This window comes from Homo sapiens, chromosome X (assembly GCF_000001405.40).
Source record: "Homo sapiens chromosome X, GRCh38.p14 Primary Assembly".
Lineage (NCBI taxonomy): Eukaryota > Metazoa > Chordata > Mammalia > Primates > Hominidae > Homo > Homo sapiens.
Window position 1 is genome coordinate 38,548,545 of NC_000023.11, and position 288,358 is coordinate 38,836,902.

Consider the following 288,358-nt stretch of genomic DNA (forward strand, 5'->3'; position numbering starts at 1 on the left):
ACAAAAGGAAGTTTAGGGCCAGGGTTATGTACATCAACATTGACTGAATTCAGCAGTTCAACGCATTGATAATAAGTTCAATGTTCTGCTCCGCTTCAGCCACACTGACCCAGTCTTCACTTTAAATGCAGCCACTCATGCATTTCAATAAGAAGGGGCCCTGGCCTAGGTTACATAACGTCTGCATGCTTTAACAGCTAAAGTACACTTCACTGTAACCAAATAGGATAGAAGGAATTTCAACATATTCATTTTTATGTATTGGGTTCATTAAAGTGCACTCAAAGATAATTCTCTAACAAACAAACCTAACTAAAAATACACTAGTCACCATCATGTAGAAAGTATTCCTACTAAATTCAGTGAACATTAATTAACCTTTGGATTTCAAAAATGGGATCAATAAACACGGTACAATTGACTAAAAGGGGTAAAAATTATTTGCAGAACCTGGACACCTGGAACTATCATCTTTTTGGTTAAATTCCTCTGAGCCAAGTCTCTATCAATTATATCTTTCCTTTCACAGGAATAAAGTATTTATCACAGGTATTAGAGTCAGTGTAAAAGCACAACATCCTTTTAATAAAACATTCTCAGTAATCAAAAATTCATATACCTCCAGAATGAATTATTTAGAGCTGGACACATATAGGGGAAATGTGTCAGGAGGATATTTCAGCAGCTGCTGTGTTGTAAGGTGACATGGAAGCTTTAGAAAGAGGGCAGAAAGAAAAAAAGGTTTAAGTCCTACTTTAGATGCTATTGGATGATTATGGATTATAAGGAACAAGACTGGTTGCAACCTTGCTTAGAATACCGCTAGCAGGGGTAAGACAGTTTTCTCACGTTACCTATTTTTTGGAAAAAAAAATCATTTCTAATATGTTGCTAAAAAGGGATTTACAGAGGATGTCATATTTCTCAAACCAAATATCAATCTCGATGACCTAAAAATTAACAATTCAAAATAAAACTTTTTCTAATTATAAAAGAAGTCACGCTTTTACAGAACATTTAATAAATGTAGAAAATGTAAAGAAAAAACACAAAGTGATGAGATATTGGCTCACGAAGTAATAATTATTTATATGTATGTATAGATACACATCTCCAAATTGTGTGTGTGTGTGTGTGTGTGTGTGTGTGTGTGTGTGTATCTCCAACTTGGCATCACACTGTAAGTTCATTTTGCAATTTTACTTTTTACTTTTTAAATTTTTATTGACCATCCCCACTCCCTCCTCCCAACTACCTTTCCCAGCTTCTGGTAACCATCATTCTACTCTCTATCTCTGTGAGTTCAATTGTTTTAACTTTTAGCTCCCACAAATAAACGCAAAGTTTTTCTTTTTGTGTCTGGCTTATTTCACTTAACATAATGACCTCCAGTTCCATCCATGTTGTGGCAAATGACAGTATCTCATTCTTTTTTATGGCTGAATAGTACTCCATTGTGTATATGTGCCACATTTTCTTCATTCATTCGTCTGTTGATGGACACTTAGGTTGTTTCCAAATCTTGGCTATTGTGAATAGTGCTGCAACAAACATGGGAGTGCAGATATCTCCTTAGTATACTGATTTCCTTTCTTTTGGGTATATACCCAGCAGTGCAATTGCTGGATCATATAGTAGCTCTATTTTTAGTTTCTTAAGGAACCTCCAAACTGTTCTCCACAGTGGCTGTATTAATTTACATTCCCACCAGTAGTGTACAAGGGTTCCCTTTCCTCCATATTCTTGCCAGCATTTGTTATTGCCTTCTTTTGGATAAAAGCCATTTAAACTTGGGTGAAATGATACCTCATTGTAGTTTTGATTTGCATTTCTCTGATGATCAATGATGTTGACTACTTTTTCATATACCTGTTTGCCATTTGGGTATCTTCTTTTGAGAAATATCTATTCAGGTCTTTCACCCATTTTTGATCAGATCATTATATTTTTTTCCTATAGTTGTTAGAGCTCCTTATATATTCTGGCTATTAATTCCTTGGCAGATGAGTAGTTTAGAAATATTTTCTCTCATTCTGTGCGATGTCTCTTCACTTTGTTGATTGTATCCTTTGTTGTGCAGAAACTTTTAAACTCGATGTGATCCCATTTGTCCATTTTTGCTTTGGTGGCCTGTGCTTGTGAGGTATTATTCAAGAAATCTTTGCCCAATCCAGTGTCTTAGAGAGTTTCCCCAATGTCTTCTTTTAGTAGTTTCACAGTTCGAGGTCTTAGATGTGACTCTTTAATCCATTTTGATTTGATTTTTTTATATGGTATGAGAGAGGGGTCTAGTTTCATTCTTCTGCATAGGGATATCCAGTTTTCCCAGCACCAATTATTGAAGAGACTGTCCTTTCCCCAGTGTATGTTCTTGGGAACTTTGTTGAAAATTAGTTCACTGTAGATGTATGGATTTGCCTCTGGGTTCTCTATTTGGTTGCATTGGTCTATGTGTCTGTTTTTATGCCAGTACCATGCTGTTTTGTTTACTATAGTTCTATAGAATGATTTGAAGTCAGGTAATGTGATTCCTCCAGTTTTATTCTTTTTGCTCAAGATAGCTTTGGCTATTCTAAGTCTTTTGTGATTCCATATAAATTTTAGGATTGTTTTTCTATCTCTGTGAAGAATGTCATTGGTGCTTTCATTGTAATTTTATTTTTTTTTTACTTTAAAAATATTGTGGGAATTTCCTTGTGTCAAATTATTCTGCTTCAATATTAATTTCATAGCTGTATAGAATTCCATTCTATGAACATAGTACTTGTAATTCAGTTATCTAGTCAGGCAAGCAGAAACTACTCTGTATATCTAATGCAGAAAAGGACTCAATGTCTTCCGTTTAGTTTCTCAATTCATACAAAACCACATCCAGGCCATCACCAATCATTCTATATGACAAATGCTCTTTTTAACAACCCCACAATATCGCCCCTTACCACAAAATCTTCCTTCAGCTTAACCTTTCCCACTCTAGGTTCCCACACCACCCCTAATCCCGCTTGAAGCAGCCCTGAGAAACATTGCCCATTATCTCTCCATACCACCCCACCAAAATTTTCACTGCCCGAACACTTCAACACTATTTTATGTTTTCTTATTAATGTAAGAAGACAGGAATGTCAGGCATCTGAGCCCAAGGTAAGCGATCATATCCCCTGTGGCCTGCACGTATACATCCAGATGGCCTGAAGTAACTGAAGAATCACAAAAGAAGTGAAAATGGCCTGCTCCTGCCTTAACTGATGACATTACCTTGTGAAATTCCTTCTCCTGGCTCAGAAGCTCCCCCACTGAGCACCTTGTGACCCCTGCCCCTGCCTGCAAGAGAAAAACCCCCTTTGACTGTAATTTTCCACTACCCACCCAAATCCTATAAAATGGCCCCACCCCTATCTCCTTTTGCTGACTCTTTTCGGACTCAGCCCACCTGCACCCAGGTGAAATAAACAGCCTTGTTGCTCACAAAAAAAAAAAAGTAATTTGCTATAAGGTACAAAAAGTACTGAAAAAACACAAAGGACAAAGGTGTGTATCAGTTAGCTATTGCTGTGTGACAAACCACCTTAAACTTACTGGTTTTATTTTAAAAACAATTCTGTGGTCAGCAATTTAGGCTGGGCTCATCTGGGTAGTTCTCTGGTCTCAGCTGAACTCCTTCCTGCTGGTTTTGGGTTGACTTTGCAGATTGTGGCTGGGCTCCCTTACATATTTGAGTTATCAGTGGAGACAAGAGGGCTGGCTAGACTCTGATGCACATGGTTTCTCATTCTCTAGCAGGTTAATCTGGGATTATTCCCATGGCAATCATAGGGTTCCAAAAGAGTGAGGAGAAGATGGTGAGTCCCCTTGAGGCCTAAGCTTAGCACTATCACAACGTCATTTTCACTGTTTTCTATTGTTCAAAGTAAGGAATAAAGCCAGCCTAGATTCGGAGAGAGAAGAAATAAATTTTACTTTTTATGGGAAGAGCTGCAAAGTCACATTGAAAAAGGTCATGGAAAGGGAGAGAAAGAATTTTGGCTAGTTTTACAATTCATTACAGTATGTTTTACCTAGAGACCAGAAAGCTCTACTACTCCTGAGCTGGGACCCACAACCCATCACTTAATGCTGATCTGTGAGTGATGCTAACACTGCTGCTTTTGGGGGTGCTGCTCCCACTGAGTAGGAATACAGGATGCCATAGCTTTACTAATGCTGTTAAAACTGCCACAGATGTTTTGGAAAGAAATGGCTGCTATAGTCACTGTTGCTGCTGCTATTACTGCTGGAGGGATTTCCAGAGACAGAAAAAAGAAGCTTATTTTTCTCCTCACCTCATAGTCTCTCCACCAGTGCTTCCCAATAGCAAACCTAACAGGAGGCTAATTAGGAAAGGAATCTGAAAAATGTAGTTTGTGGGTTTCTAGCTCCCTGTGATACAGAGAGAACATTGAAAGTATAACTGGGAGCCAAGTGAAAAATTGCTGCACAACAATATAATGTTTTAAACTGATCTCCTGTGTGGAGACACAACATAAGCGTGGAAAGCAAAGCCATCAGTGGGACAGTTTCTGAATCCAGTGGACAATGATATTTAATTTCTAGGAGAGGTATTTAAGAAGGGATATGTTCTCCTTCAGCTCAGTGAGAAAAAGGTAATACATAAAACAGAGCACCTCTAAGTAACTTTGTTCTAGACATCCAAGAGCAGATTTGTGTTCATTATAAAGGGAAGAACACTGGAGTTCTGTGCATGAGGAGCAACAATTATATAGTTGACCTCAAAAATTGTTTTCTTCACATTATATTCCCATTTGGTTGAGATCTGCAGATTATTCTTAAGTTATAATTTTTGTACCTTGAAATACACAAAAATTTTACTTGCATTGCTCTATATAACAGTAGTCACAGAATAACTATAAGGTCCTGAAAATACTTTTTCAAAATGTGTTTTTAGGGTGTAGCCTCTATACACAACATTTTAGAAATGTTTTAATTTTTATTATAAAAATAATTCTTGTATAAAATCAAGTGAGCGCCTGCAGAGGTAGAATTTCTTCTTAATACCATACAGAGATGGTCATGTATGTTTATCCTGATTTTTTCCCATAAACACTCTAATGTATTTTGTGATTATAATCACTGAAGTAGGATATTATAATTCTCTTCTCTAACTTAGAAGTTAAAAATTATGTATAATGTGTTTTGCCTTGTAGATCTTGAGTTTTAATACAGTTAAATGTATCTACTATTTTAAAATTGCGTCATTGAATTCTATAGCATGGATATACTGAAATTTATTTTATCGTTTGTCTTCCCATGTAGAGTACAAACTCCCTTAGGACAAGGGCCTTGTTTTTTTGGCTCACAGCTATATCCCCAGTGCTAAGAAAAGTGTCTGGCAAATAGTAGGTACTTAAAAAATTTGTAGAATGAACGAATATATGGCAAAACATTATTGATGAATATTTAGATATTTTCCATTTTCACTATTCCAATAATGAATTTTGCAATTAGTATTCTTGCAGATATATTTTATACATGTATTTATCTTTCTAGGGCAATTCATAGAGAAGGAATTACTGGGTCAAGGAACAAAACCAAATTAAAGAACTCTAACCCCTCTCAAATTCGTCCCATGTTCAGGAAGTACCCAATGTGAAGGGAGGTGGCACTTATATTTACAAACCCAGTCTCCCTAGCTATCACTTGAGTGCTACCACTGAAAATCTCACGAATGTAGTCCTGTTACTAAGTGGCATTGGCTTTTTAATTTGTTCTGTTTTGGGGAAGTTGTCTGAGTCTCTTATGTTTCTACCTCATGTTCTGATCCATTCAACTGTCATTCTGTTGAAATGAGAACAGTACCTTTTGTCCCTGCTATTTTTTGTTAAGCAAGCTATATTGGCTACAAAACTTTGTGCTCCCAATATCTTTATGAACTTTTTTTCTAATCTGGCTTTGTTAAAATCATCCCATTAACCCCCAAGGCTCAGGGTAAATCCCTATGGAGGAAAGGTAAGGGCTCACATCATTCATTTTATGCCAATATTGGGCTATCCTCAGAACAGTTCTAATCCTCTGACGCTAACCAAGGCTCCTTGAACCAAGTTTTCAAAGCTCAGTTCTTTCCCATCTTCAGTCGAGTGACTTGCAAACATACCCTTGACAGGTCTAGTCTCAGTCCTGTAGATGTTTCTGAATCCCAGGGTAAAATGTCATTTGGGCTGCTCAGGTAGGGATCCTAGAAATACTCAGATATATTCATAAATATAGAAACAGATGAACAGGGGTATGTTCAAATTTCATATCAGCAAGTTTTCAAGATAGTTCAGGGTTCCCCCCCTTAAATCCTAAAACTTTAATATTTTAATCTTTGGGGTAGAAGGCTTCCTTTATAGAATATTCTTTTCTGATTACAAATGTAATATATGATCATTTAGAAATGTTCAGAAATAGAGGAAATATAAAATAGAGAAAATAAAATCACCTATAACCTCCTTCCCAGAGGCACCACTGTGAAAATTTTATACACATTTTCATCCAAACTCTTTTCTATATGTTTTTACATAGTTAAAGTCATATTGCATATACTTTTTTGTTGTTGTTTGCCCTTTTCTTCATAACAAAACTTTTCCTTTTTGACTACAAATGCTCTTCATATACATACTTTCTAATAATTGTATATTAGTCCACTGTTTGGATATACCACATATTATCAGGGTTGTGTGTTTTAAAAGCTGTCTTGCAAGTTTACTCAGAATAAAAAGTCAGTCATATTTTCTTTCCTCACCCAGATCCACTCAGTCCTGAGTGCTGTCTATTCTATTTCCAAACAGTTTATCTGTCCCAGAGGTTTTAATCCAAGCTGGAACATCTGGGAAGCTTTTAAAAAATACTGATTGTTGGGGTCCTGCCACAGACTGATTCAGTCAGAATCCCTGAGGGATAGACCTCAGGTATTCACATACCTAAAATCTCCCCAGTGGATTTTCATATAGCCAGAGTTGAGATGAAGTGGTCAGGCCAGCCCCTTCTCTCCAGCCCCACTGCCACATCCCTAGGTGGAGCCCTCCCTCAACTCCCAATTAGGCAAGTGCAATTACCTCCTAACTCTTTTCCTGTTTCTCGTCTCTTTCTCTGGCAACGTCTCATCCTTCATACTCCTTCCCAAGTTACTTTCCTAAAACACAGGTCAGATCACATAGCTCCCCTATTGAGAGACCTTCCACTGCTCCCTACTGCCTACACTGGTGAGTCTAATTTGGCCTGAGCAAGGCCTTCTACCACCACAGCCCAACCTATATTTCCATATTTTTTCCTCCTCTAGGTCCTTGTATTAGTTTGTTTTATTTTGCTGATAATAGAATACCTGACACTGAGTAATTTATAAAGAAAAGGAATTTATTTCTTACAGTTATGGAGGCCGAGAAGTCCAAGGTTGCAGAGCTGTATCTAATAAGGGCCTTCTTGCTGATGGGGACTCTGCAGAGTCCTGAGGCAGTGCAGGACATCACATGGGGAGGGGGCTGAGCATGCTAATGTGCTAGCTTAGGTCTCTCTTCCTCTTCTTATAAAGCCACCAGCTCCCCTCTCATTATAACTCATTAATCCATTAACCCATTAATTCATTAATCTATAAATGGATTAATCCCTTCATGACTGCAGAGCCCTCATGACCCAATCACTTCTTAGAGGCCACATTTCTCAATACTGCTACATTGGGGAATACGTTTCAGCATGATTTTGATGGGGGCATTGAAACCATAGCAGTGTTCTAGTGTGCCTTGCCACTTTTCTTAGCGAGCTTTCTGCTTTTGTTCAAACTGCCTTTTTTCACACTGTTCCTAACCTGTAATGATCTCCTTCTCCAATCCTCAAAGAACACCATCATAGTATTCATACTTCAAGGCCCATTTCTAATATCATATCCCTATTCAACTAGTCAACAATCATCTATTGAGGGACTACTGTGCACCATTCATTAGTTCAACAAGTTTTTGAGTTCTACTGTATCTAGGTGCTAAGGAGATAAGAGTGAACAAAACAGACAGAAATACCTTTCCCCGTAGAACTTACATTTTAGTAGGAGACACAGGAAAGAAAAAAACACCTAAGCACATTTTCATAAATAAGAAAATGTTAGATAAGTGCTATGCAGAGAATTAGAACGTATAGTGACTGGGTGGCTATTTTGGTTTGAAATAGCCTCTCTGAGGAGGTGACATTTATACCGAGATCTGAATGACAGGAAGGAAGGGACCAATCATTCAAAGTTTAGGGGGCAAAGCATTCCAAAGAGAGGATCAGCCAATGTGAAGGCTCTGAGGTGGAATGAAGCCTACTTGTTTGAAGAACAGAAAGAAGGCCAGAGCAGCTGAAGCACAGATCCAAAGGGGGAGTAGTGGCAGAGAGAGTCAGAGCCAGCTTATATACGCTTTTGTGGTTGTTGTTGTTTTGTTTGTTTTGAGACAGAGTCTCACTCTGTCGCCCAAGCTGGAGTGCAATGGTGTGATCTTGGCTCACTGCAACCTCTGCCTCCTGGGTTCAAGCAATTCTCCTGCCTCAGCCTCCTGAGTAGCTAGGATTATAGGCACATGCCCCCACACCCAGCTAATTTTTGTATTTTTAGTAGAGACAGGGTTTTGCCATGTCGGCCAGGCTCATCTCGAACTCCTGAGCTCAAGAAATCCACCCGCCTCAGCCTCCCAAAATGCTGGGATTACAGGCGTGAGCCACCACGCCTGGCCTCATATATGCTTTCTAAGTCAGGGCAAAGAGTTAAAATTTGATTCCAAGTGCAACGATGAGAAGCCACTAGATAATTTTAAGCCATAGAGTGATATGAAATGGTTTGTGTTTGAACAAGATCACTCTGGTTGTTGTGTGAACAAGAGATAGAGGGGGTAACAGTAGGAGGAGGGACCAGGTAGATGCTTTGGTAGCAGTCCAGTTTTCCTTGAACTACTTGCTGAATTTGAAGCAAATAAAAAGCAAACACTTCTCTTACTCTTAGGCAAAAGATTAAAATTCTTAATGTCACCTAAAAAGACCTGGATGGGCTGGCCTCTCTCCAGCCTTCTCTATACCTTCATTGCCTCCTGCTATTGAGCCTTGCTGACCTTCCTTCAGCTCCGCAACCTACATCATTCCTTCAGGCCACAGGACACTTGGACTTGCTGTGGTTACATATTATTTCTGTGTGTTATAAAATACACATAACATGCAATTTACCACTTTACCTATTTTAAGGTGTACAATTCAACATTAAGTACATTCCCACTGTTGCACAACCATCACCACTATCTAGCTCCAGGACTTATTCGTCACCACAAGAATAAACCCCATATCCATTAAACGGTGACTCTCCATTAGGGTTAGCCCTTGGCAACCACTAATCTGCCTATGGATTTGACTATTACGGACAGTTCATATAAATAGAATTATACATATGCATCCTTCTGCATCTGGCTTTCGCTCAGCATAATGTTTTCAAGGTTCATCCAAGTTGTATCATGCATCAGTACTTCATCTCTTTTTATGGCTGAATAATATTCCCTAGTGTAGATATGCCACAAAATAGATTTCATTAATCTACTTGTCACTGGACATTTATTTAGGTTGTTTTCATATTTTGGCTATTGTAAATGGTGCTACTGTGAGTTGCTTGGTGATATGGCAGCTGTGATTATATATTGATGCATTATAGATCAGTGAATCTTAGACACGTGATAGTTTCCTACAGCTGCTGTAACAAAGTACCACAAGCTGGGTGGCTTTAAAAAAAACAGAAATGTATTATCTCACAGTTCTAGAGGCTAGGAGTCTGACATCAAAGTGTCAGCAGGGCCATCCTCTCTCTGAGACTCTGGGTAGAATCCTTCCTTGCCTCCTCCTAGCTTCTGGAGGTGACCATCAATCCTTGGCAGTCTTTGGCTTGTAGCTGCATCACTCTGATCTCTACTTCTGTTGTCACAATGGCCTTCTCCCTGTGTGTCTTTGTGTTTTCCTATGGCCCTCTCCCTGTGTCTCTTCTTTTAAGGATATGAGCCCTTAAAAGTGCTTGGATTATGGGCCCCCACTACTCCAGTATGACCTTGTCTTAATTATATTTGCAACAACCCTATTTCCAAATAAGATCACATTCTGAGGTACTGGGGTTAGGACTTCAGCCGCACCTAGCCTGGACTTCAATATATCTTTTGGGAGGACACAATTCAATCCATAATACATGACAGACATTACTGTGCATCTGACTCCCCTGGAGATCTTGTTAACATGGGCTTGGAGTGGGGCTTGAGGTTCTGCATGTTCAAACAGCTCTTCCAGTGGATGTCAATGCTGCCAGCTCAGGGTTAGTGTGACTAATATGTTCTGGTTTGCGCAAGGCCTTCCTGGTTTTAGCAATGAAAATCCTGAATGCAGGGAAACCCCTCAGTCCTGGGCAAACTGGGATGGCTTGTCACCCTATATATATGTCATGGGCCACAATTGGAGAGCAAGGATCTAGCTACAAGCTATGTTAATTTATCTACTAATTACATTACTGAATATTCATATTTATCTTTATATTTAAATGGTTTATTTTTGCTAGAACAGTCCAAGTTTTCAAGAATCTGGACCTAAGAGATATTCCAAAAATGCTCCAAACTGTGAGACGGTGAGTTAGCTTAAACTGATGGGTGTCTTCTGTGAATGTCATATATTAACTCACCAAATTATCTATGATGCTTAGCAGTGTCACTGTTGGGCTGAACATTGAGATTTCTGACCTCTTTACAAAATAATTATACATGGCCAAGATCTTTTGATGCTAAGGATACCCACTGGGCTTGAAGTCTTCAGTATCCTTTCCCTGCTGCTGCAGCAGTTGGAATCAGCCTGGAGTCTGTAAGAATGAAAGAGAAAGCTCCTCTCTGAAGTTGGGTTTAAGTTCATTGCAGTATGGGGCAATGCCCCTCAACTCTTGCTTAATATTCAGACCACCTGAAGAGCTTCTAAAACGCGGAGCTTTCACCCCACACCAAATGACTCCAAATAGCTGGGATTGGGCACAGGCATTCATAATTGTTTTAAAACACCAGGTGATGCAAATGAGCACCCAGCATCGAGAATCAGTGTGCCAAGACCCCTTTATAACAGACACCTTGCTCAACCTGTCCCTTCTTTCACCTGCACCTATATTCCACCCTTGTATGCCCACATACCTTTTTGTTATAGTTGACAATTTCCTTAAACAGGTTCTCCTCTTCCTCATATTTTTGTCCTGTTCATACAGTTACCTTATTGACCTGAGACCACATATAACTGGATAGAGGTAATAATTACTCCTGTAACAACTGACCTTAGCAGGCTTTTCCCAAGCCTTATTGACTCTGTTTTTCACTCTTTCACAAATATGTATCCTTAACATCATCATCCACGATTGAGTTAACCTGTGATAGTGTTGCTGTTTTTGACTAGTCTCTTAGCAATCAAGCTAAATCTCCCACTGAATCTGTGTGTTCCTCTACAAACCATATCTGGGTGGAATGTACGTTTTTATTGTGATATAATTAATATATCATAAAAGTCATCCTCTTAAAGTATACAACTCAGTGGTTTTTAGTAATTCACAGTATTGTGCAACCATCATCACTATGTAATTCTAGAACATTCTCATTACTCTAAAAAGAAGCCGCTTACCCATTAAAAGTCACCTCATTCCTGCCTCCCACTCGCTGCAACCACTAATCTCTTTTGTCTCTATGGATTTGTCTATTTTGGATATTTCCTATACATGAATCATTCAATATGTGGTCTTTTGTGTCTGGCGTCTTTCGCTTAGCATATTTTCAAGGTTCATCCACGTTGCAGCATTTACCAGTAGTACTTCATTCTTTTTTGTGGCCGAATAATTTTCCGTTGTATGGAGGCACCGAATTTTGGTCATCCACTCATCAGCTGACGGATATTTGAGTTGTTTCCAATTTTTGGCTATTGTGAATAATGCCGCTATAAACATTCATGTATATGGTTTTGTGTGGGCATATATTTTCATTTCTCTTGGGTAAATACCCAGGAATGGAGTTGCTAGATCATATGCAAACTCTGTTCAACTTTTTGAGGAACTCCAAATTGGTTGTGAACATTATTTTTTGACCTCAATGCAGCTTTCCTTTACAGGAGGGAGGTGGACTGTACTTGTTAGCGCGCTGCAAATGATTCTCAGGCATATTAAACATTTTTCTGTATTCTGTTAAACATTGTATGCGCAGCAAGAATGACGCCTCATACAGACCTTTCTTGTCATTTCGTTTTATTATTTCAAAATGTAAGACAAATCTGAAAAATGGAGGAGCCTGCAGATACCTGTGGTGGCGAGGATTTGGGGTCTGTCTGAGCTCCGGCGTTCCTGCCCATCCCTCCAGCTGTATCTCTGGCCACCTGTCTGTTCCTGGCACAAACAAGGCCTGCTGGTTGCCAAGGACATGACTACGGGGCCATTTCCATGTGAGAAGGCCCTGGGGGGTGTCAAAATGCAGAAACGTGACTGATGGGCAGCGGGGCACCCATAAACTTCCCATAGCCAGGTGCAGGCATACCTGCAAATGTAACGCCCAACTGTGTACAAAGCAGAAATCTAAATGCCAGGGCGGACTGGGAGAGGTTCCCGTGACCTCTGACCCGGCCTCTAAATTCTCCCATTCCCTCCCCACTGTCCTGCCGCGCCCCGTGTCGCCTCGCCTGGCCTCGCCTGGCCTCGCCTCCCTCCTCCGCTGGGGGTCTAAGCCTGCGCAGTATTGCGAACGCGGGCGGCGTTTCCCGCATGCGCAGTCACTGCCCGGCCCGGCTTTTTCAGTAGGAGCCCCGCGCGGTGCGCGCTCACGCACGCGCACGGCCTCGCCTGCGCGCTCACGAGGCCTCTCGCGGCACGCGCCCCCGCCCCGCGCCGCCCCGCCCCGCCCCGCCTCTTCCCCCTCCCGCGCGCCCGCCCGCCGCCTGCCGCCGCCGCCGCCGCCGCCGGAGCTCTGTAGTATGGCATCGAGGAGAATGGAGACCAAACCTGTGATAACCTGTCTCAAAACCCTCCTCATCATCTACTCCTTCGTCTTCTGGGTAAGTGCCCACGCCGGGCCGGTGGCCGAGTCGCTGTCCATCGGTCCGTATGATGATGCTCTGAGAAAAGAAGTGGGGAGGAAAACCCAAACCAAAAATCAAATCTGGGACCCCTCTTTAAGGAGACAGGCGCGGGGTGCTGGGTCGGGGCTGCAGGATGGCAGGGTGCGGGTCGGGGCTGCTGGAACCCTAGACCTCGCTCCGCGCAGGCTGCAAGGGGCTGCGGAGTGTCGGTGACTGCAGGTTGTCGACCTTCCAAAAAAAAAATGTTAATGCATTAGTTTCTTTTATAATCTCCCGGGATAGGGTCAGCTCCTGGGGAAAGTTGCGGGTTTATTCGTCTGTTTTCCTCGCTGTACACCTTTCTCTCCCTTCCCCTACCAGCCGGTTCGCGGCGCCTCTTGGAGCTAACCTGTGGCGGGCTAGGAGAGGACACGGGAGCGTGGGGTTTAATCTCAGATTCCCAGTTATTCCTGACCCCACGGGGCTGCGGGAGGGAGGCACCAGAAGCACCGTGCCTGCCTGGCTGGGCAAGGGCGACCGAAGTCTCCCAAGCGCACGATGGGGAGCAGGCGTTGTCACCGCGTGGAGGCGCACGAAAGGGAGAGGGTCTTACATAAGCCGGGGGCATCTTTGAGGTTTCTTGGTGACCCAAGAGATGAGTCTTTGGATTCCTTTCCCACCTCCCTGCATCCTTACACTCCCTATCTGGTGGTTCTGTCACTGCATGAGCACAATCCGCAGCGCCCTGGCAGAGGGTCCCCTCCACTTGGTGATAGAGATAGCGCCCCAACTCTACTCCCCATCTATCCAGTGCTGCCGCCGGTCCTTGAAGCTCAATGCAGAAGGGTGACGTCACCCCTCAGCCAGGGCCGCGGGGGGCTGCGTGGTGCACCTCGCGGAGGGATGCGCCTTTCTGCGCGGGGGAGGGGGGAGGAGGAGGAGGGGGAGGAGGAGGAGGAGGAGGGGGCTCCAGGCTTGTGCCTTACCTCATCCTGTTTGGCAAATCATGGAATCAGTGCAGGGCTGACACTGCAGTGATTCACTGAGAGAGGTGCGTGGTACTTAAAGACCATTCCCTGTTATTTCTCTTTTCATGTCGGTGACCCCGTCTTCCCTAGTTCCTTACGCCCATAATCAAGCTACAGCTACCCCGCAGGGGAATGAATATCGACCCTCTTCCCCCCTTGTCCCCCAAATCTGGGTCATTTTAGCTTCTACGGCAGTCATTTTGAAATCTGAGGCTCTGTAGGAAAAGCCAGTTCAACCTTTGCTTGTTTTCTTCTTGCACCCCTCACCCCCGCCCCTCACCCACCACCATATATTAGCCCTATTTTTGCTTTGAAACTGGAGCACAGTGCTGTATGAGGTACCGAGAATCAGCTAGATGGCAAACCGGACTGTTTGCAATGGTCAAGGAAGAAGCAGAGATTTATTGAGGATCAAAAATATTCCTAATGCACCCGGACATTTCCTTATCGCTGGCGTTGGTGGTTCTTCAAGTCAGGGAAGGTATGGACTCCCCAGACCACACATACCAGGAGCTCTGCAATGAGCTAGGATAGATTAACTGGCATATTGCACAAGGCAAACACAGAAACGGACTTTATTTGGACTGACAACGACACAGGTTGAAATGTCTCAGTAGTGGAATTGTGAGCTATGCACAGATCATATCATCTTATGCTCTGCCTGTAAAAAGCAGTAACACATGCTGATTGCTGAAACTTCCCAGTAGCCATTCCTGGGAACTGGTTTAGCTTTTTATGTGTTTCCTTAAATCTCTTTTTGTTTGGCCCTTTATCATTTACTTGACTTCCTATTTGTTACTGGAGTGAATCATATTGGGAGGGGGGAGGTATTTTTATCTTCCTTAAAAATAAGGTTAACAGTGCACATGAAGAAATATTGTTCTTTCAGAATCACTGCAAGCTGGTAAAGAAGGGGGTCTTCCAGGCTGAGGCTTTTCATATGAGCACTTTAACTCTCCTTGCTTACATTCCACCCCTATGAATCTAATTACTTAATGCCCCCAATACATCTTAAACAATCACTGCATTTTATGTCCTCCGGAAGTTCCTTGATGCCTTCATTTTAATTTTTTCTACTTTCAAGATTTTCATAGTCTTAAATGTTAACCTGGAACATTTTCAATAGTTTAAATACCAAAGCCAGTTCTGGCTTTGGTTGTTGTAATCATTTCATACTTACAACCAAAAGAATAAGATCTCTTCGGATGTGTGAGGATATTTTAAACAAGACGTTATTTTTAAGTAGCCTTATTGAGGCATGATTCATATGCCATAAAAGCCACCTATTTAAAGTATACGATTCAGTGAGTTTTAGTATAAGTAGCACATATTTTAGTATATAAGTGGTATATATTTCTGTATATTTAGTATATTCATAGATATGTGCAACCATCACCCCAGTCAATTTTAGAACATTGCATCATTTCACAAGAAACCTGTTTCTTTAGCTGTTATCCCGTTTACCCCCCAATTTCAACTTCCCACCCTCATGCCCACCCCCTGCCAGCCCTAAGCAACCACTACTTTCTGTCTCTAGAGATTTCCATATTGCAGGCATTTCATATAAATGTAATCATACAATAGTTGCCCTTTTGTGACTGTTTTTTTCACTCAGCATAATTACTTCAAGGTTCATCCATGTTGTAGTGTATATCAGTACTTCATTCCTTTTTATGGTTGAATAATATTCCATTGAATGATTATAGCACATTTTGTTTATCCATTTGTCTGTTGGGGGACATTTGAGTTGATTGGGTCATTTAGCTATCATGGATAATGGTGCTATAAACATTCATGTACAGATTTTTGTGTGAACATGTCTTCATTTCTATTGGGTATGTACCTGGGAGTTGAATTGCTAGGTCACATGGTAATTCTAAGTTTAATTGTTTGAAGAACTGCCAGCCTGTTTCACAAAGCAAAGCACTCCTTCCCTTTGACCATGAGGATTCCAATTTCTCCACATCCTTGCCAACATTTGTTATTGCCTGACTTTTTTATTATAGCCTTAGTAGGTGTGAAGGTGGTATCTCACTGTGGTTCTGGTATGAATTTCCCTGATGTGTAATGATGCTGAGTGTCTTTTTTATGTGCTTGTTGGTCATTTGTGTATCTTTCTTGAAGAAATATTTATTCATATCTTTTGACCATCTTAAGATGTGGGGTTTTTTTATATTAAGTAGTAAGAGCCCTTTATATATTCTGAGTACAAGTCCCTCATCAGATACATGATTTACAAGTGTTTTCTCCTATTTTGTGGGTTATCTTTAGATGGTGTCCTTTGAAGTACAAAAGTTTATTTTTATGAAGTCCAGCTTACCTATTTTTTCTTTTTTTTTGTTTATGCTTTTGGTGTCATATTTGAGAATCCTTTGCCAAAACCAAGGTCACAAATATTTACCTGTTAAATGTTTATAAGAATTATCTCTCAGTTCAGTAAATGCAGTTGGTAAATCTTTCTTCAGCACTTAGAACTATGTCTGGCACATAGTAGGTACTCAAATATTTGTCAAAACTTCTGGGATTATGCTAGGTAGTTTACAAAAAGATGACCTTACTGGTCTTGTTTGTTTGTTTGTTTGTTTGTTCGAGGCAGAGTCTCGCTGTGTTGCCCAGGCTGGAGTGCAGTGGTGTGACCTCAGCTCACTGCAACCTCCGCCTCCTGGATTCAAGTGATTCTCCTGCCTCAGCCTGCCGAGTAGCTGGGACTACAGGTGTGTGCCACCACGCCCGGCTAATTTTTGTATTTTTAGTAGAGACGGGGTTTCACCATGTGGGCCAGGATGGTCTCGATCCCTTGACCTCGTGATCTGCCCGCCTCAGCCTCCCAAAGTGCTGGGATTACAGGCGTGAGCCACCACACCCAGCCGACCTTGGTGTTCTTTAAAGTGGAAGGTGGAGGAAAGATTAGACAGAATTATTTCCTTTGTGTTCGTGAGTTGTTTTAATAGGAATTTTTCCCTTTCATTACCTTAATTTAGATTTAGAACTAGAAGGCATTTGAACTTAAAATGGTGGTAGAGCAGTAGCATCATAAAGGTTGACATACTTGAGCATATGTTAAACCAGAAGTCTACACTTTTGAAAGAGAGATTATTGTTTTATCTGGCTTTCTCTCCTGTCTATAATCACACTCTCTCTCTGAGGTGTTTCTCTAAAGTGGTGGTTCTCAAAAGGGGGCAGTTTTGCCCCCCTCCCATATTTGGCAATGTCTGGAGACATTTTTGGCCATAGCTGGAGGGGAGGATGATACTGGCCTTTCGTGGGTAGAGGCCACAGATGCTGCTAAACATCCTACAGTACATGAGACAACCCCTCACAACAAAGAATTGCCTTGCTCAAAATGTCAACAGTGTAACCAACCTCTGCACTACTGGACTTACATAGCAGTAAGTCCTGTGAAGAAAAAATGGAGCGTTATGCAAAACTGTATATTTATTGGTGTTTGGAACCACCGTAGCAGAGCATGCGCAACACAATCACGTGAGAAGAAAAACATTCTCTATTGTGTACTATATAATTATTTGAAGACAAAAGGTAGGTACCTCTTTATATAATTGTGTTTGAATGGATGGGATGATTTGTCTTTTGGTTAAATAATATCACCTGAATGCTGTGTAAACTGATCCTTCATTTCTCCTGATTTGTATGTTTTATTTTCAGGTCTATAGAAGAGGAGGGAAAAACACACCTAGGAGTAAGTTATCCTGTGCTTTAAAGACTAGCAAACAATGTCAGGCTTATAGTAGGTTTACTCACTAAATACTTATTTCCTTAATGAATGAATGAATTAATGAATAAATGAAATTTTATTGACTACTCTTGGGCTCAGTTATTTATTTCAACTCACCTCAATGGGAAAGTTTTTTTAAAACAATGTTATTTCTAGTCTACCTGTAGTGATTTAAATGTGCTCCTCCAATAAATATGTGAAAAGATGGAATAGCAGATTTCACAAGGACTTGCTTATCCTAATGATAGTTCAATCATTATATTTTTGTGATCAGTTAGTTTGTCAGACATTTTGGTTATTTAAATTTTTAATTAGAATTTTTTAAGCATGAATAAAAAAGATCTTGCCCTATATATATATAACAAAATATCCTTTCTTCACAACCAATGTAACTGTTTCAAGATCAAGCAAAGAAATGTAATAAATATTTTGCTTACCAGGTGAATTTTTGTTTTATTTATACATTTTTAATGTATTTTAAATACTCATCTGAGTTCTAAGCTAAGATTTAAATCCACCATGTGTGAAGAGAAGTTCCCCTTGCTTAATTCAAGTGTATATTGGGCCTGATTTCTTGATTATCTAAGGAGGTAATTAGCTTATCAATAGTGCTATCAAATTCTTCTATGATAAAATATCAGCGATTTGTTTTTCATTTGAGAAACATCACTAATCTTTTCTGGAAAAATAATTTAAAACAATTTTTTTTTTTGTCCAGAAAGTTTAGGTACTTGGGATATAAATAGAGGGAAAAGTCTTAAAGAGCAACTCCTAACATTTTAAAGAGTGTTTGAATTTGGGCACTGTATTAGTCTGTTCTTAAGCTGCTAATAAAGACATACATGAGACTGTAATTTATAAAGGAAAGGGGTTTAATTGACTCACAGTTCCACATGGCTGGGGAGGCCCCAAAATCATGGCTGAAGGCGAATGAGCAGCAAAGTTACATCTTACATGGTGGTAGGCAGGAAAGCTTGTGCAGAGGAACTCCCATTTATAAAACCATCAGATCTTGTGAGACTTATTCACTATCAGGAGAACAGCATGGGAAAAACCTACCTTCATGATTCAATTATCTCCCACTGGGTCCCTCCCACAACAAGTGGGAATTATGGGAGCTACAATTCAAAATGAGATTTGAGTGGGGACACAGCCAAACCATATCAGGCACATACTTTAGTTTATAGTTATTCTTTTGCACATCAATACAATTCAGTCATTCACTGAATGTCTATTACATGTCAGGTATTGAGTAGTCAATAGAATGTGTACCAACGTTTACTAGCTGCTGCTTTTGGCATTTTACCTGCATTTTAAAATAACACATGTATTCTATTTCTCAACTTTTCAGTTTTAGATGTTATGTACTGTCTTCCCACTATGGAAGATGAAGATTTAGCTCTCTTGCCCTTTTCTCCCATACTTGTATCTTCCCTATATTGTAGTAGACCCTAATATATCATTTTATCATTGTCATATTTTGGTTAGAGTGGTCGTCAGTGATTTCATTATGTTAATGACTAGGTAAACCTAGTCACAGCTGAGCCATGTAGTGTGTATATTATGATTACTTGCATAGCTTTTTGTTTTCTCTACAGTTAAGAATTGCCTTGTTTGGTCCTTTGCTTTTTAGTTGCGTGCTCACTCCTAATTTATCCCTGTACTTTCCCCAAGATCTGTTTCTTCACTCAGTCTGTTCAAACACTTCATGTGTCATATCAGATTCTTGTTCTCAGAGGCATTTCTCCCAAAGCTTTCTGATCTTCAATCTGGACTAGTATTTTCTGGGCCTTTGAAACAGTGGACATCAATATAGTCTCCCTTCACCATCATCCTGGTGAATCCTGTCTCCTTTTACGTTGGATCCTCGGTTTTTGAGATGTCATGTCTTTCTCTTCCTTGGTGTTTTTTTTTTTTTCATTTTGGTAGAGCAAGTTTAATAATTTTCTGGAAAAAATGATGTATTGGGGGTTAATTTTTTGAGCTCTTACAGGTATGAAAATCTTATTTTTCTCTTGCACTTAATTTGATCATTTGGCTTAGTGTAGAATTGTAGTTTGGAAATCATTTATCCTCAGAATTTTTCTGTTTCTCCCTATTCCAAGTCTTGTTCTTGTTGTTGGTGTTGAGAAATCAGATGTTATTCTGATTCTTCTTGAATCCTGCTTTTCTTCTCTGAAAGTTCTTATGATCTCTTGCTTGCTCTGAAATTTCACAACAATATGCTCTGGTATATGTCTATTTTAAACTATTTCCTGGGTACCCTTTCAATCTGGAAATTTTCTGTATACCTTTCAATCTGGTCCTTGAGTTTGGGGAAATTTTCTTTTGTTTTTTGTTTTCTTTACCTTCATTTTTTTCTGTCCTATTTGGATGTTGGACCTCCTAGACTAATCCTCTAATTTTCTCCCCTTCTATTTTCTACCTCTTTTTCTTCTTGTTCTATTTCTGGGAGATCACTTCCACTTTATCTTGCTGCTATTGCATTTTTCATTTGTTTCATATGTTAATTTCTAGAAGCTTCTTTTTGAGGTCTGAATGTTCTTTTTTTCTAGCATCCTGTTTTTGTTTCATGAGTGTAATATAGTTTTAATATCTCTCTGAAAATATTAGTAATTTTTTTGAGTTTGCTTCTTCCTGCATAGTTTCCTTCAGACTGTTCTGTTTTCTGGCATATTACAGGCTTACCTCAAATTTCTGGTCATGTTTTGCTCTTTTTTCTGTACGTGTTTAAGAGGGGGCACTACGAAGCTGATTGGAAGCTCTTAGCCTGAAGTACGTGTTTATCAATTGTAATTTGGGTGATTTGGCTGGGCAGTTGAGTTTTAGGACCAAGGTCAATATCTTTAGGTCTCTTCTTTTGGTCTCATCAGATATCCTACAGAAGAATCTTCTAATTGCTCTCTGAGTAAAGAAGGTGAGAATATAGAAGTCTCTATATACAGTATATAAACCTTTGCTTAAGCTCCTGTTTCCAGTGTAGAATCCATGTCCACTGTGCTTATATTCCCCAGTTCAGGGACCATCTCTTTCACCCTCCAAAGAATAAATATCTGAACCTATAGTAGAATGAGTAGAGGCCAGAGACAGGAAGTTGGTGGCGGGGGTGGGGGTGGGGAATCTAATTGTTTTTCGAAAAACTCTTACTGGAACCTACTTATTTTAGCTCCCCTTTCCTCCCTACTTCCAGGTGTGCATGGAGCTGCTAACCCCTGAGTCTTTTGGGGATGTTTGGGTGCAAATATTTTATTTTGTGCTTCTCTCACAGCTGCCATAAGATTTTGCTTTTTCTCAGCTTTGAAGAGATCATTGTGGTTGTCTCCTCTCTTTGTTATTGTAGGTTAAAAACATTCTTTTAGTGTCATTTCAGTGGAGTTTTGGGAGATAGCCAGGGTAAATGGATGTGTTCAATCCGTCATCTTTAACTGGAAGTCCTTTATATCTTTATCTCTACATCAGATGGTACTAATTAAATACCCAGTTGATTGTGAGTGATTGAATAGAGCATCTAAAACAGCAATAGTCGGGCTATTCTAATAAATATTGGTACCCAGTTTTCAATTTTTAAAAAGCTTTTGGATTTCAAGGGAAGTGTTCTAAGTTGGAACAGACTTACTAAGACACATCCTCTGTAAGGTCGTCTGGTCATCAGCGACTGGACAAATGGAAATGAAGCTCTGAAGGTTGCTGCTGCTTTTTCTGCCCCTCTTATTTCTTCCCACCAGATGAAGTCCCATGTGTCTTCTGACCTAATTCGGACCTTGCTGGATTAATTTAGTGTTTATAGTGTGGTGTGTGTGTTGGGGAGAGGACCTTGATGTTAAACTGATTATTGCTTGGCTGTTTTTCTTTTACTACAGTGATAACCCTTCATGGTTATTATGGGACTTGTACATTATAATCTGGAGTTTTTTCTTATTTTATCAACTTAATTTACTATACGCAATATACAGTTAGGATGTGTGAACTACCTTTTATAACATTTGGGGAACATTAAGTCTTTTTCACTTAGTCGTTGCTTAGAAATTAGCTGAATTTTGGTCTAAATAGAATGAAATACTCTTCTCCATTCTAATCACAACTAGAGTTCTTGATTTGACCTTATTGTGAGTTGCATTACTTATTCAGTGATTGTTCTTTATATACTGCTTTAAGTAAGTACCTCAGAAGGTGCTGAAAATTGAAAGTCATTGTGACTGTGTTTCTTTGTTTAAACATGTTAAACTCTTGACATAGATGACTAATGCACTGCTAAACCCATTTGAAACACACTTTAAAAATATATTCTTATGTATTTTTCTCCTTTAGTTCCATTACAGCAGCTTCCAATCTGAGTTACCTCCTCATTGCAAGCAGATTTTTGGAATGCTGCTCTTAAATTTCTTATTTTGGCTGTTATTCCCCTTGCCATGACAGAATGATTTTCATTCTTGGCTGAACATTTTTTTCATCTTACTGCAGAACCCCACTATTCATCAAGAAAAGGATGTAGAGGAAAAAGGAGAGGGTTTTCTTTGTTTTGTTTTTCCTTTTGGTTATTTGATCAGTTAAACAGGTAAGCATTTTATTTATTTGTTTATTGCCTTTTGAAACATTTATTATTTTATAGATTTAGGGAATACAAGTGCAGTTTTGTTACATATATATATTGCATAGTGGTGAAGTCTGGGCTTTTAGTGTAAAGCATTTAAAATAGTTTAAACATCACATTTTGACTCTGGAAGATTTTCTTTGGTGCTTTCTGCAAGATATAGTGGGATTTTCCCATCATCATCTGTTTCTAGGAGAAATTCCAGGTGCCTTATACTAGAGGATGATGAGATGAGTCAGACACAGGTACTGGTGAACAGACATAGGTACTAGATCAGTGATTCTCACCCTGTTTGCCCATAGAATTGCCTAAGGGGCCCTAAAGAAGATACTTAGACCCCATCCTAAGAGATTCTGATTCAACTGGTCTGGACAGAGTGCCAGAATTGATATGCTAAAATATGCTCCCAGGTGATTCAGCTGTGCAATTAGGATTGAGAAACATTGATCCAGGGAGAACTCAGTAGATAATAGTAGGCTTGGTTCACTTGAGCCTCCTGGATCTGCAGGTAGCTACGGAGTATCTAACCTAGTACTGGCAATATTAATTTGGTCTTCGTTGCCTGAGAGTCTGGAACCAGGCCTGCAGTGTCTTTCAGTAAACCAAAATGGCCTTGCACTCTTAGGAGACCATGCTAATCATTCCTGACTAAAGCAATGTGTATCAGAATCACCAAGGACATTTAAAAACACAGATTCTCAGCCCTATCTCATAGAGTTTAAGTTTTAATTGATATGAAGAGAAACCTGGGTGTGTGAGTTAAAAAAAAAAAATCCCAAGGTGATTCTGATTCCTGGGATGTAGCTCTATGGGGCTGTGATGCCATTTGATATAAATGAGTTCTTACCTCATGAATGCTTTCCTATGATATGATCTGTGGTACCATAAAGCTGAATTGAGGAGAGTATTCCAGAAAACAAGATGTAGTCAATGTAGCATTTTTCTTACCCACTTAATTGGTCTTTGGCAAGGGTCTTCAAGTGAACTCTTGGAGTTTGGAGTAGTTTCCATTCCTTAGGGGGAATCTATTTTTTTTCACAGTTATTCTGAGAAGTTAGGGAAAAGTCTTGGTTTGTCAAAGACAAACCTCTGTCAAAGAGAGACCATAATCCAACATGTAAAACAAAACCCAGAATTCATTACTTACCAAAGTAAGAGACAGCTGTGTTAAGCATAGTCTGTGAGTGAAGCAGATTACTGATCTTTTTGGGAAACATAGTGGTGTTTTGGTTACAGAGGCATGAGTGGTTGAACTTGACCTTAGAAGCATGGCTATTTGAGTGAGACTGTTGTTGATTGAGAAGCATGTTCACTGCAGTGTGTCTGCTGCTGATTTGCTGACCTTGAATCGTGTGAAGCTCATTGTAATTGGCTTCCAGAAGTGTGTTCCTGAAGCAAGTTGAGTTGTCATTGATGATTAGTCTGAGGTGAATTGCCCTCAATCAAACAGGTTTAAAAGTTGGTGCTGGTGGTTACTAGTTACCATGGCTATTGAATAATCAATCTTTTTCTCACCAGTAATACAGAGACTTTTATTCTTACCTCAGACTGCTATTCTTCTTAGTGAAATGAAGTTGCTTCTGCACCTCAATTCCCATTCATTCTTCAAACATCATCATGATGATGTGTAGAACTCCTGGATCAGTTCATTGTTCTAATCACTCCATAAATACTTGATTGTTTATGATTTCCAGGGATTAGACTAGGACTTCCCAAAGGTAGACCCCTTTGGGGTTGAAAAGGAACCCAAAGCTTGATAAGACTGTGGAAAATGTTGCTAAACATCCCTTCTACATCCCCATCTCTATTTGAGTTAAAGTTCTGTTTCTGGTGAAGCTTTTGCGGACTTCTAGCTCCTCCAGATTTCTGTTTCATATTTTGAACTGTATCACTCACTTGATATTCTTTTAACCATTGCATTCTATTGCAGAGGATTTAAAATTAGACTTAATGTGAAGTCTCGGCTAGTACCTTTGCTGTGTGACCTTAGGCAAATCACTTATTCTCTCTGAGCCCCAGTTTCCTCTTTAGAATTGAGGATATCTATGATTACCCACCTCAGTCAAGTGTTGAGGGTCAAATAACATTCAAGTGCATTATAAACTAAAGTGTGATACATATATATTTTGGAAACATTATTCCTTAGGGTGTAAAGTGTTTCTTTCCTAGTTTCTTGTACATGGGAGGTACTGTATCAATACTTGTTAAATGAATAAATTGGTCAGAATATGCCCTATCCTGGAAATTAAGAATGATTCACTTTCAGGGTTTTATAGTTTGCTACCAAAGAGAGCTGAGTTAACAGAGTGGTTTGAACAGGAACCAAAAATAGGACTCACTGAGTTTGGTCCTGTCATTGGGATAAAGGTATTCCTATTTAGGATGAATAAATATAAGTCTGACACTTACAGTCAAATGAGGAATTGGTGACTTCCATTATTCTTTTTAAAATAAGCTTTTCTTTTTGGAACAGCTTTAAGTTTACAGAAAAATTATAGAGATAGTGCATAGAGTTCCCATATATCATACCACCATTTTTCCCTATTACTAACAGCTTACATTAATATGATACATTTGTTATAGTTAATCAGTATTGATAAATTTTTATTATCAGAAGTCCATACTTCATTCCTATTTCATTAGTTTTTACCTAATATCCTTTTTCTATTACAGGCTACCCCATATTACATTTAGTAGTCATGTCTCCTTAGGCTCCCCTTGGCTGTGACAATTTCTCAGACTTTTCTTGTTTTTGACTGTTAATAGTTTTGAGGACTACTGCTGATGCATTTTGTAGAATGTCCCTCAATTTGGATTTGCCTGATGTTTTTTTCATGATTACAATGTAGTTATGTGCTCTGGGGAAGAAGACCACAGAGGTAAAGTGCTATTTCAATCATATCATATTAAGGATACATACCACCAACATTATTTATCACTGTTGATATTGACTTTGATCACCGGGGTGAGATAATTTGTCAGGTTTCTCCACCGTAAAGTTGCTCTTTCCTCGCTTCTCATACGGTACTCTTTCAAAGAAAATCACAATGCACAGTTCACACTTATGTGAAGAGTTATGTTCTACCTCCTTAAGGGTGGAGTATCTACCGTTATCTTTATTAACAAAGATGATTTTCATTCAACAAATGTTAAAACCAACAGTAAGTATTTGTTTAAACAAGTAGTAAAATACTAAAATTATTTGAGCCGATCAGAAACTGGACAGAGATTCTTGTTTACCATTATTATTTATGACTTGGTTTATCTAGCAAATGCAGTAAGAAAAAATTAACATTGGAGAAAGAGATAAAATTATCTTTTTACAGATGTAGTTGTTGTAAACTAAATAACCCAAGAGATGTTAGGAAAAAACTACTAAGAGAATTTGATAAGATGGATGGATGTAAGAGAAATATACAATAATTAATTTCTTTTTATTATTTTAGCATAAGCCTTAGGAAAGAGAGGAAGGCATTTCATTCACAGCAGCAACAGAAATCATAATTACTTCAGAATAAAGTTAATAAGAAAGGCAAGGCTCTTATATGAAGAACAATAAAATCCTATCTTGGGTCATAAAATGAGATCTGAACAGATTAAATGATACCAGATGTTCTTGGGTGGGGAGATTTAGTATCATAAAAATATCAGTTTTCTAAAAATGTTTTTAATGTATTTCCCAATAGAATACTGACAGGATTTGGGGGAGGGGGAGGAGATGGTACTTGATAAAACTGTATTGTTTACGTAGAAGAAAAAATACCTGAGAAATCAAGAGATATTTTCGGGAGGGAAAGGAAGTATATGCCTTATTATCAGAATATACTATTGTGGCAGGTAGACTATAAGATGTCCCCCATAATCTCACCTCCTGATATTCATGCCCTTGTTTAATCCCCTCTGCTTGGGTGTGGGTGAGACCTGAGACTGTCGTCTAATTAATAGAATATAATGAAGTGATCACATGCATATGACTATGTGTGCATGATTTTATTACATAAGATTGTAAAGTCTATCTTGCTGAAAGACTCTGTTCCTTTCTGGCTTTGAAGAATCAAACTTTTATGTTATGAACTGCCCTGTAGAGAGGGCCACATGACAAGGAACTCAGGGCAATCTCTGGCTGACAGCTACCAAGAAACTAAGGCCCTCAGTAACCAGCAAGCAACTGAATGCTGCCAATAGTCAAATGATCTGGGAGGCAGATTCTTCCCCATTTGTACCTCAGATGAGACTACAGCCCTGTCTGATGCTTTGATCGAAGCTTTGCAAGGCCCTGAAACAGAAGACTCAGCTAAGCTGTGCCCAGATTTTTGACCCACAGAAACTATGAGATAATAAATGTGTTTTGTTTTGAGCTTCTACATTTGTGGTAATATTGTTATGGAGCAATACAAAATTAATACAACTCTAAAATCAATTCAATATGATGTTTGCTTAGAAATACATAGGTCGGTGGAACAATAAAGAATCCAGAAATAAATTCTAGTGAATATGATTTAATAAATGAAAAGGAGCATTCATTTCAGTGAGAGAAACTAGATTTAAACGATCCTGATACTACGGGATATCTATATGTGAGAAAATAAAATTGGAGCCCTCACTTAGATGATATGAAAACTTCCAATTAGTTTAAATGCTCAAATATAAAAATAAAATCCTATGAGAAAATGTACATACCATATGTACAAATTAGGAGAGAGACTGCCTTATGTAAGCTGGAAATTTGGAAGCAATTAAATAAAAAATAAATGTGGTTATAAAATTTTTAAAAATTATGTGACAAAAGGTACAATAAAGTCAAACAGTTGTAGTGGGATAAAAAGCTTGTCAGACTATTAATTAATATACTGCTTCCTTCATTCAGAAAGCTTTGTTTAAAAAAAAGTCTGTTTACTTTCTGGTACAAACTTCTTCTCAATGTGGACTGACAACAGTTTGCTGACCAGACACTGGTTTGTCCACTAACCACACTTTGGGAATTATTGCTCTAGAGAAGTGGTAGGCAAACGTTTTCTGTAAAGGGCCAGATAGCAAATATTTTATTTTATTTATATTGTGGGCCATATAGTCTCTGTTGCAACTAGTCACCTTTGCCATTGTAGTGTGAAAGCAGCATAGACAATATGTAAATGAATGAGTAAGGCTATAGTCCAATAAAACTTTATTTGCAGCCAGATTTGACCCATGGGCTACAATTTGCTGATTCCTGTTCTAGGGGATACAACTAGAAGGAAAGTCCGATCCTTACCCTCAAGAATTAAAATCTAAAGTTTAATATGGGCCTATTGGAGTGGGAATGAAGAAAGGCTCATGATTTTTATCTTGAAAGAGCTGGTAACGCACTGTCTAATAAATTAACCGCCTGAGCACTTCAAATGTGGATAGTCCAAACTTGGGATGTCTCTATGTGTAAATACCAGACTTTAAAGAGTTAGTATGAACACTGTAAAATATCTCATTTTTTACATTAATTGCATGTTGAAATGGTAATATTTTGGATATAGTGGTTTAAATATACTAGTAAGATTAATTTCACCAGTTTCTTTTTACTTTGAATGTGATTTTTGATTGAAGCTTTGTAATATGCTAATTTAAAGTTAGATATGTGCCTCTTGGACAGCAATGAACTGTAAGAGAGAGAGCTTGTGGGGCTGGGGAATTTGGAAAGGTCACGTGGACAGAGTTCACTTGGAGAATGACAGGATTTTGACAAGTGGTTCTTGGAGAGGATAATGAAGGCTATCAGCAGAATGGTTTCTGTGTTTAGGACAGGAATAAGTTTAGCTGTAATAAAAAGTGAGGCATGCAGCAAGTCTAGGTAAGTAGACATAAGCCTTATTGTGGGTTGATTGCATGAGTTAGGGTTTTGGGCCTGCTTTGGCCAGTAGGTGAAGACTAGTCCATACTTTTGAGCAGGGAGCAGTAACTTTGGGAGCTACACTTTGCAGGCCTTATCTGGAAGTAGTAAGTTGGTTGGGTTGAAATAGGAAAAGCAAGAAGTGGTGAAACCAGGTTAACTAGGTAAGAATGAAGGTCTAATATAGGGTGACAATGGGAATGAAGAATGGAGGACAGGGGACAGCTACTTCATGATGTGGCAAGAATATTTGTGAGAGAGAACCCCAGTATTCTGTGCTTAAAGAGCATGGATGATGGTGATACTCTCATGAAAATGCAGACCTTAGAAAAAGCGGGTTTGAGACTAATATGATGTGTTCCATTTTGCATGTGTTTAGTTTGAGACAAAGGTAGATTTAAAAGATAGGCTGGTTCTCAGAAGCTTGTTTGCCTATATTTTTCATTGATAGAGGTGGCCCTAGGAAATTATTTATTTTTGACCATCTCTATACTTCCTCACCCTCCCCACCATCTGCCATGGTCACAGTTGATTGACCTGGAGAGCAGATCTGACCTTTAAATATTTGTTTGTTGGGTGTTCAGTGGAACTTGAGATAATCAGCCTTGTAAGATGTGAATGGAGAAGTTCTTTTTTAGGCATTCAAACTCAAGATATTCATGTCCTTTGTAGGGACATGGATGAAGCTGGAAACCATCATTCTCAGCAAACTATCGCAAGGACAAAAAACCAAACACCGCATGCTCTCACTCATAGGTGGGAATTGAACAATGAGAACAATGGACATAGGAAGGGGAACATCACACACCGGGGCCTGTTGTGGGGTGGGGGGAGGGGGGAGGGATAGCATTAGGAGATATACCTAATGCTAAATGATGAGTTAATGGGTGCAGCACACTAACATGGCACATGTATACATATGTAACAAACCTGCACGTTGTGCACATGTACCCTAAAACTTAAAGTATAAAAAAAAAAAAGAGACGTGGTTGGTGTAGGGGCAGAAGGAGAAAGTGACCCAGAGAAGTAGCAGAGACATGTGAGCGGTGAACAGCTGGAGTTGGACCAGTGAACTCCTGGTCACTAGACTGTGTAGGCCCCTGGACAGCTCTACTGTAGCCCATGCTTTTCCCTTCTGGCCTGAAGAGTGGCTTTTCATAGTTGGGATGAGGCCTGGCTGAGTGGGTATGATTCCTAGCCACCTCATTTCCTCCTCTCTTAAACCCCCTTGGCTAACCAAAATGGGTGATCAGGTAGATGTTTGAAGTGGCTAGAAAGGCAGGATTGGAATTAAAGGAGGGGGTTGGGGTGGAGATACAAAGTTGTGAAAGGCCATATGTTCATTTAAGAGGCATAAGATAGTAAATGGTATTCTTTTCAACTGCACAGTAAGCCCAGAGTTCTAAATGCAGTTAATGCTGAGTTGCTTGCTGATAATAGGTGTAATAGGTACAGCAAAGCATTTGGCCGGCAGCATTAATGGATGCCTACGATTCCAGTAGAGACTTGTCTAAGGGATAAAGGTTCTCCTACAGGGTAAGAGCAAGTTACTTATTAATCTCCTTAACAGCTGCTGCTGTATTTGGGAAGGGAGGCTGCAGGTTGTTTTAGTTTATATCCTTCAGAGATGTTTTGAGGACAAACAAGTAACTGCTTGGTATGTTGTGTTTTTCAAAAGATAGCCCTGGTATACAGAGGTGGTAGCTAGCCTGAGGGTTATGTAAATGACTTAGAACAGGCCGCTCTTTGAGTGGTGCCTCAATGAGCACTTTGGGGGGCTTTTTTCTCATCTAGATGACAAATGGAGGAAAGGTACACTTCTCCACATCACTGGAAATTCAGTCTTTTAAACTAAGATGTTAGAAGTGAACTCTGAGATATAGCATGCTAATAATTTTGAGAGAAAAAAATACAGGAAAAGAAAGGTACATAAGTGAATATTGTACTAAAAACGCTGTTCAAATGAGCTATCTACAAATTACATATATAAGCATATGTGTACATGTATACATATACACATATGTATGGGTGTACATATGTGTATATGTATTATGTACATATATGTATACATATGTGGGTGTATATGTACACACATATACATAAATATATGGCAAGCCATTTTTGTAAAGAAAACAATGCATGTAACAAATCCTGAGGGGGATCCACATCAAATGTTAACAGCTGTGGTTGGGTGATAAGACAATTAATATACTACTTCTTTCTGTGTGCTTTTCTTTTCCAAGGTGTTTTCCTTCTTTTATATATAACATGAACTACTTTCATAATGAAGAGAACCGTTAATTCTTTTTTAAAAAATCAGAATTACTCTGGACATTTTCTAGTATATAATTTTATGTCTCAAAGGTAGAGTGCCTTTATTTTTTACCACATCATCTCATTTGTAATGTAGTTCATTAACCCAGTGCATTTTATGGATTTGATTAAATTAATGCAAGGCCGGGCATGGTGGCTCACACCTGTAATCCCAGCACTTTGGGAGGCTGAGGCGGGCAGATCACATGAGGTCAGGAGTTTGAGACCAGCCTGGCCAACATGGTAAAACCCCGTCTCTACTAAAAAAAAAAATACAAATATTAGCCAGGTGTGGTAGCATGCGCCTATAATCCCAGCTACTCAGGAGGCTGAGGCAGGAGAATCACTTGAACCTTGGAGGCAGAGGTTGCAGTGAGCCAAGATTGTGCCAGCCTGGGTGACAGAGCGAGACTGTGTCTCAAAAAATAATAATAATAATAATGCAAAGCAAAAATGCATTAACTTGATTTTTAAGCCTTGTCTCTTCAAAATAAAGAATTTTATTTTGTTCCTATTAGGCATTTAAATTTTTTGGTGATGTATTTCAAATGTAATCCTAAAACAGAGAACGATATGATAATTTTCTGTGTATCTACTAACTAAATTGTGTATCTACTACTACACCTACTAGATAGTAGATTTTGGCATTATGCCTTATTTGCCTCAGGTATTCAGTTTTTAAAGAAATATGAAAAATTTACAGTTGATGCCCCTACATCTCCTCCTCTCTGTCATAAATTCAGAGTTTATCAGTTGGGCTTATTTTTATACACATATTAACATTTACATATCTATAATGATTATACAGTATTTTCATATTTTAAAACTATAAATGAATCATGCCATGCATATTGTTTTGAAACTTACATTTTTGCTCAACATTGTTTAATATGTTTCCATGTCGACAGACCTGGCTTTAGTTTAGAGGCTGGCAAACTTTGGCCTGTGAGCTAAATCTAGCCAGCCACCTCTTTTTGTAAATAAACTTTATGTATTGTCTATGGCTGCTTTCACACCAAAACAGCAGAGTTGAATAGCTACAACAGAGACTGTATGACCCAGAAAGCCTAAAATATTTACTATCTGGCCCTTTGCAGAAGAAGTTTGCCAACCCCTAGTCTAGTTCATTCTTTGTGAGAGGGTCTCCAGTGTAGCCTATTGAACATTAAACAATTTGGCTTTTATATATTTTGTCCCCGTTTTCCATACTTAGCAAAAAAATAAATAAACTTAAGGCAGCTATGGGCTCTGTTCCTAGATGTTTTATTTAGTGGTTTTGGAGAGAGAAGATACTTTTATTCTTGATTTAGTTTTTCTCAAAGTGGATTATTATTGCTTGAAGAGAGAAAAGGGCTGTGTGGTCCATGTGGAGCAAAATGAGAGTTATGAATTTTTCTGTCAGCAACAAAGGAGTAACCACTGCATGCAGTTAACTGTCTTAGGTTATTGTGATGTTGTTACTACAATTAATAGCTACTACTATGATCACTGAGCATTTAGTAAAGGTCAAGGATAGTACTAAGCACTCCACATGCATTATCTTGTTTATTCCTTGTAACAGTCTATTGAGGAAGTAATTACTCCTCATTTTGAGAGGAGGCAGCTGAGGTCCAGAGTGTGCCCCAAGGTCGTGTTTAAAGTGAGGTTTCAACTTGGACCTCTCCAGCCCCACTGAGCCCAGTGCACGATTCCAGGAGTACAGTTCTCTGGGGTAAACCTTTGAAGAGATGGGTTAGAGGGTACTCTGAGAATCCCTGCTGCCCCAAGGGATAAATTCTCACTGACTCCAGCCTTGGCTTCTAAAATCTGGCCAAGGCTTGATGCACAAGGGAGAAGCCTCTGTTTTCCGCAAAGGTCAAAGTTTACAACTGTAGTGGGGATAGTTATTCCACATGGCTCCTTTGTAGAAAACTTAGGCCAGGTCCATCTTGTCACATTTTTTGCTATCGTCCCAGCTCAAAACTTTAGTTTCTCAAGGTTTACATATAGTGGATGCTGGAGATGGTCCAAGGGACCTTAATGTCAGGCCCAGTGCTCTTGCGAGCAACTTAGCAACTGCTCATTCACTTTCAAAGGTTTGACTCTTGTGTTAGTCGGTTCTCACACTGCTAATAAAGACATACCCGAGACTGGGTAATTTATGAAGAAAAAGATGTTTAATGGACTCACGGTTCCACATGGCTGGGGAAGCCTCACAATCATGGCGGAAGGCAAAAGAGGAGAAAGACACATCTTACATGCGGCAGGCAAGAGAGAGAGCATGTGTAGGAGAACTCCCTTTATAAAACCATCAGATCTTGTGAGACTTATTCACTATCACAAGAACAGCACGGGAAAGACCCCCCCCTCATGATTCAATTACCTCCCACTGGGTCCCTCCCACGACAAGTGGGAATTATAGGAGCTACAATTCAAGATTTGGGTGGGGACATGGCCAAACCATATCAAATCTATAAATATTTCTTCTCCCCTTTAGTTTATGGCTGCTGTGGGTAAGACATAAGAAATCTTGAAGACTTTCATGGGGATAGATAGTCTTTTCACTCTGTCATTTAAAACAAAATTACCTTGTGCCTAAAACTCTCCAAATTGCTGGCTCAGACACCTGGGTATTATTTCTCCTGCTGCTGTGAAATATAGTAAGAATGTGAACTTGCCTCCTATGGCTATAAGCCCCCAACCACTTTGAACAAGACAGAAGCCAAGGCATTAAAAGCTGCTGGAGATGCAGGGTTTACTTTTGCTTTGCTTTAAAGAAACAAAGCTGAAAGCAATGGGAATCTTCAGGCATTTTCCCATGAGCTGACACTAGCTAGACACAGTAATCTGCACACGGACACACAGGTAAGGCTCATTGGCACATGGCCAAGTAAAAGTTTGTCAGCTGGGATGATCTTGCCTCCTCTACCTGAACCTGCTTTCAGAAAATAATTTGACCAGTCACGTATACTGCCTATGAATGGTAACAGGAATTCCTGCCTGTATCAGGATAATTAGCTATATTACCTCTGGTGAGAATTTAAGGTATTAGCATTGGAGAAAGTCTCGTTTTAAAAAAGAAATTCCTCCCAGGCTGTTAAAATTACATCCTATAGATGGACCTCTTTTTCTGCTTGTAAGACCAGCTACACGCCAACATCAATGACAATAATTTATCATATGTTACAAATACAAAGCTCAACACAAAATGTTTCTTAAGTTATATTAGTTAATGCACATGTATTCTACTTCTATTACTACCATCACACCAAACTGAGATACCATTCTCCTGTCCCAGATCTATCAAGTGGCAGAAGGAAGTGTTATAGACCCTGGGGTCTAACTTTAACAGACCTGGCTTAAATCGAGTGTTCATTTGTAACCATGTCAATATTTTTCCAACCCTGCTTTGGGGCCTCTGACCTCCCTTTGCACGAGGTCTCTATGATTGTAAAGGTTTGACTAATAAGGATTTTGGAGGATTTGTATTTTAAAAACAATCTATTTGTAAGATGGGGCATTGATCAGATAGACTGAGAAAGCTGCATTCAGATTAAGTCTAAATTTAGCAGAATGTGTAAAGTTGTGTTACCTTTTGTGTGAAAAGTAACCCCCTACACCTGCTCCAGCAATTAAAGAATGGAGTTTGTCTTTCTTCTCTCACTCCTGCCTCTCACAAATCTTTTCTTGTGTCTATTGTATCCAGTTGCCTCAACTATAAATCCTAGGTTTTTTCTTTCAGCCTCATTGACATCCCATGAATCACCAAGCCGTGGTGAATTTCATTCTTAGATTAAATTAGTAGCTCTTGCATCCCTTTCCTTCTTTTCATCTCACCACTGTTTTTTCATTCACTTGGACCTTTACAGCAGTTTCCTGGTTTTCCTACCTCTAGCCTCATTTTATCCCATCCATTCTGTTGAAATAGTTATTTTAAAACAATCTCATAAAGCCAGTGTGATAAAATTGGTAGTTTCATGTTATCTACAAGACTAAGTTCAAAATTCCATGCATGTGCTGATAAAAGACCCATTATGGTCCTCACTGTACTTCCTCCCCATTTTTTAGCTTTCATTCTGGTCACCAGCTCTAGTTCCTCTGCTTAGCGAATCTCGCTTGTCTTCAAGATTTCATTCAAATGTCACATTTTGTGGGAAGCCTTGCCTTTTTTGACACGCTCTCCCTGCCACTCTAGAGTCATTTTCTTTCCTTTATACCTTCTTTGAACTTTGCCCATCCATCATAGTACTCATGTTGTATCGTAATCATTTGCTTACCTGTCAGCCTTCCTCAATTACTCATCGCATTTATTCAAGAAATATGCTAGAAATATTGAGTGCCTGTTCAAATCCAGATGCTGAGATTTAATTGTGAATAAAATGAACAAGATGATCTGTCAGGAAGGGAGGAAAATAGACAATAAACAAGAAAATAAATATGTTAACTTCAAGCATTGATAAGTGTTCCAAAGGAAAGAGTTCACGAGGTGCTGGTGTGGGAGCCTACTTGATAGAGTCATCACAGAAGGCCTCTCTGAGGAGTTGACATTTGAGCTGAGTACTGAAGGATAAGAAGGTCCATAATCTACAATTCAGATGATGCAGAATTCAGTGTTTTTTGCTATTTGCTGACCATTGTTAACCTGATCGTTCTAGTTATTGATATCTGCTGAAGCACGTAACTTAGAAGTCAGTTTATGGTTTTGGTTTGCTGTCACTCTCCCTGCGTTGACAGCATCGCCAGATTTACCTTTCTAATCAATTATTTTAGCATGAAGAAACATAAACCTGATTTTTTTTTCTTTTTTTTCTTTTCTTTTTTTTTTTTTTTTTTTTTTGAGATAGAGTCTTGCTCTGTCGCCCAGGCTGGAGTGCAGTGGCACAATCTCATCTCACTGCAAGCTCCACCTCCCGGATTCATGCCATTCTCCTGCCTCAGCCTTCTGAGTAGCTGGGACTACAGGCGCCCACCCCCATGCCCAGCTAATTTTTTGTATTTTTAGTAGAGACGGGGTTTCACCGTGTTAGCCAGGATGGTCTCGATTTCCTGACCTCATGATCCACTCGCCTCGGCCTCCCAAAGTGCTAGGATTATGGGCATGAGCCACAGCGCCTGGCAAACCTGATTTTTTTTAAGGGAGATATATAAATAATGTAGTAGAAATGGAAAAGGACTGTTTTAGATAACGTCCACATGGGCATTATTAAAAGATGGCCATGATTTAAAGCACTTCATTGTTGATGCAATTGTGATTGGGATGAACTAATGAAATTAGGGTGGGCCATTCTGCCATTTCCTGAAACTCACATGATCCTTTATTTCTCTCTTCTTTTTCCTTATATCTAAACTTGAAAATTTCTCCACTCATTTCTCTTATCCAAATTGATCTCTCAAATCATCTCAAACGTGTGGAGTTCTGCTTTTCCTAGTTAATGTTATTCAGGTGTGGACTTGCATATGTATAAATGGTTGTGTGTCTTTTTTGTGTTTGAAAGACTCTTTATGTTGTGAGAGATGTGTAAAAGGCTGCAAAAATATTTATGTACAGTTTAGAGAATAATTTAATTAAAAATCACATACTCACACAGTTAATCTCCCAGGTTAAGAAAGAGAACATTGTCAGTACTCCCAGAAGCCACTTCAGTTCCCCTCTCCCTCTCTATCATGTTCTCCTCATTCCCCTCTTCCCTTTCCTGAGAAACTCCATACAAACTTATTTACCATCTCCTTGATTTTCTTTATAGTTGTACCACCTATGAATGAACTCTTAAGTGGCCAAATTCTTTTCTCTTTTTTGGTGTATTTTTGAACATTATATAAATTGAATAATACTCTTTGTATTTTGTAACTTCTTTCACTTAACGTTGTTTGAGATCCATCCATGTTGCTGCTTGGAGGTATATTTATTCTTTTTCATTGCTGTAGAGTATTTAGTTATATGACTATACCATAAATTATCTGTTCCATTATCGGACATTTGGGTGGTCCTCAATTTGCTTTTATGAATAATGCTGCTACGAGCACTCTTTTCTTTCCTGTTGAACGTGTGTGAAGATATAGATGCATCTTTAACTTAATATGTAACTGTTAAACTGGTTTTTTAAATGGTTGTATATTGGTGATAATTCTAGTTGTCTGCATCTTCTTCAGCACTTCCTCTTATTAAACTTCTCAATATTTTTCCAATCTGGTAGATGTGCTTTCAATTTGCATTCTCTGGGTAATAATGAGGAAGTACATATTTTTGTTTGTTGCCCATTCTTATATCAGTTTCTGGGCCATATTTCATTTTCCCATAAGAGGCATCTTATTTTTCCCCTAACTTCTATAAGTTGAAAGATTTTTGATTAATAAATTACATTTTTAAGAAAATTTTTTATTTCTATAATTCTTGGAATTTTTATATAATATGTATAAAATATTTGTATACAGATAATAATTTTAATACAATACAAAATATGTAATTATTCAATGGATGTGATATAGTTTGGAGATTTTTCCCCTCCAAGCTTCATGTTGAATATGATTCCTCATGTTGGAGGTGGGATGTAGTGGGAGGTGTTTCGATCACGGAGGCAGATCCCTCATTAATGGCTTGGTGCCATCCTGGTAATGAGTAAGTTCTTGCTCTGTTAGGTTCCTGAGAGTTCCTGCAAGAACTGGTGAAAAAAGCGTGGAACCTTTCTCCCCTCTCTGTTGCTCCCTCTTCTTGCTATGTGACATGGGGGCTCCCCACTGCCTTCCACCATGTGTGGAAGTAGCCTGAGTCCCTCACCAGAAGCAGATGCTGGTACCATGTGGTACCATGTACAGCCTGCAGAACCGTGAGCCAAATAAACCTCTTTATAAATCACAGAGTCTTAGGTATTCCTTTATAGCAATGCAATGCAAATGAATGAATACAGGATCACTCATAGTGTTCTGACTGATCTTGTTTCTTTGCTTCTCTGAATCTTGCAGCTTATCACCACCAACTGGAATCTTGGCCTAGGCATTTTCTTTTAAGTCCTAAAAATGCCCAGTGAGCCTTCTTTACTACCTTCAAGTCCCCTCAGTGGCTCAGAGACCTGGCATTGGACTAGATGGATTACTCAGATTTCTTTCAACCATCATTTATGTGTCTGATAAAGTATTGTGTCTTTTGCTTCACCTCAGTTTGCAGAATTGGGAGTTTTTCAATATTTGATATCAGGAAGGCTTTGAATATTTTTCATCTAATTTCTTTTGGGGGTTATTTCCTTGGAATATATTCCCAAATGTGGAATTATAAAACAATGTATTTCTTTTAACCTGGTATGTCATATGTTAGGAGATGAAAAGATTAAATGACCTATTTGCCCAGAGTCTGTCCCACACAGGGGCTTATTTAAACTGCATTTTGTTAGTTTAATGAGTAGTATAGATTTTTCTTTTAATTTGACTAAATGTTGAACTCAGGGACTTGAATTTTTAAAAAGCCGATTTCTTGAAAAATCATTTATTGAAAGTCTAATGCATATTTTCATTATGTCCTCAGAGTATATGATCAATTCTTTAATTCTTCTGTGTTCTACTGGAACAAATGACCAATTTATGAAGTTGTTGAGAGACTTGGTCAATGGCAATGATTTATGGCTACAAAACTTGAGACATGAGTATAATGATGACTCCTGGAAAAATGTACTTGAGATGTTTCCAGATTAGCATGTGCTCTTTAGCTATGGAGGAAGGCATTGATCATATTGATTACCTATATTTGAAAGTGTCCTAAATAACCCCTCAGCCATGAATATTCTTCATTTTTTCCCTCTCTGCCAGTTTGTTACCTTTCACCACCAGCCTTAGCTGACTTTACATAATAGGTTTTGTAATAAGTGTCTAATGCAAAAGTTTTCAACTGGGGGTGGTTTTCCCTTCCCCACAGGGGATATTTGACAATGTCTGGAAAGATCTTTGGATGTCACAACTGAAGAGGAAAGGTGCAACTGGCATCTAGTGGGTAAAAGCCAGGGATGTTGGTTAAGTATCCTACAATGCTCAGGATGGCCCTGCACGACAAAGAATTATGTGGCCCAAAATGTCAGTAGGGCTGAGACTGAGAAACCCTGTTTTAGTGGAAATAAGTTTTTATCTTTCCTTACATTTTCTCCCCATTCACTGTTATTTTCATGTTTTGTCAGTGAATTATCAGTTCACATTTATGATCTGTGGAGCTCTAATATGATTGTTTAATCTGCTTTGTTGTGGAGAGTCTATATATGTACACATATACACAATAAAATTTGCCAATTTTAAGTGTATAATTTGATGAGTGTTGACAAATGCATACAGTTGTGTGACCACCATCATAACAGTGTTTGATATGTTTAAATTTCATGTAGTTTCCAATATGCATTCATTAAATAATATTATATTCTAGGACAGAAGGAAACCTGAAGTAATTCAGGTACTGACAGGTAGCTTGTGACTGATAGGTAGAATATACATGGTAATTAATGAAGGATAACACCCTTGAACTGACTTCTGAATTTTACCATATTTTAATATTAATCTAAAGATTCTTAATTTTACTTGGACATGATTTGACCCCTGGATGATTGGCTGAGAGGAGTTTCTATATTGTGAAACAGGAAATCTATATTAACATCTCTCATAAAATACTGAGTTTTATGTCCACAAATTCCTAGATTCTCTTTGCATCTTCTAGGTCTTTTTTATTCCTGCAGGTATAAAACAAGACTGAGTGTTTGAAGGGAAAAACAGAATATATACTTCTTTCCTAAAGGATAATTTCCAGAATGTTGGTTGCTTTGGTAGTTGAATTTAACCTTGGTAAGTAGTAGCAGTTGTCTGCAGTAAAGTGGATGGAAACCCTTGATTCCATTGCTGAACCACCTTCTTAGAGTGAGAGGTTTGTCTTGACCACTAATTGCTATAATTGGAGCTTGAGAGATGGTTTGAGATGAGTCTTGAAATGATAAGTGTGTCTATCTGCTTGGCAGGTGTTTTCTCTTTCCTTTTAATTCCCTTTCCAAATCAAGGTGGTATTTGTAGTCAAGGTTTCATAGGGAGTTTGCTAATGCGTCTCTAGGAGAAACATAGAAAAGCTAGATAGAAGGGTGGTCTAACTTGATTTGTGTCCTCATCATTGTGGTGTAATGAGAATATACCAATTTTTGCATGATGGCAAAAAATGAGGTAAGCACTGGAGCACTGAAACATTTAGAGGTATTTAACTACATCTTAATACTATAGGCTATGGCTCAGAATAACCATAGGAATCTTGCTGTTTTTATTTGTGGGTTTATTTTAGGCAAACTATCAACAGTGCTGAAATGATACTCTGTGAAAAGGAAGAAAGAATGTACCCACAAATTTAAAATGCTGTGCTTGCTGGTTTTCTTCTCTTAGCCTTATCCATCAATCAAGAATTGTTGGAGAAAAGTCACGTTGAATAATTCTGCCAGTTCCACTATGTAATCTTGGGATGAATTGTGTCGCTCTGCATGGTAACCTCAGTATTTCATAACTGAGGATGAAAATGGTTTTTCAACTTGAGAAAAATCAGGACTCTTTTGGAACAATATTTCAAATTCCAATAAAAGACTATTTTTTGTTTGGATGTTCATCCTCTGTCCCTTCTTCCTTAGCCTCTTAGCCCAAGGTGCTATTTTTATGTACTGGCAGTCGAGTTCCAGAAGTGAGTGTCTTATCCTGAAGTGCTATTTTGAAATGGCCTTATTCTATTTTTTGAAAGAAATGACTAATAAAATGATCCCAGTTTATCATTGTAATGGACTAGAATATGAACAAAAACCTCAGGCATTTAAATTCCCATTTGTCTCTACTCTTCTTCACTGCGTACTCTTCTACTGTTTACTTTCAGCATGCTTCTTGACATGGAAGCCATTTTGCTAATGGATCTGTGGCTATTTCACCCCAGGTCGCAGCCAGGTTAGCATTAGAAGGATGGATTGGATTTTCTGAGTTCAGAATTTCTATTTGGTATTGCTCAAGCCTTTAGTTGCTTAGCCACTTCAGGCCACAATTTGGTGAAAGAGCTTAAAGAGCAGTGCAAAACTTTCAAAACCTGGGGTGTGAGACAGATTTGGAATCTTGCTGTACCAGATTTGTGTCCTGATATTTATTCGATCAGAATTTTCTCGTGTCTTTAAAAATCCTTTAACAATACCATTAAATGGCCATGTATTTTTTCATCCTGAGGTTCATTTATTTAGCAATTTCCCTACTGTTGCATATGTAGGTGTTTCCACTTTTTTACTAATATAAGATTATGATTAGTAGCACTTAAATCTTTGTCTTCGCATTTCATTATGTGTTTAAACTAATTTCCTTGTGGTAGAATTAAGCATGAATATTTTTAAATATTGAAAATTTTTGCTAGAAGAGCTTTCTCAAAGGATGCTTACCAATATGCCCATTAATTGTATAAGAAAATGTGAATCACAACACACTCTTGCCATTGACAAAGATTTTTAAAAATTTGGAATGTATAGATTTAAAGATGGTAAATGATATATACCTTTTATATTATAAGGTGAAACTTAAATATTTGTATTTTATGAATTTTCTGTTCTTTTGCTCTTTTTCTACCTTCTGTTAGTGGTATTTGATTGTTTCATTAGAATGTTTATACATTAAAGCTACCAATCCATTGTTTTTGTTGCAGAAAACCAGATTTATCATTCCCCCCTTAATTTATGAGGTAGACGCTAAATACATTATGCGTTTGATAAAACATAAATTCATATATAGCTATGATGCTATAGAGTAGGTTGACGTTAATTTCCATTTACTTCTCTATAAAGACCTAACTGGTGATAATTCTAAGGTATTGTGACTACAAATTTCTGGTCTGATCTGGATTCTACTTTTCTCCAACATTCTTATGACATAACCCCTTGCATTTCTGCAAAATAATATTTGGTCATAATGTATTATCCTTTTTATGTTGTTGGATTCGATTTGCTAAAAATTTTTTTTGTGACTTTTTTTTGTGACATTCTGTTGCCCAGGCTGGAGTACAGTGGCATGATCATGGCTTACTGCAGCCCTGACCTCCTAGGCTCAGGCAGTCCTTCCACCTCAGCCTCCTGACTAGCTGGGAGTACAGGTGTGCACTACTATGCCTGGCTAATTTTTTATTTTTTGTAGAGATGGAGTCTCATTGTGTTGCCCAAACTGGTAATTTTGCTAAAATTTTAATTAGAATTTATGCATCAATTTTCATGGGGGTTGTTGGTGCATAGTTTTCTTATAATGTTGTTGCTTTTTGTAATAACAGAATGCTGGCCTCATAAACTGAATTGGTAAGTGTTCCTTTTTATTCTGTTTTCTGGAAGTGATTACATAGAATTGGTACTGGTCTTCCTTAAATGTTTCAGAGATTTCACCAGTGAAGCCATCTGGGCCTGGAGTTTTCTTTGTGGGAAAGTTTTTATCTATGATTTCAACTTCTTTAGTAGATATAGATCAATTCAGGTTGTCTGGGGTTTTTTGAGGGAGCTGTGGTAGTTTGTGTCTTTCAAGGAATCAGTCCATTTCATCTAGGTTATTAAATTTTTTCAGCTTTTGTATATCTGAAAAAATTTTTACCTTTGTTTTTGAAAGCTATCTTTTGCTAGTATAGATTCTAGGTTGATAGTTGTTTTCATTTTTGTATTTTGTATTAAATGTATTGGCATAACATTTTTAATAATATTCTTTGATTATGCTTACAGTATCTGTAGAAGCTGTAGTGTTGTTACCTTTCTCAGTACTTACATTGGTAATTCATGTCTTCCCTCTGCTTTTTCAAATCAGTCCAACTAGAGATTTATCAAGTTTGATTTTCTCAATAAGCAAGTTTTTTATTTCATTAATTTTTCTTTCTTGTTCTTTCATTGTCTTATTGTATTGATTTTAGCTCTGATCTCATTTTGTTCCTTCTACTTGCTTTGGAATCAGTTTTCTCTTTTTTTTCTGATTTCTGAAGGTAGAAGCTGAAGTCATTGATTGGAGACCTTTCTTCTTTTCCCATATAGCCATTCAATGCTATAAATTTTTCCCTAAGTACTGTTTTAGCTGCATCCCAAAATTTTTGATATGTTGTCTTTTCATTTTCCTTCAGTTCAAAATTATTTTTAATTTCTCTTTTGATTTTTTTCTTTAATCCGTGGATGACTTGGAAGTGTATTATTTCATTTTCAAATGGAGATTTTTCCAGAGATCTTTCTTTTATTAATTTCTAAATTAATTTATTTGTGGGAAGAACATACTTTGTATGACTTGAATCCTTTACAGATTTATTGGGTTTTGTTTAATAGCCAAGAATGTAGCCTATCTTGGCAGATATTCCATTTGTGCTAGAAAAGATTGTGTATTCTACTGTTGTTGGGTGGAATGTCATGTCAACATTGATAATGTTTAAACCTTTCATATCCTTAACTAATTTTCTCAATACTTGTTCTATCAATAAAGAGAGTCTTTTTGAAATCTCCAGTTATAATTGCGGATATGTCTGTTTCTCCTGACAGTTCTGTAAGTTTTGCTTTATGTGTTTTGAAGCTGTTCTGAAGCATAATGTTTAAATGTTTAGGATTGTTATGTCCTTGTGATAAATGGAGCCCTTTATCATTATGAAATAAGCTTCTTTATCCATGTTAATATTCTTTCCTCTGAAATGTATTTTGTCTGATATTAACATAACAACATAACCACTCCAGTTCTTTTTTGAATAGTGTTAGTATGTGTATTAATCTGTTATCGCACTGCTATAAAGAACTACCTGAGACTGAGTAATTGATAAAGAAAAGAGGTTTAATTAGCTCATGTTTCCACAGGCTGCATAGGAAGCATGGCTGGCGGAGGCCTCAGGAAACTTACAAGCATGGTGGAAGGCAAAGGGGAAGCCAGCATGTTCTACATGGCTGGAGCAGGAGGAAGAGAGTGAAGGGGGAAGTGCTACACACTTTTAAACAACCAGATCTCATGAGAACTCACTCGCTATCATGAGAACAGCAAGGGGGAAATCCGCCTTATGATCCAGTCACCCCCTGTCAGGCCCCTCCCACAACACTGGAGATTACAATTCAACATGAGATTTGGGTGGGGACACAGAGCCAAACCATATCTCTTCCCACTCCAAATTTAAACCTATTTGTACCTTTATATGTAAAGTGTCTTTCTTGTAGCCAGCATGTAGTTGACCCTTGCTTTTTAATTTAATCTGACAATCTCTGCCTTTTAATTGGGATGTTTAGTCTACTTACACTTAATATAATTGTTTATATTTTTAGGTTCAGATCTATTATCTTGCCATGTTTTCTATTTGTCCCATCACTTCTTTATTTCCTTTATCTCCTTTATTTTTTATTTTTATGATTCTATTTTATCTTACCTGTTAGCTTATTAGCTATAATTCTTTATTTTGTGCTTTTATTTGTTGCTTTATGGTTCATAGTATACATATTTAACTTATCAAAGTCTACCTTCAAGTGATAGTATACCACCTTGCTTATAGTCTATGAACCCTGTGATAGTATAAAATACAGCCATTTCTCCATTCCTAGCCTTTTTTTCTATTGTTTAATACATTTTATTTTTATTTCTTTTTAATTTTTGTGGGTACATTGTAGGTGTATGTACTTATGGGGTACCACCACACTCCATTGTTATTTTTGTGTAGTCAGTTATATTTTAGATATTTAAATAAGAAAAAATAATTTTATATTTTCCCAAGCAGTTATTTCAGTGCCCTTCATTCCTTTACATAGACCCATATTTATATCTAATATCATTTTCTTTCTTCTTGAACAACTTATTTTAACATATTTTATGATTCACTGATAATTTTTTCAGCTTTTATATATCTGAAAAAATCTTTACCTTTGTTTTTGAAAGATATTTTTGCTAGTATAGATTCTAGGTTGATAGTTGTTTTTATTTTTGTATTTTAAAGATGTTTCTCCTAGATTTTTTTGCTTATATTGTTTCTAATGAGAAGTATGTCATCCTTATCTTTGTTCTTCCATATGTAACTTTTTTTCCCCTCTGGTGGTTTTTAATTTTTTTTCTTAATGATTTTTAGCAATTTTTTAATAATATATCTTGGTATAGTTCATGTTTTGCTTGGGGTTTGTTGAGCTTCTTGAATATGTGGGCTTATTGTTTGCATAAAATTTAGAAAATTCTGACCATTAATTCTATAAATATTTTTTCTATCCCACCCTTTTGTGGTTCCTTTTATGGAAGGATGGTATTTAGAAACTAGGGGCTGGGTGCTAGGTATGTTTGTTGCCACTGGAGTGTCATTGCTTCTTGGCCCTAGCAACAGCTAGGAAATATACTTGAGTGTAATAACTGTGCAAACACACGTCTATATTTATCTGCTATGTTTTAAAAGTTTGTCCCCTCCGAAACTCATGTTGAAATTTAATTGTCATTCAGTATTAAGAAGTGGGACCCTTAAGAGGTGATTAGGCTATGAGAGCTCTGCCCCCATAAATGGATTAATGCTGTTATTGCAAGAATGGGTTTGTTATTTCAAAAGTGGGTTTCTTACAAGAGGATGGGTGTTGCTTCCTTTTGGCTCTCTCTTGCCTTCTCTTTGCCCTTTGCCATGGGATGACACAGCAAGAAGGCCCTTGCCAGATTCCAGCACCTTAATCTTGGATTTCCCAGCCTCCAGAAATGTGAGAAAATAAGTTTATGTTTTTTATAAATTATACAGTCTCAGGTTTTCTGCTATAGCAGCACAAAATGAACTAAAACATTTTCTGAGTTTCTCTTTTTCTATCCATCTATTTATCTGTCCATCTATTCATTCATCTATAAAAACTATGAGTTCATACTGAAACCTCTGATTCTAATCTAATACCACATGGTTCATTATAGCCTTCTTTCTCTGATAGTGAGAAACCTGGTTTTCATTATCTACAATATATGTAAACATGTGTCTGTATTTCTTTAATCCTTGTAGACATGGAGTATTTTCAGAACTGCTAACCTGTACCCTTGTAAGAAACACATTTACTAACTAGAGTAGTTCTGGGTACTGTTTTTTTGTTTGTTTGTTTTTTGTTTTTTTGTTTTTGTTTTTGTCTTAAAATGCAGTAGCCAGTAGCCAGTCATGATGCTGTTTTATACAGTTAATAAGGTTAGTTCTTTTCTTCCCCACTCTCTTCATTATGGTTACATTATTCACTTGTGATATAATTAGGTTCTTTGTTAGTGTTTATATTCCATTTTGTCCCCTTCCCCCAAACACACTGGGTGATTTTATTACTGACTTATATTTTCAGTACATTAAACATGACAATGCTTCTCAGAGTCAGGGCTATACAAAACAGTATACACAGAAGTGACATTTCCTTTTTGTTCTTAGCACCCCTTCCCATCCCCTTGCTTTTTCATCCCTTTCTCTATTGCCTTAGATACCAATATCTTTAGTTTCTGGTTTATTCTTAATGTATTTATTTTGCACAAATGAGAAGATACATGAATGTTTTCATTCTTAAATGAAGGGTAGCATACTACAGATACTTTTTTGCACTTTGCTTTTTAAAAATGTTTACACATTTATAGAAATACAATAAAATTTGTTTTTATGCAAGTAAAAATTGTCTATATTCGAAGCAAACAATGTGATGATTTCATATCTGTGTCATTGTATAATGATTGCCATGGTCAAATTAATTAACATATCCATTATCGCTCAGAGTTACCATTTTGTGCATGCATGGAGTGGGTGGCGGTGAGGACACTTAAAGTCTGTATTTTGCCTTTTTTACTTCTAACAGTTTATCCTACAAATCATTTCATATCAGTTTATAGAGATCTTCCTCTTCCTTTTTTTTATAGCAGCTTGGTACTCCATCATGTAACTGTATCATAGTTAACCATTCTCCTATTTATGGACATTTAGGTTGCTTCCAATATTTTGTAATTGCAAACTATTTTTAACGAATAATCTTGTACATATGTATTTTTTTATTGGGGGTGCTTTCTTAGTGCAGATTCCTAAAAGTGGGATTCCTGGGACAAATAGTTCTTTTTGTCCCTCCATTTGCTTGAAGAATTTCTGATGTGTATCAGAAAATAACAACTTTTCTTTGCATTTCTTTTCTCCTATGGTTTTGAGCAAAGCAAAAACAAATTTGTACAGGAATATAGATGAGGACATTTTCCAATGTGTCTATTGTTTCAAGTACACTCCTCCTAATATCTAACTTTTATCCCTTGAGCATTACATTTTTACTATCATCTCTGCTCTTTCTTTAATCATTTCTTTTCATATAACTCATTACATATGTTCTGAAATGTTCTCAATTCATAGCTTGAGCTAAGATGTGATGTCCTCATTTGAAGTATAATTATCTGCATTTTGCCTTTTTGTTGTCAGATTTAAAAATACAACAAAAACAAGGTTACATTAGTGAGAAGAAGTCAAATGAAGACAGTTATTTTTTCTCCTTAATTGCAACTGGTACCATGTGTACTGAAATAAAATTGGTATAAGGAAAATAAAACAGCTATGAACAGTCCTCAAGTAGCATGGAAAATCAGACTTGCTCAAGTGGTGAAGAACCCTATGTTTGGTTTCAAATGGAACTTTGAATTGTTAAATTTAAATTATTAAACACAAACTATCAAGTTGGAATCAGTGGCCTGAAAGAATCAGTCTTGAGTGTCCCAGAGGCCTTTCTTACTTTCTGCCTTCTACAATTGTCTGCCCCTCTGCAGTAGTAGTGAACACAGTCTTCTTTTTATCTGGTTTGTGGTTATTTTTGTAGCTCTACAAATCTTTGTGGGAGACTAACGTTCCTCTGAATTATATCTTAAAAATCAAATTTCCACTGGGGCATTTGCATCAAACTGCTCTTCTTGCTGGCTCTTTAGTGCCAGATTTCCTTCCAAAATGACAGGTTGTGTGATCTGTGCTTCTACTGCCCTTTATTTCACAAAGTAGTCTTTGATGTATTCTGTGTATCTGGGGGTAAGAGCATAGAGGCAATGAGAAGCAAATGCCTTTATCTGCAGATAACAGCTTCCCTTATCTGCATGTTAAAATGGACAAGTGGTACTTTGCCCACTTGTGTGTCAGTTGCCTGCAAGTGAAGCATTCTGTATCTTTCAGATGACTGTTTCTTTACTTCCTTAATGCTGCTAATGGTCAGTTGAGAGAAGAGAAAAATACTCCCAAACCTGAGATTCTATTTGGAAAGCAGTATTGAGATCCTAATTACTTTGTTTTATTTTCCATACAACACTAATAGACTTAGGCAGTAAAATCAATGGCATTGTCACTTCTAGACTGCTTTATATGTGGAACTGTTGATATTCTGAAAGTTTACTTACTTTTTAGTATCTAATATATAACCTTAAACTGAAGTGCTTTTTAAAATCTAAGTAATTATCATCTATTGGACGTAGGTCTATATTGAGGCTGATAAATTTCTTGGGGGAGCTTGTGATCTACACCCTTGCTACCCGAAGTCTGTGCAACATCAGCATCATCTGGGTGCTAGTTAGAAATGCAGAATCCTCAGGTCTCACCTCAGACCTTCTGAACCAGAAGTTACATTATTCACAAGTTCCCAGGGGATTCACGGGCACACTAAAGTTTGAGAAGCACTACCACAGAAGATGGGACATTTGTTTAGGTGTTTAGGAATCAGGCCATCTAGAATTCATTCCTGGTCCTTTTCATTCTTTTTTTCTGAAATAAGAACTTGCTGCTCAATTTTTCAAAGCTTTGGTCTTCTTATATTTAAAACCTGATTTAAAACTGAGCTTTTTCCAGGCTCATGGAAGATGAGCAAAGGGGTCATCTTGATATGAAGTCTGAGAGACACTTTTGAACTCATTCTGGAAAAGAACATAACTAAAAGTTTGGCATTGTTACTGACTTTCTCTGTCCACCTACGAAAGTGCTTTTTGAGGCCTCAAGGTAGGACATGATCTCTTGGAAATATAGTCAATTCTCATAATTTGTGGATTCTATATTTGCAAATTTGCTGACTTGCTAGAATCTATTACTATTTGTAACCCCCAAATCGGTACTTCTGGTGCTTTTGCTGTCACTCACAGACATGCACAGAGAAGTGAAAAAATTTGAGTCACCTGACATGCACATTCCCTGTTAAAGTCAAACAAGGCAATGCTCTACTTTCTTATTTCAGCTCTCATACTATAAACAAGTATTTTTTTTTGTAATCTATTTAGTGCTGTGTTTTTCCTGATTTTTGTGCTTTATGTTGTTGATTTTGGTGTTTAAGGTGGTCTTTAACTATAGTGCTGAAGGGCTGTTCAGTGTTCCTAAGCACAAGAAGCCTGCGATGTGCCTTACAGAGAAAATTTGTGTATTAGATGAGCTTCCTTTGGGTATGAGTTAGAGCAGTGTTGGCTGCGAGTTAATGATAATGAACCAAAAATATATGTTAAGTACAGTGTCTTTAAACAAACACATATAAAACAAGGTTATGTATTGATTAGGTAACAAAAATGTTGTGACCAGAGGCTTGTAGGAACTTACTCCTGTATTTCCCCTAGGAGCAATGGTTCAGTATTTGTTAATTCAGTCTTTGTGGTGACTTCATAAAACATAAGTGCTGTGAATATTGAGAATGAACTATATGTTTAAAACACAATTAGACTAAGATTTCAACTGGGTGTCACATTTTCTCTTCTGTGGGTGATAACAAGATTAGCTTGTTATAAGAAATTTTGGGGTTGTATTCTGTGAGTATAATTTCAAATAATAATAACTGGTAATTTATGAAAACATACTTCAGTATTTGGAAGGTTTCTTGGGATGGAAGCGATATTCCAGAGAGGCTTTTCTCTTCCTATGGGCAACTTTTTATTCTTTTAGGCATGGCACTTGAAACAATTGTACTGCAGTTACTTTTAGACCACCAATGTGTATGTTAAGCTCATTTTTTGTTGAGTCTGTGTCTTCTTTTTGGTCAACTTTGCTGCATAAATATCACAGAAATCTGTGTCCTCCTCTCCTGTATCCATGATCCATGCAGCTGCTTCAGTCCAGGTCCACATCACGTATTGCTTGGATCATAGACTAGTATTCTAACTGTTCTTACCCATAGCCCACTCTCTAGTGCCACCCATTTTGTAGTATAGTAAATCTGATCCTATCCCTCCTCTCTGTGAAATCTCTATGTGGCTCCCTGGGATAAAGTTGCTTTGGGACAAAGTTCAAGATGCTCTAAGTTTTAACTCTTGATTTTCTTACCACCGTGCTTGGAGACCTCTGATCACTTGATAACTCTCCCACCTCTGTGCCTTTGCATAATGTCCCTCTGTTTAGTATACCCTTTTTTTCTTCTTCTTCTACCAGGAAGTTGATTCCTGGGCTAAGACTCTGCAATTACCTCTTGTATTATTGTAGATTTTTAAAATTATTATTTCCCCCCTCCATTAGGCAGTGAGAACTTTGAGGAAAAGGAATGGTTTTGTTCAGCTTGGTGTCACTAATGCCTTATATCTTTTATAGGAGTTTCTGGCCATGAGATCACTGGAAATGTTGAATAAATTAGAATTTGGGGGTGAGTCTAATTTGACTACTGTTATAACAAACTGACTTTGGATTGGCAGCCCTAATCTGCACCAGTTCTAATATCACTAATCTTTAAGAAAACCCAGTATAGAACCCATAATGAGCATTCAATTTTGGAAAATATGAAAAAAGGAAAGTGAAGAAATTAGTTATAAAGTACAATAAACACAGTAGCAACTTGTTATATATGGTCAATTGTTTTAAAACAAGTGATGCTTCATATAACATTTGTCTGCTTAAGAAGTAACAAAGGTAAAATAAATTAATGCAATGAAGTATTCATACTCTAAATTTTACTTTCTGCTTTCCCTGATTCATACAATGAGTAGTATACAGCAGTAGAAATGAATGAATTATTGCAATACACAACACTGCGGATGAATCTTATTAAGTTAAAGTAAGTCACCCAGGATTGCATGACAGGAATATATCAAAGATCAACACAACACATGGTTCTTAATAGTGGCTATCCTGGGATGAGGGAGGCAGGGGAAGGAAATGGAGATCACTACATAGGGAGATGTAAGTTATTATCCATGTTCTAGTCTCTTTTGGGTAGTGGGTTCATGTGTGTATGTGCATATTAATATAATAAACACAAGAATGCCATGATGAGTCCTCATGAATCAAGGATTTTGATTAATAGGATTTATCTAATTCTCTTCACCCAAGTTCCACACTTATTTAAAAAAAAATCTTATTTGGAAATTTTAGGGGAGCCTCCACCCCTTTATCCTCTCTTGAATGTGAATTAAGCACATATGTAAGAATTGTACATATTTTGTATGGGAAAGAAGGGGAACAAAATGACCAAATATAAAATGTAATATTAATGGTGAATTCAAAGACAATAGGCATTATGAAAATGAGAAAATAATGGGAAAATCACACAAATAGCCAGCCTTTTTTGAGTCAATCAAGTACTGGGGATGTGGAGATGAATTGCAATCAGGTTTAATGGAGTCCCCCATTTTGCAGTGCTTGTATTAGCTTGCCCTACATTTTCTTGGCAGCAGGAAGCAAGCAAAGGGCATTATTCAAAGAAAAGCAACTGTGCGAGACTTGTGAGAAAAATATGCATCCTGTTTCTTCCATGTTGCATATCATAGAAAGAAAGCTTTGCCTTCCAATTTTGTGAGAAATACCCTTCATTTGAAAATGATTTTGTTTTACATTTCTCCCAATAGCACTCCCATGCTCAATTTCTTGTCAATCCTCTCTTTTCTGCTAGAATCCTTGAAATCTCTTTCTAGTAGCAGTTGGTGCAAGACAATGTGCATTTATTTTGGTGGCAGCATTTTCTAGTTTTCCTGCCAGAATGTCTGCCTTCACAATGAACTAGTTTTAAGGCACTTTAGATTTCAGCTGATTCCCAGTATCAGATGTGAACAGACAAAATTCTATCTGAGAAGAAAATCTCTTTTTAGGCAGAAACTTTAGTTACCCTCTTGGCAGAGTCCAGAGAGAGGAATCAAGGGTTGCTTGGATTCTCAAGTCATTTTAAAAACCATATCATGAGTATCTTCCTGTCTCCTTGGTGATATGTGACCGTTTTCCTCCTGGAAGAGCTGTTCCATATATTTTTAGTAACAGCAGGAGAGGATAGATATTTGGGTGAGCTGTGTACCCAGCTGGAAAGCCTAAACATACAAAGGGTCTTAAGTTTCCCTTGATCTTGTTTTTCTCCCCAACCCCCTACATTCTTTTTTTGTAAAGCACAGAAATGGAAGGCCCACTTGTGAAAAGCATCTCACTTCGGGCTTACTGACTGCCATTCACTTCTTTGGCCCTTTGTTCTGTTTCTTCTATCAGCAAGGGAAGCACGTAAGCTCTGCCAGCTGTTTGTCACTTCCAGAGATATGCTGTTTCTGTCTCATCTGTCCAGCCCAGCTAAGAGTGGAATCTTACAATTTGACAACCTATAAATAGGAGGGATGAGAGGGTATAATTTAGCAATGTTTTTTGTTTTCCAAGCCTCATTTCTCTTGCCTACATAGCTAGCAAGTGTCATAGACTTATTGCTTGATTGAATTTGGGCAGTTTCTAACAAAAAGTGATGTTCTTTTCTTCCAATAAGCAGGAAGGCTGCTTTATATTCTTTCTAATAGCAATGGGCATTACATTAGCACCTCTCTTTCAAAATCACATACCCAGGGCTTTGAATGAACTGTGGCTTTAGAACAAGATTTTTTGAGAAGGTGGGAGTGGTGTTTTCATGAAATAGGCTAATTTGTCTGTTTAAGCCAAACTGTGACCTCATGAACACCATCATCCAAGGAATCAGCCAGCATTATGTACACATTAGATTGAATTCTATAAATTTCCCTTCATATAGGGAAGTCCCTTGAGTAGACGTTGGTCTGCCCTTCCCAAGTCTCTTTTGCAGAAGGTATCCCTTCATGAATACCTCAGCACAGGGATCAATACTACAAGGTAGAGTATAGAAGACCATGATATTCTGAAACAGGCGTGGAAACTGGATGTGAAAATATGCAGTTGTTAATTAGTAAGCAGGGATACTTCGCTTTCTGGAAGTACATATCATGTAGGGTATATCATACAGATAGGATGATATTATTTTGAGACTTAGATAATCACATAAAACTGCTCAAACAAGAGTCAAGGGAGTAATTTCTAAGAACACAATGGTAGAGACTGTGGTCCCTGCCATGGGGTAAGTATAGTTGTGGGAGAAGACCCAGAATAGATACTCTACAGATGGATCTTAAAGGCTGTTTTACTAAAAGAATTTCCATTTAAAACCTTGTAAAATTTACATGAAATAAATATAAATGCAATCAGTAATTATGGAAATTGGCATAAACCATCTACCATTTAATTTATCCCCATTGACACAAATATTTATCCTCCATGTTTTTCCTCTAACCCAGCATAAAAATGTTTTATGTTTTTGTGTGTGTTTTGAAAGATATACTGGCCACATAGCACTTCATTGAACTGAATTATAAGATACATCTACTGGTAAGGGAATGATTAGCTATTGTTGTATAAAAATCCATCCCCAAACTTCGCAGCTGAAGACAATAATTTATTTGTTCACAATTAGGCAAGTTGGTAGTATGGGCTTGACTCAGCTGGGATGGCCCATCTCTGTTCCACATGGTGTCATCTAGCCCTCCTCATGCATTTGGACCTTAGCTGGGGTGGCACACTACATTCTCTCCCATCTTCCAGGAGGCCAGCCTAAGCTTTTCACATCATAGCAGATGAGTTCTCAGGAATAATGAACAAGCAGTCTTGATGCTTCTGTCTACATAACATTGGCCCATGTCTCACTGACCAAAGCAAGTCACATCACCAAGCCCAGTGTCATTGTGGGAGGGAAGACTACACAAGGGCTTAGATATGGGGAAGTGTGACTTACTGGGGTTGTTAATGTAGTCATCTCCCACAGTGGACCTTTTAGTTGCTAAATGCTTTTAATATAATGAAAGCAACTCTACTAGTTGCTGTGATGAGGTATGAGAGCTGAGCATGAAGGAAAACCAAGTTTCTGCAGTAGTATGATGTATGTGCTTTCTGAATGAGAAATCATAGGGCAGTATGACAAAGGGATTGTTATGATAAGTGTTTTAAGTATAATACCTAATCACTTTTTTTATTCCTGGAAAAAGAATGCATCAAAGGCAATGAATAAATATAAATAGACTAGTCTCCATAAAAATGAACTCTCATATGGCAAACAGCATGAATAAACAAGGAAAACACAAGCTGGGAAAATTATTGATAATAGACAAAGGCATAGTATTCCTAACAATTAACAAGAAAGACAAATATGCCAATAGAAAAATCAACAAAGGTCATGAATGGGATATTTACAAAGAAGAAATATAAATATGCACATGGCTGCCAATAAACATCCAAGAAAACATTCAATTTAACCAGTAGTCAAAGAAAGGCAAACAAAAGTTTCTGACAAATCTCAATTCTTGATATATTTTCTTTGCACTTACATAATATAAAAGCAGGGTAAGAGAATGGAGAGGTGGGCGGGAGGAGTTGCAATTTTAGAGAAAACGGGCAGGGAAGGTCTCTCAAAGGTGGTAACATTGAAGCAAGGCTTCAATGCAGTGAGAGCACAGGCCATGTGCTCCAGAAGTGTTCCAGGCTGAGGGAAGAGTAATGACAAGGTCCTTAGGTGGGACTAAGCAGTGAGAAAGCCAGCTAGTGTGTGACTGCAACCCCTTGAGCTGAGTATTCGGGAATAAGTGGATATTCTGTACTACCGAACTATTCAGACAGACACATTCTGTGTGATAAGCAAAAAAGTGGATGTTACAACCCACAAAATGGGAAAAACTTTTGCAAATCATATATCTGAAAAGGGGCTTGTATCAACAATATATGAAGAATTCTTACAAGTCAATATTTAAAAGGCAAATAATTAAAAAATGGGCAAAGAATCTAAATAGACATTTCTCTAAAGCAAGTATACAAAAGGTCAATAAACACATGAAAAACGCATGATATTAACCATTAGGAAAATGCAAATCAAAACTACAATGAAATACCACTTAATGCTCACTAGAATGTCTATAATAAAAAAGAAGTGTTGGCAAGGATGTAGAAAAGTTGGAACCCTAATACATCGCTGGTGGGAATGTAAAATGCTGCAGACACTTTGGGAAACAGTCTGACATTTCCTTAAGTGGTTAAACATAGAGTTACCATGTGATCCAGTAATTTCACTCCTAAGTATATACCCAATAGAGTTGAAAACATATTTCCTTACAAACACTTGTGTATAAATGGGCATTTAGGCACATTATTCATAATAGCTCAGAAGTGGAAACAACCCAAATGTCCATCAACTGATAAATGGATAAATAAAATGTGATATATCCATACAATGGAATATTATTTGGAAATTAAAAGGGATGAAGTACTGATTCATGCTATATCATGGATGAGCCAGTCACAAAAGATCACATATTATATGATTCCATTTGTATAAAATGATCCAGAATAAGCAAATCTGTAGAGCCAGAAAGTAAATTAGTATTTGCCTAGGACTGGAGGATATGGAGTGATTTGGGAGCAACAGTTAAGGTATGTAGGGTTTCTTTAATGTTACATAAAAATAGTGTCTTATGAATTTAATATTTTATTTATTTTTTTGTTGTTTTTCTTTTGTATTTTTATTTATTTATTTATTTATTTTTTATTTTATTATTATTATACTTTAAGTTTTAGGGTACATGTGCACAATTTGCGGGTTAGTTACATATGTATACCTGTGCCATGCTGGTGTGCTGCACCCATTAACTCGTCATTTAGCATTAGGTATATCTCCTAATGCTATCCCTCCCCCCTCCCCCCACCCCACAACAGTCCCCAGAGTGTGATGTTCCCCTTCCTGTGTCCATGTGTTCTCATTGTTCAATTCCCACCTATGAGTGAGAATATGCGGTGTTTGGTTTTTTGTTCTTGCGATAGTTTACTAAGAATGATGATTTCCAATTTCATCCATGTCCCTACAAAGGACATGAACTCATCATTTTTTATGGCTGCATAGTATTCCATGGTGTATATGTGCCACATTTTCTTAATCCAGTCTATCATTGTTGGACATTTGGGTTGGTTCCAAGTCTTTGCTATTGTGAATAGTGCTGCAATAAACATACGTGTGCATGTGTCTTTATAGCAGCATGATATATAGTCCTTTGGGTATATACCCAGTAATGGGATGGCTGGGTCAAATGGTATTTCTAGTTCTAGATCCCTGAGGAATCGCCACACTGACTTCCACAAGGGTTGAACTAGTTTACAGTCCCACCAACAGTGTAAAAGTGTTCCTATTTCTCCACATCCTCTCTAGCACCTGTTTCCTGACTTTTTAATGATTGCCATTCTAACTGGTGTGAGATGGTATCTCATTGTGGTTTTGATTTGCATTTCTCTGATGGCCAGTGATGGTGAGCATTTTTTCATGTGTTTTTTGGCTGCGTAAATGGATACTGGCAAACCGAATCCAGCAGCACATCAAAAAGCTTATCCACCATGATCAAGTGGGCTTCATCCCTGGGATGCAAGGCTGGTTCAATATACACAAATCAATAAATGTAATCCAGCATATAAACAGAACCAAAGACAAAAACCACATGATTATCTCAATAGATGCAGAAAAGGCCTTTGACAAAATTCAACAACCCTTCATGCTAAAAATTCTCAATAAATTAGGTATTGATGGGACGTATCTCAAAATAATAAGAGCTATCTATGACAAACCCGCAGCCAATATCATACTGAATGGGCAAAAACTGGATGCATTCCCTTTGAAAACTGGCACAAGACAAGGATGCCCTCTCTCACCACTCCTATTCAACATAGTGTTGGAAGTTCTGGCCGGGGCAATTAGGCAGGAGAAGGAAATAAAGGGTATTCAATTAGGAAAAGAGGAAGTCAAATTGTCCCTGTTTGCAGACGACATGATTGTATATCTAGAAAACCCCATTGTCTCAGCCCAAAATCTCCTTAAGCTGATAAGCAACTTCAGCAAAGTCTCAGGATACAAAATCAATGTGCAAAAATCACAAGCATTCTTATACACCGATAACAGACAAACAGAGAGCCAAATCATGAGTGAACTCCCATTCACAATTGCTTCAAAGAGAATAAAATACCTAGGAATCCAACTTACAAGGGATGTGAAGGACCTCTTCAAGGAGAACTACAAACCACTGCTCAAGGAAGTAAAAGAGGATACAAACAAATGGAAGAACATTATATGCTCATGTGTAGGAAGAATCAATATCGTGAAAATGGCCATACTGCCCAAGGTAATTTATAGATTCAATGCCATCCCCATCAAGCTACCAATGACTTTCTTCACAGAATTGGAAAAAACTACTTTAAAGTTCATATGGAACCAAAAAAGAGCCCGCATCGCCAAGTCAATCCTAAGCCAAAAGAACAAAGCTGGAGGCATCACACTACCTGACTTCAAACTATACTACAAGGCTACAGTAACCAAAACAGCATGGTACTAGTACCAAAACAGAGATATAGATCAATGGAACAGAACAGAGCCCTCAGAAATAACGCCGCATATCTACAACTATCTGATCTTTGACAAACCTGACAAAAACAAGCAATGTGGAAAGGATTCCCTATTTAATAAATGGTGCTGGGAAAACTGGCTAGCCATATGTAGAAAGCTGAAACTGGATCCCTTCCTTACACCTTATACAAAAATTAATTCAAGATGGATTAAAGACTTAAACGTTAGACCTAAAACCATAAAAACCCTAGAAGAAAACCTAGGCATTACCATTCAGGACATAGGCATGGGCAAGGACTTCATGTCTAAAACACCAAAAGCAATGGCAACAAAAGCCAAAATTGACAAAAGGGATCTAATTAAACTAAAGAGCTTCTGCACAGCAAAAGAAACTACCATCAGAGTGAACAGGCAACCTACAAAATGGGAGAAAATTTTCACAACCTACTCATCTGACAAAGGGCTAATATCCAGAATCTACAATGAACTCCAACAAATTTACAAGAAAAAAACAAACAACCCCATCAAAAAGTGGGCAAAGGACATGAACAGACACTTCTTAAATGAATTTAATATTTTAAAAGGGAGTAGAAATTAGACTAATTCCTTTGAAAAATATTAAATTCTTAAGACATTAATATATTTTATGTAACATTAAGTGGAGACTAGAGTTACAAAGAGGCAGGACCTAGCCCAACTTGGGGGGTGAAAGAGTTGGAAAATGTAAAAGATAATAAAAACAAGACATCAGTTGACTTTGGTCTTGGTGCCCAGACGAGCCAGAGCTACAGCCTTCTTTAAGGTATTAGGTCAGAGTTTTCTAGGATAGTAGCTGATGTAGTAAGTGTGATCTTTTTGTCTTGGGATCCTGAATCTTAAGTCCATAATATTGGTGATTTACAACCTGGAAGTGATGAATGCAACACCAGACACCCACCCCCAACATTTCTGCATCACCAGAAGCTACTGCTGTGATCCCCATGCCTAATGGGGCCCCCTTTGTGAAGTTACACCTAAATTGGAGCTTGAACTTTTTTCCAGAGGAAGTATTTTTAAATGATTAGATTTTTTATAATGCCAATTTCATTGTAAATCTATTTTGATTGGACATTTAAGACCACTTATAACATTGTTTAATGAGGAAATGTGTCCAGCTTTCAAACAAAGGATTTAGAAATGATCTTTTGGAAATGTAAATTATTTTGTGAGCTAGAACTCCCTACATTTCAGAGCTCCTCTCTGAGTCTTGGTGTGGATGTGGAGAAGGACAGCCTGAGAAAATAAGATAAGGGACTCTAGTTCTTCTTTTACATTAATATATAGTCAAGTTCCTATTCTGGCATTTGCTGCTCTGATTTTCTGGGAACTACTTTAGAAGTCTGCGCTTAGCTTGTTAGATATGATTTGCATGCAGTCGACACCCCAGAACTCGCATGTATGATGAATTTCATTAATCTAGTGATTTGTAAAAAGAGTTTGAATTAAATGCTCCTTCATGCTCCAGAGACTGCACTGGGCTGCTCTGTAATGGTTGCCACAGTTTCTCCAAGGGTAGTGATGTAAAAACGAAAAGACAACTAGAAATGAAAGATAATCCAGAGACCTGCAGGTACAGCATTGCAGATCTTGAAACAGAAAAATAGTGTAGCTTTATTTAGATGTCTCACTGCTTTTTTTTCCTCTCTCTCGTTTTGTGAAGATAAATGATACTCTCACTGTGCTTCAGCTTCTTACTCTATAATAGTAGTTTTCACTTAGGTGAGCCTCAAGCACCTGGAGAGCTAGTAAACATGCAGGTACCCGGACCCCACACGCAGAGCTGCTGATTGAGTGGACTTGTGGTGGGACTGGAGAATCTGCAATTCTAACAAGCACCCAAGCAGTACTGCTGCTGGTAGACCAGTGAGCACACTTTTCGTAGCATTCATCTATAATATTTAGAAAGCCACTTTCAACTCTAATTTTCTATAATTCTGTGATTTCATATTCTGACATCTGAGGCATCTGTGTGAGACCAAAGGTGAGCACTGACGATTGAACTTGCCCAACCATTTTTAGGACTCACCTTCTTCCTGATTCTGCAGAAACCAAAACATGGCTATGTTTAGTGTCTGCAGAAAGACTGGTCTCGGGTCTAGTTTTAGCCTTGAGGAAAAAAAAAAAAAAAAGGTGGGAAAGAGAAGAAACAATTCTGAGTTAGAATTAAGATTACCAAATGAGTATTGAATGGCTTCAAAGCTGTTTCCCGGGCACCCCCAAACCCTAGATTCCCTTGAATCTTTCCTGATTCAGCCTGGTCCCTGGTAGGGAAGGACCCCAGCCTTTAGGAAATATGGGAGAACTGGAGAAATAAAGCAAAGGGGAGGGCGGTGGCAGTGTGGTAAGAAATAAGTCGAAGTAAATTGGGGACACTTAAGCTTTCAGTTCCTTTAAACATCTGTTTCCTTTGGGCAATTCACACTTCCAGAAGAGTTCTTGAGATGCCGTTTAAAGATAAAAAAAAGTAATGTTACAGCTCTTTTAGAATTTGTCTAGCAGGCTTTCCGGTTTTTACCAGAAAGCCCCCCCACCAAAAAATATATATATATATTTTTAAAGAAAAATGGTGAGGTAACTGAACTGTTAGCATGTGCCAAAGTTAGGGTCTTGAGAACCTAAAGTTTTAAAACACTTGACTGCTGACTCCAATCCAATATGGGTAGCCCTCACTTCAGAAGACAGTATTTGGTTTTAAAATGTTCAGTTCCACTGCCTTTGTTTTCTGGCCATTTCTTAGTGGATAAGAACTATGTGGTAACTTGGTGCCATTACTGAACTTATTTTAGACAACTCTTGAGAAATATGGGAAAGTTGAAAAGTGGTCTGTTCCCCTTCTTTATTTTATATACATAGTATTATTTAATATATCTTTATTACATTTTATTTTTAAAATTGTAGCTATTTTATTCATTTTATTGTGCCAGCCATACATAATTGAATAATTAAAAATTACTGCCTGAAAGAAAATGTCCCACAATCCCATTAATCAAAGATAACTTCCTTTAACATTTTGCTGTGCATCATTCCATACATTTTTTCAGTGATTAATATCCTTATTTCCCACAAAAATGGAGTCCTGCTATCCAAATAACTTAACCACCTTTTCCTGATAACATTATCGCAGATATTTTCCCATTTCACTCAATATTTTGCTATGCTACAGGACCCCATTGTATGAATATACCACCCTCTAGGTAATCAGTGCTCTTTTTTGCTATTAAGCAATGTTATGATGACCTTTCTTGCACGTGCATTTTTCACATGAGTGTCCATTACTTCCTAAGGATAAATCCGTGTTAGAGGATAAACACTGTAAATGCTTTTAATATGCAGTACCAAATTGCCCTGTAGAAATGAGCCTGTTTACACACTCTCTCAGCAGTGTCTGATGAGTAATCTGCATGTTTCAAAATGAGCTTTCATTATTTTTAAGAAGCGATTTTGTGGCATTAGAGAATTTAAGTGTTGGTTTTTGAATGAAAGCATTGGCAAGCTGAATGAATTTGAAGTGGTGTTGGGCAATATTATTTGGAGCTGTCTCTCTTCACACAACCTTTCTGCAGCATTTTTGCACTGCCTTGATAATAAATCAGTTCTATTATTAGTGGAAGACAGAGAGACTCTGAAATGTTTACCATCAGCCTTCCTCTGTGTTTAGGAGCTACGTGTATGAAACTATTTTTCCTCAAATACTATTTTATATTTATCTGTGTAGTTGAAAAGCTTGTGCAGCCAAGTGTCTGTTCTCACATTTTAGGACTGCATTCAGTTTTGATCTCCTGTTTTAAATATTTTTTGAATCAATAAATTTCTGTGCATGGTGCTTGGCATGCAGCATATATACATATACATATGTATATGTGTATATACATGTGTGTGTGTATATATATACATATATATATGTATATAATTAAAGTAAGAAAAATCCAAGGACCTCTATCTCCTACAAGGCTACAGAGAACTCTTTGAAAAAATACTCCTTTATCTTCTAGGTGAGACAGTTACATACTCATTTGAAAATAAAAAACTTGGAATTCTAAAGCCGTTCTTGCCAATTCCTGCAAATATAGTGCTCAGATTTCACACCAGGTTATTAACAATGACATGGATGTCTGAAATGCTGGAGAGAGGGTTGGACCCAGCAATAAAGAAATGTCGCTAGGTTATGTTAAATTTTCCTCTTGGACCTCAAAAAATGCCCCTTTGGCCAGAGCTGGATAAAGTTCCATTATAAAAATAAGAGGTAGTACAAAAAATCTGAGAGATTTTTGTACTAAAAATGTACGATTGGCATTCCAAAGAAAGTCGTATCTGATTCTGTATTATTTGGGGTTCTTGACAGAAACTGGCTTGACAGTTTATCCAGCAAACATTACTAAGACATGTTCTGTGTCATATCCATTGTTTTAAGCATTCTATAAATATCAACTAATTAAATACCATTTTGTGATCTATGGGTATTCATATTAACCCATTTCACAGATAAGGAAACTGAGGCACAGAGCAGTTATATAAGTTGTCCAAGATCACTCAGCCAGTGAGTGGCAAAGCCAGCAGTCAAACCCAGGTAGCCTAACTCAAGATTCTGTGCTCTTAATTACTTAGCTATGCTGCATGGCATATGTAAACATACACACTGTTAAAGCAGTGATGGTTTTTAGGAAATGTTAGCTTATATTTTCGACAGGAGGAAACTGGTCACTATTATTCTCTAATAGACCATATTTCTTACCTTTGACTGCGCATTAGAATCACCTGGGGAGCTTTCCAAACTCAACCCAGACCACATCCCTGACCTAGTAGCTCATTCTTGGAAGGTGAGACCCAAGCACCAGTAGTTTTTAAAGCTCCCCAGGTGATTCCAGTGTGCAGCCATGGTTGAGAAGCTCTAATCTGGGAGAAGAGTCATTATTGATGGCCAATATTTTATCAGAAACATCTGATGAAAAAGAGTACTGTGGCCATGTCTTGATACACTTCACTGAGTTTTCTCAGAGGTGAGCCTATTCACAATGGAGCAATCTTCTTCAAGTGGAGGCAGTTTAAGTCTGAGAAAAATTATTCTTTCTGAAGATGCTGTTTCCAGTGATATTTTAGAAAAGTCAAGGTATAAATCCATTGGTGTTAATGTAACGTAGCCAGCTGTTTCACTTTATTAGTCAGGTGAGTGGAATATAATGCTCTTACTCAAATCAGTGCCCAGTTGCTTTCGATTGTCTGCCTCTGAATTTTGAGTTGAATTCCAAAAGAGGTAAGAGAAAATCGGTGGGTAGGGAAGGCAGGCCGCATCTCAGCCAGATGGCTAAACAGCATGAGACTTGGGCTGCATCTTCAGTCCTCTGTGAATGCTGTAGAATGACTTCTTTCTTTCTTTGACTACACACGTAAGGAAAATATTCAGCACATGAGAATTTGGAAAGAGTTTTTCTGTTGGAGCAGCTTAGTGAAATCGAATAGCAAGATGCCTTTCAAGAAAAGTGACTTTTAGTCATGGTGGTATGCGCATAGCATACATAGTGTTTAAGGAAATTGACCAAACATGGGTCAGTAGTTAACAATAAACATTTCTGCTGCTTCATCTGAATCATGCTGGGAAAGTGAACCTGTTGTCTGGGGTATTTATTTTGGAATTGCCAGTTTGTTCAAACAAGACTAAGTCACGTTGGGGAAATGGTGAGAACAATCTCTTTTGGCTAGACACTTCGGTTTCAGAAGCCTGTCAGCTTGCAGGAATCCCCACTAGTTGAGGTGCATTAGGGCATTTCTCATGGCTGTATATGAAAGCTAATTACAGAGGGTCTTGTTTCTGTTTGTTCCTGCCATAAAGTGTCTTCTAGAATTGCTGTTCTGTGACTGCTGTCTTGGGCCATATTAAAGGATCGTGATGGTGGGAACAGACTGTCCACTGCTGTTATGGGGAACAACAGAGACAAATGGTATAGATTCTTGTACTCTTTGTAACATAATCTGTGACCCAAATCATCTTATAAATTGCAAAATGTATTGTAAATACAAAAGAATGTTTAGTAGATATAGGTACAATATAAAGAATAATTTTAAAATTCTAACGGGCCCACACCCCCAGTTTAAGAAATGGGAAAATAGCAGCTCCTTAAAGACCTTTCCTCTGTTCCCTTTCCCAGTTGCATAACCTCCAGAGATAACCACTACCCTGACTTGTCACTCATTTTCTTCCTTATCTTTTTAGCATCCAGAGTTATGTATGTATCCCTAAACAATATATTGTATGGTTTTGAAAACCAAGCAGCAAGCACAAACCTAGCTGTGCAAGGAAAGAGAGACATTGGTTTTGTTTGATGAAAGCCCACCAAGTCTCTGGGAGAAATCTGGCTTCTGCTTTCAGAGCTTATTGTGGGGAAGTTGGTGGGTAAAGCCTTGAGTGAATCTGAGGAAAAATGGGTCTCCTGATAGGCAGGACATTTGACAACACTTAGTGTGGAACTGGTACTGAGCGCCCAGCAGGAATGTGGTGGGGGCACAGGCTGCTCTGCGTTTCCTACTCTTCAGCTCTTTGATGCCTGCCTCCAGTTCTCAGAAGCCTGCCTTGGAGTGAAATGAGAGTCCTTTGCTGGTTCAGGCAGTGGAGAAGAACAGGAATCTCCTCAGCCCACGCCAGGAAAAGCAAAACAGAAGAAGCCTCATCCAGCTCACCCCATCATTGTTTTCAGGTTTAACGGCAGCAGGCATCTTGTGATGAAAGTTCTCAGTGTGCCCCTCTCTTGAGTCACATTGCACCAATCTGGACTGGTTGTCTTCTTTTAGTACACAGCTGTCATCCGGAGCTTCCCTTGGCCTCTCTCCTGAGTCAGAGCTTCTTTTCTTTTTATATCTTCTGTTTTGCTTGCTGGTTTTAGTGGAGCACTTCCAGTAACTTTGTGAGAAAGGGTACAAGGGAGGTAAGTTTTTCGAGGCCTTGCATACCTGAAAATGTCTATTCTACTATCATACGTGGTGGGAGTTTGGGAGTAGAATTCAAAGCTCTAAAGGAAAATTAATACGTTGATCTGTTGTCTTCTGTTTCTACTATTGCTGTAGAGAAGTATGAAGCCATTCTGATTCCTGACAGGATACTTAGGACCTGATTTCTTTTTCTCTCTGCAAGTTTATAAAGTCTTTTTGTCCCCAAGGATCTGAAATGTCACACTAATGGGCCATGACATGGGTTTGTTTTCATCCACTATGCTGGGCATTCTATGACATACTATGTGCCATTTCATTCTGACACCTCAATTCTTCAGTTTTGGGAAATTATTTTTGAAACATTTATTCTCCATTTTTCTTTTCATTCTGCAACTAACACTCAGGAGCTGGAATCTCCATAACAGTTATCTGATTTTCTGTTTTCTCCTATTTTTCGTCTCTTCGTATTTGCTCTAATTTTGGAGTAATATCTTCTAACACTTCTCTTATTTTTGATTTCTCATAATAATTTTCAATTCCAAAAGTGTTTGTTTCGGTTCTTTAGTTTCCTGGGTTAAAAAAATCATTTTCTTATTTTATGGATGTAGTATCTTATGTCTCCAAGGATATCATTGGTATATATTTGCTTAATTTTTCTCCTAGGTGTATAGTTTCTGTTCCCAGTGCTCTTTTGTTTGCTTATTTTGATCTGTCTTCCTTGGTAGAGGCTTTTCTCAGATGTCTGGTAATCCTTGGTTTCTTGGGAACTAGAAAGCTGCTCTGAAGCTAAGCAGGTTGGTGGAGCTTGTTGAATTTTTTTTCACTATAGAGTGATCTGGGTTGGGCATTTGTTGGGAAATACCTATGACAATATATCTTTAGATCTTTCACCTTGGGTTATTAGATGCCCTAGAGAAGCCTTCAAGTCTCCTGCAGGAAGGGTAGGTCTAGTGCTTAGTCTGGGAGCTTCTTGGGGAAAGAGGACTTGAGGGCAGTCTCTCTGCATTCAGGCTTCAGTGTGTATTTGGTCACTTAATGACCCTATTTTCATTAGAATACTCATGACCTGACTATGCCTCCCAGGATAGGTACCCTATGTTTTACCCTCTTTAGGAAATAATCCTTTGGATATTTTCCTGGCTGGGGAAAGTGCAGTCCCTCTGTGGAATGGAAAGGGGAGCTAGACATAACAGCTTCTCAGATGCCTTCCTTTCCAGCCTCTGCACGTTTGAGACCCCCTTATCCCCCAGTTTCAGAGGAGCCCTGTGCCCATTTTCAGCTTTGGTCACTGCTGGTTTGAGGTTTTTTTTTTTTCTTTTTTTTTTTCATCTTTTTCCCTTGCCTGCTGAGTTGGTTACCACTCATCTGTCTGCTTTGGAGCTTCCAAAATGTTGTTCCTATTGTCCCATCTCCTGTTCTCCTGAGTTTGTCTTTTAAAAAACAATTCCTTTACGTGTTTTTTATGGGGTTTCAAGAGAGTGAAATTAGATGCATGTATTTCCACCGACTTAACCTGAAGGGTAGAACTGTTGTTTCTTTTTTACATTATTGAATCCAGTACATTTTTGACTATCCAAAGCCCAAGGCTTCTGACCATTTATGGAACACCTTTGTGCCAGGTACTGTTGTTGAGTTCTTTTCATGTGTAGAGATGCAAGTAAGAATGGATATTATCCTTAGTTTACAAAAGACAAATTGAAACTCAGATTAAGCAGTGCATCCAAGGTCACTGCTAAAAAGTGGCAGTACTGGGATCTGAATGCAGTCCAAGATTTGTGTTTTGAAACCCTGTGAAGGTTTTTACCAAGTCCAGTTCTTCCCATACACCAGGGGCCGAGTTGAAATAATGCTTGTGAATCCTATTAAGATCTCTATGAGTTAACTGGACTTTGAAGGAGAAAACTATTCTGACATGTTTTGAGTTGTGTAACCTTGATTTACAAAGTGAATGGGGCACCCACAAAGTGTGAGAAGCACCTGCTTTCCCCAGCTGCAGGGACTCTTGCCTCCCTGCTAGCTTGATGTGTGGCTGAAGGTCATTCATGGGCACTGTTGTGCCGTCTATCTGGAGAACAAAGCATGCATGGTTTTCTGGCCCACCCAGTAGAATGTGTGTCTTATGGGTGATATTGTGCAGTAATGAAGGACTTATTTTCTATATGGCCACAAGGCTAGGTAACTCATTACCCATTCAGTGTCATGAGCACCAGCATCACATTTCCCTATTGAGAGTTTTGCTTTTTTTGCAACTGTATGGAGTCACTGATTTGCAAAATGAATACAGCCATAAATGGGAGCTGTAGAGTCTTTACAGATTTATTCTTTTTTTTTTTGTAAACCTTTGTCAAACCAAATTGTTCAGACCAAATTATGTATCAAAAACTGTTTGTTTTCAGCACTAAAGAGCTGCCTATAGCCTTAAGTATGGACTGGGTGGATTTGAATATTAGAGTATTAGAAATATTGCTAAACAATGAAATCTTTTTTCCCCTCGAGTGTTGAGGGGTGTTATCATTCTTGTAACAGGTTTCAGCTTCAGTGAGCTTTCTAAGCATGGCTGCTTAGTTAAGTACAAGATTCTGTTTATATTCTTTTTCATAACTATAGCTAGCCCTTTTCCTATAAGAATGTAATATAAAATACTGACACATAGCTGAAAATAAGCTTTTTTTTCCCCCAATGCAAAGTAATATCAACCTGCCTCTGCCTATGAAACCTTGAAATGAGCTGGGGTTCCATTTTCATACAGTGTGTCAAGCCAAATTATTTTTAGTTTATTTAGAGAGAACCCTTTTCATTTAAAGGGATTGAAAGAGCACTGGACCAATTTCAGCTGCTTTAAAATGTGCATTCGGGGTCTTTTAATGTCCTCTCCAGTTTTTTGTTTTTTGTTTTTAAAAGAACATTACAAGGACACTCTATAAACTGCATTACTGTATTGGTTTTCAAATTTAACTAGACCTTTTACCTAGAGAAGAAAATGATGGGTAACATATCCCATGAGTATTTTATTTGAGAGGAATAAAATGCTTAAAGTATTAAAATATTTTATTTTTAACACTTTTTCATCATGGGGATATCATCTCTTCCATTCTTGCCTAAAGAGAAATATTTAGGTGTCTCATTGTAGAAAAATCTGCTATTCCAAAGCCAGATTTCAAATCCCGTGAGAAATGTAGAAGACCTTGTGAAGGCAGACTTGTGATTTTGGGGTCACCATCACTCTAGACAACCTCGCACAAGGGAGAATGACTGGAAAGAAAACTGGACTTCAGAGTCAGATCTAGGTTTCAATCCTGTCTCTACCTTGCATTCTTGGAAAAGTCATTTGACCTCTCTGGGCCTGTTTCTGCATCATTAAATGGGGATAATTTGCAGCTTGAGTAGCTATTGTAAGGTTTAGAGAGAATGTACATCAGAGGCCTACTGTGGCAACTGGTGTGTAATTGTGGGTTCTGATCATAGTCATAGCCCTAATTGACAGCGTTTAGTACTTGTTAGCTTCTGTTCTAAGAGTTTTATGTGTATTAACTCACCAAAGCCTCACAACAACTCTGTAAGGTAGGTACTATATTAATATCTCCACTTTACAGATGAGAAAACTGAGGCACAGAGAGTCTTCCCAGGGTTATACAGCTAGTAAGTGGTGGAGCTGGGCTTTAAACCCACAAAGACTGGCTCCAGAGCCTCTCTCTCAACGGCTATACCTTAACCACTATACAGGGATGGCTGATAATGATGTTCTGAATCGTGGTCATCTGCAGGGCAGAGTTCCTGCCTCATTCATCTATGGCAGGGGTGTCCAAGGGCAAGAATACAGTCATGGATTCTTAGTTTCTGTTTTGGTTGGCCAGCAAAGCCCCTTCCTCATCCCTCTTTTCCGCTTATTACTAAAGACAGAAACTTAAAAACCATGGCTTCAGGCTGCTAAAAGCCTAAAAACAAAACAGAACAACAACAAAATAAGGTGGGTTGGACAAGCTTGATCTATGGAGTACCCGTTGCCTGCTATAGGTGGTGGTAGATTCTCCATAAGTGCTTGCTGAATGGATGTATGAAGCACTTTCCATAGCTTACTGAGGTGGGCTACTCTTGCTACACAAAGTGTATTTTTCCTCAGAGCCACTCTATGCAATTTCCTTGAGCCCCTATGAACCTCCTCTCACCTTTGAGTGCTGGTACCATACTCAGTGTCAGTATTTTCACTGAGCTTTCCATGGCATGGCCAGCCTGTCCACAATCACCTTCCAGTGACTCTAAAAGATTTCCTTGATAAATATCGACTTTGAAAGCTATTCCACTAAAGCAGGGGTTGGCAGAATTTTTCTTTAAAGGACCAGATAGTATTTTAGGTTTTGCAGGGCACAGGGTCTCTGTCACAACTACTCCACTGCGGCTCAAAAGCAGCCACAGTGTCCGTGGCTGTGTTCCAAGAAAACTTTATCTACAAAGAGCCTGGCTGGTTGCATTCGGCCCGAGAGTGCTGGTTTTCCCACTTTCTCGTGCTGAAGAATCATCTTTTTCAAGTAGAGATTCCTGGGCCTACCTCTGTTAAAAGATAATATTCAGAAAAGGCAAAATCATTACTTTCATACAGATAAGGATGAACATGTTTTAAAGATTTCATTTTACCCACATGAGGGAGCCTGGCAGAAGTTATAAGCAGTTCAAAGGGAAAAAGTCAAAAAGCACAAATTTATATTGAGTAAAGGAATAGAATTGCAAATGGAAGCAAAACTGATTTTTTCCCCTAAAGGGGGAGGGAAGTCAGGCAAAACCAGACAACGACAGAGTTTTTAATATTTTCCAGTTGCCTGCAACTTATGAAGTTGCAAAATAGCTCAAACTCAGTGAGAGCTTAGAACCTGATAACCTAGAGGGATGTGCTCTATAGACAATACAGAGTTTTGCATTTTATGCACCCTGGAGAGACTGGTTCGGTAGGTCTCATGTTGTACTTAGAAATCTGCATTTTGAACAGACTCCCAAAGCATTGGTCAGGCAGGAAGACTTCATGCCACACTTTGAGCAACACTGGTTCATTATTTGTATGCTATTCTCTTTATTTAGAATACTCCTTCTGCTCTGTGAGCCTCTCTTCTGATTTAGGGAAATCAGCCCTCATCTTGTGAGGCTTACCCATCCATTTGATCAGATGGGTGATAGTTTTCTTTGTTGTGGGGATTGGAAGGGACAGGGAAAGATTGACTACTGGGAAAAACAGCCTCATCTTACATTTTTACTATTTGTTTGTTCACATCGGAGAGAAGGACAAAATGATGGAGACTTAAGCGATACGATGATTTAAAAATATTTTGGGTGGATTAAGGAAGGTGTTTGTAATGGAGGAAGAATGAACCTTGGAAGTCGTTGGTGCAGTGAACATCAGGAAGGTGGAGGAAGGAAGATGGAGAGAATCAGGCCATCACTGGGAAGGACCATAGGGTGGTACAGACTAGGAGAACAGGAAGCATGAATTCTAAATAATCAGGAGTACAGAGACTTCAATAAGCATGTTAGGGAAGTCAGAACTCGTTAAGTTCACAATCCATTGTACATTTACTTTCTTACTGATCTTTAACTGTCAGCCACTGTTCATCTCCATCAAATGCTGTTCCTCTCTGGATAGAACAGCAGACCTGGCTTGTGCATTTCCGGAGAATGGGGAAGTTCAGAAAGCCCCCAGACTGTCAGCCAGCTGACTTCCTTTTTACTGGGCTTTTTCTCTGTGCGAATAAGCAAAGGAATCACACACGGACAGATGGTTGGGTGGGTGTTCTTGATAGCGTGTATTTGGAAGTTACTGTCAAGTCAGGGTGCATGAGGCATAATTCCCCCTCTGATTTGCTTTCCAGTGGGAACTTTTGTGTCTGAGAGAGAGTGGGAGAGTAAGGAGGGTTCATTTCCCCACAAATCTTTTACTCAAACTGTCTGGCTTCTCAGACTATACCTCTAGTCGCTGAGCTACCTTGAGAGTGGTACCATTTCATACTAGCTAGGAGAGTCTTCATGTTAATTCCTTTGCTCAGTGAGTTCAGCAGTTTACAGGGCAGACATTTTCCTTCATTTGATTCTCTGTGAGATGCTGTGTTAGGTCTAGGGGCTTCATTGGACAATGGGCACAAATCCTGGCTGTATGGGGTTGGGAGTTGGTGGTCTCTCTGCGGGTGGTGGTAGGTGGTAGGTGGGGAGGCATCTGGGTGGCACAGACTGTGGAACAAAGTAGTTGTGTTATAGTGGAAGCTGGGTGGCTTTTCTTCTTGGCGGTGAAACTGTGTCTTTGAAGACATTGCACTTTGGCACCTGTGCCTTGCTAAGGATTTCATCCCTATCTTGTCTTTGTCCTGAGATTATATCTCAGGACCTGCCAATTTTGCCAGAAATGTCAAGTTACCATGCACTGAAAAATCTCAGACAGCCAAGAAATGTACTATTTTTGCTAGCATCAAGAGCCTAAGTGATAAGAGTGTCCAGGTGGTGGCCACTGCTGCCCCTGGGATATCTCAGGCCTCCTGCTTGACTGGGAGGCAGCAGCCACGCCAGCTGTTTGGGCCCCACTCACACCAGGGCCCCCATTGCATTGGAGTCTGCCCTACTGTGGAATTTGGGATGCTGCCCTTGTTGCATTCGCTCTGCTTTGAGTACTTGGTGCTTCCTAAAAGAGCACAGCAAGTGTTCTTTGCAGGTGATATTGTTCATGCCCTCACCTTGTTTAGACTCTAAATGGTACCTGAAATGGCATAGGTTATCAGTGTTTATTAGCTAAGGCATGGCTCAGCCTTGAGTCCCTCTCAAGAGCTACAGGAAAGGCCTTTGCATTGTCTCTAAATGATCCTTTGCTGCTTATTTTAATCACAGAAGCCTTAAGGGGACTGATAGTTGTATGAAGGGTAGGAGCTTGTTTAGCAGGCAGGACATATTGTCATTTTAGATTCATAACCCTTCATTCCTAAATTAGATTGAAAATCTGAGCAGCTCTGTGACATCTACAGTATTGACATTCTCGGTTTTGTGTTCATGGGTTGCCAACACAGAGCATACTCCGACAAAACTGTAAAATTGTATATAACTTAAGAATGAATTTTTATGATTGGAGGCTCTCCTGTATTGTACAAGTCATCTTATTTTGGGGTTGCAGATAGTAATAAATACAGAAGTTTTATAAACTTACATTTGGAAATTAAATAAAGAAAAATCACTAAGGAAGTATATGCTTCAAACCAAAAATGAAGCTACTCAGATTTTCCTAATTTAAACATAATGTATTTTCCCATTCTTTTCCCTAAGACAATGGTATCTATCCCCTGTGCTAGAGAAAGTAGTGTGATGTGGTTATTGTTATTTAGACCCACTTGGAAGTTCCTGAGGGACATGGCGAGGGTGGATGGACTTGTCTGCCTGTGTAGCAGTGTGGAAGCCATGTTTTAGGAAAGAAGTGGTGGGACATGGAGAGAAAGCAGGTAAGAGAGTTGTGAATGGGGTAGGGTGACTTCTACAAGTACACAGTTCTGACGTTCTCCTTGCCTTTCAGTTGCAACTCTAACTCATCAGTGATGATAGGCCGTCAGGAAAATCCTCTTTGTGGATGTTATAAACCCTAAATACCACCCTGTAAAGAATTCGCCTCCTCATGGGAGCAGATGGGATGGCCATACCTAACACTTGTCTCTTATTGTTAAGCAAAGCCCCATCTTGGTCTTTAAATCATTTCCTGTGAGATAGGCTCTGAACATGTGGCTTTTGAAAATCCCTTTCTTAGGGCCCTTGGTTTAGAAATTGCTTGCCTTTTCTGTTTGAGATTGGGAGCCAGGTTTATCTTAATTCATTCTGTGTCACAAATGAGACAGAGGACTTGTTACTGCAGACCTACAATTTTTGTCTGGAGAAAAGGTATGAAAGGGATCAGAATCTCCCCTCCTCAACTCCAGCAGTGGCCTGATCTGGCCCCTAGAGACCTGACTACAAGGTGTGGACAGTTCCTCTGTTGTCTACTGTCCACCTTCAAGGGATCAAACCCAGTTCTGAAACCCACAACCTGTCAGAGCAGAGAAGAACCCACCATCAGGCAAAAGGACTAGACATAGGGCAGGTGGAATCTAAGAATATCTTGGCACTACATTGGGTGAGGAATATAGAATGTGGGGAGACTTCTGATTGGTCTCTGCCCCTTGGCACGCTGAAATTCCTGACTCATGAAGGGCAGGACATGTGTTTTTCCTCACTCTGTTCCCAACGTTTAGCACAATGCCTGGCACATAGCAGAAGCCCAGTAAATATGTACTTAAAGCCCGTTAGAATTAGTGGTGCTTTCCGTTCTGAATAGATTGGGACAGCCTATGGATCTTGAAAGGCATAAGCAACCAAGGGTGTTAGACTCTGTAGCTATTAATTACCAAACAAAATTATAGTCTTGTACTCTAAGAAGCAGCCATGTCTTGAGTGAGAAGGCTTAGGATATGAGGACTAGATATCAGCAAGGATACCATAGGTTTGGAAAGACATTTTAATTTACCCTTAGAATACACAACTTTACTGATTTTTAAGGATGATCAGCCCATCATATAGCACTTTATTTTTTCTTTTAAAGACAATCCTGTTTCATTTACCTTCACTTGACACAGGAGTTTGAGAAGTCCTGGGCAGGTATACCTGGTTATTTTGTCATTGGTAGTCTTTTTAACTTTTAGAAAATAATCCTAGTAAACTAAACCTGAGCCTCTGAATAAGATGTTGTCTGCCTTTGTAGCTATATGAGAAGAGTGGCAGACCACAGCTTTTGACGGGGATTTTTGAATAAAATAACTAAAACCAACAATACAGCAAAAGCTCATCTGGGAAAAGGACAAAGAGTAAACTAGTAAAATGTAAGGCTGTAAGGAAAGGGGTAGAAGATCAGAGGAATTCTCATCAAAATATTGCAAATTATCCCCTGAACACAAACTGGTAACGGTGGTTTGCTTAAGGGAAGGAAATTCGGAGATTAGGGATACTGGGTGAAAGGCAGATTCTTTTTTTTACCATATATTCCTTTGTATCTTTTAAATTTTGTATTACATTCGTGATCTTTCAGAAATAAATAAATAAAAATGCAGTAGCTTCCTGATCAGAAAGAGGGAATAATTGCTGTCACTTGCGTTTCAGAAACATAGCATCCAAACTGATGTGATTATGGTGACCTGTCCCACTTAGTTTTGCTGATGTACTATAATTACTTTCTCCAGTGAGGCTGACTTCAGAAACAGTTGCAGATGCAGAATTTTAATCCAGGGTATGCTGTATATAAGTAACTTTTGCATTTACAATCTACCATTTGGCGTTTTATGGCTAATAATCCACAAATATCTAAACTAATTTATAAAGGCAAAAACTACTGATTTAATGTAGTACTCTGCTTCTGTATCCCCGAGGTGAGTCAGAAAAATTTCAAGTTGCCACGCCTTGGCCAGACCCCACAGTATATTGGTTATTGGTCCTGAAGTTAGTTCTTTAAAATAACTTGAAATGTTTCATGCTTAGTTCTAGGATCTATACTTTCTTTGATTTGACTGGGACTGAAAGGCTCAGAATAACTGAATATCCTTGGCTCTAAATAAGAAGCTGTAACTTTGGGCCAGGTGCAGTGCCTCATGCCTTTGGGAGGCCAAGGCAGGAAGGTAGCTTGAAGTCAGGAATTTAAGACAGTCTGGGCAACATAGTGAGACCCCCATCTCTATAAATGCTTTTTAAAAGTAGCAGGGCATGGTGGCATGTGCCTGCAATCTCAGCTACTTGGATGGGTGAGTTGGGAGCGTCGCTTGAGCCCAGGAGTTCTGAGCTGCAGTGAGCTGTGGTTGCACTACTGAGCTGTGATTGCACTCAAGGCTGGGCCACAGGGTGAGACCCTGTATTTAAAGAAAAGAAAAAAGAAAAGAAAAGAAGCTGTAACTTTAGTTAGGATTCTGACTGGTATGTGATGTCTTGCATTAGATCAGAATTGGGTCCTACTTGGGAAGGTGGAGAGATTGAGTGCCATGTTGGCAGTTTACCTTCAGTAGAATGTAAAGTAAGCCCATGGTGAGGCAAAGAAAAGCAGTCCTAGTTCTCATGCCTGTCTTTAATCTTGGTTTCTATGACTTGTTTAGTCCAGACTTGGTTCTTTCCCCTCTTTTTCTGATGTTGATCACGCACTAGTGTGATCTGCAAAATGATATGCAAATATTAGTTGTGTGTATATTTCTGTTTGTTTGGGATAGCCTTGCCTACTGAAGAGAATAAGAAGCTGGGTTTCTCCTCATTTACATAACAAGTAATATGGTATGGAAGATGGAACCGAAGATTTGAGGTCAGAAGACCTAAGTTCTATGGCTTTTCTACAACCTAGATGGTAGGTCTTAAATCTTGGTTGATTTGTAGTTTGTTGTTTTATCTGTACAGTTGAAGCTAACCCTTCTCACCTCACAGGGAAGTTGTGGAGATCCAAGAGAGCCCATGTGAGGCAGCACTTTGTAAACCCTGAAGTGTGATCATTGTCAGATTTATTTACTCCTATTTGTAAGCATTACTAGCAGACCCTTCGGTTTCTGAGAAATTTGGCTTTCTTTTTGAATGATGAGGCAAGCACTGAAGTTAATGCCATGTGGTAAGATCAAAGACCTTCCTGGAACTCAGCTTCCATTCCTCCCAATAATCATGAAGAGGATTCAACTTCAATCACTGAGAAGTTGAAAGCTCACTGTGTTCTGGGAGTTTCTCTTCACCTGGCTTCCAAAGCACCACCTTCTCTTGGCTATCCTTCTATCTCACTGGTTGCTCTTTCTCAGCGTCCTTTACAAGTTCTTGTTCTCTCCCCATTCCCTTAATGCAGGGTGGGTTCCAGGTCTCAGTCTGTGGCTCTTTCCTCTATACTCATTTGGTGACCTCATGCCATCTCATGACTTTATACATTATTAGGTTGGTGCAAAAGTGAGTGAGGGTTTTTTTTGCCATTAAAGTAATGGCAAGAACTTCACTCACTTTTGCACCAACCTAATAGCTCAATCCTGAAAACTCGTAGACTTTCTCCTGAAATCTGGACTCATATTCCATAGCATCTCTATATTGATATCCCAAACTCAATGTGTCCCCAAACTGAACAGATTTTTCTTCCCTCAAAACAAAACGAAAACCAGTTCTGCCCACAGCTGTACCCTTCCTTAAACCCCCACTTCTTTATTTCCTAAATTATGCTCTAGATACTTCTCCATGGACCCCACCCCCCACCCCTCAGTGCCTTTGGTAGAGTCACAAGGAGGAGAAATAAGTGTATCTCAGTGTTAGAACTGAAACACAACCCACATTGTCATCCACTGTGCTTATTTTAAGGATGAGGAAACAGACCCAAGGTCACACTTGGGATGCATGGATTCTTATTCTCTTGGCAGACAACTCTGAGAGCTTTTGAGTGTTTTTTTGTTTTGTTTTCATTTGTTTCAGATCCATACAGTGTAGTCATTTATAAAGATGGATAGCCTAGGCTGGCTCCAGGCAAGAGGCACAACCAAATAATGTATGAGACATAATTTGCCTTTCAGCATTGCTGTTATATACCTAGTAAGCTATGGCCCCCCCACCAGCCATCAAAATGTTGTTATTTAAAGCTTCACATTGTAAAGCTGTATTATGCCTACCAGCTGGAGGAAATATTGCTGCCAGATTGGTTCTGACCACACACATCTCTTGAGACCCTGAAAACCAGGTTCATGATGAAAGGTACTATGCAAGGACAATTATTGTATTTATTTTTAGGTTGTTAAATTATTTATGTTAACAGTCGAGAGACTTCTCTGTTTTTTAACTAATGAATGTTGACTTCTCTAAGTAAGGTTAGTAGTGCTCAGTAACCTTACAGGTCACTGAAGAAATAGGTTTCAGTTATTAATGTTCTCTAAGCTAAGAAACATTGCCTAGAAATAGTAACTAGAGCCTAAAGATTTAAGTCAAGAAGAAACAAATAATCAAGGCAGAATTGTCTCGCCCAATTATAAGTAGTGTTTTTAATCTTTCTGTATCTTGCTCCCTTGAATTAGAAAGCAAAAAGACAATATTGAATATTCCTTCCTCTAAAGTGGTAGTTCTCAAACTTGGCTGTACGTTGGTATCACCTGGGTTTTAAGGAATATTCATGCCTGGGTTTCACCCCCAGATAATCTAATTTAGTTGGTTTGGGGTGTGTCCCAGGAATCAGGATTTTTTAAAGCTCCCCAGATGATTTTTAATATACAACTAAGGTTTGAGAGTTTCTACAATGAAGTCTTGAAAGCAGTTTGCAGAGGTCTGTCCTAATTTTTTGTTTTCTGGAAGAGACCAGACACCCTTGGAATTTTCCATATCTTTTACTCATTTATGGAAGATATAAAGATGAAAAATAGTTCCCCCTTGCCTGTAAACAGTATACTTTTCCAGACCCCTGAGAACTAGCAACATGTATCTAGCCAGTTACCAAGGCATGGAGCAGATACATTTCCCACCCTGTTGAGCTTAGGAGATTCTTATTATTGTCTCCCTTAATCTGTCTAAATCCTAAGATCAGCTCACCACCACCCACCGAGTAATTGCAGGCCTGAGATTTGAACCCTGGTCTTTCTGAATTTAAAACCCCTTTTCTTAACTACTGAGGCAAAGTCTAGTAGGATTCACCAAATCCCATTCCATCTTCTTCCTAGGCACACAGCTAGACTACCTTTCTCAGCCTCCCTCAGAGTTAGGTGTGGTCAGGTGGCTGGGTTCTAGTTGATAATGAAAGCAGAAGTAACGTATGCCACCTCCAAGCCTTGCCTCCCCAGGTGATCTTCCATTCTTTCCTCATCTGTCGGCTACAACTGAGGACCATCTTTGGATGGCTCCCTTCCAAATACTCACAGTGCAATTCTATGTGAACAAGAAAAATATGTTAAGGGAGAGACTTGAGGGTTTATCTGTTTGAGCAGCTAGTCCTACCTGAAGATAACTACTGTGTAGTAATGACCCAATGGAGAGGGGAAAATAATAGAGTAGAGATCCCAGGAGATGAGATCCAGAGCACAGGTGAAAGCATTAGTTTTGAACAGGACACATCTTTGATTTTGAGAATTGGGAAGGAGGATGAAGCAAGTGTGGATACATGAAAATTTTAGACGTATGAGGCAATTTTCTTTCTGATAGCTTCAATTTTCTTTGTGATGTATAAGATATAAGTCATCTGTGGGAACTTCGTGGGACCAAGTAGGTAGTCTGAGGAGATAGTGTTTTGGAAAACATTATCTTATGGAGAGTGGAAAAGAGATCCAAAGGAGAAAATTGCAGACAGTGTCAGGAATCTGTTGAGGATGGGAATCACGTGAATTTGTCACCGTAAAGACTGTTTCTTGTTCACTGCTATTTCTTCAGTGCTTGGCATTGTGCCTGGGACAGGGCAAGCTTTGAATAAATGATTGAAAAATAAATATAGTGGTACTAAAGAAGTGAGAGCTGGAAAAATGAGAGGGCTGTGGTCAGAGAGTGGGATTTTAAATGTACTATTCTGGAGGTACTTTCAGGTTCTGACAAATTTTATGTTTCTGGCTATGGGAGTAGGTGGCAGACATGGAATGAAGGTGAAGATCATTGCCATTGGGAATACTTCAGGACTGAGATGCTAAAGGCAAGAAGTCACCCTGGATGATAGGGCATGGAATAAAGTATAACCATCAACCAGCTGTTAATCTTTAAAAATATAAAAAGATTGGTACTTGACATTAATAGGAAGTGATAGAGTGTGGTATATGGTATAGCCAGATGGTCTGAGCATCAGGAGAGCAGGATGACTATTCGGGAGTGAAAGTGCAGTGATCCGGAAGTTGCACTGGGGCATGAGAAAGATGTTAACCGTGCCTCCTGGCAATGAGTGTGTTGGGTGTAGGAGAAAGGGCCACAAAAGATGCAGTACGCTCAGAGGAGATCTAGGTTCCAGAGAGGGCTGGGAAGTGAAAGGCACATTCAGAAGAGAGGAGTTTATTTCTCAACAAAATAACTGAGTAACAATGGGAAGACTTTGGGTAGGTGTGTAGGGGTGCTGCAGTGAGTACCAGTTATCCCTTGCCACATTAATGCTGCATAGCAACCATAAATCCTAGAGAGCATTCAATAATTACTTTATTTTGCATGTTTCTGGAGTCAGATTTGGTGGGGGGGTGCCTAGGTGGCTCTAATGGTCTTGGTTGAACTTACATGTCTGGGAGTTACCTAGCTGTCAGCTAATCTATACTGGCTTTGGCTGGGGTAATTTGGCTCTGCTTCGTGTGTATCTCATCTTTCTTCTGGGATCAATGGACTAGCCTGGGTATGGCCTTATCATAGTAAAGACAGAGACAAGAATGAAAGCAAGCAGAATTGCTTAAGTGCTCTTCAAGCTTCTGCTTGAGTCGCCTTTGCTAACATCTAATTAGTCCAAGAAAGTCACATAGCTAAGTTTCAAAGTCACAAAATTATGTAGCAAAGGGTAGGGATGTAAGAAGAGGTGCAGAATTGGGGCATTTTTTGCAATTTATCACACATTGGGAAAGTGGGTAAAGAGAGAAATTGAAGAGACTATGGCTGGAAGAATTTGCACTGAGGGATGAGCAAGGATGACTTGTAAGTTAAGCCAGTGTGATGGTTGGCTGGCAGAAGCATTAGGTTCCAGTAGGCATCTGATGGATTGGCAGTGGGCACTCCGAGCCTCCTCAGAGGAAACTGATCCACTTACCCTCTTGGCCTTAGTTTCTGCATATGTAAATGGAGATGCTAACACTTTTCAGATTGTTACGTCAGTGAGGTAATACTTTCTAAAGCATTTTGTAAACAACTTAAAATATGGGGGTAGGTGTGAATGTGTGTACTAGTCCAATACCCTTTTCCAGCATAGATAAACTGCCAGGTAGCTAGTCCCCAGGCATGTGAGTAAGCCCAGTCAAGATCATGAGAGCCACAGTGAGGAATGTTGGGGCCAGATTACCATGTAAAGTCTGTGTAGTTGTCTCAAACCCCTGCCAAAGCTAAAGTGACTCAAACCCTATGGTTTAAAAAAAAGTCTCTTAAAAATTATTTTATCTCTAGTATACTTTCAAACTGAGTGGTTTTTGCCCCTTGTGGGGGGATGGCACAGATATACATATGTATCTGGCATATGATGGCACAGAGTACAGACACTAAACTGGTAATAATGCATGCTTCCTCTAGAGGGCAGTGCCCTCCACCCAGCCCTTGCTAAGTCCTCTGGTGGCCACAGTAGGACTCTATAGCTCTTTCTTTCAGATCACCTGCTGAGAGCCCTCTGGACTTGAATATGGGAAGCAAGTCTGCCTAACTTCAAGTGGCTTGCACTGGGCTGTCTCTCTGAACTCCCTTGGATGAAGGTGAACTTCCCTACTGTCTAGAACAGGCTTTTCAGATGCAGAGTTCTAGATCCTATTGTTTTCTCCTGAGCAATGTCCAGAAATAGGGGTCCATTGGCATTAATGCCAAGTACTCTTTTTATACCCCCCTCCACAATGCCCGCTGTGGGGCATGGGAGCTGTGTTGGTAAGTGGACTCCCAGGAGCATCCTGTAAGTCCCAAGCAAGGTATGCAAATGACTCCGGGAGTGATCCTGGTCACATCTATGAATGAGGACCTATTTATGGATGTGGCTTTGGAAAGACTTTGGCAAATATGTTTTTTTTTGTTTTTGTTTTTGTTTTGTTTTTTGTCTTAGGAACACTTACGGTGGCAATTCTGTTAAAAATAAAAAGAGAAAAAAACAACTCCAGTCCTCTTTTACTGAGCAGGGAAAGAGTCCTTACCGGTGCATAGTGGGCAGAGTATAGTACCCCTCTGTGGAGGCTTTCAAATGAATGTCGTGCATTTTGACTTAAGTAGCACAATAAATATCTCTGCATGCAAGATTGTACTATCTGCCTTATTCTTCTGTTTCATCTCAGGTCAATATTGGAGTTGAATGTCAAAGCTCCTTATGTTATATTCAGCTGTCAACTAGGTATTCTGATGGTTTTTAACACCTCTGACCTCTTGACCATTCCTTGGTGGATTTGGAAAACTGAGTTATTTATCAATTTATTTACTTGATTCTCATTTCACATTTACCAGGTATTTGTTTTTGGGGGATTTGATGACATCATCATTAAAAGGAATGCCATTCACTGGAGTATATTAAGGTTTGTGCAATGCAGGTGGCTTTGCATTTTTATAGCTATTTTTAATGGCCAGTAAGTTTTAGGCCTTGGATGGTCTTTGGGCCTGTCCTAAGTAACACAGATATAATCAAGAACCATGTTGTGTATTTCAAATGTTTTTCTCCCTTGATATTTTTGTTTTCTTTTTAAAGAAAATCTATGGCAGTTTTGTTCAATAGAAACAATATGTGAGCCTTGTGAGTGATTTTAAATTATCTAGTACCCACATTAAAAAGTAAAAAGAAATAAGTAATATGCATGAAATGTTCTGTATTCTTTGTTTTTCATATTCTTTGCAATCTGGTGTGGATTTCACACTTAGAGCACATCTCAGTTTGCACTAGCCACGTTTCGAGTGCTCAGTAGCCACTGGCTAGTGCAATGAATCACACAGACCTGTAGCATTAAGACGGTGATGTGATACAATGTGGAGAATCTTCCACCACGGTTTGTGTACTTTGTTGTTGTTGTAAGCAGCAGCATCTTGATTAAATTTGGGACAATACACTTGAATTACTTAAATTGCATCCCTAATTATCACACGGTTCACTTGATTACCCTTTAGCACCTTGTTGCTTTTTGAGTAGCACTGGAAGAAAACGTGTTGAGAACCACTATACTGTTTCCGAAAAAGCTTTAGAATAGCAAAGCTAAGCAGAAATATTGAGCCTAGCTGCTCTGAGAGACAGTATTTATGTGGATGCATACACACGATAAAAGACTCACCACTTTAGAGCACTCCTCTTAGGAAAAAGGGACGGGAGGTGTGATGCTTAGGACCAAATATCTAAGAGCACTACAGCTTGTTCCACCTTAATGTTCCACTGACCTGAGGGCCTCCAGTGCTCCTTAAGTATGGCTAACATTGCATGTATATGTAGGACTTACAGGCATTTGGCCTTCTCCTGGGCTTTTTAGAAAAAAAGTCTGGGGAAACTCAGACTTGTATCAATTTAAGTCTCTGCTCAATTTAGTATTTCCTGTTCTACAATGATAGAGTGCCTTTAGAATCTTGTCTATAGACTCTGGAAACCAGTCCATTCTCATTTAAAAGGTATTGACTTTTATTTTTTTCCTTTGGGCTCTAAAATTGGCCTAATTGTATAGTTGCAGCCAGAATGAGTTTGGCTTCCAGTTTACAATCTTGTACTATGGAAGGTTTAGGATTCTTATGGTTATGCTTGAGAAGAATGAGATGTTTTCAAAATTTAGAATGTTGTTAAGGAGAAATGAACAAAAGGGGATAACTTAAATTTCCCCATTTTAATTTAGCTATTTTATGCCAAGTTTCAATCCAAAATGTCCAGATCAGTTTAGAAAATGATTGTGTCCTTCATGTAGTCTAAAAAGTGTTACCATGCCCTGTTAAGTTTATGATTTTGATTTATTGCCAAATGTGTAATTGTTTCTAGAAGAAAATATATAATGGATATATTGCTCTGTTCTGTAGCCATCTTTATATTCATGATTTTTAGAAATCAACAACCCACATGCTTAAAGGGTGGTAAATACACAGATATTTCCTAACAAATATTAATCTAAAAGGTTTTTTTTAGTTTGTTTCTACCTCTTATAGTAGGACTGAATTTACCTCCATCTAACCTCAAAGTTAGGCCTGATGGTGGGGACTATGTCACATTGGTAAGTCCAGGTAAAGACTGTTTATGAGTATAGCAGTATCCTCAGTATAATGTAATTTTAAATCCACACATACAAATGGGGACCAAATACGTGTAATATGGTAGTTATGTATACATCTCTACTATTCTGATGTAATGATTATGTCATGTTCACGGTATACCTTTAGGCCATTTGGGGAGCCAGCATGTCTTTTTAAATCCCTCTCATTTTTTCTTTTAACCTTTAGAACTCTCTTTTTAATGTGATCTGGGATAGATCCAGATGATCTCTTTGTACTCCCAAGTTGCCTTGAGAAGATCCCAGTGATCAGCACCACAATTGGTCAGAAATACCCCATCTGTGATGACAAGTGAACAGTGCTCATTTCTACCTCTGCGCTATGTGAGAACAGAAATACAGCACCAAGAACTAGATAAATCTTGAATACTAACCTTTTCATCTGTGCTGTCCATTTATACATTTCTTTGAGTCAAAGAGGGATGGATATATTTTTCCCCTTTAAATTGGATAGCAAATGATCAGTGGGCTAGAATTCTTCATTATTCATAGATGTAATAATTTAAAAAATACAAGTGGCTTATTTTCTTAATTTTTGAAAACTCCAAACATGAAAGTAAATATTTACCATCTGAGTCTTTAAACATTGTTTATAAATGTTTTAATTCTGGCATTTTTATAGTGGTGGTCTCGGTGCATTTTATGGCAGGAAGTTTGAGAAAAATGTAAAGAACTGGTGAGGATTGGGGTGGATGTGTTTTTGAATTGCCACAGTTCTTTTGAGAATTTCAGTGCCCCATCAATTTGCATAGACACCATTTGAATAAACATGGCCTCTGCCAACAAATACACTGAAAATAATTTTCTTTTTTAAAAAAAGGAAAGAGAAAATTCCAGTGAACAGTTTGCAAACTTGAGAAATGCAGCCTTCGGTATAAAACAAAGGTGTGCTCAGATAGAACAAAAAGAGGAGTTGTCTTTTATATAGAAAGTTCCCACTCTGATCCTCTTATGCAAATTAGGAATGCAAACTTGCTTACTTCTGATTGGTTGATGCAGGCCACAGACTATTGGTTAATTCAAACAATGTAAACAGAAACAGACAGCTATGGAAGTCCCAGAATTAAGTGAATTTAGGGGTTTTCTGGGAATGCACATGTATGATGTGCCTCTATTTTGGATTTAGGTCGTTAGCCACTCAGGATCCATCTTGAAGGATTGGCTCTTTCAGGATTCACATTTCATTCCTTGTTTTGATGTTTTTCCAGAATCCCAGGTTTAAATGGAGTAATTGCTACACTTTCAAGACATCTGTCTGTTGCTTTCCTAATGTGAGGGATGTGGATTAAAGAAACAGCAGTTGCTTCTTGCTATATGATCCATTGTACCTTATGCAAAGTTAAACATACCTAAACTCTTGGCTTTCATATTGTGACCATACCCCACTAGGACAATGCTTTCAATAGGTGTAAAACTTCCAAAGGCTTTTTCAGCTCTGGCACATCTTTGATATATCTTTTGCAATTTTTTTTTTAGGTCTGATGACTGTGTTAAACTATGGAGAAGACACATCATTTAGAGAACATTCTCTAGTGGATTGATTCTAAAATTAGACTTGTCTTAATTGGCGTAAACTCTCACCTTCTAATTATGCTAATGCCATTAAGATTTCAACAGCACAGCATCCTGAAGTTGCTGCAGACAATTGATCTGTGTTTTCTACCAGTAGCAATGATGACGCTAATTGGTAAAATTCTCCTGGACAATATTATAGGATTCTGAACTAGTATATTATTCATTTAGTTTGCATAAAACTCTCCTTCTACACTCAAATGCTCCAAAATCAGTGGCTTTTTACCCTTTATACAAAATTTTATTTCTAAGCAACACTGTTATAAGATATTCTAAAAAATTGAATCACTAAAATGCTAAGTTTGAGCTGGGGGCATAGAGAATCGTGTTAACAAGAACCACCAGAGTTAATTTCAGCTACTAATTCTGTTGAGCTACTTTCACTTTACAAGTTCACTTCTGTTTGCCTGCCGGCAGCCAGAAAGGAAGATTTGAAATGGTTGTCCTTATGACATCGAATTAATCTTGGAAAAAGTTGAAATCTGGTTCAATTTCATAATTTAATGTTTTAACATTCATTGACTTTCATTTGCCACCATTATACTGTCAGGAAGATGTCTCTACCAAGTGTTACACATGTGTATATCTACAAAATGGCTGTTACCAGGAGGGAACACTATAAGGCTTCAGTATTACTTGTTGTCATCACTATTAGTGAGATTTTTTTGCTTCAGTACTCAAGAATACAAACCAGATCATTAACTGATAGAGAGGAAGAAAGATAATCTGTAGGAGGATAAATTGGAGGAGGATATTTAACCATACAATGATAGAAGACCAGAGGTTATCTGGTCCAGTTCATGAACTACAGAAGTCTCTTCTGCCATTTCCTGGATCAAGGAGCATCCAAGCTCCAGAGATGGGGAGCATACGACCTCACCCAGTAGTCTGAGGCAGTGTGTGCCATAGGTTTACTTACTGGGAATTTTTCTTAAGTATGTCTTGTTGAAACTTCTTTTTGGTCTTGGTTTTGTTTTAGGTAACAAAGCAGAATAAATCTATTTGTACTTGCATGTGATAGATTTTTAGGATATTTAAAGATATCCATAATACTTTTGTGATGCTGAAGCCAACTCAATTTAAACTATTTCTCAGAGAGAAGATTTATTTTAGTTTTTCTATTAAGGAGCTGATTCTCCTAATTGATTTAGCCGTCAAGTAGTTGTTGAGCACATACTTTGATTAAGGCCTTACAAAGTTAAGTAATGCCTAAATTTGGCCTTAAGGGAGCTTGTCCAATAATAGAAGCTATATACACAAATGAAGGTTACAAACTGGGCCAATACTCTTATATACATGATGATATAAAGACATCCTTAATTGATTATTTTAGCAAAATAAATGTTAGGTTTAAAAATTTTATGTTAACTATTTAGTGTATTTATAACACTGAGTGTGATAGTAATATAGCTACTTCTCCAAGTAAATCTAACTAGTTAACTTAACTATGAGCATTTTCTTCAACATACACATGACAAAGCAAGCACTTATTTTGACCTTCCATCTTTTTTTGTAGAATTTGAAATTTTGATACTTTATTCATGTCAACATGGACTTCTTATCGGGTTTCACAGCTAACTGAGCATTTCTTATTTATAGATTAGTGTCATTTGGTTTCTTAAATTTTTTTCTGTTTACATTTGCAAGTCCTTTGTCAATTTGAATAAAGTAGACCATAAAAGGAATAATATTTTAATACCTATAGATTATATTGCTGCTTGTCTAAGAAAATGCTTAAGCGACCTCTTATACTGTGTTCTTAGATGATATTCACTAACTTGTTTATTCTTGCTAAAATTTTCTTTAAGATTTTGTTAAGTACAGCCTTCAAATTTATACATGAGATGATTGCTAGATGCCTGTCAGAACTATTTCATTCATATTAGTAAAAGATTGATGTAAGATAGCACTGTTATTCTAGTTCATGGTGGCTGGTGCTTGAAAGGATGTAAATAAAAATTTTTAGGACCAGTCATTGTCACTTTTAATTCGAATCGGAATAATTAAATTGGAATTAATTTAAATATGTATACAGATGGTCTTAGTGCAAAGAAATAACTGACAAGAAAGTCCTTGAAGTTGGGTGCCTGATAGGAGAGACTACTGAGGTATTCGAAGATTTGGGGGAGAGGAAAAGTCAAATTGGAACACATCCTTAAGAATCTAAAATCTCCAGTAGACCTGCATAAGGCTTTAAAAGGTAAACACCATCAAGTACTTATTCCTGTATCATTCCACAACTCATGCATATATGTGAAGAATTGCAGAATTTTGTAAAACGTTTGTCCATATCCTGTTAGAGATCTGTCCTGCAGCTAATTTAAAACTGAACCATGTTCCTCGTTTCTGGGACTTGGCACTTGACTCATTCTCCTGTTAGGACTGTGACCTTGCTGGTCTGTGTTTCACCCCACAGATCTACATCCAGTTGTTTTGGCTAGGCCCCTGATTCTACCTCATCTGTCTCTGAGATGGGCTGAGTTTTATAAGTGGGCTGGAGAAAACCACCATGGTAGCAGCAGACCAATTTCTCCATCTACTTAGGGACTTTATTCCCAGCATCCAGATTTTCTTTTCCTTCTTGCTCCTTTTCCTTCATGAGGGACCTCACATTTATTGATACAACTCTCTGCAGCCTCCAGGGGTCCTCATAAAACTTCTTTCCAGCCTCTCAGGGGTATGAGAAAATTGAGACTCAAGAGGTGCAAGGATGAGCACTTGAACCTCAGCCAGATGGTATTTCTGAACTACTGCCGCTCATGTGCATAACCTGATAAGAAGCCATGGTCAGGAGGGATCCAGGAAGTGAGCCCCTCCCCCAAGCACAAGCATGAAGACATTTATCTAGGGCAAAGGCCACAAGGGGAGAAGGATGTGGCCCCTGGGTCGGGGTGGGAGAACAAGCATAGCCCTGGTTCTGACTCCATGGTGATCTTCCAGGCAGTGAACTTGAATACCTGCTGCCTGGACTCTTGCTGTCTCTTCAGATTATCCTTCCTCTCTCTCTCTCTCTTTAATCTGCCTTATATAGATGTGTACTTGGGAATACTTCTATGACATAACTTCCTTCCATGAAAATAAATTATACCTTTACTTGGAACCCTGAAGTTTGGAAGAGAAAGGAGCTAATTAGTCCAGTCAATTAAGTCAATTTTAAGTTAATTTTAAATGAAACACACCCCTAGATCTAGTTTGAATTTTTTACCTTGGGTGCAAGGATTTTCTAGTTGAGGCCAAGATGCCCTCAAAGGTAGAAAAATACTATGAAATACCTCTTCTGTTAGGCTTTGGCAAGACTTTTGGGGGCAGAGGTGGTGTCATAAAGGGATCTTCTATACTATTTCCATTTCCTGAGGAAGATGATGTAGGTCTCTGGTTACATTTCTTAAGAAATTCACACCATTTCCCATCTCAGTTGATGAAAATTAATGCTCTTTTGTTCTTAGAAACATCCTTGCCGGAAAGAGAGGAAAAGTAAATTCTGGAATAATCTAAAATGATGATGATGATACTTAATGTCTATTGAACACTTACTATATGCCCCATGCTATGTGTTAACCTCATTCAGTCCTTAGTATAACCTTGTGAAAAAAGTATGAATATTATCTTCATTTGTAGATGAGGAAATTGAAGCAGAAATAACTTGTCCCAAGTTCTACAGCAATAAATTGCAGAGTAGGACTCAAACGCAACTCTGTCTCACCCCAAAGCCCATTTTCTAAAACACTGTTACCACTAGCTATGTGGGCCCTTCCAGTTGAGGTAGGCCATGGTTCTGAGTGGCCCTGTGCTGTGCAGGCCTTTATGAGTAGTACCCCATGAAGTTCATCACAAACTTCCCATTTCTGGCAAAGGATTCTATTATTCATTTTCAGGTGAAACTTTTAAAAGTCCTTCTTTGTAGCCCCATTAATTTTATGCATTTGCTAATTAGGGTTTTTTTTCATTTTGTTATTTATTTATTTATTTATTTATTTATTTATTTTGCAAAACATAAGGGGGCTATACCCCAGAATCAGGCCACATTTGAGTGCAATAAACCTCTCACTGTTGATCAGAACAGCTAAGTATACCTGCCCTGTCCACTGTTTAATAAGTCAACCTACTTAACAGCAGGACAGAAGCCATTTTCTTTTATTGTTTTCTTTTCCCTTGCTCATACAAAATTCTTTCATAACTATCACCCTGACTTTGAGTGAATAACCGTTACTCATTCTCTTCTCGTAGAGAAACATTTAAAATTGCAAGTTACTTTCTGTTCAAACAGTTGTCCCTGTTCAAAATCAAATTTCTTGCACTTAGGATCAGTGAGACTGCTAAGCAAATCCCCAAGATAAGTTTTGGATGAGAATGAACTCAAAGATCAGAGCATCATGGAAAATGGTGGAACTCCAGCCCCAAGGCTATCATATTGAGCAGAAGTGAAAGACAACACCAGCAGTAGAGGACAGTGCTGAGTCACCTGGTGGGAGGCAGGCCCACAGAGGCCAAGACTGTATACCCTGTGACAGAATCAGCATGAGGGGTAGGGCAGGGATTTCTTTCTTTCTTTTTTCTTTTTTTTTTAGTCAGACAGAGTCTCACTCTGTCACCCAGGCTGGAGTGCAATCGCGCGATCTTGGCTCACTGCAACCTCCGCCTCCCGGGTTCAAGCAATTCTCCTGCCTCAGCCTCCGGAGTAGCTGGGATTACAGGCATCTGCCACCACTCCCAGCTGATTTTTGTATTTTTAGTACAAAAAGGAGGTCTCGAACTCCTGACCTCAGGTGATCCGCCAGCCGTGGGCTCCCAAAGTGCTGGGATTATAGGCGTGAGCCACCACGCCTGGCCGGATTTCTTTTTGTCCATAATTTCTCTAATAAAACTACAGTCCTGTTGAAGAAACATCACGGGACAAATAGCCAAGATGTTACAAAGCACACGACTATGTAAGAAATAACCCCTTCATAATTGAGGCTCATTGTTACATCCTGACTTTCTGGGAGGTGTTTCCTTAGCTAGCAACCCTGGAAGTTCCTGTGTCCTGGTTAGGATTTCAGCTTACTGCTGCTGTTGGTGTCTTGCAAATTGGCCTTTGGGTATTCTAGTGGGCAGATTTCCTTCCTGTAAAATTCCAAAAATACTGTTTTTAATTCATATGACCTGTATGTTCCCATGAATACAGTTATTCTGATGTTGCTTTAACCTTGTGCACCATGGCAAATATTTGCTTCCTCTAAAACTCCCTCCCCAGTTTGCTTCCGTTTTACACGCTCAAGGCCAGTCTATTCTAAAAGAGATATATAATCTTGTGTCCTTGCTCCTAGACTTAGAAATGTCATGGCTATCATTGCTTCAGTTCAACCCCAGATCCCTTGGGTGGCCCAGCTCAGCAGAGCTTGTTTTCCTTCATGTGCTGCTTAGTTATTGTTGAGGCTGCTGAACTCACTTTTTCCTTCCCAGTGCCTCTTGAAACCCAGCCATCTTTCCCCACAGGAGAGTAAGCCCCTGCTGATAGGAATCTTCCCATGTGCCACATGCACACAGCAGTTTGCCAACGTGGATGGCTGCCAATGGTTTTCTCCTAGTTGCAAGTTTATTTTCCCTGGATGGCAGTGCTGTGCCACACGGGTGGTCCGTGACACACTAGGCTTCCCATTGATAGAAGCTTCTTTGTGGAGAAGTGCCTCTGGTGTACTTGGGGTTCCCACAGACATATGTGACAGTTGAATAAGTGAAAAAATATTTTCATATTTTAGTGATTTTTAGCTTATTTTGCAGCAGAAGGATGTGTCAATATTAGTGTACGCTATAGGCCCCTCAAGAGGTAACAGATTGCTCCAGCCCCGGGGGACTTCACTGACTGTTACATCAGACCTGGAGCCACCAGAGAGCACCCTATAGGCAGCCACCCATGATTGGCCTATTAATGAAAGTGTTAAGGATTCCACACTATGTACCCCTACTTTGTAGGGCATGGCATGGGTCCCTGGCTAACTCTGCAAAGCAGGGAGAATGAGCACCTTCCTACAACTGCACGTTAGGGAGCTATACCTCTCTCCCCGCTAACTTCCCACTTCTGGTAAAATGCTACAGTCTTTAATCTTCTGCCCATTTTTAAAAAATTGAAATTGTATTGACTTACCTCCTTCACCCTATGTGACTTTCTCTCTCCAAAATCACAGGGCAGGCCCCCTATGGTACAATCTGAGTGCTACCTATAAAAAGGTTTTTCACACTGTGGGTTACAAAGATCATCTTAGTGAGTCATGATCAACATTTTAAAATATTGAATACAATGGAGTAGAAAATAGAATACATGCTCATAGTGAGGGTAAGTATTGTTTTGAGAAAGCCATGTTTAAGCTGTATATGTGTACGTATATGGATATTCAGCATAAATCTGATTTTTTATGTAGATCGTGGTCAAGTCTGGAAGCCCCTGATTGTAGAGCCCTATCTTCTACCTTAGTCTCAAAGTACCTACCATTCCCATCAGCTTGCCTTTAAAGTTGGGCCAGCTCCTGCTCTGCAAAGCCTCAATTGTGTGGAACCTTCCTTAATTATATGGGCCTTGGGCACTCCAGGTCTTAAATCATTAAAGACAGATTAAATTATGGCCACACTGCATGTTCTAAGGCAAGGGGTGTACTCATGGGCTTCAGATTTTTTTGAATTAAGACAAATTGGTCTTCTATTAATTCTTGGTTAATAAGAAAATTCAATTTAGCCCAGTATGATGCTCTGTAAGCATTTTGGATATTCAAGGCTTTTCTCTGGAATGCAGGGGTTTAAGACATACAGCAAGCAGGGACTTTGCTGGGGAAAGACGAAGTGTCTTTTCTTTTCATGCTTTAATAGGTAGAAAGAAGCCTCCTAGTGTACATGGAGAAATATATTTAGCTATCTTTACGACACCCTTTGCCTCTGACTGATTATATGGATAAGGAATTGTTTTAGCAAGCTCTCCCCAGCCACATCTAGAAAGTCTCCTCAAAGGCATGTTTATTTAGTCTTTAGAAGGGACTTCTCGTGTGATAATGAGATAAGAATAGCAGCAACTCTGGGTTATTGGGCATTTAGTGTTAGTCACAGACCTAAGTGATTTACTTTACATTATTTCATCTGATCCTTGTAACAGCCCCCCTGAGGTGTCTGTTGTCATCCCCCTTTTACAGAGAAAAAAAATAAACTGGGTACTAAGGAAGTTATGTAACTTGTCCAAGGTCACATACCTGTGAGTGGTGGAGAGGGGATTCCACTGAGCGTAGCACACAAGTCCAGCATTCATATGCCATGTGAGATGGCCACTTTACATCGTCTGATTTGGTTCTTATATTTTCCCTTCTGCCTGGAATATTCTCTCTTGTTCATCCCCAGCCATCAGAATCCATTCTATCTCGTAGGCCCTAGTTTGAATCCCACCTTTTGTGAAATCTTTTTTTGCTTTTCCTGGTGAGAAGTGATTTCCTGCTCTCTGTACTCTTGTGGCACATGGTTGTCTCTCTCTTGGCACATCACATTCTGCCACATACTGGGTTACTGTTAGATGTAAATATGACCCGTTCTTGGGTTGCGGTTCTTATGGGATGGTTCTATTGCTTCTTCTTTGGTTTGGGTGAGAATGTATGCACTGTCTTCATCAGTGGGGTCTGCTTTGGCAACTTCAAGTTCAGGCTTAGTCTTTCCCTCATCTCTGAGCAATGATTCATGTCCTAAAGGGATGAGAGTATTTTTTTTCTCACTTTCATTGTAATTGCCACATTTCATATGAGGACCACTTATTTTCTAATTGTGATTCTATTTACCAGAATTCTTCTAGATTTTTCTAGATTCTTCTTTCTGGATTCTTCTAGAAAACTCAGCCATGAATGAGATAGGATTTTAAAAAATATATACCCAAGTAAAAATGGACAGTTTTGTACTACAATGGATCTGTCCCATATTTTACTGTCATGTGCCTTCATGGGTTTTGAAATGGAGCAAGGAGGATGCCAGGAGAAGGAGAAGTAGGTTTAAAACATGATGGTGTGAAAACTGAATTTTCATTGCATTTTAGAAGCCTGAAGGTAATTGAAATTTAGTTTTTCAGGATTGAATGTTTAGGGTGCCTTTCTTTTAGGGGAAGGGAAACTACCATTTCTTTAGCCCCTTCTCTGTGCTGGACTCCACATTTAACATGTTTCTGCTTCTCCTGGCTTCTTCCTCACCCGCTTTCAAAACTCATAAATAGCATAATAGCGAAATATGAGAACAAAAGGGCAACTCCCAAGATTGCATCTTATTGTGTTTACAGATATGGAAACTGAGGCTCAGTGAGATTGTACTCAAATCAGCTAGGTACTTATTACCTATCTGATAAAGCCTGAAATGGAACCCAGGCCAACTTTACCCCAAAGCTCTTTGTCCACAGCATTTACTGTTCAAGGAGAAGCCTGGAAATTTTCTGTTTGTGATGAGAGAGAGACTTTCAGTGGACATCTCCTCAACAAGCAAGCCCTTCCTTCCCTTGCCAAAGCTGACTTGATTAAATCACATATTCTTTAAGAAGAGTCACTATTTTATTGCCTTTTAAAGGTATTTTCTCTCTTAAAATGCTAACATTTAACTACAGAATATGCATTTAAAATTAAATTATAAGAAGTCTGGCATTTACTGTGTAGGAAGGAAAGATTGGAGAAAGATCTATCTCACACTTCTCAAATCACATTAAGTAGGAGACATCTTCCTAAGAGCTGAGGCTGATTCTGCTTTGGAGGTTGAATAACAGTGGTTAGAAGTACATTTCTTAAGCACTTGTATGTTTCAGGCACAATACTAAGCACTTTAGCTATATTTCATTTAATACCCACTATACCTCTGTGAGATTGGTTATCCTCATTTACATGAGGTAAGGGAGGCTTTGCCCAAGGTCATCTGTTAGGTATTCATGGGAGCTGGGTTTTGTGCCTGGTCAGATTAAAAGCCAAAGCGTGTGCTCAGTCTTTCTGCTAGAGGATTTGTGTGTAGAATCTTGGCCTTGGATACTTGGTACACAACCTCCCAGTGGGAGATCTCAAGTATGTTTGCAGCATGATTAATGCCCAGAGTGCAGCCCCCTCTCCAAGAATTTCTACTGTCTGCAGTTCTGAAGAGAGGCTTTGAACTTTCACAAGTGAAGGTTTTCTCTTCCAGGTGTGTGTTTGTAGTTGAAGAACAAAGAAAACTGTGCGATACTAGTAATGCAAGTTCCCTTGGGAAGGCATGTATGTTGTTCTTAACTGCTGAACCTATTATTGCTTATCTTTACCTTCAGGGTGGCGTTGACAGAGTTAACTATGACGAAAGGAGTCCAAACCCCTCTCTGAAGGAAGTAGCTGTCCTCTGACCATCTCTACCCGATAGCGGAGTTCTCTCTGTGATGCCCTTCTCTGGTATACCCTAAAACTGAAATCTTAGAAAAGAACTATGTGCCTCTTTCCTCCTCCTTCCTTTCACTCTCCCCTCTTAATTCACCTTCTGATCCTTTCTTTAAATTTTGTTCATGTACTCCTTCAAACTCTCACCAACAATAAGGTCTGAATTTTGTCTGATGGTATGTAATTTTCACGGTGCTTTCCCATTTTGTCCCCATGATGCAGACATTATCTTCATTTTGCAGATTGGAGGTTGAGGCTCGGAGGTCTTAGCCAAGATCACAGCAAAGGTAGGATGAAAGAGAGAGTAAATAGGTACCGGAAAAGGAAAGAAGAAATGCTTTTCTCCTGGAATTTCCTCCTTCTAGTCTTTTGGAAAGTCCTCTTACCATTTTTTCTCAGGCCTTATGAAGCCTTTCTCCACTAGCTGATGCCTCATGCTGCTACTGCCTCTTCATTTTCATTACAAAGTATAAAATCATTATTTCACTTAGGTACAAAGAGCTCTCCTCCTTTTACAGTAGATACTTGTCATGTTTCTCCTGAAAGCCATTAACAATTTCTGTTTTTCTGTTTCCGGCATGCTCTGGGGTGTGCGTTTGTGTTGCCAGAGTGAATGTGCAGCTTCTCTTCAACCCTGTCTGCAGTGGTTCCCAGAGATTAAAGGGAGCACACCTTGAGGTTATTTGTATGATTAAATTGAGCAGCTGTGGCTAGGACATTTCAAGATTGGACTGGGGATTCAGGGTGACTGTGACTAATTGAAAAACTCAACAAAATGATGTTGAATAAGGACAAGTGGACAATACCATCATGAGAGGAAAAAAGCCACCCAATCTCCCAGTGGGTATTTATAGGACAATTATGCTTTGCTCATTATTGTGCTGAGTACTGAGGTTGACTCAGAAAAAGCTGAGAGGTTGTCTCTACTCTCCAAGAGTTTAAAATCTAGTTGGAGAGCAAAGACCTAAACACACGAAACAAATAAGGAAGGAATAAATGGCTATAAACAGTGGCCTTTGTAATCTATGGTGCTCAGAGAAATAGACTTAAATGCCGCAAAATCCAGAGGATGAAAGATTCAATAAGAAACAACCTCTGACCAAACCAAGGCTCCTGCTACTGAGAAGGTGCACATGTAAATGATTAAGATAGAGTGTAATCACATAATACAAACAACTACAAGAGTAAGCAGCTGGAGGGCAGTGGTTAAAAGCATAGACTGCAGTGATGCTGCTTGGGTTCAAATCCTGTCCCTGGCATTTCCTGATCATGTAATCTTGGGCAGTTTATTTAACCACTCCTTACCTCCATTTCCTCATCTGTAAAATGGGGAGTAATAATCCTACCTCCCATGAGGTAGGATTATTATAAGGGTTGAATAAGTTGATACATGCTTCTGAGAGTTCCTAGCCCATGGCAGTGCTTTGTATGCTGTGGTGATAGTGATGATGATGATGTCAGTGACCAGCAGCCCAGAAAGGGGAGAGAACCTCTGCTGGGGAAGAATGGGATGGAGAGTGGGGAAACTTGCACAATGGGTCCTTAGCAAAGTTTCTTAAATGTCCAGGCAGATGATGAGGAAAGACACAAAATTACATGATAGGTTGGTAAGGGGGCTGCAGCTTGTTGGGTATTGTTGCAGCGTCAGGTTTGAGTATAAGGGATTCAAATCCTGGGAGAAGATATAACCCACATTGGGCTATAAAGGATGGGTAGAACATTAGTAGTGGAGGAGGAGGGCTTTTCAGTATGAACAAAGGTATACAGTTGGGCTGTTTGTTCAAATAAATATAAAAAAGGATGTGTAAATAAAGCAAAAAAAGCCACAAGGGGGGGAATGTGTCTGCAATGTGGTTGGTAGCTAAGACTCAGCAGAAAGTACTTAATACTGAAACATCACATTGAGATTTAGCCTATATTAAACTAAAATCTCCCCAATTTTACTAAGAAAAGCAAAATTGTTAGAATGGAAGCTGGGTGTGACAGGAAAAAGATCAGTTCCAAAGGGACAAAGTATAGGTTAAGGAGTGAAATTTTAAAAAATTTAAACCAGGGCCGGGCACGGTGGCTCATGCCTGTAATCCCAGCACTTTGGGAGGCTAAGGCAGGTGGATCATGAGGTCAGGAGATCAAGACCATCCTGGCTAACACAATGAAACCCCGTCTCTACCAAAAAAAAAAAAAAAAAAAAAAATTAGCCAGATGTGGTGGCGGGTGCCTGTAGTCCCAGCTACTCAGGAGGCTGAGGCAGGAGAATGGCGTGAACCCAGGAGGCGGAACTTGCAGTGAGCCGAGATCGCGCCACTGCACTCCAGCCTGGGCGACAGAGCGAGACTCCGTCTCAAAAAATAAAATAAAATAATAAAACAAAATAAAAATAAACCAGTTTTTGCTTTGGTGGTAATGAATGAGAGATAATGGGAAGGAGGGGCAGAAAGGGTGGTATCTTGCCTGTAAAAGACCAACAAGGTAAATCTCTGGGGTTTGTGGAATCCTGACAATGCCCTGTGCTTCTCTCACTCTGACACTATGAATGTTGCTTTCAGTGCAGGATAGATGGCTCCAGTGGGTATAATAAAATTAACGGGGCCCAAACTCCCTCTTCTTCTCAAACTGTGCTGACCTCAGTAAACTATGCACAGGAGAGAGGTTTTGTTTCAGTAGGGTGATGTATAGGCTAAAATTATTCTGAGTCACCTGTTTGGGGGAACATTTTGCTGAGAAGTGCTGATGCTTCTGACCTTGAGCTTAAGGAATAGCTGCACTGTTGTTCTGGTGACATTCTATGATGTTAAATCTTTATTTCAACCTTGTGTGACCAGACAGTTTACTGGGAATGAGGAGAAAGCACACTAGTATCAAAATAAATCTTCATATAGTCTATCATAGCTTGTTTTTTCAGATAATGAGTGTCCCTTTCGATTTATATCTTTTGCATTTCCTTAATGAATTTTGATTTTCAGAATAAATTAAGTATTGTCACTATATACAGTCCTGATAAGGCTGACCTTGTTCCCCAGAGACTCTTTTACACTGCCCTCAACCCCCGTCTGTAATAGAAGTTGTTTAGAGGCCTTTAAAGGTGACATTTTGAAGCAATCTGTAGGGATGAATAAATGACGTGGATTCTAGTCCTGGCTCTGCCTCCAACTCACTGTGTGATCTTAGGCAAATATTTTGCCTCTCCAAGCCTCAATCTTCTCATTTGTAAAATTGTGAGGGTTGGACTAGAGATGATATTGATGAAGATAGTAGCTAACATTGATTGAATGCTTCTGATGTACAAGGTGTTATTCCAAGCACTTTATAAATATCAATTTGTTTAATCCTCCCATCAGCCTTGTCAGGCAGGTACTCGATCATCATTGACTCCCTCTTACAGATGAGGGAATGCACACACACAGGTCACTTGCCAAAGGTCTCCCGGCCGGTAAGTGGTGTGGAACAGGATTATTCTAACCCAGGAAGACAACCCCTAAGCCTGCTCTCATGGCCACTGTGGCCTCCTGCCCCTCACTGTCTTGCTGCTGACAGTGATGTCTAATGTGGTATCCAGTGAGGGTTTAGAAAATGTCATGACATCCGTATTTGCAGTGAAGTCACCCCACCCATCTGCACTCATACACCAACACCAGTTTGATCCTACTCAGGCTGCTCATTGCTACTGTGATGTTTGGCATCACTTCAGTTGGCTGGAGTAGGGACAGGGGCAGCCTTGGAGCCCTTGCTAATTCCCAGGAGCTTCTAATTCTGCTGCTCTGTGAGCCCATTGCTTCCTGGATGGGTCTGTCCACCTTGACAGGGTCCCCACAGTAATCCTATGGTAGACCTGCAAACAAAGGAGTTGACAAATTTTATGCCTCTTCCAAGAGCTCAATTTAAAACAGCTGCTATTGCTGATTTGCAAATGAATGACAAAGCTGTGCACCTGTAGTCCCAGCTACTTGGAAGGCTGAGATGGGAAGATGGCGAGCTCAAGCCCAGCCTGGGCAAAATAGCAAGACTCCCGTCTCCAAATTAATTAAACTTGTATTCAAGGGATGATTTGAAGGAAAAAAAAAAAAGAAAATGAATGACAGCAAACTTTCTCTTGAACAGTGAGCATAGGAGGGGCTGTGCAGAAAGTAAGGAGATGACTATTTTCTAGCTGCAAAACAACGCTTATTTTTCCCAAAAGCCAGAGCAAACCTCTGGATTTATAACTGTCTAGAAGCTTAACAGAATGAAAGATTCTCTCAGGAGGCAATTCAGAACATAAAAGGATTCTGGACGGTACAGATTCTTGGTAGCGTGCATGGCTGTGGAAATACTTGGAAGCACTCAATAATAACATAAATAATAATAAAAATAGCAATGGGAAAATTACTGCTTTTGTTTGACATTTCCTGTTTACCAGACCTGAATGCCTGGTTAGTATATTAGAGAAATTATCTGTTTAAACCTTTCATCAGCACAACAGTTTACATATGAAGAACCTGAAAGTATAGGGTTGTTTTTTGGGTGCCTGCACAATTTATGTTTAAGTTAAGGTACTTCTTGTCAATTACCTGGCAGTGAATTACTGACCTGATAAATTCCAGACTTATTGGTCAAACAGACTTAAAACTCTGGTTTTTAAACTAGTAATAGTTGGTGTACTTTCTATAAAAAAAAAACCTGTAAATACATTAAAACTCTGGAAAAAGTAATCTGGCAAAAAGTATAGATCCAATACCATAGAGCTTTTCTATAATATCTTTTGTATTACATGTTCATAAAAGAAAGAAAAGGCTGCAGGATTTTGTGGCAGACAGGATGTGGCTATGGCTTTGGTAAGTAAATTTTGTTGCAGGGTTGGCTCCTACAAATATTAATGTGTGTAGCTGTGGGATTTTGTGAAGGTAGTGTTTGTTTTTACTCTCCCTGAAGTGGCAGTGGAATAGAGTAGAAATATTAGGAGCAGTGAATGCACGTAAAACAGGGGTTCTTAGCAGGGGCATGTCAGAAACCAAAGGAGGGAGGTGTATGTAGTTGGAGAAAGTGCGTTCGCAATTACCATTGCTTGGAAGAACTTGTGAAATGCCAGATAATCTTAAAGGAGGGCATCAGGTATTTTATGCTTACCAAAAGTTGAGAAGCTCTAATTACTTCCTTGTTCAAGTGAATGATGATGTGTAATTTACATGCTGTAATTATATGCATTCATGTGGAGTGGAATGTCCCCAAATTTCAAAAATTGCATTAAGGTGATAGAATTTGGGGATAATATTTATTTTAAAATTCTGCCTTTAAGAACGAGAATGTGCAAGCACAGGTGCAATTATGTACTTCATTGCTTTTATCTGTACTTCTGGGACATTTGTGTCTTCATATTGCCAGAGACCAGTGGCCACGGGAAAACAGATTGTCTCAGTTCACGGTCCCTCACTGAGGTCAGAGCTTAAATTTCCCAGTGTTCCACTTAGGAAGAACAGTGCTAATGTGTATCTTTTAAGATAACTCAGCCTGAAAGCCATCTGACTTTCAGTGAGAATGAGGGGTACACTAGGGGAGAAAATAGGCATCAAAGTTTGGAGAGGGCTGTGCTGCCTATAGATTTTCTTCTAATTACATTCACCCAGAAATGCATACTTTAAAAAAATTATGCTTACTACTCTTTTAACACAGAAGCTTCTACTGGTTGGTTTTGCTAGTTAAAATCCTTCAGTTAAGCTCTGTAAAATTATTCCCCCACTTGGATTAAAGGGATAGAACACATGCAGTTAATACATAAACCCTCATGGTACATTTGTCCTGAGTTTTACTGAAATATTTTTGGTAGAGATGGGGCTTTACCATGTTGGCCAGGCTGGTCTCGAACTCCTGACCTCAGGTCATCCGCCTGCCTCGGCCTCCCAAAGTCCTGGGATTACAGGCATAAGCCACCGTGCCCAGCCTTGTCTGTGATACAAAATTTTGTGTCACAGAATTCTATTTTTAACACTATTACTTTCTAGAAGGTACCAAACATACTATAAAATAAGCATTTATTGAGTGTGTACTAAATTTAGGACACCATATTGGGTGCTCCTGGAAATGTAAAACACAATGATTTGGTCCCTAACCTCAATTGTTTGCATGCTATTAAGAGGACAAGATGGACATTTGTGAAGTTTCAAGACAAATTGAAACTGTAATCTGCAAAGCAACATAATTGTGGCAGCATTGACTGAACAGGCTTTCTTTTAGCCCTTTGATGTTTAGTCCTTATTCTCATGGTTTGATTATGGAAGAGTCCAAGATGCTGAATGTTAGTCACAGATTGAGTCCTGTGGTTCCGGCAGCTTGTCAACTCTGGTTGCTATACGTTTGGATAATGTTAATAAATTCATTGTTCAGGGGAGCTTACAGTGTAGAGAACCAGGTTGAGCACAAGTCAGATACACAAAATACAATTAACTATACCAAGTAACCAAGAAAACTAACTTATAAAAGTTCCTGGCATGGTGTAGTCAAAATGACTTGGCCTATGATTAAGGACATTGGGTTTTTGCTTTGTCTTGGTCCCTAACAGACTGTGGGACATGGGGCACTACTTAGCTTTCTCTGAGCCTGCATTCTTATCTTGAAATGGGTATGCTGATTATGTGAGCCTCATGGGATTATTATGAATACTAAATGGAATTTTATGAATGAATATACTTTATAAACTGTAAAGCAGCTTACAAATGTTAGAGGATATTTTAATTTCACTTGTTGCATAAAATCCAAGAGCCATTTTTCTTCCTCCTACTGTCTCTAATGATTATATAATAACATTTTTTCACTTATTCTTTTTCTGCTTGTGTTTTGAGGTTCTCCCTCACAATACACTCCAATCAAAATAAAGATTATTTGCATCACTACATGTGTCCCCTCCTATTATTCCTGACCCCTTCATGGACAGTCACTTTTAGGATTTCTATTGCTGTAGCTTAGTTGAGCCATTTACATTTTATTTATTACTTATAGTTGGGATCTTGCTCTGTTGCCCAGGCTGGAGTGCCATGGCACAATTATGGCTCACTGTAGCCTCAAACTCCTGGGCTCAAGTGATTCTCCTGCCTCACCCTTGGAGTAGCTAGGACTACAGGTGTGGGCCACCATGCCTGGCTAATTTTTTAAATTTTTGTCATCGTGACAGGGTCTCGCTGTGTTGTCCAGGCTGGTCTCAAACTCCTGGCCTTAAACAGTCCTCCCACCTCAACCTCCCAAAGTGCTGGGATTACAGGCGGGAGTCACCACACCCAGCCAGGCATCTGCATTTTAACTTTAGCCAGGCATGGTGGCATAAGCCTGTAATCCCAGCTACTCTGGAGGATGAGGCAGGAGACTCACTTGAGCCCGGGAGGTGGAGGTTGCAGTAAGCTGAGATCACACCATTGTACTCCAGCCTGGGCAAGAGCAAAACTCTGTCTCAAAAAAAAAAAAAAAAAGAAGTAACAGATGCCAATATTATGTTATTCCTGTTAGGTAAGGAGGGTCCCTGGTGTAATCCCAAATGTGCTTGCTTTTTTATTTACTATATTATTTACTTTTTAAACATTTATTTTTATTATACCCTCTAGCATTTTGGAAGGCACTTATTTTATATATGCTTGGTCCTTAGGCCCTTTCTTCACCCCAAATGAGTATGTTAACAGATTGTGACACAGTGTGACACCTCTTCGTATGCTGTATTGTCCACACTGACACATTTCTGATGACCGCCAAGCCCTCATTCTTGCATGGGAAGAGTCCCTGCTGCAGTAATGTTAGCCACTTGCTGAGCTCACAAGTCAGAAGGGGGGTGGTGGTTCAAGAGGTGTGGTGAGAGGCTCAGTGATGGTGAAAGGATATCCAAAGGATCCTGCCAATGCCATTGGATCATTTAAGAGAGACCTACTTTGAATGGTCCATAGAGTATGGTGAGTTTGGCAACAAGCCAATTCCTTCAAGATAGTGTCTTCATTTATTTGAAGTCACTTGGCATGTAGCCTTATGTGGTCAAGGACCTAAGCCACACTTTTGGGAGGAGCTGAGGGAAGGGCCTGGCCTCCTGAGAATTGCCAGTATTGCACCCTCCTTGTAGGCCCCCTGGTTAGCCAACCAGGGATTCTGTTCTCTCGCTGGTACAGGCTGCTTGTGGCTACCCGAGTTGGGTTTCCCCAGGGTCCGTTCAGGGCAAAGGGTTGTGCTGTTAATAGGTCTATCACCACAGTTTTCTGATGCTGTACAGGATGCAGTGTTTAAAGTCAGGCTGAACACATAGGCTGCTTCACAGTCCCTATCCTTTATTTCAGGAGGAAAGGGATAGCCAAGTCTCGCAGTGACAGGCATGTTAATCTGTGGGTTGCCCGGCTCACAGCCTTTTCTGACCATCTGTTCTCCTAGCACTTGCTGATAAGATGGGGCATTGGGACATGGCCTTGCCCTCATCACAGCTGATGGCTTCCGGGAGGTCACCTGACCTGAGACAGGCCCCTCAGATTCTCTCTTCCATGAATTTGAAATTTGTGTTCAAGGCTGCTCATCAGTCTCTGTTGGATGTTTGAATTGGGAATGCTCTAATGGGAGGCTTTTGGACAGAGAGAGCCAGTGTGCATAGATAGAGAAGAATGCAGCTGATGTGCAAGAGAAGTACATCCCAGAGCCCTGACTATAGGGAAGGGTAGCTCCTTTGGCTTCCTGTCCCAGGAAGTGCCAGCGGCTTGTGCTTCCCTACAGGATGCCCATGGCCCTCAGGAAGCCCCTTGCTCAAGGTGGCTTGTATCATCTCTTGCTAGTAGCCACATGATTTGTGGTTAAGATACTTTACGTTTGAATAATGCGAGGCAAAATGAGTTGAGAGAATGGTTTACTAAAAATAATATCAATTGATGTAAGAGGTCAGAATATAGCCATGGTGCCTGCTGGTCCATCCTGCCAGCAAGCCAGTGCAGTCCTTGGTCACAGTCACTCACAGTGTGTGCCAGGGCTTCAGACAGCCCTTGGCTGTGAGTGAAGACATGTGGTAAGAGCCAGGGGCTTTCCTGTGCCCAGGAAAGCATGTCCTTGGCCATAACTTGTGTGGAGCACAGGTAGGACTCAACCATTCTGGCCCTTCAATGCAGCTTTAAAGAGTGGTCACTGGGCCAGTCACTTTCAGCTGACACTGTCAAAGGGGAAGGATTTCTGCTTCTTGCTGAGAAGCCTTAGCTTTCTAAAATAAGTTGTTTTGGTGACTCTTGGGGAAGGAAGAGGCTTATATCACTGGTCTTTGAGTTGAGGGACCTGATTACCAGGTTATACTTTTCTGGACTTCTCATTTGTCTAAGACCACAACAGTCATATTTATTTCTAAGCACAACATGGAAGGAATGCAACAGCTTCTGATGCTGTTTCCAGACTTGACTATTGCATCTCTCTAGCCGTTTTTACATGTAAGGATCCCTGCCCAACCTCTCCCATCTCATGCCCTCTTAGCAACCTCAGAAACCAAAGAAAAATGCCCTGTTAATGTGTCCTTGATGAGAGCTATTTGCAAACAAAGCACTCTTTCTAGTCATATTTCATTATCAGAAATGTGATTACATATATATATATATATATATATAGTTAATAACAATCCCATGAGGGACTCATCTCTTTTTCAGGGAGCAGATGACTGGGGATGCAGATAAGGTGTACCCAAAGTCTTAGAATACAAGGTAAAAATGTCAGTAATGGCCGGATGCGGTGGCTCACGCCTGTAATCCCAGCACTTTGGGAGGCCGAGGCGGGTGGATCATGAGGTCAGGAGATCGAGACCGGCCTGGCCAACATGGTGAAACTCCGTCTCTACTAAAAATACAAAAAATTAGCCGGGCGTGGTGGCGGGCGCCTATAATCCCAGCTACTCGGGAGGCTGAGGCAGGAGAATGGCATGAACCCGGGAGCCGAAGCTTGCAGTGAGCTGAGATCACACCACTGCACTCCAGCCTGGGCGACAGAGCGAGACTCCATCCCCCCAAAAAGAAGTCAGTCATAAGAGGTATGTGGAAAATCTTAAGCACATTTAGAAGAGGATGAAATGATTATTGTCTTTGAGTGTCAGGAAAGGCCTCTTGGTGAAAGGACATCTTCGTTGTGCTTTGAAAGGCAGGTAGGACCTGGCTGAGCAGCGATGGGGCAGGAGGGCTGAGCAGGTAGAGCCCTGCATGTATCCTGCAGGAGCAAGCTTGATGGTTGTGTTGCCTCAGGGTCCAAAGTGTAGTTGTATTTGCCCCCATAGCCATGTAACGAGCTATGTAATTTTCTATAGGAATAGATCTCTGGTGCAATATACCATTACTAATAGCACCTTATTAGATACTTCCTCTTTTTAGTTCCAATATATGTCAGGTTTTTGACAGAATCCTTGTCTATATGTGAAAAGTATGAAGGTTGCAACTATAGTTTTTGTAAATTTATCTTTAACCAGCTTCACTGATTCTTAAAGTCATCCAGGATTTCTGACTCTAAGTGATGTAGAGTGTATTTGCTTATGGAAAATAGAAGAATTAAAATAATAAGGCAAATACTCCTTCCAGTGCCATATCCTCTTTTAAAGAACACAGCTCATTTTCATTGCAGCCCCATTACACTGAACAGGCTTTTCTCTTGCTCTTAATGTGTCAAAATTGTATGACCTATCGCTTCCTTTGAAGATCAAAGGAAATGAAACTCCAGATCTGGGAAAATGGTTTCCCCAATTCCTGTGCTGTTAATGCTCCTATTCATCCATGTATGAAAATCCAGGGAGATAATTGGCTAGCAAAGGCTAGCCAATTAGCTAGCACAAGTCTTCTGGGACAATAGTCAGAATGAGAACAGGTTTTGAGAAACAGTGTAACTTAGGCCTTCCTGCTGGGTTCCCAGTCATAGGACTTCTGTCCCATGGTTGCATCCAGAGTCTCTATGGGGCTGCCCAGAAAGCTGTTTACCTTCTGTTGTAACACCTCCCAAGGCAACCCACTCCATTTTGGGCAGTGCCTATTATTAGAAAGTTCTTCCTTGTAATGAGCCAAAAATCTGTTTCCCTATAACTTTCCCTAATACTGGCTTAAATATAGATTTTTGAGGACTGGCCTAGAAACAAGCCACCAGGTATAACATGGTTTCTCAAAGAAAATACATTTTGAGTTTCAAACAAGTAATGTATAAATAATCCAGAACACAGCCCAGTTCATAAAATGGAGTATGCCCAATAAGGGGCACGGGAGGCCCGTCCCAGGAAAGGAGAAGGGAAAAGGCCAGTGCCCCCAGGGTCAGTCTGTAGAGTCCGTTTCTTCCCACTCTGCGTTTACCCATGTTTCCTGGCTATTGACAATTAGAAACTGCCCAAGAAACCTCGCTGTGGAAATTGGTTCAGGGTACTGGTTTCCTCACAGCTCACTCGTAGGAAGCCCTTAGGCAGTATAAAGAAAACCAGGCTTCTCTTTAGCGTTCACCTACCTAGACGAGAGGGTCAGTGACTGGGTAATATTGGACAGAGGAACTCAGCCCTTGGCCTTGACTGCTGTTACTTACACTGCCGCAAGAGGCAGAATATAATAATGGCCAAGAAAACTGCCTTCGAGTTGGACAGAAATTGATTGGACTCCGGGCTATACCACTTATTTGCTTTGTGACTTTGAGCACGTTGCTGAAAGTCAACAACCGAAAGCCTCAGGTTTTCATCTGCAAAACAGAGATTAAGAATAAATGTGATGAAGCGTATAAGGAGCACGGTACTGCTCAATAAATGTCGTTTATCACACACATACATGGTTAACTCTGTTTCCAGACTGTGCCCTTCGTTCATGAACAGCCAATCAAATCCCCCTCCCAGGCTGTGGGGTGAGCAGATACGATGCGGTTGCCTTATCTCGTGACTCAGCCCATCACTTTTGGTTAGAGCTACTTTGAAAGGCAATTCCACAGTTTCAGAGTGGGTTCTTCTCATATATGTTGCACCTGTGGCCTCTTGTTTCTCTTCTCAGGGCCAAAACCAGAGTACTTAAGTTTCTTAAGCTTTCGTTCTAGAATGTGCTTGGTGGAAAACCAATACTCAAGACACTACAGTTTTCCATGTGTTTGTCAAGCTTTATTGATTCTTCAGATCAGTCCTCCCATAGGTTTGTTCCTGGTGCTAATGATATTGAACATTTCTGGTTCACGTCGACATACACATGAAGATATTTATTTCCCATACTGGCTTTTAAAGTATCAAACTATAGCTTGGAGTGGAACATGCTTTCATTTCTATAGATTTACCTGCTTGAAGGAGGGGAATAATGCATAGCCTTTTATTATTTTTTTTATTATACTTTAAGTTCTAGGGTACATGTGCACAACGTGCAGGTTTGTTACATATGTATACATGTGCCATGTTGGTGTGCTGCACCCATTAACTCGTCATTTACATTAGGTATATCTCCTAATGCTAATGGATAGCCTTTTAAAATAAATGAATTATTGGCCATGCCTATAGATCTTATTTATTTTTAATTATGGCAGCCAAATTCTCAGGGTTGATTCAAGGAAAAATCAGTGCCAGGATGGACGATGCTGGCTTATGAACTCCTCTTATGGAAGAGTTAGGAGTAAAGGGTTGAGGAGAAAGAACCTTCTACAGACAGGCTAAAGAGGACATTAAAGGAAAGCAGTAGTGGAGGGTCAGGGCTTTGAGTAACTGTTCTGCCATTTAGTGGCGATGACCTTGGGCACGTTTCATAGGGTTATTAAGAAGATTGAGCCAGATAAAGCATTAAAGCACTTAGCATAGTACAGGGCACACAGATAGTAAGCACCTCAGTTGTACATTTTTTAAGAGACAGGGAAATCTTACTTAAATGCTGTTCATTATCTTGGCTCCTAACCATCAGCTACAGACCTCATAGAGTTATAGGATATTAGAGCTTCAAATTACTTTTCTATTAGTGGTGATGGATTAGAAGGAACTATTCCCATGCTTTCTCATTTAGTCCCCCTTGTGGCCAAAAGCAGACATTTATGAAGCAATGTGCTGGATTAGAAGCAATTGGCTAAAGCACAGGTTTTTATCTGAGTGCAACTGCCAGGGCCTTACAGTAGTCAGGCCCACCATTTAGCCTCCTTGATGCAGTGCTAGTGAGAATAGACTTTATGCCTCCAAAGCTCATACTTACTTACCTGCCTGCTGTCTTGTATTTGGTCAGTTAGCAAATATTTAACTAAGCCCCTCCTGTGAGCCGGCATTTGTATTGGCCCTGGGGATACACCCATGAATAGGATGAATAGGACAAAAATCCTGCCCTCACAGAACTTAACATTCATTTTGGTAGACAGACAAAGTGAGTAAGGTAAATAGTATACAAAGGTGATAGGTGCAGTGGCGAAAGATAAAGCAGGAGCCCCGTGGGGGAGTGGAATTCTGGTTTCAAATACGGTCATCAGGGAAGGGCTCATGGAGGAGCAGAGACCTGAAATGAGAGATCTTGGAATTCCAGGCAGAAGGAAGAGCAAGTGTGAAATCTCTGAGGCAAGAGCATGCCAAGAGTTTTGAGGGTGAACACAGAGGCCTGTGAGGCTGCAGCAGAGTGAACCAGTGGGGGCTGCAGGTCAAGTAGGACCTTGCAGGCCAGGATAAGAACATTGACTTTCTCTCTGAGAGATGAAATGTTGTGGGAGGATTTTGAGCAAAGTCACGTATTATTGGACTTAGGTTTCAGCAGGATCATCTCAACTGCTGTGTTGAATAGAGAATGGGGGCAAGGGTGGATGCAAGGGGAGATGGAGGCTTGGCCTAGGGTGGTAGTGGTAGAAGTGGTGAAGTGTCCTCTTTGTGCTTTTCCAAAATGTCTGATTTTTAGGGGGGCCAAAAACATATTACTATTACCTTAAAGTTATTTTTTTCATAGTACTCTGTCAATATTAGACATCTGAATTTTCCCTGTACATTGCATTTAGTAGCAGTACCATATATATATATGCAGTGTGGACATATGAGTGTTGAAAGGAAAGCTAATTAAGTCACTAATACCAGTTTTTAAGTTTTTTTTTTCCTTAAATCACCTCAGGAGAAAGTTAGGATCATTGAAAGGAGAATCCTACCTTACTATTTATATGAGAATCTTGCTCTTGAACACTGCATACATGCTTTCTTTTCCAGGTTTTTCCACATTTAATAGTAGGTCCTCTTCTAACATTATGTCTTATTGGCTCCAGTTTCACCTGAAAGGAGGCATGAGTTCTTCAGACCAACCCACCTCATCACACCCCATCAATGCATAGCCACATAAAGCGTGGGAATTCAGTGACTTTTTTGCCATCTGAGTTCTAGCTTCTTCCTGTGTATAAAGTATTTATTAGGACTATGGTTTTGGTTTCAGTATTTTGAAGATGATAATCCTATATATAAATTATGCAAAGAAGATTCTCCCTTTTGAAAATAATGGAACTCCAGGAAAGCCAAATAGGTTCAACATAATTATGAGAAAGAAGTGTGCCACTGTCAGATTGGCATTTATGGAAAAATTGTTACGATTCGTTTTTCCAGATTCATTCCCATCCAAAATTCACGAGGACACAGCCAATAAAAGGGAGCTGAATTTGAAGAAGAGCTCGTCACTAAGATTCATTCTGTATTTATTGAGCTGATTCTGTTTGATGGATATTAGGACAGAATATTTGAACAGCATGTTGTCTTGGAAAATCAGGTACGAGGTATGGCTGAGGCTTTGGTGGATATAAAGGAGGAAAGGATTTATTCCTTCCCCACATGACTCTTAAAATCTTGATGTATTAATACAATTAATACAGGGCAGAACAAATGTGTAGTCAGTACAAACATTCTGTCAACACACATTAATATGTGGCTCTTGTTTATAAGCTTATTCTGACATGATCTTTTTAAAAAGTATCTTATTAGTGTAGAATTTGATCCGTCTTTTCACAGTGCTGGTTACCTGAGGAATGGAAGCAAGGGAAGGGGTTTCTTGCCGTAACTCTTCTTTCACTGGTGGTTGGCTATCTGCTAATGGCGCTAAGACTGTTAGTGCTCCTGGCACTCACACGGCCTTAGTGTGTATTCAACTGTGCCAAAAGATAAAGGAGGTGGGGCATACAGGGAATCCCCCAAACATTAAGCTTCTGTCACTTTAGCCACTACAGCTGGTGCAGATTTCTAAGTACATAAATCTCCTGGTAAGTGGCTTTGCTGGCCCCAATTCCTAATAGGCATTTACCTATATGATGTCTATTTATATATCTGGGTCATCATGAAACCAGAGGTATGAGCTATATTCATATAGTCTTAACCTCTGGTTTGCTTGCTTCTTCCTTTCACATGCTCTTGGACTCTCAAAGTTGAAATAAGACCTTCACTATTAGTATAGATCAAAAACCTAAGTCCTGTTTTAAACATTTGCTAGGAGAACTCAACAATGCTTATAAAGAAAAAATAATGCCAAGAGGCTCAGAATAAGCTACCCTTAACATTCTTCTCTGATGTAATAGAACATTTCTCAATGTACGGATATGTGTGCAGTTAAATTCTTTCTTTTCTTTTTGCTTCTGGGCCTTTTTGGGGAATTTAGTTTTTAAGGGAGAAGAAACCTAAGTCTGTAAGCTTTTAGGGTAATATAAAAGAAATGAGAAACCAATTCAATAGGGCTGACCATTTTTTTCTCTTTTCCCAGTGTGATATACAGAGTACCTAATAACATGTTCAGGAATTTTCTGTGACTCTATTTGTTGAATAATGGAATTAAGTATAAGGTAGAGCTGTGTGGGCCTCATTTGAAGGAGTTTAGTTATTCAAGTAGTAAAAGGCTCTCTTAACAAGGTGGCATTTATTATTATTTTAGCAGCTGTATAGCCCTGATTTTCTGTGACAGGCCAATTTCAAAGATCTTTACCGTGTTCAGATTCTGTTTTTAATTCTGAAAATACTGTCACCATATGGGTCCATTTTTACCACTTCATGGGCCCACAGGACATTAGAGAGTATTCAGTCTCTAGCCAGCCACCTCCTTGAGCCACCCTCCAGCTAAACTCCCCAGGATGAGTACAGAGCCCAGCAGGTGCAGCCCCTTGGTGAATGCTGTTGACCAGTCTTTGGCATCTGAGCTAACAGTTGAATTTGATATTTGCCCCTCTGAGGACCACTGGGCAATTCAAAGAAACAAGTAACTCTAGCACTGGAAGGGCCCTGGGGCTAGTCCTGCCACTTTGTAGATGATGAACTAAGACACAGATATGCAACATGACTGGTGTAAGCTAGTGGTTGCAACTTAGAGAAGGAAGTATTGTTTGCTGGACTTACAGCATGCCTGGAGCCATTTCCTATGAAATGATTAGTTGTTTCACTACACATATGAAGAGACTGTAATAGACCCACAGTCAAAGCTAGAATTTCTGACTTTTCATAGTGCTATTCAAAGCCATTTTCATATTTTCAAAAGCATCTGTGATTTGTTATACCTTGTTAGACAATCTGCATTTTAGACTCTGGCTATCTGATCCCTGATAAAATCCAAATAGAAGCTAGAGTTTGTGACAAATCACTCTAGCTTCATGACCTAGCTCCTGAAACTTGAAGTCTATGAATTGGATCTAGGATGTAATAATATTAAAATACAAAATGTAATCTCAGTGGGCTGTACTGGGTACAAAAATAAAGAGTACCCTGTCTGGTCATTAGTGTATGCAGGATCAATGAATTGTGCTGGTGTTTTGTTTCCCATAAGTCTTTTTTTAAAAAAATAAGATCTTGCTCTGTCACCCAGGCTGGAGTGTGGTGGTACAATCTTAGCTCACTGCAGCCTCGACCTCCTGGGCTCAGGTGATCCTCCCACCTCAGCCTCCCAAGTAGCTGGGACTACAGGCATGTGCTGACACACCTGGCTAATTTTTTTTTTTTTTTAGAGATGGGGTCTCACTATGTTGCCCAGGCTGGTCTTGAACTCCTGGCCTCAAGTGATCCTCCCGCCTTGGCCTCCCAAAGTGCTGGGATTATAGGCACAAGCCACTGTGCTTGGCCTTGTTTCCAATAAATCTTTAAAGGAGAAAATGTCTCTTTCTTCCATGTCCTACTTCTCATATTGGCAGCCACCTTTATAGACTTGTCCACTCTGTTTTGCGTCTCTTTGCTGTCCCCTGTCTTCCAGCATTGTCCTCTCATGTTCTAGTGACAGTCTTCCTCAAGCCTTAGTCCTTGAACTTCCCACCATCTTCTGCTTCTGTTTCCCAAGATTCGTTGTTCCCGCTTAGCTGTCACTTCTGGCCTCAGCCCTCACCTGCAGCTCTGACTTACTCCTAAATTCAAGCCCCACATTCACAACTGCCTTCTGAACATGTTGCCTCTGTGACCTTTGGTCACCCCAAACCCAATAGAAAACAGAGCCTGGACCAGACGGTCTCTGGATTTCTTATTGGTTCTCAGATTCAATTTTAACAAGTCAGCACTTAAGATTATCTCACTCCTCTCCCGCTTCTTAACTTCCCTGTCTCCTTTTAATGATACCACCAACCTGTCAGCCATATAACATGTATTATCTTCCATACACACACACACACACACACACACACACACACACACACCCACAGACGTACACATGTATACATGTACACGAGACAAAAATGGAGTAAAAAGGTTGAATTGGTCAAAATACTTGCCTAGAGAGAGTTCAAAGCACATGTCTTGATAACAGTGGGATCTTCTTATAAAAAGTAAAGCTTTTGTTATGCTAGTGAGCTTATAAATTTTTGCGTGTCTGTGTAAAACTACAAACGCATGTCCTGCTGGGCATTCTTCCTACCCTTTCTTACCCAGGAGCCTCTCGCCACCTGGGAAAGCTGACAGAACAGTGGGCTTCAGGTCCAGAAATGAGCCAACTTTCCTACCCCTGCTGCTGGTGGTTTATCAGATACAGGGAGAATCTTAGAAACTCTCTTTTGTTTGCTTAAAGGCACAGCTATAAATATATTTCAGCGTGACTGAGTGTGTCAAGTTTGAGATTCTGATTTGTTGTATCAGAATGTTAGAGCTGGGAGGGAAGCACTGGCAATCAGGTTTCTCTACTTCCTGATTTTATTGAAGAGTGAGCTGAGGCCCAGAAATATCAGGTGATCTGCCCAAAGTCACACAGCTCATTAATGACAAAACTACAACTGAAGCCCTGGTCTTCTAAACCCCAGCCAAGAGCTCTAACATTTTTAATTCTAATTTTTTTTTTTTTTTGAGATGGAGGTCTTGCTATGCTGCCAAGTCTGGCCTCGAACTCCTGGGCTCAAGTGATCCTCCTGTCTCAGTCTCCTGAGCAGCTGGGATTACAGGCGTGAGCCACCACATTCAGCTAACATTCTTTTTTTCTTTTTCTTTTTCTTTTTTTTTTTTTTTTTTTTTGAGACAGAGTAAAGCTCTGTCACCCAGGCTGGAGTACAGTGGCATGATCTTGGCTCACTGCAACCTCTGCCCTGTGGGTTCAAGTGATTCTCCCGCCTCAGCCTCCCAAGTAGCTGGGATTACAGGCACGCACCACCACAGCCGGCTAATTTTTGTATTTTTAGTAGAGATGGGGTTTCACCATGTTGGCCAGGCTGGTCTCGAACTCCTGGCCTCAAGTGATCCGCCCACCTCTGCCTCTGCCTTCCAAAGTGCTAGGATTACAGGCATGAGTCACCACGTCTGGCCCCAGCTAATGTTCTTTTAAATATATTGAGTCCCTTTCTGCCACTCATCTGGAATGGGTTCTCAAGCCCAGTGAGGAATCCCAATAAATTCTGGTTCTTAGTCTATTTTAAAAACACTAAGTATACATACAATTTGTAATAAAATTTTAAGTTATAAATATAATGGATGCACACTGTTACTTCTTAAAATAAGACCATAACATTATACAAGCTGCTGGTTTCTTTGCTTTTCTGGTCACTTTCTCCACCTCTACCTAATCAGGTCCCAACATTGTGCAAAGACTTCTCCTCCTCTTTGTCCCCTTGGCACACACACTCACATAAGAATCAGCTAAGAGAATAGTTTGTCAGGTACTTTTCCTCTTAAAACCTAACATCTGAGGAACGTGGATTTTAATTATTGATGATGTGTGTGGAGTTTCAGTGTCACGCATTTTCTTCTGAGTTACAGAATCCTCTGGGGGATATTTCACAATACCTTTGTGTGTAGTTGCTATGAAGGAATTAACCTGTAAACCTCTGGGATGATTGAATTGTGGGTCAACTAAAATGCAATCTAGCTAAGACTTCTGCCTACGATCTCGCCTGTGTGTTTCTTTTTGTTGGTTTTTAGATACAGTGCTTTCTATTCCATATGGCTATTTAGTAAGCAGTCTCTTTTTGATAGCTTGTACCTCTGTGATTCAATTTCTGTTGTCTTTTTTTTCTTTAATTGAATGATATAGTAAATATGAACTTGTGCCATCATTAGAATAATGTGCATATATTCACATAGAAGGTGGGGCTTATGAACCTTGTATTAAGGATTTAGTGAGAGGAAATAAGGACTTTGCCCTCTCAGACCTGGCACAGCAGCTGCAGCAGTTTCATCATAAGGTCTGTGGTCTGCACGCACAAAACAGCGTGGGCTCAAGTAAAATGCCTCTGGACAGGTGAGAAGGATGGAAGCCTCTATTTCTGGCACCTCTCTGAAGATCAGGATGCTACAAGATCCACAGAGAGACTTATCAGTATTAGCCAGGTTGACCTGGCAAGAGCAAGGGGAATTGTTTATGTTGGCTACTCGTTCCCCTAATGGCCATTTTAGGATGAAAATAAACCTTAGTAAGTCTGTTTCAGAGCATTTTGGATACCCCTTGGCATATTGCCAAACCTATCTGTAAGTTTTCTTTGAGTATAATTTTAAAGTAATATGTATCATCACACAGAAGCCTTTTCAGTTCTGATCTAACTTTTCTGATGCCATGATTATAGCTTTACTCTGTCTCATCACCAAGCCTAAATTAATAGTAGCTAGTGGTACTTTGCTACCCATAAAATTTGAGCTGTGTTGTAAGCACACAGAAAATGAGATGCCAGGAATAAGCAAGAAAGGGAGAGCCTCAGCCTGGTTACTTCTGATGGAAGGCTGGGCCTGCCATCCTGGCTTGTGGTTGATTTGGGAGCATATAAGGTGGTGCTGGTCCTTCACCAGGCCAGTCATGTAGTTTATCCACGGTCTCCTATCTCTCTCCTCCCCGAACCACAGCGTTGGCTGCTTGCTGGTCAATTCTTCTGAGAAAGAAGCAAAACCTCCATGAGAAAGGTAACATATGCTGATGATTGATTTAGGGATTTGAGGTCTCTGAGGAGCTCAGACACACAATTGCTTTGGTGAACTCCGAACTTACTCATTGCACCTCACAGCAGGAGAGAGATGTTTTAAAAAAAAAAGTCCCTTGCTTTTCAGTTCGAAAGTCATGTTTGAGACATGACTTTCCTGTGGGTGCTTGCAAAAGTACATGTGTGGAGTGAATGTGTGTTGATGAGAGCCAAGAAAAAATTTATACATATGATAGTGGCTTTTGTCTTGGGCTTATCTTTGTATGGTTTTTATCCTTAGTGAGAAACATTTTTATAGCAAGAAGAATGTGATAAAATGCCAGTTAGAGTGTTTTATGGATCTTTAGCCCTTTGCTTGTAGGTGAGTTTTTTCCTTCAACTACCTGGCAATTTCTTTGAACACCCGCCGCACGTCCACCACCAACCACTACTACCACCACATATGGTCTTAGTCACCTAAGGGTATGCCGCAGCCTAACCATTTTCTCCCTTGTCTGTTTAATCTTTTCTTCTTTGTCTTTAGCCTTGTTATTTCCCCAGATTACTGGCCCTTTCTGGTCCAGAGTGGCATTCTTATCATTTCTGATAGTTCTTCACAGAGGTTCAGAGGGTATAGCAAATAGATGGCTAACATGAAACTTCTTCTCCTTTCTTAACTCTACAATTGGTTGCTTATTCATTTGTTAAATGGACAGGTACAGAACATTGACTGTGTGCAAGGTACACAGCTCCCACCCTCAAGAGGTTGTGCTCCTGGATATGCACAGGAGGATGGGTAGGGTACAGAAGGACCATGGTATACTGCAGAGTGACTTTGAGGAGGCTGAGAGGAGTGAGTACAGTGTGTACCATAAGAATTTAGGATATAGAGTGATAGGATGGATAGGTAAGAAGATAGGATGGATAGAATTCTAGGTAAGAGGATCATCATGAACAAAGGTTGGGAACTGCCCAGAGAATAGCTGTTTTCCTGGAACCATATAGAGTGGAGTTCAAGCTTCTGAACAGAGCTGGTTCATCAGGAGTGTTTGAGTATGACAATAGCAATATTGGAGAAGGCCTTCCTCTTCTGGTTATTCTTAGATTCCTAGCACATGAGTGCTGGAAGGGGCGTGTCTAACCCAGTTTCCACGTTATTGAGAGGAACATGAGTCCCTCTAAGGCTTAACCTTGACTTGGTCAAGGTTAGAATGTTGGATGTTTTCTCTCCCATGCAATATGGTGTTCATAGTATTGTGTTTGTTTGCACCCACTGGCAAACTTATAAAGACCACCAAGGTCTTTATAAGGAGTCTTTCTCTGAGAAGTCATTATACAAAAAAGAAACACGTTTATAGCAGCACGATTCGCAATTGCAAAAATATAGAACCAGTCCAAATGCCCATCAATCAATGAGTGGATAAAGAAAATGTGGTGTATACACACACACACACACACACACACACACAGACACACACACACACACACCATGGAATGCTACTAAGCCATAAAAAGGAATGAAGTAATGGCATTTGCAGCAACCTGGATGGAATTGGAGACCATTATTCTAAGTGAAGTAACTCAGAAATGGAAAACCAAACATCGTATGTTCTCACTCATAAGTGGGAGCTAATCTGTGAGAATGCAAAAAGCATAGGAATGATACAATGCACTTTGGGGACTGGGGAGAAAGGATGGGAGCAGGATGAGTGATAAAAGACTACACATTGGGTACAGTGTACACTGCTCAGGTGATGAGTGCACCAAAATCTCAGAAATCACCGCTAAAGAATTTATTCATCTAACCAAACACCACTTGTTCCCCAAAAACCTATTGAAATTAAAAAGTCTTTTTCTGAAAATGGAGTATTTGTGTAATTTACATTTTATGACCATTTTAACAAACTGGTATAGGTTTTGCACTTACATGAGGAGAGGGTTCATATACAAAGCAATGATTGCATTAGGATAAATTATGTTATGAAAGAAAAGGCATTAAAATGATCTTGGTACTGTTTGCCTTAAAATCAGGATTTGTGTTAACTTTGACATACTGCATGTAAGATTTGTTCTGGTAGTAACTGAACTTCATGAAATCACTGGTCACAGAAATGTAAGTTATCAGACTCTCATACTTGATTAGCAGTATACATTTTCATTAAAGCAATCACATTCCAATAAGGACCAGCAATAGCAGTTCACGGAATGCAGCTGCTCAGTTTGTATTTGAAGTGTTCGTGTATCTTTGGGAGCAATACCATGAAGTCACAAGTTTCCGAATGAGGCATATATTCAGCCTAAACACCGACTAGCTTAACTGAATTTTTGCTTTTGTTCAATACATTTACATTGTGATGTTTACAGCTTAGGCTGATAATGCTACAGTGGAAAGTATGGGGGAAATTTCTCTTTGGTCCCATTTTAAATCACCTCGCAGTATTTACCAGATGTAGAAGTTGTGTACGTATGTGGTATCTGATAAGCTCTGTTTTATAAAATACAGGTTCTAAGACCCAGAGAAATGAAAAAAATATATTTTTTTTCTCAATGGAATAGTAAGCATTTACTCTGTGCCTGGCACTGTGCTAGGCATTAGTAAAAGATGGCACAGGCACTGTCCTTTTCTACATAGTGTCCATTGCATTTTTACCCCTAATGACTTGACAGTTGATTCTTAAAATTTGATTTTAGCAGGTAAAAGGCATTTTATGTTTCCGTGTTGGGGAGTATGGCAGAAGAGGCTGCTCAAGGAAAGTACTTTTTTAAACAACCACCGGGTGTCAGCAGAGGACTTAGAACTCTTGGCAACATCTGTGTTCTTGGTTTTCTTGGATTTAATTTGCTAGGCCATCTCCATTGGAATTTTTGAAAGGCAGTCAACCTCCACGGGGCCACTTTCTCCCAAATATTAGTGTCAAACACTTTCACCGCAACACTGCATCACGATTGTTTATCTTTGCCTAATAAAACTAGCACTAGTTCCTCAATCTTTTTCTGATTTAAAACCTTTAATTCTGTCTTTCATGGTGAAGGTTCTACAAAGTAGACAGGCTGCCAGGGTGGGGAAGTGTCACCAAACTCTAGTTGTTTTTACTGACCTCTCCCCCCATACAGGTAAAGCTCACACTTACCTTATGCAGTGAAAAGTACAGGGACCATTCTTCGTCCTGCACACACACACAAAAATCTGATAATGGAGCTTGATGGTTCCAAATTACAGAAAGTATTTTCAGAGTATAAAGGAGAGAGGTCTAAGCATCTTCACTGGCCCAGCCATTTGGTTCATGGTATAGCATATATTTGGTGGTGGTCACAGATATTAGGAACTGTGTATTGATTGACAAGGGAAACCTTGGCAAGGTGGGTATGGATTTGTATCATGCCAATTCTCTCCAGTTTTCTCACCTTGACTCCTCACTTGAGTGAGCAAACTAGACAGGGATCCAAGGCATTTGGTATGAGACATTAGGCTCTAGGGTGGGGCCAAACTGGAGATGGTCTTTCTTGGACACCCAGGTTTCTTTCAAGCTTCATGCGGTATCAGAAGTGGTAGCAGTTACAAGGCTGTCAGTTTGAGTTGCTAAGCTATTGGTGACCTGAAAGACCAGCTTGGGAGATGGTTAGAGACATAAAGCAACCCCAGTGGCTTTAGCAGCTAAAGCTGCCAGGGCGTGTGGCCTGCAGGGGGTGGGGTGTTAGGCATAGTATGCACCCTGGAATCTATCCCATAAAGTAAAGGCCTGATTGATGCAGGGTTCTAGTTTAGACATGCTATAGGGATTTCCTTTGGACTGATCAGTGGGATTTGGCAAATCGCATTACAGCTAATTCCAGGAACTATGCAGATTCTTCTGTTGTTTTATATTGAATAAAATATTAAGACAACACATCAATAGGGATTCAAAAATATTTGGAATATTTTGTTTTTGTGGAAATTTCTGCAATAATAGTCAAAGGGAATCACTGTGTTCCTGAAAACATTGTGCAGGATGTCCATAAAATATACTGTGTACACACATGCCATCAAAGAGGGCAGCTGTCATTCTTCATGGGGTTATACCCAGCTTGGTGTCAGGCAGCAGCTGGGGGAAGGCTCTCAGACCTGTCGTATGATGTGCTTTGTAAACTGCTTTTTAAAAAAGAAGTTCTTTATTGTTGGCTTGACTTCTAATTAACACAATAATTGCATATGGGATTGTGTAAGGGGCACGTTTATTGGGGAAAATAAATGAAGTGTCTTTATGATGATTTTAGTTAACACTCTCTGACATTTCTCGTTGCTCAGGGAATCCTACAGCAAGTACCGTCTTATTCACGGAAACTTGAGTCTTCAAATTTGGCCACATTGCTCTGTGCTGATTCTCACCTCTCTTGGCAATAGCTTCACACTCTCCTCTCCCTCTTTCAGATCACTGGGGTGATCCTGCTGGCTGTTGGAGTCTGGGGCAAACTTACTCTGGGCACCTATATCTCCCTTATTGCCGAGAACTCCACAAATGCTCCCTATGTGCTCATCGGAACTGGCACCACTATTGTTGTCTTTGGCCTGTTTGGATGCTTTGCTACATGTCGTGGTAGCCCATGGATGCTGAAACTGGTGAGTATGTCACAACATAATACTGCTTTCTCAACTATATTTTTGTAAAAATATAAATTACATGGAGGTGAAGTGGTTCGTCTTGAGGTCACAGACAAGACCTTAACAATTTCAGTCCAGACTCTTTCCTAATCCATCCTTTAATCCCCTAGAGGTAAAAACAACCCCAAACACAGCCTGGCACACTAAATCTAGTCCCAGTCCCTCTGGGTAGATGATGACAAAGCAGTGGCCAGTGATTGCAGTAGTCCATTTGTATCCTCATGACAAGATGCCCTGTTTCTTTTCTTTTTTTTTTTTTTCTTTTGAGATGGAGTCTCGCTCTGTTGCCCAGGCTGGAGTTCAATGGCGCAATCTCTGCTCACTGCAAGCTCCACCCCCTGGGTTCATGCCATTCTCCTGCCTCAGCCTCCCAAGTAGCTGGGACTACAGGCGCCCGCCACCACGCCCAGCTAATTTTTTTTGTATTTTTAGTAGAGACGGGGTTTCACCATGTTGGCCAGGATGGTCTTGATCTCCTGACCTCGTGATCCACCTGCCTCGGCCTCCCAAAGTGCTGGGATTACAGGCTTGAGCCATCGTGCCCGGCCTCGCCCTGTTTCAATTTTGAACTATATCTTAGAAGTCTCCTTAAGCATGTGATATGCAGCTTTGGTGGCAAGGCAGCATCCTGAACATAAGCAGACTTTCACCTCCAAGTTCCTATTGGAGAAATACTTTCCACCTCCTTGAGCCTGGCCATGCATGGATGCATGTGTGTGGTCTTCTCTGAACCTGTACTCCCTGTCTCAGTGCTATGAGAGTTGAGCTAAGCCAGAGCCTGCCACCCAGAGGACTTATGCAGTGTCAAGTGTTGGCTACCAGGACCAGTGCAGGGTGCATACTCTCATGGGACAGATAAAGCAGTGATGCTTCCCAGATGATAAGGGCAGACTATTGAAAGGCTATTACTGTGATTTTTAACTTTTAGGTACAGCAGTTAACTAATTCTCTATTCACTGTTCATGTTCTTCACTGATGGGGATTAATGGTAAAGGATTTTATAGATAAAAATTAGCAAGGACCTGTCCTCAAAATAAAATTTTGTTTAAAAATATTTATTTCAGGCATCTTACTCCGTGAAGGGAGAAGCAAAGATTCCATCAGGGCCATGTTGCCTGTCCCTGTGTAGCCCTAGGTTGTAGTAACATTTAATACCATCTAGTGATATATGTGGGTGTGAGAGTGGTTCATTCCAAAGGAACCATCTTCCCAACTGGCACTGGGCAGTCAGTCTCTGTTGTCAACCTCATAGAAGTGGTGCTTGACTTTGCCATTTTCTATCCTGCAGACCATACAGGAGGCTGATGCCTCAGCCGCCACTGATTCTTCAGGTTGATGGGCAAGCCATAATGAGGCCCATCCTGATTATGGGCCAGGCTTCTGCTGCTGTCACCTGGCACTCTATTCTAACACCCTGAGTCTACCTTCTAGTACTTCTCATAAACACTAGGGTTTCTTTTGGTCTAGTGCCATAGTCCTCAACTCCAGATACATGATTAAATCACCTGGGAAGCCATTTGCAAAAACCTTTGCCAGCATCCCACCACTAGCTGGTTGAAGTAGACTCCTCAGTGGTGGTGAGGCCCTGGCATCTTATTTTCTAAAAAGCTCTCCAGAGGATTCAATCTTGTAGCCAGTATTGAGAACCTTTTGTTTAGCACAATGAGTAGCAAGGGGAGAATTAACTTCAAAAGCAGAGAAAAGAAAAAATTCTAAAAAACCATCCATTCAAACAAGAAGGGAAGTGATGTGGTGTTGAGACCTGACTGATTCCAACTAACTGTTTAAAGTCTTTAGCGGCAAGGATGTAACCTCCTTGGACCTTTGTCTCCAATTGTAACAAAATAGAATTGGACTAAATCACCAAAGTTTCTCCCGGCCCAAATACTATGACTGGAGAGGGGTGGGAGAGGTGATATTTTTATGTTCTAATTCTCAATTTGCTTGTGGGGCAGAAGTATCCCATAGCTGAGTATAATGTCATAAAATAGGATATGTGTATAAACAATGGAATAGTTAGTTCTGGCCTCTTCTGGAGGTGGCTTCACACCACACTACCATTTTCTTCTCCTAACACAAGTTCACTGGCAGGTGAGCATTTTGGGAAGTAGAGAAGTTTTTTGGTTTGGGGCTTAATTTGGGTCTTTAAAAATGTCTTTTAGATCAAATTTTAGATTCTACATATGTGTAAGATCAGGCAGTTATTAGTCTTTTCTTTCCCTGACTTATTTCACTTAATCCTCTAGATTCATTCATGTTGTCGCAAGTGACAGGATTTCATTCTTGTTTATGGCCAAATAGTATTCCATTGTGTATAGACACATTGTGTCCAGTGTGTATGGACACTTAGGTTGGCTATTGTCAATAGTGCTGCAATATACATGGGGGCGTGGCTATCTCCTCAACATATTGATTTCATTTTCTTTGGGTATATACCCCGCAGTAGGATTGCTGGATCATATGGTAGTTCTACTTTTAATTTTTTGAGGAACCTCTACTCTGTTATCCATAGTGGTTGTACTAATTTACATTCCAATCAGCAGTGTATAAGAGTTCTCCCTTTTCCACATCCTCATCAGCATTTATTTTTTTTTTTGTCTAGAGACAGGGGAGGAGGGAGAAGCAGAGGTTGGCCAATGGGTACAAAGTCACAGCTAGATAGGAGGAATTATCTGGTGTTTTATTGCATAGTAGGGTAACTATAGTTAATGTATTACATATTTAGCAATAGCTAGAAGAGAGGATTTAGAATGTTCCCACCACAAAGAAATATTTTAGGTAATGGATATGCTAACTACTCTGATTTGATCATTACACAGAGTATGCATGTATCAAAACATCATACTGTACCCCATAAATATGTACAATTATTATATGTTAGTTAAAAACAATAAAATTTTTAAAATATGATTTGGTCCTTTTATGTGATAGAGGCTATACTGGGTGCGTATGATATTTTATTTTTCTCCTCACTACCACCATGCAGTGTAGGTTATATTTTCATATAATGTGATAGGAACTTGGGGGTTTAGATAACCCACCCAAATTCACACAGCTAATGTATGGAAGGCTGGGATTTGAACCCTTGTATGTTTCCTTCCAAAGCTAGGACTATTTCAACTCCAATGTTTACATTTGGGAAAAAAGCTCTAACCCCTACTGACCTGTATTTAGTACAAGCTCGTCCCAATAGGCTTTTGGCAAATGCTTTCTGTAGGTAAAACGGCCACTCTCTGAAAGCTCCTAGAGGCAGGAAACTTGCCAGACACAGAAAACTGCTGATTCGGCTGATGAGAGCGGAAGTCACTTGATTAACTGTCAGTCTAGAATTTTGCAGTCCTTATATAACCTCATTAATTGCAAAACAACTGAAAATAACTATGTCTACTTTATGGAAGCCCAGAGAGGCTGCCTCCTTTCTAAGAGGTAGTTCATAACAAGATAGGATTCAAACCTAGGAGGACTTCTGACTACAGAGATAAATGCCCTTTCTTCCACCTGCCTGCTAACAGTTATTTTCCCACCCAACTTTCTGGAAGAGTCTAGGCTTATCCCATCAGCAAAATGGGAGAGTCTCACATCAAACTCTGCTTTGAATTGCATTTTGTATGAAGTTGGGAAAGAAGTCATGTACATGGGGCATTCTCATAACTACATGTTTAGTATTTGAGTGGCTGTGCTTTCTAGAGAATTTTGTTAATATTTAGAAAGAAATTAATATTTTAAGCCAACATTTCCTTTTTCGATATATGTGCCACTAGATGAGAAAAAAAAATTATGACTCAGCATACATATGTATACTTTATGAGACATGTGTATACTTTACAGGTAAGTAATGTGGCCACATGCAATCTATCCAAATTCCACAGCATTGTTTAGGGCCATTGCAAATGTTCAAAACCATTATATTTCATTTTGAAATAAGAAGCAGATTGTAAGACATGTGCCTTGTAGGTAAGGAATCAATTCTTGTTTTTATCTGCCTTTCAAAGTTATCCTTAATGTTTCGTAAATACCATGTACTACCCTTGAATTTAGGCGTGCTTGCATGTGCATGCACATGCAAAAAACTTGAGAAGTATCAGCAGCATGAGATGAAAAGCACTAAAGGCGTTAGATGCTTGCAAATGTCATTAGTAGTATAGTGCATTTACTTTTTGAAAGGCTTTAAACTCCACGCAGCATCCCGAACAAGAAAGGCAGGCAACTCCACAGGAAAGCTGCAGTGGCTACTGTGTCCAGTGATGACCACCAATCTGAAGAGGAACATCATCTTGCACACGTTTGGCTTCTTGGGCCCAGATGGGAGGGATACAATTCCAAATGAAGCAGTTTTGTAACTGTTTCATCTGAGATGTGGTTGAGACTACTGGAGGCGTTTGCCTAGGCAGCAGGTTCTCATCCTGGCCGTGTTCACAAACATGATGGGCTAGCGTTAGAGAAAAGACATTGGGCTGGTTCTTATTTCTTCTGAAAGCAGCACCAATGCCAGTGAGTGGAAGTTAGAAGTAGGCAGACTTGTGGCCAAAGGGAAAGGAAGTCTTTCCAACAATTGGAACAGTTTCAAAATGGAATGGGCCGCAGGGAATTGGCTTGCAGACCGTCGTGAGGAAGTTGGTAAAAAAGGACCCCCAGACAGGGCAGAATGTGTCCTGTGACCTTCAGAGCAGTTTGGTTTTTTTCTAGCTCAAAGATTCTAGTGTAACAAATAGTGGATACCTTAGTTGTGAAAGTTCCTTCCAGATTTCTCCAGGTGAGCCAAGCTGATAGGCACAATGCCAGTCTCTCAGTGAATTCTCCCCAGCCTGTGTACTCCAAAATGCATATGCATATTAAACACACATTCCTAGATTGAGGCTTATGTGGGTAAATTTAGAGACGAATGTTTTATATTTTTTTCTAAACTTTGTCTAGGGAGTGTGAGGACTTGTCTAATTCCCGCTGATTGAAAGTAACCTACCCTGAAGAAGCCCTCTTCTTAATCCTGATGTATCTGACTTTGTCTTTGTGTGCTTAATTTTCAGTATGCCATGTTTCTGTCCCTGGTGTTCCTGGCTGAGCTCGTAGCTGGCATTTCAGGGTTTGTGTTTCGTCATGAGGTGAGTATACACAAAATGCAGAACTCAGTTAAGGGGTGTTTGGGAGGAGGATTCTTGAAACCTCTTGAAATGTGTAAAGGGTGCATATAGGCTAGCTGTTTTCCTCAGTGGTGTTGTTGTTTTCCAAAGATCATGTCATATGACCTGAAATTTTCATGAAATTCTAAATGTGGGAATTCCACCAAGCTTGAAACCTTCATTGTTGATCTTCACTGTTTCTCTGTGTAGCCATTGCATAAAATGATTCTCTCCCGTTATAAAGCAGTGACCTTCAATATGGATTTCATACTCCTTAAAAATAGCTGCTTCAGGCTGGGCATGGTGGCTCATATCTGCAATACCAGAGCTTTGCAAGGCCTGGGGCAGGAGGATCTCTTGAGGCCAGAAGTTCAAGAGCAGCCTGGGCAACATAGTGAGAACCCCATCTCTAAAAAATAAAAAAAATAAATTAGCTGGGTGTGGTGGCTTGCTTCTATAGTCCCAGCTACTTAGGAGGCTGAGGAGGGAGGATCACTTGAGCTTGGGAGGTCGAGGCTGCAGTGAGCTAATATCACACTGCTGTACTCCAGCCTGGGCAAGAGAGTGAGATCCTGTCTCTATTTTTTGTTTTTAAAAATAGCTGCTTCAGTAAGGCACAAGTGTATATCTGTATAACAAGATTTCTAAGACTATAAAGGCAAGCCAAACTAATTGTCTTGCTGCCTCAAAATTTTATCATTGACTCTCCATAAATAATAGTAAAGCCAGAAGTAGATACACATGTGTTAAAAAGAAAAAGAAAAAAAATATATACAGGTGGAAAACAGAGAGTGTTACTGTGGGTCTCGAAAGGCTGGCATCATCTGTTCCCAGGCCCTGTTTTTTTTTTTAATTTTTTTAAAAAATTTTTCATTAACCCATCTTGCTGCACACTTAAAGATCCCACTATTGTGCTTGGCCAAGTTCAGTTCCCCCTGAGCTTGACTGTATGCTCTCTGCTCCCCTACTGCCTTGTTTTTCCCCTTTACCAAAGACAGTATCCCAGATGCCAAAGCTGATTCCCAGAACCCAGTTTGTATGGGTGCTGCATTTGGAATTAGAACCCCATTCATAGTCTCTAGTGAAGTGAGACCTGATGAAGTTTCAGCCTCAACAGCCCTAATAAGTGCCCCTCGTGCATGTATGAACACCAGGAGCAGCCTGGCTTGTTCCTACCTGAGCCTCTTGTTTGTTGCTGGGAGTGCGCTCTGTGGAGAGGTTTTTCTCTTAATGGTGCTTGCTGCCTAGGGCCTGGAAATCCTCATGTACCTAATCTCTTTTGGCTGAAACCCTGAGGGCTGTTGTGGGAGGAAGGTACAATGCCACTCTGACCACCAGCGCTGGTCTTGAGTTTGGCTAGTCAAACTCACATGATGACAATAGGTCTCATTTAGTGCCATTTAACAAAAGCAGAAAGATATAACAAAGGAAGCACAGTTTGCCTGCTAGGCAGTAGTGGGCTTGTTTCTCCACCATGAGTCCTCAAAATAGTCTAGTGCCTATTCTGTGTACAGTCCCCCATCCTAAGAGACAGCTTAAGTGTAGCGAAATGAGATGACACAGCTGGGTGTGGTAGCCACCTTAGCTTAGAAGCTGCATGTAACTGGTATCTCTATCTCTTGTAACTGTCCCATGGACATAGTTTACAGCATTTTAGCAAAGAATATGCCTAGTTAGGAGAGTCACCATACTTAGCCCTAAGCTTCCCACCAAGTAGTTATTGTCATTTGCTGTCCTCCCAATCTGGAGGCATTTTACCAATTGGGGGTCAGTTTTATCAATAAACTCAGTGGCCTGGTAACACATTCGACATTCCACCTTCATCAGGTTTCCAGGGAAACAGAGCTTGAAAGTTACCCCAAAGTCAAATGTGGTAACAGAAAAGGTTTTGTTAACTTTTTTTTTTTTTTTTTTTTTGAGACAGAGCCTTGCTCTGTTGCCAAGGCTGGAGTGCTGTGGCACAATCTCTGCTTACTGCAACCTCTGCCTCCTGGGTTCAAGCGATTCTCTTGACTCAGCCACCCAAGTAGCTGGGATTACTGGCGCCTGCCACCATGCCTGACTAATTTTTTTTTTGTATTTTTAGTAGAGACTGGGTTTTGCCATCTTGGCCAGGCTGGTCTTGAACTCCTGACCTCAAGTTATCTGCCCATGTCGGCCTCCCAAAGCACTGGGATTACAGGCATGAGCCACTGCACCTAGCCAACCTTTTTAAGTTCTTGTCCTTTATTATCTTTTTTTTTTAATTTGCCTCAATAAAGACAGGTAAGTGAAAGTTGGTTTTGCCTCACTCCTATGGTAAAACAGGGATCAGTTTTTGACCAAAACATCAGTCATCCTGTCCACCCAAGTGGTTTGTCTTTTATGAGCCTCCTGTGTAAGGGCAGAGAAAGTTATAGAAAGATGGGTATTAATCAATTCAAAGAAAATAAGTAGAAAGCTCATGCCTGAGGTTTGGCAGCTCACCATCACAGGCCTTTCAGAAATGGACAGGCCCCTCCAGTAGGTCATTCAGCAGGTCAGGCTTTCTCTGGATTGAGGCTGAGGGGAACAATTTTTTAAATTCCGGAGCTTAAAAACCCCCTGGTGAATTTTCTGAGCTTTTCCATCTCAGAAAATGGGGCATTGCCTCCCTGGCCTACATTTATACAGAGACTTTCAGAAGAGGCTATGTTAGGGTAGAATTTGGTAAGAATTGGAGTCAGTTTGGGCTGTGGTGGACTGCAATCACATCCCTCCTTGTCTTCCATAGATCAAGGACACCTTCCTGAGGACTTACACGGACGCTATGCAGACTTACAATGGCAATGATGAGAGGAGCCGGGCAGTGGACCATGTGCAGCGCAGCGTAAGTTCCAGAGGAGATGAGGGTGTGAACTAACTATGAAGTCTAGGCTTAGACTTATGGACTGCCTGTAGGTTGGCCCAGTAGTTGCTATTTGTTCCCGTTCTTCAACTCTTAGTCCAGTTCCATTGCCAAGAGTTGACACCCAGTCCTTGTCCAGGCTCCAGTTATTCAGGTAATTAATGTCAAGGAGGACCACTCCCTTGAGTGTGCCTTGTATCAGTAAGGGTTGCAAGTATGGCAAGGACAGCTCATTTGCTCTTCAGATCTGAACCCTTGTGAAGGAGTTAGGCAGTGAGTGTGTGACAACCTTGCTTAGAGTTGGCTCCCGGAGGCTGGCTTTCTGGAATCGATGTCTTCAGGCTGGGTGGAGAGCTCAGGCGAGCTGCATTCACTGGCTGGGGCAGTGGAGTGGGCATAGAGTGGACCTAGAAGAAACTGAGGCTCTGTTAGGTATGTGAAGGTGGTGAGCTGCCTGATGCTTTGCGGAGGATATGGGGGAAATAGAAGAGAGATTTCCTGTCTGGGTGGCAAGTGCTGGCACTCAAGCATAACTGCCCATCAGGAATCACTAAGGGGGATTTTGCTTTGGTTTTTCTTGGTTTTGTTTACTTCAGAAGAAGTCTTTTTTCTAATTTATTTTGATAAAAGTTCCAACATATACAGAAAAGTCTCAGGAATACTACAAGGAACTGTATACTCAGATTTACCAATTAATTATATTTTTGCCCCGTTTGCTTTAATATTCTCTACATTGGGGTTGGCAAACTTCTTCTGTAAAGGATCAAATAGTAAATATTTTAGGCTTTGAGGGCCATAAACTCTGTCACAACTACTCATCTCTGCCACTGTAGCACAAAAGCAGCCACAGACAGTATGTGAACACATAGTTGTGGCTGTGTCCCAGTAAAACTTTATTTACAAAAACAGGTAGCTCCTGGGCTATAGATTACCAGCTTTGGCTCTCCCTTTCTGTATGTGCATCTTTTTTTCTTAAGAACTATTTATTTACTTATTAGTAGATATCCCAGGGGAGAGTTTTTTGAAACCATATTTGCCTCAACTCACCAATCAATAGTCCTGATTTAGTGGATGAGTACATCTATATCAATAGGTGATTGTGAGTTGGACACAGACGCACTGCTTTGCTTTGTGGAGGTAATAAGAAAGCCAATGTGATATATAATTTAGAACTTCCTTCTTGGAGATCAAACAAGCATCAATATGGGTATAATTGTTATTGGAGCTTCCATTCATCTTGACTCACCAAAGCTGCACATGTTGTCTTAGGGCTTTTGCCTGTGTTTCTCTTATAAAAGTCACAAGGCAGTGATTGAGGAGACCACATTTGATCTGCCATTTTTTTATTCTTTTCCTTTCCCTGTTAATAGCTGAGCTGCTGTGGTGTGCAGAACTACACCAACTGGAGCACCAGCCCCTACTTCCTGGAGCATGGCATCCCCCCCAGCTGCTGCATGAACGAAACTGATTGTAATCCCCAGGATCTACACAATCTGACTGTGGCCGCCACCAAAGTTAACCAGAAGGTACCCGCTTTCTCCTGGCCCAGATGGGACCAGTGGTGAATGTTTGGGGGGGCTTTTTTATTTCCATGAAATTATGACAAATAGATTTGAAATAGTAGTCAAGGGAAAGAGAATCTTACTTTGTGGTTCCTTGATTGCCTGGGAGAGGCACTTGAGGCTGCTCACTTCTAAAAGAGAAAGCTGTGACTCAGATCAGCCTTGTCTTTCTCTCCCACAGCAAGGATCTACCAGGCATAGTTAGGAAGGTTTAGCAAGCAGTTCCTGTTAACCCTGATGCTTATGTCAGACAGCGAGTGTTGGCTTTCTTCTTTTGGGGTGTCCGTCTTCTGCTTAATATACCATCTAAACATGAAATTGTTTGCAGCTGGGTGTCAGTTTTTGACAGCAAGAGGGGAGTAGAGTTGACAGACAGCATCTGCTTCTGCTAGGAGGGTGGCCTTTATTTTAGGGAGTTTACTGCCATAGGAAAAGAAATCAGCAACTCTGATTCAACTCACTGTCAACCTCCCGACTCCCAAAGAAATTAGAGAGGGGAAAAAAGAGGACTAAACGAAATTTAAAAGTTAGTACATAGTGAAAATGAGGGAAATGAAGTTTTAGTAGTCAGAGAAGAGGAAAATCAATTCTGCATTCCATTTTACAGAGAATACGATGAAGACATGATATAACTGCATGTGAAGATTATCTACATCTTAAATGTTTAGAGAAATACCATATATAACATATATTTTGGTAAACAAAAGGGAGGAAAAAACCTACTATTGTGTTTACTTCCTGTTATTCAGTCAAGGGGTAAATCTTTTCTTGCTAAGGTAAAATTCTGTTCATATGATGCCTTCAAAATTCTATGTGATCTGGACCAGCTACTGAATAATTCAGAGAAAAAAAGATAGTTCAGTAAGATTCAGTACTGACTGCTTCTTGTCTAAGTTAAAAGGACATCTGTTTCTATTTGAATTTTCTTATGAACCCAAACATTGAGGCTTCCTTCATCTCTTATTAGTTAATAAGGTAACTTCTGGCTTCCTCATGGACATCCCCACTGAGTACCCATACGTGTCATTATGCTTCCATTTTATGAAGTGCTAAGCATACCTGGCATGTGGTAGATACTCCAATTTATGGAAGGCAAGAAGTACTCTATGGCAGTGAGATATTTGATATAACAGAGCTTCAGAAGGTTGTTCATGAAAGCAGTACCCAAGTCTTTTTTTTCCCCCCACTCAAGCTTCCTCTTCTTTTGTGAAAATTGAGGATCCAGAAGTCAGGAGCACAGGGTCTAGTGTCAGGCTCCAGTAGAAATTCTGACTGAGCCACTTGTTGGTTATGTGATCTCGGTCAAGTTACTTAACTTTGTCAGTCTTGCTTTTCTTGTCTGTAAAATGCGGATAATAATAGTACATGTTCCTTGTGCTTGATTTGAAGATTTAATGAGATAAAGTGTCAAAAGCACAGTGCCTGGCACAGATTATGACACAGATGTGATACATGTTAACTGTAATACAAATGATGATGGTGAAATTTGTCTTCTGTATCACATGGAGTCTTTTATTAAAAATGATGCAGCAGTTTCTTATAGGGAGGATCTTTTGTTAGTATGTAAAAACAAGTTTGGAGACGTATCTTATAGTGCATCTATAATCCTTACAATTATTTCCAGAAAGAGAGATGGGGTCACATTTTTTCATTTCATTGATAAACCTACACATTGACCTCACTTTCCACCTTCCCACTATAATCCAACTTTATATTTTCCTGGCCACCTCAAATACTTAGAAGATCTGCTTAACTTCTCTCTTACTTACCTTATAGCCTCCAACCTGGCTCCCTCAGAGGAGAAAAAGTGAATGAAAACTAAAATTTGTCTAGCAAGTTTCCTTAGACATTCTTATTTAATGCCCACCTGAACTTATGAGACAAATTACTTTTCCTGACTCAATGTCAGACACCTAATCTATACAAGGTGGAAGATTGGAATGGGGTAATAGTAGATGCTCATAAATGTTACCCTTCCTCCCAGTGACTCCTTCCCCTAGGAAGCTTAACTACTGCCACATTCTAGTTATATGGAATCCTATGATTTAGAACAAGTGGATCATCCCTGTAGATCCTGTGGTGTCTTGGACCCTGTACTTACTCTGATAGCACAGAAAGATGATTCTTGGCTCTTACCAGGAAGCTTGAGAAACCTGTCTTGTACAGATAACTGGGAGAGAACAGGAGGAAAATATGAACAGTTAAATAGGATATTTATTGTTTGGATTTGGGGACAGGTTTTATTTTGATTTTACTAGCAGGATGATGAAATGTCTGCACGTTCAGTTGGCTAATAGCATTGGCTGAAATCCTACTTCATAGGGATTCTTTGACAGTTCGTAAGGGCAAGAGGAACATAGTTACTTTGCTTGGCAGTTACAGAGATACCTCTTCCCATAACCTGTCTGGAACTAGCTTTCTACTTCTAGTAGTTAAAGTCGGTCACTTGCAGATGTTTTCCATTGGTGACTATTGATTTAGACGTGCTGAGAGAGTGAGCAAATGAACTGTTCTGAGTGTTTCCTAGGATACTTAGCAGGTCTGTGTAGATTTATCTCACACCTGACAACCGACTTTCATATTAGGAAATTGAGAGAGATTGTTGTGAGTAGATAAGATCATAGTTTAGGGGAAAATTTAAGGTTGAATGTAAACATGGCCTGTGGTTGCAGTATTAAATCAGCTCTTGCAGTATGTGGATCTGTGCTGAGACATGGAAAATGAACTTCGGGGTTCATGCAGTAAATAACGGAAAAATCCAGAGATGGAAAACATTTATTTTGACATTGGTCTCTTATTGTTTAAAAACAAAAAAACTAAGTCACTTATATCTTCTCATTTTAATTAATCCTATTACTGATATGATTCATTAACTTGCTTTCTTATTTGGAGTAAAAAATAATGAGAAAACATTTCTTATAGAAGAGTGCTTCTCACCTTTTAATGGGCATATGAAGTGTCGGGAGATCTGGTTAAAATTCATTAAAAATATGTCAAAAGCAATAACCCATGGATTTGGCAGATTCTGATTCAGTAGGTCTGGGGTGGAGCCTCCAATTCTGCATTTCTAACAAGCTCCTAGGTGAAGAAATACTGCTCATTCAAGATCCATACATTGAGGAACAAGGTTTAGAGAGAACTATTTCGGCTCAGTTGTACTAATGCCAGGCAGCTATTTCCTTTTTCTGGTTTCTCCTACTGGTTGGAGTGGCCTTACCAAAAATAATGTGACCAAGTCTAAAATCTTCTAGAATGAAGTAGAAATCATACTTTAGAAAATATATTCAGCTTAAGTGTAGAATTGAAGTGCCCAGAAAAAAATCTATGCCAAACTGTTTTGCAGAATAAGAAAATAGCTCATTCTGCTTCTCTCTCAGTTGTATTATCAGGCTTGTGTTTCCAAATTTTGAGCTTACATAACACTGGTGCTGATCTGGACCTCATTCTTTAGCCCCATCATCACTGCAGGGAGAAGATATAGTAATGATGGCCAGCCTGGTAAACTGCTGTCTTAGCTGCTACCTTTTGGGAAAGTGTTAGAATATCCACATCTCTTCTCATTTTGTCTTCTTTCTAACACAAATTCTTCTCTCTTCTACTACCTTTTGAAAAATAGTGTGAGGCTGGGCACGGTGGCTCATGCCTGTAATCCCAGCACTTTGGGAAGCCGAAGTGGGTGGATCACCTGAGGTCAGGAGTTTGAGACTAACCTGGCCAACATGGTGAAACCCCATCTGTACTAAAAATACAAAAATTAGCCAGGCATGGTGGCACACACCTGTAATCCCAGCTACAGCCTGAGTGACAGAGTAAGACTCTGTCTCAAAAAAAAAAGAGAAAAGAAAAGAAAAAATGAAAAAAAAATGTGTGATATATAGTCTCACTAGTAAAAGTGAAATCAGTAAGCTTCTACTATGGGGAATCAAATTTCAAAACTCCCCATGAGTGATAATGTATTTCCTTTCCCACTCCTACCCTGGCCTTCAAATTTGCATCAGATAACTAAGGAGTATAGTTTGTCAATTGCATTGAAAACATGTGTCACACAAAGGGACCAACACACACTGGGGCCTATAGGAGGGTAGAGGGTGGGAGGAGGAAGAAGATCAGGAAAAACAACTATGGGTACTAGCCTTAATACTTGGGTGACAAAGTTATCTGTACAACAAACCCCGACGACACAAGTTTACCTATATAACAAACTTGCACATGTACCCCTGAACTTAAAAAACGAAAGAAAACATGTCTCAAAGCACTACTGGTAAGTTAATGCACCATTTTTTTTTCCTGCACACAGACTACAAATGTATATAGATACCACTTAATAGAAGACACAGCATTGCCAGAATATTTTACAAGCTATAAGAAATGTTAAATTGTTAAATTTGAACTTAAAAAGGGAAAACATGGCTGGTTTTTTTTTTTCTTCAAATGTTATTAAAACTTAGTGTGCCATTCTTGGTAAACAAGAACCAGCTTTAATCTGTTTATTAAATTAATGTCTTTATTTTTCGCAGACTTTATACATTTTAGTTGAAGCCCTTTTCCAGAAAACTGGAAAAAGACCATGTCTTCCTAGCTGAATAAGTCAGTTCAGGACTCTAGGTTGATTTGGCCAGTTTCAAATAAATATACTTACAAATTCTCTCTCTCTCTCTCTCTCTCTCTCTCTCTCTCTCTCTCTCTCTGGAAAAGATGACCCTAGAACATAGGTTTTCCCTATTTAAAAAATCCTAATGGTCTCATTAGGAAGAACCCTAAAACTCCATAAAGTTGGCAGATATTCAAACACTTCCCTCTAGCCAGATGATTTCGGTTTGTTTATTCAAGATTTCATCATTCATTGTCAAAATGCTAGTAACTATGTTTATGATCCTGAGATTTCCTGTTCAAGGATGCGGAATGTCTTTTCAAGTCTACTTCTTTGTCTCTATAGTGTTTGCTTCATAGATCTTACAGATTTCTTGCTAAACTTAATCCTACTACAGAAACATTTGTCAATGAAATTGTGTCTGGGATTGGCTTTAAATAGGATGGGATTTGGGGAGGTTCCAATGAAGCAAGATTGACCAAATGTTAATTTGTGATGTTAGGGGAAGGGTCATGTGTCTCTGTATTTTTGTGTATGTTTGAAACCTTTTCTTATTGTTTTAAGTTTGAAAAGAATGCTAATAAATCCCTAGAGTGAGTTGCAATTGTATTTGCTGAATTAAGGTTGAAGTGTATGTTGGGAGTGTTTCGAGTACACATAGCCCAGCTTGGCCTGAGTGAAAACATGTCTCCAAGACAGTGTCTTTCTCTTTCCAGGGTTGTTATGATCTGGTAACTAGTTTCATGGAGACTAACATGGGAATCATCGCTGGAGTGGCGTTTGGAATCGCATTCTCCCAGGTAGCCTACATAATTGTGCAGAACCTGGTCTAACCTTTCCTCTGCCTCCCTCCCTGGCCTCCAGATTCTCTGCCTGCCTTCCTGTGCTTTGGGAAAAGCTGATAGATGGGGTCAAAGCTCCTTGCTCATTAGTCCTCAGGTGATCTGTTTATTGATTTTTCTTTTTCAACTCAAATGAAGTTTTGTCATCAAGGGAATATCAGTTACAGTTAAACTAATGACTAGCTCCAGAAAAACAACTGGCTACTTCTGTAGGTCAAATGGAGGTTAACTGAAGAACGTGCTGGCATAATTGGATCATAAACAACTCAAAACATCAAATGGCTGATCTGGATTTGGGGGAAGCTTTTTTCCTGATTGACCTAACCCTTTTTTGCTCTCTCTTAGTTCCTATGTATTACAGATGAGATCTCTCCCTTTAAAGAAAGCCTAAATTTAGCAAACTTCAACTTGTGATCATTATTTTAATTTCTAAGTTTGGCTATTCGTAACAGGTTTGACTATTCTTATGTGGTTTCTTAAGAGGAAATCAAATTTTGTGTATTAAATTTTATATCCCTTTATCTGTACCTACCCTCAAAAAAAACAATGGGAGAAGTACTATGCCAATTAAGTAAACCACACACACTGGAGGATAGAATAAGATTAAGCTAAATCTAAAATGTAGCCCACGTCCACCAGGCAGGGCATGGTTCCACAGGCTTCTGATCTCTCAGACAAATGATACATCCTTGCTATAATGTTGCTTTGGGTAGAAGAATCAACATGTATAGTTAACAAGCAAGAGCAAACTTTGTTTATGTTTAACTCAGACTTTGTTCAGACCAACAGATCATGTTTCAAACAAAGCTCGATTAATGTTGTCTGAGTAATGTCTCCACAGCTCTCATTTTTTATTATTTTTTTATTTCTTTTTATTTAGGACCTGGTGTCTACAACAAACCACAACTCTAATTTCTACATAGGCTATCTCAGACTCTAATTACTTTTTCCCTAGCCATCTGTATCTCTGGCCCTCCTGCTTAGCAATGCAGATGCACTTTAATTTTATTCCAGTTTGTTCCTAAAACTTTCTAATTGAAATGTGGAATATACAGAAAGGTGCATAAATTATGTTTACAGCTTAATAAGTTACCACAAAATGAACATAGCTGTGTAACCCTCGCTAAGATTAAGGAATAGAACTTTAGCCTGATGGTTTGTTTTTTACTAGACAGCCTTAGAGAAGTAGAAGAGCTTTTCTTCTTAAGCAGTTACAAAACCTGTGAGACATTTTATCTCACAAGAGAACGTGGGCTCAGCCAACACAAATATGTTTCTTGTTGCAATTTCAAAACTATCTTTTACCATGCTTTGTTATTTTTTGTTTTTGTTTTGCAGCTCATGAAGTGAATTAAACCCTCAACCCTCCAACACATAGACAAACCAGAGTGGGGTCACAAACAATGCAAATTAACTCAGTCTCCAGAGACATTTGAAAAGTCATTGCTACTCTGAAATTTCTTCTAGTTGCTATAATATTTCAATAATAATACTCAGCAACATCACTCTAATGACTGAGGGACATTTTAGAGGATCCCCAAACCCTGGTGACTGATGCAAATGTGCAAGATGCACTTGACAGCCTTGAACATCCTGTTTACTTAACATATGTATGTGTAGCATCATATTGTTAACATCAAAAGGGCGTCTTGTGTTTGGCATTTGAGGAGACCTGTCCCATTGGAGGAAAAAAAAATATTGCTGAAGTCTCCCCTAATAGCTATCCTAGAACCATAAAGGGAGATTATGCTGATACTGTACATTAGGAGAAGAGAGCCTCAAAGAACCTGGAATCTCATGAATGAAACACCTTATCATCCAAGAATATTCCCATGTGGCCATGAGCATGAGTGTGTGTGTGGTATTAAGAGGATCCTATTTTCATTAATGAGATGAATCAAATCAAATGGATCCTTCTCCAAGTAATGAACCTGATTAATACCTCTCTTCCACTCTTCTCTCACACATCCCAATGAAGAAATGTATGATTAGACAAATAATTATCTGGCCTGATTAATCTCTCTGTGCTACCTTAAAGAAATCTGTGATTTGTGAATTGTTGAATATGCACTGTGACCCTCTAGGCCAGTAAGAGAGCGGCTTTGGCCTTAAGGAACCCCAACTCTGAAACTCTCTGCAGTGAGTTTAAGTCTCATCAAGGTGCCACATAGTTGTTGGGGTGATAAAACACAAAGCCCAGTGGCATCATACCATGGTGCCCATACTGCTCACCCATGTGGCCAGGCAGGTCCAGCAGGGCAGAGACTTGAGACCTGCTCCCAGGTTCAGGCAGGAAGAGAAATGGCTATGGCTGGCTTCTGCCAGCCAGATGCACCAGGAACTGCAGCTATTTATGGTGCTGTCAGCCTCAGGGGTCCTGAAAGCTGAAGTTGGCTTCCAGACGTCCATAGATCCAGGGCATCCCTGGGACAATGGTGGCCACTTACCAGATGCCTGTTCACAAAGAACCAGCCCTACTGATTCTGGTCAGTGACCTGGAACCAGACCTTTGGCTACATGTGTTCAGAAATTTTAGAGCCAATGTCATAGTAAAATTTAGCAAATGTTGGCTGATATTGATGAACCAGTTGTGTTGGCCTATGCCTTAGCCTTCCTATAATAAAGAAGGCTCTACTAAGTTAGAGGCCACAGAGAGGACAAAGTAGGTAGGAAAGAACAGAGCTCGCTCTCTCTCTTCCTCCCTCCCACTTTTGCTCTCCTGCCCTCGACCTTTTTCTTGCCCTTTGCTTTGCTTGCTCTTGTGACCTCCGTGCTATCATCTTTTGGAAGAAACTGGCCATGCACATCTATTGTCTCAAAGATTAAAGGTGGTATAAAGTATTAGGAAAACTAAGCTGGGTCTAGCCTTTTAATAGACTGGGCAAGAACTTTGTCCCCTGTTAGCTAACTTAGCTAATTGAAAGCTCCTGAGTGCTGTTTTTGAACAGCAGCAGGGTTGTGTCAAGCATTAAACACTTCTCTCTACAAACGTCCATTACCTTTGCCCTCTCAAGGTAAACCTCATTTGTCTGGACTTGATGGGCAGGGTCTGCTGCCCTATAAATTTATAGCAGAAGGTTGAGTGTGTTTAGTAGGGTACCTCTTCGCTGCATCTTTGGCAACTGCTCTTTCACTCGAGGGCTTGTGGGGAGAGTGAGAGATGGAGCATGCACGCACATCACCCCTGTCCTATCCCCACCCCCAAAATGGCCTGGAAGACAAGAGCCATGGGATGTCTGGGCATGGACATGTTTATTGTTCAATTTGTGACATTGTGTATATGTACATATGCATGTGTGTCTGTGGTGGGGTGGTGGGGTGTCCTCTGGGCTTCTGTATTTAGTACTTCTGTGTCTAAATAGACCCAGGGCTTTGCTAGACTTGGAACCTGTTAGGCTGGATTAATTCCCCATATCACGTAATATTATAGTCCTGAGTAAAGACAGTAGAGCTGTTTTCCAGAAGGGGAGGGTTGAGTGACTCGCTTGAAGTTGGGCAGCTACTATAGATCCAGGATTATAATTCTGACCTCTTCACCTGGCTTGCTGTATTAACTTTTAAGGCCAGAGATCACCCTTGTTCCTGCCACTGATAGCACCTGAAGGGAATTCATTTTGTGCTTTTATAACAAAAAGACTTCAGTCTGTGAAATTCAAAAGGAAAAGGTACTCATAAGAAAACACAGACCCTATTACTACCCATCCATTTTCTAACCCTCACCCTCCTGTCTGGCCTCCTCCAGGGTCTAAATGCTGCTAAGGTGATTCATTATGTGCTGGTCATTCTTTTCTTTTGGGGGGCCCTTGAGAAGACCTGTTTACCTTTTCTATGTAGAGGGCAGGACAGAGCTGGGGCTATTCTTAGATAGGACAAGAGGGTACAACCTTAAGCTCTGAGAATTACCTGTGTAGCTTGGGGTGTATTCTTTAACCTCTCATAACCCTCAGTTTTCTTATCTGGAAAACTGAGATTGTAATATTGTACAGGTTGTGGTAAATATTCAGTACAGGCTAGGTACAGTGGCTCATGCCTGTAATCCCAGCACTTTGGGAGGCTGAGGCAGGCACATCACTTGAGCCCAGGAGTTCAAGACCAGCCCGGTCAACATGGCAAAACCCCATCTCTACTAAAAATACAAAAATTAGCTGAATGTGGTGGCGCACAAATGTAATCCCAGCTACTCAGGAGGCTGAGGCAGGAGAATCACTTCAACCTGGAAGGTGGAGGTTGTAGTGAGCCGAGATTGCACCACTGCACTCCAGCCTGGATATTCAATATAGTCATCACTCCGTATCTGCAGGTTCTGTATCCATGGATTCAACCAACTATGGATTGAAAATAACAGTACAACAAAAAATAATGCAAATAAAAGCAATATAGTATAGCAACTATTTACACAGCATTTACATTGTATTAGGTATTATGAGTAATCTTGAGATGACTTAAAATATAAAGGAGGATGTGCATGGGTTATATGCAAATATTACACCATTTTGTATCAAGGACTTGAGCATCCTAGGATTTTGCTATCCTTGGGAAGTCCTGGAACCAATCTCCAACAGATACTAAGGGATGACTGTAATCTGTTCTACCTGAATGTGTTATATACCTCTGACACTTATTTGATTTTTGACATTATCAAGTGTGTTCTGGTGTTTGTTGGTTCTGGAAAATGGAAGTTCTAATAAAAAAGACAAGCTATAAGGTTCAAGGTCGTTACACTCATATTTTAGTTTCTCATTTGGCAGAATATTCTAAAGGTTACAGCCATGGTATCTTCAGCCACTTGGCAGTAAGTGCATGCGACTATGTATTTTATGGCACCAAATGATGTTGGCCAGAGCCTTGGTAGGAGATAGAACGAGTCCAATAAGATGATGATGCCTCCTTACCTGAAAGCGGTTATAGTTTGCATATTTCACAGCACAATTTTAATTTGAAAAAGGAAGATAAGAGATGAGAACTGGAACCTGCATGGATAGGTTAAGAGCCAGGAGAATGGAGTTCAGGTGTTGCCCTGACCAACAGTGGGACCTGAAGTGGCAGCAGGTGTTTCACCTATAAGATAAGGGTGACTAGGTGGACTGGATGAGCAGTTCCCTGCCCTGGAAGACTTGTTAAAACACCAGTTACTGGGCCCCACCCCCCAGCATATCTGATTCAGCAGGTCTGGGGCGAGATCTGAGAATGTGCATTTCTAAAAAGATCCCAGGCGATCGTGATGCTCTTGGTCCTGGGGTCACACTTCTAGTGAAACAGTTTATTCCCACCTCTGATCCAGTAAAACATGCCCAGTTATCTAAGGAGGAGGGACTACATTGGCCAAGAGAAAGCAGCCTGTAGACTCAAGTGCACAATTGGGCTCCTCTCTAAAGAATGCTGATCCTCCAGATTCATGAATGGAAATTTTCTTTTCTAATGAACAGAACAAGATGTGCTTAAGGGTGTCTTGAGAGTATCACAGTCATCTTTATTAGATTCACTTGTGCCACAGTTTAGATCAAGGCACAAAGACAAGTGGAGGACTAGAATCTTCTGAGGAGGTGGAGGTACTACATCACTGGTGGTCCTGAGGCCCCTAAAAAAACTGGGAGGTGGGCCCTGGGTGTAGATGAGCCCACTTAGGCCTAAGATATCTACATGGCCGAGAGACAGAATATAAAGCCCCACTTTCCCCTAGCCCCTCCTACCTTTTCATAAGCCTTGGCTTTCTTACCTCACTGGTGAATGTGCCTGATCAAGAATAGTGTCTCTATTCTTGCCTCAAGGAAAGAACTATTATTTTGTCAGCTGGGTATGGCTGAGACATCATAGTATGCTGAGAAATCTTCCAAATGCATGTGCTATAGATGTGAATTAAATTTTAGCCTTCTAGTTAATATATCACTAAATTCTGTGTTCCTTAATTTTTTTATTACTCTCATAACATGAACAAATTTTAATACTCCTTAAGTGTCAAAAGTTGTTCTTAAATGGCCAGAGTGAGCTACAGCTGCAACATGATGGCCAGTTTGAGAACTTCCAGTTGGCTCTGCAGTTAGACTCCCAACAGCTGAGATCCCATGGTTGAAATCTGGTTTTATCTTTTGCTCTAGTGCCCTTTCCCCATTTACATACAGAAACACTTGGTTGTTAAAAAATTATGTCTAGTGATACGCATATGTCAAAAATCACATACCCCATAAATATATAAAATTATTAATTAAATATTAAAAGGGTGTGGTTCGGTGACTTGAGATTCTCATTTTCGTTTTTCTCCCTGGCAACAGTTAATTGGCATGCTGCTGGCCTGCTGTCTGTCCCGGTTCATCACGGCCAATCAGTATGAGATGGTGTAAGGAGAAGGTAGGTGACAGTGGGGAGTGTTTAATTTTGAGGGGTCCCCTTTGGGACACTTACTACCCTTCAAATGTGCAGGAGTACTCCCTGGCCATTGAGCTACCTGATCTTGGTGGCACTTGTCCATGTTCAGAAATCTCATTTCTGTGGTTCTGGGAAGGAAGTATAATTGGTTCTTTTGTGGAAAATGTGGAAATGCTTTTTTCAGCTTGTTATCTTTCAAGTCCTTATTACTGGTGAATCACTCACATGTTCTCATTTCTCTCTTAGTCTTTCAAGAATGACGGAATAAGAGACCTGTTTTAAAAAGGAACTGCAGCAATCTTTGAAAGACTTCCAAAGAATGTTAGAGCACAGTACATAATACACTTGCCCTGCTCCCTCTCCCCCTTACCCCACAACGTGCAACTGACACTCCCACCCAGTCTCTGCTCCACCTTTCAGCCCACGTCACGTGTAGTGTCCATTTTGTGAAGCCCTGTTGTGCCACAGAGTGTAGCCAGGTCCCCCTGCAGCTAGTCCTAGTGAACCTCACCCCGAGGCCCTGCATGGGCCAGCCCCTCCATCTGTACTTGGTCCAACTGCAACTCATCATCGGTGACTGGTTATCACACCATCGCTGGCCCCTTTGGGCCCTGCATGTAGTGTGGGAGGCTCCTGTTAGCTCCTCACTGTGGTAAATGCCACACACCTTTAAGTAGATAAGCAGACGATAGTTATCTGTTCTTTTGACTTAATCTCATTTGGTTTGATTTTCCCTCTACTAAGGCTTTCCTACCTTCTTCAGGCTGCCTAAGACATGTAACGAAACACTTCAATAATTGTCCATGAGGAGAAAAAAAGCATGTGTCATGCATGAAGGAAACTGAACTTGAGGTGGCCTCCTTGCTTGTTACATACCTGGGTATGTGTAGGCAGTTTAGTGCATCTTTGCCTCTCGGTTGAAACCTGTATAACCCTGTTACAAAGCTGTGTTGTTGCTTCTTGTGAAGGCCATGATATTTTGTTTTTCCCCAATTAATTGCTATTGTGTTATTTTACTACTTCTCTCTGTATTTTTTCTTGCATTGACATTATAGACATTGAGGACCTCATCCAAACAATTTAAAAATGAGTGTGAAGGGGGAACAAGTCAAAATATTTTTAAAAGATCTTCAAAAGTAATGCCTCTGTCTAGCATGCCAACAAGAATGCATTGATATTGTGAACATTTGTGATATATGTATTAATAAATAGAGCAATTACAAGCAGCTGTGTTCTGGTTCTGTTCTTTGGTTCTTATGAAAGTTTTAAAACACATTTCTTTTCCATCTTGCTCTTCAGGACATCGCAGGCAGGTGGACCATCTCACACACTGACACACCTCTCCATGTGTGCTCCCACCCCACTAAAATAGCATCAGCAGCAGAGAAGCTAAAGGGTTAGGTTTTTTTAATTATTGTTATGGACACTTCAGAAACTTTAACCATTTATCATGAACAGAATACATTGTTGTCTGTGGAAATAGAGCCTTCATATCATTTCAGGCCTCTGAAATCCTTGGGCCTGAAATCCGTGAAATAAATACAAAGATTTCAGCTGAGTTTTTAAAGTCTGGATTTCATTTTGTTAAAAAGGAAATGAGCCTCTATTCTTTCCTTCATCGCTTCTAATGAGCATGAATTCTCCTCTTTCCTCTTTCTTTTCTGTGTTGGATTGAAAAAACACGATCTAGAGAAGAGATTACATCCTACGATTCAGCCATCCCAATGTCCCAGTTTGTACTGAAGTATGGAATGCTTACACTTGATTTAAAGAGCATTTTACCAATAGGTGCAGTGTATTATTTGCAATCCATTTCTTCTTGATGAGTCATCCAAAAAACAAAAACCTAGTAAAAGCATAAATTGATCTGTTACCAAAATGAGTGGATCTAAAAGGCTCCCTCTTCTCTATAGCACAGACTGTAATTAGAATAGAGATGACTTTCTAACTGTATGCATTTATTAGCCTGATCTCTGCATAGAGTAAACCCTACTACAACATTGACAAAGGACACTGCTTAAACCTTTAGTATACCCTCTTCAAAAGGTCAGCATTTTTAGTGAATTAAGGAGAGCTCTTCTATGGAAATATATGTAGCTCAAAATTTTTTCACATTTCTGTTTGTAATTTCTATTTCATTATATATCGAAATGAGGCTTTTCTGTAAAATCCTAAATAGAGCCCAACCCATGGTTTATCTTTTTGCAAACTATGTGCTTATTGGTATACTTTGGTAAGTAAGAAATCTATATACTTTCTAAATTAAATTCAGATCTCAGAATAACATACTTTTAATGTGAAACATTTGGACCAAGGTTGATTTTACTTTAAAACTATCAAGTGTTCATGTTTCAACTCTGAGTGACTTGTGTGTAATGTCCTTTCTTCTTTCAAAGGAAACTTAAAAGACACAAATTGAAATACTTTCTTGTTTTCTTTTATTATCTTCCCCTGCCCTTTTTTTGAAATATAACATTTACTTATGGTAAAAAACACAAAATGTGAAGTGTGCAACTTGAACTTGCACATGTGTACAAACCAGTGTAAACAACTGCCCAGATTATATACAGAGTATTTCAGCACCCTCGAAGGTTCCCTGGTGTCCCTTTTCAGTCAGTAACCGCAGCCCTCTCACATCCCCTCGACCCTGCCCAGGAGTACCACTAATCTGAATTATATTCCCATAGATTAGTTTTGTCTCTTCTTCAACTTCATATAAATAGAATCACACAGTGTGGACTGTTTCGTGTACCTTCTTTCACTCAACATTGTGTCTGCAAGAGTTAGTTACATGGTGCATGTAAACATAGTCTTGTCTTCATTGTGGTATAGGATTACATTATACAAATATAGCACAGTTTACCCATTCTTCTGGACATTTGGGTTGTTTTTTAGGTTTGGGCTACTATGATAGAGCTGCAATGAGCATTATGGTATATGCTTTTTGGTGGACATAAATAAACGTGTAAGATTGCTTGAAAATAAGGTATGTTTAGCTTTAGAAAGTACTACCTAACATTTTCCTAAAGTGGTTATACTAATTTATACTTCCATCAGCAATGTAAAAAAGGTCTAGTTGTTCCACATCCTCACCAACACTTGCTATTCTCAGTCTGTTTTATTTTAGCCATTCTATAGATATATAGTGTTATCTAGATTTAATTTGCCTCACACTTTCACTTTTTCATTGACATTGACTATTTCATTGTATTCTGTTCATGATAAATAGTTAAAGTTTCTGAAGTGTCCATAACAATAATTTTAAACATCTAACCCTTTGGCTTCCCTGCTGCCTGATGTTATTTTGGTGGGGTGGGAGCACACATGGAGATTTGATTTCTTCTTTTGTAAGATGTTCAAGTATTTTGTGTATTTTAAAATCAGTTGTCTTTATTGATTTGTAGGAATTCTTTCTATATTCTGGACACAGGTCCTTTCTTGGATGTATGTATTGCAAATCTTTTCTCCCAGCCTGGGACTTGCCTTTTCAAGAAAAGTGAGTTCTGGATTAACAATACATCTGGTTAGATGTAGAAGCAATGACACAAATAATTCAAAATATTAAAAGTCCTTTCTTCCTAGCAAGAGCAATGTTTGATTCCACAATGCCTCCACTATTTGTTGGTTGACTTTAGAAAGAGCTTTGCCTTTTATTTGTGTTGTGCTTATGCTAATGTAATTAGTTTACATTTTCTACAAATAAAAAGATTTGCAGTTGGGAGGAGGAAATAATTAAAACGTGTCATTTGAAAATGTCAGGAGCCAGGCCCAGTGTCTCATGCCTGTAATCCGAGCTACTCAGAAGGCTAAGGCAGGAGGAACACTTTGGCCCAGGAGTTTGAGGCTGCAGTGAGCAATGATCGTGCCACTGTACTCCAGCCTGGGCAGCAGAGCAAGATCCTGTCTCTAAAAATAAAATAAATAAAATGAAATAAAATATTGGGGCATCCCCTAGCAATCAGACTCAGAAAAAAATATTGGGGGACAGGCTAAGGAATTTAGGTTTAAAGTAACAAAATACACAAAACAAAGGTTTTCTTGTTTGCACACATTTAATTGTCAATGTTAAAAGCCTTTGAACAAAACTTAGGTAATAGATTTTTGAGATTATAAATCATAGCCCAGCGCAGAGATTGTTGAGGTTTGGCCTGAGCTTTTTCTTTGTTAAAACTCCCCAGTTGATTAGAATGTTCAGGCAGAGTGGGAAACGCTGTACTAGAATACGGCTTCAGCTTACGTTTTTCACCTTGTGCTCCGTGTCTGTCCCATTTACTTGAGATTCTTTTATCCCATGCTTTCATTCTCCCTGTTTGGCATGCCTTCTCCCGAAGCTTCCCATCTTCAAACACCATCTTATCTGTGATGTTCTTTTGGTAACTGCAGTCCTAGCCTACTGTGGCAACTGTCTTCTATGCCCCACATTTTAAATCAAGTATTAATATTTTTCAGAATGTTGTCCATTTTTCCTGCTTTCAAGTTTATAAAGTTGTTATAGTAATGTCTTATTTTTGAAATTTTAATGACACCTACTTTTGTTCCCTTTTTCATTCCTAGCATTATTTCTTTCTTTCCTTTTTTCCATTCATGCTGAAAATTTGTCTATTTTATGTATTTTCAAAAAACCAGCCTTTCGGTTTCATCCTTTCTATTGTTTGGTTTTTATTTCATTAATATCTATTCTTCCTTCTGTTTTCTTTGGGTTTCCCTGGATTTTCTCTTTTGTCAATTCTTAGCTCATTAATATTTTTAACCATCTTTTCTAATAATTTCATGAAAGGCTGTAAATTCTCATGTAAGTACTACTTTAACTGCATTTCAGTTTTAATTTGAAATTTTTGTTGTCTTTCAGTTCTAGACATCTTGCAGTTTCCATTAGAATTTATGCATTGAACTATACAATGAGAATTTTTTTTTAAAGTTTCCAAACATGGATTTTAGGGCTTTTTTGTTCAAAAAACTTGGTTTGTATAATAAAGATTCTTCATTTGTTGAGACTTGCTTTGTGCTTGGGTATGTGGGCAGTGTTTGTTCTGTGTGTACTTGAAAGTATGTATCTTCTCTAATTGTTGGGTGCAGGATTAGGACAAGCCTTTGAATATATTCAAATGGTAAATTTTATGAATATTAGTAAAATCATCTGTTCTTATGAATATTTTATCTGTTTTTCAGTTTTTAAGAATGATGCATTAAAATCCCCCACTATGACTGTAGATTCTTTCAGTTTTTGCTTTATATATTTTTAAGCTTTATTGTTAGGGACATGCAAGTTTAAGATTATGTCTCACAGATGAATCATTTCCTTTGTCATTATGGACTTTCTTTTCCCTCAATTATGATTTTTTTCTTTAACATTCATTTTGTCTGATATTATAGTTACAATTATTTTTTCTTTTGATGAGTATTTGCCAAGAGTATTATTCTATATCTCTCTGGTTTCAGTCTGTAATATTTTTGAGTTAGACATGTCTAGACATGTGTGTTTCACAACACATAACTGCATTATGTTTTCTTATTCAGTCCAGTCTGAGAAAGCTTTAACAATTAAGTGTTATTACTGATGTTTTGGTTTTATTTCTACCATATTATTTTTTCTGTCTACTATTCATTTCTTTCCTATTTTGCTTCTTTTCTGTCTTCTCTTGAATCAGATATATATATATTTCTTCTTTGGAAATTATAGATTATATTTTTATTGTTTTAGAGGTTAACATTAATCTCTTAACATGAATATTTGCATGTAAAATTAATCAGAACAAGGATTCTTGAGAAAGATAGGGCTCTTTCTCCAAAATAACAAAAAGACCTTGGATTGTTTTAATTCTAGTCACCACTCACTTAACTTCTATATTTTTGTTGCCTGACATTTTATTTCTACCATCTCCCCAAATGAATATTAACTATTAGTGGCTTTACAGTTTATTTAGACTTACCTAAATGTGTACCTAAATTTTGTTTTTGCCCCATTGCTTCTTGCCTCTTAATCCTTCTGGGTTCAGAGATCTATATGTGGTAAACTCAATTTGCAACAGTAAAGTATCATCAAAAGACAAAATTATAACAAGTTAAGTTTAAAGATCTTCATTGGCTTTATTTGTGATTCCAGAATTGGGCAACACTTCATTCCGTGAAACAGAATCAGTGTTTTAATGAGATGAGCAGAAGGAATTGGCTTTATCGACAGAGAAAGTCTGAAGAAAGCAGAAGCAAAGAACAAAGAGCATAGTAGTCCTTTCAAATCTACTTTTCTTGTAAAGCAGGACAAGGAAACAGGGCAACAGAAAAATAATAGTTAACATCAGGTTACTTGGGGACACTTTTTTGTGTAAGAATTAAAGCAGAGGGAACTTCATTATCAAGCCTATTGAAGATTATAAACTGGCCTGCTAGGGAAATTAGCTGTTTCTCCTTGCAATGTCAGAAAACAACTTAGTTCAGGTTTAGTAGTGACTTTAGGATAGGTGACTTCATTTGGATTTTTAGTCTGGTCTGTTGGGGCCTAGAACAGAAGCTTGGTCCAAAACAATGGCCTCCTGTAAATTTCATTTAGCAGTGTATATTTATTTCCTAAACATATTTTTAATCCACTATTAGACGTTTTGCCTAATGTATCTAGGTCCATTTATTTCCAGTTTGCCATGTTGCCAGGATGTATATTATATTATTTGCAGTGTATTATATGCTGCCTTCTAGTTCTCTAATTATTTTACATGTAAGTAATTTTATTCACAGTTGATTAGGATCTTTTAATAGTGTTCTTGAGGGCAAGGATGATGTCAGTACTGTCTTTGTATCCCCCCCAGTGACTGGCACAGAAGTAAGCACTTTCCAGGTTCTCAAATTACTTTATGAGTAACGAATGAATGAACTCCAAGTCCTTAAACTGTGTGCCAGAGCTTATCCGGTCTTACACGAATATATTTTTTTAGGTTATTTCAGTTGTTCCTTACGTCCTATTTGCGGTTTTATCTCTAGAATTCTGTGGCATTCCTTTTTTGCCTCATGTCTTCTTTTCTACCAGTTAATGCATCACTATTTTTGTCTCATAGTTATGTCATAATTTTTCCCAATGCCCTCAAAATAACTATGTGTCTTGAGTAGAACTGGTATGATCCAACCTTGATTCTCACGTAGACTTATAGCCAGAATCCCCAGAATTATGTTCCTTGGAGGAGGAAAAATGGTTGTCTTTGTTTCCTAATAGAACCTAAAGCATGTAAAAATATGTTAATAAACACTAAAAGGGTCCAGGAACAGATAAATGAACTCCTCCTGGCCCTGTTAGCTCTCTGCAACAAACAGTACTGGATGATATATATGCACAGAACTTTTGACCTAGTGTGTGGCATTTCCAGGGAGTGATATAATTTAATTTAAAAAATGATTATTTGAAGACCTACTGGATTTAGACCATGAGACGTGAAGAAGAATAAGAAAATGCTTTCAAGCAGTGTTGATTAATTTCCATATATATAGCAGAAGAATAAGAAAATGCTTTCAAGCAGTGTTGATTAATTTCCATATATATAGCAGATCTTGTAATCTAGTAGTCTACTATAATAATTCAGGTTTGTACAGTTGATTGTGAAAGGCCAATGTGATATCTATGACTATAACTGTCTTATCTATTGCTTTATAACACATAACCCCATCACTTAGCAGTTTAGAATAACAAACATTTATTATCACAGGTTTTTGTGCATCAGGAATCCAAGTGTGGCTTAGCTCGATGCCCCTGGCTTTCACGTTCTCTCATGAGGTTATGGTCAAGCTATTGGTCGGGGCTGTAGTCTCCCGTGAAGGCTCAACTTGGGGGAAAGGAATCAGCTTCTGAACTCATTCAGTTGACTGTTGCCAGGCCTTGGGTCCCTTTCCACATGAGCCTCTCCACAAGACTGTCTCAGCACCTGGTAGTTGGCTTGTCCCAAGATGAGCAATCAAAGAGAGAGTGTTCAGGACAGAAGTCACTATTTTATAACCTAACACGCTACCACTTCTGTAATAGTCTATTTGTTAGAAGTCAATGAGTTAATCTAGGACACAGGAGGATGACACAAGGGTGTGAATATTAAGAAACTGGGACCACTGGTGGCTGTCTTGCAGGCAACCTGCCACAACTATACTTTATTCACTTCCCTTTGGGATTTATTGAGTGACTCTCACAGTTAACAAAGAATAGCAACTAAACTAAGGAAGAGAACCATTTTACAAGTTAATACTCTACTCTCATTGATCTTGATGTTTTTCATTTTTTGTTTGTTTGTTTGTTTTTTGAGATGGAGTCTTGCTTTGTCACCCAGGCTAGAGTGTAGAGGTGTGATCTTGGCTCACTGCAATCTCCACCTCCCGGGTTCAAGCAATTCTCCTGCCTCAGCCTCCCGAATAGCTGGGATTACAGGTGCTCGCCACCACGCCCAGCTAATTTTTGTATTTTCAGTAGAGGCAGGGTTTCACCATCTTGGCCAAGCTGGTCTCGAACTCCTGACCTCGTAATCCACCCACCTCAGCCTCCCAAAGTGCCGGGATTACAGGCGTGAGCCACCACGCCTGGCCAATGTTTTTCATTTCTTTCATGACCAGCCAAGACTTTTTTGGCATCACCTCCTCAAATATTTCTCTTTAGGGGGTAGTTCTTTTTTTTATTACTTGTATTTGTTTTTGTTTGTTTGTTTTCTTTTTTATGAAGGTGGAAGTTCTGATAGTCAACAAAATCAAACTGAAATTTTTCAAAATGTCAAAGCTATTTTTCCATTATCTTGGGAGATTTTCTAATTTCTGGATATCAACTTCTTGTAAAAAAAATAGTAATTATCTCAATTCTGTATTACCACACATCTCTTGGTAAAATCGCTCTTAAAAATCATTAAAAATAACTTGGTATTTGATTTTACCCATTCTTCCATTACCTTTATTTACTTCATGAGGATTCTTTTAAGTTATGGTTGATACTGTTAAGGAAATGGAGTGGTAGCGTTGTTTTATTTGTAATTGCTTTGGTAGCCAAAATATTACATTTTTAAGCAGACACTGATAAACTGATAAATGACTGTGTCCAACATACCCTCCAGAATAGTAAGGGTCTAGAAATTAGGATACAGTTGAAGAAATTTGTGATAATCTGGTTGTACAGGTTTGTATATATGGTGGTGGGGCGTATTAGGGAGGTACAGCAAAGCGTAGGAAACCATTTTCTTTAAAGATTGAGTACCTGAGTCTCAAACCCAGTCTGTCTTCTCTGTGCTCTCCTCCTGGACAATTTCATCCATCTGTGTTGCTTCAATTACCATGTTGATGGTAGTGACTTCTGTCTTCAAATATCTAGCTCACACTCTTCTTTGGAGCTACAAATGTGTACAGTTCCACTATCAATAACCATAGGGCTGAAAGTAGGATGGAAACCCAGAATGGTGGTAATGGTGAGACCAACTTGGACTCAAATGGCGGGAAGGTCCAAATCAGTCTGGTTTGGATTAAAAGAAGTGGGAATGTTGATGGCTGATGTGATACTTCAGTTCTTCTTGGCTTAAAAGAATTTAAACAAGAGACACACAGCAAAGGAGGTATGGCATACAGTAATTTATTGCTAAAGAAAAAGAATATTGTGAAAGTTAGGTGCAGAATAAACAGTACACCCTGAGAGAGGGAATTCAGGGCAGGCTGTTCATTAGGATGAGACAGCAAAGACTGGCACTAGGGAGACTCCCTTTATGGAGTCTTCCATAATTATTCATAAGGAGTTGGAAAGAGGTGTTACTAGTTAGTATGTTCTGGGTGGTCTTCCGGGTGCACGTGAGCAGTACCTGTACACACTTGTTCATATATTGCATGTCTCATTAGCATCTTAAATCTCCACCCCAAGGGTGTATTTTTTTACTATTATGATGAGCAAAGGGTCAGTTTGAGGACAGATAAAATCAAAATGTGCATGCTGTCTAGAAGGGAAAGTCCCTACTGAAGATAGCTTTGCTTGAATGAACTCAATTACAATGCAAATGTTGCAGCTTATTGTGTTGACTGGTCACGATGGTTGCTGCAGTTGCTCAGTCAAGAGAACATGGTCACCTATCCTGCCTTGGGAATTTTTGGTGATGTTTCTTTGAGCAATTGTTCCATAGATATTTATCAAACACCTACTATATATTAGGCACTATTCTGATTGTGGGGCTACAGTGGTGACAAGACAGAGAAGGTACCAGAGAAGGTTGCCATGATGGCAACATCATGGAACTTACATTTTCATAGAAACAGGCAGATAATGTGTGAATGAATAAAGTTAGTGATGGGCCTTAGAATGAAAATGAGTGACACTGGTGATGTTACTTTAACAGCTTAACTTTGAACTATGTGTTTGAATGAGTTCATAAACCTGAGCAGTCAGGCTCTGACATCTCATTTGAGTTAATTTAAAGATGGGCTGAAGTCAGATTTATATATACCTGAGGCTTTGGGTGGGGCACTGTTGCCACAGGTGACTGCGTGGATACCAGCCATTTATGGTTATGCAAACAAGGCTAAAAACCTTTTGCAAATTAGGACCCTAACGAAACTTTTCAGAAATTCAATTAATCACTAATTATAGATATTCCCTTCCAAGGGAGAGTTAACATCAGGCAGAAGGGCATAACAGTGTCCATGGTATGTACATTAACAAGGAACATACATGCTGTAATCATGGTTGATTTAGCTTTGTGGACCAGCTCTGGCACTTCACTATTGGAAGCACCCCAGTTCTACCTGTTGTATATATGAGGCTTTGTTGTCAGGTTGGATTTGAAGAAATGATTTCATAGTGTCAATCTTAAATAATGAATTCAGAAGATATAATTAAGTATAGAGTTTATTCGAGCTCAGAGTTAGAGGATAGCCACCCTAGACCACAGCTTTAAATTGCTGTGAATGTATACTCTAATTAGCAGCAGTTACAAGTGTTTTTGTTTGTTTGACACAAGATATCCCTATGTCACCCAGGCTGGAGTGCAGTGGCACAATCAGGGGTCACTGTAGCCTCGACCTCCCGGGCTCAAGTGATCCTCCCACCTCAGCTCATGCCTCCTCCCCCAGTAGCTGGGACTACAGGCATGTGCCACCACGCCCGGCTAATTTTCTTGAATTTTAGTACAGACAAGGTCTCACTATATTGTCCAGGCTGGTCTCGAACTTCTAGGCTCAAGGGATCCTCCCACCTCGGCCTCCCAAAGTGCTGGGATTACAGGCAAGAGCCACCATGCTCGGCCTACAAGTGGATTTTTAAGGAAAAAAAGAGGCAGGTTCCTAAATTGCTTACCAAGAATTTACATTAAAATAACATAAATTATAGGTTGACTATACATTGTTCTTTGTATCACAAATTCGAGGAGCATAAGCATAATGAAGGAGGTAGGTAGACAGGTACAAATGACTTTAAACCAGTGTCCCCCAGCATGGTTGTGGGGTGTGGGATGACTGATGTCCCATACTAACGTCTCTGTGAGCCTGCTAAACTTTGCACATACTCAGACTGCTTGAGCTATTTTTCTTTTTTCAAAAGCTTTAAGAAAAAAGTTGGAAAATCACTGAGTTAGATTATGACACTAATGAGAGGAATCAGAGCTGCACAAAATGTAGTCTGAATCAGCAGTGTGGGCACCACCCGGGAGCTTGTTATAACTGCAGAATCTCAACCCAGAGATTCTGTCCCACCCAGAATCTGAATCTGCATTTTAACAAGCCCTCCTGGGGATTCGTAGTCACAAAAATTTGAGAAGTACTGGTTTAGGATTTAGGCCACTGGTTTCCAAACTTAGCTGTACTTTGGAATCACCTGGGAGTTGGGGAATAGGCTGGGCATTGGGATTTTTAAAGGCTCCCCAGAGGATTCTGATGTGCAGCCAAGGTTGAAAACACTGATTTAGGCCACAGCCTGAGCCCTAATATGATTGTTGTCCTAAAAATATGGGCTGTTTTGCCATTAGAGAACCAGGTTTATAGTATAAGTCAATCAGCTAGGACCCTATACCACTAAGGAAAGGTGACAGCAGCCCACCCAACATCCTCCTAGCATATGAAAGCTAGTACATAGTGAATGGAGAATGGTTATTCTGGGAAGTGGGTGGGGCAAGTGTCAAGGGCATTGAGAATTCCTTTCCAGCAGATGGTATCACTTATCAACTGGTTTAGGACAGCAATGAGATCTCATTTATATGCAGCAATTTTCCTCTTCACCAGGGATTAACTCCATAGAAACACTCAGACTAGCCTGCCTGCTACTCACCCTGTTCAATTTAAATTTATTTTATGTAATTGTATGCAATAATTTATCTGTGAAATTCCTCTAGGGGAGGAAGCCACGTGGATAGCTCAAACTGCTGAAGGCAGTAAATAGAATGGCCTCATGCATTCATTAAGTTATAAAGCAAACAGCAGGGGATTGTGGGGGAAAAGAAGAGGTGACTGAATACTCAAAAGAGGACACCTTTGGGGGAACCCCCCACCATCTTCTTCCACTCCTCTGTCTCCCAGAAATGTGGTTCAGAAAACCCAATCTGCACAGTTCAATTTTTTTTTAATGAAAACTAAATTATGGAAATAGGCAAGTATAGACTTCACTTTTAAAATTGCAGTGTTGGCCAGGCATGGTGGCTCATACCTGCAGTCCCAGCACTTTGGGAGGCCCAGGCAGGCGGATCGCTTGAGCCCAGGAGTTCGAGACCAGCCTGGGCAACATGGCAAGATCCCGTCTCTACAAAAAATACAAAAAAAAAAGGGCTGCGCATGCTGGTGCACACCTGTAACCACAACAACTCGGGAGGTGGGAGGATCACTTAACCAGGGGAGGTCGAAGCTGCAGTGAGCTGTGATGGTGCCACTGCACTCCAGCTTGGCTGACAGAGTGAGATCCTGTATCAAATAAATAAAAAATTGCAATGTTAAGTTCTCCATGGTCCCAAAGTCACTTTAACTGAGACTCAAAGAGAATTGAGCTAGGAGAAAGTATGTGTGAAGTTCTATCTTCTTGCTCAAAAAGCTGGCTGCAGTGAGATTTTGGTATGATTCATGCATGCATGGCTATAATAATAACAAGAAATCAAAGCTGGTACCCTGAGAGGGTAGGTATTCTTTTTATTCCTTAGATGAAGGGACTAAAACTTCCTGGAGTTGTGATCTTTAAAATTCAGTGTCTGTGACAGCTGAAAATGCCAAAATATGCTTAAATTGCAGAGCTGCAGTAAATTCTATTTCACACGAATTAACTATGAAAATACCATTGCTTGTCGACCACTGCGTATGTGATCAATGGGCAAATGTAGAGTGGTCAATCCACTTGTAAATAAGTTATGACAACAGAGAAATATAAATAAAATCCTAAGCCCCCCAACTGATTGAATGGACTCCCTCTTGGCCAAGGGGACCTCAGAGTAACCTTGAAAACTGAGCTCTTGGTCCTGACAGGATGGGAGGTCAGACACACCTTGTAATACCTCTTCCCTTGCTAACCACCATTAGCCTTTCTTTCCTCAAGGCTAAACAGAAACCAGCCTTTTTGAAAGACTCCACCACTGGTATGGACCAACCACCTCCCACTGCCCCTCCCTTTTGGCATAACAACTGACCAGCATTCCTTCCTGATAAGAGACCACCAACCACGGCTCTGGCCAGTCTACAGAGAATGCAGCAGTGAGGGTTTTCATGTCCTCTGCTTCACTTTTTAACATCAGAGGGCTGAAAACTGCACCACTGGATCATGCTAACACTGCCATTTTTGAACATGGGTCCCATAGAAGGGCATGAAGCTCAATTGTACATGCTCATGTTTCCCCTTTCATAAGTATTCATGACTCCTCCTATAGCTTATTGAATATGTACATTTGACCACCTCGCTCAGCCGGAATTCCCATCTTATTCTCCCCTCCCTCAAAGTATCTGTTTCTGGCTTCTGGTTGGAGGCTGTGCTTCTGAGCCTGTCAAAACGGCCACCCTGCAGGCTGCAACCTTTTATGAAAAATAAAGCTCTCCTTTACAAATTTATGAACCTCATCATTCCTCAGTTGACACAAGTGATTCTATATCCACCCAGTTCCTTTGAAATAATAGCATTTCATTTCAAAAGAGACTCTACTGGTTGGCTATGGTTATGTTTAAAAGAAAGAGAGACCTGCCTTTCTCTGTGGAGGTATGTGCTGGTCTTATAAGCAAGACACAGGAAATTTAAAACCTGGCTGTTTGTCACAAAATAACCCTTAATCAAATTGTTTTGAATTAAGAATTTTAATCTTCCCAGCAACCTTTATTCTTATTTAACTCCTTCTAAACTAATCTGTACACCGTAATATTCTTGTTATTCAAGAAATGGTGAACTGGTTTGAAGATTTTCCAATTTTTAAAAATCTTCCTGATTCTAGTGTGTTCATACTTTCACTGTTATAAGGAAAATGTGCTCTCATAGGAACGAAATGGGGTAGAAGGAGGGGAGAGAATAACACCATTGCTTTTGTATCAACTAAAAGATTCAGATATCAATAGAGTTTGTTACAATACCCCCCAAATAATTTTATGTTAATGACATAGATCTTTGGAAGTAATCATTATTAATCTTCCAAGTATTCACTTCTTAATTCTGAATGCAAGAATTGAGAAGATTTTTTTTGTGAGGGCAGGGGAAATGCTTTGGAGGTGGAGGAACTGACCACAAAGGTAGGTTTAAGGCTAGGCCATCTCTAGCTTCGTTCAAATTTTAACTTTAAACATAAATTGTAAGCAATTTTTGAAACCTTTAAAACAAAGATGGCTTAATGTAACCATTTTCCTGGGATGGATTATGTTGAATAAATGTAGAGGAAATATAAAGCCAAAGGAGTAGGTAGCAGTGCCAATGGAAAATCTACCAAAACTGAAGTCACATGGCTCTGAAATCATAAGTCAATGAGAGAATATGATTTTTTTTAAGTTGCCTTTACATAGTACCTTCTAGGAGCACATGTTCCAGGCCACCGATAGCTTTTCCTAGTGAGCCTTAGATAAGTAAAGGTCCTGCTAGCAGCCTTAAAGATGTGTTTGTGCCATTAGGACATATGAGAGACAATATTCCAGGGGCCAGGGCATTTCTCTGAACTGACAATCAGTTGTGCCTAGTTTCTAGGTCACAACTGAAACATGATGATGAAGTCTGAGCTGTTAGCCCAAAGGCTAGTAGTAGTGATTTATTTCTACTTCAACATCAACACTATCTTATTGTAGTTATCTATGTAGACTCCTAAAAATGAGGTTCTAAAGAAAACTATAGTTCAACAAAGAAAGCCCAAGGGTGACACACCACATTTATTCCAAACTTATTCATGGCCCACCTCCTAACTTCAAACCAGCAGCCTAGCAGAGACTAACCCCAAAACAGTTTTATGAGAAAAGACAAAGGGTCATTAATAACTTCCCAGGCAGGGATTGGACAATGAGGATATATGTCCTCTTTCCCAGAGAGTTCTATGAGATTTGGGGAAGCTATTATTTAAAGTTCAAAAAACTACATATTAAGATTCATCTAGATAGGCAAGAAGGTGAGACTCAGTTACAGCTGTTGTCCTTCAGGCAAACAACTTGCCGCTTTTTCATATGACAGTAAAGTTATTGTGAAAGTTACTGGCTATAACAGGGATAATTATCCTAATTCAGTACTATCTTCTGCCTAGTGCCTGATGAATAAAGGCATCACGCAAAGTGAAATGGACCCAGCAACTATAGAGCCAGCCCCTGGGTGTTTCATATCTTCAACTAGAAAAACAATCGTAACGATGTGGCCAAAGTTCCTTAAGTCCCACTACCTACCTTGACAAGGTGCTGTCTCTTTAGAGAGAAAGGAATTACTTTGATGGTTTCTTCCTTTTTGCCCAATTTGGTGTTTAATAATTACTTCTGCTGAAGGAAATCAAATATTCCATTTTTCATTTTTTTCCCTGAGGGCAAGTCTGCTTTTTCCCCTGGCATGCTCTCAGGATTCCCTGCTATCATCAACCCCACTAAGGGGAAAGACAACCAGGGCTCCATTCAAAATCATCCAAGGGAGCTATGGGGCATGTGCAAGGGTTCCTCTGCTGCCAGCTATCCTAATTCTTGATGGCTTTGCAGGAGAAGTGACTCTCTTTGGGGAAGAAGAAAAGAAGGTCAGGAATAGTATCCTCTGTTTGGTGGTAGCTAGAGTAACACCTTGGGAATTAGAAGGGCAATTGGATATGTAAAATTAATCATCAACAGTGTTACAATATAGGTATTAAGAGCCTTCAGATATAGTTCATAATATGGTATTCCTAGGCATATAGTTCAGAACACTGAGTGCATATCTTCACCAAAAGACTCCTACAAAAATATCGACAGCAGCTTTATTCACAATAGTCCAAAACCAGAATCAACTCAAGTGTCTGTCAACAGGACAATGGATAAACTATGGTATATTCACAGAATAAAAATACTACTTAGCAATCAAAGAAAACAAATGTGTTTCACACAATAATGTGGATGAATCTCTTAAAATGTTGAGTGAAAGAGTATGAAAAAGAGTAGACATTATTATATTATTCCATTAATATGAAATTCAAGGACAGATAAAACTAATCAATAGTCATAGAAGTTACAGTAGTAATTACAAGGGGCAGGTATTGACTTGGAAGGGGCATGAGTAAGCTTTCTGGAAGGCTTCCTGGAATCCCCTTTGTCTTAATCTGGGTGATGGTTACACAGATGTGTAAATAGTAAAAATTCATCAAACTGAACTAACATTTGTACACTTTGTGTATTTTAAATCTCAATAAAACTTGAAGGGTGTGAGGTGATATTATCAATAATTTAATAACAATTGTTGTCAAGGATGTGGAGAAAAGGAAACCCTTGTACCCCGTTGGTGGGAATGTAAAGTAGTACAGCCATTATGAAAAACAGCATGGAGTTTCCTCGAAAAACTATAAGTAGAACTACCACATGATTCAGAAGTTTCACTTCTGGGTATATACTCAAAGGAAATGAAATAAGTATCTTAAAGAGATCTCTATACTCTCATGCTCATTGCAGCATGATTCACAATAGCCAAGATATGGAAACAACCTGATTGTCCCTCAACAGATGAATGGATAAAGAAAATGTAGTGTGTATGTGTGTATATATGTATATACACACAATGGACTTTTAAGCCTTAAAAAAGAATCTTAATATTTGTGACAATATGAATGGACTAAGTGCAGTAAGCCATACACCAAAAGACAACTACTGATTGCATGATCTTACTTTCTGTGGAATCTGAAGAAGGCAAACTCATAGAAATAAAGCATGGGGCTGGGCACAGTGGCTCACGCCTGTAATCCCAGCTCTTTGGGAAGCTGAAGCGGGTGGATCGCTTGAGCTCAGGAGTTTGGAACCAGCCTGGGCAACACGGTGAAACCTCGTCTCCACCAAAAATAGAAAACTTAGCCGGTGCACAGTGGTCCCAGCTACTTGGGAGGCTGAGGAGGGAGGATCACTTGAACTCAGGGGGTGTAGGTTGCAGTGAGCCAAGATTGTGCCACTGCACTCCAGCCTGGGCAACTTAGTGAGACCCCATCTCAAAAAAAAAAAAAAAGCATGGAATGCCAGTAGTTGGCAGGTTGGGAAAACGAGGCGATCTGGGTAAAAGGGTACAAACTTTCACTTTATGAGTAAGTCCTGGAGACCTAATGTACAGCATGGTGAATATAGTTAATAAGAATGTATTGAGGCAGGGCTGTGACCCATGCCTGTAATCCCAGCACTTTGGGAGGCCAAGGCAGGAGGATCATTTGAGCCCCAAGAGTTTGAGACCAGCCTGGGCAACATAAGGAGACCCTGTCTCTACAAAATAATAATAATGTATTGTGTACTTGAAATTTGCTAAGACAGTAGATCTTAGTGTTCTGAGTACACACACACAAAATGGTAACTATGTGAAGTGATAGATATCTTCAGTACATTAATTGTGGTAATCATTTCACAGTGTATGTGTATATCAAAAGATCATGTTCTATACCTTAAATATATACAACTTTTATTTGTCAAGTATACCTCATTAATCTAGGGTGATAAAAGGAAGAGTGAAAAGAAAGCATCTTGAGAACTTCTAGTTTCCAAAGTAAATGTCTGTGGGATATTACAAACTCATTTTTCATCAATGACTAATTTTCTAGACTGCTTTGGTATCAAGAAGTGCCTCATTCTTCCATCCTTGGATTAGGAATACCGATCCCAGTCCCCAATGTTTAAATTGCTCACAAGCAAGAAGTAGGGTGACATTAAGAAGGAGGATGAATTGAACATCAATTAGCAAAAATGGTGTTTCAGAAATGCCCCATGGGTGCTAATGTTACCACTGCATTAATATGGTCATATCTGTGAGCAGGGGCTGTGGTGCCATATAGTGGAAACACTCTCAAGATGTGAGTCCAGAAACCTAAAAGTCTCAGCTTAGATCTCAGAACTTCCTGGGAAACTTGTGTGAGTCTCTTAAAAGCTGTACACTTCTATTTCCTCATTTACAAAATGGTGAGGGTGGGATGAGATGTTTCTAAATACCCACAAAACCACTTTGACATAGCTGAATAATTGGTCAGTCAATGGCCACCCAAATCCTTTGAGGATTCTTCAGAGTTAAGACAGTTGAGAACCAAGCCAGGCCTCCCCAGTTAGGGACAATCCCACTGGTGAAGACCCAGTCTCCAGCCCCTTCCCTACCAATATCTACACAGTGTCTCTGGGATCACACACACACACACACACACACACACACACACGCCATTGTGGGCAGAATTTGTGGAAGATCACCTTTCTACAGCAAAAGTTATCTTCTAGATTTGAATTTTTGCCTTTTTCCATGATTCACTGTGATGGGTGACTCGTGAAATTTTGAAAGCATTAATTAAAATGCAGACTATATTACTTATAAATTCACAGAATTAAGAATAACAGCAGCAAAAATAAAATAGAACAACTTCATATTGAAAAAAGTCTTCTACCAGTGAAGGATTAACTGGAAAGAAATTATTTCAGTTTTAAAAGAGGTATATATAAGGGACTATCAATTCCAGCTAATTTAGAGTACAAGAGGCCAGATTTACCCTCCTGCCTGAAACAACCAAATACCAGGAAAAATATATGAAACAACAGTTTTCAAGACACTAGAACCAGTCAAAGAGGAACAGTGATCCCTGAGAGAGAGAGAACAAAGGAGAAGAGCACTGTGTGTGCCCCAGTTAACTGCCTTGAGAGAGTTTCAAAGTTATGATGTAGGAAGAAGAAACTCCCTGAGCCAGAATCTCTAAGAATAGACAGAGCTGAGAATCCCAGCAGACTCAAGCAGCTAGAGCAGGGGTGTCCAATCTTTTGGCTTCCCTGGGCAACATTGGAAGAAGAATAATTGTCTTGGGCCGCACTTAAAATACACTAACACTAATAATAGCTGATGAGCTAAAAAATATATCGCAAAAAAATTCTCAAAATGTTTTAAGAAAGTTTACGAATTTGTATTGGTCCACATTCAAAGCCATCCTGGACCACATGCAGCCTGTGAGCTGCAGGTTGGTAAAGCTTGAGCTAGAGTTTGCAGGACAGAATACTGGAGAGGAGATAGCTGGGCAAAGAGAGAACTCTAGAAATCTACAGAGGGACCCAATTGAATATTCAGTAAAGTAGAGATCAGTGCATATATGTGGAAAAACTACCAAGGGCTGGGGAAATTATTACCCAGAGGATTAGAGGGAACAGTACTTGGGGCTCAAACAGGTCCAGGAATAGTGCCCCTTCCCACCAGCCAGACTAGAAAAACTCATAATTCACAAAGCATTGAGTAGAGAGTACTCAAAGGCTTTTGGCTCAGTTGTGGGGAATAATTAGCTGTAGAATAAACATGGCTCTGTTCCCCTTAACAAATCTTGAAAGACATGGGCCAGGTGTGGTGGCTTACAAATGTAATCCCAGCAACCTGGGAGGCTGAGGTGGGAGGATCACCTGAGGCCAGGAGTTTGAGACCAGCCTGTGCAAGATAGTGAGACCCCATCTTTAAAAAAATTAAAAACAATTAGCTAGGCCTGTACTTCCAGCTACTCAGGAGGCTGAGGTGGGAGGATCACTTAAGTCCGGGAGTTTGAGACTGCAGTGAGCCATGAATGTGCCACTGTACTCCAGCTTGGGCAATAGAGCAAGATTCTAACTCAAAAAAAAAAAAAGGAAAGAAAAAGAAAGAAAGAAGAAAGAAAGACTTGAAAAGATGAGATCGTTTTGAAGTAGCTGAGCTGTGTCTCAGAACAAAGCTTAAGAATATTTACAGGAATACACAAATATCTAGGACTCAACAAGGTAAAATTCAAAATGCCTGGCACTCAATAAAAATTTACCAATATGCAAAGAAGTGTGAAAATAAACCCATAATGAGGAAAAAAGCAATCAATGAAAAATAACTCAGAACGAAAATACTAGTTAGACTTAGCAGATAATGACATTAAAATAATTACTATAACTGTATTTGAAGAAATATGGCTAGAATTGCCCTCTTTTTATTTTTAGAAGCAGGGGTCTCACTATGCTTCCCAGGCTGGAGTGCAGTGGCTATTCACAGATGCCATCATGGCACACTGCAGCCCCAAATTGCTAGGTTCGAGTGATCCTCCTGCCTCAGCCTCCAGAGTAGCTGGAACTACAGGTGCATACCACTGAGCCTGGCCAGAGTTGCCCAAATTTGATAAAAACTATGAACCTACAGATCCAAGAAGCTCAACAAACCCCAAGTACAAGAAAAATGAAGAAAATTACATTAAGGCACATCATAAACAAATTGCCCAAAACCAGTGATAAAGAGGAAATCTTTAAAGCCACCAGAGGACAAATAGGTTATGTACAGAAAAACAAAGAAAAGGATGACAATTGACTTTTCTTTGAGAAAAAAGTGTGAGAAGAGAGTGGAACAATATTTTTTAAAGTATTGAAAGGAAAAAAACCCTCATCCTAGAATTCTATACTCAGCAAAAATATCTTTTAAGGCAAAAGTGAAATAAAGACTTTTTCAGACATAAAGTTGAAAGAATTAATCACCAGCAAATTCACACTATAAAATATATTGAGAGGTCCTTTAAGCAGACAGAAAAATGACACTAAATGAAAATATATGTCTACACAAAGGAATGAAGAGTGCCAAAAATGATAACTACTTGGGTAAATAAAATCTTTTCTATTATTTAAATATCTTTAAAAGATAATTATTTAAACAAAAATAATAGCAATGTAGTGTAAGTTTTATAATATATGTAAGAATAAAATGTGTAACAGCAATAGCACACAGACTGGGAGGGGAGAAATGGAAGTATACTTTTATAAGGTTCTTTTACTATATGTGAAGTGGTATAATATCACCTGAAGATAGACTGTGATTAGTTAGGATGTATACTAAAAATTCTAAACCAACAAATAAAAAAGTTATGATTAACAAGGCAATAGATGAGATAAATAGAATTTTTTAAATATTCAATCTAAAAGAAGATAGAAAAAAGGAAAAAAGAGAATAAAGCACAAAAAGAACACATGTAGCAAGATGATAAACTTAAACCTAAGCTGGGCATAGTGGCATACATGCATGGTACCAGCTACTCAGGAGGCTGAGGCAGGCAGATTTCTTGAGCCCATGAGTTCAGGGCTATAGTATGCTACAATCACACCTGTGAATAGCCACTGTACTCCAACTTGGGCAACATAGTGAGACCTCATTTCCAATAAAAACAAATATGAACCAAACCATGTCAATAATCACATTAAATATAAATGATCTAAATACCCCAATTAGTAAGTAGAGATTGTCATATTGGATAAAAAGCAAGAGTCAACTAATATGTTGTCTATAAAAACACACTTTAACTATTAAGACACAAGTAAGTTAAAAGTAAAATAAATGGAAAAGTTATTCCATACTAACACTAATAGAAAGCTGGAGTGACTATATCACTATTAGACAAATTAGATTACAGAGCAAAGAATATTACCAGGGTTCGATAAGATCATTTCATAATGATAAAGGGATCAGTTTACCAGGAAGAAATAACTATCTTGAAAGTTTATACAACTAATAAATAAATTAAGTAAAAAATGATAGAGGTACAAGGAGAGATCAACACATCTACAATTATAGAGACTTCAATGTCCCTCTCTCAACAATATATAAATAAATTTTTAAAAATCAGCAAGAATATAATAGACTTAAACAACAAAATCAACCAACTTGACCCAAGTGACATTTTTGGCACATTCCACCCAGCGACCGCAAAATATATATTTTTTATTTTTTTGAGATAGGGTGTCACTTTGTTCCCCAGGCTGGAGTGCAGTGGTGTGATCATGGCTCACTGCAGCCTCAACCTTCCCAGGCTCAGGTGGTCCTCCCACTTCAGCCTCCCAAGTAGCTGGGACGACAGGCATGCAACACCATGCCTAGCTAATTTTTGTGGGTTTTTTGTTTTTTTTTTGGTAGAGATGGGGTTTTTCCATGTTGCTCTGGCGGTCTCGAATTCCTGGGCTCAAGTGATCTGACTGCCTCGGACTCCCAAAGTGTTGGGATTACAGGCGTTAGCCACCGGGCCTGGCCACATTTTTTTTTTTCAAGTGCACATAGAACATTTACCAAGATAGACCATATTATGGGTCACAGAAAAAGTCTCAATAAAGTTAAAATGATTCGAACTCATACACAGTATATTCTCTGATCTCAATGGAATTAAAGTAGGAATTGATAACAAAAAGATCTCTGGAAATTCCCCAAATATTTCAAAACTAAACATACTTATTAAAAGCTCGTGATTGAAAGAAGAAATCCAAAGGCAATTAGAAAGCATTTTGAATTTAATAAAATTAAAAGATGACATATTAAAATTTATGAGATACCACAAAAGCAACACTTAGGAGGAAATCTATAGCACTGAATGCCTATATTAGAAAATAATCAAATCTTATTCCCTAGCCAGTGATAGCAATTTCTACCTGAAGGAACTAGAAAGAGGAAATTACACTCAAAATAAGCAGAAGAAAGGAAATAATAAAGATCAGATAGACAATCAATGAAGCAGAAAAATAGGAAACAGTAAACAGATCAGTTTAATCAATAGTTCATTCTTGAAGAATGAAATTGATAAATCTATAGTCAGAATGATCAGAAGAAAAATGAGACACAACTTACTAATATATCAGAAATGAGTAAAATGACATCAGTACAAATTCTGCAGATATTGAAAGGTTAACAATGAAATCTTTAGAACTACATTATTATTAGTATTAGTATTTTGAGACAAAACCTCGCTCTGTCACTCAGGCTGGAGTGCAGTGGCATGATCTTGGCTCACTGCAACCTCTGCCTCCCAGGTTCAAGTGATTCTTCTGCCTCAGCCTCCCAGGTAGCTGGGATTACAGGCGTGCACCACTACGCCTGGCTAATTTTTGTATTTTTAGTAGAGACAGGGTTTCACCATATTGGCCAGACTAATTTTGACCTACTTTAGGTCAATAGATCTGACAACTTAGATGGCTGAAAATTTCTTGAAGAACAGAAAGTAGTAAAGTTCACTCAAGAAGATAAATTTAATGTACACAGCCCTTTTATAGAAATCAAAAGTGTAGTTTAAAATCATCCCACAAAGAAAATCCAGGTCCAGATGACTTCACTGGTAAATTTTACCAAACAGTTAAGAATGAAATAATACCAATTCCACACAAATTATTCCAGAAAACTGAGAAAGAGGGGATAATTCTCTCTTTATGAGGATAATTCTTTCTTAAAGAGGGGATAATTCTAATTCTTTGTGAGGAAAGCATTACTCCAACACCAAAACCTGAAAAAGACATTAAAGAAAACTACAGAACAATATCCCTCATAAACATGAGTTGAAAAATTGTAAACAAAATTTTAGCAAATTGAATCCAACAATATATAAAAACAATAATACACTATGACAAAGAGTCAGCATTTATTTATCCCAGAAATCAGCACTTCTCTTCTACCTTTTACTGGAAGTTCTAGGCAGGACAATCAGATAAGAAAAAGAAATAGAAGGCAACTAGATTGGAAAGAAAGTAATAAAAGTCTTTATTGAAAGAAAATATAATTTTCTATGTAAGAAATATAATGCAATCTCAAAAACTTAAAAACAAGTGAATTAGCAATGAATATTCAGAAGTTGAAATTCTTAAAATACCATTCACAGCGCATTGAAAATATTAAATACTTGGTGACACATTTGACAAAAGGTATACGAGAGCTATATATTGAAAACTAAAAAATATTGCTAACAGAAATTAGAGAAGACCCAAATAAATGAAGAGATATATCTTGTTAATTGTTCACAAGACTCAAAATTGAACAGATGTCACTTCCTCTGAATTGATAAATTCAATACAATGCCAATCAAAATCCTGGCAGCCTTTTTTTTTTTTTTTTAAGAAACGGACATGCTCACTCCAAAATTCACATGGAAATGCAAAAGGACTTAGAATAGTCAAAATAACTCTGAAAAAGAAACCATCATCCTCAGCAAACTAACACAGGAACAGAAAACCAAACACTGCATGTTCTCACTCATAAGTGGGAGATGAACAATGAGAACACATGGACAAGGGAGGGGAACATCACACACCAGAGCCTGTTGTGGGGTGGGGGCCAAGGTGAGGGAGAGCATTAGGGCAAACACCTAATGCATGTGGGGATTAAAATATAGATGATGGGTTGATAGGTGCAGCAAACCACCATGGCACATGTATACTTATGTAACAAACCTGCACATGCAGCACATGTATCCCAGAACTTAAAGTAAAATAAAATTTAAAAAAAGAGTAACAAAATGGAAAGGCTAACACTACTGGATTTCAAGAATTAAATAAAACATCAGTAGTCAAAAGAGTGTGGTATTGGAGTCAGATCAGCAAAGAGATCAATGGAGAATAGAAGTCCAGAAATAGATTCACACACATATGGACAACTGATTTTTCACAAAGTTTCAAAAGCAACAGAGTGGATAAAAATAGCCTTTTCCTCAAATGGTGCTGGAACATTTGGATATTCACATGCAAAAAAAAAATGAATTTATAGCCACACCTTGCATAGAAAAATGAATATGAATCACAGAACTAATGTCAAACCTAAAACTATAAAACTTCTAGGAAAAAAAAGGAGAAAATATTCACCTTTGGTTTCACAAAGATTTTTTAGATAAGACACTAAGAATAAAAAGACAAGCTACCGACTGGAAGAAAATGTTTACAAAGCATGAATCTGATAAATAATTTGTCTCTCTAATATATTAAAAAATCTCAAAACTCAATAAGAAAACAATGCAGTAAAAATGGAAAAAATAGTTGAACAGACATTTCACCAAAGAAGATACACAGATGGGAAGTAATTAAATAAAAACACACTTAATATCATTAGTCACTAGGGAAATGAACATTAAAACCACAATAACATATCACTACTCACCTATTAGAATGCCTAAAATTGAAGTGATTTTACCATACCAGGTGTTGATTTACCACAACAACTGGAAAGCTCCTACACTGCAGGCTGGAATGTGAAATGATCCAACTACTTTGGAAAACATTTTGGCAATTTCTTAAAATGTTAAAGAAAAACCTACATATGATCTAGCCATTCCACTCCTAGGTAGCTAAGCGAAATAAAAACATGGTCCATACAAAAATTTGTACACAGCTGTTCATGGCAGCTTTATTTGAAATAGCCAAAAATTGTAAACAACACAAATGTCTGTTAACAGGTGAATAGATAAACAAATGCTAGTATATTTATAGAATGGATAATAAGAAATGAACTAATGATATGCATAAGAACATGGATAAATCCCAAAATGCTGGCTGAAAGAAACCAGACAAAAGAGTATGTACTGTGTGATTCCATCTAAATAAAATTATGGAAAGTACAAACTCCTCCATAGTGACAGAAATCGTATCAGTGGTTGCCTGGGGGCAGGTCTAGGATAGCGAGGGGCAAAAAGGCATGAGAAATTTTTGGAGTGGGGCTGATAGATATGTTTATGATCACGATTGTGGTGATGATTTCATGTGTGTACACACGTCAAAACTTATCAAATTATACACTTTAAATGGTGCACTTTAATTTATGTCAAATATGTGTGTCAAGACCCAGCAATTTCACTCAGGTATATATACAGTCAAGAGAAATGAAACCATCTGTTCATGGAAAAGCTTGTACTCAGAGGTTTACAGCAGCATCGCTCATAATAGCCCAAAAGCAGAAACAACCCAAATGTCTATTTACTGATGAACTGATAAATAAAAGGTGGTATGTCCATACAACGAAATACAGATGATCCTGACTTATGATGTTTTGACATAAATTTTTTTGAATTTATGATGGTGTGAAAGCCATACACATTCAGTACAAAGCGTACTTCAAGTGCCCATACAAGCATTCTGTTTTTCACTTTCAGTACGGTATTCAAAAAATTACGAGACATTCAACATTTTATTATAAAATAGGCTTCGTGTTAGATGATTTTGCTCAATTGTAGGCTAATGTAAGTGTTCTGAGCATGCTTAAGAACAGCTAGGCTGAGCTATATTTGGTAGGTTAGGTCCATTAAATGCAGTTATTTTTTTTAATACTTGAAGTTCTAGGGTACATGTGCACAACGTGCAGGTTTGTTACACATGTATACATGTGCCATGTTGGTGTGCTGCACCCATTAACTTGTCATTTACATTAGGTATCTCTCCTAATGCTATCCCTCCCCCCTCCCCCCACCCCACGACAGGCCCCATGTGTGATGTTCCCCTTCCTGTGTCCAAGTGTTCTCATTGTTCAATTCCCACCTATGAGTGAGAACATGTGGTGTTTGGTTTTTTGTCCTTGCGATAGTTTGCTGAGAATGATGGTTTCCAGCTTCATCCATGTCCATACAAAGGACATGAACTTATCCTTTTGTGTGGCTGCATAGTATTCCATGGTGTATATGTGCCACCTTTTCTTAATCCAGTCTATCATTGATGGACATTTGGGTTGGTTCCAAGTCTTTGCTATTGTTAATAGTGCCTCAATGAACACATGTGTGCATGTGTCTTTATAGCAGCATGATTTATAATCCTTTGGGTATATACCCAGTAATGGGATGGCGGGGTCAAATGGTATTTCTAGTTCTAGATCCTTGAGGAATGGCCACACTGTCTTCCACAATGGTTGAACTAGTTAACAGTCCCACCAACAGTGTAAAAGTGTTCCTATTTCTCCACATCCTCTCCAGCACCTGTTGTTTCCTGACTTTTTAATGATCGCCATTCTAACTGGTGTGAGATGGTATCTCATTGTGGTTTTGATTTGCATTTCTCTGATGGCCAGTGATGATGAACATTTTTTCACGTGTCTGTTGGCTGCATAGATGTCTTCTTTTGAGAAGTGTCTGTTCATATCCTTCACCCACTTTTTGATGGGGTTGTTTGTTTTTTTCTTGTAAATTTGTTTGTTTTGTTTTGTTTTGTTTGTTGAGATGGAGTCTCACTCCATCACCCAGGCTGGAGTGCAGTGGTACTGCAACCTTCGCCTCCTGGATTCAAGCAACTCTTTTGCCTCAGCCTCCTGAGTAGCTGGGATAACAGGCGCATACCACCATGTCTGGCTAATTTTCCTATTTTTAGTAGAGATGGGTTTCACCATGTCCAGGCTCACCTCGAACTCCTGACCTCAAATGATCCACCCACCTTGGCCTCCCAAAGTGCTGGGATTACAGGCGTGAGCCACAGCACCCAGCTAAATGCAGTTTTAACTTATGATATTTTCAATGTACAATGAGTTCGTCAGCACATAATCCCATCATAAGTCGAGGCATGTCTGTATTATTGGGCTGTAAAGAAGAATGTAGTACAGGTGTATGCTACAACATGGATGAACTTCAAAAACATTAAGCTAAATAAAAGAAACCAGTCACAAAAGGACAAAGATTATACAATTCCATTTATATAAGCTATAAATAATATTTATAGAGAAAGAAAGTAGATTAGTGGTTACCTAGGGCTGGGGGTGGATAGATGTTGTGGAGAAATGGAGAATGATTGCTAAAGGGTACAGGGTTTCTTTTTAGGGTGATGAAAATGGTCTACAATTGATTGTGGTAATAGTTGCACAATTCTGTGAATATAAGTGTACACTTTAAATGGTTGAATTCTATGGTAAGCGGAGTACATCTCAGTAAAGCTGTTATAAAAATATGTATGTCGATTATGAATTGTTAATTACTTTTAAAAGGTATACTTTGTGTTACCGAATTCTTCTGAGTCTTACCCTAAGGGTGGTTGTTTTTAAAAAAGTGAATAAAATTCTTGTACAGGTTAGTAAGTATTCTATCTCCATTGCACTGTGTCATATTTTCTTAAGTTTATTCAGGTTGTAACAATATATGAAGGATGTTTGAATTCCTTTAATTCTTAGCACACCTGCTTGCCTCTGAATAGTCATTTCCATATATGTAAATATTTTTAAAAATTGTTTCTATAAGCAGTTGTGTGCTTTTTCTGGCTATGTGATAGCAAGTGCAAATCAGCAAAGGAAGGAAGTATCTTTGTTTTAAAACTTTTCATCGAGGCAAAACACATACAGAAAGTACTTATATAACACGCTCTTTTTGGATGGATTTTCACAAAATAAGTGCATTAATATCACTAGCACCCACATCAAGATACAGACCATTCCCAGCATCCCAGAAACTCCCTCACCTTTAGTAAAATATGTCTTTTAAAAAATATTGTAGTAAAAACCACATAGCATAATTTTACCACCTTAACCATTGTTAAGTATACTGTTCAGTAGTGTTAAGTATATTCACATAGTTGTGAAAAAGAGCTTGAGAACTTTTTCATTCTGCAAACCTGAAACTCTATACCCATTAAACAACTCTCCATTCTTCTTTCACCCCAATCCCCTGGTAACCAGCATCCTACTTTCTGTTTTTATGATGTTGACTACTTTAGATATCTCATACAAGTATAGTTATACAGTAATTGTCTTCTATGGCTGGCTTATTTCACTTGGCTTAATGTCCCCCAGGTTCACCCATGCCATCACAAATTGCAGAATTTCCTTCTTTTTCAAGGCTGAATAATATTCCATTATATGTATATACGACATTTTGTTTCTCCATGGACATTTGGGTTGCTTCTACCTCTTGGCTATTGTGAATAATGTTGTTATGAATATGAGTGTGCAAATCTGAGAATGTCTTTTAATACTAAGAATAGCTAACACTGTTGGCATTAATGTTTGGAACTGTTCTAAAGATTTTGTATGCACTATTATCTCATTTAATTTTCACAATGATATGAATTGGGGAGTGCTCTTGTCATCTCCGTTTTACAGATTACTAAGCTGAAAAACAAGGAGGTTAAGCAACTTTCCAGAAGGTCACACCAGTGAAGTTGGAATTCTCAATGAATCAGTAGACTGGCAACAGGGCTATGCTGTTAACCACCATGCTATACTGCCCCTTCTTTATTTTCTATAACGATGCTACAAAGTGTCTCCTATGAAGCATTGCCCATGTGTGCACTCATAAAATGTTCAGGTCACCCAATTACAGTTCTGTTAATTAAAAACATGAGCATTCCCTCATGGAGCCCCACATTTCTTTCAATTTTGACTCATTTACAAACTGCAGCATCATAAATCATATTTATTAAGCACCCGATCTTCTAAAGTTCCTTTTCCTGTTCTGGCCAAGCATTTCAGAAGAGCTGTACATTGGAATGAAGAAATCAAAATTAGCTTCAGTACTTAATTCTATAAATTAGTACAGACTTAAGGGGGGAGGGGAGTAATTAGCCCTCTTGCCCTGAAAATTAATGGGTCCTTTTCATTATACGCCTAAGGGGTATTTTACCCAATAACATTCCATTTCAGATTAATATAAAATGAAGACTATGTTATTTGAGAATGCTGGCTACATAACGATTACAAACCACAAATCTCACAAAGATTAGCCGAGAAGGAAGATTAAGCAGAACAACGAACTAGTAATAATTCTAGACGGGATGAAGGTAATAAAATCAATGTGTCAATCATTCTACCAGAATCAAGAAGACACAATATTTTTTGAAGGCATGGCCAGGCTTGTGTAAAATAAGAGTTGATGTAGTTCTGTATAGGTTAAACTAGGCTTTCAGGAGTGGGTAGTTACTGGGTAGTTACAAAAGAAATTAAATATACTCCATAAATTTCAATTTTAAGATGCTAGGGTCTATACAAAAAGACACTCTCTTTTCTACATTTCTAGGGAAAATCCTCTTCCCTTTCCTGAACAAAAAGGCCAAAAATGGCTCAAAACATCACAGATTGAGTGTCAGCTACTCCAGATGAACCACTAGGGGGCAGATGCAGACAGAAACTGACCAACAGGTTACCAGAGAACCCATTCACACTCAGCGACTTGAGATAGACTGCTGATAATTGCTTCCTATATGTCAAGTTGAACTTACATTTATCTTATTTCCTTACTAAGAACCAGAAACCAAAATAAAGCTGCCCATTTTTTTCTTTTGTCTTTATTATGATGCTTAAGTAACCATTTGTAAGGAATACTGACCCAGGGGCCGTGATAGCAGCTACGTGAATGCAAGGGCAATACAGTTTTATTTCTATTCCTCTCCAACTCCAGTTTTACAGTCCTTTACATCTTGACAGGCACTGGGTGCATTCTGGCTTACCCTTGTGGTTCCCCTCATCACTGGATGACTTGTGGTCTGATTCCAGAAGCAATATCCCCAAACAAATCTGACTTTATAAGGCAGCCCATTGCCACACACATTTAACCTACACCACAGTCATTTCATAATAGGCAAGAGTTCACTCCTCCCACTACATAATGCTGTGCTGAAGCTTAGCCAGGAAAAGTTACAAAAGATAGAAAAACTAAGTGTCAGACCTATGCAGTAAATCGTGTAATTCCTGCCAATTTCTGAAACCTTCATCCTACATAAGCCCATGAAGAAATAACTTTCCATAAGGTGGTCAAAGCTGGATTGTGAAGTACTCCCAATCTCATCCATATATCACTGCAATTGTTGTCTATATGCTGAGGAATAAAAATGGATGGTTTTTCATTCAGCAAACTGGACACTTAATATGTGCCAGACTAAAGATGTAAAAAATACGAGCCCTGTCCTCATGGAGCTTGCAGTCAAGTAGAAAGCCAGATATAGAAAAGAAGGAATATTATAAATAAATAGGATATTACGTTTTATGTAAAATCAGTGATTTGGACAGGGTGTTGCTTAGCTGGGAGTAGGGGAGGGAGATGAGAGGGATCAGATATCAGATAATGCTTTGCTTCCTGAGGAAGGGGACCCTGAGTTCAGTGTTAAAGGGTGAATTGAGATGGCCAGGTAAGGCTGGGTGTGGTGGCTTACGCCTGGAATCCCAGCAGTTTGGTGTCACGGGTGGGTCTTATGTTCTTAGAGCTCTCCAGATGGTGGTGGGCCACTCCCAGGATGGTGGTGGCCGCTCCCAAGGTGGCAGCAAGCCTTTTGTTCTCTGACCTGGGGTTCTTGGCCTCACAGATTCCAGGGAATGGAACCTTGGGCCATGCGGTGAGTGTTATAGCCCTATTCGAAGCTGTGGGTCATGGAAGAGAACTGTGGAACCCAGTGACTACTGTTCAGCTCGATTAGGACGAACCCAGGCACTTAGCCATGCAGGAACAATGGCAAGCCTTTAGCCTGATTGGGAGCGGCACTGAGCGCGTCACTGGATCAGAAGTGCAGCATATACCCTGCTGGATCTGGAGGGTTGGAAGTCAATGGTGGGTCTGCAATGGCGGCGAACAGCAGTGGTGGACGGTGAGCGAAAGCTCAGCTCGAGCGCGAAGAAACATGGGCCAGAAGAGTGTGCAGTTGCAAGATTTAATAGAGTGAAAACAGAGCTCCCATACAATGGGAGGGGACCCAAAGAGGGTTGCCCACTTCCAGCTCAAATGCTTGGGGTTTATATATCCCAATCATTATCCCTCCCCCTGTGCTCTCGGATGATAGATGATTTGACTATTTCTTTACCTCCTGCTTTTGGCCTAATTGGTATTTTAGTGAGCCCTCTTTACTACCTGATTGGTCAGGTGTGAGCTGAGTTACAAGCCCCGTGTTTAAAGGTGGGTGCGGTCACCTTCCCCAGCTAGGCTTAGGAATTCTTAGTTGGCCTAGGAAATCCAGCTAGTCCTGTCTCTCATTGGGAGGCCGAGGCGGGGGGATCACGAGGTCATGAGTTCGAGACCAGCCTGGCCAACATGGTGAAACCCCGTCTCTACTAAAAAAAAAAAAAAAAAAAAAAAATTAGCCGGGCGTTGTGGCAGGCACTACTTGGGAGGCTGAGGCAGAAGAATCGCTTGAAACCAGAAGGCAGAGGTTGCAGGGAGCTGAGATTGCACCACTGCACTCCAGCCTGGGCAACAAGAGCAAAACTCCATCTCGGAAAAAAAAAAAAAAAAAAAAGAGATGGCCAGGTAAAGAGAAGGTGGAAGAGCATTAGAGCCAAGGCAGACATTTGTAGTAAGAGGCAAGGCAAGAATAAGATGGGTGTGATGGTGGTGGTGGGGTGGGTAGATACCACATAAGTTCTATGTTGCTGCTGTGTTCACTGGGAGTTGTGAGAGACAAAGCAGGAGTAGACAAGGACAGAGCTCTATGGGCCTTATACACCAGGTGGAGGGTCAGGGACTGCAACGTTTAGTCAACAAAGAGCTGGGAGCTGTTTTGAGTAGAGGAAATTGATTGCTCTGGAAGGATTTGAGGGGCATGAGATTAAGATCAGAGAGACTAGTTAGGAAGTGGTACAATTATCCAGAAATGAGGCAAGCCTGAGCTAAGGCACTGATACTTGGGGTCAAAAGGGGTGACATCTTGGGATTCAGATTGGCAGGGCTTGGTCATTTGTTGGATATGTGGATGGGGTGAAGGTGAAAGAGTAATGAGGAATGACTCAGATTTCTAGTTTGGATGGCTGGAAGGGTGGTGGGGCCACCATTGGAGATGGTGAACTCAGGAACAGGAGCAGAATTAGGGGACAACAATGAGTTGGATTTTAGGTAATTTGAGAGTTTGAGGTATTTCAGAGATATCTAGGTGCCGATATCTGGCAGGCATGTAAATATCAGCCAGGTGGACCTAAAAGTATGGCTCCAGAGATCGTTTAGGCTGCAAAATTTTTTTTTTTTGAGACGGAGTCTCGCTCTGTCACCCAGGCTGGAGTGCAATGGCATGATCTCGGCTCATAGCAACCTCTGCTTCCCGGGTTCAAGTGATTCTCCTGCCTCAGCCTCCTGAATAGCTGGGATTATAGACACCCGCCACCACACCCGGCTAATTTTTGTATTTTCAGTAGAGATGGGGTTTCACGAAGTTGGCCTAGGCTGCAATCTTAAGTCACCAGAAGCAGAAAAGATGGAGTGGATGAAATTTTTCCAGAGAATGAGTAGAGCAAAAGGACAAGAAGAAACCCTCAGAGAACCCCAGCATTGAAGGGATAGGTGGAAGATGTGGGTCACCAGGCTGGAGCAGAGAAGGAACAGTCAGAAGCGGACATCTTGTGGCAGAAAGTGCCAAGAAGAACCTCAGATGATAGGCTAAAAGTATCCAAACATCCTACTCATGTCATTATCATTTAGTAAATATTTGAGTATTTAGTACTATGAAAGTCATTATAGGAGGAGAGGGGATCCTAAGAAATCTACCACAGGACCCTTGATCTCAAGAGCCCTCTAATCTAGTGGGAGAAACAAACCACACTCATAAAAGAGGTCAAATGAAAGCCCAGAGAAGAGCCAAACAGCTGGGGAGAGTGAGATCTGGAGGACTCTGTGGGAGTAAGGGAGCCAAGAAGATTTTAAAGAGAAGCAGAAGTTGGCTGACCTTGAGGGCCAAATGGGCCATAGGTGGAGGATGCACCAACACAGGAGAACATGATACAAAGGCCAAGAGGAGGACAATGTAGTATTTACTGTGGATGGGACAGCCACTTCACATTGGAGAATCGAGACGGATCCTACTGGAGAGGTAGCTCAAACCCAGGTGTTTAAAGGCATGTGTGCCTGCCTTGGGGAATTCAGATGCTGCATAAGTGGAAATGGAAAGTTCAGGAAAAGGACTATCTTTATCAGCAAACCGTGACCACGTGTGTATCCTCCAAAGAGGAGTAAGAAGAAATGTTCCTGCCCTTCAGAGACAAATCAAAGGAGCATTTCAGAGAAATTAATACAACAGTGGTGTATCTTTTATTATGTATTTTTGAAATAGTCTGACAAATTCAGTTTTTGTTTCATTTTCAGACGATATAATTTATCTGCTCTCTTTGTTGCCAAATTTCCTGGTTACTGTTATTTTCTGCTTAACCCTCAAACTTCAACAACAACAAAATATAATAAGACACTATCTCAGTGAGACTTAGCCCATTAGAGTTTATAAACTTCATGCTTTAATAGTAGCTTTTCTACTTCACAGTGCCTCAGAGAAACCTATGCCTAGATTCTTCAGAAATCACTAAAATATGAGCACATTAGGCAAGTGGATGATAAACTGTAATATCAATTTGGTACTTTAAAGCAAAAGAACTTTCTAAAATGCGATTGTATCCCACTCCTATTTAAAATCCCGAAGACTTACAATTCAATAAAAGAAAGGCTAACAAGTTAGTGGAAAAATGGGCAAAGGCCATAAAGAGGCATTTCAAAGAAAAAGAATTGCGTATGGCAATAAGCACATGAAAAACGTTTCCTTTCACTCTTATACTTCACTAACATTTAAAGAAGTGCATATAAAAAAGCCAGGTTGCTGCTTTCACATCTGAAAATGTTTGCTATCATCCATTGTTGGTAAGGGTGTAGGGACTCTTATCCAATGTTAATGGGAGTGTAAATTGGTGTGTCTTCCAGGAGGGAAATTCAGTACTCACTTTCATATTGTAAATGCATACACTCCTTGACCCAGCAATTTTACTCCTAGAAATTTCTCCTACAAATATTCTTGCTCAAGTGCTTCAAGATGTGTGTAAAAGGATATCCACTGCCATATTTTTTATTGTAGATTTTTCTTTTTCCTTTTTTAAAAACAAAATCTAGCTCATCCAGTAAGAGGGGGCTGAGTAGAGTCACTGTGGTGGCTACATACGCTGGTCAATGGGAAATCGCAAACAAAATCTTGTAGATTGAGGTGTGCTGGTGTGGCCTTGTCCATGATCTACATCCCTAGAGAACCTCTACATCCTCTTTTAAAGACTCTTATTTGTTCCCGAAAACCTTGCCACTATGCGAAGAGCTGTTTCCTGAAAAATTGCCTACATTAGTCTTACTGGAAAAAATTGTACTGTGCTCTAACCCAACCCAAATACCCCAAAATGTTTCGCAGACAGAAAAAAAAATCAATTTGAACTATGAAAACAAATTTGTGTAAGTAATAAACACCAATTTGCAAGCATGTACAAAATGAAGGTCCACTGTTCTTGCCCAAAAAAGACTTGACAGTGGATGGTGGCGGTGAAGTGGCATGCAAGGAAGTCGTTCCTTGGAAGGGGAATTTGGCTTCTGTGTGTTTTCTTCATCATGATATGGGCTCATGATTATCCTGTGCTGAAACTCTTCTTAAAAAGAAAGTTAGCTGGCCAGGCGCGGTGGCTCATGCCTGTAATCCCAGGGCTTTGGGAGGCTGAGGTGGGCAGATCACTTGAGGTCAGGAGTTCGATACTAGCCTGGCCACCATGGTGAAACCCTGTCTCTACTAAAAATACAAAAATTAGCCTGGTGTGGTGGCACGTGTCTGTAATCTCAGGTACTCAGGAGGCTGAGGCAGGAGAATTGCTTGAACTTGGGAGGTGGAGGTTGTAGTGAGCCAAGATCACGCCACTGCACTCCAGCCTGGGCGACAGAGTGAGACTCCGTCTCAATAAATAAATAAATAAATAAATAAATACACAAATAAATAAAAATAAAGTTAGCTATGTGGTGGCCCATGCCTGTAATCCCAGCTACTTGGGAGGCTAAGGTGGGAGGATCACTTGAGCCCAGGAATTTGAGACTGGCCTGGGCAACATAGTGAGACCCCTGTCTCTAATATAATAATAATAATAAAGTTATAACATAGAAAAACATTTTTGGGGCAGAGTAAAGGCTAAACATGGAGTGTTTTGATCATGTTGAAATAACACATATGAACAACAGACTGAAAATATGTGGGAGATGCACCACTTCACCCCTCTCACTTGGTCTGTGTATGCAAAGCAAAACATTTTGGCTTAACCCATGCATTGTGCACAGTTCCAATTAGTTCCTTATAAGAATCTCTGACTAGAAACCATTATTCAGGTAAACTGGTGAATGCATCTTTGCCTGAAACCATAATATAAAAATTCCACTTATTATAATGCATTTATTTAGTATGTTTTGTGGAAGAAACAGTATGCCAATTTTTTAAAAAAAGTTATCCCCCATGCCAGGCGCAATGGCTCATGCCTGTAATCCCAGCACTTTGGGATGCCGAGGCGGGCGGATCACCTGAGGTCGGGACTTTGAGACCAGCCTGACCAACATGGAGAAACCCTGTCACTACTAAAAATACCAAATTATCCAGGCGTGTGGCACATGCCTGTAATCCCAGCTACTCGGGAGGCTGAGGCAGGAAAATCACTTGAACCCGGGAGGTGGAGGTTGTGGTGAGCCAAGATTGCGCCATTGCACTTCAGCCTGGGCAACAAGAGTGAAACTCCATCTCAAAAAAAAAAAAAAATTATCCCCCAAATGGTGCAACTTTTCAAAAGCAGTTATAGCAAAGGAAAGATTAGTAATTAAGTGAAAAAAAGAGGCAAGTTGCAGAACAACATAGCGCAATCTCCTTTTTAAAATGGCACATATACACCATGGAATACTATGCAGCCATAAAAAAGGATGAGTTCATGTCCTTTGTAGGGACATGGATGAAGCTAGAAACCATCATTCTCAGCAAACTATCGCAAGGAAAAAAACCAAACACCGCATGTTCTCACTCATAGGTGGGAATTGAACAATGAGAACACATGGACACAGGAAGGGGAACATCACACACCGGGGACTGTTGTGGGGTGGGGGGAGGGGGGAGGGATAGCATTAGGAGATATACCTAATGCTAAATGACAAGTTAATGAGTGCAGCATACCAACATGGCACATGTATACATATGTAACAAACCTGCACATTGTGCACATGTACCCTAAAACTTCAAGTATAATAATAATAAAAAATAAAGTAAAGCATCTTAAAAAAAATGACATATACCCATAATATGTGTTTCTGGAAAGAAAATCCTGAAAAGACATCTAAGAAATAGTAACAGTGTTTTTTTTTGGGGGGGGTGGGGGGCAAGAAAGACATGTGTGCTGTTTAAATTTTTACTATGTGAAAGTAAGATTTTTATAATACAAAACAGGCTGAATGAAGAATACTTTGGGGATCAGTGATTTTGTAGACTAGAGAAAAGGGTTAGAGTTAGTGTTCAGGTGTTAACATGGAGAACACCGCAGGATCTGTCTGTCCACATAGGCACTACCCACAGCCCGGAGTGCCTCATTACAGCCCCACCAAACTACTTGCTATTCCCAAAATGCACTATGCAACCCTGAACCTCTGTGCCTTTGTGCTGTTTCCTTTCTCTGGAATGCCCTCTCTAAACTCATCTATCAGGAAACTTCTCATCCTTTAAGATCTAGTTCAAGTGGACCTTCCTATCGGATGTCCTTCCTGACTTTTGCAAACCCTAGTCCCTCCCCAGGCAAATGGGCTTTTTCTGGGATGGATACTTGCGGCTCAGCTTATGTGCTGTGAATGACTCCTCTTGGGCCATGCCTAGCTGCTTGGGCTACCATTTTCCAGCCTGAGAAAGGGGTAGCTGAAGGTAGGGTAGGAGAGCATGCAATACCTGCCCCAGTCTGGGTGCAGGGTTTACTCACAAATATCATGGCATCTCTCCCCACTTTCATCTATCAGAGCCAAACAGCTGCTTTCTGTACCTCTTCCCTTAAGGCTGTTGGACCAGAAGCCAAAGCCTTAGCTCTTATTGGCTTAGTCCATGCTAGGATTTGGGAAGATCTGTCTCCGACTACTTGGGCTTACCTACTTGATTTTACTGAATGAGATAAGTTAATTCTTCAGAGCATGCTTCTTCTGGGTTATGTTGGCCAATGCAGAGTTGGCCTTAGAGTCACAAGAAAAGTCTTCATTTAAACTTAGTGAGACAGCCAGGTGGAAGGGGGTCCCTGGAGAAACTCCAACCGGCCTGCCCAATGAGGTGCAGCCTTGGGAAGTTCACGATGTTTGCAGCAGGGAGGAGCCTGGAGCCTAAATTTCTGTGGCCGTGGGATGGACAAGCACCCCATCTTTAGCTGAACTAAGGAAAAGTCCTGCAACATTTTTGGCAATGTGGGGCTCAAGAAGCGGTGAATGAAATAGGGATTCAAAACCTCTCACTGTAGTTTCTAAGCCTTTTCATCCTGAGACTTCTGAGGGTGGGGAAAACACCCCCCCACCCCCCATTCCTCCCGGGTCTTTTCAAGACCTTTTCCTTCCTTTTTCAGGACCCATCGGTGAGCAGCAGCTCCCCGCCGCTCCCCACTCCCTGCCAGGGCTGGGATGCATGGCCCAAGGATCCAGTACAGCCGCTGGCTGTTTCCCAGCCACAAGCCATGGTGGTAGCTTTCCTCTTCCCCAGCCAAAGGGTTGTACTCCACTGGACAGTAATTAAGCTTAATCTTTTCTCTCTGATGAAGGAACCAGTTGCATAAGAATAAGAGGTTCTTCCCCAGGCATTTAAAAATTTTTTCTTTCCTCTTCTCCACCCTGTCAGCAGTTAACGTTTAAAGTTTATTTTTTTCCCCTTGACTAGGCCAGACCCCCCAACTATCACTGTTTATACTTCCTGTAAAAGTTTAATTGTGGAAAAGGATTTGTGGGGCTAGTCTTGGGTTGTGGCCAATCTGATGTGCTTTGCATGTGTGCATGGTTTGTGCTGCAAGCCTCCATCTTGTTTCACATCCTGGGGGCATGGCCTGTAACTGTTTGGCAAGGCTTTGTTTAGCAATCCTGCCTTAGGGAATACGTTTCTTTCCGAATTGATGTCTGCATGTTTTCCTAGCCCTGTCTTTTAAAGGGCCCCACCCAATGACTGGGTTTTCTTCTGCATGTCTGTGTGTGTACTGTGTGCAATGTCTGTCCAAAAAAGCTCTAATTAATTTGGCCCAAAGAAAGACAAGTGCTTGAATCAAATATTTTTAATGGGAATGTAAAATCTGTGATACCTTTCAGTTCACATGACTTTAATCTTTAAGAAATGAAAACAGACTTCAAGCTTATTGGTAAAATGCAGGTCAGATGCAAGGTTTGCTAAATGTTTTAAGGTTACAAACTGCTTGTGGGGTTTTGAGAACTATTTGACTTGCTGGCTTCACAATTGGTAAGGCCTGGGAACATGTGGAACTAACCGGGCTCTTACCTAAGACGGCAAACCTTGGCTGCAGTTAGCACACAATTAAAGCAACTTACCAAGTTTTACCTTAAAGTTAAAAATTGCCAGGAGTTACGATTATAACATGTAATTGAAACTACTGAAAATAAATTTACATGCAAGGGGTATAAGAATAGTAAAATGTGTTTTTATGTAAAAGGTTATAAGAAGGCATGGAAATGTCAACTTTTTTTTTTTTTTTTTGGAGACCGAGTCTCACTCTGTCGCCCAGGCTGGAGTGCAGTGGCACAATCTCGGCTCACGGCAACCTCCACCTCCCAGGTTCAAGCAATTCTCCTGTCTCAGCCTCCCAAGTAGCTGGGATTACAGGCACGTGCCACCATGCCCAGCTAATTTTTGTATTTTTAGCAGAGACGGGGTTTCACCAGGTTGGCCAGGCTGGTCTTGAACTCCTGACCTCGTGATCCGCCTGCCTCGGCCTCCCAAAGTGCTGGGATTACAGGTGTGAGCCACTGCACCCAGCCCGGAAATGTAAACTTTTGCCTAAGGTTAAACGATTCTTTTGAGTTAGATAGGGAAAGCTGAAGGTTCAAACAAGTGGTGGAAAAGTGGAAATCAATCTTGCAGAAGAGATTCTCTGTGTGAACATATTAACTAAGTTCAAAAGGGTTATGAAAGGTTTTTGCTTCTTTAAAATGTCTGAGTCATCATTTTGGGAAAATAAATAGTTTATGGTAACCTGGGACTCTATTTCATAATATGAAGTGCTTTAAATGTATTTAAAAGGCTTCCCAAAATCAAACTTACGTTTTTAGAACTGTCTTTCCTGACACCTGGCTTTTCAAATATTTCAGAGGGCCCCTGAAACATCCAGAAAAAAGAAGTAAACAAGATTATGTGATATGTGTAGGTACATGGGATTGCCAAAATGATCTTCAGTCTTCTTCAGATTATACTTTTGTGAATAATACTAACATATGTTCCAAAACTGTATGGGATTTCTAAAATTCTAATGTCTGAATATATGCTATGAATCATAATTAAGGTTGCTATGTTAAGTTATTGTAAACCACGGAGATAACCAAACTTCTTTGTCAATTGTGTTTCTAACTGTAACCACCCTGGATATTTTGCTGTTCACAGACAATTGTCCTGTTTTCTTTCTTTTCAAAAGATGGTTTATAATAAGCTATAAAACTGTAACAGGTGCTCTCAAATACAGGCTTCTGATAACTTTGGAAATTGTAACATTGGAATAAAGGAAAACGCACAGGACTCATGAAGAGCTGAAATGTTCACGAATATCAAGCAAAACAAAAGTTAACTAAATGGACTGAACTCAGAAAGCTGAAGCAAACTTTTTGACTTTTGGTTGTAATATTGCTGATCCTTGTTTGGTTTTTCATAGTCAAAGAAACTTATTTAAAACTATTTACAGCCTTTAATAATTGAGTAAGGTATACTCCTATGAACAAAATTTGGAGCATGTTTGTTTCTCTCTGCTTGGTTCCTCTAGAGTTTGGAAACTCTCTGTGAGTATTCTTAACTTATGGCAATATAGTTATTTGCATCAGTGCACTAAGAAAAATTCATTTTTCTTTTGCAACAGGACACAATTGGAGAAAATGGTTATTTTGCCAAGGCTTTGACTAGAAGGATATGCTTCCCTTTAAGGAGTCAAGCTCGACTTGGAGAGCCATTAAAAGCCCCGTGGGGAAACTGGCCTCATACCCCTGCCTACACAGTTCCTGGACAGGGTTCCTGACCCATGGTCAGTAAAGAATGTCACCTTCTAACAGGTCTAGGAGCTCCAAGTTTATCTTGGGACCTTAAGAGGAGAGGATCACCCAACTCACAGGTATTTGAGGATACAAACCCATGGTTGGGCTTGGCTTTAAAAGGTCCTATCTGAGATTCCTTGTGGAACAGAATTCCATCAAAGCCAATCCAAAAGGCATATGTAGAAATAATTATTCTTGCTGTACTTTATGCAAATAATCAGGCCAAATATAAAACTAAACTCTATTTTGCAAACCACTCAGTCCTATGATGATTTGTTTTTTAACAAACATGAGGACTGGAGAGAGAGAAATCATGTTTCAAAACTTATGTTTGTCATTAAATTCTAAACTCACTAGTTGTTTTTAAGTTTTTGCTTACATTTTAGACTAACCCTGCTTGTTCCTGTGAACCAACCAGTAATTTCTGGCTGCAGTTCAGAAAGAACAAAAAGGATGGGTAATGTAGAAATCTGGATCAATATTCTAGTTCTGAGCAATTATCCTGCCAATCCTGCCAGGTGATGGGAATAAGTAGGATGCCCATCACCCGGAAGTTTCCTTTAGGGAAAGTAGGACCAAAAAAGAGCTAACCAAAGACAAACGCCATGTGCCCAAATCCTAGCAAGCATAACTACAGCCACCAGTTATCTGGGTTTGTCACAAAACATCCTTTCCCCTCCATCTTTGGAGGAGGACTCAGTTCCACAGTTTTAACTTAGCATTCAGCTTATGATAAGGTGTCTATGCAACCCCCCGAGACATATTTTTGTCCAAAACTGAATCCCAAGTTTCATGTCAAAGCCCTAGGAAGGAAAACTGGATCTGAGGGATCCAGAGGCAAATGACAACAGAGGTTAAAAGGCACAGCGCAGGTGAGCATGGCTGATTCCTGCTTATTAAGCCAAGCCCAAGCTTTCTGTTTCATGGATAAAGGCCACGTTAATATCCATGGCATAAATGAGTTCTAGGGAACTCCAAGGCTACTGACAGCAGGTGGGAAAGAGACATAATTGAGAGCAGATAATTCCTATTCTTTAGCCCCCCCGCCGCCCCGCTTCATTGGTACAAGCCACTTTGGCACTCATGGCAGGACCTGCCAAGGAAGCCGGGACTCGGGGATGCAAGGATGAAAGATGGAAAGAGGACGCTCTTCCCTTTCTTCCTCATGTACCATGAGTATCTGCTAGCAAGAGAAGGGAAACAGGGATGCCTGCTCTCCTTTTTGTAGATGGGTAGTCACTCATCTCCAGTCTGTACCCCTTTCAAATGCATCCTGAACCCCTGGGACTCCTTTAAAAGTTGCCCTCTCTTTTTCCTTTCTTCTCCTTGGGCCTCTCTTCACTGATAGGTAATTGTGTCTCTGTACTATGGGACACTCCCCTCAGATGCATCCTCCAACCTGAAAAGAGTTAATTTTCCAAACTTTAAACTGGTTGGCTTAGGATTGGACTCGGGGGAAGGGAACCCAGAAGCCCAACATGCCAGCAAAAGGGTAAAGTTTATTACCTGCCTCTCTCTGTGTAAACTGGTAAAAGCCCTCGGGATTTTTGAGCTGTCTTTACCCCTCCCCTTGTTTCATTTTGATACATGTTTTCTAATAACCCAGTTTGTCTGTTCTTGCCTTCAGGCCATCAGACTCCAAACAGTCATGCAACCAAAGCCTCTGACAATGGCCCCTTCTGCTGGGAACCCTTAGGCCTCTGAGGGAGATCTGACTGCCGCTTCCCCAAAACAGCGCCCCTGTCAACCGGAAGCAGTTAAGATTGGTCTTCATCCTTCTCCTTAATCTAATGGCAGTTAGATGTACTTCTTTAGAGTGGGGGATGAGACAGCCAGGTGGGAGGGGGTCCCTAGAGAAACTCCAACCAGCCTGCCCACTGACATGGAGACTCGGGAAGTTCACAGGGACTTTGTGGAACCCAGGATCCGCAGGGCCTGGTGGGAAGCGCTCTAGCATAGGGACTCTGGCCTTGCAAGAGTCCCTGTTTCCCACTTTTTCCCCCTTTTCACCCGATAAAACCCTGCTTTACTCACCCTCTAAACCATCTGCAAGCCTAAATTTTCATGGCCATGGGACAGACAAGGACTCCATCTTTAGCTGAACTGAGGAAAAGTCCTGCAACATTAGAAAGTTCATTCAGAGTCGGTTTCAATTTTTTTTAATAAGAGAAGAAAAATTATCTAGAATGAAGTTCCTATAACATATGTAGAAGTCTGTTTTGTTCTTTGTGTCCTTACACCCAAGATTAAATGATCACAAAGAGAACTACAAGACATTCACTAGAAAGATAAGCTAGAGAAGTTAGTGAAGTTCCGAAAAAGAAAAACAATGTGAGGACACTAACCCTACCAAAAATTCAAATCTGCAGTGATGTATGTCTCAGCAATTGGAAAAGTGGGTGAATAAAGAATGAGGCCAATGAGAGAGAATAGAAAGTCCAAAAATTGAACCAGGTACATGATGTTACTACATGACAAAAATAGCATCTCTAAGTTTAGTCTAAAATAGGAATTAGAATGAAGAGCTTGTAGTAATGTGGTAGAAGCTAATAATAAGCAAACAAACACACTCAGTGACGAGGTATACTATATTTCGTCAGTTCTAAGATGCACATTTATTCACACATTGACGTCTGTGAATTTGGGATTTAATATCTCGGAACTCAATGGTACCTCACAATCTCACAATTATTTGTCACTTCTATACCTAAATAGGCCTAAAAGAACTCTGTCAGTGTATATAAAATAAAAAGTTAAGTGATGAAAAAAATAGCATCTCTAATCAGTAGGCTCATAAGGACTTTGGATTACTGGGTTGTGATCTAAAAACAAAAGTTGGATCCATACCTCAATATATCTCATATGACTGTATGCTAGAACAAGCTTTAAGTGATTCATAGATTTAAATGTAAAAATAACAAGTAGAAAAAAAAAAGAAACCATAAAAGCATTTCAAGAAATATGAGTGAATAGACCAAGAATATAGATGAATAACAAAAGAACTAATATAAATGGCTTCTAAAACCTGTAAAAATATGCCTAATCTCAGTTATTATTATAGAAATACAAATGAAAATTAAATCACATTGAGGTATTATTTCTCACCTCTAAGACTGACAAAAATCTAAACGTGTAACAATACATTCTATTGATGAGGTTATGAGCAACAAGTATCAGATATTACAGGTGGAAATGCAAATTGACACTATCAGAATTACAAATGTGTTTACGTTTTGAACTCATTCTACAGATGCACCTGCACATATAAGAAGTGATACATGTTTATAATTATTCACTGAAGTACTGTTTGTAATAGCAAAAGACTGGGCACAATCCAACTCTCACAATAGCGAACTGGTTAAATAAACTTTGCCACATCCACACAATGGAATACCATGTGGCTACTGAAATAGAACAGACACTCTACTCTATGCACTGTTATGGAAAAACACTGGAACACAGAAACTAGTATGATTGGTTACCTAAAGGGAGCAGTAGAGAAAGGGGTGGATGGGGAGGGTGGTAGAGGGAATTATGCCTTAATATATGTCTTTCTGTATCACTTTAACGTTCTACTATTGTGAATGCATTTCCTTTTCAAAAAATTTAAATAAAAATTTTAAATATATATTACAGAAATCTAAGTTGAATGTATTTCATTGTATTAACAAGACAAGCCTGTTAACAAACTTTGCCTCCTTATTAGGATCTATTGTGATCCTTTGCTTGTTGTGATGATCCTGTCATATGTCATATTAAATTGTAATTGTTAAAAGGAGAAGTCCAGAGAATGCTAATTACACCTATTAGGTCCATAGATTAGAAGAAAGATATACATAGATAACAGTTACAACATATATTTCCATCAGTTATTCATTGAGAATTCATATGATGGAGGATGTTTGGGTATTTTGTGGGTATTCAAAAATGTGATCCTTGGCTTCAGGAAAATGATATTTGATCGTCAAAAAGAGATTTGACACATCAGCTCCTAGTGGGAACTTACAGCAGGTTTCCTCACTAAGATTAAGTCATTAAACATCATGATTGTTAGAGAAACATACCTTGGAATCTTGTTCAGCCTATGTGGCCTGGAGGCTGATTTTATCTCCACTGTACCAACCCCAGAAGGTTTTACCATGGTGCTGGATCAGAGGAATGTCATGATTCAAGCTTTCCTTTTCACAACTCCATCAACATGTTTTTCTTCATCTCCAGCATTGGGGCTTCCTCTGTCCTCTCTCTACCTTTCTGCCAGCACAGCTTTCTCTTCCCCTTCTTTTTGATGCTGTTCAGTCACCTAGAAAGATGTGCAGTGGCATTCACAGTCAATGATTGGCATCAGATTTTCCTCATTATTCTGCCATAGAGTCAGCATTGAAATTGATGGGAAACCAAGTGCAATCACATGAAATTGATTGCCATTTGGGTCCTATTGATTATCCTGCCAAATCTAAGACAAGAAGAATAGCTATGCTGGATGGCAAAAAGGCAGTGACTACACATATTTCAGTTGTCATTTAGGGTTGGCTGAAATGGCATCTGCCCATTGATCTAGACCAGAAAATATGAAGGAGTTGCCCTTACAAAAAAGCATGCCAGTGGGGGGAAACACTCATTCTTGCCCACTAACGGTGACCTCTTAAACTTACCTTCTATTTAATTAGGAATTCACTAATTCTCCCTTTTCTAACCTACAAAACTGAGAACTGAGGACTTCTGGGACTGTGGTGGACTGAGTTACTATAAATAATCCTCCTACTGCAAACACACAGAGGTGCTGGATGAAATACATCACCAATAACTTTTAAATATATAGTTTAGATCAAATAAAGGAAGGGGAATCCCTGCAAGTACAAAAATAAGAGGAAATCAAAAGCAAAGCCCCATGGGTTTGGGATGGGGGCAGGGTGCAGTGTCAGGCCCAGATGGAGGTCTTCATGGCCAGGCGTTAGGATTAAAGGTCCATATAGGAGCAGAAGACATGGCCTTGGATCCATAAATAATGAGTTGGAACTTATTTCATTTTACAAAGCAAGGACTCCAGTAAAGTTGTCTCCTCAATGAAGGTGGACTAGAAAAACTCTACTGATTGGCCCAAGAATTTAACAAGGGAGGTTGTCATTGCCCAAAACTCTAAACGGATTTTTTAAAAAAAGTTTCCTGGAAGAAAATGAACCCCGAGGTATGTGCCACAAGTGGGTATGGAATATAAATTTTTACTACCCATACAGTATGAAAGTCTAAAAAAATTAAAATAAAAACTGGTGTTAGACCAACAAAATCTCTGAGCCATCTGGCCGAGAGAAATAGAAAAACAATTTTGGAGGAATCCTACAATACAGGGTATAGGGGATGTCAGAGATGTTTTAAAAACATTGGCCAAAATATTTTTTATATTCCACTGAGAGTTGGGGTCTATGTTCCTTCTACTTAAAACCAGGCAGGCTCCTACTAGGACCCTGAAAGAAGCAAGAAAAAATAAAAAACGAAAATAAAGATAAATAAATCCAAGCAAGCTTGTGACCGCTTTGACAAACGGAACACAGCAGAAGTGATGCTACCTAATTTCTGAGGCTAAGCTTTAAGAAGTCTTGAACCTACCATCTTGTTTGCTGAAAAAAAAAAAAATTCACCATCAGAAGACTGCCATGCTGGAGAGTCCACATGTAGGTGTTCCCACCTACAGTGTCAGATGAGCACTTGGCTCACAGCTAGAATCAGTTTCCAGCCCTGTGAGTAAACCATCTTGGACGTGTAACCCAGTCAATCCTTCAGTTGACTATAGGCCCAGCTGGCATCTGACTACAACAGCATGAAAGAATCCAAGCAAGAACTGCCTAGTCAAGCCTTCCCTGAATTTCTGACCCACAAATGTGAGCAACATAAAATAGTTATTTTAAGCCTCTATGTTTTGGGAGAATTTGTAGAAACAGACAAACAGAACAAAGGGGAAGAAAAAGTATCTGCTGAAGAGATGCTCATTAACACAAATTATAAACATGAAAAGAAATGGCCCACAATGAAGGAGAAGTCCACAGAAATAGAAAGATATTGAGAACTGGCAACAATGTAACCATCTGAAGGATACTATACATCAGGTATGTTAAAAATGATTAAAGAAGTTTGCCAACACACTCTGCTAATGAGAGTGTGGTGAATCGGGCACTTTCATGCATTGTTAGTGGGAACACAAGTTTCTAACTCCTAACAAAATGTTACCTTTGGAGAACAATTGGGTTATATCTATCAAAATTATAAATGCAGGTACCCTTTGCCCAGTAATCACCCTCTGTGACTCTATTCCACAGATACACCTGAGCACACATAAAATAATAACAAACACACGCACAAGTTATTTACTGCAGTATTATCTGTAAGAGCAAATGGCTGGAAACAACCCATGTATCTAGCAATAGGATACTGGTTAAACTATGGTATGGCCACACAATGGAATACTATGTCATTGCAAAAAATGAATGAGGTCATGACTTTATGTGCAAAAAGTAAGATACAATACCATCTATATAATATATAATACTACTTTAAGGTAAGAAAGAGAAAAATCAGGCTGGGCATGGTGGCTCATGCCTGTAATCCCAGCATTTTGGGAGGCTGAGGTGGGCAGATCGCTTGAGGCCAGGAGTTGGAGACCAACTGGGTCAACACGGTGAAACCCCGTCTCTACCGAAAATAAAAAATTAGCCAGGCATGATGGTGAAGGCCTGTAATCCCAGCTGGTCGGGAGGCTGAGGCATGAGAATTGCTTGAGCCCGGGAGGCAGAGGCTGCAGTGAGCTGAGATCATGCCACTGCACTCCAGGCTGGGTGAGAGAGTGAGACTCCATCTCAAAAAAAAAACAAAAAAAAAAGGGAAAAATCAGAATATAAATTCAAAAATCCTTATATTTGCACAAAGAAACACTGGGAGGGTACACAGGAAACTAATAAAGGAAGTTACTGCAGGGAGGAATACGTCATTTTGATTTTTAAGCTACATGAATAAAATGAGACATTTTAAACATGATAAAAGAAGGAGTCAAAACTACAATAAAAGGAAAAGACTGAAAAAAGAGAAATATTTGAAAAGGGAATATGAAAAATAGAGTCATTAGAATGAAAAATTGAATTAGTAGATTAGACACAGCTGAGAACCAACCTAAGAAAATTACTTATAATTCAGCAAAGAGAAATGAATAGATAGAAAATACGTCAAAGAGATTAGGAAACATGAAGGTGAGAACTGAAAGGTCCAACATACATCTAATAAGAGTTCCAAAAGGTGAAATTAGAGAAAATGAGGTAGAGACAATATTTGAAGAAATAATGAATGGGAAATTTCCGTAACTGACGAAAGATGTTAATCATCTCTTTCAAAAATAGGAAATTTAAAAAAATCCTAATACAGAAACATCACAATGAAATTGAAAAATACTGAAAACATATAGAAAATCGTAATCAGAGAAAAAAGACCAAGGAACAAAAATTAGACTCAAAACAGACTTAGTGGCTGCAGCAGCAATAGTGCCAGAATACAATTGAATATTATCTTTGTTAACCTCAATTCTATTCTCAGCCAGATTTGCATTCAATATTGAGACAAAACAGACATTCTTAGACAAAGAATGACAGCACTGACCACTCATAGACCTTTGCTGGAAAAAAAAAAAACAACTTTAAAGGATACACTTCAATAACAAGGGTACTGAACCCAGAAGGAAGAAGTGGAATACAAGAGACAATGTGAGCTAGGTCATTGCTCAACATGGAGTTAAAATCTAAATACACATTAACTATAAAAACAATAGCAACGATGACGAGTAATAGGATGTTAAAAACAGGGGACAACTAAATACTGGGCAACAAAAACGTGGAAGGTGGGAGGATCGTGCTTGGAGTTTGTGCTCCAAGGTCTTATCTTGTTCAAGAGTAAGGTGGAGATACTAACTTTTCATGTCAAGCATGCATGTTCAGCATTTAAGAATCAGCACTAGCCGGGCGCGGTGGCTCACGCCTGTAATCCCAGCACTTTGGGAGGCCGAGGCGGGCGGATCACGAGGTCAGGAGATCGAGACCAACCTGGTTAACACGATGAAACCCCGTCTCTACTAAAAATACAAAAAAATTAGCCGGGCGTGATGGTGGGCCCCTGTAGTCCCAGCTACTCGGGAGGCTGAGGCAGGAGAATGGCGTGAACCCGGGAGGCGGAGTTTTCAGTGAGCCGAGATCGCACCACGGCACTCCAGCCTGGGTGACAGAGAGAGACTCCGTCTCAAAAAAAAAAAAAAAGAAAAAAAAAAAAAGAAATGAAAAGAAAAGAAAAAAGATTCAGCGCTAAAGTAATGGAATCATAACTTCTAAACCAGAAAAGAAAGAAAGAGAAAGCAGTAAAAAAAAAAAAATAGGAGCAATTCAAGAAAACAAGAAAAGGTATGATACAAAGGAAATGCAAAATAAAATGTTAGAAATAAATAAAAATATATTAGGAACCACAATAATACATGTGAATTAAACTCAAAAGTTATAAAATAGTTTCTAACTTTAGATTTTTTTAATCCAGAAAAACTCCTTAAACATAATGACACAAAAATATTGAAAGTAAAGGGATGAAGAAGATATACAAACCAAAGAATAACAAAATAGTCAGATATGGCAATATTTATGTTAAACAAAATATACTTCAAAATAAAAAGCATTATGTGATATTAAGTTGTTCACTACACAGTTATAAAAAGAAAAATATAACAGTCATGAATTAGCTTGCATTTAACAATAGATTTTCAATATATATAAAGCAAAAATCAATAATATTGCATAGAAAAATTAAAAACTGTACAATTAGTGGGGAGTTTTAACACATCTCTTTCAGAAATATATAGATTAAGAGGGTAAAATCCTAATAAGGATATAGAGGATTCATACAATACAATTAATAAGTTTTACTTAATGGTCATGCATATGTCTGAGTCCAACAATTTGCAAATAGGTATTTTTCTCAAGAATACCTAAGAATACATACAAAAATTGACTATATACGTGATCATAAATATGTCTCAACAATGTCAAATATCTCACTACTAAGCAAAATTACTGCATAGGAATAATTGTACTACTCTACATCATGTGTCATTTGACTTATTTAAATATGTTTATGTGTGTGTGTGCCCACACCACAGGCACGTATCTGGAGGGATGGAGGGAGAGTAGGGGTTTTCTAAAAAGAAAATAGATTTGATGTAAATTATTTGGAAAGATTATTTCTCCAATATCTTTCTTTCTTTTTAGAAACAGGGTCTCATTCTGTCATCCAGGCTGGAATGCAGTGGCATTATCATAGCTCACTGCAGCCTTGAACTCCTGGGCTCAGGCAATCCTCCCACCTCAGCCTCCAGAGAAGTTGGAACTACAGGTGTGAGCCATCATGCCGACTTGTTTCTCAGTTTCTTGAATTATTGTAACGTATGATTTCATCATCTACGTGTTGCTATTTTCATTGCATTATAGAGCTGTAAATCATAAGAGTGGTGTTTAATTGACAACAACATTTGTTCTAAACATCTATGAATGAAGCATTTCAGTTTGACCTCTATATGAGGTTTTGGTGGCAAGAACGAAATGTAGGGTAATAGATGAAAGAAAAGATCTTTAAAATATCTTGGTTTCTTTCTTGTCAACCTATTTAAACATTCTTATTAGCTTTGTAGTCCTACAAGAAAATAGCTGAAATATGGAGAAACTCATTGCTTTATTAAACATTCCTGTGATCTTATTCCTGCGAACTTCACAGCATAAGAGAACCTGTATCGCCGAATGGTGGCAAACAAATAATGAATTGAATCTGACCTCTTTATTACAGGCTGAGGTGCCCCACTTATGTTTTTGTTTTTGTTACTTTTTACATCAAGCACAGTACAAAATTCTATGGCTCTCAAGCCTATAATTACTGCCTTGCATATATGACGAGATTAAGAATTAGGCTTGTCTTTTTGACAAAGTTTCAGTTGTCAGATTTTCCAAACAGTATTCTAATCATAGATCACTGAGGCATGGGATGAAAGATCTTGTCTATGTGATAGAAAGCTAAAGACTTAGTTTCCAAGTCCATCCCATAACTGCAGAAACTTTGCGGACACTCACCCAACTTCAGTATGTCAATGTGAATCTTATAGCATCTGTTGGGACTTCCAAACTTATTATATTGGGCTGAGTTCAGAGTATATCAAGAAGAATGCAAAACCATAAATGCACATAAAATTCATGTATAGAAAAATTGGCTGATCTGATATTTTTATTTCATAAATACCTATTAAACCATCGAGGTAGATAGAGAAATTTAATCATAATCAGTTAAAATAATGATTATAGGATATAATGGGTGAAATATTTGGGTTAAAATAATGACTGTGAATTGCAAGATCTTAACATCATTTCTGAATCATCAAAAAGGATGTGTTCAATGCCCTTCAATGTTGATTATATTTTGTTGTATCATCAATCTTGGAAAAATTATCGATCCTTGCATGGGATGAAAAGAGCAGAATAAAAATGACATTGTTTCTTAACTGCCTACTATGTGCTGGCACTGGACTAATGCCTTTGCAGGAGTTATCTCATCAAATCCTCAAGATAGTCTAGTGCAGTAGGGTGTAATTGTCCCTGTTAAGCAGACATGAGACAGACTGAGTGATGCTTTCTCATTTCCAGGGTTACCTAGCTGGTGGATGACATCTCAGCATCAGACTCTAGGTGTTTCTTATTCCAAAGTTTATGTTCTTCCCACCACGTGTTGCCACTATATGCTCTACAAGCCGTATATTTTGAACTGTTTAATTCACAAGAAGATACATTTTTGAACCAGATATGTATCCACTTTGCAAAAGAAAGCCAATATGGTTGCATCATTTAAGTCTCTGAAGCAGCTCTGTTTTCCTGTATTTTGAAGGATGCATAACCAGTTGTATCAATTTCGTGTAGCAAACCATCACAAGAAAAACAAATATTATGTTTAATTTGCAAAATTGAGTTCTACAACTTCATTTATTCATTTGTTTGTTCTCTTCTTTAACAAGCATTTATTAAATGTTTATTATGTGCCCAGTATCACATTAGATATCAGAGAAGATAAAAAGCAATAGAATACCATAGAAAACCTCATAATCCGGCTGGAGAAAAGCAATGTACAAATATACAATTAAAAGCAAAACAACTGTAGAATGATTCTAAAATAAAATGTAGACAAATATAAGACAATATGTTTCGAGCTTCAGAATTCAAAGAAAGGTAAATGTCACTATAAAGTATCATTAATGAGGCAAGGCTTAGCTGATGAATAGAATTGTAAAGACTTAAAAAAGAGTGTGATTTGGTTCAGCTAGGAGGGATACTTGGCTTTAGAAAATAGCAGAAACAAAACAGAGTATGGGACTGAGTCCTCTCTGATCTCCTAATCTGACTTAGGCTTTCCTCTTCTGCTCCCTCTTTGAGCACTCGTCACATTTTTCTGAGAATTTATGAAGCTACCTGCCTAGTTCCTGTAAGCAAGGGCTCTGTCCTTTCATTTAAACATCTCTGGCACATGGGAGTTTCACATATAGGTGGTGAATGAATGAATGAATAAATGACAGGTGACCTTTGGTTGAGAAAGGACTTTGGTGGGTGGTCCATGATTAGAATCATAGACTTCCCCAGCTCTATTCAGCTTAAATAAATAGTGCTGCATATATTGAGTAAAAATTATGTATGACTGGCTCATTTTATTTACAATATAAATGAATTATTTAAATAACAATGGTGTGTCTTTTGCTAGGTGTTGATTGGGCAAATCTTGTCTGCTTTAGTTGTTCCAAATTAAAACATTATTTTACCATTTCATGCTTAAATGAGATCACATGTGCCCTGCCAATTAGAATTATATCACGTCTCTTCCTATTTTATATTTCAGTCTCTTGGATGATATGTGCCTGGGTAAGACTGTTACAGAAAGCAGTCTTTGAAAATCTGGTGAATCATTCCACCTTGTTTACATATATCAAAACATCACATTGTACTACATAAATGTATACATTTACGATTTGTCAATTAAAAATAATATTAGTTTTTTTAAAAAAGAAAATATGATGCAGTAACTAGTTAATGATTAATGATTCTGTAGTAAGGGCATCAAAACCAAAAATTATTTTTTCCACATCATGTATTATTTTTTTTCCAACTTTTATTTTAGGTTCCAGGGTCCATGTGCAGGTTTGTTACATGGGTATTTATAAATTGCATGTTGCAGGGGATTGATGTGCAGATTATTTTATCACCCAGGTAATGAGCATAGTACCCAATAGGTAGTCTTTTCTTTTCTCCTCTCCTCTCCTCTCCTCTCCTCTCTTCTCCTCTTTCTTTTTCTTTCTTTCTTTCTTTTTCTTTCTTTCTTTTTCTTTCCCTCCCTCCCTCCCTTCCCTCCTTCCTTCCTTCCCTCCCTCCCTCCCTCTCTCTCTTTCTTCTTTTCTTTTCTTTCTTTTTCTTAGAGGGAGTCCCACTTTGTCACCCAGGCTGAAGTGCAGTTTCGGCTCACTACAACCTCTGCCTCCTAGGCTCAAGTGATCCTCCTACCTCAGCCTGCCAAGTAGCTGGGACCACAGATGCACACTACCATACCTGGCTAATTTTTTGTGTTTTTGGTAGAGACAGAGTTTCACCATGTTGCTCAGGCTGGTCTCAAACTCTTGAGGTCAAGTGATCCACCCCCCTCTGTCTCCCATAGTGCATGATTACGGGTGTGAGGCACCGTGCCTGGCCTCCAGTAGGTAGTTTTTTGATCCTGACCCTCCTGCCACTCTCCACTCTTGAGTAGACCTTGGTGTCTATTGTTCTCTTCTTTGTGTCTGCGTGTATTCAATGTTTTGCTCCCACTTATAAGACAGAACATACACTACTTGGTTTTCTGTTCCTGTGTTAATTTGCTTAGGATAATAGCCTCCAGCTCCATCCATGTTGCTGCAAAGGATATAATTTTATTCTTTTTTATGGTTGCATAGTATCCCATGGTGTATATTTACCACATTTTCTTTATCCAATCTGCCATTGATGGGCATTTAGGTTGATGTTATGTCTTTGCTATTGTGAATAGCGCTGCAAATAACATACATATGCATGTGTTTTTATGGTAAAACAATTTCTATTCCTTTGGGTATATACCCAGTAATGGGATTGCTAGGTTGAATGGCAGTTCCATTTTAAGTTCTTTGAGAAATCTCCAAACTGCTTTCCACAGTGGCTGGACCAATTTACATTCCCACCAGCAGTGTATAAGCATTCCCTTTTCTGCACAACCTTGCTAGCATCTGTTATTTTTTCACTTTTTAATAATAGCCATTCTGACTGGTGTGAGATGGTCTCTCATTGTGGTTTTTATTTGCATTTCTCTAATGACTAGTGATGTTGAGCATTTTTTCATATGTCTATTGGCCATGTGCATGTCTTCTTTCAAGAAATGTCTGATCATGTCCTTTGCCCATTTTTAAACGGGGTTGTTTGTTTTTTTGCTTGCCAATTTGTTTAAGTTCCTTATAGATTCTGGATATTTGACTTTTGTCAAATGCGTAGTTTGCAAATATTTTCTCCCGTTCTGTAGGTTGTCTGTTTACCCTGTTGATATTTTCTTTTGCTGTGTAGAAGCTCTTTAGTTTAATTAGGTCCCACTTGTCAATTTTGTTTTTGTTTTTATTGCAAAATTTTGGCATTTTGGTCATGAAATCTTTGCCAGGGCCTGTGTCGAGAATGGCATTTCCTAGGTTTTCTTCTAGGGTTTTTATAGCTTCATGTCTTATATTTAAGACTTTAATGCATCTTCAGTTTATTTTTGTATAAGGTGAAAGAAAGGAGTCGAGTTTCAACCTTCTGCATATGGCTAGCCAGTTATCCCAGCACCATTTATTGAATAGGAAGTTCTTTCCCCATTGCTTATAATTGTGAACTTTGTCAAAGATCAGCTGTTTGTAGGTCTGCAACTTTATTTCTGGGTTCTCTAGCCTGTTCTATTGCTTTATATGTCTCTCTTTGTATCAGTACCATGCTTTTTTGTTACTGTAGCTTTGTAGTATAGTTTGAAGTCAGGTAATGTGATGCCTCTGGCTTTGTTCCTTTTGCTTCAGATTGCTTTGGCTACTCAGACTCTTTTTTGGTTTCATATGAATTTTAGAATTTTTTCTAATTCTGTGAAAGATGTCATTGGTAGTTTGATAGGAATACATTGAGTCCGGAAATTGCTTTGAGCAGTATGGCCATTTTAACTATATTGATTCTTCCTAGACATGAGCATGGAATAAAAAACCTACCATCCAGAAAGTGCCATAGAACATATGGATTCACAGCTAACTTCTATCAGATGTATAAAGAAGAGCTGGTACCAGTCCTACTGAAACTATTCCAAAAATTGAGTAGAGGCTCCTCCCTAACTCATCTTATGTGGCCGGCATTTTTCCGATACCAAAACCTGGTAGAGACATGACAAAAAAAGAAAACTTCATGCCAATATCCCTGATGAACATAGATGCAAAAGTCTTCAACAAAAGCCTAATCCTGTAGCACATCAAAAGGCCAACCTACCACAGTTAAGTAGGCTTTATCCCTGGGATGCAAGGTTGGCTCAACATATGCAAATCAATAAATGTGGTTAATCACATAAACAGAACTAAAGACAGAAACCACATGATTATCTCAATAGATGCAGAAAATGCTTTCAATAAAATTTATCACTTCACTTTAAAAACCCTCAACAAACTAAGCACTGAAGGAACATACCTCAAAATAATAAGAGCCATCTGTGAAAAACCCATAGCCAACATCATACTGAATGGGCAAAAGATGGAAGCATTCTCCTTGAGAACTGGAACAAGACAAGGATGCCCACTTTCACCACTCCTATTCAACATAGTAGTAGAAGTCCTTACCAGAGCAATCAGGCAAAAGAAAGAAGTAAAGGGCATCCAAGTAGAAAGAGGGGATGTCAAACAATCTCTCTTCAGAGATGATATGATTCTATATCTAGAAAACGCCATAGTCTCTGTCCAAAGGCTCCACCTTCATGACCTCATTACCTCCCATAGGCCCCACCACCTAATACTATCACACTGGGGGTTAGGATTTCAGCATATGAATTTGGGGGAGACACAAACATTCTGTCCGTAACAGTAGCTCTCGTTTGCTTACTTCCTACTCAAGGTCCCTGTCCTTAAAACCCACCTCATTTAAACATGAACCACAGAAAAAGATTGTGATCAAACCCCTTACAAAAATATAACAAGTAAAAAGAGGGATTGAAGCAAATGACATATCAGCAGATAATGAAGACACTGGAGACAAAAATACAACCAAAAGACAAATGAAACCTATTATGTAATATTACAAAATGAAGTTCAAAGAAAATAAGAAAACTATAAAGCTACAAAAAAGCAGCGTATATTTGGAGATTTCTCAAAGAACTTAGAACAGACCTACCATTTGACCCAGCAATCCCATTACTAGGTATGTACCCCCACAAAAATAAATTATTCTATCAAAAAGATATACGCATTCATATGTTCATTGCTGCACTATTCACAATAGCAAAGACATGAAATTAACCCAGATGCCCATCAGCTGTGGATTGGATAAGGAAAATGTGGTACATATACACCAAGGAATACTATTCAGCCATAAAAAAGAATTAAATCATGTCCTTTGCAGCAACATGGATGCAGCCAGAGGCCATTATCTTAAGCAAACTAATGCAGGGACAGAAAACCAAATACTGCATGTTCTCACTTATAAGTGAGAGCTAAGCATTGAGTCCACATGGACATAAATACAGGAACAATAGACACCATGGACTACTAGGGAGGGAGGCAGTTAAAAAAACTACCTATCAGGTACTATGCTTACTACCAGGGTGATGGAATCCTTACTCCAAACCTTAGCATCATGCAATATTCCCATGTAACAAATCTGTACGTACATGTACTCCCTGTATCTAAAATAAAAGTTGAAATTTAAAACAGTGAAAAGAAACAGCAGCATAGACCAGAAATGAAAAAGTTCTGAAATGCTATAACTAACCAACAAGAGTGTGTGAAAAGAGCTTTCAGGATTGGGTGTGGCAGCTCACACCTGTAATCCCAGCACTTTGGGAGGCCAAGGAGGGAGGATCACCTGAGCCCAGGAGTTTGAGACCAGCCAGGGTAACATAGTGAAACCCCATCTTCCAAAAAATAAAAAACAATTAGGCAGGGCTGGTGGTGTGCACCCGTAGTCCCAGCTACTTGGAAGGCTGAGGCAGGAGGATTGTTTGAGCCCAGGATTTTGAGGCTGCTTTGAGCCATGATCACACTACTGCACTCTAGCCGGAGGAACAGAGTAAGTCCTTGTATCACACAAAAAAAGAAATTTTATGTCTTAAAACAGAGTCAGTGTATTAGTCAGGGTTCCCTAGAAGGACAGAACTAATAGGATATATATAAATTAGAGTGAGCTGAAAGTGATATATATAATACATATGTATCAAGGGGAGTTTATTATTATCATTATTATTTTGAGATGGAGTCTTGCTCTGTCACCCAGGCTGGAGTGCAGTGGTGCGATCTGTGCTCACAGCAAGCTCCGCCTCCCAGGTTAGCGCCATTCTCCTGCCTCAGCCTCCGGAGTAGCTGGGACTACAGGCGCCTGCCACCACGCCTGGTTAATTTTTGTATTTTTAGTAGAGATGGGGTTTCATCGTGTTAGCCAGGATGGTCTCGATCTCCTGACCTCGTGATCCGCCCACCTCGGCCTCCCAAAGTGCTGGGATTACAGGCATGAGCCACCGCGCCCGGCCGGGAGTTTATTTTAACTTACACAATCACAAGGTCCCACAATAGGCTGTCTGCAAGCTTGAGGAGCAAGGAAAGCCAGTCCTAGTCTCAAAACTGAAGAACTTGGAGTCTGATGTTTGAGGGGAGGAAGCATCCAGCATGGGAGAAAGATGTAAGCTAGGAGGCTATGACAGGGGTGGCTGGGGAAAGAGGCTGAGTGGTGTCCACAGAACGAGTCATCTTATCACCTTGATTATTAAACTCCTCCTCTGCTGAGGTCACCCACTGGTGAGCACTCACGTGGGATACAAATATCTTCACAGTTTTTGACCACTCAGAGAGGTCCATCCACATACCTCTTCCCCAAATTTCTTCGTCACCAATTTTCCTATTATGCTTCTTTCAAGTCCCTGACAACCAGCCAAACCAGTGGCTACAGCCCATTAATCAGTATATAATCGCACATCTGGCCATTTCTCCTTCCATGCAAAGTCCACAACCATGTGCACTTCTCAAATTTCTGCCCACTGGGAAGATTTCCTTTTAAAGGGATGTCCTAGAAAGGGCTGTAGTGCTATTGCTGTCCACTTTTGGGTGGTGCCTGCATATCATGCAGAACCATCTGTGAACCAGGCCCTAGTCTTCTCTTCCTCTATCAACTGATCATAGGGAACTCCACATGAAGCCACTGGTGCAGGCTGGGGGACAGAAGGCAGGGCGGCAGGAGTGGAGACCATGGGCATTTGAGCCACTTCGTCATGTAACTTACTTGTGCTTTCAGGACCTGCTTGAGCCCGATCACTTATATACCACTTCCATTTGATGATGGAATGCTGCTGTGCATGACCCACTTTGTGGCTAGATGGGTCAGAAAGCACCCAGTTCATGATAGGCAGTTCAGGTCTCATGGTGACTTGATGACCCATAGTCAAACGTTCAGTTTCCACCAAATCCCAGTAACAGGCCAAGAACTGTCTCTCAAAAGGAGAGTAGTTATTTGCAGAAGATGGCAGGGCCTTGCTCCAAAATCCTAGAGACCTCCGCTGTGATTCACCTATGGGAGCCTGCCAAAGGCTCCAAACAGCAACCCTATCTGCCACTGACACCTCAAGCACCATTGGATCTACTGGGTCATATGGCCCAAGTGGCAGAGCAGCTTGCACAGCAGCCTGGACCTGTTGCAGAGCCTTCTCCTGTTCTGGACCCCACTCAAAACTGGTAGCCTTTCAGCTCACTTGATAAATGGACTGGAGTAACACAGTCAGCAAACAAAGAAAAAATCATTTCAGAAACAAAGATTCAGAGTAACACAAGAATGAATATAAACCATGTAAAGTACAGTAAGGGAAAGAGAAGATAGGAAAAAATGAAACAAACAGAAATAAAATTCCTCTGTGAAAAAGCAAATTTCCTCATCTCCATCCTCTTGAATCTTGCTTGACGACAAAACCTACAATGTTTATTTTTCTAAGTTATTTGTTGAAGTTTGATTAATCTTACTCAAAGAGGTTATAGTTAATTAATTTTTAAAATATCCAGTTTCGAATAGATATTCCTGAAACCAATTTTGCATCCATATCCTTCTCAATTCATTTGATAATTTGAAAACATTAACAAAAACATTTTTAATCTGGTTTTCAAAGGGAACATCTGTGCATTATTGTTTGTGACAGTGGCTTTGTTACAGCAAGTGAAACATCTGGAGAGACTTGATTACTTGTCGACAGAAACTTCAATGCAATACATAGGTGAATGATAATGTATTCCCACTGGGTTCAAATGAATAAGCCCAGCCGATGGGGTCAACCTAAACTAATATTCTGGAGCACCACAGTATTTGAACCCTTTTATTCTGAGACATTCCTTGTGGTGAGTCTGTATCTGCAGCCATTTTGGGTACTACCTAACTTAAAAGAAGAATTAAGACCTTTTCCCTGTGGCTTTTACACTAAGTATCAGATGTGGCCCATTCACTCTCATTCTTAGGTTAATTCTCTGCTAGAAACAAAGAAAATTGAAGTCTCAATAATCCAGACTGTTTGAACCCATATTAATAGCATTTTTCAGTCCTTCTTTTCAATACAGAGTTTCAGTTCCCTTGGTTGTTAGAGTTAGTCGGATAGTTAGTTGGGTAGCTGTTATTTGCCAAGGAACAACTTTAGGGCTGCAGAGATCAATAGGTGAACAACTAGCTTCTAAGACCATAGAAGATAATTCATTGACCATTCTAACTTTATTACAGCTTAATTAGGTAAAAAGTGTAATGTCTGTGAGTGCCTAACAAAGTGCTAGACATGTGCTAAGAATACAATAAAAATTGAATCTAAGTGTGGCAGACACTACTGGTTATACGCACAAAGGCTATTTCCTCCTCCTTTCTTGAAGGCAGAGAACCTCTCTTCCCAGAGATTGAAAATACTAACTTCTCACTTAACAGGCTCTCTTGCAGCTAAGGCATGGACATGTGACCCAATTCTGGCCAATGAGAACTGAGGAGGGGAGCTCCTGGGAAGACTTCTTCCCCAATAAGAAATCCCTCACGAGTGCAGACATCTCTTTTCTTCAGTTGGGCATTGTTGTGTTTCCATTCAATGCCTAAACCCATGGCAGCCATTTTGCAACCATGAAGGGACAAGCCTAGGTAGCCATAAATACCCTGAGGAGGTCAGGGCAGAAAGATGGAAGAAGCCTGGGTACTTGGTGCCAGTGTGGAACCACCAAACCAACTCTGACACCACCCACCTCCAGATATCTTGGTATATTAAAAATGAGAAGTATCCTTAATGATGAAACTATTTTAGCTGGGTATTTAGATACATGCAGCCAAAAGCATTAAAACCAATACACTAAAGGAGTGCTCTCATTTTCAAATATCTCAATAAAACTCAAAATCAGTTTGCCCTTAATGTACCCCACAAAATGTTGAACAATAAGCCGCCACTGGAGAAGTGGGTCCTCACCAAACGCTGAGTCCATTTCCATATTCACCACTGCTTGTCCTCAAATATTCCACATCCACAAAATGAAGATGGTTTTTGTTTTTCAACTCATTTAGAGTTTATGATAACTGGTGACCTAATTGATTTGTGGTCCCCAAATTAAAGACACTAGAAAAGATTTTTTTAAATGGTGGTTTTCCATGTAAGCTCTGCCCAGGCTTTGCTGTAATTTATGAATGTGCTAACAGACTAAAGGACAAAGTGATACGTATCACCAGCAGAGTTCTGAGAGCCTGCATAATGTACATTACTCCCCATCATTACATAAGTAATAACCATCAAACACACTGGTGAGCAATGAGTGACTCCCTTGCTTCTGAGCTTGTACCCTGCATTGTACCCTGGTGCCCAATAATCTTTGAGGATGACATCCCAAAGAAATCAGAGGCCCAAACAAGAGCAGAACAAACCAGCACAGTGCCTCAAAGAATCCAGCCCAGATTTAAAAGCAATGAACAATTACAGGATATCTGATTAATATTTAATGAAGATGTAAATGATGAGAGTCAATACTGAATTGTTGGTGAAATCTATTACAGCAAGAGAAAGCAGCAGTGGTCTGTAGAAGGAGTGGGAACTGTCTTTCTTATTAGCCATTGTTCTTTAACTTCTCCCCAGCTCTAGCTGAGGCCTGGGCTCAGATTCCCCAAACAGCTGACAATTGCAGCAAGAGTGAAATCAATCTTATAATCCTCCTAGCCATTTTATTCCTAATTTCCCTCTTTGTATGCCCTTTTTCTATTTCAGACTGCACTCAGACACAAACTCCACATAGGGTTTCTGACATCAGACTTGCCTATTGCCAACATTCTGTCTGTCCCTCTGTCAGCTGGGTGTCTGCACTGACGAGAGAGGCATGATGACTCCAAGGCAATTCATCACCTCTGCGATGTGGGGAGAGCCGCTGAGCTCACTTGTGTCAGAAGAAGCTGCCAATTCCTCAGTCAGAGCTTGGGGGCGCATCTGAAGGTGCTGGTCCATGAAATAACACAGGAGAAAGGGAGAAGCCGCCAGAAGTAGTGGAGAGAGAATCGAGGGCTACAGGGTGTCAGTGAAGAATGATGGCTGACTGTTCAGGACACTCAGCCTTTAAGGGGCCAAAAGATGCCAGGGGCCTGTCTTTATTGCTCGGCCTACTCTTGGTCCCCCACCCAGAAGAGGCAATAACAGTGTTGAGGGCTGGGAGCAAAAGAAGAAAAAGAAAAAAAAGAGCTTTCTAGGAAAACATCTTCCCCAGCAAACAGCCCTTCCTCCCAACCAAGGTAGGAATTGAAAGATGCGAAATCAAGCCCAAAGGCTTCTTTTCTGTTTTCCCAGTTGGTCTAGAAAAGAGCAGCTTATTTGTCCAACTGGCGGAGAAGGATGCATCGACTTTCCTGGAGCACCAGTCTGCAGAGAACAGCAGCCTGTGGGAACTGGTTCCTCACGTTGGGGGCTTAAGTCCATTCCCAGAGCAGCCAGGCCATCGGCATAAGCAGCATGAAGCCCCCCAGTCAAGCTACCCAAGTGCCAGAGGATTGGGCTTTGCCTTCTATCATGATGATCACGTCCTCCCCTTGCACATCCCTCTGACCTCTCCTCAGCCTGCTGTAGCCTCAGTGAGACTCTGCATAGGGGAATCCCAAGGATGGCTGCTCACACACCTTCTCTCCCTGCTCCAGAATGCTCACCTCAGAGTGGGATGGTGAGAAGAGCTGCTCAGTCACTCTGTCATCACCTTTCAGAGCTGTTGCTTTGCTATCTGGTAGCTCAGCGGGTGCTTTCCTGTCTTAGTCTATTTTATTTGCAAAGACTGATTCAAGGATCTACAGAACTCTCAGTCCCACACTAATTTTTTTCTTTCTCTAAACAGACTTGTGAAGGCTCAAGTGAGGCTACATGTCATCAAAGATGAAATGTTTTGCCTTGCTATGTTAGATACAGAAACCACTCTAGGTATTTCATACAGACTGGGGATACTACCAGAAGCTTGTTGCATAGGTCCTAGAAGAGTGAGAAGTGAAACAGGGACCCATAAGGCAACACAAAGATTTGCCACAGCAGTAAGTTGCTACCACCCTTAGGACTGGGGCAACGTGGGAGGCAGTGGTGTTACCAGAGATCAGAAGTTAGGGCCATAGGGCAGAAGCCAGAGATGTAGTGAAGGCTGCCAGGTGGGTGCTGGGACTGTGGGAAGTAGAGCTACCAGATGGGGATTGTACTTGTCTATTGCTGCAAAACAAATGATCCCCAAACTTAACCACTGTAAACAACAAACTTACTACCTTACAGTTTCTATGGGTAAGGAATCTGGGAGCTTAGCTGATGGTTCTAGCTCAGGGCCTCTCATGAAGCTGTAATCAAGGTGTCAGTGGGGCTGCAGTTATCTTAAGGTTCAACTAAGGGAGGGTCTGCTTTCAGGCTCACTCACATGGATGCTGGCCTGCCTCAAGCCTTTGTTGGCTATTGGTTGAAGACATAAGTTCCTTGTTGTGTGGCCCTTTCCACAGGGCTAAACTAGAACAGTATGACAGCTTTCTTCCTCTACAGCGTGAAATCGAGAGAGAGAGAGAGAGCAAGAGAGAGAGAGCATGTGAGAAAGGAAGAGCAAGATGGAAGTAACAGTTGTTTTGTAATCTAATCTTGGAAGTGATATCCCAGTACTTCAGCTATATTGTTAGAAGAAAGCTATTAGGTCCAGCCCGAACAAAAGGCATGGATACTAGGAGGCCAGGATCACAGGGGGCTGGATACATAGAAGTGGAAGCAGCTTCAGGTTTTGGGGGCCTGAAACACCATCTGGGGAACGCTTTTTAAGAAAAATAATGAAAATTACAGATACAAAATTATACACAGGTCTATCGATCGGTGAATGTTTAAACAAAATGAGGACTATCCAGACAATAAAATATTATTCGTCAATATAAAGGAATGAAGCATCAGTATATGCTACAATGTGGATGAACCTCAAATACATCCGGCTCAGTGAAGAAAACCAGTCACAAAAGACCACGTTCACTTACATGAAGTGTCGAGAATAGGCAAATCCACAGAGACAGAAAGTAGATTAGTGGTTCCCGGGGCCTGGGGTTGGGAGCCAGAATTGACTGAAAACAGACACGAGAGAACTTCTGGGGGTGATGGAAATGTTCTAAAACGGGATTGTGGTGATGGTGATGCAACTCGATAAATTTACTAAAAACCATTGAACCACATCCACTTACAATGGGTGAATTTTATGGTATGTAAATTATATTTCAATAAAGCTGTTAAAAAATGATACACACAGGGCATTGGAAGAGGTCTGCGCAAGTGAGGGGCCCTGGAGCTTCAGCTTCATTAACTTTTCAGGAAATTTGTCTCTGTGGAGGAGACACAGCTATTGCAGAGATGCTGCCTGAGGCAGTGAGAGGGTGGGGAGATCACCTGGCTTCTTCCCTCTTTTCTCCCTCCAGTCTTCTGCCTGTGTTTTCTACTGGCTCAACCTTCCCGGAAGCCAGGGAAATGGAGTGCCTTGTGATACAGAGTGGAGGATACAAAAGGGTGGGTATAGGTCTGAGAGTAGAGGTGAATGACAGGCTCATGGACCAAACTCTGCAGTGATAGCTCCACACCCACATGCTAAGACAGCTTGGAATGACTCTACCTTTTGGTGTGAGAGATGTCTTGAGAAGAACTCCAGATGAGGCCTGTGTTGAATGAAGACCTAATCTGTTGATTGTTTGTTATCAAACATTATAGGATGCTGGATTTGTCAGTTAGCTTGTCACTCATTGGTCACCTGAAGGCTCAAAATCATTTAGTCATACGTATGTATGAATGAAGGGATGGAGAGCAGGCTTTGAGTGGGTAAGAGGTGAGGGATGATGAAATAACTCATGAAAGAAGAATATATTGAAGATGTTAAATATTCAATATTGAATGTATTGTCTTGGCTGCTTTTCTCACTTATCTCTTAGAAACAATGGGTACTAAAGGCAAGGCAATGGGCACAGCTGGCTCAGGGTACAGGCAAGAGGAGGACACATTTTTCTGTGAAGAAACTACAAACAACACTAAAACCAACCACAAATTGGTCTCTATTTTCTTGTTAGCATGTCTAAGCAATTCTAAACAACGTCAATGATAAAATACTCCTCCTTCACCTCCAAAATATCTTTTTGGATCAAGTTCTACAATTGCAGAGGTTAGCGCTGAGTTTTAAAGAACATATGTAAGTTTCAAATTGGCATATTTTCATGACTTACCCTTTTAATAAAGTGTTTTCTGCATGGACAATAATGCGAGAACCCCCACTCACACAGCAGGCTGCTGACCTACGTGGACTCAGCTACAATCCATTTGATTCTAGAGTAAGTTCATGTTGGTTCAGAATCACTTGAACTCACTTCAGATGCAATTTGCCTCTCCATTTGCTGTGGTACTTACATATTCCTACATTTAAACGGTAGCTTTGAAATCACAATGAGAGGACCGTGGCTGAAAAAAAAAAAGAACTTGAGATGCTTCAATCTGTCATTCGGTGTGCACATCACTCGCGGAATCTTGTGGTGTTCAATGAATTGGACATGTTTCTTCATGTGGGTTCCCCCTCCTTTAAATACATTACTATAAATAAAAATATTAATTCAGTTTATTTTTCCTTTTTGGTACTGTAATATTTATTTTTGTTTTGCTTTTTTCCTGGTGTGAAAATTTAATAAAAAATATTTTCACTATCTGTGTTTCTCTGGGACTGTTACAATTATTACTTTCATTTCGTGAATGTTACTGAAAATGATTTTGTTATATGAGGAAGGGAGTGTAAAAATAATCTACTCTGGATGTCAAATATGCTAGGTATGCTACTGCTTATAATAAAAATAAATCTGTCTCCACAAATAAGGAAACTGAGGCTCAAAGATGTTAAGAAAATTGCTTAAAATTACACAAGTAGTAAGTTATAGACCAGCCATTCTAACAAAGATTGTACAGTCAATATACAGCACGTAGGCTTAATACATAGGAACTCATTTAATACTAACAGCCATACGAATGGAGAACATCCCCATTTTGCAAGTGAGGGAATTAAAGTACAGAGAGGCTAAATGAACTTGCCCAAGTTCCCACAGCTAGTACTATGGCAGAACGAGGATTTGAACACTGGTAGAATGCTCCGGATACTACCTGTGTAATCTTCACACTGGGCTTCCTCATCAACCAGGGTCCACTTTGAAGGCCGTGCTCAGCTCTCCTGTCAGCTGCAGCTGAGCAACTTAGACCTACTTGCAGCTGCTCTGTCCTCTTCCACCATCCTCTCCCATGTTTAAGGATATCACCCAGCAGATGCATGTGGGGGATTTCTAAGAGCAAAAATTGCAATATGCTCTGAATTCAGTTCAGCTTGGTTGTTTTCCAAAGACTTTGAGAAGGGAAGAATGGAAAAGAAGACTGACTTTTTCGAAATAGGATCCATGGCATTCTAAGATATATTTAACTCCTGTAGGCATCTTTGTGCGCTTTAATAAAGTCTGAAGAAAACTGCTTATTGGTGCCACCACAGGTAATACTGACCCACAACACTAGATGGCAAAGTGGTGCTACGTTACTGTGTCGTGATCTGAAAAAGCCTGGTGTAAGTCTTCCAAAAAAATCCAAATCTACTGGGCTTTTTTTTTCTTTTTCATTTCTAAATTTATTTTAGGAAAACAAAGTTCTATGTGAAGTTAACAACTTACTTTAAAAAAATCATTGTTTAGAAATGCCCTATTTTGAATTGTCCAAGTCTTTCAGGCTCTCTCAAGTAGGTAAATATATGTCTTCTTGCCTAATGACCATCTGGTCAAAAGCTACTATCTAATTGATCAGATAAAAAAGGGAGGATAACAGAAGATAATAGAGATAGTATGAAATGTACTTTCAAAAGCTGCATGTTAACATAAATGTGACAAATGTATATGGTGCAGATGTCATCTGGCATGGCCTCTTCTGTTTAAATAAACTTAGAAGCAAATAACAAATTGGACACACCGCTGTTCATTTCATTCATTCAAAAATAAGCGGCTTTTATGTACAAGGCAATCGTAAGCAGCACATAACACAAAGAGTTCTACTCTGACATTTAAGAAATCTGTGTTCTAGATGGGGACAAAAGACAAATGCAGCAATACTGTTAACATTCAGCGCCTGAATCATTCTTTCTCCAGAGCCTCGTGGTGAGAGCTGCTGATTTCCCCCTCCTTTCTTCCTCGCAAGCCTTGGGACCACCCAAGATCCTGACCAGGGCAGACAGTATATCAACATATTAAGACTGGGCTCCACGCAGCAAGAGCTCAGGGCTGGGTTTCTATTGCTTTCTGAATTGTCTTGGCAACTCAAATCTAGCATATTGCCTGCATTATCAGAGGTGCCGAATAACTGTTAGCAAGAGACAGGAATCAGTGTGCGTAGCCACCAAAGAAGATAATTTGTCTAGGATGTTTTCTCGAACTTTGCCACTGGCAATGAAGAGAGGGTGGATATTACTGGCATAGAGTATCAACAGCAAAGGCACAGAGGCAGAGAACTCTGTTCTGGCTGGGGAAGCCTGCCATGGTTAGAGCAGTGATCCTTAAAGGGTGAGAGTGTTGCTCTCCCCAGCAGTATCAGCATCTCCAGAAACTTGTTAGAAATGCAAATTTTAGGCTTTGCCTCAGACCTAGGAAATGAAAAAGTACTGGGGGAGGGGACCTGGCCATCTCTGTGTTAACAAGCCCTCTATGTGATTCTGATACAAGCCCAAGGTCAGAACCACTGGGTTAGGGTATAGGCCCTGCCAGGGAGGGTTGATAAACAAGGTGAAGTACACAGGTGTTAGACCTTGAAGGGTCTTGTGCTAAGGAGATTTTTTTTTTTCTGTTTGTTTTATCTTGTAGGCAATATGGAAGCCATTGAGAGTCTCTAAGCAGGAAGGTGACCAGAACAGGTCTTCACTTCAAAACAGTTGTTCTGGTGATGGCATCGAGGAGGATGTGGAAGGAGGGAAGATATCCTCCTTCTGGGCAATTCTAGCTTCTCTTCTCTCTTCACCTCAAAGCTCAGCCCTTGGATCTCTTCTCTTCTCTTTCTATAGCCTTATCTTCTGGTGACCTCACCTACTCTTCTGGTGTCAGCCACCCGCCTCCGCAGTTGATTTCCAAATCTCTTCTACCTCTATAATCTTTCTTTCGCCAAGTGGACTGACTGGCTCAACTTCCTGGATGTCCAGCTGTCATTTTACCCAAAACACAGCCAAGTATTAACTCATCATCCACTAACTAGAGTTTCTCCTCCTGGTTTCTTGACTTCTGTTAATGCCTTGACTGTCTACATTGCCATTTAGGCTATAACTGCCTGTGGGATCACCCCCAAAGCTTCTTCAAGCACCAGGCTCAATTAACCACTTCCTATTCACCATCCCAGGAGTCCTAGGCACATTCTTTTATCCCAACATATTAACATGTTGTCAGTGTTTGAGGGTAAACATCTTAAGGGAGAAAATGAGCTTCATTTATATTTGCATCACATTGGCATCCATCAGAGATAGGGTAGACAATGGATGTTTAAAGGAGTAAATTCTTCCCCTTAAAGCTGAGGGAGAAAAACACATCGGAGAAGAGTAGAGAGATGCCTGCAATGCCAATGGACACAGGGGTTGCAAACCCCATCGATGCCATAGATGGTCCCTGGCAAACCCTTAAGGCCAGGTGGAGATTGGTTATGAAGAAATAGAATTAGGTTACAAGGAATTATCAGAGATAATAGGTATTAAGGCAGAGAGAACAGGTGTATATTAAGCTTTCTAGAAGCCTGGGGAAGATAGGAAGGGAGATGGACTAGTATTTCATAGAGGGAAAGTAAAGGAAATTTTGGGGGGTGATATTTTGGGAGTATTATTTGTTCTTAAAGATAGAGGAAATGTGAATATGCAATTCAAGAAAAAGAAAAAAATCAGCAGAGTGAGAATGACTTAGGATGACAGGGAAGTGTCCAGGGAGAGCTCAAGCATCACAAAGAGGAAGAAGTAGATGAGATCATGGACACAGAAGAAGGGCTGGCCTAGGAGTAGGAGATTTGGCTAACAGACATTAGTAGGTGTGCTGCATTTGCAGTTTGTGAGCATGTCTTCTCTGATATCAGTGAGGAGAAGGTGGATAAAGATCCAGAGATATTGAGGCTGTGAGGATGAAAAGTCAGCAAGTTCACGTGGATGCCTGTGTTGGTGAAGACAGACAAATGAAGGCAGGAAGAAGTTGGTGGCCTTGGGGAGAGTGGAAAATGTTTAGAACAAACATCTAGAATTTGATAGACAATGAGCAACAGGCCCCAAACACAAGCTTGCAAGCCTTTTGATTTTTTTTTTTTTTTTTTGCCTACCTCCAAGATATTCCAGCTGAGAGATGGGGAGGCTGGGCTACCCATACCCCACACCCGGCAGTCATTGATTATTTCCTCTGTCCCCAGGGATCAACCCTCTCTCATGGGCCAAGCACAGGGGATTCCAACAGCCTGATGACAATCCCCTCATAAAGATGTAGGTACTGATCATTGGAAATGAGGCTGAGGTGCATGGAAATGTTTTATGGATCAGATAGGTTATGGGCCAAGCACCAGTGGCATGTGCTACACAGTCATTGCACTTCCTGGCTTGACTTTGTAAGTGGTATTGAAAAGTTTCCATGGGATCTGGGATTTTCCTTTGGAAAACTGGAAGAAACAATGGAGCAGAAGCATCTGGAGAGGCCTGGAATGACACTTCTTAGTGTACCCTAGCAGTTTTCAAGCTTTGCCCACACTGGTCCCACTGCCTGTCTGACCTTTGCTCCTTCCCCTGCCTGTTGAAAGCCTTCCCATATTCAAGCCCCAGGTTAAAAGTCACTTTCTCTCTGAAATCTTCCTTGACCACCACCTTCACCCTTCCCTAAGCACAACTGTTTCCCAAAATAAGAACATTTATGTAGTGCTTTACAGTTTAAAAGCAATTGCACAACTCTTTTTTTATATACATTATGTTAATTAGCCCCCCTCTCCTCTGCAGTTCTTTGGCATTCTGTTCATTACAGGAATGCAATGCTTTATTGATTTATATTGTAAGAAAAAAAAACCCTAGATCTTCATTTCGTCTACCAGACAGTGAATTTATTAAAAACCAGAGTCACATCCAACCCACCTTCATATCCCATATCTCTAGTACAGCACTGAGTCCATATTAGAAACGTAAAGGCATAAATTGAATTAAACGAATGAATCTTTATTTAAAATATATGCTTACAAGAAGCCGCAGTCTTCAAGACCCAGTTCGATGACAATTTGTTCTTATCCCCCACTAGTAGTATCTTCTCCAGATTAAATAAACATAGTTCCTTCTACAGTCAACCCAGAAAAATCTTTTCGTTCTTTAGGATTCAAAGTGACTTTGTTCGGACTTCTCAAAATTATTCATGTATCTTTAAAGCTAGGGATTCAGAAATGGCCCTGGTGAATTCTGAACTATCAATACTTCTAGGTACATCAATACTTCCTGGTGAATGATTGTGAACCAATTATTCTTGGTTTGGCACAGGTTTGGGGTGGGTTTTGGATTGATTTTATTTCTGTTTAGTAAAATATATTAATAGTTACAACAAAGTTCTTGCCCCTAAATTCAGTTAGCATTATTCTTCACTGTTAAATAGTGAGGGCTTCTGTCTTGAATGGCATAGTAGAAGACCACCTTTTTTCTTAGGATCAGCCAGAGTAAATTATAAATAAGCAGTTTAGTTTTAAGTACATGCCAGTGTTTTTGATGTGTAGCCAACTCAGAATCCTCTGTTTAACCCACAGCATCCACATGGGAAAGAAAACAAACAGAATGACCTCCTCAAGTCTAGAAATATGTGGCCAGGTTGCCCCAATCCAAACTTCACCTACAGTTTCCTTCAATTTGTGGGACTCCCAGCAAGAAGAATGTGGTAGAAACCATGTTTTAGCACCGTGAATACCACTTCACTATGGCTGCTGATATGGTTTGGCTCTGTCCCCAGCCAAATCTCATCTTGAATTGTAGTTCCCATAATCCCTACATGTCGTGGGAGGAACCCAGTGGGAGGTAATTGAGTAATGAGGGTGGTTACCTCCATGCCGTTCTTGTGATAGTGAGTGAGTTCTCACGAGATTTGATGGTTTTATAAGGGGTTTTTCCCCCTTTGCTCAGCACTTCTCCTTCCTGCAGTCATGTGAAGAAGGATGTGTTTGCTTTCCCTTCCGCCATGATTGTAAGTTTCCTGAGGCCTCCACAGCCATATTGAACTATGAGTCAATTAAACCTCTTTCCTTTATAAATTACCCAGTCTCGGGTGTGTCTTTATTAGCAGCATGAGAACAGACTAATACAGCGGCCATGTTCTGAAAGCCATTTCTAGCTCTCCTTCTCACTGTTGAGATCTGCTGGGAAATAGAAATTGTGGTGAAAGGGTGCAGTGTTTCCTAAACTGAGCTACACATGAGAATAACTGTATGTATTAAAAGTATGGATTTCCTGGACCTCACTCCCCTCAGATACTGATTCAGTTGACCTGAGGTTGGACCAGAGAATATATACATTGATTATCCATTTAAAGTTTTTCCATATATATATGAAATATATATTTCATGGTGTGTGTGTGTGTATATATATATATACATAAAAAATATGTGTGTGTATATATACATAAAAATATGTATATATATATAAAATATGTATATATATGTGTGACTAAGTTACAAGTCAAGTAACACTATGTCAATCAAGTCCCCTCTCCTCCATTTGATATTTGACCACCTAACACACAGACACACACACACACACACATACACTATGAAATATATGTATCATATATACAATATATCATATATCACCATGATATTTATATATGTGTGTGTGTATATATATGTGTGTGTGTGTGTGTGTAGATATAAGACTAAGATTGGACTCTCTCAGAAGCAGACCCTGAGGCAAGAATGTGAGAGCATGCAGTTTATTTGGGAGGTAATGCTGGGAAGCACTGATAGGGGAGTGAGGAAGGGGAGAAAGCCAATAAAGCATTCACTCAAGATTTTCACCTCAGGATACAGGTAAGATGGGATATTTGTCAACTTCCATTGTTGACTCTCCGGCATTTCCAGGTTGACAAACAGGTGAACTAAGGGGTCTCTGGCAACCAAAGAAAGTCCAAAGACAAAGAGTTGCAGCTGTGTTCAGTTGAGGGCCATCTGGTTGGCTTGCACAGAGATCGTGAATGTCCAGTTGGGGCACTAACAGTGTCTGCTACAACAAGCATCCCTGATGTTTTGGATATAACCAAGGCTCAAAGTAGACCAGATTTGAGTAATCTCACTAGGATTTTATGCAAAAACCCAATAGTTTTATTTGCTTTTTTTTTCATGATCTTGCTGATCAAACTCCCTCTTCTCAACAACCATCAACAAAGATAACAACTCCTGCCTTTTACATTGAAATGGATTTCAATTCACTCTGAAATTTAAGCTGCAACATTTACTACCAAACAACTTGTGTGAGCAATGCATAGCTGACTTGAAATGGCTTGGATTAGAAAAAAAGAAAAAAGCACAGGGTCTTATCATTTGCAAGAGAGGAAGAAGAGAAGAATCATAGTCCACAGTGAGGTGTTTAAATTGTTTCAGTAGTTATGAAATGAAGAACATTGATATTGTCTATGCATCAAGACTGCTTGAGATCCCCTCCAGCTGCAGCATTGGGACCTTAATAAACGAGGCATATTATGTTTATACTTTACTGTTTAAGTAATGCTATTTCACTCTGTGTAAAGCCACTTAAAACACCAGTGGAAACACATGCATGGACCATGAAACAACTTTAAATGGATAATCAATTTTTATCACATATTGAGGGTTAGACTGGTATATCTGAGTGAATTATGAAAGCCTGTATGTGCTCTGGCTAGGAGTGTTTGCATACCAGATCTTTGTCTTTGTTACAAAACCAATCTATTGTGAGGTAGTTGGGAGTTTCCAAAATCTAACACTGAAAAACTCTTTTCTTTATGAAAGAATTTTTCAGAACTTTAAATACACAGGTGTATTTTAGATGTAAAAAACTTAATTCCTTTGTATGACAATGCATGGGATGTGATCAACACCCAAGACATCAAGAAGGTATGACCAGGGTGAACATGAACTTACTGATGAAAGTCTAGAATGCACAGTCTACCCTAAAACTACAGGGTATGGTTTTGGAAGAAACATGAAGAAATTGTCTATGCAGTAACTATTAAACACATGGAACTCATTATACTCACTAAGCTGGGCAGGATGAGAAGGTAAATGTGGTCAAGGCAAATTTAGATAAATTCATTGATAACAGAATCATAACTGTTCACTGAGGGGAAATTAGGCAGGTTCAGGTTACTTCCCTAGCCTCTGAGGATGATGTCGTGGATACAAATTGCCACATTCTTAGAAAGCATTGGTGTCACCTTCAGAGATAGCACAAGGTTGGTGGACCACACAGCTGACAAATTGTGACATTATTTATATTCACTAGAGGATGTTGAAAATGTCATAAAACCTGAGTGCCTTTAACCACCAAAAAGCCATCAGTTCTTTGATTTCCCTACTTCCTTGAAATACTTGCCCCTGCTTTTCTGGTCCCAAAGCTGAATGAGGTGAAGAATGTGCCCTGCCACCATTACCCTCCACTACACATCCCACAAAGTACACACCAACTGTGACTAAGACTTCCTAAAGCACCTTCCAAATCAATATTACCCTCTATTGGTAAGTAAGGATCCAGAATTATAAGGCAATAGGCCAATCTTAACTCTTTAATAAAGTGGTTCATGCCTCATCCAAATATTCATTAATTCAGCACATTCAACCATGTTCTAAGCACTAAGCTAGAGTCAAGATAAAAACTCCTGCCACCGGGCGTGGTGGTTCACGCCTGTAATCCCAGCGCTTCGGGAGGCCAAGGTGGGCAGATCACGAGGTCAGAAGATCGAGACCATCCTGGCTAACACGGTGAAACCCCGTCTCTACTAAAAATACAAAAAATTAGCGGGGCGTGGTGGTGGGCGCCTGTAGTCCCAGCTACTCGGGAGGCTGAGGCAGGAGAACGGCGTGAACCCGGGAGGTGGAGCTTGCAGTGAGCCGAGATCGCGCCACTGCACTCCAGCCTGGGCAACAGAGCGAGACCCTGTCTCCAAAAAAAAAAAAAAAAACTCCTGCCAACATATTCTAATCATCAGTTTGTTTCACTTTTAAAACCCAGCATTATGTGCAGCGTGACTAAGTGACAAGTCAAGTAACACTATGTCAGTCAAGTCCCGTCTCCTCCATTTGATATTTGACCACCTAACACACTCATACACTCAGGCACAACCACAGGGGATACACATATTCCTTAAATCTGAATCTTCATATCATGACAAGTTTAATCAAGAGTTCTGATGCTATAAAATATGATATTGCACATGTGACAATTTTATCCTGTATTAATTGATTCCATTAAGTCTTGGATTTTTTTAAACCAGTCTGTGTGCTGAAATGAATAAACACATGTATTAATGTAAAATACTCTTACACGAGAAAGAACATTCTGGTTTTGTTTTGCGTCATCATTCATACAGATCCTTTCTAACCTATGTTATTTTTCAAGGTGTTCATAACTCTCTGAGAATTTATTTCTATTACTTGTGCCCCCTTATGGCTTTCAGGTGAAGTAGAAGAAGGAGGAGGAGAAAGAGGAGGAAGGGGAGGGTAAGAAGAAATTTGAAGAGATTGAATTGGGAGGCTGAGGCAGGTGGATCACCTGAGGTCAGGAGTTCCAGACCAGCCTGGCCAACATGGTGAAACCCCGTCTCTACTAAAATACAAAAATTAGCCGGGCATGGTGGCGGGCACCTGTAATCCCAGCTACTCTGGAGGCTGAGGCAGGAGAATTGTTTGAACCCGGGAGGCGGAGGTTGCAGTGAGCCAAGATTGTGCCACTGCACTCCAGCCTGGGCAACAGAGGGAGACTCCATCTCAAAAAAAATAAAATAAAATAAAATAAAATAAAATAAAATAAAATAAAATAAAATAAACAAAAAATAGAAAGATTGAATTTATCATCAAAGACTAAATGACTTGTGCATAACAAATCAACAAATGTCTTAGGCCAAAACTCCATTTTCAATGATAAACATATCAAGCTCATTTAAGAAGTTAATGATGAAAGCATTTATTTAATTCATATTAAATTCATTACAAATACATTATAGGTTTTGGTTTAGGAGAAAAATAATTAGAAACTCTCCACTTAAAAAAGTTGCTACCAGATGCTGGAATCTGGGATACGTTATAAAACTCCTGGTTAAATCAAGAAATACTTTGAGGACAAAAATAATATATGAAAAGTGTTTTAAAAATTAAAATTAAGATAGCTCCTTCCTGCTCTGTAAATGTCATAGCAAAGGAGCAAAATTATATTTCACTTACTTTCAGTAAAACCTGGAACACCTGCCTTTGATGCAAAATTGGCATAGATTATAAAAAATATGCAAAGAAATGAAAAAAATGTGAAAATATAAAAATGATTGGCTGTAAAGTATAACTTTCTAAAGGTTTTTATATTCCTGCATCAGATTCTTAAACTCTAGCTGAATTTACTAAGATATCTCAAAAGTAAATAATGGCAAATAAATAAATTCATTCATTTGCTTAAAAGCAATTTTAAGTACCTAAATATCTTATGTATTAAGTAGTTTATGAGAGTAGTTGAAGGAAGGTAACGAAAGAAGTTACAAAGTATTTTTAAGTTGTAATTAAACTGGGAAGCAAAACATACAAAACAATCAGAAAATTATAAAATAATACATTAATAAGGAAAAAATAAATAATATAACAAAATTTGTATACATAAATGCAGAAAGAACATAGATAAAAGTGTCTGTTTCAGTTTAGAAAAATAATTTATGTACCACAGTAACTAGTCAAAGAAAAAATGTATTACATATCCATATACTCTAAATACACGCAAACATAGACACATACACATAATTAAACATTTCTATTACTTCCAGATTATAGTGGTAATCAGGTATTTTTCTAGTTTATATTGTATCCACTGTAGCTTTTATTTTTTTAATTCTCTAGTTCGAGTTTGATAGTAATATTGAGTAGTAATCCATAAATCGTGACTGGGCATGGTAGCTTTTGCCTGTAGTCCTAGCTACTTGGAAGGCTGAGGCGGGAGGATAACTTGAGCCCAGAAGTTTGAGGCTGCAGTGAGCTATGATCACGCCACTGCACTCCAATCTGGGCAACAGAGCAAGACCCTGTCTCAAATAAACAAACAAAAACCCAAACAAATAGTAAATTAAGAGAAAATAGCAAATAATCTTCCTAATGGTGAAATCCCCATATATCCTTGAAATGAACTTTGGCTCTGTCTAATTCATATAAAATTCCTTACATATGTGTTTCCAATTATTCTACATTAGGTAAAATATGCAATATTGCTATGTTCTACCCAAATATTCTTCTTCCTCGTGTATCTAAATCCTAACACATCTATAACACTCGTTTGATGAATACTAACATTTCAGTGCACTGGGTAATACATATGTTTTTTATTTGCCACAAAGAACTGTGTTTCCTCAACTGATTTATGTACCACCTGGACAAAATTATTTTTATTATGGTTTATTTCATTTTCTTCAGCATCCAAAACTGAAAAATACTTGTAAACTGCCAATGACACAATGACAATGGTAAAAAAAATAATAAAAATAAAAAAGAAAAGTCTTAGAATTCAAAAGCAAAACTCCACATTTCTTCAGAGACACCCAAAGAAAAATGTAGCTGCAACATTTTTAAACTAGTAAATTCAAAGTAAAACCAAACAGCAGCCCGGGTAATTTATGAATGTCCTTATGGATACAAATAGCTAACCAACTTACAAATAACTTTGTAGGTTGCCTTAAGAGTCTTTTCTTTTTCTTTTTTTTTATTTATTTTTATTTATTTATTTATTTATTATTATTATTATACTTTAAGTTTTAGGGTACATGTGCACAATGTGCAGGTTAGTTACACATGTATACATGTGCCATGCTGGTGCGCTGCACCCACTAACTCGTCATTTAACATTAGGTATATCTCCTAATGCTATCCCTCCCCCCTCCCCCCACCCCACAACAGTCCCCAGAGTGTGATGTTCCCCTTCCTGTGTCCATGTGTTCTCATTGTTCAATTCCCATCTATGAGTGAGAACATGTGGTGTTTTAGGCAGGGCATGGTGGGTCATGACTGTAATCCCAGGACTTTGGGAGGCCAAGGCAGGTGGATTGCTTGAGCCCAGGAGTTCCAGACCAGCCTGGGCAACATAGGGAAACTCCATCGCTACTAAAAATACAAAAAATTAGCCAGGCCTGGTGGGCCACACCTGTAGTCCCAGCTACTTGGGTAGCTGAGGCACGAGAATTGCTTGAACCCGGGAGGTGGAGGTTGCAGTCAGCCGAGATTGCGCCACTGCACTCCAGCCTGGGTGACAAGAGCGAGATTCTCTAATGCCCAGTTTTATTCTCTCCTCTGACCAATCCATAGACTTTGTGGAGGGGAAGGTGAGGTGTTCTGAATTATACCAAATAACATACACATTTGTAAATTGTGGATTTACAAAGTAATCTGCAAAGCAATTACACATTATGCCCACCCCTATGCACACATACACTCATATACATGCTCACAGAGTCATGGCTCTATGTGTGATCTCTATAAACACTCACATGCAGACAGAATGTCTCCATGTGCATTATGAATTACCTACTAGCTTCTAGAGCAGGGGCGTCCAATCTTTTGGTTTCCCTGGGTCACACTGGAAGAAGAAAAATTGTCTTGGGCCACACATAAAATACACTAATACTAATGACAGCTGATGAGAAAAAAAAAAGTCGCAAAAACATCTCATAATGTTGTAAGATAATTTACAAATTTATGTTGGGCCACATTCAAAGCCATCCTGGGCCGCATGTGGCCTGTGGGCCGCAGGTAGAAAAATCTTGTTCTAGAGGCTTCCAGATATATTTCACAAAACTGATTTGGAACCAGCAGTATAGAGTAACTTGTATAATCTAGTTGGGAGCTGCAAGCTAGTTCCCAGAATTGCGTAGCCTAACCCACATAACAGCCAGTAAACTCTGCTGGATGGGTTGAGTTATTTCTCAGCATCCCCATAACAAACAGTGGCTTTTTTCCTGTGGACAAGTCAAACAGAAAATTCTCATTTCTCTACCGAAGAATGAATTTATTTTACATTTATTGAGAACTCACTGTGCTCAAAGCTGTGTTGCTTATGAACAAAGAGGACACACACACACACACACACACACACACACACACACTACAAGACCAAGGTGAATATAGTAGCTGCTATCAGGAAGGTCCAAATGGAAATGAGAATGCAGAGGCAGGAGATATTACCTTTGACCAAGGAGTTCAAGGGTGATTTCATGAAGGAAGTCTTGGTTTGGCTATTCCTTAAAAGATAGGTGTGAATTCAATGGGTGGGAATGGGGTTAGAGAAGGGAGTGGGCATAGAAGTGGAAAAAGTAAAAAAGTCACTGAAGAGTACAATATGATCTGAGCACGGTGTCATGATAGAGAGATGATGAAGCCAGACAAGACCAGTAGCTGGGAGCAGACAAAGGGAGCTCCAATTAATACAGTGAAGAACTGGGTGGGCAATAAAGATCCATAAGAAGGTTTTCATTATTTGTTTTTAAACTGTTTTTTTATTGTGAAATATACCACAAATTCAGGGAAGTATATAAATCAAAAGTGTTCAGCTAAAGAAATTGCATCAAACAAACAAACAGGTCAAGAAATAGAACATTGCTAGCACCTCAGGGGCACCCTCTTCAGGTGTTCTTCTAATCACTTCATCACTCCCTCAAAGGTAACCACTAATCTGATTTTTACGATAATGACATCTTCACTTTTCTTTATAGTTTTACCACCTAGGCATGCATTCCTCAAACATAGTTTAATTTTGCTGGTTTTGCAAACTTTGTGTAAGTGCAATTATGTAGTATATATTATTTTGCATCTGGTTTCTTACATTCAGTGTTGTATTTGTGAGCTTCATCCGTGATGTTGTGGGAGCTGTAGTTCTTTTTATTTTTTATTTTATTTTTTTGCTGTAGGGCAAGTTTGTTCAACCCGCAGCCCATGGGCCACATATGGCCCAGGATGGCTTTTAATGTGGCCCAACACAAATTCGTAAACTTTCTTAAAACATGAGATTCTTTTGAGATTTTCTTTCAGCTCATCAGCTATTGTTAGTATATTTTATGTGTGGCCCAAGACAATCCTTTTTCTTCCAATGTGGCCAAGGGAAGCCAAAAGATTGGACATCCCTGCTGTAGAGTATTCCTTTTTGTGAATATACCACATTGATCCATTCTACTGTTGGCAGATATTGGGATTGTTTCTAGTTTGGGGCTACCATGAATAGTGTTGCCTTCTTGTACCTGTCTCTTGATGCATGTATCGTCTCCTGATGAGAGGAGTGCTGCACTTTAGGCCAATCAGCGTCACAGTAACACGTAAAGATAGAGTAGCCTACAGAGAGACTTGTGACCAGGAAACTCCTTTGGAGATCAGGAAACTAGGTAGGCATCCCCTAACTAGCCTTGAGGATCCAACTTGGATTGTTGCCTCAGTTGGCAAAACTCACTAGGCTGAAAGTCTTCAGTTTCCAATATTCAAATCAAAGTAGGAGTAGTTTCTCTGGATTTTTTTTTCTTTTAGCATTTAGCAGGAGTAAGGAGTTGGTCCATGATTAACTCCATCACTGGTCTATTTATGACCTACTTTAATTTTTCGTTCTATTTATTTGGTTAGTTTGAATACTGTAATAGGCAACTGCAAATCCACAGCCCCAAACAAAAGACAGGACCTTGGTAATGACCACAGCTAACTGTATGTTTCCCTCATCGTTCCATCTTCTGGCCTCTCCCTACCTCGTGCAGAGGTATTTTTGAACATTACATAAAACCCTCAAAAAGGACTATCGACCCCAAGTAAGTATGAATTTGTGCTAGGCAAGTAGAAAAGAATATTGATTTCATTCTCTTTATGTCCTATTACTTCCAGGGAGGCAGACAAATGTTAAAACGATAAGTTGTGTGAATCATGTGAATATACATTCTTCTGGGACAAAGCAATTGCAGAGTCTTTATAGTTTTTTCATATGTAACTACTCATTCCCTTTAGAAGGATTTCTAGCAAAAATATAGCTTATGCAACAACAGACTTCAAGATGATCCAGGCTATCTGAGAAACCTATTCCTTGATGATAAAATCGAATGGTAACACAAAGTTTAAATGCCTCTTCAGTATGTTTTGCTACAAAAATCGCTTAGTTTTCAATTTAACCATGCATTTAATCCTTTGGTGAACTGAGTAATGCCAGGACAGAGTGTAAAGGAACTGGAACATCATGAGTTTGAGAAAAGGACAATAAATCCAATATTGCAAAATTACAGTAGATGGTGCTAGATGGGTGCAAAAGACTCCAACAGCCATCTGGGCCACCTTCAAGATTTCTCCTGAGCTTAGCAGTTTAGAAAATGTGCAATTTAGATTTATCAATTCAGGAGAGGCACTCAGATAAAACAGTTGAATTAGTGAGATCAATGAATGCAGAACCCTATAATTAGACAATGTTAAGGTTTTTATGGAAATTAACAATGAAGACAACTTTAAAGCCGTGGTCAAATCGTTGATCTTTCTGGGGTGTTGGTGCCAATGTTAAATTACTAAAAGAATGATTTTCCATTCATCTAAAATAACGTCATCTGTAAAGTTAATTTTTAAACTAATTTGCTCTTGGTATTAGTTATCATTTATACAGTATTTGTACACTTTGTAGGTTAGCTTTGAGATTTAAATGTCCTATATAATGTATGCAAAGTGATTTACAAAGCATTACCTAGTATAAATTATTCTACACATGTGAAGTATTATTATTTTTATTATTATTACCTAAAGTGCTTATTAAATATTTGTATTCATTACTTTTTTACAGCCACTTTGTCCTGGATATTCTTCTTATTATTCTTTTAGCTTTTCAGGTGAAACAACTGAGACATAAGATAATGAAGTGAACAATTTCAAACATGTATATATTCCCCTTGCAGCAGCAGTACAAAATGACTTTCAATCAATGAACCAGAGATCAGGCAAGCACCTGTCCTTAATGAGAGGGTTATCTGGGGTTAACCCTAGATACAATGAAAATTAACAATGGGAGCGATTCCAAACCATCTCACTGTTGTGTCTCTATAACAGATGCTTCCCTCCCATGATCTGCTGAGCACTCGGTGGATGCATTGGTCCTTAGCTTCCTTGGAGAAAGGAGCAACATGACAGCACTAAACACACTCAGGATGTGACTTATCAGAATCTGTCAGTGACTGCAGGAAAATGTTGGATCTGACGTTAAGTAACCCTTTTTCTCTCCCCAGAGCCACATACGGTTGAGGTTCATGTGTCGGACAGGGCGTGGAAGAAATTCCTTTTCTGGAAGTTAACCTCTATTGTCCAGCATCTGATATGTCCAGCCTAAAATATTCTCTTAAGTGCATATTAGCAAATCCTTGGAACTCCAAAGGCTTTTTCAGAGGCTGAAAGGTCAGATGTTTAAGTGAATTCTCTGTATTTATGAATCATTATGGCCTATTGATTGAATGTGTGAGATGTAGTTCTAATGTCTGTCTGCTTTACGTAAAAAGTTCTATGGACAGGGATATTATCCACAATGAGGGGGTCTTAATGGTGTTTTGATTTTTACAGGACCTAGCACCTAAATCGTTAAATAAATATAATTAATATTACTATTTGTATTTAAAAATAAGTCAAGTGAATATTTCTTTTATTTATTTTCCAATACATGTTTAGTATTTATTGTCCCCAGAAAAATGTGCCTCGTCCTTGCTGTGATCAATAGTCACAGTAGTCATGGTGGAGATGTCTTCTCCAATCACACTGACAATATATGCAGAAACTAGTATGCAATAGGTCTGTCCAGTAAGTATGAGAGGAAAAGTCTATCTATATTTTTACTTTGATTATTTATTTATTTTGAGATGGAGTCTTACTCTGTTACCCAGGCTGGAGTGCAATGGTGCGATCTCAGCTCACTTCAACCTCTGCCTCCGGGGTTCAAGTAATTCTCCTGCCTCAGCCTCCCTAGTAGCTGGGATTACAGGCTCCCGCCACCACGCCCGGCCAATTTTTGTATTTTTAGTAGAGATGAGGTTTCACCATGTTGACTAGGCTGGTCTCAAACTCCCGACCTCAAGCAATCCACCTACCTCGGCCTCCCATTGTGCTGGGATTACAGGCTTGAGCCACCGCGCCTGGCCTAAAAATCTATATTTTCTAATGTCATAGAAGCTATTGCTGTAGTTGCCCAGCATCCGACTTTCAAATGTTAATAATTAGGCTGTGGGCCAGGCCTATTGCTCAGCAGCTAATGCACTGCGCATGCTACCGCACAGGAGACCTCGGTCTGGTGCTAGCCGGAAGCTCTCCTATCTTCCAGCAGGAGCGAGGAGCCCTGTGGAGGTGACACTGGGCGCCTTAGAGGAGAGAGCTGCGTGATGTATCACCACTCACCAGCCCTTGCCGGAGACCTGTTTAGAGTGAGATTACAGTCTCAGCAGAGCCTCTCATTTCTCCTGGTCACGGGGTTACAGAGCACTTTACAACTTGTGCTACAGGAAGGCAGGGAGGGATTTAAATGAGAGACTGGAAGAGACCCTCCATAAACCTCAGCCAGAGCAGCCCTGACTCACAGTAAGTTTCTGCTTCCGCTGGCTTACAGATAGCCAGATCAATGTTTTTAGAAAAATGTAAGCTTTAAACATGGAATGGAATATGAATTGACCATATTTCATCTGATCACAAATTTACCAGACAACTTGGAAAGCCTCTGAAATTCTGGCACTAAAATGGTTCTTTCTCAGAATTGGGGTATCTTTACTATTTATCTCTATGGAGCACCTACTAACACTAATGGGAGAACAACCCTAATAAGGTCAACAAAAATGTTCTTGTAATAGTGTTCATTAACAGCGCTGCTAGATGACTGCTTAAAATCGTTTCTGCTATAGTCTCTCCCGTAGATGAAATCATTTGCTTCATTTTTAACCGTTGCTTGGAATTCTGTGCTTTCCAAATCTTCATCTGTGTTCCTTACCTTTAAGACGTGACCGAACAATTTTAATTCTCAATTTCTGGGGCCAGGTTCAGTGCTTTTTGAACACTAATCTGCCAAAACATGAGATAATATTCCTTTCTTGAAATTGCTATCAGTATTACCATCCAAGGGCCCCCATCAGCTGCCCAGGTTCCTAACCTCATCACTTTGTTTTTCTCCTCTCCTTTTCCTCCCACATACAATTTACCACAAAGCCAAGCTGTTTAGTTTTTTTTCTCCACAATATCTCCAATATGTATTTGTTAATCTCATAAATATTTATGAAGTACTAGGAACAATGCTACAAATGGGAGTTCTGTGCTAGGGCTACGCATGGGCTCTATTTATTTTCATGGTCATCACCTTGGACCATGTCCCTGGTTGACTAAAGACGGCCTCAAATTTTGACAGCTCTCTCATTGAGAAATTTTATACATTTAATGAGATTATAAACCTTTTAAGGTATAGACCCTATGATCTATACATGAATTGAATATATGACCCAGCACAGCTAACATTTGTTAACCCATCAAAAATATTCATGTCAATTAGAACTTGACAGAATCCTGTCAGTGTTGATGTGATTCCTGGGAGTCTTCCCAAAAGTTTGAAAAGGCTTTTATCTCTAGAATCAGAAACTTTATTTATTTATTTATTTATTGAGACAGGGTCTCACTTTGTTGCCCAGGGTTGGTGTGCAGTGGTGGGATCTCAGCTCACTGCAGCCTTAAATTCCTGGGCTCAAATGATCTTCCCACCTTAGCCCCCCGAGTAGCTGGGACTACAGGCACCTGCCACCATGCCCAGCTAGTTTTTTGTATTTTTTGTGGAGACAAAATTTCACCATGTTGCTCAGGCTGGTCGCGAACCCCTGAGCTCAAGCGATTCTCTTGCCTCAGCCTCCCAAAGTGCTGGTATCACAGGCATGAGCCACTGCGCCAGGCTGAGAATCAGAAACTTCGTATTGAATTGTCTAAATTTCCCTTGAAATAGCTTATTACAACTTTTTCGTACGATGATTTATAAAAATTGTGATTTTTTTCCTATAACAGAAAGAAGTAAATATTTCCAAAGATTTTCTAGTGTATTTTAACAGATCAGATCTGTACACCTGGTAGAGACCCCATAAATAGTTTGAATCTGCCATGTAAATTTCACTGGGCAGTGATAATTCATGTCCTTAGATTTATTTTTTTGGCTTTATTGGGGTATAATTGCTGTACCAAAAATACATACATGTAATATATGCATCTATGCATCTTGAGTTTGGTTATGTCCTTAAATTTAAATGCTGATTTTAAGTTATCAATAAAACACTTAAACTCTACAAGTGCTTTGCAGTCATTCTGGATGGAATCTAACTAGCTTAATTTGAAATTTAGTGTAGCTGACAAAAAGCTATTAAGAGTAAAGTTGATGGGTCAAAGCATGGTAAGTTTAAAACTACATAAATATGCTGCACAAACAAAAATAACGACCTTCCATTGTTCAGAGAATTCTTATTTCTTCAGCAATTGCTTTAGGCCTTCACCTACCACTTAGTTGAGTAAAACAAAGCAAGTAAAAGGATGAGTGACATTCATTTTTTTTTGACATGGGGTCTCACTCTGTCACCCAGGCTGGAGTGTAGTGGGGTGATCTCAGCTCACTGCAACCTCTGTCTCCTGGGCTCAAACGATCCTCCCACCTCAGCATCCTGAGTAGCTGGAACCACAGGTACACACCACCGTGGCTGGCTAAGTTTTTGTATTTTTGATAGAGATGGGGGTTTCACCATGTTGCCCAGGCTGTTCTCAAATTCCTGAGCTCAAGCGATCCACCCATCTCGACCTCCCAAAGTGCTGGGATTACAGGTGTGAGCCACCATGCCCGCCCAACATTCATTTGTTTCTCAAAGCCATAAGCAATGTTGACCCTGGTTATTATGTGTGCTTTATTTTTACAGACATTTAATAAAAACAAACAATTCAAGGAATATACATTGATCACTTTACCATGTAAAAGCTCTGTGCAGAAATTGTTTTTCCGTGATCTACTGGGGTGGAGGGGGGAGAAATATACCTAAATAACCAGAAAATACTGCAAGATGTAAGTTGCAAAAATGAAATATAAAAATACAAGCATGATACTTTAGGAAGACCAAGGTGGAAGAGACTAATTTTACTTAGGGGAAGGTGTGGATGGGGACAGGACTCAGAAAAGGAGTCCTGAAGGAAATTACTTTTCTTCTAGGCATTGAGGAATAATTTCAATCAACATGGAGGGCAGAGATGGAAGGGGAGGGGCTGAAAGGAAGAATAATTCTGGTTGAGGGAACTGCATGAGCGATATACAGGGTAAATTTGAGGAATGGAGAAGGCAGGTTCCACTGTGACTGCCACACAAAATACAAGGTGGATGGGGGAGAAAAAAAAATGTGAAAAGGCAGATTGGGATGGACTTTAAAAGACCTTCTAAGGCATTTGGATTTTGCAAGTGATAGAAAGCCAGCGTTTTTTGAGCAGGAGAGTGACACTGCTACCAAATTTATTTTTTATTAAATTAGGTGTCAATAAAAGTATTTGAAATAACCCAAATGTTCAATACAGAAGATTGGTTGGAAATAGAATAGTATATTCCCATAATGGAGTATTATGCCACCATAAAAAAGAACAAAGGTGATTTCTGTACATAAATGCATCTCCAGGATATGCCATTAAGAAAAAAGATACAACGTAACATATTTAGCATGCTATCTTATATTTAAGAAAGGGAGAAAATACTAATAAATACATACAGGCACACATTTTGCTTGTATTTGCCAAAAATGAAAAAAATCACTTAAGGACAAATGAAGAACTAATGAAAATATTTACCTATAGAGGAGAGGGGGAAAGCAGGGTGGAGGGCACAGAAATTGAAGTGAAATTTTTCTAAACATAACTCGTTATATTACTTTGACTGGAAATATAGATCCATTTTCTATAATTAAAAATAATTTAAACAGGAAAAATTTGGTGGCAAATATAGCAGGGAGACTGGAAGCAAGGATGATGCTTAGAAGGCCATTGCAAACAAGTTCAGTCAAGGAACGAGAAGTTTTCTGAACTACATTACTGGTGGAAGGTGGTGGAGGAGAGGTGGAGACACTGGTGGTGGCAAAGGTATCGCTTCTAAATGCTGCTTGTCCAGGTCTATTGGAACTGACTGCCTGATTAAGGAGAATTCATGCAATTTTAGAGTTCACCCACAGGACAGCAGAAAGTAGTGGATGAGCCCCTACAGCTGTATGAAGTAAGTAGTCTGGGAAGTTAAACTCACATTTTATTAAATATTGATTAATCCTTACTTGCCCAGCGCACACCGACCAGGAGTGTGGACAGACAGGGGTGTGGATAAAAATTGCCTGGATAATGGAAAGAGCTTTGGCACTGAGCTCCCTAAACCTCACAGAGTTGCTAAAACCTCAAAGTTCATTCACTTCCCCCAGAATGACTCAGAGCCACTCAATTAGGTAGCAAATCAAACTTATCTCCTCTCCTTAGCTACTTAAGTTTTCCTGCTGCCACTACAGGTGCTGTCACTGGCTATGCCGTCATCCTTACCTTGTCCACCTAGAGTGTTCATCACGAGCTGTTTTTGCCCACTTATCCCCCAGTCACTGCCCACTTTGATACCACTGCTCCTAAGGCCACTAAAGCTGCCTCACTGCGTGACCTTGCTCTGATTTCTCCAACTTCTCTTGGTGCGGAAGTTTCCTGAGAAGGACATACCTGAGAAGCATCCACCAGAACTGTACTCACACCACCCAACTGATCTGGACCTTCTGGAGAGGCAAAGGGCCTGCTCTAACCTGAGAAGTGGAGGAGATTTTGTCTTCTTTACACTGAGGAGTTTTAATCCTAGAGCCAATGTTATTTAATTCCAGTTGTGATCACTTCTATGAAGGCTATTTTGAGGACCTGTCACAGGCAAGTGTGTGTGCCTTAAACGGGGTGTTGGGTTATTTTTGTTCTTTGTATCATGATTCTCTATACTTACATATAAGTTATAATTATTTTTTTGCCATCTATTCAATACTTAATCAATGTTTTAAAAATACTCAATTGACACTTCAGGAGAGTTTTTAAGTGTTATTCATGTGGGTTCAGGTTCAGCTCTAGCACTTAGCAGCTGTGTGATTTTGGGCAAGTTACTTAACCTCCCTAAGCCTTGATTTTCTTATCCGTGAAATGGGAATGTCAAAACATTTACCTCATGGATGGTTGTGAGGATTAAATGAGAAAATGCATGTAAACTGCTTATCCAAGTAGTACTGTGTACAGAGTAAGTGCTTATTAATGTTCACTATAACTTAAAATATGATGATGGGAAATGATAGCATGGGAAAATACTCACGATTTGACATATGTATACATTATGTAATGATTACCACAGTCAGATTAACACATCCATCACCACCCATGCTGTACATTAGATCCCCTGAACTTGTCATCTTATAGATTGTACCCTGTGACTAACATGTCCCCATTCCCCCAACCTCGTACTCTGGTAACCACCATTCTACTCTTTGCCTCTATGTGTTTGACTTCTTTAGAGTCCACATGTAAGTTGAGACCATGCAGTATTTGTCTTTCTATGTCTGATTATTTCACTTATCATAATGTCTTCCAGGTTCATCCATGTTGTTGCAAATGGCAGGATTTCATTCTTTTTTATGGCTGAATAATATAAATATGATATATAAATATGAATATATGCTATATACACAATGGAATATCTATACACATACACATATATCAATCACATTTTCTTTATTCATTTGTCAATGGACACTTAGGTTGTTTCCATATATTGACTATCATGAATAATGCTGCAATGAACACAGGGGTGCAGATGCCTGTTTGAGATACCAATTTCATCTCCTTTGGATATATACCCAGAAGTGGGATTACTAGATTTTATGGTGGTTCCATGTTTAATTTTTTGAAGAACCAGCATACTTTTTTCCATAATGGCTGTATTAATTTACATTCCTACCAACAGTATGCTAGGGTTTCCTTTTCTCCACATTCTCACCAACATTTGTTATATCTTGTCTTTTTTGGTATCCTAACAGCATAAGCTGATATACCACTTTGGTTTTGATTTGCATTTCCCTAATCATTAGTGATGTTGCACACCTTTACATATATATATGTGTAGGTCATTTGTGTGTTTTCTTTGGAAAAAATGTCTATTCAGGTTCTTAGCCCATTCGTGAATAAGGTTTTTTGTCTTTTTGCTATTGAATTATCCTTTTATGATAAAAACTCTCAACAAATTAGGCATAGAAGGAATGTGCCTCAACATAATAAAGGCAATATATGGCAAACCCACAGCTAACATCATACTCAGTGGTGAAAAGCTGAAAGCTTTTCTTCTAAGATCAGAAACAATACAAGGGTGCTCACTTTCACTACTACTATCCAACATAGTACTGGAAGTCCTAGCCAGAGAAGCTAGGCTAAATAAATAAATGGCATTCAAATTTGAAAGGAAGAAATAAAATTGTCTGTTTGCAGATGACATGATCTTATATATAGAAAACCCTAAAGACTCAATTAAAAAACTATTAGAACTAATAAATTCAATAAAGTTGCCGGATACAACATACAGAAATCAGCTGTGTTTCTATATACTAACAATGAACTATCCAAAAAAGAAATTAAGAAAAATGATCCCTTTATAATAATATCAAAAAGAATAAAATACTTAGGAATAAATTTAATCAAGGAGGCAAAAGATCTGTATGCTGAAAACTATACAGCACTGATGTGAAGGAAATTATAGAAGACACAAATAAATGGAAACATATCTCATGTTCATGAATTGAAAGAACTAATATTGATAAATTTTCTCACTACCCAAAGTGATCTTTGAAAATACAGAGTCAATGCAATCCCTATCAAAATTAAAATGGCATTTTTCATAGAAATAGTAAAAACAATTCTAATATTTGTATGGAATCCCAAAAGACCTAGAGTAGCCAAAACACTGTTTGGAAAGAAGAACAAAACTGGAGATATCACATTCTCTAATTTCAAACTATATTACAAGACTCTAGTAATCAAAAGAGTATGGTTCTGATATAAGAACAGACACATAGATCAATGGGGCAGAATAGAGAGACCAGAAATAAACCCACATATAAAATAAGCTTTAACAAGGGTGGCAAGGATTGACATTGGAGAAAGGAAAGTTTCTTCAACAGTGTTGGGGAAACTGGATATTCACATGCAAAAGAATAAAATTGGACCCTTGTCTGATATGATATACAAAAATTAACTTGAATCGGATTAAAGTTGTCAATGTAAAATCTGAAACTGTAAAACTCCTTGAAGAAGACAGGAAAAAAGCTCCTTGACATTGATTGGCAAGCACTGGCAAGAATTTCTTGGCTATGAAACCAAAAGTGCTGGCAACAAAAGCAAAAAATAAACAGTGGGACTACAACAAATTAAAAAGCTTTTGCACAGCAAAGAAAACAATCAACAGAGTGAAGAGACCACCTATGTAATGGGAGAAAATATTTGCAAACCATATGTATGATAAGGTGCTAATATCCAAAATATTTGGGAAACTCATGCAACTCAATAGTAAAAAAAACAAATAGGTGATTTTTATTTATCTTTTTATACTGATATATATTTTCCAAGTCTCCACCAGTGTATATAGTTACTTTCGTAATTTGAAAAGAAACATTAAATGTTATCTTAAAGAATAAAAGAAGGTGAGAAAGAATGAAGCATCTAGATTTGGCAAGTGAGAAGCAAGATGAGACTGGAGAGCTAAATAAAGCCAGATCATGTAGAGCATTGGAAGCTACCTTAGGGCTTTGAGATTGGATCTTTGAATAGCCGTGAAAGCCCAGTCAAAGGCTTTGACCGTGGATGGAGCAGGGCCAAGTCTGGATTTCTAAAACCTCACACTAGATTCAGGGTTTCCACAAAAGATGGTGAAGTAAAGGAATTTTTGTTACACTCTTTTGCTCCAACACCACAGACTTGAACAAAGGAAAATTCCATCCACAATGAAACTAAGAAATGAATACTACTACCCAAATAGTGATGAATATTTGCTAAGTATAGTGAAACTTGGACAAAGTGATGGGTTAATGCTGGGGGCTAACAAATAGCTTTCCAGATCTAAAGGAAACTGTAAATATCTATGCACATAAGCAAAGGCATGCCTTTAGATATAATGTTGTAGGTGGGCTATGGGAGTGAGTGGGCCATGGTGAAACAGGGATTATCACTGTGCAGACCTTTTCCACCCTGAAGAAGTACAGGGGAATCAATGTTGAAGAAAAGACACCATGGATATGCCATTTTTGTTTTCTCCAGCCCAGATAAACTTCCTCTAGATGAGACAGGGATGACAAAAGCTTGCCATTAAAACTGCTGTTTACCAGAGTCAGAGAGCAAAGAAAAACAAAATGAAACAAGACAAAAACCCATAAGTCCATGAAAGAAAAAAGTTCAGTAAGCTCAAAAGTTGAGCCAATAGATCTTCCAGGTGAATGATGCCCTCCCCTTAAGAGATGTGCCAAGAGCTGATGAAGATGTGTATCACTCCCACGGAAGAGACCTAGATTTTGGCATAGAATTTTCTAAGCCATCATACCGGATTTAAAACCAAAGGCTACCATGGGATGCTCCCTTTTCTCTTCCTCGGTGTTACTTTTGTTTGTTTGTATTAAGTAAAATTTACCTGTAATAAAAGGTACAAATCTTGTGTACAGTTCAATAAATCATAGCAAATGTATACACCTCTGTAACCACTATCCCAATCGAGAACATAATAGAATATTTCTATCACCCAAGAAAGCCTTTCTGTGTGCCCTTGCAGTCAATCTCTAACTTCCCTTTTCTGCTTTCCTGCTATAGGCAATCACTGTTCTGATTTCTATCCCCACCAAATAGTTTTGTCTTTTTTGAACTTCCTATCAACATAATCATAGAGTATATACTCTTTCCTGTTTGGCTTCTTTTGCTCAACGTAATGTCTCTGAGATTCTATATATATGCAATTCATTGCTTTTTATTGCTGACTGGTATTTCATTATGTGAATATACCACAGTTTATTTATCCAGACTTCTATTAATAGACATTTGTTTGGTCTCCAGTTTTTGGTAATTATGGGTAAAAGTGCTGTGAACATTCTTTTAAAATTCCTTTTGTGGACATAGGTTTCCATTTCTCTTGAGTAAACTGAAGTGGAGTTAATGGTTATAGTATAGGTTTATAGTTTACTTTCTGAGAAACTGACAGTTTTTCAAAGTGGTGGTACCATTTCACACTTCCACATCAATGCTGAATTTCAGTTACTCCCCATCCTCACCGAACTTTAGTGTTATTAGACTTAAATTTTGGCTATTTTAGTGGGTGTGACGTGGTATCATATTGTGGTTTTAATTTGTATTTCTCTGATAACTGATGAAGTTGAACCCCTTTTCATGTGCTTGTCGGTCATATATTTTCTTTCATGAAGTGTCTTTTTATTCATTTGTTCATTCATTTATTTACTTTAAATTGACAGATAAAATTTTATGCCTTTACTTTGTACAACATATTGTTTTGAAGTATATATGCATTGTGGAATGACTAAATATAGCAAATTAACACATGCATTACCTCACATCGTTTTCATTTGTATGGTGAGAACACTTTACATCCATTCTCCTAGCATTTTTCAAAAATACAATATATTGCTAACTACAGTCACCAGATTGTAAAATAGATCTCTTGAACTTATCCCTCCTATTCAACCAAATTTTATGTCCTTTGACCAACATTTCCCCAACCCCCTGTCAACCACCCCAGCCCCTGGTAACCATGATTCTTTTCAAGTATTTTATGCATTTTTAAATTGGAATTTTTGTCATTTTATTATTGAAAGCATTCTTTAAGAATTCTGGATACAAGTCTCTTGTGAGACATATGTGTCGTGGATATTTTCTCCCAGTTTTATAGCTGTTTATGGTGAGAAGGAAAGTTCATTTCCAGTTACTCTGTCATGGCGGGAATCAGAGATCCTCCTCACATTATCTATGTAGTGACTCTCTCCAGAACTTCCACCCTTTAAAGACGGGCAAAATGAAGAAAGGGCCCTGCATGGCTTGTATAGCGATATTAGCACCATCACCCCACGTGCCACCTGCAAAAAGAGAAAAAGAGAAGAAAATAAACATGTCAAAGGAAGAATGTACATCAGAAGAATCATCCTTGGAAACAAGCAAATGTCAGGAACTATAGGTCAGCACTGTTACACAACCAAACTTTCTGCAATGATGGAAGTGTTCAACTTCTAAGTTGTTCAGCTTAGGAACTACCAGCCACATATGGCTACTGAGCACTTGAGATGTGACCAGTGCAACTAAGGAACTGAAATTTTAATTGTATTTAATTTTAATTAATTTAAATATATTTAATTTTAATTAATTTAATTTGGGCTAGTGGCTACCAACTGGATAGTGCCGCTCTGTACTCTCATTTTATACTGTCACATGGACTCCTTGGGGGATCAAAAAGGAGACATTCAGAAAATCAAGTCAGAGAGGGGACTTGATTTTTCCTGAGCATCAGAACATACCAAAAAGCCACTTTTATCAAATCAATATGATATTGACATAAGAAAAGACAAAGTAATCAGTGGAAAAGAGTAGAGAATCAAGAATTATATCCCAGTATATATGAGAAATTAATAAGTGACAAATGTCATAGTTCAAACCCATTTTGGGGAAAAGTAAGAATTTGTTAAAATAACTGGTATGTTGCAATTGGATGTCCATCTTGAAAAACATAAAAATGGACTCCATCTTCCATGAAATAAAATATTAATTTTAGAAGATATAAAAAGGCAAATGTAAAATTAAACAACTAGAATCTTTAGAGAAAATTAGGAGACTATGTACAATATAGGGTCAGGGGAACCCTCTTAACCAAGGTTAAAAACACAGAAGCTATAAAGGAAAAGATAGGCATATTTGGCTATACATGTGCAAAAATGTACATAGGTTGTAAGGACACTTGTTGATGGTGGAGGTGGATTACTCTATTCTGTCTGGGACAGGAACCTCAGTGGTGGGGGCCTTTAGAATGAGGCTTTCCACTGAGGGGCTAGTAGATTCTATGACCATTTTTTCCCTTTTGAAATGGTCTATACTATGCCATTCTCACCATTGTACAGTCATGCGTCACTTAACAATGAGAATACATTCGGAGAAATGCGGTTTTAGGCAATTTCGTCATTGTGCAAATATCATGGAGTGTACTTAACCAAACCTAGTTGGTATAGCCTACTACACACCTAGGCTATATGCTGTAGCCTGTTGCTCCTAAGCTACAAATCTCTACAGCATGTTACTGTACTGAATACTGTAGGCAGTTGTAACCCAATGGTAAGCATTTATGTATCTAAACATATAAAAGGTATAGTAAATATATGGTATAAAAGATTTAAAAAATGGTACACCTGTATAGGGCGCTTACCATGAATGGAGCTTGCAGGACTGGAAGCTGCTCTGTGTGAGTGGTGAGTCAATGTGAAGGCCTAGGACATTACTGGACACTACTGTAGAGTTTATAAATCCTGTCCACTTAGGCCACACTAAATTTATTTTTGAAATGTTTCTTTCTTCAATAATAAGTTAACATTAGGCCGGGCACGATAGCTCACACCTGTAATTCCAGCACTTCGGGAGGCTGAGGTGGGCGGATCACCTAAGGTCGGGAGTCTGAGACCAGCCTAACCAACATGGAGAAACCCTGTCTCTACTAAAAATACAAAATTAGCCAGGTGTGGTGGCGCATGCCTGTAATCCCAGCTACTCGGGAAATTGAGGCAGGAGAATCGCTTGAACCCAGGAGCCAGAGGTTGCGGTGAGCCGAGATCACACCGTTGGACTCCAGCCTGGGCAACAAGAGTGAAACTCTGTCTCAAAAAATAAATAAATAAATAAATAAAAATAAGTTAACATTAGCTTACTGTAACTTTTTTACCTTATAAACGTTTTAATTTTTTAACTTTTGGACTATTTTATAATAACCCAGCTTAAAACACAAACACACTGTATGGCTGTACAAACATACTTTCTCCCTTTATATCCTTATTCTGTGTTTCTATTTTAAAATTATTTTTTTTCTACTTTTAAAGCTTTTTCATTAAAAATGAAGACACTCGCACATACATTAGCCTAGGCCTACACAGGGTCAGGACCATGAATATCACTGTCTTCCGCTTCTACATCTTGTCCCACTGAAAGGTCTTCAGGGGCAATAACATGCATGGAGCTGTTATCTCCTATGATAACAATGCCTTCTTTTGGAATACCTCCTGAAGGACCTGCCTGAGGATGTTTTACGGTTAACTTTTTTTTTTTTAATCAGTAAAAGGAATACACTTTAAAATAACAATAAAAAGTATAGTACAGTAAAAACTGTACTAACCAGTAACATAGTTGTGAATTATCTTTATCACGTATTATGTACTGTACATAATTGTATGTGCTAGACTTTTATATGACTGGCAGTGCAGTACGTTTATTTATACCAGCATCACCACAAACGTGGTGCTATGACGTTATGATGGCTATGAAGTCACTAGGCAATAGGAATTTTTTAGCTTCATTATAATTTTGAGACCATCATCGTATATGTGGCTATTTATTGACTGAAACATTGTTATGCAGCACATGACTGTATTTAAGAAGCAGGTAACTTGTTTTCTAGTTTCACAGGTCCGTAGATAAAGAGGAATTTTGCCCCAGGATAGGCCATACCAATTCTTACACCTGATTTAGATAATGAGATTTAGAACTTTTTGAGATTTTGAAGCTTTTGAGTTGATTAAATTTTGGATTTAGAGTTAAGGCTGGAATGGGGTAAGACTTTAGGGGAGGTATTCTGCATGTAGAATGAATGCAGATTTTTTTTGAGGGGGTGGACAGAGGACAGACTGTAGTGGCTTGAATAGTGTTCCTGAAAAATTGGTCTATCCAGAACCGCAGACTATTACCTTATTTGGGAAACAGCACCTTTGCAGTTGTAATTTGTTAAGTTAAGATGATGTCATAATGGATTAGGGTGGGCCCTAAATGGAATAACTGGTGTCCTTATAAGAAGTCCATATGAAGACATACAGGGAAGGGGCTGGGCACGGTGGCTCAAGCCTCTTAATCCCAGCACTTTGGGAGGCTGAGGCGGGCGGATCATTTGAAATCAGACCAGCCTCGACAACAAAGTGAGACCCTATCTCTACAAAAACATAAAAAAATTAGCCAGGTGTGGTGGCACACATCTATGGTCCCAGCTATTAAGGAGCCTGAGACAGGAGGATCACTTGAGCCCAGGAGGCCGAGGCAGCAGTGAGCTGTGATCGTGCCACTGCACTCCAGACTGGGCATCAGAGTGAGACTGTTTCAAGCAACAACAACAACAACAAAGACACACAGAGAAGGCCATGAGACGATGGCGGCAGAGACTGGAATGATGTATCTAGAAACTGAGGAAACCATGCATTGTCAGCAACTACCAGAAGCTAGCAAAGAGGCATAAGATAGATTCTCTATTAGAGCCTCCCAAAAAAGCGAACCTTACTGACACCTTGATTTCATACCTCTGACCTTTAGAACTGTGAGACAGTAAGTTACTGTTGTTTTAAAACACCAAGTTTGTAATAATTTCTTACAATGGTTCAGCTTCTCTTTTAGTCCTAGTTAACCCAAAAGTAGGATTTCTTCTGTTAGATGACAATTGTTGGGGCCTCATTCACATGACCTTTACCTGTGACTTCTCAGTTCTTTCTTTCCTTTTTCCATTTTGTTGAGGTATAATTGAAACATCCTATTTTAGTTCTCTTTTGCATGCACTGAGAATTTGGAGGAAGCTCCAGGCAGTGTCAAGAGATGACCCTCCCTTTCCCACTCAACCTCCTAATGATTACATTGGCTAAGCTGCAGTACAGGTATTTTTAGAACTATTTAATTCAGTAAATAGTTAAACAGTAACAACAGCCACAGACAAAACTTTTACATTACAAAGGACACCATAAACAAATTCATTAAACAAAGACCTGGAAAAATACACCCAGAAGGCAACCACAGGTTTAATACCAATAATATAAAGAGCTATTACAAATTGACAAGAAAATTAAAAACAACTCAGTAAAAAACTGAGAAAAGGATATACACAGACTAGTAACAGACTTGCAAATTCAAATGGCCAATTACATGAAAAGATGCTCAAATCTGTGAGTAGAGAAATGAAAAGTGAAAAAGCAATGTAATATTACTTTATATACAACAGAGTAGAAAAGATTAATAAGAAAAATGCCATCTCTCCTGGGCAGCAATGTAGGAAAGAGTATCATAAATTGCTGGGAAAAGTGAAGCATTGCAGCCTTATCTGAAAAGCATCCTGGTCTTTTCTGTTAAAATTAACAATATACACACTTTTTGGCCCAGGAAATCTATTCCTGGGAAATTACCTTAAAGAGATAAAAGTCCCTGTATGTAAGGATATTCAAGAATCTTTTTCCTGTACTGTTTGAAGTGGCAAAAAAAAAAAAAAAAAAGAATGCCCATCAAGAGAAAAATGGCTAAATAATTATAGTAAATTCATAAGATGGAATAACATGCAGCCATTTAACAATTGAATTAGAGATAAATAAGATGACTTAGAAGTATTTCCATAAGGTGTTGTTGAGAAAAGCAAGATGCAAACAAATAACATAATAGGATCTTATTTCTGTAAAGCAAACATTGATCAGATGAAAGCATATGTGTTTGTTTATCATATCTGCCCATGAGACAGATTGAATTAATGCCCTAATTTTGTACCACTTCCTGTATTCATGCCCTTGCAATGTAACGTCACAGTTTCTTCCATCAAGAGATGAAATACAGTTCCCCACCCATTGATTATGATTTTAGCCAATAGGATGTTAGCTGTCACATAAACAGACACTTTAAAAAGTGCTTATGTGATTGGACTTGCCTGCTTGCACTTCCTCTGTCTCCATGAGGTAGGAAAATCTTGGTCTAGCCCACTGATCCAAGGAGGAGGATGAGAGAGAAGTGAAGCCACACTATGTTACCCCTGACAGATCCTACCTAGAGCAGAGGCCCCAGTCGATCCTGTAATGCGTGAGGAAGCTCAGCCAACAGTGACCAAATTCCAATCTCATGATTTATGAACTATAATAATAAGTAATAGCCATATTAAGTCACTGAGTTTGGGGGTAGTTCATTATGCAGAATAACTAACTGATACCGTGTATGTGTGTGTGTTTATCTGCTTATGCACATACTGTCTGTATAGGATTAGATGTTTGTGCACAAAATTGAAAAGATACACAGTAGGTTAGTCTGGATTATGGGGTGGTATGATGTAGGTTGGAGTGGGAAGACAGGAATAAAGCAAAAAATTAAGCATAAATAAACACATAAATAAAAGAAGCACTCTAAAATAAAAATGCATGTATGCCAGCCCTTTTATGTATGTTTAAAATTTCATACTGTACAGTTTGTTGAACAGCACCCCAGCTCTCCCCCCAGAAAAAAATATATCCAGAATCTCAGAATGTGAACTTATTTGGAATAAGGGTCTTTGCAGATGTAATTAAGGTAAGAATCTTGAGATGAGATGATCCTGGATTAGAGTAAGGCTTTAAATCCAATGACTGGCATCCTTATAAGTGACAGAAAAGGACAAGGAACAGAGAGAAACAAAGGGGAAGGTCATGTAAAGCCAGAAGCAATGATTAGAGTGATGCGTATACGAGCCAAGGAAAGCTAAAGATTGCTGGCAGCCACCAGAAGCCAGGAGTGAAATACAGAACGGAATCTCCCTCAGAGCCTCCAGAAGACAGCAACACTGAAACCTTGATTTTGGATTTTTGGCCTCCAGAACAATGAGATAATATAATTCTTTTGTTTCAAACCACCAAGTTTATGGTACTTTGTTATGGCATCCCTAGGGAACAAATATGTACTGTGTACGTAGTGTCCATCAGTCAAGATGGTGTTCAGCTGTATCAGAGAACTGACTACTGGCTTAAATAAATAGAGACTCATTTTTCTCATGTAACAAGAAGTATGCAGATAGACAGTTCATGGCTGGTACAGCAGCTTGTACATATAATCTACACCCAGGTTTCTTATAGATTCATGCTTTATTATTAATATGTGTTGCTATCTTTCTTATATGATAAATGGATGCTGTACCTGAGGTATCTAGCTGCTTTTCTGACAGTAAAAAAAGAAGAACAAATATTATAGAAGAAAGCAGAAGACACATACCAGTGTTGACTGTCCTTTTATATAAAGTTTTTCCAGACGGCCACAGAGAAATTTTTTCTTTCATGTCATTGGCCAGAACTGACCTCTCCTAGTTGCAAGGGGGCAGGCATAAAATATGATCATATTCAGGAGATATTTTGAAAATCGAGCCACTGTGATTTCAGTATGATGGGTTAGATATTGAATCAGAAGAGATATAAAGGAGCCAAAATGAGCAAGCGGAAAAAGGTAGCTTTCCCCAATTGAGAGGAAATGTACAATTACAAACAAATTACACGGAAAGGTTGTTTTTAAGGAGGAACAGGAAAATGCCTCAGTGATGAGATAGTAAGTGATGATAAGATGCAGAGAAAGAGCTATAAGATGTGCTGGCAGAACTCAGGAAATATGGATAAAAACAAAACAATTATTAAAAATAAAAACCGTATTTGTAATGTAAACTATGGACTTTGGGTGATAATGATGTGTCAGTGTAGGTTCATCAATAGTAACAAATGCACCACTCTGGTGCAGGATGTTGATAGTAACAAATGCACCACTCTGGTGCAGGATGTTGATAGTCCGGTAGGCTATGCATGTGTGGGGTTATGGTGTATATGGGAAATCTTTGTACATTTCACTCCATTGTGCTGTGAACTTAAAACTGCTTTTTAAAATATATTTTTTTAGCCAAGTGTGGTGACTCACACCTGTAATCTTTGGAACCTTGGGAGGCTGACATGGTTGGATCGCTTGAGTCCAGGAGTTTGAAACCAGCCTGGGCAGCATGATGAAACCCCATCTCTACAAAAAATACAAAAAAATTAGCCAGGCGTGGTGGCACCTGTCTGTAGTCCCAGCTACTCTGGAGGCTGAGGTGGAAGGATCACCTGAGCCCAGGGAAGTTGAGGCTGCAGTGAGCTGTGATCATGCCACTGCATTCCAGCCTAGGTGACAGAGTAAGATGCCATCTCAAAAAACTAAATAAAATAAAATAAAGTAAATTGTTTTCTTAAAATCAAGTAAACAGAAAAACATGGAAAATAATAAAACAAACAACCCATGTACCCACAACCCAGTTTTATCAAATGTTGGCATATTTGTCATGATTTTTAAAAAAATCTTTTTAAAAATAAAGTATTTCAGATTGTTGAAAAAATACAGTGCCTTTGAAAGACAAAAAGTTGAAAAGACACTACTAAGATCAAAAGCATATAATGCAGAAATAGGTTTAAAATTATGCAATATGAATTGGAAAAGGACAAATAAATGAAAGTAAATAGGAAAAATAAGAGACAGCTATGGAAGAGGGACAAAAGAATGCAAATAAACTCCAGAAAAAAAAACAGGAAGCCTAACTAAGAAAAAAATATTCAATGACAAAATTTTAAAATACTTTCTGGAAATGAAGGTAGACATGAATCTGTGGATTGAAAGAGTACACCAAATTCAAGGAAAAAGTTGATTTAGCCTGGTAAATAGACAAATACTGGAGAAGTTGCTGAACTTCAATGAATACATTGAATCTTATGGGCATCCATAAAACAAAACCAGAATAAATCAGGTGGACTTCACACTTCTCCACAGCATTATTCACACTTAGAAAACAGTAGAGCAATGTGTTCAGATTTCAGTGGTGAAAAAATGAGCTGGTAATATTATAGTCAATCTAGCTGTTGTCCAGATATTAAAAAAAATCAGAAAGCTATTTTTAAAGTGTAATAATTGGGAGACTACTGCATCCACAAGCTCTTCTTGGGAAAAGAAGAAATCACCTGATGACAAAATCCAGCCAATCAAGAGATGAATCAAAGTAAAAGACCCAAAGAATGTCAGAGCTGGTGGCTAAGCTCAGTGGCTCACACCTGTAATCTCAGCGCTTTGGGAGGCCGGGGCGGGTGGATCACCTGAGGTCAGGAGTTCGAGACCAAACTGGCCACCATGGTGAAACCCTGTCTCTACCAAAATTAGAAAAATTAGCTGGGCATGGTGGAACACACCTGTAGTCCCAGCTTACTAGGGAGACTGAGGCAGGAGAATCGCTTGAACCCGGGAGGTGGAGGTTGCAATGAGCCGAGATCATGCCACTGAACTCCAGCCTGGGTGACAGAGCAAGACTCCATCTAAAATAATAATAATAATAATAATAATAGAATGTAGGAGCTGGTAAAATCCAATTACCACAAAAACAGTTTGATATACAGAGATTTAAATTAAAACAGTGATCAAAAACATATCAGGCAAGTGGAAGCAAAGTGAAAAATAAGGCACCAAAATTAATATCTGATAAGGTTGAATTTTTAAAAATACATTAAAATGGCAAAAAGAATCAATTTTCAATGATAAAAGATACAATTCAAGTAGAGACTTAACACATTTATGCATCAAATAACATATAATCAAAATACATACATTAAAAGCCAAAAGGAACTACCATGAGAAGTTGATAATGTGCTCAAAAGTGGGAAATTTGGACTTACTCTGCAGTAAGACACATCAAGTATACCACCAACTTCCCATCTACTACCATCATCGAAATCTAAGTAAGTATGTAATAAAGGATTTACCTCACATAATTAGGAGAATCAATTGAATAGATAAATATATATTGAACTCTGTTGCTATGGACTGAATGTTTGTGTCTCCTCCAAATTCATATGTTGAAATCTTAATCTCCAAAGTGATAGTATTTGGAGATGGGACCTTTGGAATTTAATGAGATCATGAAGGTGAAGCCCTCATGATGGATTAGTGCCTGTATAAGAAGAGAAAGAGAAAGCTTCCTTTTTTTTTTTCTCTGTTCCCTACAGGATGAGGATATAGCAAGAAGATGGTCATCTGCAAACCAGGAGGAGGATCCTCACCAGAACCCAACCCTGCTGGTACCTTGATCTTGAACTTCTCAGCCTCCATAACAGTGAGACATAAATTTCTGTTGTTTAAGCAATTCAGTTTATAATAATTTGTTGTAGCAGCCCCAACTAACTAAGTCATCTATACTCTGAAAACAGAATACGTCTTCTTTTTTATGTATCCATAAAGCAAAACAAATAAACAAACAAACAATAACTTTAATTCCAAGATATCATCCACAATAAGATACACTAATGAACCAACAGGAGATGCAGGGGAAAAAAAACCTAACAGTAGTCAACTTTCTTTTAATAGAGGGTGTGAAATATGTTACCATTTTAGAATGATTTAAATAAAACGTATTCATTAAATTTAAGATGCCATCAGATTGCAAGGCCTAACATTATCTTATGTTGCACTAAGAAAGTAAAAACGCTGCCAATTACAACTGTAAAATGTCATTAATTATAGATAAGGTGCCACATTTCAGAGACATTCATGTGTCTTACCAGAATCAATAAAATGGGCAGTAAAATAAGGTATGTATTAGAATTGATACCATAAGGCATAAACAAAGATAATGTTAATAAATTCCTAAAGGTAAAAATCATGCAGATTATATTTGCTGACCACAAAATAATGAAATCTAAGTTAAGAACAAACATAGAAACTAAAATAACTTAACTATATAGAACTTGTAAAACTATCTCTAAAACAATTCTTGGGCCAAAGATACTAAAGTCAGAAATAGAGTTTATCTAAAGAAAAATAATTAAAACAACTAAAGCAATAATCAAAGAAAAGGTCACACCCTTAAACACTTTTATGACTTAAACAGGAAAGATGAAAACAAATGAATTGAATAATCAACCTAAGAAGCTAAAAATAGAGCAGTGAAAACCAGCAAGGAAAGCTGAAGGAAAAAAAATCATAAGACAAATGAAAAACAAATTAGAAAAAATGGCAAGTTCATAAACAAATTCAAGAACAGTTGTGCTTTTTCAGAAGGAAAACGAAAAATCAGATAGACTAAACAAGAAAAAAGAAAGAATATGAGAACAAATACAAAAATCTACATATGAGATTAGGATTATCATCATAGAAACAGAGAAACTTGAAAGAGCTAGATGAAAATATTTGGCACATCTCTGTGGATGAAGTGGTTAATTTTCTAGGAAGATAAAAAGTATTAAAATTGTCCGGGCGCGCTGGCTCACGCCTGTAGTCCCAGCACTTTGGGAGGCAGAGGTGGGTGGATCACCTGAGGTCGGGAATTCGAGACCAGCCTGACCAACATGGATAAACCCCATCTCTACTAAAAATTCAAAATTAGCCAGGCGTGGTGGCACTTGCCTGTAATCCCAGCTACTCGGGAGACTGAGGCAGGAGAATTGCTTGAACCCGGGAGGCAAAGGTTGTGGTGAGTCGAGATCGCGCCATCGCACTCCAGCCTGGGTAACAAGAGCAAAACTCCATCTTGACTTAAGAAGAGATTTTAAAAAACTGAACGGACTAATAACCAAAGTTGTGTTATTAAGTGTTTTTTCAAGTAAATAGAAACGACTTCAGTATTTCAATAGGAAGGTTTTAACATGGGGAATTGATTATATAGGCTTTGGAGGGGTGAAAGAACACAAAGGAGAAATTGAGGTAATGCAGAGATACTTGTTGTAAAAAGCAGCTACCACCCCTACGCAGGGCTGGAGAAACAAGAAGGAAGAGGCTGGTATTACCAAAATCTAAGAGCTCAGAGAAGAGGCCCTGGGAAGTTGACGCTCAGATTTGTGAAGAAGGACCCTGCCCAGCTGCTGCTATTGTCTCTGTGCTCAGAACTGGGACTCAGACTTCTGAGGAAGGGCATTACCCTGTTACTGCTGCTAGGTCTTAGGGGATACCATGAGGCTGTTTCTTAGAGAACCAAAGAAGCTGCAGGTTGAAACCACCTGCTGCTGCTGGAGTGAACTGCTAGTGCTAACAGGAATAGCAGAAAACGTAAAGAAAGTCCATCTTCTCTCTGCTCACATTCCAATTTCTCTCTAGTTCCTCCTGTTACCAGGACTTAACCAGGGGCTGGCTGGCAAAGGAGTCTGGAAAATGCAGTTTGCAAAATTCCAGCCCCAACATTTTTTTACTCTTGGGAAGTTTAAGTTTTAATGTATTGGCAGATTCTATTATCTACGTGTATGTGTGTGAATGTATATATATTTAGGATTTTTACATCAATATTCATTACTGTAACTGGGCTATAGTGGTGTTTTAAGCATCTCTGTGAGGTTTATGTATCAGTGTCATATTGGTTTGAGAAACAGAATCCACCAATACATGGAAAAAATAATATTCAACAACCAAACAATGTTTAATCTAGAAATTTAAGAATGGTTTAATATTAGCTAGTCTATTAATAAAATTGGCCACACAAACTGGTCAAAAGGTAAAAACTGTAAAATCGTCTCAATAGCGGCTATCAAGTCATTTGACTAAAATCATTCCTGATTTTCAAACCTGTTATTATATTATAGAACATATCTGCTTATCAGCATCAAATTACACTTAATGCAGAAACACATCATTCATTCCTCCTACCAAAATTTACTAAGTGTCTAGTGTATCAGGCCTTATACTATAAATAGATGTTGGGTATATAGCAATTAATAAAACAGACAAGGTGCTTATCTTCGTATATTCTAGTTGGGGAAAGACAATAAACAAATAGGCAAATTAATAATCACTGACTATGGTAAATTCTATGCAGGCTATCAACAGGGTAATGGAGTATGGAGTCACGCCGATGGAGATTTGTCTTAGATAGTATGATTAGGGAAGACCCTTCTGAATTGAGACCTAAAGGACAAGAATGAGCTGCCCACAAACAAAACAAGAAGAGGATACCAGACAAAGGCAAGGGGGTTGAAGGTGACAGTTTTGAGATGGGTTTTGGGCTTGATGACTAACTGGATATGAAAAATGGAGAGAGAAGTGTCAAGGATGGCTTCCAAGTTTCTGGCATGAGGAACTGGCTGGATAGTGGTCCTATTTCATGAGAAAGGCAGTAGTGAAGGAGAGTAGGTTTGTCAGGGTGAAAGTATTGTTTTGGATGTGTTGACTCTGAATGTGCGGTGGGGGAGGGGGTTGGGGTGGTTGGTGGGTGGAGAAATAGAATAGATAGACCAGAGGCTAAGAAGAAGGATTTTGGCTAGAGACACATATTTTGAGTCAACCATATATGGATAGTACCTGACACCATGGATGGATGATATTGCCCAGAGCAAAAGTAAAAACTGAGAAGAGAACAGGGTCTAAGAGTTTTTAGAATCCTTAGGAGCTCCAACATTTAAAGATTGGGTACAGAAGGATAAATTCACAATGGAGACTGAGAAAGAGAAAAAGGAGGAAAACTAGAAGAGCATAGGGACATGGACGCTAAGGAAATGGCACATTTCAATGGAGATAAGGTTAATAGTGTCAAATGCTGGCAATGTCAAGTATGATGAGAATCGAAAGGTGGATTTGCAACATGAACAATGGCTAGTAACATCAGCAGGAGCAATTTCTATGGAGCAATGGCACTGGAAGCCAGAATGGGGTGGGTTAAAGAATGCACAGAAGGTGGACAGAGATTGTAGACAACTCTGGGAGAAGGCAGGCTATGAAGGCGAAGAGAGAGATGATGAAGCTGGCGAGGAGACCGGGGATATTTATTGTTGGTGGTGGATTTTTTATAATAAAAACCCTTTTTGGTCCTTTGAATGCTACGGGCACTAGAATTTAGGGCAGCACCTTTAAAATACTATGATTCAGATGCTATATCTGAACACCTAGGCAGTGTCTGTACTTGATGTCTAATAAATATCTCAAAATTAACATGCTTAAAAGTGAATTCTGGATCTTCTCACACAAACATGCTATGCTATCTGTCTTTCCCAGCTCAGTGTTAACTATCTTTTGGTTGCTTGGGTAAAAAACTTACTTCATTGAATCCGTTTTTTTCACATCTAAATAAAATGCCAGCAAAGTGTACTGGCTCAACTTTCGAAATATGCACAGAACACAACCACTTCTCACTGATGCTACCTTTGGCTAAGCCACTTCAATCTCTCCTGGATTATTGCAGTAGCCTCCAAACTACTCATCGATCTCCTATCCTTACTCCTCTAAAGTCCATTCTCAACTCAGATAATAACACAGGTCCCCTTTTAAAATGTAAAGGAAATCATGTCATGCTTTTGCTTGAAATATTTCAATGGTGCCATCTCCCCCAGTAAAACCCCAAGTCTTTAAAATAGCTTACAAGTTCCTATGTGATCTGACCTCATCACCTAACACTCTCCCCCTCACTCTGTTCTGGCCCCAGAGCATGCCTCTGCCTCAGGAGCTTTGCAGTGGCTATTCCCGCTGCCTGGCCTGCTCTTTCCCCAGATAATCTTCATGGCTCATGTTCTCTCCTCCAATTTATAAATTCTTTCTAAATGACTTGTTCTTCAAATGCCACTTTTATCAGCCTATATAGTCTGAGAGATTTAGGCTACAAGTGTTACAAATGTTCAGATTATGTATAATTAGAAATTTGTGGATTATTTAAGAATGTGTGCTGACATATAAAGTTTCCAAGAGGCTACAGTGAGGGCCTCATAAAGAAAGGGAAAGGAAGAAAGGAAGAAAGAAAGACAAAGGAAGCAAGGCAGGCAGGCAGGAAGGAAGGGAGGGAGAGAGGAAGAAAGAAAGAAAGAAAAGAAGAAAGGAAGGAAGGAAAGAAGGAAGGAAGGGAGGGAGGGAGGGAGGAAGGAAGGAAAGACAGACAAAGGAAGGAAGGCAGGCTGTACCTCATGTATCCCCAAGTGGAAAAGTGAAAGTAGAAAAGATTCAAGGTCCCAATCATGATTCCACACTACAAAAGATAGATGAGCTGCAAAAATATATAGATATTTATTTTCAATCACAGTTCTCATAAACAGCATCATGATGCATATTAATACAATATACATTAAAAACTTATCCCAGCCAGGCAACATATTAATATTTACTGCTTACCATGCACCTGATATTCTACAAGAAGCACACCTCATCTTCAATTTTTCCATAAACTCTGCAAGGTGAAGACACTGAGGCTTGCAGAGTACATGTCTTCTCTGAGCTCACAAGTTAGGAAGTGGAAGAGAGGTAATTTACATGGGGGTGAAGGGTATGGGGGATGGGTCTGACTCCAGACATTTTGCTTTTTTAATTACACTACGTGGGCTGCCACCCCATCCTCTCAAATAAGTAGAATGTCTGTTAGAGATGATTTACTTCTACCTAATTTTGATATTTTAACACAAATCTACTCAGATGTTTTATGGCCTTTATATGAATGCAGTCATAATTCTAGAATTAGTCACTTACTTTGGTGGGTCCGTTTATTAATTTTTTTGTTAATTTATTATATTGCCTTAGACAGTATCTTGTAGGTGAACTTGACCTCCTTGTACATCTTGCTTTTTTGAGTAGATTACAGAGCATTCCAAAATAATTAGGGGCTTGGGAGTGCATTATCTTCCCATTCCTCCCATTTCAACTTTTGGCCTTTTTGATGGGGAAAGAGAGGGGAGAAGCAAGGAAAACTGTTTCAGGAAGGTAGATTGAAGGTCATATTCTAGAAGGAAGGCAAATAAATACATCGTGCTTGAATAAATAAAAAATAGAATTTTGAATGAACGTGACATTAGATATTAAAAACCCAAGCCTTCTGTTTTTCTGTCATGGAGAAATTACACAAATGGTACACAGAAGTGTGAAGCACTTGAACCAATTGTTTGAACACATTAAAATTATGGTCCCTACAGTAGGTAAAAAACAACATTTATAAAAGCAGCTGAACTGACCATTTTTAATGGCATCCAATTTGCTTCAACCTGGATATAACAGGCAAGAACAACATTTATAAAAGCAGCTGAACTGACCATTTTTAATGGCATCTAATTTGCTTCAACCTGGATATAACAAAGCTGAATGTGCTGTCTGAAACTAATTTAATTTTTTAATTTAATATTTCATAAACTCCCAAGAATCATCAATTTGGAATATTCTGGATTCTTCCTCCAATGATTTAGATAATCTCCTTCTAGTTGGGGAGACTAAATGAGAGTGATGTGTTTTAATACCTGGCTATGCTGCTCTTTTTCTCTTTTACTTATCAGACTTTCTTTTTCTGCTTCATATGATCTGCAGGAATAGACTTTTTGTTAAGTAAATCATGGTTGTTCTTTCTAAAACCCAAGATCTAATTACTATGTGAATCACCTCAGCATTCGTATTTACATTTACTAATAGTTTAGATCAAGATTGGAAAGATATTTGAGTCTCTTCTATAGAAACTAATGAGGTCATTTTGATAGACACCATGTAGCCTCAAATAAACATTTATGACAAATATTACTGACTGAACCCTATGCCACAAACAAGCACCTTATACTTCCGGCCAAGGTAATCACCCACTTTGCGCAAAATAAAATTATACAAGACACCCTGTGCCTTAGAGATGGAAAATATATGTTTCCTTGTTTAATATATTTTCTAGAAAGAAAATGATAGTTATAATAAAGTTCAAGGTGTCTATTAATGGCACACCCATAAATTTATTTCCAAATTTCTATTAATTGTGAAACCATTTAGGAAACAAGGAAATTAATCATGTGCCCCATTTGAATTTTGGACTGCCCAGGATTAATGCTGATCTAAAGTCCAATCTTTGCAGGCCAAATTGTTAAAGCTAATCTTTGTACAGTAGTGTGGTTAAAAGAATATACACTATAGATAAGCAAGTATACCTCTGACCAGACTTAGGGTATAGATGAGGGCACAGGGAGACTCCTACAACTCCACTAACATGATTTTTTCTACCTTTAGTAAAGAGCTACTACAGACTTCGTAGAAAGTAGAGTAGATATAAGTTTTCCAGATATTTTGAATCATCAGCTATAGATCATAATAACAAAGGTGAATAGCCATCTATATATGTGCTATGCAAATATACTTTTAGAAACAATATTTAGGGGGGTTACAGAAAAACATTGTTTTAATAGAATTTCCTCTCCAAGACTAAAGCTTGGAAGCTCCCAACACTGGATTTCTTAAACTGCAGTTGACAGGAGCAGAGAGCAAAAACAATGGTTTCTGCCCCAAGGGTCCAAAATTTGGAGAGCTTACTACTTTCCTATTCCCATTTAAGTTGGGTTCACAAACGTTTTTATGCAAAAATTACTGAGAGCATTTAATTCCAAACCAGGTCACTGCCTCAGACTGTTGACTCTCTCACCCCCTCTCTTCACACCCCCTAGAATTTTATGTGAATGGAATTTCAAAAAATTTATTTAAGTATAAGATATATGCAAAAAAGTTCAAACATAAGTGTCAGCTCAACAATTTTTCACAAGATGAGCACACCTGTGTAACTAGCGCCTTGCACCCAGATGAAGAAAAAGAACATTATCATACCTACTACTTTAAATGAAATGTTAAAATTAATTTTACTTGAAATTACACTGAAAGAAATACTGAACTTTAGAAAACAGACTCTTTGCTATGGAATGTATTAGTTCCTAAAAGATCTCTTTAAATTGAGAAAAAATATTTTGTAAAGTTTTAAGATGTTTGTGTCTTTAGTTTTTAAATGGCACAATTTGGTTTTAGGCATCATTGATTGACCTGCTGCAATGAAAGTTGGTTAGCTCTGCTATTTTTCATTCCCCCATCTTCCAGTTTTGTTGCTTGCATTATTTTTTCATCTTCAGGGTTTAAAATATTTACGTTATATTCTGCAACCAGTATCCACACTGTTTTACCTTACTTCTGCATTTAAATTGATTCAAACTCACTATGAATCTCTTCATCAGGGTTTCTCCATTCCTGGATTACTCATTTAAATTAATTTTTTTTGTTGTTGGCAGGCTTCTACCAGTAAGTTTCTCAAGAAAAATCCTGAGTTCATGTTTGAGAATGTCTGCTTATTGTTTTTTGCTTGAGTAATATAATACTTTTGAATCATACATTCTTTCTTCCAGCTCCACTGTCTCCTGTAGTGGAATGTTTTTGTAAAGCTGGTTGGATTCTCTCCTCCCCTGAGACCACCATCTTTTTGGTGACTTCTTTTCCTGCTTGGACACTTGAAGGCTTTTTTTCTTCTTCTTTGAAGTTGAAAAATACAACTAGCTTGTTTTTCAACTGTTCTGCATAATTTTATCTGGTATATAGTATGCTTATTAAATCTGCAGATGAATGCATCTTGTCAAGGAAAATTTTCTATGTTACAACTGAATTTCTTCTATTTCACATGTTGAGGTCTCTTTGGAAACATCAGTTAAGCTTATATTGTGTGTGTGTGTGTGTGTGTGTGTGTGTGTGTGTGTGTGTGTATGTGTGTGTGTGTTTTGAGACGGGGTCTCACTCTGTTGCCCAGGCTGGAGTGCAGTGGCATGATCTCGGCTCACTGCAACTTCCGCCCCCTGGGTTCAAGTGATTCTCCTGCCTCAGCCTCCCAAGTAGCTGGGATTACAGGCATGCACAACCATGCCCAGCTAAATTTTTTTGTATTTTTAGTAGAGATGGGGTTTCACTATGTTGGCCAGGCTGGTCTCAAACTCCTGACCTCAAGTGATCTACCCACCTCAGCCTCCCAAAGTGCTGGGATTACAGGTGTGAGCCACTGCGCCTGGCCTATATTATGTTGTCTTTGTCTTCTCTATCCAACATTTCCTCTCCATTTTCTTTCACTCTTTTGTGTCTTTTCATTGGGATTACCTGAACCTTTTGCCCTATGCCAGTAACTGAATTTTCTGGCATGCCTGTTTTGTTCCTTGTTTGGAATTACATTTATTGACTCTCTAGTGATGTGTTTGGTTCAAATTTTGTTTCTTTTGCTCTGCAATATCCTTTTTCAAATCTTCCTAATTGTTTATTATTTTTCTATTCTTATCAAGGTCTTCTATAGCTGGAAGGACTTGTAGGTTGTATTTGCTTCTAGATTTACATCTTTTGTGTACTAACTCTGTCCAGACTGTCTAATATGATGTAGGTGAATTCGCCTTGACTTCATTGTACCTTGTCTAGGTCTAGTTTTTTTATTATTAAGGTTGGAAGAGTAAATTATGGAAGACTTGGGCGTGTAACTGTTGAACCCGTCCATTGGATAATGTATTTATGACACTGTAGCTTCAACAAAATGAAGCTACAACCCATATGTATATGTATATATGTGGATTTGTAATTAGGACTTGAACATATGAAATATTGATAATTATGTGTTTTCTCCCTAATTTGGTGTTATAATTTGTAAACTTTGAATCTAATTTCAGAATTTAAACTAACCAAGCTGACACATTTTAACAGGATAGAGTGAAGAAAGAACATTCTCATTCTTCCTTCTATGCTGATGGTACAAGAAAGTCCTGGAATCCTAAGGATCTAGGAAAAATCAACTTGAGAAGTTTCTATGTGGTAAGAAAAGCTATGATGTGTCTTGCCCTTTTCTCATCTACCATATTGAAATTGAATGTACAGTTCTGTATACGGTTCAGAGTTCTTAAAGATGTAGAAATGATGAGAACATAACAAAAGGTATTCTTTAGTATTCTCAACTTTCCCTGTGCTCTACTTCTTCCAAACGCAAGGCTAAAGACGCTTTAAAAAATGAGATTGTGACAAAATGCTAACTACGACATATTCAGACATTCCAAAACCTGAAAGTGGATCTGAAGCCAGCAGATTCACTACTCACTGTTCTTAGGTTTTGGCATTTTTCTGTCTACCTTCTCTCAACTAAACCTTCATGACGGTTTTTCCTGTAAGGACAATTACAATAAGATACACTCCCTTCCCCATCTTAACTCAGATTATTATGATGCTATTTCTGCATTTTTGTATCATGTGATGGTGGTTTCTTTGTGGTATATGACAAAAATGCCCTTCTTCTTGACTCCACAGGAAGAAAACTGGCTATTAGCTTGGGACTTCAGCAAGGCACTTAGCAAGGTCTCTCATAATATCCTGTGGTCAAGAAGAAAAATATAGGCTGGATGACTGTACAATTAACATGATTCATAGCTGGCTGGAACAACTTATGCCAAAAAGTGCCAATTAATGGACGGATATCAAACTGAAGGAGCTCTCCAGATGTTCTACAGCAATTTGCCTCTTGCCCAGTGGTGCCTGGTACCTATTATCAATAACTTGGATAAATATATAGAATAGTTATCAAATATATGGGTAAGATCCAAGTGCATTACAGCACAGAATCAGGACCCAAAATAATAAAACAGGCTGAACTAATGGGCCAAATCCAATGAGATAAAGTTTAAGTAGGATAATATAAAGTTCTGTACTTTGGTCCAAAAAATCCCCACTACTCAAGTATAGGGTACACAAAATTTTGTTATATAGATGGCAGCATATAGATGTAGCTGTTAAAATAAGTCCATTAAATGTTAGGCAGCATTATAAGCAGTAGCTATCTATTGAGTAGTAGAAAGAACATTGGATTTGGCATTAGAAAACTGGGTCAAATCCCAGTTCTGACAGTTTGGCCCTTAAACTCTTTGATCCTTGCTTTCTTCTCAGGGTGGTTGTGAAGTTAAAATGAGTTAACATGTCTTTTGAGTTAACAAGTCTAATTTCCAAGCACTTGTGCTCAATAAATATGACCTAGAAAAATTACCATTCACAATAATATAAGTGGCTGTGCCACTCCATTTTGTCCTAGAAAAGATGGTACTTGGAATGAGAGGGGCCACACTCAAAAGCAAACCAGAGCTACTTCTAAAGTTAGTGACTAGGATGGATGAGCGACTCAAAAGAGAACATGAAGAATGGCTACAGGAACTGGGGATAACTGACTTGAAGAACAGTAGACTTAAGGAGACCATATCTACCTTCAAACATCTGATGGTGTGCTTCATGGCCTTCTGTAGAGCTCCAAAAGATAGAAGAACACTGGAGAACGGAAAATAGAAGAATGTAGGCAAGGGCGACCACTTGGTGGGGATGTTGTGAGCGATTTCAGCACAAGTGGATGGTTGGACTACATGGCCTTTAACACGAGAGTCTGACTGTCATATTTCTAGGACATTTTTCATGAAATGGATCCTTCTAAGTCTGTCTCAAAATAATCCAGGATCTCTGCTATCTTGGGTTGGGCTGGCTTCTTGCCTTAAAATATCATCTTTCTTCCAGTTCTAGGCCAGATCTCTTCTTTATCCAGTCTGACTTTCTTGCACCAGTTTACTCTTGCTGACTACTTTGTTCAGGAATTTCTGGTCACTTTTAAAATGTCATTCCCCCCCCCCAAAAAAAAACTATCCAAGGGACACAGTACAAGGATAATTTGTGGACATTTTTGGGGAGATGAGCCAGCAAAGCATGCTTTCCAGGTTGCTTAATTAAAAGAGTGGGAATTAAGAACCAGAATTTAAGAGTTCCGGCAGGGCGCTGGTGGCTTACGCCTGTAATCCCAGCACTTTGGGAGGCCGAGGCGGGCGGATCAAGAGGTCAAGAGATCGAGACCATCCTGGCCAACATGGTGAAACCCCGTCTCTACTAAAAATATAAAAATTAGCTGGGCGTGGTGGTGCGCGCCTGTAGTCCAAGCTACTGGAGAGGCTGAGGCAGGAGAATCACTTGAACCCGGGAGGCAGAGGTTGAAGTGAGCCGAGATTGCTCCACTGCACTCCAGCCTGGCGACAGTGCGAGACTCCGTCTCAAAAAAAAACAAAACAAAAAAAAAGAGATCCAGAATTCCAGAATTGCAACTGTGAACCAAGAAGTGGGGATGGGTACCTCAGACAAGGCTTTTACCGGAAATTTAGCATATAGGATAGAAAGCAGAGACCAAAGACCTCTTGCTTTGAGGCTGTTGGCGTGCTACAAGGACTCGAAAGTTATTTGTTCAACGGATGACTTCTGTTTTCTGGAGGCAAACTGAATTCCGGGCAGGTGGCTCAGCACCTCCAGCCTGTTCCAGATCGGGACAGGGAAGGTGCCTGGGGCAATCAGTGAGGTTTCCAACCTTCCTTAGGCCTGGGCCAGCCCGCTCCCCTCCCATGTGACCCCAGGCAACCATTTTAATTTTTTTACAGCCAAGCGTAGTGGAGAACTGGCTGCGCGCCGGTTGCCAGGGACGCGGCAGCCAGCTTGGCGGGGCTGGGGTGAAAGAGGACGCTGCGTGGGGGAGGGCTCCGCGGCTTCTGACTGGCTGGAGCATCAGGATTCATTTGCATAATATTTTCTGACGGCTTCTGATTGGCTGAAGCCAGAGGGGCGGTGGTGGGGTGATTCCAAGGGCCCAGAGCTCTGGCCGGCGGACCTTTTCCTTCTGGAGTTTCCCCGGCGGGTGTGAGTTGTTGCGGGGTCTGGGGGAGCTGGGAGGCCCGGTTTGGGAAGTTTTGCAGGCAGGTGCATGAGCCATCTTTCTCTGAAAGTGTTTAAGAAATGTTCAAGAACAGCGGCCAGAGTCAAGAAACTGGGGGATGAAGGGTTATCTCGAGACTAGACGGAAGGAAACGTATCAGGGGAGGGGTGGAGGCCAGAAGGAAGGAGTTAGGTAGGGGCCCTCTCCCAAGCTGGCGTTTTTGCTGGGTGGAATCCTTTTGCTAGATCCCTTGGATTTCCGTTTTCCGTGTGTTATCACACTGTTGGAACTGGGAAGAAGAGAAAAAGAGGCAAGATTTTGGCATTTAGTAAGTTAAGTCTGAATACCGAGTTTTCATCCGGGTGCATACGTACTTAAAATACCAAATGGGTCCAGGAAGGGGGACAAAGTACGCTTTAATTTATGAGAAGATCAGCTACTAGAAACTGTATATCTGTTTTTCTCGAGTTTTCTTCTTGCAGTGCTCTTTCAATCTCATTGGACATATTTTATATTATTTTCCTGCTTAAGCACTGGGGGTTGGGTGGAAGGATCTGTGGCTCATCATAGGCAATTTCCACACTTTTAAGGTTTCTGACTCTTCACATAAACACCTCTCACTATGATGAGGTCCTGTATCAAGTACAATTAATCTTTGTACTTTACAATTTACATAGTGATTTTTATTTACATTATCATATTTAAACTTAATCAAAGTCCTTGGCACGGCCCATGGAACAAGCTCCATTTTTTTGATAAAGAAACTGAGGCTAGAAAAGTTTCTATGTGTGCAGAGAAGGAAGGTGAAATTATTTTAATGCTTCAAAGTTATATAATGCTTCCTGCCTCCCTGTATTTTTCTTTCCATTGATCTTCCTTCAAAACCCTGATAGGTCTATCCCAGTTTTGCAAGTAAGAAAACATGGGCTGTGATGTAGAGCTAATACGTTTTGGGGTAGTGGGTCCTCAGACTTAGGTCTGTCTCCAAGGGTCACTGACTTTGTTTTGTTTTGTTTGTTTTTTGTCAACAGATTAGTCCTTGTGGCACCAAGTCAGAATTTCATTCAAAAGACAATTAGGAAGATGGTTTTCTATGGAAAATATTTAAGTGTAGGTCTTAATGTGAAAGAAAGAGGGAGAGAAAGAAACCCCTTTATTATGTTCTCCCTTCCTTAGGCATTTTTTGTCCCGTGGGAAAAAACTGTACTAGGGACAGAGACCTCTGTTAAGTTTTAGAGAAAAGGGATCTTTTTTTTTTTTATTTGAGACAGAGTCTTGCTCTGTCGCCCAGGCTGGAGTGCAGTGGCACGATCTCGGCTCACTGCAACTCCGCCTCCTGGGTTCAAGCAATTCTCCTGCTTCATCCTCCCGAGTAGCTGGGATTACAGGCGCTGGCCACCACGCCCGGCTAATTTTTGTATTTTTAGTAGAGACCGGGTTTCACCATGTTGGCCAGGCTAGTCTGGAACCCCTGACTTTGTGATCCGCCCGCCTCGGCCTCCCAAAGTGCTGGGATTACAGGCGTGAGCCACCGTTTCAGGCCGAGAAAAGGGATTTAAAATGAGAAGCTTGAATCTTATTGAACATAATTGTAGGACTGCCAGAGAGGACTGGTGGATGAGGAATATGGCAAGGGACATGAGATGGGAAAAATTAAATAGGCTGTGGTTTGGAAGTCTCAAAGTGAAATTCAAGGTGCAAGGCTCTTAAAAGTTAAATCCAGCGATTCGGTACATAGCTTAGGCCCTATTAAATGACCCAGTGCTTTAAGAACTATCTTTTGAAAGGAACACTTCACACAAGCACCCTCAAAAATAATTAGACACCTCCCCATTTCTCTGTTAAATGGTGAAAGACACCCAAGACTAGACCTAACTACTGTCACCCTCTCCTGGCCTCTTGGCAGCCAAAAGGCCACATGGCCCAGGCTCTCCAGCATCACTGTGTAGCCGACTTGGACAAAAATGGACTTCTCCCCATTGCCACTTGCAGATCTCTTCAAAGAATCAGCAGATCTGATAGTGTGCCCCTCTTCATCCCCGGCAACCACTGTTAAAGGAAAGATTGGGAAAGATCCCACCCCGCCAGGAGGGAGGCAAAAGCCTCTGACGCTCCCCTCCCCCCATAGCTGACCAAGGCCAGGGCCACTGCGGGAGCACCGCGCGTCCACGTGCACCCAGCATGCCCGGTCACCCTTTATTACGTAAGAGTCCCAGGATGGAGTTGTACCTGCTGCCGGCCCCTCTTCCCCGACGGCTAATAATAAACCCGGGTTCCTGTTTCCCGGCCGCGGCCACTCCAGATTCGGGGCTGAGGGGCTCACTCTGCAACCAAGGCACGTGCATTCTGGTCATCCCACGCGGGGAGCGCGCGCAAGGCCCGCCCAGCCCCCACATGCCAGCCCCACCCTCCAGTCGGTCCGGACGCCGACGCCTTTTTGACCCTCGCTGTGCCCGGCCCTCCTCATCTGGCCTGCCCAGGGCTTGGTGCTGGCGGGGTCCAGCTGCTCCAATCCCTCCTCCTCTGCTCTGCCCTGCCCTGCCCTGGCCTGCCCCGGCGCCCTCCCTCAGCCCGGGTATCAGGCGAGAGGCGGAGCTGGCCCGGCGCGCCCCGCCCCCGCTGTAGAAAGGGCCGGGCGAGTGTTACTCGCGGTCATCCCGGCCTGGGCCTTTTATCTCGGTGCTGCCGGGGGAGGCGGGAGGAGGAGACACCAGGGGTGGCCCTGAGCGCCGGCGACACCTTTCCTGGACTATAAATTGAGCACCTGGGATGGGTAGGGGGCCAACGCAGTCACCGCCGTCCGCAGTCACAGTCCAGCCACTGACCGCAGCAGCGCCCTTGCGTAGCAGCCGCTTGCAGCGAGAACACTGAATTGCCAACGAGCAGGAGAGTCTCAAGGCGCAAGAGGAGGTGGGTGCCCACGCCCCATCGCTGCCCCGGCCAGCTTGGTTGCTTGAGCTCAGGCTTTTCGGAGGGAGAAGTTGTGGTGGTGGGGGGACACCCTTCTCCCCGCGGCCGTAGGTGGGCGAGGAGGTGGGACTGCCCAGCCGCGGGGAGCCACCCAGGCGCCGTCCCGGACGAGCTGTAGCCAGAGAAGGGGGTGCGCGCGGGCAAGGGCGCCAGGCCCCCTAGCAGGGTGAATAATCTAATCTGTTCTTTCGTCTCCGTGTATCAAACAGGCCAGGGCTCGACCCACAGAGCACCCTCAGCCATCGCGAGTTTCCGGGCGCCAAAGCCAGGAGAAGCCGCCCATCCCGCAGGGCCGGTCTGCCAGCGAGACGAGAGTTGGCGAGGGCGGAGGAGTGCCGGGAATCCCGCCACACCGGCTATAGCCAGGCCCCCAGCGCGGGCCTTGGAGAGCGCGTGAAGGCGGGCATCCCCTTGACCCGGCCGACCATCCCCGTGCCCCTGCGTCCCTGCGCTCCAACGTCCGCGCGGCCACCATGATGCAAATCTGCGACACCTACAACCAGAAGCACTCGCTCTTTAACGCCATGAATCGCTTCATTGGCGCCGTGAACAACATGGACCAGACGGTGATGGTGCCCAGCTTGCTGCGCGACGTGCCCCTGGCTGACCCCGGGTTAGACAACGATGTTGGCGTGGAGGTAGGCGGCAGTGGCGGCTGCCTGGAGGAGCGCACGCCCCCAGTCCCCGACTCGGGAAGCGCCAATGGCAGCTTTTTCGCGCCCTCTCGGGACATGTACAGCCACTACGTGCTTCTCAAGTCCATCCGCAACGACATCGAGTGGGGGGTCCTGCACCAGCCGCCTCCACCGGCTGGGAGCGAGGAGGGCAGTGCCTGGAAGTCCAAGGACATCCTGGTGGACCTGGGCCACTTGGAGGGTGCGGACGCCGGCGAAGAAGACCTGGAACAGCAGTTCCACTACCACCTGCGCGGGCTGCACACTGTGCTCTCGAAACTCACGCGCAAAGCCAACATCCTCACTAACAGATACAAGCAGGAGATCGGCTTCGGCAATTGGGGCCACTGAGGCGTGGCGCCCGTGGCTGCCCAGCACCTTCTTCGACCCATCTCACCCTCTCTCATTCCTCAAAGCTTTTTTTTTTTTTCCTGGCTGGGGGGCGGGAAGGGCAGACTGCAAACTGGGGGGCTGCGTACGTGCAGGAGGCGCGGTGGGGCTGCGTGGAGGAGGGGGCCACGTGTGAGAGAGAAGAAAATGGTGGCCGGAGATGGGAGGGCCCAAGGAACCTCCTGGGAGGGGGCCTGCATTCTATGTTGGTGGGAATGGGACTGGGCTGACGCCCTGCATTCAGCCTGTGCCTTTCCTGGGGTTTCTTTTCTGTTCTTTTCGGAGGAGAGGGCCCGAGAAGGGGCCATACCAGGGCGCGGCGCTGGGTTGCCACACTTGGGAAAGCAGCCCGGAGCTGGGTGCTGGGGAAGGCGGGGCGCGTAGCCTCCCGCCGCCCTGCGGTTGGGCCGGTGGAGGCCCAGGCGTTGCTAGGATTGCATCAGTTTTCCTGTTTGCACTATTTCTTTTTGTAACATTGGCCCTGTGTGAAGTATTTCGAATCTCCTCCTTGCTCTGAAACTTCAGCGATTCCATTGTGATAAGCGCACAAACAGCACTGTCTGTCGGTAATCGGTACTACTTTATTAATGATTTTCTGTTACACTGTATAGTAGTCCTATGGCACCCCCACCCCATCCCTTTCGTGCCACTCCCGTCCCCACCCCCACCCCAGTGTGTATAAGCTGGCATTTCGCCAGCTTGTACGTAGCTTGCCACTCAGTGAAAATAATAACATTATTATGAGAAAGTGGACTTAACCGAAATGGAACCAACTGACATTCTATCGTGTTGTACATAGAATGATGAAGGGTTCCACTGTTGTTGTATGTCTTAAATTTATTTAAAACTTTTTTTAATCCAGATGTAGACTATATTCTAAAAAATAAAAAAGCAAATGTGTCAACTAAATTGGACAAGCGTCTGGTCCTCATTAATCTGCCAATGAATGGTTTCGTCATTAAATAAAAATCAATTTAATTGATTTACTAGCAAAAGTAAATTTTGTGTTCTCTCTGGTATTTCATGGTGGTGGATATTCATCTGTGCAAGTATTTAGCTTTGTTTGGGAACTAGGTACTGACAAAATTTACTTCCAAACTTTATTTCTAATTCAGTACCAAGATAAGACCATACATCTCAACAAAAAGTTCAGAAATATTTAAAATATTTGGGAAGGTACATATATTGTATCTTTCAACCAATTTGGCTAACTTATTGGAGTGCGTAATTAACATTTTGAATTTTTTAAGAAGCTCAAGCACAAGCTAAAGTGTTTTGAGGCATAAAAACAAGGCTGAAATTTCACTTGGTTACTGAGAAGTGAAAATTAGAAGGGAAGACCAGCTAATCCTAGTGCACACACCTTACAGGTTTTTATGTTTATCTGAGTAGACATTTAAATGCATTACAACATGATCGATGACTTCTTTCACTAGTTCCAAAAAGGGCTAAGCTTTGTTGAGCGGCGTCCAGTAATGCTTCCAGTTTTTCAGTGAGCCAGTCTGCAATTGTGGACAGCAGTTCTGATCAAGGCTGCTGTGGAGCCCTTGGGAATGCTTAGGTGCCATTATGATGCTCTGCTGGGATGGTGGGAAAGGTAAAAGAATGTGCTCTGCATATTCTTTATTTCATTATTTGTTTTGGGGTATAAATGTCAGATCAACTTGTTGAAGTCATGAGGCATTCTCTAAGCTCGTAGGGCTTGAATTTAAAATACATATAAGTTAGCGGTCTTAAAAAACAAGCAAAATGTTTTGTGGTGCTGGCGGGCAGGGGCAGTTCAAGTCTATCAGCTTTTAGCAGCAGTGAAAAAAAATGTGGAAGTGTCAAGATGGGTGCTTGCCAGTTGCCAGAGAAAGTTAATCTTTAATTTGTATAAAGATAAGCTAGGCAGCACCAAAAGTAAGGCATACAGCCTCTTGTCTCGTGTCCCCTTTAAAATATCAAAGTGCAAGCAAAAAATAAAGGAAACTGAAAAAAAGAAAAAAGCTGCATGGTAGAAACACAAAGACTTTCAAAGACTTTGGAGCCAGAAACTGTGCAAATCCTCTTGCTACTAATTGTGTGCATTTAACTTCATGCCTGTTGCCACATTAGTAATCAGGCATAAAAATAACTACACTGCTTCATGGAGTTGCAGTGAGAATTAAATGAGATTATATATAAAGTGTTTGAGGCTTAAAATTTTCTTTAGGCACTGCTGAAATGCTTTACAAGTTTCTCTCTTTTTTGATGTTTACAGTGATTACATTTATCTAAGCAACTTTCATACATGTTCAGTTTTAACATATTGACTACTCTGACAAATATGCTTAAAAAAAGCAATAACATTATAGAGTTAATGCAGAGTCCTAAGGATAGTCTAGTAGCCACTAAGTTTTTTCTTAAGTCTTCACTTTAGATGCTGTTATTTCTAGCACAAGCAAGCAGAGTCTTTCATATGCTTACACCCTGGAGTCTTTGGTTGCTACCATTATCAGCTGGCTTGCAAACCAGAAGCCAACCATTTTAGGAATGCTTTAAGTGAACAACATGCAAACCCCAGGGATGGAAAAAACCCTAAGAATGCCCAATTATGAGCATTTACAACCATCACAACTGTGGCTGAAGACTATGCCCTTCTGAAATGAGATCTTAAAGCAGTATAGTTTGAAACAAAAGGTTTTAGCAAAAAAATGACATATGCACAATTTCTCCACCACTTTGTGTGAGTCAACCATTTAGTTAACTTTTCCACTTGAAAAAATGCAATAGAAAACCGGACACCATGTTTCACTATCTCAGTTAATATTCACAATTACAGTGGCTACAACTCGGAAACGGCATCACCAATGCTGCCCAGAGTCACTTTATATTGAAATTAAGTTCTTTACACCAATTAAATGGTTGTTTACAACCACTGGCTAGTGTACACAGGAAATAAAATTTCTAGATTGGGGGGGGAAACAAATGCTGCTCCAATCATCTCCTCTGCTGCTTCTGTTCCTCAATTCATGCTTAAAAACCTTTCATGTTACTCTTGGTTTTGTCCGTTTGCTTGCCTGTGGGGGTTTGGGCCTGCTGACCTGCACATTTCTCTCTTAAACTAAATGTTGTTTCGTGTCTCCATTTCTGCCCCCACCCTACATTCTTCGTGAATATATGAGGCTTAGGACAATATGTCCATTTTAAGGAAAAGCATAATTTTAATTACATACGTGAAGCAACAAGTAAATTATTTCCTTTCTCAAAGCCATGAAGGAGAACTTGACTTAAAACCAAAAATAAATAAATAAATAAAAATTAAAAAATCACAGTTTGGGCAAGTGATAGCAAGAACTTTGGGGACATTCACTGAAAGTTGTTTTTGGAATATTATTGCAGTATATATAATACAGAAAAGTACATGTAGATAGAAAAACTAAACTCTAAAGAGTTATCAATTATTAACTTTATTTTTGAAAATATTTCTTCATGTAAGAGACTTTTTATATATAAACAGTGATTCTGACCTAGGAGTAATGATGCTCGCTGTTAAAAGAGCATTGGGATATTTATGAACCAATAAGGTTTCCGGGCCCAGTAAGTACTATTCCACTAGTGGTAACTACTATTTTATTCCAGATCAGTTTGTGAAACAAAATTAGGACAAATTCCCAAAAGATTTACCAGTTAAAACTTCGCAAGCTATTGAAAATTTTGCTTAACCTCTGAGGTAAACAATAAGTGACTTCATATTTTCAGAAGGTCTTTCCTGAGGAATCTCAAAGTCACTTATAGATTTTACGAGTTGAATAAAGTTGAATTTTAAGAATCGAATACAATGTGTGGCATACCCCTCAGAGAGCTCTCAGAGATACTGTTGCTCTCTGACAGTGCCCATCTCCATGGCAGTTTATGACTAAAGGGAAGGCACAGATAGATGAACTGGGCAAAAAGGAACAGCTTAGATTGCAATTGATTACCCTCCAGATATTTACATTTGATAAGAATGTAAGAATTTTTTACATCAAAATCTTGTACCAAAGCTTCTGAGAAGGCCTGGTTTTGCCCCTAAACACAGCTTTCTGCTTTGTTCACATGGGGAATTTCATGTTTTACATTTATACAATGTTTCTTAGTGGTCTGGCCTAATTTACTCTTTCTGTGAACCTGAAAACAGTTTGTTAGAGAGCATGCCATAATTACTCTTTTGACCAACTTGAAAACTAGCCTGCTGTTGACAATTTTTTTAATTTTTAAATGAAGGTTATTGGCATTTGCATATGCCTCATCATTTCCCCTTATTTTTAGTTACTGAGCAAAAATCATTTGAAAAATAGTGCCTCTCCTCTCTCCCTTTCTCTCTCTTTCTCTCTCTTTGTCTCTCTCCCTCCCCCGGTCCCTTCCTCCCTCTGTTCTGCATTGCCAATGGTTCTCAGATGTTTGCAAATTGGACACAGTTCTGGTGGATTCAGAGCTCAAATCTCAAACAATGTACCTTTTTCCCCAAAGCTATTTATCTTTTGATGGTACATCTAGTACATTTTTACCAATCATTGCATCTTTCTTTGATTTATTTTGAAGAGTTTTGGATACAATAATGACAGAAGGAATGTTTTCTTTTAAAGTTTTGGAGATAATGTTTTGCTCCCAACTAATAAAAAAACTTGATTGCAAGTTTTTGAAAACTCTAAAGATGTAGCATATTGGATTTGTTTCTTAAAATTAATTACTAGTCTTTTTAAAGTTGATAAGTTTATGTAGCTTCTAATCAAGGCTAAATTGCTTAATTACTAAAATAATTTAAACTTAAAATTATTTATTTTTTCTTTTAAGGCCAGGCATAGTCTTTTTTTTTTTTTTTTAATAACTCAAGGAAATGTAAAGATTGTTCTTGAGTCACTTCAAACACTTTCACTAGGCCTCTAGCTAGTTTACTTGGAGCTGTGTAGTACTTTCTGATAGGTGGTGGACATGATGGTAATGTATTACCAACAACTGTTTTTGTCTCTGAAAACTAGTATTATCTTTTGACTCATGCAAATCTCATGCCCAGGACTCTCCACTATACAAGACCCCAACTCTGACTGTCGTAAGGCCTTGCCACTCTCCATGGGGCAGAAAATCCTCAGAGCCAAAGGAATGTCCAGAACTGTGTCCCGACTTCTAGACCACACTCTGGGCACTTGGATACCCAGAGTTCCCTGTCCAAATGGCTCTGATCCCATTCCAGGGATTTCATAGGCATCTGTCCTGGGTGTATTCTCCAGTGGTAGATGAGCTGCTGACGTGTGCACCCCTAGGCCTGGGGCTTGGTGGGGAGCTGTGGATGGAGCTTGGACATGCAGACTGGGCTGTCCATATTTGTGCATACAAGGCCTTTTGTGGTGCAGAATGGATCTTTTGGTAGGAAGATAAGGAGATGGAGCAGAGGCTGGAGATTCCTGTTTTGTTCTCTTGCCCTATCTCCCTGAGTTTCAGGACAAACAAAGGGGTTGAAGACTGCAGAAAGGAAACAAGAGCAGCTCAAGCTTTAAGGTCTTTTTTGGTTTCAACAAATGAGGATTCCATGCTTTTTCTCCCTATTGCCCACATACCTCAGGAGTCACCTTGCTCCACTGAAGAATCATATTTAATTAATAAAATGTTGATTGAGGAAAATAAAACCCACATCTGTATACAGAACTCTTCCAGCTGCTATTCAGTGCTTGAATAGTGGTGATTGCAGCAAAGGTAGTTATTCTGGACTCAGATACATCTTCCCTACAACCACGAGGATTTCACCTCCCCAAATAGTCTTTCATCTTTTTTCTTTTTTTCTTGATTGAGTTAGCTGTTTTCTTTTTGTGTTAAAAGTCTTGGTCAAGTTAAAGCAGAAAACGGAGAGTTGTGCATCTGTCTAAAGAAATCCCCTAAAACCACGACTATCTTATCAATCCTTCCTGTTTTGGCATTCTGTACTTTAAAGAGAAACATTTTTTTTTGTAACTTCCACTGCTTTTTGTTATATTTTATTACTTCTTTGTCTATTCTTCCAGAATGCTTTGCCTAGCAGTTTTCAAAACATATCTGCCAAGGTGCCCAATTTGAATAATCCCAAACTGGTAAGAATTTGGATTGTAGAATATCCTAATCACCTAGTTAAGAACAGGATTGCACATGAGAACTTTCTGACCTTGGACTGTCTAGAGAACACTTTCTCCACCATGGTTACATGCACGGTAGATAATAAGACTAGGAAATCACTAGCAAAACATAGAAACCAGTTCTTTATTTTACCTAGCACAATAAACAATGTTGGAGGTGGGGCATTTTCTAAAATCTATTTTACTTTTCAATATCAATATTACTGGTGTTGATATGTGCACTTTTATCAATGAGCATTCAGTTGAAACTGGACATGATTCATTTGATGTTGTCAAAAATAGAAACTAACTTTGTGGGGTTGTTTTTTTTTTTCCTCCTTTTGAATACCACACTGCTGAGGTAAAGAATGTCATAGCTTGTGGGCGAGCTCAGTAGGGCCAATTAAAACCTGGCTACTCTTCCACCATTTTGAAATACCTGACAGAACTTGCTGGGGCCTTGTTTCTCCCTTCTTAGATACCTAATTGAGGAGATTTCCTGTTTGGTAGTCAAGGAAAGATGAAAACGAAAGTACCACATTGCTGGTTCTGACCAAGGTATTTAAAATTGTCCAGTTGTTCACAATGCAATATTAATTTTAACCCTGCTTTAAAAAATGAAATGTAGACATTGTGAAAGAATACATACATGTTCTATAGTAGCCAAAGTATGTGTAGAATGCAAGGAGCGTGGTTAGTGTAGATTAGTCATTCAAAAGAAGGTGTAGTATTTTATAACATCTAATTGACATTGCAGCTTATAACTCACAGATGCTTTGAGGATATAATTTTGTTTCTGTTGTGATAAGTGCTTGTTGATAATTTCTTCATAGCTTAAATGTTTTTAGGGAAGTGCCAATTTAGATGGTTAAGTCTTGTGTTGGGGTCTGGGAGGAATCTCAAGAACCAGCAGCCCTTTTCTTCTAGTGGGTTTGGGAGCAGAAGAAAATGCCTGCTCCCTGCAGCCATATTGGCTCCATGTGGAAAAAAGGAGGCACCAAGACAAGCCTGTCTAATATAGTCTTTCCAAATTTTCCAGATGTGGTTCTTCACTCCCCCATCCTGGGTCAGTGTGAGTAACAGGAGTGATGGAGAAAGGCAAAATATGTTTCAGGACATTCCTGGCCATTGGAAACCTGAAGAGTGGGGAGAAATTGTTCTCTTCTGATAGCCAGCTGTGATACCTTTTTCTCTGACTCGAAAGGCAACAAATATTAAGTAGAAGCATATGAAATTGCCATTTTTGTTGATCAACCAACATGGTCATTTTGTTGGTCAACCAAAATGGTTGAATGCTCCCTGATTTCAGCAGTTAGATACCCCTCTTGTGGGTGTGCTATAGTATTTTCCCATCATTTTATGAAACTATTTTTCACTAACTCAGAGTTGGCCTGATGTTGAGGTAGAAGGGGTAGGGGACAAAAGGAGATAGGGGGTGGGGCAGGGAGGATATTATATAAAGGAGACAAATAGAATGGAAGAAAGAGGAGGATATACAGATAAAGCGAGGGAATGAAAAAGTGGCAGAGAGTCTGTGGCAAATTGTATTTTCTAAAACTGGATGCAAAGTTATTTCCAACCCTACATGTACTTCTACAACCTTGCCACCTTCCTTCAAGAGGTAGAATCTCTGTCTCCACCAATCAAATTTAGGTGGGGCTTTGTGGGCTGTCTTGACAAAATGAATGTGGCTGTCACTTCCAAGGCCAGGCTATAAAAGGTGGTATATCATCCTCTTGTATGAGATGTGTGACTCAATATTGAGATGCTGGCTCTTGGAACCCAGCTACCATGCTGGAGGAAGCCCAGGCCACATAGAGAGGCCACCTGTAGGTATTCCAGCAGACTGCACCACTGAGGTCCTAGCCAACAGGCACCATCAACTGCTAAACATGTGAGGATGCCTTCAAATGATTCTAGCCCCCAGCTTTCAAGCCACCCCAGTTGATGCCAAGTAGAACAGAGACAAGCTGTCCCCGTTGAGCCCTGCCCAAATTTCAGACTTATGTGCAAAATATTTTTATTCTTTAAACCACTGAGTGGTTTGTTACACAGCAATGGATAACTGGAACAGAGACATTTTTTTCCAGATTTCAGGAGAGTGTAGAACTAAATGGAAACAATTGAAAGTAGAATGTAATCTATGGAGCAGGATCTGTTCTATCTCATTTACCTGAGTAGCCACTTATAATAAACCTGGAAGCTTTGGAAACATTTATCTAATGGCTGGCATTGAGAACAGAAGGATTTGAAGTGATGGATGATGAGAGAGGTGCTCAAAGTAACATTTTACAATGCTGTGAAAACTCAGCATGGTAGGCAGAATAATGGCCCACCACAGATGTCCATATTCCATTCACTGGAACCTGTGAGTATGTTACCTTGCGTGGCAAGGGATAATTAAGGTTGCAGATGTGATTAAGGTTGTTAATCGCCTGACCTTCTGATAGGGAGATCATCCTGGATTATGGCCTTGTATGGGTCCTTGATGGACCCAATGTAATCACAAAGTCCTTTAAAAGATGGAAGTAGGAGGCAGAAGAGTCAAAATCAGAAGGATGTAGCATGAGAATGACTCCATTTGCCATTTCTGGCTGTGAAGATGGAAGAAGGGGCCATGAGCCAAGAAATGTAGGCAGCCTCTAGAAGCTGGAAAAGGCAAGAAAACATTCTCCTCAAAGCCTTGAGAAGGCGTGCAGCCTTGCCAACACCTTGATTTTAGCCCAGTGAGACCCATTCTAGACTTCTGACTTCCAGAACTGTTAGATAATAATCTTGTGTTGTTTTAAGCCACCATGTTAGTGAGAATTTCCTGCAGAAGCAATAGGAAACTTATTTTAGTTTTCTATTGGTATCTAGCATATGGCCAGGAAACAAAAAGGTTATATATTCTTGGCACCTAATCCATTTGTTGCCTTTTGGATGGTTAAAATAGAATTTCTAGCACAACAACCTATTGAAACAGTACTAAAAGGTCCTTTTTGTCTTGTTTTGTGAAGGAAACTTGATTTTTCTTTTAAGCTCTAATCTTGGTGACAGTGGCTCTGCATAAAAAGATACTACTTATGGTGCTGTCATTGTATTACTAAAAACCTTGCTTCAAATATAGCAGCACTATTTATTATGTATTTGTGATTAAGATCTTAGACCCAACTTCTCTTTCTTCATGCACCATTCTTACTTCTTTCCTTTCAAAACATTTTGTGATTCTTTTGTGTAGCATTTATTTCTGTAGCCTCCATTTCATTATTATTTTTGTTTTTTATTGCCATATAATTGCACATAATAAATGCACAGATATTACATATATAGTTTAAGTTTTGATAAATGCATACAGCCATGACTAACACCTCAAAGTACAGAACATAACCTTCACTTTAAAAAAGTTACTGCATCTTTCTTTCTTTCTTTCTTTCTTTCTTTCTGTCTCTCTCTCTCTCTTTTTCCTTCTTCTTTTCTTTTTTTTTTCTTTTTTCCCGAGATGGAGTCTCATTCTGTTGCCCAGGCTGGAGTGCAGTGGTGCAATCTCGGCTCACTGCAACCTCCTCCTCCCGGGTTCAAGCAATTCTCCTGCCTCAGCCTCCCGAGTAGCTGGGATTGCAGGCATGCACCACCACGCCCAGCTAATTTTTGTATTTTTAGTAGAGATGGGGTTTCACCATGTTGGCCAGGCTGGTCTTGAACTCCTGACCACATGATCTGCCTGCCTCGGCCTCCCAAAGTGCTGGGATTACAGGCATGAGCCACGCGCCTGGCCTTTTTTTTTTTTTTTCCTTTTTTTTTTTTTTTTTTGAGACAGAGTCTTGCTCTGTCACCCAGGCTAGAGTGCAGTGGTGTTACCTCGGCTCACTGCAACCTCCGCCTCCCAGGTTCAAGTGATTCTCCTGCTTCAGCTCCCCAGCTGGCTGGGATTACAGGTGCCCGCCACCACACCCTGCTAATTTTTTGTATTTTTAGTAGAGACAGGGTTTCACCGTGTTGGCCAGGCTGGTCTCGAACTCCTGACCTCAGTCAGGGTGATCCACCTGCCTTGGCCTCCCAAAGCACTAGGATTTCAACTGCACCCAACCCCCTCATGTTCCTTTCTGATCAATCATCCTCCTCACCCCATCTCCCACACAACCACTGTTCTGATTTTTATCTTCATATAATTAGTTTTGGCGGTTCTTGAACTTCATATTAAGAGAGTCGTACAGTGTGTTCTCTTTGATGTCTTGCTTCTTTCACTTAACATAATATTTTTGAGATTTACCCATGTTCTCGCATAAGTCAGTAGTTCATTCCTTTTTATTGCTGAGTAGTTTTCCATTTTATAAACGTCCATGACTTGTTTATTCATTCTTTTGTTGATGGACATTAAAGTTGTTTTCATTTTTTTTTTTAGCTATCATGCACAAAGCTGTAAATAATATTCTAGTGCAAGCCTTTCTTTTTTGTTTTTGATAAATGCATAGAAGTGAGATTGCTAGTTCAAAAGATAGGTATGTATTTAACTTTATAAGAAACTTCTTTAAATGAAAAACCTTACACAAATTAAATTTAGCAGAGTTTAATTGAGCAGAGAATGATTTGTGAATCAGGCAGCCCCTGAACCAGAAAGGGTTCATTCAGAGAGACTGGTGCGCTGCCGAGTGGTTGAAGATTTGTGGACAGAAAAAGGAAAGTGATGTTCAGAAAATGGAAGTGAGGTACAGAAACAGCTGGATTGGTTACAGCTTGGTGTTTGCCTTATTTGAGCACAGTTTGAACAGTTGGCCACCTCTGATTGGCCAAAACTCGGTGATTGGCAGGAGAGTAGGTTGCAGTCAGTTTACACATCCAGTTAGGTTACAGTTCACTATGTAAAATCTTTAGCCTGAACTTAAAATGTGTCAGGAAGCAGCTTTAGGCTAAACTTAATTTAACACTGCCAAGGAGTTTTCCACAGCTGTTATAACATTTACCCTCTCACCAGCAATGTTTGAAAGACGCAGTTGTGCAGCCCCTTTGTTGATTAGTGGCTCCTCACCATTGATTCCTTACCATTGGGACCTAGTACTCCTGGCTCTCATTGAATGGTGATGAGTTAGTCTGGAATGCAGCATAAAACCTTTTCAAAGGAGGGAAGCATATTAGATATTGTCTCAGTGAACATAAGGATCATAATAAGAGAAGTGGTGTTTGCTAGTTGTCAATTAAATATGAGGGCCAGGGAAGGCAGAAAAAAGAAATCCTTGAGGAAAGAGCTTCTTTTCTTTCACCTGATTTGTTCTTTAAGGCTTTATAAGACACTGCAACTAATTTCTGGATTGTTCTGACTGGTTATTTAATCTGTAGATTTTCCAGGCCTTTCTTTCTCCTCTTTTTTCTACCTTCATTTACTTCACTGCTTGTTAGTATATGCACTGATGAAAACTCACACTAAAAGCTTTACATTCTTGTTGATAACACTCATAAAGACTTGTAAAGACCATAAACTCAAACTCAAAGCAATCATTCCTGAACTAGGCCCTGCAGGAATTGGGAAGGAGGCTAAAGGAACTGGACTGGCTCCCATCCCCCTCCCCTCCCCACTGCGATTCTGGGAGGCAGAGTAAACAGGAAGTGGGGTATGAGGGGGAGGAGTAGCTGGGAGAGACACTCCAGAACAGTCTGCACATGCTCAAGGCAAACTCAGAAGGAACAAAGTTTTAAAACAAAGGCCCAATCCCTCCCTCTCTCCCTTCTCTCTTTCCTTCCTTCCCTCCTCAGCCTGTTAAGGTGCAGTGGAATCAAATGCAAGAACTCAGATGTGGTTCCAGGAATTTTCAAGCTCACTGCAAAGACGGAGTATAGACAAACAATTTAGCAATACCATGAGAGAGATAATGGAGTTATGCTGGGCTCTGGGAACATGCAGGAGGAAGCTTGCAAGGTCAAAGAGTCTTCACAGAAGTGGTACTTCATTCAGCAAATATTTATTTAGCACCTACTTACTATATGCCAGGCACTGGGCTATGTGCTGGCAATGATAGTGAACATTACACAGTCTGTACCTTAAAATGCTTATTGTCCAGAAGAGGTTACAAACAAGCAAAGAGGTAGTTACAATGCAGCCTAATAACTGCTATGATGGCTGGGTGCTGGATACTCAGGAAGGGCCCCAAATGAGGACTAGGGTTTGAGGAACCATCTCTTGGCAAGTAACCTCTGTGCTGAGATCTGGGGGAACAGTGTGGATTAACTAGGTGACAATGAGGTTGGAATGGATTCTCTGGGGCTGTGTCTAAGAGCCTGGGAGCAGCGATGGGCAGAGGGTGAGAGAGGAAGGCAATACATGAGCAGAAGCAACATTATGAAGAAGGCTTAAAAATGTGTGAAAGACCTGCTTCCTGATAGTATGTGCTGAGAAGGACCCATCACTTCTGCCAAACATGCATAACCTAAATTTAATCACGAGGAAACATCAGGCAGATCCAAATTGAGAGGAATTCTACAAAATATCTGATCTATTCTCTTCCAGAATGTCAAGATCATGAAAGGTAAAGACAGAGGAACTGTTCTAGGAGAAATAGACACTTAAAGAGATAGGAAAATGGAATGCAGTATGTAACACTGGATTAGATCTTGGACCAGAAACATCAACATCTATATGTATATTTACACCTCTTTTGCTATAAAAGACATAATTTGCTTAATTGAAAAATATGAGTAAAGTCTGTATTAAATAATGATATTGTAGCAATGCTAATTTTCTGATTTTGATCATTGTACTGCAATTGTGACAGTTATTTTTCTCATTTAGAGGAAGATATACACTGAAGTATTTATGGGTACAGGGCATTGTGTTTGCAATTTATTCTCAAATGATTCAGAAAGAAAGCAATGAGAGGGAGAGAAGTAAAATTAGATATTTGGGTGAGGGGTATATGGACAGTTTTTGGCACAGTTCCTGCAACTTTTCTGTAAGCCAGAAGTTATTTCAAAACAAAAAGTTTTAACAAACTGTGCTCAGTACTTTATTCAAGGACAATAGGAAGTGGTAGGCCATTGGAGGGAGCTGTGCTTAGAAAGATGTCTCATGCTGCAAGGTTCAATCCAGGGAAGACTCATCACCAATTTGAAGGCTCTTATAATAATGCAAGTGAGAAATGATGCTGACCTCAAACAAAGTGGTGGCTGTGGACAAAGAAGTGGATAGATAAATGAGATAGTTAGGAAGTAGAAATCAAAGCACATGAGGGGACTTTATGGAGATTTTAGAGAGAGAAGAGTCAAGGGTGGCCTTTGGGATTCTTCCTGGGTGACTGAGTAGGTCTATGTCGAATGCGTGAGATAGCACTAAACAAAAGAGTAGATTTTAGAGGGAAGGATGGTTTTAGTTTTAGACATTATCCCCAAACTAGCTCTGGCTGCAGCCTTTCTTATCTAGGTTGATGACAACTCCATCCTTCCAGTTGCTCAGGCTTAAAACTTTGGAGACACCCTTGATTCCTCTCTTTCTCACAATCCACGTTCAATTTGTCAGGAAATTTTGTTGGCTCTGCCTGCAGAAAATATCAAACATCTGACACTTCTCACCACCTCCACTGATACTATGCTAGTTCAAACCACCATGATATTTCACCTGATCTCTTTGCATCTATGCTTTTCCTCTACAGTGGCCAGATGGATGTCACTATTTTAGAAGTGATATGTCACTCCTCTGATCCAAACCCTGCACTGATGCCTCATATCTTTCAGTGTAAATGCCTTCCAAAGGCCTTCCAGACCCTTCGCAGAATGGCTTCAGTACTGCTCTGATCTTATCTCACACTCTTCCTCTTGTTTCCTCTGTTTCAGCCACATTGATGCCCCATGCTCCAGCCCTTGAGCCCTTGCTCTTGCTGCTCTCTTTTCTGGAACATTCTTTTCCCAGATATCAAAGTAACAGAAAACCCCAAAATAACAAATACTTAAACAAGATATAATTATTTCTCACTCTTCGATAAAGAAAATGTGAAGTTAAGCTATCTGGGAGTGCTATTGTGGCCCTGTGGTGTGCCATCCAGCCCTGGGCTCAGAAATTTATGCTTCCATAGCCTCAGTACCTCTCCTTAAGGATATTTCATGGCACAAGATAGATGCTGGAGCTCAGGATATTACGTCTATGTTTCAAGCTGCCAGCAGAACAGGTAGAAAGAAACAGAGGAGTACTAAGTAGTTGCTTTCAATTGAGACAGTTTCATCATAAGCAGCAACTTACTCACAACTGATAATTTAAAGGCCTTTGGAAGGAATTTGGCTTTTACATTGAGAAACTGTATTTAGTTGCTATGAAGGCTGGGACATGCAGTTGTTTAAACAGGTGGCAACAAGCCCTGATAAAAATTAAAGTTGTGTTACTAAGGAGAAAGAGGAGACTGGATATTGGCATAGGTAGCTAGTAGTGTTTGCCATAGATCTTTTGTTTTTCATTTTGATGGTCTCACCATTCCCATATCCCCTGACAGCATGACCACAGGGTCTGGTTCCATGTGACCCATCTTCACTGTGGGAAATGGGTGGTGGGTAGCCTGGGTTTTGAGCCACACTGGTGAGGTAGTAGGAAGAAAAGACAGGCTAGGGTAGAGGATGTGGGAAGCCTGGACATGTAGGAAATGGGAGGAGAAATAAATGCAGGAATGAGGGCTCTGCTCTTTGATTAATTAAAGCTAAACTGAAGTTTTAATCTTGCTCCTGATGTTTATGCTTGTTTCTTTTTCCTCTGTAACCATAAACACTCAGGGTGGTCTCTTGGTGATTTAGCATGACAAGACCTAGTTGTTCTGCTGGGCCTGGGTATGAAATCTGTCCATGTTCAGAGTTTCTAATATTTTTCATTCTATTTTCATTTTCATTGCAGGGAAGGACATTGATAATGCTTTCTAGCCATGTGTGAAGTTTTGCTGCAAAGAGGTAAAAAGGACTTACAATTACAGTATATTTCAATAATATATTTTCTGAGGCATAAACTTTTGTGGGACAGAAATATGTACTAAATTTATTTATTTTAATAAACTAGCAGAATTAAAGGATTGCAGGAATTAAAACAAATAAAACCCAAGCGATCATGTCCTAGAATTTGGCATGTCCATAAATAACTTTTAAAAAGAAGGCAAAATATACATATTACAATATATCTCATAGAAAAGACTTTAGGGATATCCAACATTCTCCAACCACTGGTCATCTCTGCCTGAGTGACAGGAGGACTCTTATTTTTTGTTGTCTCATTTTAAAATTATTGATTTGTATAATTTTTAAATGTACATAAAGCCCCACCCTTAAACCCAAGGCAGGACAAATAGCTAAGGGATGATGAATATTACTCAATGAGGAGGCAGCTAACACGTGAATGCTTTTGTGGGACACAAGCCATGCAGCCTGTGGCACTGCAGTGGTGGCACATGTGTTGGAGGTAAGGGGAGCCCGTACTTATCCCAACTCTTGAGTTACCAAGAAACTCTGTTCTAACTTGGTACAAACCAACTTTGGGGGAAGTGTGGTATGGTCAAATAGTTTCCTATTCTATTGTAGGGGTAATGGCTAAGCAGAGGCCCCTGTGTTTTTCTAATAAAAAGCCCAGGGCACAATAATCAGATTGTTGCCAACCCAAATAATTAGTTCTAACATTTCCGACTTACCTATTTTGAGAAAGACTGGAGGAAGAATAGAGATCTTTAAGGTGACGAACACTTGGAAATGAAGATTCTTCTAAACCTCTAAGGCAACAGTAATATGGACACCTGGCAAAACATTTAAATGTATGTTAAGTATTTAGCAAAATAGGAAGGTAAACGATGGGGATTAAATACTGAACTGTGGAGAAATGGAGACAGAGAAGATGAGACAGCACGATTGGTGTAGAAGGCAGCTCTCATGATGGCAATGAGACTGTGAGGAGCACAGCATAGCTGAGTAGGATGAGCCTGCTGTTCAGGAAAGGGAGGGAGTCTATGCACATGGTCAGAGCCATGGTCTATGAGACTAGAGGAAGGGAGAGAGTCTAACTCAACATGTTTTTGTCTGGAAGATGCCTCTCAGAAAGGTAGAAATAAAGGTCTTGATGTCTGGTTTTTTGTTTTTTTTTTATTTTTGTAAGATCAAACACATTCCTACCTCAGCAAGCTAATTCCTTTCCCAAAGATGTGTTTGTAGTTCTGTGGAAATAGCCTAATTCTGTGATATAATGCCTGGTAGGAATTCTAGCCTTTTCTCTATAAAGGTCAGTTTCTCACTAGCAGTTCTTCTCTCATGGAAACAGAGATCTGATGATTATTCCAAGAGAAAATAATTGTCTACATTTGTTGATTTAAGCATTTTGCCAAAAGAAACCATTTCTTCTCTCAATTGAGAAAATGGTCTCATCTAAAAAATCATTATTTAATATGGTAGAAATTTTCATTTCAAGATGAGACTATGATTCTGTGCATTCATGGGCACCATGTCTTGATAGGTCATGACAACATGAGCATCCGTGTTAAATAAGAAAGAAGCCCTTTGATTGGACATTATGTCTTAACTCAGGTAATAATGTTACCTCGGCCGGGTGCAGTGGCTCACACCTGTAATCCCAGCACTTTGGGAGGCTGAGGCGGGTGCATCATGAGGTCAGGAGATCAAGACCATCCCAGCTAACATGGTGAAACCCTGTCTTTACTAAAAATACAAAAAATTAGCCGGGTGTGGGGGCGGGTGCCTGTAGTCCCAGCTACTCGGGAGGCTGAGGCAGGAGAATGGCGTGAACCCAGGAGGCGGAGCTTGCAGTGAGCAAAGATCATGCCACTGCACTCCAGCCTGGGCGACAGTGCGAGACTCCATCTAAAAAAATAAATAAATAAAATAAATAAAACTAAAATAAATAAATAAATAATGTTACCTCTATGTTAATAGTAGGACAATTTATTTATTTAGGCTGTTTTAACAATATAACTATCTTTACTCATTCTGGGCATCATGGTTTTTAAAATATGGTTTATTCAGATATGTTTGCAGGTATTATATTTTTATTCAACTTGAAAGAACAGTGTCTTTTGTTTTTAAATCATGAAAGTTAAAATTTACAAAAATAATCCACTGTGTTACTTGACTCTGATATTTTAATCACCTAAGTCAAAAAAGTCAAGGTTGCTCTCTCGTGGCAAATATAAATTGCAGATGACCTTGCTGTTTATTTCTATCTATTCATAGGATAGATTAGAGGTTTTACAAAATCTTCAAACTAAGAGAGTTACTGAGGTGCATACTATTAAGGTAACATGAAAAACGTCACCACTCATAGGTTTTCCCCCGGTTGAAAAGCAGATGAGTTTATGACTTTAAAACAATCACCCGAATAAGGGATGTATCTCACAGAGGGATATTGTGTGGGAAGAAATGTGTCAAATACTGAGAAACCAGATATAAAAAGAGTAATATGATACATGGAGAAGAGGTAAATATGTTAATCTTGACTATATGAAAAGTAATGACCTAAGAGATGACCTATTTATCCCTTAGGAAGAGGACCGATGTGCTTTGCTAGAATGAAGCTTTCTCCAACAATAGTTGTATCCCTTCTCAGCTTCTTATGATGGTTTCACACTAAGGTGGCATATATTTCCTGGAAATATTTCTTTCTTCCCAAAGCAATTAAAAATGCAGGCTCACTTTTAAAAGTCTCCTATGAGAATTAACTTGCATATGATACTTAACAACTTAGTAAACATTAAAGTGTCATAATGATGCTGAACCTTACAACAGGGGTACATAAGTCTACCTGAAGATAAAGATGTAAAAGGGAATGCTAAATATTCATCAGATTGTAACTAAAATCATAATAATAAGACATATTGGTATTATAGTTCTTATAAGTTAAGTAGTAATTCTATGTAAGAAAATAATTTAAGAAGTGCTTCTAATCTAATATTCCACCTCCCCAGGATTACTTGGAAGTAAGTTAAAAACCCTGATGAAAAAGTTGTTTATATAAATGTATGCAGTATATTATTTATGTGTGTATTGAAAGCCAGACAATGAAATTCATAAAAGATTAGAGCTAAAATGAACCTTAGGGATCACCTAGTATATTTTCCATCAACTAATTTGTGACAAAGGCAAGACTAGAATTTAGGTCTCTCAACTTACAGATCTTTTTCTTTCATTACATTGAATTCTTTGTTGTCCCTATTTAAATTATTTAATTTGCTCAGAAAATTAATAATTTTACCATATTATTTTACAATTTTATCCTTGGAGATGAATTTCTAAAATTTTGGGGATATTAGTTACTGGTTTCTATGGGAAGGGATCATTTCATAATGTGTATAATAAAAAATTTTTCAGGCTAAGAAATAGGTTTGTTTACTTCACACATGGGCTAGGAATGCTTACTAGCAAGATAAATCTCTACTTTTTACATTGAAAAGATCTTATTTTTATTTTATGAGTTTTGTAAACTTTTTCTTCCTTGATGGTAATTTTGAGCCCCTATATAAATCAAAAATTAAACTCTCAAACCTATTGTAAGAGCGTAAACATTCAAAGTTTTGGTACTACAACTTTAAGGAAAATCTAAAGTCCTTTCTTTGTCGTTGTCTCATTCAGATCATAATAAATATTTCATTCCCAATTTAATGGATTTGGCTTGGAGGTGCCTTACATAGCCATATTGTAATGTTCGGGTTTGGTTTGTTTTAAAAATTTATAGCAGTTCCAAGCAGAAGTTAGATCTGTTCTCACAACTGCCAATACCGCAGGCCATTTTCTATAAACATCTTCTCAAAAAGAAATCAAACACACACTACCCAAAGAACCAGAGACACAGCTGTTTCTGGTTCTGATCTTAAGAGCCATCAACTTTTGCTTGGCACAGTGCAAGTGAGAAGGGAATTGATGAAGTCTGATCACCTATTCCAAGAAGTTCTGCCTGGGGATGGAAAGAATGGAAGAGGATGTCTCTGACATCACCTTCTTATTTAATTCAAAACTTATTTCCTAGCTGAGATGAGAAAGTAGAAGTAGTGAGAGAATCCATATAGTTCAAATAAGATAAAATGCCATTTATTTTGTCTTTCTTTTTTTAAAAAAATATAACCCCTTTGAGTTAAATGTATACTTGCCATATGACCCAGCAATTCCATTTGTAGGTGTTCATCCAAGAGAACTAAAAACATATATCCACATAAACACTTCTACACAGTTTTCATTTTATTCCTAAAATCCCTAAACTGGAACCAATCTAAATGCCCATTAGTATAGTATAGCCATACGATGGAATACTATTCAATAAAAAAGGAACAAACTACTGATACATAACACAATATGGATGACCTCCAATATTATGCTGAGCAAAAGAAGTCAGAGATAAAAGAGGAAATAAAGCAAGATTTTATTTCTATGAAGTTCAAGAACAGATGAAACTACTCTCTGGAAGAACACATAAAAATAGTAGTTTTCAAGGACAGGTAGTGGGGAAATTGATTGAAAAGAAGCACAAGAAACTTTTGGGTTACTGCTGTGTCTTGATTTGGAGTAGTGGTCATGTGAGTGTATATCAGGAATTTCTCAATCTTAGCACTACTGACATTTTGGTCCGGATAATTTCTTCTTGAGGAGGGCTGTCCTATGTATTATTGGATGTTAAGCAGTGTCTCCAGCCTCTACCCCTTTTCTATTGTGACAACCAAAAATTTCTTCAGAAATTGTCCCCTGGGTGGCAAAATTACTTCCAGTCGAGAACTACTGGTGTAGTTCCTCAATCCCCATCAAAGTGTACACTTAGGATGGGTGCGCTCATTTTACTGTATGTAAATTATACCTCAATAAAGTAAATAAAAATAAGCCCTTTTGGGGAAGGGCTTATTTGGGCAAGAGTAACTTTATAGTGGAGAAATCTAACAAACACCTTCGCAGCCAGGTGAACAAGGTCAACATCAATAGTGATCAGTCATGTTGACAGTGTGTACCTTTGATGTGATGATGAGAAGAGAATGACACTTTATCTCTGTGGTCTTCCTTACAAAAATACATAACCGCAGTCTAATCATGAGAAAAACATCAGACAAATCCCAATAGAGGGGCATTTTACAAAATACATGATTAATACTCCTCAAAACTGTCAAGGCCATCAAAAACAAGGGAAGTCTGTAAAACTGTCACAACCAAGAGAAGCCTAAAGAGACATGATCACTAAATGTAATGTGGTACTCTGGATGGGGTCTTAGGACAGGAAAAGGATAGTAGGCAAGGAAACTAAGGAAACCTGAAGAAAGTATGGACTTAGGTTAAAAATAATATATTGGTCAGACATGGTGGCTCACTTCTAGAACCACAGCACTTTGTTTATTATTATTATTATTATTATACTTTAAGTTCTAGGGTACATGTGCACAATGTGCAGGTTTGTTACATAGGTATACATGTGGCATGTTGGTTTGCTGCACCCATCAACTTGTCATTTACATTAGGTATTTCTCCTAATGCAATCCTTCCCCCAGCCCCCCACCCCCCGACAGGCCCTGGTGTGTGATGTTCTCCGCCCTATGTCCATGTGTTCTCATTGTTCAACTCCTACCTATGAGTGAGAACATGTGGTGTTTGGTTTTCTATCCTTGTGATAGTTTGCTTAGAATGATGATTTCCAGCTTCATCCATGTCCCTGCAAAGGACATGAACTCATCCTTTTTTATGGCTGCATAGTATTTCATGGTGTATATGTGCCACATTTTCTTAATCCAGTCTATCATTGATGGACATCTGGGTTGGTTCCAAGTCTTTGCTATTGTGGATAGTGCTGCAATAAACATACGTGTGCATGTGTATGTATAGTAGCATGATTTATAATCCTTTGGGTACATACTCAATAATGGGATGGCTGGGTCAAATGGTATTTCTAGTTCTAGATCCTTGAGGAATGGCCATACTGTCTTCCACAATAGTTGAACTAATTTACACTCCCACTCAAAGTGTAAAAGTGTTCCTATTTCTCCACATCCTCTCCAGCACCTGTTGTTTCCTGACTTTTTAATGATTGCCATTCTAACTGGTGTCAGATGGTATCTCACTGTGGTTTTGATTTGCATTTCTCTGATGGCCAGTGATGGTGAGTATTTTTTCATGTGTTTTTTGGCTGCATAAATGTCTTCTTTTGAGAAGTGTCTGTTCATGTCCTTCGCCCACTTTTTGATGGGGTTGTTTGTTTTTTTCTTGTAAATTTGTTTGAGTTCTTTGTAGATTCTGGGTATTAGCCCTTTGTCAGATGGATAGATTGCAAAGATTTTATCCCATTCTGTAGGTTGCCTGTTTACTCTGATGATAGTTTCTTTTGCTGTGCAGAAGCTCTTTAGTTTAGTTAGATCCCATTTGTCAATTTTGGCTTTTGTTGCCATTGCTTTTGGTGTTTTAGTCATGAAGTCTTTGCCCATGCCTATGTCCTGAATGGTATTGCCTAGGTTTTCTTCTAAGGTTTTTATAGTGTTAGGTCTTACATTTAAGTCTTTAATCCATCTTGAGTTAATTTTTGTATACAGTGTAAGGAAGGGATCCAGTTTCAGCTTTCTACATATGGCTAGCCAGTTTTCCCAGCACCATTTATTAAATAGGGAATCCTTTCCCAATTTCTTGTTTTTGTCAGGTTTGCCAAAGATCAGATGGTTGTAAATGTGTGGTGTTATTTCTGAGGCCTCCGTTCTGTTCCATTGGTCTATATATCTGTTTTGGTACCAGTACCATGCTGTTTTGGTTACTGTAGCCTTGTAGTATCGTTTGAAGTCAGGTAGCATGATGCCTCCAGCTTTGTTCTTTTTGCTTAGGATTGTCTTGGCTATGTGGGCTCCTTTTTGGTTCCATATGAACTTTAAAGTAGCTTTTTCCAATTCGAATCACAGCACTCTGAAAAGCTGAAGTGGGAGGATCACTTGAGCCCAGGTGTTGGAGACCAGCCTGGGCAACATAGTGAGAGCCCCATCTCTACAAAAAATTAAAAAGGAATAATATATTAATATTGGTCCTTAAATCCCAGCCAATGTACCACACTAACGTAAGATGTTAATAGGAGAAACTGTGTGTGGAATATATGGGAACACTGAACTTTCTATGCAATTTATCTGTAAATCTAAAATTATTCCTTTTTATTGAATCAAATTAAATCCTACTCAGCCCTAACATGACCAGAGCAGGTTTTAAGATCATTCATGAGATCAAAGGACTAGGTGTAGATGACAATGACTTAATAAAATGCTGTTTTCATGTTTGTGGTTTGCAGTATTATGAACAAAAAAACCCAACAAACTTACCAAAAAGCGCAATCTGTAGATTTCAGAATGCTATATAAGTTCAGTGTCAACTCTAAAAGGGTTTGTTTATATAAAAAATTTCATGTTAAAAATTAAGCCCCTTGATAGGTCATTGGATGGGAAGAAAGAAAAAAAATTTAAAAAAAGCCCTTTTAGAATTGACATTGAGTTTATGTAGCATTTAGAAATCTACAGACTTGTATGAACAACTACATGCCAACAAATTGGAAATCTAGAAGAAATTTTTAAATTCCTTAAGACATGCAACCTTCCAAGATTGAACCATAGAGAAATAGAAAACTTGAACAGTCTTCAACAAAATAAAGGCCATATATGACAAACCCACAGCTAATGTCACACTGAATGTGGAAAAGTTGAAAGCCTTTCCTCTAAGATCTGGAACTAGACAAGGATGCCCACTCTCACCATTTCTATTTAACATTGTGCTGGAAGTTCTAGCTAGAGCAATTGGGCAAGAGAAAGAAATCAAAGTCATCTAAATTGGAAAGGAAGAAACTGAATTGTCCTTCTTTGCAGATGACATGATATTATATAGAGAAAATCCTAAAAGCTCCACCAAAACACTAATAGGACTAATATTTCAATTCAGTAAAGTTGCAGGATAGAAAATTAACATATAAAAACCAGTAGTGTTTCTATAAGCCAACAGTGAACTATCTGAAAAAGAAATTTTAAAAAAGTCCTATTTGCAATATGTACAAAAAAAACCTTAGGAATAATTTTAACCAAGGAAGTGAAAGTTCTCTCCAATGAAAACTATAAATCATTAATGAAAGAAATTCAAGAAAACACAAATAAATGAAAAAAATCGCATGTTTATGGATTGCAAGTATTAATATCATTAAAATGTCCATACAATCCAAAGCAATATACAGATTCAGTGAAATTCCTATCAAAATACCAATGACATTCTTTATGACAATAAAAGAAATCCTAAAATTTGTGTGGAACCACATAAGACCCTGAATAGCCAAAGCAATCGTGAACAAAAAGAACAAAGTTGTAGGCATCTTATTACTTAACTTCAAATTATACTACAAAGCTATAATAACCAAAACACTGTGGTCCTGGCATAAAAACAGGCACTGACCAGTGGAATAGAATAGAGAACCGAGAAATACATTCATGCACCTACAGCTAACTGAATTTTGACAAAAACACCAAAAACACACATTGGGGAAATGACAGTCTTTTTCAATAAATGGTTCTGGGAAAACATGCTGAAGAATGAAACTAGACCCCTATCTCTTACCATATACAAAAAATCAACTAAAAATGCATAAAGGCTTAAATGTAAAACCTAAAGTTATGAAACTACTAGAAGAAAACATATGGGAGTCTGGGTGCAGTGACTCATGCCTGTAATCCCAGCACTTTGGGAAGTCGAGGCGAGTGGATTGCTTGAGCCCAGGAGTTCAAGATCAGCCTGGATAACATGGAGAAACCCCATCTCTACTAAAAATACAAAAACTAGCCAGGCATGGTGATGGGTGCCTGCAATCCCAGCTACTTGGGAGGGTGAGGCATAAGAATCACTTAAACTCGGGAGTTGGAGGTTGCAGTGAGCTTAGATTGTGCCACTGCACTCCGGCCTGGGTGACAGAGCAAGACTTTATGTCAAAAAGAAAAAAAAAAAGAAAGAAAAATAGATAACACATGGGAAACAATTCATGACATTGATCTAGGTGGGATTTTTTTTGGATAGAACCTGAAATGCACAGGCAACAAAAAGCAAGAATAGACAAATGAATTTACATCAAACCAAAAAGCTTCTACACTGGAAAGGAAACAATTGATGAGTGAAGACAATCTGCAGAATAGGAGAAAATATTTGCAAACTATGCATCTTGACAAGGGGTTAATACCCACATATATAAGGAACTCAAATAACTCAATAGCAAAAAAACAAATATCTGGTTTAAAAATGGGGAAAAGACCTGCTCAAAAGAAGACACAAATGGCCAACAGGTGTATGAAAAAATGCTCAATATCACTAATCAACAGGGAAATGCACATCAAAACCACATGAGATATTACCTCTCCAGTTAGAATGTATATTATCAAACAGACAAAATAATAACAAATGCTGGCGAGGACGTGTAGAAAGGGGAACTCTTACACACTGTTGATGGGAATGTAAATTAGTAGCGACATTATGGAAAACAGTGTGGAGTTTCAAAAAAAATAAAAAGAGAACTACCGCCGGGCATGGTGGCTCATGCCTGTAATCCCAGCACTTTGGGAGGCTGAGGCAGGCGGATCACCTGAGGTCAGGAGTTCAAGACCAGCCTGGCCAACATAGTGAAACCTTGTCTCTACTAAAACTACAATAATTAGTCAGGCATGGTGGTGGGCACCAGTAATCCCAGCTACTTGGGAGGCTGAGGCAGGAGAATAGCTTGAACCCAGGAGGCGGAGGTTGCAGTGAGCTGAGATCGCACTACTGCACTCCAGCCTGGGCGACAGAGTGAGACTCTGTCTCAAAAAAGAAAAAAATAAATACAATAAGATAAAAATAGAAATATAACTACCATATGATCCAGAAATATCGCTACTGGGTACATATCCAAAATATATAAAATCAGTATGTTGAAGATATATCTGTGCTCCCTTGTTTATTGCAGAACTATTCACAATAGCCAAAATAAGGCACCAACCTAAGTTTATATCAATGGATGAATGGATAAAAATATATGGTACATATACACAATGTAGTAATATTCAGCCATGAAAAATAAGATCCTGTCATTTGTGACAACATGGGCAAACCCAGAGGACGTTATTTTAAGTGAAATAAGCCAAGCACAGGACAACTATAGCATGATCGCACTCATATGTGGAAGCTAAAAAAGATGAAGTCATAGAAGTAGAGTAGAACAGTGGTTACCAGAGGCTGGGGAGAATAAAGGGGAAGCTGTGAAGGGGAAAGGCTGCTCAACAGGTACAAAATTACAGTCAGATAGGAGGAATAAGTTCTGGTATTCTGTTGCACAGTAGGGTGACCATAGTTAACTATAAAGTATTGTATATTTTCAAAAAGCCAGAAGAAAGGATTTGGGGTATTTTGTTTGTTTTTTAATTGACAAATTAGAAGAATCATTCAGAAGTACATTTATTTTATTATTATTATTTTTGAGACAAAGTCTTACTCTGTCACACAAGCTGGAGTGCAGTGGTGTGATCTGGGCTCACTGCAACCTTCGCCTCCCAGGCTAATGCAATTCTTGTGCCTCAGCCTCCTGAGTAACTGGGACTACAGGCATGTGCCACTGCATCGAGCTAATTTTTTGTATTATTATTTTTTTTTGTAAGTAGAGGTGGGGTTTCATCATGTTGGCCAAGCTGGTCTTGAACTCCTTGCCTCAAGTGATCTGCCCGCCTTGGCCTCCCAAAATGCTGGGATTGCAAGCATGAGCCACCCTGCCCAACTGTAGAAGAAAGAATCTTGAATGTTTTCACCCCAAAGAAATGATAGATGTTTGAGGTGATGGATATGCTAATGACCCTGATTTGATCATTACATATGTATCAAAACATCACACTCTACCTCATAAATATTACAATTATTATGTGTCAATTAAAAACAAAATAAAACTAAAAAGAAAAAACAAAAAGAAAAATCTAGTTTTTTTGCTGTTTTTTTGGTTTTGTCTTTGTTTTTAATACTGCTAACCACAAACTTGACAAAGGTTTTTATTAAGCCATTGTCATCTGCTGCTACACCTTTGATCTAATAAATGACCTTAAAACCTGGTTTATATATGTTAGGGTCGAGTAAGATTTAAAGCAATTCAATAAAAATTTATTGAGCACTTACTATATGCTAGGCACCGAACTAGTTATTAGGAATGTGAAGATGGGTGAGATCTGGTCCCCTGGCCCCTGCTTCCCGGGAACTCAGAGTCTTAAAGGAGGGCATTATCTAGTGTAATGGTAAATTATTTATTACAGGAATATCAAGGTGAAAAATATTGTTGTGTAATGAGAGAGACTTTTTGTCTCCCCCAAAACAGATTGCAGTGATTCTGAAAGAGTGCAGGCTTGGATTACGGGGGCCAAGGACTATTCTGAAAAAGAGAGAAATACAGGTCAATGGGAAGGAGGAATCTTTCTTCAACCTGCTCCCATTGGTCTCATTGCTCTTTCCATGTTGGCTTGTGGGAGCAGTTCAGGGAGTTTTGTGAACCATAACACTTGCTTCCTGTATTAACAGCCAAAGAACAATTGTATTCTGCCAGGTAGGCTTTCCTGCCCTATTGACCTCTGAGTCTTACTGTGGCCAACACTTACGCTTACATCTGGACAGAGCTGTGGAAGGTTTAACCAGATGGACAAATCACGGAAACTCCCTGTATCTCCATTTTCTCATCTACAAAGAAAGGAAAACCTAAAACCTCATAAGATAGTTGGGGTAAACAAAAACTCCTTATAAATGTTTAGGTGTTTGGCAGACATTGGTCATTTTTACTATCCAGGCCTCTTTCTTGACCTGAGATTTACATGGAGCCTTTTATCCTGTGCTTCTTTGCAGTTTTAGAAAGTTACCTACCATAAGGGAATTAGTATGGCATGGTGATTAAGAACATACACTTTAAAATCAGAGAGACCCTGGGTTTAAATCTCAGCTTGACTATTTTCCAGCTGTGTAGGAAGAAACAGTGCTTCCCTTGGAGGTTCCTGTGAGGATGAGATGAAATAATGTACAGTTAAGTGCCAAGCATAGTGCCTGGTGGGCAGCAAACACTTGATAATGAAAGTTGTTCTTTTATCCCATTTCTTCATTTATGTTCCACTACACTGTAAGCTCCAAGAAGACAGGATTTTTAAAAATTTCATTCAGATGTATTTCAAGTACCTGAAACAGTGGATAGCATATGGGAGTGCGTATTAAATATTTGTCAAATGACTGAATGAACATGTGGGCTTCACTCCAGGCTCTATCTGCCACACATAGCACAGAAGACAGACACTCTGGTGGAGACAGAAAACTCAGAGGCTCAAGGATATCTGTGCCAGTTTCTGGTATTTTAATAGTTCCATTTCCTCAGGTGGACAGGTAATCCACTTAAGATCCCCAGTTCTGGTGGACTAAAGATGCCCACACTTTTTTTTTACTCTCTTTTCTTAGAGACATGGGTGTCTATGCCCCCTCCCTTGAAACATAACAGGCTTTGTGACTGCTTTGACTAACAGAATATAATAAAAATTTAATCATGCCAGTTTTCAGGCCCAGGTATTAACAGAACGATAGTCTCCATTTCCTGTCTCTTGGATGCCAGCCACTATTAAAGAAGTATGACTACCCTGAGACCCCCTTGCTGTAAGAAACTCAAGCAACATGCAGAGTCCTTGAAAAGTGGTGCGCTATGTGAAGAGAATAGACAACTGAAACACTGGCTATAGAGAAAGAAACTATAAACTGTGTGGAAACTGAAATTGGTTTCAGAGTGGTCAGTTACTTATTTTCATCATCCCTCTTCACTTTGTTCCCAGAAATAAAATTGATGACCTGCCCACTTTGAGCAGAGGAGAGAAAGTGGGAACTGGCCCCATCAATGAATCCAAAAAATTCCTCTTTGGGGTGATATTATAAAACAAGTGGGCCCATGAATTACCATCATTCCTTTGATGGCCACTGGGCAACCAACCACCATGGCACCCCACTGGTTCTTGCCTCCTGGTATTCACATCCTTGTGTAGTACTTTCCCAAATAGGACATAGGAATAAGGCTGACCTGGCTCTCCAGTAGGAGAGAGTGCTTTCTGAGGAGTGTGATTTCTGAGTGTAAGTCATGAAAGATATTGCAGCTTTCACCTCGCTTCTCTTGAATCACTTGCTCTGAAGGAACAGAGATGCCATGTTATGAGGACACTCAAGCAGCTCTATGGGGAGATCCATGTGGTGAGGAACTGAGGTATCCTGACAACAACAAGCACTAATGTGCCAATTGTATGATGAAGCCATATTGGCAGTGGATCCTCCAGTCTCAATCAGGCCTTCAGATGAATGCAGCCCTGGCTGCTGACATGCTGACTGCAACTCAATGAAAAACCATGACCCAGAAATGCCCAACCAAGCTGTTTCTAGATTCCTGATCCACAGAAACTGTATAAGGTAATAAATGTTAATTCAGAGTTTTAGGGTAATATATTACATAGCAATACATAACAAATATATCCACTATCTGCATCCATACGGTATTTGTTTTTGTTTCTTTGCTATTTTGTCGCTATGTTCACTCAAGTGTAGCTTATATTTGGAGCTCAGAACTTTAACAACAAAATTGTTTTCTAGCTCTATGGTGTCTCAGGAAACTAGATTCTGTTTTACTGATCATCTGTACTTCCTTTGATGGTAGGTAGACCCCGCCTTGTCACACGCCTTATAAAAGGCACACTCTTTGAGGTGGTGACACTCATAAGCCAGCCCAAAGTTGCCTAATGGACCTATGTTATCTGAAACATTGCTAATATTTCTATTTCAGCCATATGCAAGTATAATTTTTTTAAAAAAATCTGTATATGGAAATCCATGCTGAGGCCCAACTAGGCCATGACTGCAGGACATGAGTCTTCCAAGGGTGTGTATACACAGACCTAAAAGGAGAGGAATGTCAAGACAGTAAGAAAATTAAGAGACTCCTATCCTTAGTAACTAGCAGCAGAAACTCTTAACATTGTGACTTGGACCCTGATTTCCCTGCCTTCTTCCAAAACAAAGTTTTGGCAGTGCCATCAGGAGCTTCTTGCCTAAGGTTTGCTTAGGAGAAGTTACTTCTCTAGATGGGTGATTTTCCAAGTATTCAGAATTAATCCAGAGCAGGGGCAGTTATCTACCTGTTAATGAGGAGTCTTTTAACATGGACTTCCTCACTCCCCATCTATCCATCTGGCTGTGCTTTCAAAAGTTGAGGACTGCTTTATAATATATAAAGGAGTCAGAAGAAGATAGAGAAGAGTTCTAGAAAGTTCTGCTCCATGCTTATGGAAAGAGAAGAAAGAGTAGACTTTGATAAGGCAGGGATTTCATCAAGTATAAGGACATCTTGTCAGCTGGGGTCAAAGAACCCAAGGGTGGATTTCTGAACTAGGACTGTGTTATCATTCCAGAAGAATTTTAAGAGGAGAATCAGAATGATCTCACTGGAATGGCTTACGTATCTTGTCCTATAAGTAGGACACTGGATCATATGACCTCAAAAATTCTTGATCCAACCCTAAGATTCCATGAAGAGGCCACCTAGTATATTTATTCTCTTCTCCATATAACATACTGCTTTCCCATTTTTATGAGAACCTAGGCACTTTAATAACTGCCATCTTTATTTTTGTTGTCTTTTGTGGATGCTATTATAGTAATGCAAGTTGATTCTGTTTTTCTACATCTTCTTTCTCTTCCTACAATTTCATAAAGCAGGTTTATTCCCAACTTGACTATATCATGAACATGTATGGAAAAAAGCAGTTAACTACGTTTGTATCAAAAGAAGTTCAATAAGACTGAGCAGGAGCAGCAACAGAGGTTAAGAGTAACTCCAATTCATGGACTAGGAATGGGATGAGAAGCGAGATAATTTATAGCCAACTGGCAGCTGGAAGGGTAGTGAATGGATAAGGTCAGAGTCACAGATCTTTAACTGTGATGGCTCTACCATCTGTATAGAAACCATGTGAAAATAAGAATGAATGGTTTGGGCACAGAGCTCAGTGTGTCTGTGCAACCAAGTCACAGGAAAAGAGATGGCAAAAAAAAAAAAAAAATCAGTTTAATCCCCAGAGTTTATGTTGCTCAGTCTCCAACTAGTTGAGAATGTTTTCTCTGCCATGTCTTAATGAATGCCTTATCTGTATGACTCAAGTGGAGAAGCTTCCACAACAACATGGTAACAACAGGACCACAAACCTCTACCTAACAATTATCCTTTGCTGGCATGTTCAGGTCAAGTCTCTGAAGCAAGCAAGAAAACAATCATAAAAGTGATCTGTATGCATTTGTATGGACTTGGCTTCTGCCATGTGTCCACATTTCTTCAGCTCAGACTGTAGTCAGGGTGCAGGTGCCAAAGGCCTTGTATTTTCAGGTGTTTCCCATGTGGCATGTCTGCAGTGATTCAAATTGAGAATTATGATCTGCTTAATTTGGCCCTGTTGTTAAGGTCACCACATGGATCTCTGACATGTGATGATTGGAGAAGGTTGAGCAGCTTCACAAGCACCAGAAGGTGTGTGACACCTGCTAGTTAGAAGGAATGGAGAGGAGGCATCTGGTCTCCTCTCACAATGCATGCAGTAAAAAGCAGGGTTATATTAAAAAATCCACCTTGATCCATCCACATGATGCTGTGCTCATAGATGAAGACATAGAAATGAAAACCAAGAAATATACATTACTTTGAGATCCCTAGCAAAGCAAGTATGGTGGTGCTCCCAGGGCCAGACTCCATAGCAAGTGAAGGGTCTTTACTGTTGTATAAGTCTATGTTTACCTCTGTGGGACCTGGATGCCTCTCAAAGGTCATATTCACTTTTTCATTTCAGCCATGTTATCTGAAAACCTTAGTTTTTCTCAACAACATCTTTGTTTTCCTGTTTATAAAGGCCATATATTGATCGTAGTAGAAAATTAGAAAAAGTACTTTAATTATAAAATAGAAAATAACAGTTCTCCATAGAACAACTCCTCAGCAATAACCACAGTTAATATTTGATGCATTTCATGAAAACTTTTCCTCTGAGTATGTGTGCATGCATATTACAATATTCAGATTAAATACATACAATTTTCTATCATGTCTTCCTTCAACATTAATTTTTTTATCATTGAAAGTTTTAATGCATAATATTTTATAGTATAGAGGTACTGTGTGAGTACGTGCTATGGAGTCAAACAGATCCTAATTCCAGTCATGATTCCTCTAGTTTCCAGCTCTGTGAATGGGCAAATGACTTCAGTTTTAGCATCTGCAAAATAAGTATAATATGAATTACTTCATATGGTCTCTGTA

At 39.4% G+C, this 288,358-nt stretch overlaps 2 protein-coding genes, 1 long non-coding RNA gene and 1 pseudogene across 5 annotated transcripts, besides 9 other annotated features; 3 read left to right on the top strand and 1 right to left on the bottom strand.

Annotated features, from left to right (window-relative positions):
- TSPAN7 (tetraspanin 7) lies at positions 12,998 to 140,374 on the top strand. Its single transcript, NM_004615.4, has 8 exons — positions 12,998 to 13,083; positions 117,577 to 117,765; positions 122,832 to 122,906; positions 125,677 to 125,772; positions 127,161 to 127,316; positions 132,660 to 132,743; positions 139,055 to 139,130; positions 139,395 to 140,374. The coding sequence occupies exons 1-7, from the start codon at positions 13,003 to 13,005 to the stop codon at positions 139,121 to 139,123; spliced, it is 750 nt and encodes a 249-aa protein (NP_004606.2). The 5' UTR covers positions 12,998 to 13,002; the 3' UTR covers positions 139,124 to 139,130; positions 139,395 to 140,374.
- Positions 13,098 to 13,599: an enhancer, noted in NCBI's record as "H3K4me1 hESC enhancer chrX:38420895-38421396 (GRCh37/hg19 assembly coordinates)". NCBI's record gives its function as "activates a minimal SCP1, AML or CMV promoter by ChIP-STARR-seq in primed H9 embryonic stem cells {active_cell/tissue: H9 hESC(primed)}" and the evidence as "EXISTENCE:reporter gene assay evidence [ECO:0000049][PMID:30033119]".
- On the top strand, positions 59,674 to 59,731 carry RNU7-7P (RNA, U7 small nuclear 7 pseudogene; annotated as a pseudogene).
- Positions 109,202 to 109,251: a silencer, noted in NCBI's record as "silent region_20736". NCBI's record gives its function as "represses an Ori minimal core promoter by ATAC-STARR-seq in GM12878 lymphoblastoid cells {active_cell/tissue: GM12878}" and the evidence as "EXISTENCE:reporter gene assay evidence [ECO:0000049][PMID:35858748]".
- Positions 252,612 to 252,906: an enhancer, noted in NCBI's record as "tiled region #799; K562 Activating DNase unmatched - State 1:Tss, and HepG2 Activating DNase unmatched - State 1:Tss". NCBI's record gives its function as "activates a minimal TATA promoter and a strong SV40 promoter by Sharpr-MPRA in K562 cells, with weak activation in HepG2 cells {active_cell/tissue: HepG2 | K562}" and the evidence as "EXISTENCE:reporter gene assay evidence [ECO:0000049][PMID:27701403]".
- MID1IP1-AS1 (MID1IP1 antisense RNA 1) lies at positions 252,704 to 255,339 on the bottom strand. The gene is made up of 2 exons (NR_046706.1): positions 255,189 to 255,339; positions 252,704 to 253,248 (listed from the first exon to the last, which is right to left on the bottom strand). It is a non-coding gene; the product is annotated as an MID1IP1 antisense RNA 1 (long non-coding RNA).
- Positions 252,915 to 257,988, top strand: MID1IP1 (MID1 interacting protein 1). 3 transcript variants are annotated; one of them, NM_021242.6, is made up of 3 exons: positions 252,915 to 252,943; positions 253,991 to 255,869; positions 256,139 to 257,988. In NM_021242.6, exon 3 carries the CDS (start codon positions 256,403 to 256,405, stop codon positions 256,952 to 256,954), a length of 552 nt encoding a protein of 183 aa, NP_067065.1. In that variant the 5' UTR covers positions 252,915 to 252,943; positions 253,991 to 255,869; positions 256,139 to 256,402; the 3' UTR covers positions 256,955 to 257,988. The 3 variants fall into 3 exon arrangements, with proteins under 3 accessions (NP_067065.1, NP_001092260.1, NP_001092261.1); NM_001098790.2 differs by having other exon boundaries at positions 255,766 to 255,869; NM_001098791.2 differs by lacking the exon at positions 253,991 to 255,869.
- Positions 252,936 to 253,015: an enhancer, noted in NCBI's record as "active region_29522". NCBI's record gives its function as "activates an Ori minimal core promoter by ATAC-STARR-seq in GM12878 lymphoblastoid cells {active_cell/tissue: GM12878}" and the evidence as "EXISTENCE:reporter gene assay evidence [ECO:0000049][PMID:35858748]".
- Positions 253,125 to 253,632: an enhancer, noted in NCBI's record as "H3K27ac hESC enhancer chrX:38660922-38661429 (GRCh37/hg19 assembly coordinates)". NCBI's record gives its function as "activates a minimal SCP1, AML or CMV promoter by ChIP-STARR-seq in naive H9 embryonic stem cells {active_cell/tissue: H9 hESC(naive)}" and the evidence as "EXISTENCE:reporter gene assay evidence [ECO:0000049][PMID:30033119]".
- Positions 253,966 to 254,807: an enhancer, noted in NCBI's record as "H3K27ac hESC enhancer chrX:38661763-38662604 (GRCh37/hg19 assembly coordinates)". NCBI's record gives its function as "activates a minimal SCP1, AML or CMV promoter by ChIP-STARR-seq in primed H9 embryonic stem cells {active_cell/tissue: H9 hESC(primed)}" and the evidence as "EXISTENCE:reporter gene assay evidence [ECO:0000049][PMID:30033119]".
- Positions 254,808 to 255,649: an enhancer, noted in NCBI's record as "H3K27ac hESC enhancer chrX:38662605-38663446 (GRCh37/hg19 assembly coordinates)". NCBI's record gives its function as "activates a minimal SCP1, AML or CMV promoter by ChIP-STARR-seq in primed H9 embryonic stem cells {active_cell/tissue: H9 hESC(primed)}" and the evidence as "EXISTENCE:reporter gene assay evidence [ECO:0000049][PMID:30033119]".
- Positions 254,808 to 255,671: a biological region, named in NCBI's record as "H3K27ac hESC enhancer GRCh37_chrX:38662605-38663446".
- Positions 255,452 to 255,671: a silencer, noted in NCBI's record as "silent region_20737". NCBI's record gives its function as "represses an Ori minimal core promoter by ATAC-STARR-seq in GM12878 lymphoblastoid cells {active_cell/tissue: GM12878}" and the evidence as "EXISTENCE:reporter gene assay evidence [ECO:0000049][PMID:35858748]".
- Positions 257,989 to 288,358: the final 30,370 nt, after the last annotated feature.

Bases quoted from the DNA above. Each gene is read 5' to 3' on its own strand.
- TSPAN7 (NM_004615.4), top strand. From the start codon at position 13,003: ATGGCATCGAGGAGAATGGAGACCAAACCTGTGATAACCTGTCTCAAA. The intron at 117,766-122,831 runs GTGAGTATGTCA...CTTAATTTTCAG, and splicing joins GCCCATGGATGCTGAAACTG to TATGCCATGTTTCTGTCCCT. The intron at 122,907-125,676 runs GTGAGTATACAC...TGTCTTCCATAG, and splicing joins GGTTTGTGTTTCGTCATGAG to ATCAAGGACACCTTCCTGAG.
- MID1IP1 (NM_021242.6), top strand. From the start codon at position 256,403: ATGATGCAAATCTGCGACACCTACAACCAGAAGCACTCGCTCTTTAAC.